General features: G+C 35.1%; 10 protein-coding genes across 12 annotated transcripts; 8 read left to right on the plus strand and 2 right to left on the minus strand.

Moving 5' to 3' along the window:
• The first annotated feature begins 14,438 nt into the window (after window positions 1-14,438).
• LOC137393025 (charged multivesicular body protein 1a-like) lies at window positions 14,439-28,470 on the plus strand. Its single transcript, XM_068079407.1, has 8 exons — window positions 14,439-14,471; window positions 14,874-14,924; window positions 21,212-21,329; window positions 21,474-21,557; window positions 21,749-21,889; window positions 24,642-24,770; window positions 25,101-25,291; window positions 28,265-28,470. The coding sequence occupies exons 3-8, from the start codon at window positions 21,291-21,293 to the stop codon at window positions 28,284-28,286; spliced, it is 606 nt and encodes a 201-aa protein (XP_067935508.1). The 5' UTR covers window positions 14,439-14,471; window positions 14,874-14,924; window positions 21,212-21,290; the 3' UTR covers window positions 28,287-28,470.
• Window positions 28,471-28,598: 128 nt separating this feature from the next.
• On the minus strand, window positions 28,599-41,816 carry LOC137393024 (pseudouridylate synthase RPUSD4, mitochondrial-like). Its single transcript, XM_068079406.1, has 10 exons — window positions 41,738-41,816; window positions 38,787-38,905; window positions 37,055-37,765; window positions 35,546-35,691; window positions 35,184-35,228; window positions 33,506-33,635; window positions 32,263-32,416; window positions 30,894-31,014; window positions 29,342-29,439; window positions 28,599-28,827 (listed from the first exon to the last, which is right to left on the minus strand). The coding sequence occupies exons 1-10, from the start codon at window positions 41,789-41,791 to the stop codon at window positions 28,639-28,641; spliced, it is 1,767 nt and encodes a 588-aa protein (XP_067935507.1). The 5' UTR covers window positions 41,792-41,816; the 3' UTR covers window positions 28,599-28,638.
• A 22,037-nt stretch (window positions 41,817-63,853) lies between these two features.
• Window positions 63,854-78,447, plus strand: LOC137394037 (mucin-like protein). Its single transcript, XM_068080754.1, has 14 exons — window positions 63,854-63,946; window positions 65,245-65,464; window positions 66,026-66,248; window positions 66,613-66,839; window positions 67,322-67,535; window positions 68,965-69,201; window positions 70,108-70,239; window positions 70,491-70,694; window positions 71,481-71,723; window positions 73,278-73,491; window positions 75,073-75,260; window positions 75,591-75,758; window positions 76,849-76,922; window positions 78,034-78,447. The coding sequence occupies exons 2-14, from the start codon at window positions 65,249-65,251 to the stop codon at window positions 78,445-78,447; spliced, it is 2,754 nt and encodes a 917-aa protein (XP_067936855.1). The 5' UTR covers window positions 63,854-63,946; window positions 65,245-65,248.
• A 378-nt stretch (window positions 78,448-78,825) lies between these two features.
• On the plus strand, window positions 78,826-85,469 carry LOC137394038 (EGF-containing fibulin-like extracellular matrix protein 1). The gene is made up of 7 exons (XM_068080755.1): window positions 78,826-78,844; window positions 80,543-80,668; window positions 80,774-80,905; window positions 81,141-81,263; window positions 82,429-82,566; window positions 82,696-82,874; window positions 85,329-85,469. The coding sequence occupies exons 1-7, from the start codon at window positions 78,826-78,828 to the stop codon at window positions 85,467-85,469; spliced, it is 858 nt and encodes a 285-aa protein (XP_067936856.1).
• Window positions 85,470-85,685: 216 nt separating this feature from the next.
• LOC137394039 (latent-transforming growth factor beta-binding protein 2-like) lies at window positions 85,686-99,803 on the plus strand. The gene is made up of 15 exons (XM_068080756.1): window positions 85,686-85,839; window positions 86,622-86,771; window positions 87,270-87,448; window positions 88,621-88,726; window positions 88,934-89,112; window positions 92,184-92,289; window positions 92,496-92,674; window positions 93,209-93,368; window positions 93,651-93,836; window positions 94,212-94,377; window positions 96,404-96,564; window positions 96,955-97,107; window positions 98,135-98,252; window positions 98,563-98,711; window positions 99,044-99,803. Exons 1-15 carry the CDS (start codon window positions 85,686-85,688, stop codon window positions 99,127-99,129), a joined length of 2,232 nt encoding a protein of 743 aa, XP_067936857.1. The 3' UTR covers window positions 99,130-99,803.
• Window positions 99,804-100,896: 1,093 nt separating this feature from the next.
• LOC137394040 (zonadhesin-like) lies at window positions 100,897-126,838 on the plus strand. The gene is made up of 14 exons (XM_068080757.1): window positions 100,897-100,990; window positions 110,516-110,778; window positions 112,192-112,299; window positions 112,643-112,854; window positions 113,237-113,481; window positions 115,463-115,576; window positions 117,643-117,692; window positions 118,404-118,634; window positions 119,476-119,647; window positions 120,982-121,143; window positions 122,177-122,319; window positions 125,579-125,709; window positions 126,123-126,339; window positions 126,671-126,838. Exons 1-14 carry the CDS (start codon window positions 100,897-100,899, stop codon window positions 126,836-126,838), a joined length of 2,310 nt encoding a protein of 769 aa, XP_067936858.1.
• Window positions 126,829-152,614, plus strand: LOC137393112 (mucin-like protein). Its single transcript, XM_068079529.1, has 28 exons — window positions 126,829-126,957; window positions 127,547-127,779; window positions 128,432-128,645; window positions 129,465-129,707; window positions 131,475-131,606; window positions 132,192-132,395; window positions 133,076-133,318; window positions 134,006-134,219; window positions 134,512-134,699; window positions 135,239-135,406; window positions 136,628-136,756; window positions 138,515-138,646; window positions 138,855-138,977; window positions 139,097-139,234; window positions 139,352-139,527; window positions 141,277-141,481; window positions 143,747-143,896; window positions 144,237-144,415; window positions 145,054-145,159; window positions 145,365-145,543; window positions 146,035-146,194; window positions 146,477-146,662; window positions 147,008-147,173; window positions 149,418-149,578; window positions 150,591-150,743; window positions 151,220-151,337; window positions 151,601-151,749; window positions 152,091-152,614. The coding sequence occupies exons 1-28, from the start codon at window positions 126,867-126,869 to the stop codon at window positions 152,174-152,176; spliced, it is 4,626 nt and encodes a 1,541-aa protein (XP_067935630.1). The 5' UTR covers window positions 126,829-126,866; the 3' UTR covers window positions 152,177-152,614.
• Window positions 152,615-162,337: 9,723 nt separating this feature from the next.
• Window positions 162,338-206,066, plus strand: LOC137393301 (alpha-1,6-mannosyl-glycoprotein 2-beta-N-acetylglucosaminyltransferase-like). The gene is made up of 10 exons (XM_068079788.1): window positions 162,338-162,427; window positions 173,690-173,804; window positions 178,330-178,908; window positions 183,272-183,369; window positions 198,061-198,160; window positions 199,723-199,853; window positions 201,390-201,462; window positions 203,698-203,790; window positions 204,421-204,545; window positions 205,256-206,066. The coding sequence occupies exons 3-10, from the start codon at window positions 178,351-178,353 to the stop codon at window positions 205,467-205,469; spliced, it is 1,392 nt and encodes a 463-aa protein (XP_067935889.1). The 5' UTR covers window positions 162,338-162,427; window positions 173,690-173,804; window positions 178,330-178,350; the 3' UTR covers window positions 205,470-206,066.
• A 2,716-nt stretch (window positions 206,067-208,782) lies between these two features.
• LOC137393574 (uncharacterized protein KIAA0513-like) lies at window positions 208,783-234,950 on the minus strand. Of its 3 annotated transcripts, XM_068080193.1 has the most exons (12): window positions 234,906-234,950; window positions 228,921-228,961; window positions 228,273-228,422; window positions 221,647-222,444; window positions 217,523-217,675; window positions 217,026-217,074; window positions 216,877-216,921; window positions 215,351-215,495; window positions 213,990-214,131; window positions 212,512-212,580; window positions 212,215-212,309; window positions 208,783-209,382 (listed from the first exon to the last, which is right to left on the minus strand). In XM_068080193.1, exons 4-12 carry the CDS (start codon window positions 222,441-222,443, stop codon window positions 209,333-209,335), a joined length of 1,545 nt encoding a protein of 514 aa, XP_067936294.1. In that variant the 5' UTR covers window position 222,444; window positions 228,273-228,422; window positions 228,921-228,961; window positions 234,906-234,950; the 3' UTR covers window positions 208,783-209,332. The 3 variants fall into 3 exon arrangements, with proteins under 3 accessions (XP_067936294.1, XP_067936295.1, XP_067936292.1); XM_068080194.1 differs by lacking the exon at window positions 234,906-234,950 and having other exon boundaries at window positions 228,273-228,348; window positions 228,921-228,963; XM_068080191.1 differs by lacking the exons at window positions 228,921-228,961; window positions 234,906-234,950 and having other exon boundaries at window positions 228,273-228,778.
• A 1,298-nt stretch (window positions 234,951-236,248) lies between these two features.
• LOC137394679 (cytochrome b5-like) lies at window positions 236,249-238,611 on the plus strand. The gene is made up of 4 exons (XM_068081436.1): window positions 236,249-236,350; window positions 236,838-237,025; window positions 237,202-237,330; window positions 238,113-238,611. Exons 1-4 carry the CDS (start codon window positions 236,296-236,298, stop codon window positions 238,131-238,133), a joined length of 393 nt encoding a protein of 130 aa, XP_067937537.1. The 5' UTR covers window positions 236,249-236,295; the 3' UTR covers window positions 238,134-238,611.
• The last annotated feature ends 5,182 nt before the right edge of the window (window positions 238,612-243,793 follow it).

The following is a 243,793-nucleotide window of genomic DNA, read 5'->3' on the forward strand; positions in this document are numbered from 1 at the left end:
CCGATAATATCACAGTTGAGACATAGGTAAAATTGAAGGACGCATGTTTAAAAATATTAAATTTAATCCTGGCAGAGCCAGTTATTTAAGCAAACATTTGATCTTGCTTTTTGACTTTTGGAAAAGAGAACATCAGTGCTTTGCAATATGGTGATTGGTGACATGATGCAATTTTAATTTCACACTAATATATTATATATATAAATAAGAATAAACAAATTTGAATGAATTCTTTTTGTTGTTGTCCAATGCAAACAAATAAAATGGCTGTTGAGCAAAATATAGCAGCATTATCAAAATATTTTGTCGCACGAGACCCTATTTTACACAAAAATAACATGGTATCAAAAATCTGTTTTGCTATAGTAACCAAATCGCTTAAAAGGTTTCTATTTTGATTGCTAAGACAGCAAAAATTGTTTGTCAATTAGGTTAGTTTTCCAAGTGATCTCAACTTTGGTATGTTTATTTCAGCAGCACCATTACCTGTTTGGCATAAGCACAAGTTTATTATTTATTCAAAAGCTTGTTTAACGCTTCGAAGACCGGCAAGAGAATATAAGAGAACTTGGGAGTTATCAACACTTGATTCTCCAAACTAACAAACCCAACTCCACTGTGAGTGTAAGACACTGATTGAGCAGGCACTACATCTCATAAGACAATTAGTGTAACTGCGATTCAGTTCTACCTCTTCATGTTATACAAAATACAAATAACAAAAGTGTCTTTTAAATACATGTTCTAAATATAATATTAGGAATTGTGATCTACAACAGCTAAAGTGCAAAAATGGAGATGTTCAGTTAGTGCTACAATTCATGCTTACACCAACATACATATGTGGATACCGATCTGCCATTTCATATTTGAGCACCAATGTGGACAACTAATCGGGGATCACCAACATTGTGCACAGAAAAACTTTGCGTAAATCAAATTTACAAATTTGAAATCAAGTTAGTTAACCCTGACTCAGCTAAAATCAAATCAAGTGTGCATGCCAAATTATATCTAACCAAACAAATCAACTCACCACCTGACGCGCACAACACTTAAATCACAAAATCATGATTTAGGAACATTTGGCCAATCATTGAGTGCAAGAATGAACATTTGATGTTTAAGTTTCTGTATTCAATAACTGTTCAAATCATATCCAAATCATGACTCAGCAATTACGAATTTTAAATGAAAATACAAAGCAAGTAATTTGATTTGTTACACAGTGTAGTAAACCTAAAAAATCATGAGTGCTATGCAAGCGAGCAAACTTTATACATTGAGTGACGACCTTAAAAAGGACCGTGGGAGAGCAACTTCACGGGCATTCCCTTCTAATAGATTGATGAAAAGACGAGGCAATCGAGTCGCTATATATATACAAAGGACTTCTGGCGCTATAGTTGACATAGAAAAGATGAACGACGCCATTTGCAAAAATTTATAGACATTTTTACGCAACCGACAATCTTTAACAAATCGATTTGTACAGTTTGCATGTTTGTAAAATTAATTTATGGTCATGATTGACTCTCAGAACATCATAGGTATGTGTTTCAATTAGTTGCTAGCTAATAAAGTTTGTTTAAGTATTATATTTTTGTATTTGTTTTTACATTTTCTCGAGATAAAGCTTTGTATTTATTATTTTTATTTTTGGCTATGTGTTAGTGTTTCTTGAGAATACTGCTCCTTACATACTATGTAATTTTTCACAGGCTTTTTATTGGTGTCTAGCTAGTTGCACCATAATGGTTAGTTGTCAACAAATAGTTCATCTATTGTTGTGGCTGCGGAAACCTTGCAAAGTCGGCAATCAGCGAAGCGATGTAATTGATCAGTTTGACCAACAACTGTTAAGCTTTAGCCCACCTGCCTATGCAATATAAATACTGTCACAATTCGTTAGTCAGGTAGCTTGTGTTTTGCTCCTTATGGAGACCCGTGGATATGTTACTTCAATAAAATTGTGTATTCGTTGGAGAATAGTTATCACTTTCTGATCGTCCTTTAAATAACTGACAGCAAGCTAGGAGAAAGTTACAATGATGATTTAAACTGAAGAGCTTTTGTCTTCCTTGTTGGTTTCAGCAAATTGCATTTTTGAAAGCGTTGGGTTCAGCAGACTCTGTTGGTTTCAGCAGAGCACAAGTAAGTTGGTTTTAGCAGACTCTGTTGGTTTCAGCAGAGCACAAGTAAGTTGGGTTCAGCAGACTCTGTTGGTTTCAGCAGAGCACAAGTAAGTTGGTTTCAGTAAGAGCACAAGTAAGTCGGTTTCAGCAGGTTGTATTGCAGAAAGTGTTGGGTTCAGGGCACTCTGTTGGTTTCAGCAGAGCACAAGTAAGCTGGTTTCAGCTCCCTCCTGTCGGTTTCAGCAGGTTGTATTGCGGGAAGCATTGGGTTCAGCGCATTCTGTTGATTTCAGCAGAGCACAAGTGAGTCGGTCTCACGAATGTATCATAGATACGCCAAAAGTAAGAGCTATCTCCACCCTACTCCAACAAGTTTTTTTCAATATATTTTTTGACTTTCCAAAGTAATTGGATTTCAGTCACATCAGATGTTAACTGATCGGAGTTTTAATTAAAAGCTGATTTGGAAGCAGCTGCAAATAATAGGGCATAACAGCTGGGTTAACTTTTGTTTTTGTTTATAAATGGTAATTTAATCAATAATACAGGAACAAGAGAACATGTTCTTCGATAGTTTGATTGGCTTGTCAAAACCAACAGAAAGTATTACAAATAGAATTAGTTTCAAATATTTGAGTCGCCAAATAATCAAATCGCTAATGATTTGAAAACATCTCTGGTACATAGTGTAATAAAAAAAAGTCGGCAATAATTACGACAAGGAGTTCCCACTATTGTCATCGCGGTTCAGTGCTATTGAGAGGGAAATGGTGGCCCTGAAGAGGGCTGAGATGGGAAAAAGGAATGGATGAAGTGATTATCAGTTGGTATTTATAGGCTGGTGATGCATTCTCTGGATAAGTCTATAACTCGACCGCTCTAAATTGTTGACTCTATGCGCTTATATTACATTGTATGTGATTTGATTTATCGTGGTTTGCTCAAATTTGAATAGTTAATTACAATGCTTAACAGATTTCCATTGTAGTATATACCAGGATGTATGTTTCATAATAGCAAATTTTTATGTCAACCATTTATTATCATACTGTTTCAAGGCTTGCATGTTACTATATAAATACTCAGAAAATTGTTAATACTCTTACTACGTGGTTAGTTAGTGACAAATATCATTTTTGTGTGCGAAATATTTTATTGTGGCAACAGTTGACGTAATTATTGTGCAACCAACAAATTGTGGATTCTTCCCTTGGTTTGCTATACAGTGCACCCTCAGAATAAGATGTTGATCTGTTCCAGGGTTGGCATCGTATGATGAAAAAATCGTATGTAAGTGTGTAGAAACCATAGTATAGTATAATGCAAACATCCCCTGGTAAACATCGTCAAAATTTCATATAAGTGCTGTACATATTGAAAATCAGTAATAAGATAGTATGTTAACCTTAGTAACCATAGTTACCTACAGTAACGTTATTATATTTAGTGAATTTATTAGTTAAGATCTGCATTAAAATGTAACGTTACAATGTCTATGAGCAGTACTAAGTAACGAAGAAAGTTCTTATCTTCAAAATAGATGTACATATAACAAAAACTTTGAATTCACTTCAAATAAGTTTACCTTACTAAACACGCACGCGCACACACGCTTAAAGCTAAGTTTTAGTACCTACAATGTATGTATTTTTATCTATTCACTGAATTTCTACTTTTTAACGCTAAAAATTTATCACTTATAAGTTTTGGTCTTTGCTTTCCCTATAACCTTTGGCAGGCAGGCAGGCCTGTATAAAGCATTTTTCAATCTAATTCGGCAAAAAAAACCGAAAAGTTGCTGTTTTCGTAATCAAGTGGATTTTTGTTAGCAAGTTAAGGGAAGTTGTATGACCACTGACTTTCTGTAGGAAGGGCTCGCAACTCCAACTTTTCTACTGGTTTTGAAGGGAAAATATTACCGTTTCACACACAAGGACTGCTGAACTGAGAGAAATCGGTCATCATGTTTCTTTCAGGGGTGAAAATATTTTCGGCGAACAGCATTTCGATGTCTTTGTTATTTTTATGAATGTAATAAACACACCAACTGCCAAATTTGAACTCTGGCGAAAATTTTGTTGAATTCGTACGGTGAAAAAATATTCATATGGTGAGGTGAAAAAATCATTGTTTCACTTCTTAAGGTGGAAAAATGTGTATAACCTTTCAGTTTGGCCATTGCTGGATGTGTTACTGCTTTGCGCTGTGAGTTATAGTACCAATAAAGATACTGCATTCTTCAACTATAACTCTGCTTCATTTTTCAAAGGAAAGTAGGGAATCAAACTCTTGTCACTGTTTCTGACTTTAGCATTGTGATATCAGCCAGCGAATCATAGCTGCATTCACTATAAGTGCTATTGAACAAACATCAAGACTTAGGGCGATTGGCTAGCCAGAGTGTAAAAGTTGGGAGAGGGCACCCATGAGTGTGTACATCCGCTCGCGCTCGAGTCTGTTTATCGGCTCACTCACGAGTCTGTTTATCGGCTCACCCTCGATTTTGTTTATCGGCTTGCCCTTGAGTATGTTTATCAGCTTGCCTTCGAGTCTGTTGCCATTTCGCCCTTGAGTTGAGAGTTGCCTACCCTTGTCTAGTAGAGTTTACTTCAATGGTTCTCGAATGCTATCTATACATTTGTCAAAGTTAGTATGTGTGTTTGTCCAGCTATAGCTATTAAAACCTTGGAATAAAGAATCTATATGGCAGAATATTTAATCTCGGAACCTCCCGTTTGCCAGTCCAGTCTCTTACCAATTAAGGTACCCGAGCTTGATGGATTCATTAGGCGATATATGTCGTTATATGGGTGCAAATACGCTTCCGCTCTCCATTACGACGCAACGTGATGGTGCAGTGTCATGGAGAGCGGTAGAGCGATTTTATGCGTACTCAATCGTAAGAGCAAGTAGTTAGCTCTATTAGTAAGCTTACTCAAATTAGCCAATGGCAACGTGCCAGGCTAATAGCAAGTGACAGGCAACTATATTACCTCTCATTGTTTATTAGCTGATTTTTAATACCCATGCAACGCCGAAATTTCTGCTAGTATCCAATAAAGTAAAAAACAACCAAACAAGTGCTAAATTGGGAAAATGTTTTAGCCCCGGTCGAGATTTCAACAAAATGCATTAAAAACTTGAAATATTATTAATAAATTAAAATTGCTAATTAGCAATCGATCTTGCCACAATCAATATTCATAGAGAATTTAATCTTCAGACACGAACACTTGTATATAGTATCAATAAATATTTTGTACAAGCTATCCCGTGTAACTTATTTGGAATCGTCCTCTCATGCAAACTGTCTTAATTTTTCACACAAATAACCTCAAACTAAACATGAATTGTTTAATGCTATCTTATATTCAGGATACTTTTATAGTTTCCATTTTATTTGATAATATGCCTGCAAACACAGGCTTTTTGTTATTTCGTTATCAACAGAATAAAAGAATAGTAACTAACTTGAAATGAGCAGTCAAATAAGTTCCTACTAAGGAACGGGAAGGAGGGAAAGGAATAAAAAGCTCTTGATTACTCACGGTCACATACCTCACCCATAGTGTGGTTCTGATGTTTAGAGATATCGGGGATCAGACACGAGTAACTTATCTCCCAAGGGATTTGTCCTTTTAGACTCTTTAATTTGTTACTGTTGGCAGTTTTATGACTCTTGGAAGCATTAGGGTTGACCTAGAGTAGATGATTAGAAAATTAAACACATACATGTACATACAATATATTCGTTGTTGGTTTTACAAAATCAGCATAATTACAGTGTTTGTTCATCCTGCTAGAGTCACAGGATATCTGGTACGAATGCATAAAACATAAATGGATGATAGGTTGTCCATTTGGGGTGGTGAGTTTGAGTGACTCCGAGTGGAAAAACTGCTGGGGGTTATTATGGCAGCTATGAAATGTCCTTACCTTGAACATTGGATATGTGAAAAGTCTTTTGATGATCAGTTGTGCTGGGCATCCCATTTTGATTGAAGCTTGAACAATCTGACGTTTTTTCTTGCCAGGAAGTTCGTCATGGTCAGATAATGCCTAAGCAATAAGAAAAGAGATACTCACAGACTCCATTCTATAAAAAACTTCACTTGATGAATAAACTTAAATGAACTCAAATCTATATTACCATAAATTTTTTCAACTCACTTGGCTAATTGAGCTACCAACATCTGAGTCTGTCTTGACATTTGCCTAATATAAGAACACCTTTCGGACAAGCTGAATCCAGGGCAGTAAGCAAATTAGTTTGATTGATATGATTTTTAAAGAACGATGCCTACACCCTTGGCTTGATCGAATCGGATTACAGTGTCCCAGGGCAAGAATGTAGAATAAAAATTTTCAACTCACATTTGAATGAGCGGCTGATTTATTTTTTTGCACTCCGTGACGACAATCTCGGACATGAACACCGAAGACAGAATATGGAACACCATCAGCACTGTAGAAAATTCTCTTGTTAGAAAGAGCATGCTGATCTAAAATAGAAAAATAAGAATAAACAAGACAATATAATTATACTGAGCTAACCTGTTATTCAACAACCATCGGTCTTACTTTGCATCCAGCGATAATTCATTACCACTGTAATTTAGTAGTTAATTAATACTGTAGTTTAGTAGTTACATGTAGTTAACACTGTAGTTTAGTTAGTGTTAGTCTTGTATATTTGAAAGCTAAACAGCAACTGACTTACTACATAAGTGAGACAAGAGAGTAAAAGGAATATTACATAACAATTACATAACAGGTGAGTAAGTCAATATGAACAAAGAGTATGACAACAGCTATATATAAATACAAGATAATGACGGTAGTCAAAGTCAAAAACTAGTACATATTCAACACTCCCACATAGTTTTGACATGCACACTTATTAATCTGTTAGCCCCATGTTCTGCCGATGTACTACAAAGCGGTCTCTGCATAGGGGTTTAGTTAAGATATCGGCAGTCATATCAGCGGATGGACAGTATTTAATAAGAATGTGTCCATTTGCAACAGCTTCTCTCAGAAAGTGATATTTGATGTCAATATGTTTTGTTCGGGATTTTGTTGCGGTGTTCTTAGCTATAGCGATTGCTGCTTGATTGTCAACCATGCATGTTGTAGGCATATGAGCATCCTTGCCATCAATGTCATTGAGTAACTTAGGTAACCACATTGCTTCTTGTGTTGCATGAAATAACGAGACGTATTCAGCTTCTGCCGTTGAGACGGCTACAGTATTTTGATGTTTGCTTTGCCAGCTTACAGCTCCACCTGACATTAGAAACACATTACCTGAAGTAGAAGATCGATTATCTAAGTCTCCAGCCCAGTTTGCATCGGAATAACCGATGACTTTAGCTTCATCTGACTTGTTGTAGCAAAGTTTAGTTGTCAGTGTTCCTTTGATATAGCGTATGATTCGCTTTACAGCAGTAAGATGAGCTTCTGTTGGACATGAGTTGTACTTTGACACTTCACTTACTGCTTGTGCTATATCTGGACGTGTTGCAACTGAAGCATATAAAAGTGAACCAACCATTGCTTGATACTTTTTTGAATCTACAGGCTTACTGATTCCATCATTTTTTATGAGTTTAACATTTATGTCTGCAGGTGTGGATACCGGGTTTAAGTCTTGCATGCCAAAGCGATTGATGACTTGCTGGAGATAGTACTGTTGATCTAGAGATATTGAAGATTCGTGTTGATCAATATTAACTCCCAAGCAATAGTGCAGTGGTCCTAAGTCTTTCATTTTAAACTGATTTGAGAGAGCATGCTTCACTTGCATTAATGATGCATCGTCATCACTCATTATAATGAGATCATCAACGTATACAGCCATTATAGTTTTGATGCCTGAATTGCTATCCCTAACATATACACATGGGTCAGTAGTGGACTGACAAAAATCTATAGACTTCAGAAAACTATCTAGAGCAAGATTCCAGCATCTAGGGGATTGCTTCAGTCCATAAATAGACTTGTTGAGTTTACACACAAGATGTTCAGATCCAGGTTTAATAAAACCTTCTGGTTGAGACATGTAGACTTCTTCATCAAGTCTGCCATTCAAAAAAGCAGTTACAACGTCCATTTGATGAATGTACATGTTGCGACTAAGACCATATGCCAGTAGCGTACGAATTGTTGCAAAACCAACAACAGGTGAGAATGTCTCATGATAGTCTATTCCATGCTGCTGTGAATAACCCTTAGCCACTAGACGACCTTTGAATCGCTCTACAGTTCCGTCACCTCGATGTTTAGCTTTAAACACCCACTTGCATCCAACAGCACTACGTCCTTGAGGTAACTCTGTAAGATTCCAGGTATTATTATCTATCAGTGACTGATACTCACACCTAGCAGCTTCTATCCATTCCTTATGTTGAGAGCTTTGTTTTGCCTCTGAGAATGTCTCTGGTTCAATTATGTGACCAGCTTGATGAGCGACGTGTTGAGCCTGGCTTACATACTCATCAATTCCATAGCGAACCGGAGGTCTACGTTCGCGAGCAGATATGCGTTGCTGTTGCCCTTCACCAGTGCATTGTCCAGATAGGTTTGGAGTTGTCTGTTCATTTACTGAATGTTCAACAAGAATAGATTTCTGCTTTGTATATTGGTCACATGATGGTTTAACGGTATTTGTAAAGTTTGTTTCATCAAATACCACGCCTCGCCTAGTAGTGACTTTACCAGTCGATTCATCAAGCAGGCGGTATGCCTTTGACTGTTTGCTGTATCCTATAAACCTTAGCTTCTGGCACTTCTTGTCAAGTTTCTGTCGCAGTTGATCTGGAACATGAGCATAAGCAATACATCCAAACACCCTTAGATTGTCTATGTTGGGTTTGCGTTCATACCACTTCTCATACGGTGTGAGATCATTCTTGTGTGAGGAAGTAGGAAGCCGATTTCTAACGTAGGCAGCAGTAGAAATGGCCTCAGCCCAGTATTGCTTTGACAATTTAGCATGGCACAACATTGAACGTGCTGCTTCACACAGAGTTCTATTCATTCGCTCAGCAACACCATTTTGTTCCGGTGAGTAAGCTGATGTGAGTTCATGATGAATACCTTTAGATTTCAAGTAGTCGGTAAATTCTTGAGACAAGTATTCACCACCTCTATCTGATCTCAGTGTTTTAATGGTTTTTCCAGATTGGTTGGTTGTATGTGCTTCAAACTCTTTGAACTTCTCAGGTACCTCAGATTTGTTTCTAAGAAAATACACAGCATCTAGAAAAATCGTCTATAAAGGTAACAAAGTATTTGCTACCTCCAATTGATTCTGTTTCCATTGTACAAACGTCAGAATGCACTAGTTCCAGCTTCTGGGTAGCCTTGATATCTCCCACAGGTTTGAAGGGTTTACGAGTCATCTTTCCTTCAGCACAGCCTTCACAAAAAGAAATATCTATTGCAGGTAAGCTTGTAGCACAGACTATATTTCCTTTACTCAGTTTTCTCAGAGTAGTGCTGTTCACATGTACTAGACGTTGATGCCAAATCTCTGCGCTAGCAGTGTTTGCATATTGAGTTTCAGTTTGTACACAGTCTAGACTGAACAGCTTATTAGCTAGTGATCCCATGGCCCTAACTTGACCACTAGCATCCTTAATCCAACATCGAGTATGGCCGAACTGAACAATGTAGCCTTTCTGAGTGGCAGCTCGAACTGAAAATAAACTGCTTGTTAGCTGAGGGACATGAAGTACATTGTAAAATGCAGATGCACATTGAACTCTACGATTGAGCTTTAGCATCACTTTTACAACACCAACTCCCACAGCTTCAACTGTTCGACCATCACCTAGGCTGACCATTGCTATTTGTTCTAGCTTCTTGTAGCTATTAAAACTTTCCCTGTTAGGTGTCATATGACACGATGCTCCCGAGTCAATTAGCCAGGATGAGCTACAGTGCAATGAAGATGTATTGCTATGATGAGTGATAAATGTAAATTCATTGCCTACACAGCCATTGTCATTTTTACGTTCAAAATGGTTTTGCAGCCGCTTCCATGCTACATCAGGTGCTTCTGTATCTGTTATTAAGTAGAGAAGTTCAGTACTAACAAATAGAGCAATTACTGAGAAAGCCTTACGATACCTGGATTTAAAAGCAGTTTTCAGCGCTTGATCAGCTGAACCTTCTGGTGCTTTCTCAGTACCATCCACGATATCGTATAGATCCTTTAGCAGCAAAATGTGTTTCATCTGGAACTTCCATGTCTGATAGTTCTGACTGTCCAACTTATCTATTGTCCATTTATCACTATCCATTGTAGAATGAGAGGTAGAATCTATGTTCTGGTTCAGTAGTGCTTGTTTCACTGTTCATGGTATCAATTGTTTAACTCCTGGTTCACCAGTCGTTGGTCAGTCAGTATAATAGCCGATCACCCTTTTTCTGGTATCAAACTCATGTACAGCTTCTTTGTTTGCCTGCCTGGGCCCATAACCTGTTAGTCTTGTATATTTGAAAGCTAAACAGCAACTGACTTACTACATAAGTGAGACAAGAGAGTAAAAGGAATATTACATAACAATTACATAACAGGTGAGTAAGTCAATATGAACAAAGAGTATGACAACAGCTATATATAAATACAAGATAATGACGGTAGTCAAAGTCAAAAACTAGTACATATTCAACAGTTAGCTAACACTGTTTGGAGTTAGGTCATTTGTTCAGTAGCTGAGGATATGGCGTCTATATTCAGTGAGATTGATCAGTTTGACCTTGGTGATGAACATGCTAAGTCAATGTGGGTAGAGTGGTGTGAGAGACTAGACCAGTTCTTTATAGCAAATGGGTTAGGCTGCAATAAGGAAGATGACAAACCCAGGTGTAAAGCCATATTCCTATCACGTGTGGGAAGTAAATCGTATTCTTTGATTCCTGAACATAAATTCTGTGGCGGCATTACCGATCACAGCCAAACAGGTGGCTCACTATACCAGTTCTGATATAATATTAGCCAAACAGGAGGCTCACCATACCAGGTCTGATGTAATATTAGGCAAGATATTACATTTTGTGAAGGCAGGATGGCCAACAGGTAGAGAAAGAAATAGAGAATTACTTCCACAAAAGGATGGAGATCTAAGTTGAGAATGACTGCCTTCTTTGGGGCAGCAGGGTAATAATTCCCGTCAAACTTAGAGAAGCAATGATTGAGGAGTTGCATGAGGGACACCAGGGTATTGCGAAAATGAAAGCACTAGCGAGACTTCTTTTCTGGTGGCCACATCTAGATCAGGCTATAGAGGATCAGGTTAAGAAGTGTCAGATGCGTCAGAGCATGCAAGAGGCACCGGCCAAATTAGCCAATAACTCCTAGGCATGGTCTGATAAACCTTGGAGCCGAGTACATATTGACTGTGCTCAGTACCAGGGTGAACATTACTTTGTTATGGTGGACTCCAACTCTAAATGGCCAGAAGTCCTACCCATGTCAAAAGGTACCAGTGCTGAGCACACAATCGAGGCTATGAAGCCAGTGTTTGGAGTTTGTGAGCAGATTGTTGCAGACAACAGCCCTCCGTTTCCTAGCAAAGAAATGAAAAATCTTCTTGCCAGTAATGGTACCAAATCAACTTTGTTACCACCATATCACCCTCAGACTAACGGAGAAGCAGAAAGGTTTGTAAAGACATTTAAGAGGGGATTGAAGAAAACCTTTGGTAAGTCAATGCTTCACAGGTTACATAAATTTCTGATAGTATATAGATCTACTTCCTATAGTTTTACTGGTCAGCTACCATCAAAATTGTTATTTGGACGTAGAATCAAAACTAGGTTAGATTTTGTTAAGCCAGATATTAGGGGTAGAGTGACTAAACAGACTGGTGGCGTTCAGCATCCTCGAGCTTACACAGAAGGTGATAGAGCCATAGCTAGAGACTATAGAGACGTTAGAAAACCAGGCTGTCTTTAAGGTGTAATAATAGCACAGCTTTCCCCAGTAACATATAATGTTCAGGTTGAAGTAAAAGGGAAACGTGCCATTTGGAAGCGCCACATAGATCAGCTTAAGCCTGGTGATTTGAGTGAAAACACTGCTGGGAGGGATTGGGATGTACATGTAAGTGATGGTCTTATTGAGAACAGTAATTCTGTGCCCTCTTTGATTGTAGGTCAAGAAAGAAGGCCAGATACGGTAGAAAATGAAGAGGAAGTTTGCGGCAAAGCGCAACTCAGACCACCACGCCCTGAGGTTGCAGGGACTAGAAACACCGAAGCCCAACTTGCAGTGGGAAGTCGGAACATGGAACCATCAGATAAAGGCAGATCTGAAAGACAGATACGCTCACCCGCATGTTTGTTAAATGCTGTGTTGTAGTTAAATTATGTTTTTATAGTTTGGAAGAATGTAATGTTTTTGCATGTTAAGTTTCAAGTTTATAAATAATCGACTTCGTTTTGGTTAAATTGTATTGTAATCACTGATTGGTTAATCCATTATCAGAATAATCAGACGAACGACGGCGACAAGAAAAGGAGAACTGTATCATTTTGGTTTTTAGTTTTATTTAGATATTTGATAATAAATATCTGGCTGTTAGGGGTCACTATGGCCAGGCAACCTAAGTATAATAGTGTAGTATTAGAGACACTTCAAGCACAAGCCACGGAAGACAGAAATTTATATCAGCTTCACTGACTATGATGTCATGGGCTTGTAGAAAAGCTAAAATAACCGCTAACTATTCTAGCGAGCAAATTATAAAATGGGCGATGATCTTACAGAGCCGTGAAAGAGCAACTCCATAAACCTTTATTTAAAATAGACTGAAGAAAAGACGATAGATGTCATTAACAGGATTTGTAGAAAATCCTGGGCTAAAAATATGTATATATCCCGGGCTGTATATCATTGGTTTCAGCTTCTTCCTGTTGAGTTCAGCAGGCTGTAGCATCGGCAGCTTTTGGTTCAGCGCAGCTACGTTAAAGGTAAGAGTTGTCTCCGCCCCACTCCTAAAAGTTTTCTTCAGGCTGTCTAGAGGCAGTTAGCCAGTCTTGACAAACTGTGTTTTTGCGGAGTTGTTCCCCCGTCGATCGGGCGAGCAACACACCAGCTTGTCACAAGACGTACTGCACCTGATGCATCAGCTGCACTTATAGGGAGTTGTTCTCTTCCGTCTATGCGGCTTGGCTGCGATGTTATGTCGGTCGCTCCATCGGTAACGATGGATCCAATCATAACGAATTTTGCGCAAAAATTTATGTAGAAAGCGACCAGTCGCGACCAGTCTCTGCGGTTAACTTTAGTAGAACTTGAGAACTTAGGCAACAACAGCGACTGAACATGTCGTTATTTGTGCGCTCAGTTAGTTTTATTTCTATTTTTGTATCAGTCAGTTTTATTTGTCCTTATGGATTTTATTTTCAATTATTTTATTCTTAGATTCTACTATCGTTTACAACAAAGACTGGTCTTTAGTTAAACGTAGTAATCTTATTTTTTTCTACATAAATTTTTGCGCGAAATCCCTTATGATTACCAATGGAGCAACCGCCATAACATCGCAGCCAAGCCGCATAGACGGAAGAAAACAACTCCCTATAAGTGCAGCTGATGCATTAGGTGCAGTACGTCTTGTGACAAGCTGTTGCGTTGCTCGCCCGCTCGACGGGGGAACAACTCCGCAAAAACAACAGATTGTCAAGACAGGCTAAGAGGCAGTGTATGGCATTTAGTTGTCTGGAATTCCTAAGTCATCTCTAAGCAATGATATATATAACCCCCCAGGCCACAACTAGAATTATATTTGCATCATTTAAAAAGAAATATGTAAATGGTATGATCAATGAGATGTCAGTAAAATTATTTAGACAGGTAAATGATTCGAGGAGTAGCTGCCAAGCAAGAATAATACTGAAATGATGATATTTGTTTTGGCTTCTATAAAGTAAAGAATAGGATTTACTCCAATGATTGACTACACATCCAGAGTCAATTGCCTACCCAACCAAGAATTCTTGCCCCAACATTGACCTACATACCACCAAATGTTATAGTTTCCGAGAACTTCTTCTCTGTTTTGTACGTCGACCATTGAATGTTTGTTCGTAGCTCCTCCTTTTTTATAAAGCTGTTGGCCTCTTCCAATGAAGAAAATAACGCTGCCGACATTTTTTCACAATATTTCCCATCAAAATTCCCGGGAATTCGAAAACTAGTTCCATAAAAGTAACGTACCTCTATGTATAGCTGAAGCGACTTCTATGCTCATATTTATGAAGATCCCGCACGACGTGTGAGCCGCTCTTTAGTTCACAGCGTAATAAAATGCAGCAGTGCTTAGATGATAATTAGATTTTTTCTATCGAAAGGCAAGTTCGCTGAGCTCTTCATTGGTTTATTTCTCGCAACGATTTGATTGGGCTTCCGTGTTTTGGTGGGTTTAGCTAAAACCATTCTACATAATGTTCGCGAGCTTACCAAATTTTAGTGGTTGTTGAAATGCCTGTGTTTTATTTGAACTCCCTGCCTGAGGCGCTGAAACTAGTAAAGCAACACAAAACTGAACATAGAATAAAATATGTGAGATATGATGGGAAGCTTAACTCGTTAGAGAAAAAGATATCTTCAGCAACCATATCTGTAGAAGGTTAATTGTTTATAAACAAAGCAATTAACCAATCCAAAAACTATATTTAGTTGACAAATGAAGGGCTCAGCGAACTTGCCTTTCGATAGAAAACCCCTGATAATTATTTCCTAATACTGTACCATAAGTAATCTGTTGTGTTGTGACGGTGAGTCACGTTCAATCGCACTATCTCTTGTTACAAAAACTATGGTTTGTACAACAATCGTTTTTGCATTCTTGTTAAGTGGTTAATGAATTATTTCGCTCTGCTTCAAACAGCTATACATTAATGATAGTTTTTCATTGTCACAAACCGATCTTGTCTTGCTAAACTACGAAAATTGATTGTTTAACATTGATTTTCAAGACATAGCCTGGTTAAACTTTTCTATGTTTAGATTTTATTTCAGTGTTACCAAAACAATCAAGAGGCTAACTAAATAGTTTGATAGTAATTGTTTGTAGTTTTTGATGATACAGGTTTTTTTGATTCACATAGCAGTATTAGAAATAGATATTATATGATGTAAATATGAAATATCGAAGGAATATTGTTGCAATACTCTTTAGATACAAATACAAGCCGAAAGCAAAATTAAAAACACTGAAAAAAGGGAAGAAGGGAAGAAGGGGAAGAGAGAGGAAAGAAAGGAGGAAGGGAAGGGAAAATTTTTGCTGGTATACTGTTTAAAATAAAGAGTTCCCACGTATTTTGCCTCCTGCGTGAGGCTTTCAGTGGGAAAAACCCGATCCGATCCGAGTTAATACGACTAGTCCAAAAAGATTGTTATCTATCTTTAGAGAGAACTTATTTTATGCCTAATTAATCCGAATTCACTCACAACATCAAAGTTGAACTTGCTTTCTCATCTTATTTTATGTGGACTATGTTTAGTTTATGCACTTTTGCTAAGCATGCGGAACTGAACTGATTATTACTGGTTCAGGTACTAGTGAACGTATTAAGCTAGTGTAAGCAATACTGATATTTACTAGTAAAAGATACTTCTTTATTCTATAAGCACAACAATTATAATACACAACTAACAAAATTCTAAAACAATAATATTAATGACAAAAGGTTAAAATGAACTAGCTGATAAAAGTTACATCCGTACTCGAACGGTCTTATATGTTCTTTGCTTAGTCCCGAACGGCTGCGCGTCTTGACAGTCAAACAATAGTCCTAACAGTCCTTAGGTGTAAAGGCTCAGCATTTGAGATAGCGAAAGAGGAGAAGCTCAGTTGATAATGAAGATGGAGGCTCCATAGGCAGGAAAAAGAGGCTCTGCAGATGCATGGGAAAGAGAGCCTAGCAGGCCTTCGAGAGAGAGATCGCATGATTGGAGCTGTTCTCTTTTATGGATGTTTAGCATGTGGGAAGGCTGCCCTGTGTGGAGTAGGTTGAGTGTGAAGGTTCAACGCTTTATGTCAGGTGTATGGAGATATCTTGCTTTGTGTTAGTCTCCAGCTGGTAGACGTGATGTAAACATGTAGGATGGGGCTCATAGCTAACTGTATCTAGGTCATGTCTGGCGGAGGTCTAGTTTTTTGTGGTTTTCTGGCAGGGCAATTTACTTATCTTATGTGATAAATTCTTTTCATTCTGGAGTTTTAAATTTGTTTGTTGTTGCTTTTCCAATTATTGGATCTTTTGAAGTTTTGGGTGTCATGTTATTAGCGATTATTGGGTGTGTATCTTGTAGTCTGGCTTCACTCCATGGAATAATAATTACACAATCTAAACACAAATATTACTGAAATGAACAAGCTAGCGTCATGGGGAGAGACAATTCACGGCTGGTAAGCCAGGGGAGACGATTTGAAATCAATATTATGTACACATAGGTAGATTAAGTTTAATTCAAGTCAAGTTAAATTTGATAAAAGAAATATTGAAAGTAAGTAATTGAACTGCTGCTAACTACGATCAGCGGTTACGTTTTCGAGAGGGTTTCCGTTTCGGGGCTGTAGAGGTGGTCTTAGTAGACTTCTTAGTAATCTCCTTGGACTCTGTAACGATTGCAGCAGATGTGCTGGGCTGTGAGGGCTGTTGAATAGGAGCAGGGCACATGAAATCTCTTGCTCTCATCACAGAACTCTCTAAGTGCCTTGAAAAGATATTGCTGATCTTCAGCACTCCGACCTGGTAGCAGAACAATTTCGGGCTGCTCTAACCTTGCTTACTCTGCAGAAATAAAATGTATATTCACACTCTCCACGCTAATGACATGCTTTTTTTCTTGCACACTGCCTGCAGTGAAAAAACGTTTGCTGCACATACTGTCCGTTAGTATTACATGTATTATCCAACAGTATTGAGTTACAACAGTTTTTCTATAGTGTACTTCCAAGTATAAAATTCTAAAATATAATAATACTAAAAGTTGGTTTACATCCTTTGAAAGAAAACAAACTCATAAGCTTTGCAACTTATCAGTTGGGTCATCGATGGTGCTACTTGATTTGAGTTGAATATGACTTCATGACATTAGATACATTTATTACATTGAGGGTTGGCTTGGTAAGGGAGAGATATGGCTGGTCAGTTCAACCAAACCCTAGAAGTAGAAGTTTCTGATTTAAGCTAGGGTCATAATAATACATGCATTACTTTTTTTGGCCTGCATTTATTTACTTGCAGTATATACTCTTCATCAGTGAGTTGAAATTTTTTATCTGCTGGTAGAGCTGTACCCATATCATCTAAGCAGGGCTGAACAGCAGCATTTTTCTTAGAAGTCTCTAAACTACTTCTGTTTTCAGTAAAACTTGACTTAAATTCCCCATTTAATTCAACATTTTCAAGGTCTAACTCAATCTCACTGTTTCCAGAATAACTATCACTCTCTAGTCTACACTGCAGGTTTAAATAATCTTCATCTACTTCCTGAAATTCTCACAAAAATTCAACACCATAAACATCTCGGTAATCCATTTTGTACGAATTACCATAAGTGAAATATTGTCTTTTTTATGTTCTTAGCAACCATTCAGAAGTCGATTCCTCACATGATTTGTTCTAGAAAGGTTGAGACCTCAAAACACAGAAATCCCAGCCATATGGACAAGTTTCACTTTGGAAGCCCTTTGCGCACAATATGAAAAGCGTCATTTGTACTGAAAATCGTATAATCTGTCACAATTTCATCAGCGCATTATTGTTTTCAATTATTTTCTATTTCAACGAAATTCTTCAGCTTGTAGATTCATCTTTTCACTCAACTAATGTGTATTGATATCTTCCCTTTTATCATGACTCTTGAAATCTGTTTCAAATGGTAAAATGTCATGCTGTTCACCTGCATTATGTTGATGTTTTTAAAGTAAGTTGCATGCATGCTTCTCTCAACCAATTTTTTAACATACGAATCTTGTTGAGGTCATCACATTTAAAAGCCTGCTTTTAAGTCTATCTATACCGAGTCCCTAAAATCTGTCTTCTAGAGAACGTGCATAGTCTGCTAGTTGTTGTTCTTGTTCATGGTTGAAGACCATTTTCGCTTCTGTAGATCTTTCATATCCAATTTGCCTACCAATTTACATATACTGTACCTAGTCAAGGTTAACATATTCCCTGTGCTCTGGCAGCTGCTCTAACTGCCATTCCTCCTCAACCAAATTAACTGCGTTGTCAAGCTTTTTCTTTGTCAAGACTTTTGCTCTATATGTTTTACACTCGTAACTTTTTACCATTTTTTTCTACTAAAAAGGTGTGGTATCGAAAAAATGATAGTATTAAAGCGCGTTTATATTTGAATGATTATTCAATATCACTTACCTAGCTGCTTCAAGAATGTGTACACGCCACTTCATAGAGCTGTGGCAGGCTGAGCCTTGGCTCAACCTGCCTCGGTTCCTGCCTGCCGTGAAGTTCCATATAAAAAATCTAAAAAAATATTTATTTGTAAGGCTGATAGGAAATAAATTATTAATGAGTATGCAACACTTATCCTTGTGTTAGTTATCTATAGCAGCACAAGTGTACTAGTTGTGATCTGTGGGTAGCACTGTTTTATGTAACATGTAAAAAATTAGCAAAAATAGTCAAATTTGAGAATTAATGGCTCACTCTGTCAGTGAGTCATTGCACATACATGTAGATGATGAAGTCAAAATGGGATGATTTGACTGTGACCTTAGTATAGAACAGACAACCACATTTAGAAATTCAATTTTTTGACAGCAAGTCTGGTTCTGCATGCTCCCTGCTTCTACTTACCCCCACTCTCTCTTACTCACTTTTCATAAAAAATCATACAAGAGCTCTACTGTGAAATGTTATTTTTGGAACTTATTTGGTTTTTAAAATGTTTTTTATTATGTCTACCCACACCCATATTGTTTCTAAAAACATAATCTATATTATCTAACCCATATTCTTGCGTAGTATCTCGTGTTTACCTGCACAGTATACATTGAACTTTCGTTGTATTATTTGAAGATTTTTCCATGATGCGTTGGTTACTATATTCAAAGTACAAATACACAAAATTACAAATAGACAGAGTTATACCCAAATCAGTGGTGATTCAGGTATTTGCTGATTCACATATTTGAAGCAATTCCCATTCTTTAAGATTTGAGTATTGTGTTTAATTTGAATAAAATCGAGAATGGTTTACATTTGATTTGTAAAACAACTGAAGTGATTTAGGATCTGGATTTTATAAGTCAATGAAATTATTAGGGAATATATTTCTTTGTAGGCTGCATGTGCTTGTTATTAAAGGTTGACTTGCAATAAAATTCACATTACAGTTATTTGGTATCAAAAGATTCATCATGTCTTACTCTGTTGTGTTGTAGGTGCCAAATATGTGGAAATGTGATTACAAGCTCTTAAAAGCTCAAAAACGAAAAGCCGCCGTAGAGTGCAATCTCATTATTTTGATGACGTAGCCATGAAATTTGGTTATTGTTTTGTCACGTTATGTTCTCACGTGAATTGGAAGGCCAATAAAAAGCTCAATATAAAACTTATCGTAGCACTAGTTTATGACAAACACTTCGGGTTTTACCGAAGACCCCGTATCAAATATAGATGCTCGTTACTTTACAGTTTTGTTTCGGCCTGGTCTAATCGGCAAGTCGTAATCTGTTCATGTGACCCAATACTTCGCAAATAATTTTTGCAGCACTTTTCGATTATCACAGGTGACCAACAGGCTCATCATGTTTATCAGAGGATGATATGCAATCGTTCACGCTAAGATAAAAAAATTAAACAGATTTTTATGGTAGGTTTTGAGATATCAGTGCTCAAAGTGGCAGCATAACGATGCCGATAAAATAGACGCGTAAGAACGATAGACATGGTTTTATTGAATGCGTGAAGTATATTTGTGGAAATATTTCGACGAATAAGGTTGCATGAAAGTGTAAACAGAAACCATCTCTCACAACTACATCACATTTGAGCCGTTTTGGAAAGAGAATCCAAACTACGGCGGTCTCGTGTGGCTGCGATTAACTGTTCGTTTTTGAGCTTTTAAGAGCTTGTAATCACATTTCTACATATTTTGCACCTACAACACAGCAGAGTAAGCCATGGTGAATCTTATGATACCAAATAACTGTCATGTGAATTTTGTTGCTAGTCAACCTTTAAAGTATTGGTATTAGTTTTAAGTAAAGAATAATAATAAGGCTAGCCTTATTATTATCAGTTTGCTGTTGAAGTAAATCTGAGTAATCTACTTGTTATAAAACAATAAGTTCTAGTGTTAAATACTGTATTCTGTCAAGGATATTTTCACATAGTAAATAGCTAAAAACTCTCACTTGTAAACTTACAAAATATTACTTAGCTCCTTGTGTTAACTGCTTGCTGTCCTTGACTATCACTAACTTTGATATTTTCATTTTATTGTGTTACTTCTAGTTTATAGCTAGCTAATTCAATCAAAACAAAAAAGGTCATTTAAAATTATTTATACTCATATAATAATGATGCGTGAATTGTAATAACGGCACAAATCAGCGGAATTAAGAAAATAGAAGGGAAACTGATGATTTACCTAAACATCTACTTTGTCTCTTAGGTTCTACACTCACCCTTGACAAAGGTGAAATGTTTTACAATTATGATTTGGTGATTTAAGATTTCAATTAGGGGCATCAGGTGGGTGATTTAATTAGTTTTGTCTTGTTAGATATCATTTGGTTTCAAAGTGAAACAGGGATTTTGGCACAGCTTTGCTAATGCGCAACATCAACACTGTATCACTCAACTGAAAATTTGCAAGTTCTCTTAAAAGTTGAATTGCATTTATTTCATGAATGAATCTCTAATATTTACTCAAATGTACTCCAATATGTAAATGTTGATGGCTTGTGTAGAGAGCCTGTTGAAAACTCACCAGTGTTACGGTGCTATAATCATAATACATAATCCTAAGGTCTGCCTCGTCGAAACTTAATTCTGGCAAATCTTCCATAATTTATTTGCAGTGCATGCTAAAGGAGCACTAACCTGGTTGAAGATTTATATAAAATTATACTTATATAGTTTCACACAGAAACTGGCAAAATGCCAGATTCACTGCAGGACACTCTTTTCCAACTTAAGGTATGTATGGGTATTTAATGACCTTAACTTTGTTTACTCGAGTGGCGTCATTTTATTTGGGTTTAACGACTGTGTTAGTGTAGTTTTGATGCATGTTTATATGCACAGCTACAGGGAGGTTACATTTGTTTAGTTTACTTTTAGTTCTCTGGCAAACAGTTGGATAGGTTTGCTAAAAAAGCTGAGAAAGAACAAGAAAAAGAGAAGGCAAAAATGAAGAAAGCGATGGTTTGTGTCTAGATTAATTAATTAATTTATTTATTGCTCACGCTAAATATGAAAGATATTAAATACAGTACTTTGTTCTCATATCATGTATAGCGTATCTTTCATGAATCTTCAAGTAGGATTTTTAATTCACTTTAAAATGAAGTAACCTTGTGAGTTGCACTGATTGTGTTTAACTGTTCGTTTCTTAGACGCAACACAACATTGAAGGAGCAAAGATATATGCAGAGAATGCTATTAGAAAAAAGAATGAGTGCTTAAACTTCATGAGGATGAGTGCACGGTTAGACGCAGTGTCCAGTCGTGTGCAGACGGCAGTTTCCATGAAAGGGGTAAGGCAACTATCAGCCTTTCTTACTGTCATTCAACATGGATGCGCTGTGATGTTCCAATGATATCGGCATGTTTGCTATAGCATGTTTGTTTACATTTTGACACCTGGGTGTGAGCTAATTCAGGGAAATGTTTTTCCACCTGATCCGACGCCCGAGTAAACTCGTATTCGTTGTTTCGCTTTGTTTTTCTGTACATATGGTTTAAATATTATGAAATTTTGCTCCCGTTGTGTGTTATACATTTTAAGCACAATTGTGAAGTTTCAAATAAATTAGACTTTTAGTTCTTGAGATATTGCTGAAATAGTGAGGGCACTTTTAACTGACCAAGAAATTAAAAATGTCTGCCAACAGAATATTATTTTTTTGTCCTTTGGGTGTACCTAGGATCACGAAACTATGGTGCTTTTGTGCAGTATATATTTCCAGTATAATTCTGAAGTTTCAGGTTGATTGAACCATTAGTTTTTGAGATATCGCTAAGAAATCGAGGGAACATCTATCCGATTGAGAAATAAAAAATGGTTGTCGTCAGATGTCATCAGAGTCATGGCTGTCTACTGACATACTGATTGAAATTCTTAGTGATTAATGTAAAAATAGACAAAACTAGAAAGCTTATTCTCAGCAACAAGAGCTTTACTCTGAAACTATTTGTCTTTCTATTCATAAAAATATACTTACTCTATCAGGCTCGGCGTACATCAACTACATGTATTATGTTTTATCAAATAACTCGAGAACATCACATATTTGAAAGAGGGTGAGGAAAAAACTATTTATTATATCTGATTTTTGTTTTCGTTCACCGAGTTTTACAAACTAGGAGCTTCAATATGATATACTGTTCACAAGAAATTGTGCTATGCTAAGTGGTTTCAGAATCGATTGAAATCCTCTATTCTAGGATCAGAGTGCTTGCTTGTGCATACAAGGTTAAAGGTGGTATTGTCTTAATAATTAGATAACTATTGGTCGAGAACCTCCACATACAGTCCAACCTTGGCATACAAATTTATCTGCTCCAAATATGTGCATCATGTCGGAACTGTCATTTCTTGAAATGAATATTTTTATAAAAATATGTTTTATCATGTTAAATTCGTTTGAAAATCTAAAATTGATGAAAACTGTTTCCTGTAGTTAAGTATAGAGTTAAAATGTTTTATGTAAAACACTAAATGTAACAAAACAATGTCACTTGCAAGAACAGAATCAACAATGTGATAATTATTAAAAGCAATTTGTCAATTTAATCTTTGTTGTTTTTATTAGACTATATTGTTTTTATCTTAGAGACATGGGATAGTTGTTTAGACTCAGCAAAGCATTGGCTCGATAATAGAGTGAGTGATAGAAATATGGGATGGAGCATACTCCACTGTAGTATGAATTAGATTAGAGCGGGGACATTGAATTCATTTAATCTACATCTAGTGTAGATTAATTTAATTTAACAATTAATATTATTTTCATGTTCTATTCGTAGTTTTATTGCTTTAGCTGCAAGACTGTAATGCTTTGAGAAGTTTATGATATCACATTTTCAGACAAATATTTGCTGTAATTTTATATGTAGAGGTGATCATAGGGTAAGGTTTGACTGTGATTTTGTATGTACAGGTGATCATAAGTTAAGGTTTGACTGTGATTTTATATGTACAGGTAATCATAAGTTAGGGTTTGACTGTAATTTTATATGTAGAGGTGATCATAAGTTAAGGTTTGACTGTGATTTTGTATGTACAGGTGATCATAAGTTAAGGTTTGACTGTAATTTTGTATGTACAGATGATCATAAGTTAGGGTTTGACTGTAATTTTGTATGTACAGATGATCATAAGTTAGGGTTTGACTGTAATTTTATATGTAGAGGTGATCATAAGTTAGGGTTTGACTGTAATTTTATATATAGAGGTGATCATAAGTTAGGGTTTGACTGTAATTTTGTATGTAGAAGTAATCTTAAGTTAGGGTTTAACTGTAATTTGTATGTAGAGGTGATCATACGTTAAGGCTTGACTGTAATGTGCTGAGCCAATGTTGTCTATCTTTTACTATTATTAATAACAGCAAAGGTTGAATTTATCTCTCTATAATGGGTTCCATGAACTGTTGCATTGAATGAGAGTTACACGTTTATAAATTTGACAATTAGGTTACTCTTCAAATCTCGTTTTTCTCCATTTCGAGCCTTATATATATGTATATAAAGGATGAATGAACTAAATTAATAGGCCTAAAAGTTATCTATCATTGACTTACTTGTCTTGAAAGGCTGTCCTTCTCTGACAGTTTCATTGAGCCATATTTGCCGTATGATATCTATCAAAGAAGAATATCTCGAAGTATTCAAACCCATCAGCATGATTATCAGCTGCCGGCATTCTAAATGACTAACTACCGTTATGAATTTATATATTCAAACCGTGCTGTGTACACATATTTAATATTAATGTACACATAGTATCAGTGTTTACATTGTAGAATATATGTTTTTTGACTATGAGCATAGTCACATTCATCTCATCTACACTCATGTACACTTTACAAACATAATGTTAGTTTAAATGCGTTCACCGATGGCCGAACAAATACTTGCCAAGCTTTTTTACGATTACTTCACATATTTTGTAGAATCATTATCATCAATTATTTTTTATTTATTCTACAGTAATTGTATGAATTGATTGTTGTATTACTTCATTACACCACCCTTCACCGTATGAGTATTGCTGACACATTTTAGGTTGTAAAGAATCTGGGAGTTGTCACCAAGGGTTTGGATAAGGCCATGGCATCTATGAACCTTGAGGAAGTTGAGAAAATTATGCAGAAGTTTGAGACACAGTTTGAAGATCTTGATGTCAGGGAATCGGTACGTGTTTGCTTATAAAGCCCGAGGTCATAATTTGGTCTCCAATATGTGTATGGCTTTTGTATGATGAACAAGTAGTATCCAAGTCAATTCAAACGCTGAAATTCAACCGGACAAGCTAAATTGCCTGAACACGCCAACAGCTTTAAATTTAAATACACAATCAACCTTACGCATAAAATATTGCTAGTTCTAACTGTGATGCAGCTCGTATTTGATCCTTGCCCTGTGGGTTTGATAAAAAAAAATCTATTTTGGTGACTCAACTAGAATCTCTAGTATCAACACTTATTATAAAATGAATATGGTATATCATATTCCTTTGTGCAGACGATGGAGGCTGCAATGGGCTCTGCATTCGCCACATCAGCTCCTGGTAACCAAGTGGAAGAACTTATGAAACAAGTAGCTTCCGAAAATGACCTAGATATTTCTGAACAACTCAAAGACCTCCATCCCGGCCAATCTACTCTGGAGGCATCAACGGCGTCGACAGCGAAAGAAGATAATTTATCAAGAAGGTACGTGTGCTCATAGTTAAGACTCTGTAATAGTTTTGATGTTGTCATGTCAAAAGTTGTTGCAGCTATTGTGATAGATACAAATTATTTTGTTTTAGTTTGCTTGAAGTTTTAAATAGTTTATAAGTTATGCCTTCTAGTTCATTGATTACGTTTGTAAAGGGATTCATTCACCACTGCAAGAATTTCTCCAGTCTGTCTATTCATCATTACCTGTTTGCTTCACTCCGTTATTGGGTTTGAAATACAGTAGACGCTCCTATAGCATATACCTCCTATAACATAATTCCACATAAAATAAAGAATTTACGTAAAGTTTCATATTACGTAAAACATTCCATAAAATGTAAAGTGTCAAGTCGGCGAAGTTCTCAAATTTGATTTGAATAACGATAATCTTGTAGTTAGCCTTAAAATGTCGCTTTCTCTCCGGGCGTTTGAGAAAAAACAACAAACATATAGTGTCATTTCTATCTTCTATATACATGTATATATATTTCTCAAAGTATGTGTGTCATTCCGGCTATAGCGCATGCTGATTATTTTATCAATGCGGCCACGTGTTACAATGTCCATGTTAAGAAATATTTTTCGTAAGGGTCAATGACTATATCTGGGGTCATGGCCAATTCTTCTCACGCGGACAATTATACGGGTTACGATCACAGAAACTATGGTTAAGTCGCAAATCACAAGGTTGAGTTATCCGACTTTGAAGTTACACTAACTGAATTTATAATATTGGTAACGATTTTTGTAACACGTGCATCTGGACCAATCAAAGAGTGATCTTTCTGAAGATTTAGCCAAGAGAAGTCTTTAACCCTCAGAAAAACCCCTTAAAACCGTTGCTATGCTAAACAGGACCTACTGAAAAATAGCGTCTGATAAAAGTAATCGTTTCTTTTTTGCCGATTTTAAAGATAACTCTGACATTTTGGACACTTATAATGAGTACTTTGGTATTCCAACTGATGTCAAAAGCAGTGAAAGTTAAAGGAATGACGATGATATATTCCTAACGATTCTTATGAGATTATTACAATATTTATAAAAATAATTATTCGATTTCATAAGATTATTATAAGATTTAGTTAAAAGAATAGCTATTCGAATTTACAAGATCGAAGTATATAGTGACTGATGGTGTGCAATATGTTACTGTTATTATTTTTTTGAAGATTTTGTTGATGATACTATGGCTGTGCCCAATATCGCGGCACTGCCAAGCCGGTTTCAATATCTGCAAATTAAGTAATCCATTTTCTTATAGATATACAGCTATTTTTATGAGAACCAGCTAAAATCTGTTTAGATTTTGAAATTCAGCATGTTTTGAATATAAATACAGAAATCTAGATAAATATCACAACTTCTTGATATTGGTCGCTATGACGTTTTGAAATGTAAACAAAATTGTGCATTGGTTTTCGTTTCTAAAACTTTAACACCAGTTTTCTCAGAATTATGTTTTCGCACTAATGGTAAACATGCATTCAGTTTATTGACCATAAAATCTGTTGTAATTAAGCTAGACTCAAAATTCTTTTGTAAAATAACTGAGAATTTTTTCTTGCTAGTGTAGATAACTCCAAATCTTACATTCTCGACTTAACCATGGTTTTTGTGATCATGACACATATTGTCTCCGTGGGAAACGCTTCGACATTTGTACCGGTATCGAGAGGTACCAGTTTCGTCGTATTCAACGTTTTGATGGATAGCTTCTGGTGGAACAGTAACCTTTTTTATACACACACTATGCAAGAATTATTATTATATCTGCATATTCAGGATTTTTATTTTGTTTTCTCGGTTCGTATTAATTCTATTATTTACAAATCATCTTTTATAGTAATCGTAGCAAAACCGACTTAATGTAGCTATTACTTGCTAATTATTTCACATTTACATCTAAACCTTTTTATAGTCGTTTTCCTCATTATATGAAGCTTAAAGGTTGTTTGACAAACATTGAAAACCTTTAAAGTTGTTTTTATTTTCGTTACTAATTTATTTCAATTACACAAAAAACTTTTTCATGATATGTAGTTTGAAAGTTAGAATGGCAAATGTTGTTATATGTTAAATACAAATCAATTTTCTGACCAAAGACTTTTTTATTACCCGGGCAACGCCGGGTAGCACAGCTAGTTATTTATACAAATTCCATGACATTCTAGTTCGTCGTGACAGATCACCAGATGTGTTGACAAAACAGATAAATAGCTGCGTGATTGTTCATAAATACATGAAGGCAATCGATTTGTGCAGATGTCACAGCATTGGTCTATCATTCTGAATACTTAGGTAATATAAAAGTTGGAGTATTGTCGAAAGCTATCTTTTATCTTAACCTTGACCCCTGGATGCAGATAATGTAGATGATAGACAGGTAGACACCGCTCTTATTATAGTAAAAATAATAAGAGCGGTGTGTACCACTGTTCTTCAAGTGTAAAGAATACAATAGTGTACAATTGTTCTTAAAATAGAGTAAATAATTTTTGCTCTATTTTAGATGTATAAAATATTTGTTATTAGTTTTCATTTGTAGAATAGATCTTGCTGTCTAAAAAATAAACAAACCATTGTGAGTGGACATCGAAGATGTGCTTAACTTATTGTAAATTTGCCACAATCATGGACCTTAAACAAGTGAAAGTGATAAGGGAAAGGAGACCAGTTGTCGATACTAACCAGTAGTACTGCAGTTACTGTACAGTCAACAAATTAAAAAGTTATGTCTAGTTTTCCTTTTTTGCATGGACCAAAGCGTGAGTTTGAAAAGATCTTGGAACGGATTACTCAATTTACATGTATTTTACTGTTCGTATAATGTCAAATCCTGATAACACAAAAATTCCTGGAACAAACTATTTACGTTGAAGGAGCGTCTACTGTGCATGTATGTCAACCTAGACATCTTTTCTGGTATTGAAATTATCTGCACCTGTCACTTTCATTATGCAGGTTGGCAGCGCTGAGGAACTGAGTCATGCACAGACTATGAATGCTATCACAGCAAGGGAAGGAACTATCTCTCTACAAGTCGTTTTTGTTGACATTTCTGTTTAACGAAACATATTTTTCTAAGAAATTCAGCTTATATTTTAATGATAATATTAGATTGTAACATTTGTAAAACTGGCTTTCTTTTAGTAAGAAATATACAAAAATGCTCCAAACTAACCAGGATTTATGAGTAAAATTTTACACATTATAATAACCATATTCGCATGCTTTTGTGGCACTGAATAAACCTTCAATAGACGAATGGGGCAATTGACTGGAATGACACTTATTCTATTTATAGGCCTTGCTATATATCGAGAGATGCAAGTACATTATCTGAAAAACTTTAATCTTTTGATGGAAAAGGAAAAGAACTTGGGAATCATAGCACTGAGCACAAGTCCCTTGCCATTAGGAAAGTAGCCGGGTAACAGGAGACTGCGAGCATGCAGGTGCATAGGCATGTTCCTCACTTGACTCTGTTCCATGTTGAATTTGGCCAGTATGTCTTTGGTCAATCGCTAGAATAACGGAAAATATTTCTTTTCAGCACCTCATGGATTCATACATTGGTAGACTTGTGAGTAATAGCCAAGGCTTTTCTTTGATGAAAAATCAAAAGTTATTGATTTGTAAATTTAATGTGAATCTAAGAAGTAGGTTTTTTGCTAGAAGAGGGAGAATATGGACTACTTGTACATTTGGCTAATCACCATGTGCGCACCTACAGAATCTCCTGCAATTTGAGCAGACTTGAATTTCAGTACGGAGATCAACCGTATCAACTCTCGTCAAGTGACAAACAAATAAAGCTTCATTTAATAGACTATACATAATATAACAGAAGCACATATGAATGAATGCATAGCAACCTTTTGTAAAGTGGTTTACGTGTATAAGACAGAAGACGGTGGATAAATAAGACGCAGGATAAAAATTACAACGCTATAAAATGGCAGGGTGGTTTTGCCAGATCTCTCTCTAAGGGAAACAACATGACTTTAATGAATCAATTGCGATCATTGTAGAGCATACCTGAGGAGCCAGTTTATCTCTATGAGAGTACTTATGATCCCCGAGAATTGGGGTACTAAGGCCATCGGCCAGGTGAACTCTCAGCTGGTGCTTGCGACCTTACAACATAATAGAGCTTTAGTACTAATGGAAATCTAACCAATGGTATTTTATTATATAACTCATATTATACCATCAAAATTACTTTTCAAACTCATTTCCTTACAATTATGACATAATAATTAGTGAAGGAAAATATTTGCTCATTTACTTCGTTTTAATCTAACCATTTGATTTAATATTGATAAGCCTATTATTTAAAATTCAGTGTTAATAAACAAAGTGAGCCCAGGCAGAAATGACAAAACAAGCGCTAAACCAGGGGTTCCCAACCAGGGAGGAATTCCCCTTAGGGGGAATTTTGGATATACAAGGGGGGAACAGAGAGGTCTGATTTGATAGATTTTTAATATATGTCCTGCAGTGCCGTGTGAGTTTGGGTTTCATCCTTCAGCATTTTGGTTTTATCTATAACACTAGTTGCTAATAATGAGCTACTAGTCAGAACCCAGATAAATGTAAACACGCCCATCTGGATTTTGATTGGATAGTAAGTTAACCTAGTCATAAACCAATTCACTGCCATGTCGAAGGTCATGTATTGTTGTGCGTTGTATGCGTGCTGTATAAAAATTAATAATATGTTGCTATATGTTTAGATATGCACATTAAAATGGGATTATAATTTGTATCGGTTGTTTCTAGTCTTGTGAGTTAACAGTGTGGGGGAATCAAATTTATGAAAAGGCATAAGGGAGAGGAACTGAATGAAAAAGGTTCACAGCCCTTTCGCTAAACAAACTAATTAGGGTGAAATATAAAACATATAACGACAATATAAACGTAATAATTGCTGGCCAAGTCAAATATAAATTACATAACCTTGCCAGCTGGCCTTAAAATTTTGTCCATTTTACTCTAAAAACTGATGATGGGTTCAAAGAGAATCTCAGTTAGGGATATGTTAGTGAGCCCGAAAATGTGACTGCTTCGAAGATATCTGTATGCTGAAGCAATCAATCCTAAGCAGAGTTTTGATAAGGTTGTCATGGGCAGACACGTTAGCGATATGTTAGGGATACGTTAGCGATATGTTTGAAAATATCTAATTCTGTTATTTGACATATTTAGATAACAAAATAGTGCATGCGTAAACATTTTGTGATAGCATGTCTTTTGAAGGAAGCTTTTCACAAAGTTAGATGTATGACACATAGAATATTTTGAAGCATTCTATTTATGCTCTATAAAGATGCTCATAAGAAAGAACTTTTCAGACAAATGTTGATCGCAAGTATGTGGAAGACATTTAATCTATCTTAGTAGCATAAGCTTTGAAAAAAATTACAATTCTGACTATTTTTAAAAATAGACTCTGATACAATGGCATTGGCTTAGTCATAATAGACTGAAAGTGCCAAAATTAATTTTGAGCATGACCACAGTCTAAAATTTAGATTCTGATTAGTGACCAATTTAGAATCTAAATTGATCACTTAAAAACAAAACTGACCAGTAAATGGTTGAAGCTCCACAAGAGCAGCGGTCTCATTGTATCGCAGAACTCTGTATTCTGTTTGAGCAAGGTGAGCCCCTCTACGCCTCGTCTTCGTCGTTATGGGTAGGAGAATTGACTAGAAAATGATAGAACTAAGACTATGTATATAAAAATGCTATACAGTGATTTAAAACTAACAATTAGTAGATCATCATCATACACTAGAATGGTGAGAGAGATTTAGGTGTCATTTGGGTGCATTGATACAAACCACAAATATTTTTGCTATAAAGTTTGGATTGCAATAGGCAACAAGATTAATTAAATTAAAATTAGTTAGTGATATGTTGGCGATATGTTAGCAATATGCTAGCGATATGTTAGCCATATGTTAATGATATGCTAGCGATATGTTAGTGATATGTTAGCCATATATCAGTGATATGCTAGCGTTAAAAAGTATCTCATTTTGTTGCCTTATATACATTTACATGACAAAAACCTCTGAAAGTTTAAACTAAAAAGCAATCCAAAAAGCTTATACAAGAATATCATTGGCTAAAACAGTAACAACAGTAACCACAACTTTAACACTTTCAATAACAGAATTTTTATAAAAGGACTCTTGATTTTCGCTTGAATTGTTGTAACTACAGTTAACAGACCTGCGACATATTTGTGCTTGTCAGAAAGATTGCAATCTGGGGATTACCACAGTATCTAGTATGATTTACAGTAAGATATATATGAATCTATGTCTACAATAACTCCTTAAAACACCAAATGAAATTTTAATAAAATCCTGAGACTAAAAAGGTTTACAAATAATAGTTCTTAAGCATATTATTTTTAGAAATTATTAGATATTTTAAGCGAAATAGACAAATCTGTCTTGGTGGTTTGGTTTGAACTAATCAAGTATTTAAGCCTTGCATGAGTACATAATGTATATCATAGCGCAGCTGCAATGCTTTTCACAGACCGTTGGAGGTGTATATTCTATACACATATATCTAAAAACCGACTATCTTAGTATAAAAACAGTGTCCGTCCATCTTTCCGAAACCTAGTTTTTCCTAAAAACTTTAAGAAAAAAATTCCTTCCCACAGGAATCAAACCTGGGGCATCAGGTTTGAAGGCAATCATGCAGCCCCAACACTAATCATTTAATGGATAATCCTCCATATACTGATTACTCATGATGATCTCTCACACTGCACATGACTGGCAAGCGTACTAGTGTAACATAATAATGAAGAGAATTTTTTTTACCGCTAAAGTAGCCTACCAAGACATCATCGGCAATTCTGTGGGAGGGAAGATTTGGTGCAGCAAGAACAGCATGGCCAATAGGTTACTAGAGATAAATTTCTGTGCATATACCCGATAGTGCTGTTGAACCAGGCTCTCTTCAGCTATGGGTATATCAATGACACCGGATGCTGGTTTAGGAACACCAAAGGTTATGGCCATGTACTTCTTTTCTATATCCCTTGTCTCAAATCGCCGTTTGATTTTGACAGCTTGCTCCTCACCCCTACAATGTGAGTATTTAATATCATGCATATGTCAAAATATGGGTGAGTGAAGGTCACTATTAGCACACATTTACTAAGTTTACATACAGGGATGGCGTAGCGACACACCCCATATGGTGCTGTTAGCACACATGACTCACATATGAGCTACAGATCCCATTTAAACCATAACTGTCACGTACAACTTTTATCATATTTACTAGGTAAATCAGACAAGCTGATTCCGATTTTGTACTCAAAATAAAGATTGATCCACTAACTTTCAGAGTAATAAAGGCTTTTTTTACAGCGTTTTAATATCGGTCTTGAAAACAACAGGATCGGCATTACAAGCTCCACCCATAAATATGTGACGAAAACTAGCTTTTTCAGGAATGGAAGTTAGAGATGTTTAGACAGATGTAGAATAATAGAGATGGATGTTCTAAAATCCATTATTGTCTAAATTCAGCCTTAAAAATAATCTCAGTCTTTTTTGAAAGGTAGATAAGCTATTTAGCATTGCATATTTAAAAAAGCGCGATAACTACGCTAGCTTGTGATAATACCACCCTTTTTGAGCTCATTTTTCTCAGCGTTCAGCCTATTTAAACATCATGTAACAAGCTACGAGCAATTTTAAATAGTTCATTTACCTTTCATAAAAGACTGAGATTATTTTATAGGCTAGATTTAGATAATAATGGATTTTAAGACACCCATCTCTATTATTCTAAATCGGACTAAATATCCTTAACTTCCATTCCTTAAAAAGCTAGGTTTCGTCACATTTTTATGGGCGGAGCTTGTAATGCCGATTGTGCTGTTTTCAAAACGGATATTGAAACGCTTTAAAAAAGCCTAAATGGTTTTGAAGATTAGTGGACCAATCTTTATTTTGAGTACAAAATTGGAATCAGCATGGCTGATTTACCTAGAAAATACGATAAAAGTTGTACGTGACACTTGTAGTTTAAATGAAAAAACTTCAAAACCTTTTAAATAAATTAATTTGTTAATAGATTGTGTTAGTACATAACAAAGTTGATGTTTACTCCAACTTTAAAACCGTAAAAAAGTTATCTTTATTGTAATGCACCATTACGTACTTAGCAAGCAGCAGGACTCCGGAAGCATCTTTATCCAGTCTATGACATAAATGCAAACTTCCATCATATTGAAGTCTTTTGGCTATATTGGACAGGTACTTGTACACGCTGTGATGAACCCCTGGACCCCCTACCAAATACAAAAATGTTAAATTGTGATAGCAATAAACCAGCATATAAGTCACCAATAATATGACCGAATTACACTATAACCACTTGTATTCAAGAGACTAGGGGGTGTCTACAGGAATTGACAGCTGTGGTGTGGCTTATAGCAGGCCCATCAGCTTTTTCAGCAAATGCACATGTGGCATCATCTGCATGTGTTTGTGATAATTTGGTGCCCAATCACACAGAAAGGCATCTATGACCAGATGTAGCAGTTACTTGTAAAATAAAAAGAATATAAACATAAACATTTGATAAATTCCTTTTTGGTGACCTATTCTAAAGGTAAATAAACGGTCTAATTAGCTAGCATCGCGTATTTTGAAGTTCAGCTCTGATACATATGAGGTTGACATTGAACAAAATGTTGGATCCAATTTTCCCTCTCCTGTTGTAGTCCAAACTCTTTTTTTGAACGTCTCAGATCTTAAACAAATCGGAGTTCAAACAAAAAATCTGATACATTTCTCTCCATATGTCAAAAGACAATTCTGACATCGGACCTTCCTGGAGTTGTTGAACAAAAACTTAAGAGCTCCAGCAGCCCTGAGATAAGTATAAAAACCGAGGACACAACTCGGTTGCCAGCTGACACTCACTCTCATTATCTTTAGTAGTCAACCATTGTATGCCCATATGTTGTTTACAAAATACTTACTATATTATGAGGGCAGTGAATTGGTGTAGCATTTTATCTTCATCTTTTATTCGAATAAAATACACAAATTATTTCTACTCATTTGATACAAAAAATCTAAAGAAACGAGTCGACTGTATGAGTGGCTATGGATACTGCAATACATGCCCCAGTCTAGCCTGCTCTATGTGTTAATTAAGTATTTTTGAGAAATACAGTGTAGTTCAAATATGATATACTCTCTTAGTGTACAATTGTGTTGCAAAAATAATGTGAACTACTTAAAGTGAAAGTAAACACATAATTTTAACATTGTTTTATATGATTGGTAAAGCATGATACTATGTTAATTGAACGAGAAAACAAAATTTTAGCAGATGTTTCTACTAGTTTAATAAGTTCAAAGTTAAAAATATATTTTGGTGCATGTTGGACCATCATTGAATCCTAGTAAAGCCGTTTCCGGTAACGATTTCTTTACTTATTCGTTAGTAACTCAACGCATTTTCTTTTAACCACAGTCATTTAATTACGATGGGCAGATGTCTCTTTGCTAGTTGTGAATCTGACACTAGAAGTCGTAGCATAACCTTGTGCATAATGTTGCTTCATAGTCATGAAATGGGCTACGATTATTTATATAATTTATACGGTAATGAGAAATGGACTGCGGTCAAAAACTAACGTCAGACTGTATGCTATGGTAATAAACATTATTACAAAAAGAAAGCTTGAGATGGTGCCAGAGCAGATATAAACTCCACATATTTATAGAGAAAAGTCTAAACCCAACAAAAAAATCAAATTAATATGAATTTTGTTAGTGAAATCGTGTGACAACAAATGACAGACCAAAAGTCAATCAACACTTACCTTGAGTAGGTAGACTGTATGGTTTATTGATGCAGACGAGTTTTTCTACAAAATACAATACCGCTGATAAACTGGATGGTGTCAGGCGTTGGGAACACATGCATATGCATGGCCCTAAAACCGAGAGAAATGTATAACAGGATGTGGTGGAAAAGACATTAATTAAACAACCTTCAGTACTAAAGCTTTCAGAACTTTAGCTTTCAGCTAAAGTAATTAAAACACAATACAATAATGCATGTATGTAGCATTTGAACAAATAAATTGATGGCTTAATCAACTAGCAGTGCTGAAAGATTAACATGGATATTTTTATAGCATTATTTATATATTTGTTATATTAATATTTGTTATTTTTATACCATCATGAAAGACAATGTTATCCATGAGAATGTCAACTACTTCATAGGAAGGCTTGGTGTCCAAGTCTGGCAAGTAGGAGTTGATTGTGTCTACTCCAATTTTACTCCTTCTCATAGGCCTTTCGTCATCTTTCTTGCGCTGACCACTAATCCAAGGATGTCAGAATTTCAGAATTACAAAGCTTGGCACGGTTCACTTCCATTACACAAAAATATTTGTTGAATGGTTTCCGAAGCCATGGTAACATGATATTTATTTTACTACTAAAACACGGAAATCATCAGTTGGCCCAAAATTGAACTGCATCATACACATGTAGAATGTGGACATCATCATGCATTTTCACTGTATAGTTCAGAGAGATTAATCACTCTTAGCAATTCATATATCAAGTATCCACAGAATGAACAAGGAAACATCATGTGAACCAGTTAGACATATTTGTGCCATAGCAAACTGATCAGGTAATAATTAACAGCCTCTTGATAAACTAGGTTTTGTTTGACTTCCTCATGCATCCGATACTGCCTACTATCCAAAAGACTCTAGAGACCAATGTTTTCAATCAACTTCTTAAATTTTTTCTGCAAACCAAATGTCTTTTTTAAAATGTTGTGTTTCAGGAAAAATGAAATCGGGCGTTCTACGATTCCAAATCTTTTTGTTGCTAATAAAATAAAGTAAAATTGTACAGCAGTTCAATTTTATTGTCGAGTGTAACAGCAAGATAGTTGCATAATTATTCCGCAGAGAAAAGGTTAGAGATTTATCGTTAGATGAGTCCAGAGAGTTATTTCATTCAGTATGTTATATCAGTAAAAATATTGCAACCAAAATATTTTTTCAATGCGAGTTTTTATTGAGGTTACTGAATAAAATATCTTATTCGATGAGAATTTCAGTGCTAATTTACTAGCAAATATTTGGTTTGATAGTTGATGTTTTGGTTGATGAAAACAACCACTTGAGAAATGTTTACAAACAGACTCAGGTATGATGAGGATGATCAGTAACTTAACTAAGGAAGACTGAATATGTTAAAATTTGTGTTCGTTAAGCACATACTTTTCCATCTATGAATATTAGAATTGAAAAAAGGGTAACAGTAAATTCTTAAGGCTAGTACACGCTATATTGTCATATATCGGAGTTGTCCTCTCAGTGATTATTCATCAATTATGTGCACCATAAACGGATGGCATTGTCGAGGCAACGCAGTTACGATCGGGAAAGTTTGCAGCTGTCAAACTTTGTGCAACGTGTACCATTTCAGCGATGGTGATTGGCCGTTGCGAATTGATTGATTCATCTTGACTAGTATTTTACCATTTTCACAACCGTATTGTATAACGACAACGCTATGCTGTGGACAGTCCGCTGATGTAAATGCGGATGGGTCTGTGATAGTGCGAAAACCTTTATTACAGACGATCACCGAAGTATTGTGTGATTAACACCGACGTCTGACGATATAGTGTGAACCAGCCTTTACGGAAAAAAGTACTTACTGTGAGTTTTTTTGTTTCGGGGCATCATTGTGCTGAGACTCTACTTCAACCATCAGCTCCTTGGTGACTTCATAGTCATGGCTAACAGCCCGACTTAACTCATTTAACTTGGGAGAATCAATTGAGCTAGATTCATTTGAGCGAACATCAAGCCAAGAAGCTATGTTTTGACTTTGACCCACCATAGAATTTTCCACAACAGGAATGTCTCTGCTACCATTCATAGCGAAGTATTGCGTGTCAATGTGAGAAAAATTCTCTTGATGGGTGCTGAATGCTGAGGGCTGCGCTACAGATGAATGGCTTTTTTCAGTACAGTTCTTAGAAGGTACTTTACTGGTTTCAGCGTCAAAGTATTGACTGTCAATTAAACCCATGTCAGAATTTTTTTCTATTTTAGGCTTAAAGGATGAATTACTATTAGGAGTAGCCAGAGTCTCAACACGAGTCTCTAATGACTCTCCAAAGTACTGGTCTTCAATAAAATTATGACCGGTTGGATTAGAATCAGGTAGTTGCAATGATGGGTCTGTTTCCTGTTGCTTCTGAGAACGTTTGGCATCTTCTTGAGCAACTTCCTTGTAGAATAGATCATCGAAAAACCCTGAATTATTATGGTCTATTTCAATGTCATCTAGAGGTTTATCAGCTGTCATAACAAACATTCTGGCGGCCAGTTTTACATTTGGTTTGGGTTTTGTCCGATTCAACCTTCAAATAGCAATACATAGTTGAAGAACGACCAGAACCTATATATTGGATTTTGGGAATTCGCATCCCATATGAATGGCCAAAATCCAGAATAAATTATTGTTGAACTACTATGATACTTTCCTATTCCTACTATATCAGACATTATATCTCACTCATTTTAAATCTACTCTTGACAACCAAATGTGAATTGATGGATTGCATTGTCATACAAAAAACTTGTCACTTATTGTTAGTCTTATTAGCGATTGGTAAAGTGTTTTTCTATGACTGAAATTGGTAATTTGCTAGTACAGTATATTAGTGTCGCAATTATAAAGTCAATGTTCAGAATACAGAAGACTTACAACAATGTACTCAGCTCAGCTGAAATGCTATAAACCATATTGACTGATAATCAAATAAAGAGTCAAAATGATTGGCAATTGAAACTAGTAAAACTGAATCTTTTTGTATGACAAAGCATGCGCAGATACCATAAAACCTCTAGTTGAAAAATAGAGCACCGTGGCATTTAATTAGAGGTTTTACGGTATATATTGTGAGTTTAGAGTGAATAAGCAAACATAAAATCTTACCTACTTACCTAGAAACAACAGAAAGCGAGCCAAAAAGAAGGTTTAAAGCTGTTGACAGTAACAGCAGAAGGTTAATAAAAATTATCTTGAGTGATGAATTTAAAAACAAGCACTGCTGCATAGTTCAATGATGAATTCATTATATATTCTACTGTGCTTCTAGGGAACAAAACGAGTCTGTGTTATCACTAAACAATAAACAGACTGAACAAGGTTTGAAATTGATACAGAATGGAATGCTTTCCCTGGCCATGCTTTCATGGAATGCTTTCATCATTGACGCTTGAAACTCAAATAACCAAAAGTTCTAGCCAATGGCTGCCGTTTAAGACATGAGTATGAAGTTCTTTCTATTTCATATAGGTGTTTGTTTATGTGCAAAGAAATGATGAATGATTATGTAATATAAACAATTTCATAATGATAGGTTTGCGTTAACAAACCTTTCCTCTTGTTCCTGTCTCTTCAGTGACGAAAGAAATGTGTTGACATCATCTTTGCCCATCATGAAGTTTTCATACACAGAGTGAAGTTGGTAGAGGTAATGAAATCTAGAGTTCAGCTGAAAAAATAGACATACTGAGGGCAAGCTAGAAGAATAGAAAAGGTGAAACAGTTTTACAACATTACCTTATAATATGAAACAAAAACTGAGGCCATCTATTTATACTTGGATAGATAGTAAATAAAATACTATCTTGTAAATACATTATAAGTGCACATTAATATTAGATCTGAATACGTGAGTATTCTATATAAAAATATAGAATACTATATTAATAAATATAGTATTCATATATATTAATATATATTTACAATATAATTAATGTTAATCTATATTAATAAATCCTACTTTGTCATTGTGCGTCTGCATAAATGCTACATATTGCCACATCTTTGGCTAATTTCATCCAAACTTCACAAGCATATGCTTCGTGCATTCTGCCAGGTCACCAAATATATTTGATGACAAAACTCCGTCTGGTTCCTGGGAACCTGAACACCCCCTGCTGGCTATCTGATTGAAAATGAAGGATACCCAAGGCATTGCCAAGCTTACTACCAGTGTCCGCTAAAATCTGCTAATATCATACTAAATCAATTCACACAAAAATATTAAAATAATAATTGTATGGTTACAATTTTAGTTTACTCCTTAATTTCTAGAATTTTGATAGTTTTGGTTATATTACTTGCTATGTATACTAAAAGAAAAAAGGTTATTCCAAATTCCAACGGGTGCAGCGAAGAAAGCTTGCAGCTCAGCAAAAAGCTACCAGACATACAAGTACGAAAAAGTTGTAGTTTGATACATAAATGAGATACCGTACTCTTACCAACTTTTCAAATGCTAAAATATGTCCCAACAAAAGTCAACTTAACTGCGAAGCATAATGCTAGACAAAACTTGGCAAAGTTGATACAATTCCATGATAACTTGTATATTCTATAGAAATCTTGTAATGAAGTGCACCAAGCTTATACACTATTACAATTAAGAAGCTAAAATGGATGCCTCCTTAGTAAGCTTCACCGCTCAAATGCTCCATTAATTGGGGTTACGCTCTAATATCACTCGTGAAGTTGAAAATAACTGTCAAAAAATCAGGATACAAATATTTAGTTAATAATACAAGATTGTGTAAAATTGATATCAAAAACTCCACAGCTAAGTAGCAACTTCCTTTTGGTATTTGAAAGTTCACTTAGTGTTTTTACTTTTCATTTGACTTCAGTAGACAGTTTTATTTGATTTTATTCAATTTTTTTACAGCTTTTACATATTTTGTAGATGAAAATAACAAGTTTTGACAGTCCCGAAAAGGGCTGAACGGTATTTTAGTGCAGTGTAGAGAAACACATAAATAGACAGAGTTGAATAAACAGTTACACAGACCCAACTCATTAGTGTTGCTAAGACAGAGCGATTCTTCTCGAACTGGCACTCTTGGCTGAGTAACCAAAACTCTCATATACAACAAACTTTTATCAGTCAAGTAGCTGAAAGTTTAACCTTGTTAGACTACGTCAGTCTCCACAAGGACTGCAAGTCGTAATGCACCTTCTTTAAGTGCTCCTAGCAAATGTTAATATTGAAAAAAATATTTATCAGTTATAAACTTTCTTAACAACTTTAAACTATCTTATTGTTGTCATCTAATTTTTATATTTTAAATACGATAAATCCTGTTTGGGATGAGATGGGCTGGTATATAAATAACCTGCTATTGTATGTACACAAACTAGTCAACAAGTTCTGGTGCTAGTGTTGTGTGAACATACCTGGCAATTCTCACGCATTGGGCGTGAGACTCATGCATTCGGCGTGAGACTCACGCAATCACCACAAAGAAAAAATTAAAATGCGTGAGATTTTTGCCCCAATTTCCACAATTTTATACATACTATCATTGATACATCAATTGCCCCAAAACCAAATCTCAAGCATTGCCTCACTCTTGGGTTGGCAGGCATGTGTGTGAGCAGTGATACAAATATTGCTGTGTACATATTTGAATGCATTACCAGGTAAAACAGCATTAATGCTATTGAGATGAAAAGCAAGAGTGTTCACTTCAAATTAAATATTACAAAAAAGAGAGTGTAAGCAATGTTAAAACGAACAACGAATAGTTCTTCTAAAACTGTATATGAACACTAACGGCAAAAATCAAACACCTCATGAGAACTGGCAGTGAGGGGTTGTATCCAGATCTTTTAGAAGCACCCCTCTTTTAGGTGCTACCCCTCAGAATGAAGTTGACCCTCAGAATGCAACAGAAAGTTACAAATTGTGGGTCTTCAAAGCTAAGTTCAAAAAATCAACATTGGTGATTTGAAGCAACCTTAATCAATATTTTGGATTATAAACCAATAATACCAACGCGTCTAACTGATATAAAACATTATAGAAGTCGGATTACGGTAAGCGTGCCAGTAATGAAATATTATCGGTGCAAGTTTTTTCCTTTGTGTTTTGTAAAAGTTCTTTCACAAAGTCCGGATTGGTTAGAATTAACAAAGTTGACCAATAATGAACGGTTTTAAAGATTTTAGAAAAAGATGAAATGTAATGACTAATGTAACATAATAATTTTTATAGTTTGTGTATAGCCTAAATACCGGATAACTTGTAATAAAAAACCTCAAATTTCGCTAGCATCAGCTAGCCCTTCGGCAACACTATTCGTCTGCGAAATATCATATCGTAAGCTTGTTTTGTATGTGATGCTAAAGCCGAAGTGTTATTTTCAGCCCTTGTAGCCTGTAGGTAGTTCGTTCAGTGCGTTAACAGTATGTTAGCACTCCTAACAGCGTGTTAGACGTATATGTACTATTTTATATTTTGACTCCAGTACAAGAATGAACAAGCAAATTAACTTGACATACATACAGAAAAATATTTCGTGATCGGCATGCAAAGCGCACATGGGTAACTAATATGCATTTGTGCTTGTAATCTTGTACACGACATGTAACTTGCTCGAAAGCGTTGACTTTAGTAACGCGCGTTGAAGTAGGAGTTGTCGTTTTTTATTGTAGTGTGCAGACAATTCTCACTAAAAGAAAGTTAGTTTGACAGCGATAATTTTAGGACGCTAAAAATTTTTTTAGTTTTGGCTTGCTTTCAACAAAAACACTTGCTCTGTTGCTCATGCTCGTAGTGAAGGCTAGTTTTTGAAAATTTGAAGACAATCTTTATAAGGATTTAAAAAAATGATAGATTAGAATATACCTATATAAACTTAGTAGTTAACCAGTACATACTGTATCTTCTGCCTTTGATTATATACCTTCCTCTATAGTTTTCCCTCTTATTCTGCTTTCTTCAATAAAACCAGAGACATTATTTGCACTATGGAATACAGAAGGAATATTATTTAAATAAGGCAACAAATAGTTATCAGACTTGCAAGCTTATCTTGTAAATGTAGCTGTTGTGTTTGCCTCTAGCTCATATCTATGAATCAATTACTCATCTTTGTGTTTTACCTGCATTTTATCTATTACTATAGCTGTCGAAGCAATTGTCTGAGTTACGCTTCGGTTTTCATGCACCTGCTGTTTTTGCTAATCTTGTCAATCAATTGATATGTGGAGGTGAGGAAATAAAGTAGCAAGCTGAATACACAATCAATCGCTAAAGGAAAGCATTCAAAAAGTAACATTGTAATAGAAACTACAGGAAAACATGTACCATGACACATATTATGCTCCCACTTGTATAATTTTATAGAAAAATGTTACATCTAGACAACCTTCTAGGTTTCATAAAATTTGGTAGTCGCGCTAGTACTATTGTGTATCAGAGATCTAATACTTGTCAACTGTTCTAAAATCTTTTCTACTACAATTTTTCCTAATACATTCATTATTAAGTTTTTTGATGGATAGCATTACTTTGAAGTTGGCAGCCGCAATTTCAGCCAAAGCCAAGTGTCAGGCGTTGCACATAATAATTTCTGATTTTTAGGGATATTTAATGCTGTGTATTTTCTGATGATGCTACCATTTAATAAGCCATTCATGGTTCTCTTTTTGTCAAAATCTGATTGGCCAATTGCTTGTCAGAATGCAGCCTAAACTGAATGGCTAATTCAGCAGCGAAAGCAAATCAAGTTTGCTTCACCCTTCTTGTCACCACTATTGTTTTTTTGAGAATTGAACTCCCACCTTCTATTTACAGCTGATGCATTCTAGACCACCAACATCATTAAAGATTTAATTGTGTAAAAGAATCAAGACAAACGGTGGCAAAAGATGCATCATCATAAATGCATGGTTTGTAATTTGCAGACTAGATAATGACTAGAATGACTATCATATATGCACAAGACATTTTTCTATAGTGGACTCTTCTTCATATACTTGATGGTAATTAAAGACTAATTTGAAATATCATTGTAATAAAGAGTTTAATGTCTAAAGAAAGGCGTACACAAATATTTTGTGGTTTTAGGATTTAGGAGCATTTGCTCTTGCAAAATCTGCATTGCTTATGTCTCCTAATTGTGAATTACAACAGTAACTCAATAATTAACAGAATTTACAACAGTAAATTTTGTAGCATACAAAAAATATCATGGAATAGATGGTAGCATTTCTTTTGATACATATTTGGCAAAAAATGCATGAGAACGGTTAATATTATTAATCGTTCTCATGCATTTTTTGCCAAATATGTATTAAAAGAAATGCTACCATCTATTCCATGATATTTTTTGTATGCTACAAAATTTCTGTAGTGCGTTCAATTCGAGCTCATGACTTTGGTATAAAATTACAGACATTTCAGTTTGAAATTTTCAACTTCGTCAAAGTAGCATAACAATTTTGAATCATGTTCTTCTTTGGTCATTCATTCTGGTAAAGCCAGCTTTTTTGTACCATATTCAATTACCTACTTAGTATGCACTAAAGCTTTTGGTATGAACGACTTTAGTATCTTTTGTGTAGGATATGTACAAAATCAATTTCATTAACTAGAATTCACCCTTGAAATGATGAAAATTTGTCGTATTTTTGTAAGAGGGAAATGTTGTTGCTATCCGTTACATGTCATGCTATAAACTAAATGTGAAAACATTATATAAGGTTGGGCCTAAGGCATGACCTAACTCAAGGAGTAAAAACCCATTATGAAATTAAACACATTTGATATCTTCAACATTAAATTATGTAAAGATATTTTATTTGCACGAAAATAAAAATAACCTTATCAGCAGCCAATAAAATCTTCTTCAGCTTATTTTTGTCCTCAAAGATGTAGGCTTGAAACTTTTTGTAGAGCGGCTTTGTCAATGATAGTTGGATATGCAAAATTGCTACATGGCTTTCAAGCTTTAGGATTTCTTTACATATTTAAATAACAAACACATTGGAGCTTCCAGTAAAGTACCACAAATAAATTGTAAGCTAACAAGCCAAGCTATGAAGTATTTTGAAGAATATTTCCGTTCGAATTGCTTTATTTTGTGTCTCACTCAACCTTTATAATACCCTACTTTAAAAATGACATGTTTATGTGGGATAACTCTCTGTGTGGAAGAGGATGTGGTACCTGCCAAACATGTTCACTGAAAGGTTTTTGATTGCGAAGGCAAGCAAACAAAAACTTGATGCCCTTATGCAACTTATACAGCTGTGTTGCAAGAGAGAAGTAAAACTACCTATTTACAGTATATAACAACCTTTTAATTTCTCTTCCAGAAGTGAAATACCAAGATACGCTATGAAATGTTTTACTGGTTTTGGTACTGAGATCTTGATGAATTTTTTACACTTGATAGATGTACATTGTATAGTCCATGATACAATCATTTACAATGCAAAAGTTATAGAGTTAATTGTTTGCAGTGAAAACTGTTGTCACTGTCAAAATGACAAGCATTGATAATGTTAATAGTATTGATAGTTGCTTCAGAAACCTGTAAGAGGAAAATATATTGATCCTTGATTTCAGTACCTTGATGCCCAGGGTGCCACTGCTCACTCGTGCAATTGAATCGAGCAAGCAGATGACACCAGTGCACTTGTGATGCTTTTGAAGTATATCTCCATCTTTTCAAGCTACTGTGTCTTCCATATTTGGTGCCATTCTACTTTTATCTGCTATTAGATCTACTAAACCATCCAACTACTAACAGAAATGACTTAATTGATGTGTAATTAACAATTACGAATTCAACTGCACTTCTGAAAATGATCTATGTGAGCTGTTTTTAATCAGATATCCAAAAAATTATGCTCGATTATAAGAAACATGATATATTTATATTATAAGATATTTTGGTTTTCCTCATTCCTAATTGGTTAAAATCTGTTGCTTTACAGTACACATGAAGGTAACAGTAGTAGCAGCAGCTATATTTGATCCTTTCAATCGCACCGCCAAATATATAAACTTTGGTGGAAACACCTATCAGGTCAGATCTACTTTATGTGCTGTCGTGGACACCTAACTTTGTGGGATACAGATAATTTGTGACAATGTGTAGGATATACAACAATAAATATTTGGATTATTTACTCCATATAGGATATATAGTTATTCTGTTTCTTTTTCATGGTAAGTTGGTTGTGATAAGGATTATGGTAAGCAGAAATAGCCATGGGAAACTTGTATTACACCGTGCTTTGGTTGTTTGTGACAATGCTTAGGCTGAATAAGACAAATATTTTGTGTAATGTAAAATATAGTTTAAAACATAGCATTGTGACATCTGATAAGACTTTAGCATTAGTATTATGATAAATACTAATGCTTTGATATAGTTCATTAGCATGGCATCAAAGTGCTATTTACTCTTTCCAATATTAGATATCGATTATACACTAGTCAATGATATAATGTACATCAGAAATCTACCAACATATTCATCATGAATGCCAAATTTTTATTATCACAATCTGTTTTATGTTATTTTTTCTTGATTAAAATAACTTACTTAGTCAATATTTTTACCTACTTTTGCTTCCCCATGGCTAATTATGTTTACATAAAGCCCTCTTTTTTAGTTTGACGATGAATTACCTCAAAGATTATTTTTGCTACTCAGCCACAATTACTCAATTTTTTACCTTTTAGTGAAAAAATCCATGCATTCATCACATCTTTAAAGTGTACTAAAATGATCATCACTGAAGCAGCATATTCACAAAACAATTTGTTTAATATTAATGACGTATTAAAAGATTATTGCTTGAATGCATTTTTGTTAATTACAAGTGATGGTTTTGTTAATGAAGAGGGATTTTTAAAGTTTTTGAAAGATTTTTTCAAAACAAGAAACAAGCTGTAAACAAATTACCGTCTTCCTAATTAGTTGGTAAAACACTAGCAACTCTCAAAGCTGAAGTAAATTTGGTGAAGGATAGTCTTTTGAATATTCATTTAAATCATATGAAGTTAGTTGTCATGGATGTTACTTTTAACTGCGGCAGTTGCTGGATTTTATTCATCTAGCAAATTCTCTTTCAACTGTCTGGGCAAAAGTTCTTCTTAATTGGCTTTTATATAAGCTTGGCATTTGGCTTCATACAACAGTAGACATTATTTACTAAATAAAATTTTTAGTTTTTCGAGTATATTTATATAAGTTAGCACCAACTTCTTTTGGCTAGCACACTGGGTAATTGAAGGTGGATTCTGTTTGAAGGTTTATTAGTTCAATTTAGTTTATCAATAAATGCTTATGAAACAGTTGTTTAGCCTATTTTTTATTGGTGTCTTTCTAAACTAATTTTCAGTTTTGTTCTGTTTGGCTTATATGTATAATTCTCTAAAAATATAAGAAGTAATAATTTTTGTATATATTTAAATCAGTACTTCCTAAGACCTTTTGTTACAAAATTTTATATTTTATCCAACTTATCAAATACTTTGTTTTAATAAATATTGTTACGAACTACTTGATTATTTTTTTTGCAATACGGTTTGTGATGTGCAGCTTATAAACTTTCATGCAGTTTACATTGAGAATCTAATAATTATTTTTAGATTATTGGCTGTCACACAATTTCAAGGTATATAATAACTCTCTTACAAAGGTCATATTTGCAGCATGAAAACATGGAAATGGTTGTGTAGATAAAATCAAAATAGTTATTTTTGACTTTTATTAGGCAAGCTATTTTTTTTAATCTAGAAAAAAACAAGAAGTGCTAAAAATAAGATAAACAAAATCGATAAAAAGTTACTTAGCTTGTCAACTATACCTATAAGAAAGTGGATTATTTAATTTTCTTGCTGAGTAACTGCAAAGCGCTGCTTATTTCTAGATAATGTAATTTTTGGTCTGTTTAATAAATTTGAGATTCATAAAAATTGATGCAAAATAACATAGTTCATAAAAATATTATATTTCATAAAACTGCGATGTTAATTATTTAGCTTTCATATTGAAGTGTTTACCTTTGCTATTGCGGTCTTCTGTACACTTTCAGGTAGCCATTCACAGACCATCTCTAGCTGTTACGTGTTTGGTACGGAACATGTGCTCACTTTCGATGGTGAGAGAATAGATGTAATCAGCACTGCAGCTTGTCAGTTTGATCTTGTCTATACATGTGCTGCTGGAGCTGCGGTCGATGCCGTACTTGACATTTCCATAATCAATGTAGCACATGGAGAAACTTCTCGTGTGAACTGTGTTCAAGTAGAATATGGCAGCTTTGTCGTGAAATTATGCGCAGATCAAACGGCTAAAGTGAGTATGTCATGGTACCATTTAGCTTGTTTATACACTTTCATGCAAATTGAGGTCCCTAACAAACAATGTCAGGCTAGAATTATCGTGAAGCCTACCAAATATGGTTACAATTTTAGTTTAATGATAGACATGGTTCATACAGTCACAAGTTGACCACTGCTTGACCACATCTTTAAAATGCAATTCGATCTGCCATCATATCTGTAAAAGAGATAATATTGATTCCACCATATATAGCTAAGAAACAATATTTCAGGCCATTTTCAAGCAACATAGCTTTGGAATCATAAACTTTCAATTTCTAACAGTATTTGCAGCTTTGTTTCTTTATTTTTTGTTTCACATAACTGCAAGTTCATATAAAATTTGCTGGTGTGTGCATGTTTTAAAGAGCTCTGTATTTTCCATCTGTCTATCTTTTATTATTTTTTTTCTATATTGTACTGTTTCTTGTATTGTTTTAAAATGCCAGGTGTTCTTATTCTATGTATGCAACTTGTTTGTAAGGTTTTTCAAGCTTTTTTCTTTTTACTTTTATCTGGCCAGGACAAGAAAAAGGGCAACTTAGCCTGCTATAACTGAAACCTACCCTGTTAGGCAGTTGTTCTGATCCATTAGCCGTATATTAATATAGTTATGGGTATAGTTATGTGACTTTTCGATGCTTCACTTAGCATAAAGTAAAGCATTTAAATATTATATAAATTCTGCTAATAGAGCCTTAACATTTATGTTGAGTTTCTCTATAGATGGTTTTAAAAGGTATCTATGATGTTCATTGTAGTTTTAACTTGACAATTGTAGATATTGATTATAGGTCACTTTGAAACAGGTTCTGAATAATTTTAGGGGTATGTGTTACAACTTAGCTTCTATGTGGTACATGAGAGTGAAGGTTAAAAATCTAGAGGAAGCTATCTATCTTGGTAGTAATATTATGGGTTGAGTTTGTAAAAAGCCACATTCTACCGTTCTATGCTACATTGATATGTTCTTTGATAAACTTTAGGTAAATGGAAAACTTGTGCAGTCAATGCTTAGCTTGAATGAAGAGCTCATGGTATACACAGGTACCTCAGGGATAGAGCTATCTATTCAAACAGCAGTTATGGCAACGGTTGGTACCCGGTTGTATGTATAGTTGTTATTGTGTATGCTGCCTGATATTTGATTTGTTACAGTAAATACCAGAAGGGAGCCTTTTATAACAGCTGAGCTTTCATTAATAAATTTGTATTTTAATGCATTACTTTCAAATATTCAAGATTTGTCTTCTCTTCTGTGAAAAAAAGTTTTATTAATATTGAATATGACATTTTTTGTTACATCGTGTTCATTTTCTGTGTTCTTTTTAATAGAATTTTAATGATGTTTATCATTTTGCTGTTGTGTTTTGTTACCAAGTCATGTGTTTTAATTCAACTATTGCTCTTCCAGCCAGTCATTGTGACAATGACTTCAAGCTCTATGGTGCGGGTGTCTTTGCCCTCAAGTTACTCCAGAAAGCTTTGTGGATTGTGTGGCAACTATGATGGAAATGGCAAGAATGACCTCGTGATAAGTAATAGTATTGATGTGTCATCATATGGCCTTTACCAACGAAGTGCTGCTATAGCTGGTTTTCATCTCAGGGAAGATTCCACATTGATGTAAGTTTCTATATGTTGCTTTAGTTGCACCTTATTTGTCATCAAATCTTTAAATCTTTATCACAGACAATGATCCTAATATGACATCAAAGTAGTCCAAAGACGTTAACTTACTCATGACTTTTTATAGCTTGCAAGCACTCTAATTTCTATACAAAGTTAGAATTTTATTGTCAAGTAATGAGTTGAGCACTATTGCCTTGATTTATGCTAAAATGGTCCACATCTGTCATTGTGTAATCTTCTAGTTACCTGTATAACTTTTTATAAGTTTTAAATGCTAGGAATATCCAAAAGGTGGTTTGGAAAATAACATAGATAACAAGTATAAGTTAAACCTGGGAATGTGTGTATTCTCATATTGACTACATACAGCTAAACCTCTACATTAGAATTTAAATCATTGTGAGACCTTTGGTAAAGCTGTTGTTTGTTGGATCAAATACTCTCTTAAAAATGCACATTGGTTCATTTAATTTGGATACAGATCAAAAACCTGCATTACCTTTTCAATAAATATTGCAAAGGAGTTATGTTTAAAAATGAAACAAATATATTATAGAAAGATATAGAAGGGTATGTAAAAAATGAACAAGTAATAAATAAAAAGGAGTTTTTGCTGTTACTTTACCATGAAGATACTCAAACTGAAGTCTAAACTTGGCAATACACAGGTTCAAAAGTAGAGATAGTGATATGCAGCATGATTTGCTGGTTTTGTTTGATATGTCCTGCTACCCCTATTTTTGTAGTACTGCCAATAGATGTTGCAGTTATTGTAGCAATTAGTACATATGGTAGTTCCTAATAGGATTTGACTCAGGGCATTTATCCAGATGTCTATTAATTTATCTATTTGTAGGGGTTGTGATAGGTCTTCAGCTATTTCACCCTTTATACCCTCCAACTGTGCTCCCGTAGCCTCAGATCTCAAAGACCCTGACTATTGTGGTGTTTATCAATCAGCTACATTTGAGAGCTGCAGTAACAACAACCCTGACCTGGCTGCCATGTTTGAGATGCTGTGCGAAGATGATTTCTGCGAAAACTATTTAAACTCGGTGTCCGACTCAAACGATGATGATTTGTCGAGTACTTGCTATGAAACTGGTAAGAGTCTGCCTGCACAGTTTGCAAACTTTAGACATACAAAGCACACGGTTTTACTTATAGATTGATTACCCTTCACTCTTCAAACAATACAGCTTGCAGCTGACCCATCATTGAAGTATTCCAATTTTTCCGTAATCAACTGTCTATAGAAAAACATCTTCAAAGTAAATAAAGTTACTCTTACCAGACTGAATAGGAAGAAGTGAATTTAGGGTCACTCGTTGATGTTTCAGAATATCTATTAAAAATATTTGCACCAATATAGTATATTAGAGTTGAAAATGTATTCTATTTGTCAGTAGCTTCTGATGTACATAGAAGTACATGTACTGTGTTCATCATAGGTTAGCAAACTGTGCAATCGTTAATAAAATTGCAACGAGACAAACTGGGCGGACATAAGCATTGCTGTTTCCTATTAATGATTGCTAAGCTAGAAAACCTTTCAGCCTTTTTGTTTTTGTGTACTAGAAAATTGCCATGCTTTGCAGTTAATTGCCTTTTTAATTTTATGTATTAGATGTTTCCAGTTGTGTGCAAATGGAAATTGCTTATACTCGCAGCTTTAAAAACGTTCCAGCTTTTGCTGTTCAGCTTAATTGTTATTATTAGTGCATTATTAGAATTAACCTCTTCGGTGTCTACTATTATAAAACAAAGGGGCTAACGTTTGACATCCGATCATACAAAACTGGGCAATGTGAGTGATTTATCATACATTGGGATCTAAGCTATATTAGGTGAGCATTGTTTCACAAATACAAGAAGCCGGATGCAAGTGCATGTAAAGATACATCACTGAGTAAGGGAATAAAATAAACTTGATTATACTGACTACGGGCAAATTATGATTTTTGTGGTTTTTTGCACAAATTACATGTTTTATGTATGTTAATCTAATGTTAATCATGTTACATGTTACCAATACTATTATAGGCACATCTGTGGCTTAATGAAAGTTGATATTATTATGATATTTGTTAGAAGCTGTTTAACAGGTTCAGTAATCTACCTATATATTTTCCTTGCGAGAAACTGTCAACGAGAAACATGCTCATTATGCATTGAACACAGTAGTAGTACAAGCCAGATGATGATGTACATGTAAGATAAATTACAGCTTTATATATAACATCATAGTCTTGGGACCACTGCGTAAATGCTGTTAGACATACAGCACAAATCATTGCTTGAGTTTTACATCTAAAAAGTCTTTAATGAGAATAGATGTGACTACCCACTAAAATAGTGATAGCTGCTGGTACTCCAGAGCTTATTAATTCTATAACCTGTAGAATAGCGGGTTTAATGAATATAGTCTTTTATTTGCCATTTAGTGATTCAGCTTGTCTTTGTCGCTAAGGTTTATCCTTTCATAATTCATCCTCACTAGCATTACTGGACGCTTGTTAGTTATGCTCTCAATTCACGACTAACGTCCAAATTTTAGAATGAGTTTCTGTATCATATTTGTAAATGAACATTGTAGGAGACTGTGTTTATAACTCAACAATAGCGAAGCAAGCTGTAAATTCCATAGCTGAAGTATTTGTGGATGAGTGTCGAAGTCGAGGAGTAAATCTGGAAGACTGGAGAGCAGATTATTCTGCAGGTATGCATGGAACTTTTATTTCCCTAATGACACACAAGCGTGCAATGCTACGTGTGATGGCGAGTTAGCTCATTGATGTAAAGACAGTCTCTTCTTTCCTAATAGGATATCAGGTGTTGGGAGACAGCTCCATAATGTTTTTGTGTCTCAGTCATTCTATTCGTTGTGCTACTTGGTTGCAGTCGATATAACGGTTTTGTTTTTATAGTTACATTAGAGGCTAATTATTAGACAATGCAAAGACATAGCCTTAACATGGGTTCTTGCTCACAGCATTCTGTACGATGCTACTAAATATTTGGCTGTTAATTAGATTAATTTAATTGATAAACAAAATGAAAATTCCACCTTTTAAAAGCTGTATTAGCGGACAGCTCAAAAAATACTAACTACACTCATCAGGATGATAATTGGTAAAGAGGTATACATGTCTCACTCTCACACCAAGCAATGTATTGAATACATGACTCTCTTTAAGGTTATCATTTTTATACAGATACTTTGTGTAGGAATATCCATTTGGTTGCTAACCTTTTTCAATTCATGCAGTTTTTTAGCAAACAAAAATTGATCAGGGAGATCAAGTTTATGACTTACAACAGGGCGTGCTGTACTGTATATTATTCATAGGCTTAGTCAGTGGTTTTACAATGTTAACAGGTATCCTGCTATAATGGTAGACTATCGATAACCTATCGATAACCCTTACAAAAATTGGTTATTGATAATATTTACCGCAAAATCAAATTTTGATCAGCTTTTGTCTGGTAACTGTACATCTCCTCTTTTGGAACTTTTACAGCTGTCGGATTGGTAATTTGACAGATGTAGATTACATTGTGAAACTAATCAATGGGTGGCATATAGCTTTGCTTCACACAGTTTTAATGACAGTTGCGCTGCACCTTTGAGGAACTTATGCTTGATATTGTACCATGTTAGTTGTCATTCTATTGTTCCTTTTGTTAAAAAACAACTGGCGAAACCTTTTTGTAAAAGAATTTAACTAGCGAATATAGAAAAGCAACCTGAGCTGTTGAAGGGATGTAACTTGTTATTCTGTTCAAGTCTCATAAGGCAATATTGTGTGGCTGAACTCTGTGAGGAGACCAACATAATATTAGGAGTGTTAAGTTTTTATTAAAAAGGTTTCAATTTTCTATATTGAGTTCTGAATATTTTCTGTATTTTTGAGCCTGTCTGACCTGCTAAGACATGCTTCTTTTATTACACAGCTTATCTGTTAGAAATATCTAGCACAGGTATAATGTAACACTATCACCATCTCTATTATAATATCACGTACAATTCAGACACACCCATCCGACTTCTGATCGCTCTTGTTACTGAAAAGCAACTTCTCTGGTTTATTAATACTACAACAAGCAGCAGATAATTTAAGATTTATTGAATATTTGATGAATAAAGCGTACTCATTTGGACATATTTGTCATGTTAGAATATTGTCTGGCTTCGAACATCAAAGTGTGCTTAAGCTTCAGCCCTTTGTGCACTCTAGTGCTTATTAGTCCAATTACTTCAATCAGGAATTCTTCTAATATATATATATATATATATATATATATATATATATATATATGTCAATACACAATTTATATTGTGTATTGACATATATCAAATTTTATAATTTCAAATTTTATAATTTCATATAGAATATTTATATAGAAGTTATAGAATTTCTTATAAAAAGAAAATCATATACATTTTGTTTGAAATATATATTTCAATACACAATTTATATTGTGTATAAATTGTGTGATCATCAGGGAAATGCCTACTCTATAATTTATAGCCTTTGCATATGATATTCCTTACACGACTTTGTTTTGATTGTAAATTCAAGATGCTGTGCGTTAATCTTCGAAGAAGATATGACAGTGTCAAATTGTTACAGAACAGACAACATTACTATAATAAAGAGTCGTTTTCTCTTGAAACAATGTAATCATTTGGTAATTTAGCGCGCAAGCAGTATTGCTGGTTTTAGATAACCTAATATTTGTCATGAAAGTAAATTTCATTACAGATGTAATTATGCATTGCGATGGAATGTAGGTTTATTGAATGTCCCTCTCTACCAATACATGCATTAGTATATTGTTATTGCAATTCCTCAATAGTCAGCAAAGCTTTATATTTGTTAATTTTTTTGTCAAACTTATCTAAATACTAACAAAACACCTGCAGAATTTGCCCTTTTCAGCTGGACCTGAAACAGAAAACACCCTAATTTTTCGTTTTAATGTACATCTATGAAGTATTGCACACTCAGCAATTAAAATTAGTATTTCTACACTGGTCGTGGAAATGACAGACCAAGGGAGATAAATCTACAACTTTGTTTAGCATGCATCTAATCATGAAGAAGGTCTAAGTGTGTAAATGTGCTAACATTCATGTTTCGCAGCTTCTTAACATATGTAGATGTCAGCGTTTGTTAATAATTGTGACTTCCTCTATATAAAATTTATCTTAATTTCAAGTGTAGAAGTAGTGTTGAAGCACTCAAAACGGATGAAATTATATTTCCTGCCACAGGTTGCACATGTAATTGTAATTTTGTTTACAGACTGATATAAGAAATGTATGCAAGTGCCTGTGACATACATGTACCATAGTGAACATTTTAGTCCGAAAATATTAACTTTTTGAAAGTTATATTTGTTTATTGCATCACACATCTGTCAGTTAATCTGATATGACGTCACATAAAGCTGCAGAAACCGAGTTAAAATTAAAGAGCCACTTTCTAGAAAATTAAATTATTATCAGGCTGTAGACAAGCACTTTGCTCTTTTACAAAAGTTGTCATATTTTGCTCAATATGACCACCGTTTTATGACTAAATTGACGTACTTCTATATCTCCTGTCTTGGCGCCCAAATAAAATAATGATTTTTTAAAAATCTTAAAAGGTTTACTTGACTGTATTGAATGTGGGAGTTACTTGATTATAACAAAGAACACAAAGTCTCATCTGAATCTTTTCTTTTATTCAGATTAAAATAATACATATGCAATGGCATGCCACTGGCTTATTAAAGTTGATTCTATTAAAGTTACTAATCAACTAGTCAACTATACTGATATGAAACTATCTAAGCTAGTGTGAATGCTTTAAAGTTGCTAATATAGCTATGGCTGTTATATAGCTGTGATACTACGTATAAAGTTTTGCTCCATCTTGCTTATGTAGTCACATACAAATATAGCGTAGGAATCATCGCTGGTGAAACTACTGATGAACATAGCCGTAAGAATGTGTTCATTTGCTTCATGTGAGAAAGTTACACTGTAGCTGCACCATTCTGTTCATGTATAACTTATGGGTTATTTCTGATGAACATAGCCCAGTTTTTGCAGGTGAGCCTTGAACAATGCAAGAACAAGCCTATGCTTATTTTGCAGAGCTTACCTGTCGTGGAGACACTGTCTATGGCTTCTACGGAGATACCTGTCCTCTGGTGTGTGGAGGAAGGAAAACTGACAGATGCGAGAATACAAACAGAGATGGCTGTGAATGTCAAAATGGCCTCTATAGAGATGGTAGTACAGGATGTGTTGAGGCACAAGACTGTGGCTGCAAAGATCCTACGGATGGTTCTTATCATTTGGTATGTAACATTAGCTCGGAGGTGGTCAAATTCATTCTACATTCAATTCAAAACTTAATGATTCATGAGCAAGCCATAAATTTAACCTGTTTAAATAGGCAAGAAGCTAATTCGAAGCCACAAATTGTCAATAATATCATTTATAGGGATGCTTGATGAAACCTAATTATCAAATCCCCTCAATAAAATTTGTAACAAAAGGAAAGCTCACTTTATCAATACATAACAATTTAAAAGATTTTTAGTGAACATCTATGTATATATTTCCTAAAGGTTCACTAGTTTACGGATACATCCGTCATCAGGTGGGTATTATAGGGTGTTATGACTGAAAACGCTGATGAGAACAATTTAGATCTTTGCCAAAATATAAAGCATATTTGGTCGGTCTTCATATTGCCAAAAGCTGTTCTTGCTGGAGTTCTCTATGTGTCTGGTAGAGGGCGTCAGTGCAAGGGATTCCACATGAAAAATCAGTGATTAACTAACATACTTTGAATGGGCCTAGTTCCATTTTGCAGACAGATGGTATTATATGAAGTTGGATGCTCTTTCTGCCAATCTGTTTTTGCAGGTCAGGTGTTCTGGGCCGTAGTCTGTAAAATAACACAAGCAGGCATATTCTGTGGTAGAAATTCTGCTTGATAATATTTAACAGTTTTTAAAAATAGAAAATTAGCACCCAATAGTGAATAACATGTATGTAAGTAATGAATTAAATACAATACAGATTGGAGACACTTGGCTTGACAGTACCTGCTCTACCAACTTTGCTTGTTTTGCTGGTCAGCTCCGACAAAATGTGCATGTCTGTTCCAAGTTTGCCTTCTGTGAAAATGCTGATGGGGTCTATCAGTGTACATGTAATACTGACTATGCCGGAGATGGATACACATGCTTGAGTGAGTATCAAAACTACAATACACGTTGCCTATGTCACACTTACGCTGTTGAGAAGCTTTTAGTATCTAAAATGCTGTTAATCAATGTTTTAGTAATTCACCAATTGTGCTGATAGCATTAGTTTTAAAGAGTAGGAGAATAGATTTTTCTGCTGGTTTTGTTGCTGTACACGTCAGTAGGTAATATGATTACCAGCTGATTGTTGCTAGTTATCAGAAGGGAAATATTTTTCAGCATTTATGCTTGTTGCAATCAAACAAATAGTGTGTAGCCCTGACTTTCTGGTTTGAGTGAGGAGAATGCACGGAGTTGTTTTGTCAGCTTAACATTATTTGGATAGCACAGTACTAAAATATATAATGACTGACTACCTATACATGTACCAATTTATAAAACCGTAGTGTTTCGAGAAAATTCAGACTTGCAATTTTCTTGGTAGCCTCAAATTGCACTGTGCATGTCGAAAAATTGACAAGTTTTCAGGACTTTAAATCAAAGTTTATCTGTATAAGGATCATAACATTAAATATTTTATGCAAACAAATAAAACATATAGTTACTTGAAGCTAAGAAATAAACAAATCAGTTTTTGACTGCAGATTGCTAGCGTGGACCGTTATGGTGTCCGTTTCTTTTCAGGGCAATGCCTAGAAGGACAGGAACCCACTGATAACCAGGAAATGTGTCGTGACTGTCCAGTTGGAACTTACCAGCCACTAGAAAATCAGCAAGCTTGCTTGCTTTGTTCAGGAAGCAAGGTCACTCCTGGATTAGGAGCGACCAGCGAAGATGACTGCTCAGGCTCGTGTTGCTCAATAACAATAGAAATTTTTTACATAGCATGATATATGACTTCAATGGCACTTCGACGGGATTCAGATGGTATCAGTTTATGGGGGTGTATAGTTTGCTTACAAAAACAGTATGAGCATTGTACTCTCAGGTTAGTTCCGAGAATTGGGCACCCCATTATGACCAATCACGCCTATCTAAAAGTTGCTTTAATTCTATTAATTCTCATAAAAACTATGAACAACTGTATCATATAAAATAGCAATTATTGATGTTGCAGCGTTAACTTGGGGTTATACATGTTGGTAGTAACGTATGAATAGAATTGCTAGACTAAATTGCTCACTTTTTGGGATTTGCTTTCAATTCATTTGTATAGAGTGGTTGCTTAACTAACTGAGTTCAGTTTTTGAAATTGATACAAGTATTATACATGTACTTGTTAACCTCCAAAGAGATTGGTCTCATTGCAGCTTTAAACTATTTTTTAGTTTTAGCTTTTGGTGTAGTTTGCTAGTATGTACAATTCCGATGTCACTATCATTGTGGCCCTTTGTCAGGGTGCAACAGTGGCTGTTTTCATTTTAGGTGTTTTAGGTATTTTCAGTCCGCTTTATTTCTTGTCAACATGATCCATTTGTTACACTTCATTTCTCCATTTTCTTATTTTTTCTGATGGTGCCTTTAAATCTTAACTCATGTCTCTCCTTAATGTGTTTTCTCTCCTTAAACTGAATGTACAACAGTTCTTTTGGCAAGAGATCATGATATTTCTCCTCAACATACTTAAGCCATCAGCAAATCATTTAGATAAAAATATGATTTTAGGTGATGAAATTCCTGCTTTTTTAATGCCTCAGTATTAGGCATTAAAAAATCTTATTTCCCCAATAAGCTTTCCAATACGCTCTCCAATATCTCTCAACACCTACGACTGATTGTGAAGTAAATGCTTCATCACATATACTTGCTGTCTGTCATTTTGCAAACTATAGGCATTCCATGTCTCAGCCCCATTCGGCAAAGCTACCAGCCCTCTAGATCGATATTTCACTTTAATTAAAACATGGTGGCTGCTCCAGAGCCTAATCCTCAAGTTTCTGTACTCTGATGTATTACAAGCATAATTGATATTTTAAATATTTTTGTAATCCCTTATAAATTTATCATATCACTGTTTTCAATAAGCATTTTTTATCTTATTCTGTTTCTTTTTTCTTACAGATATTGTATTGGTTCCTGACACATCCTTAGATCCTAATTCCTGTGTGGATAACATTGTTGATCAGGCTATTCACTACGCGATTCCGACAGATGCACTTCCTAATGGGCTTATGCTTGGAGACTATTTCTACACTGATCTCTGGGTGAGCGATGATCATAGTGGTATTCTTGCTTACATTTAATATTTAAACAATAACTTATTATTTAGTGCTTGATGAAAGTGTAAAAAGGGCAAAATTCATTAAAGATGTAGTTGCGTCAAATTTAAGTTGATCTTAAAAGAAAGCATTTTTTTTTCTCTATCAGTTGATATGTTGTTTGTTGTGTTACGCGATCGCATTGCCAAAATATTTGACGATTAAAACCGAAAAAATCTGATCGCCGTAAAAAACGCTCAGGCCACAAAAACGTGCCCAGACTTGCCCACAATGATGTCACGCGTTAGGCAACCTGTCTCTATCTCTCGTATTCACATCGGCTATTTGCGATAAAATTCTAGTCTTACGCGGCTCTATTGGCATATATCATATTTTGTATTTGCTCATGTTGGCTAGAATAAAATTTTAAATCCTGCTACAGATGCATTATTATGAATGTTTCAAAGGCCTCAAATAACGAAAATTGAAAATTTGTTCTACTCACTATCTCCAAATGTTGTGTAAACATTTGGGTACCGACTACCAATTCTACCGGTCTACGGTAATTCTGTCAAGTCACTATGTAGAACGCGGTCTTTGTATCAGCAGCTACCCATTATACTAACGATATACAGCCTCTTATAAGCCCCGCCCATATTATGCCTGTCGCCTATCTTTGGGACAGGGCTGTATATCATTGCCTACACCGTCTACGTACTAGTTTCTTACTAGTAGTATTCTTACCGAATACTACCGAAGTGAAATAAGCAAGCCACGTCTTTGAAAAGAATATAGACAGGGATAAAGTTTTAAGGATGAGAAGTCTGCTGCAAACTGGATTTGAACTCACCTTCTCCAGTTCTGCGGACATCCATATACCATATCCAATTCACTACAATATTCTGCAAATCATGTTTTGCATTATCTTCAACAATATTATTTTATTATATAGTTTTTACAAGCAAAAATATTTTCATCTCGGCATAAAACTTTTATTAAAAATATTCATCAAGTCGTGGCCACTCAGATAGTATTAGCTGATACAATAAGACAAATTCATCTACTGCAACAAACTCAAACAAAACATCATGGCTTATGCAGCACGCATTCAAGTCTCTCTTTCCACTTTATGGCAGTTTCCACACTGACAAAGCTTCTTCGGCTGGTGGGACGACATAAACATTCTGTAATCAGTAAAAAAATGCAATAAATATATGTCATTCATAGATATGTCATTCTAAAGCGTATCTATTGACAGTTTCCAAATTGGGAGTTAAATAGATTGCGAGTGTAATTTTAAAAACAAATAAACATTTAATAAAGGCACAAGCAAGCTAAGCCAATGATTCGAAGCTTTGGTTCTGGAAATTAAAGATTTGCAATGATCAATCGATTTTACCCACTTCCTACGAGTGAAAATAATTGGTAATCATGACACTAATTTACCAAAGAAAATTCGAAAAAAATATTAAAGCTAGGTAAAACGGCAGATAAGCTATGAAAGGATGATTGGAGATAGCAAAGAATTATCATTTTATTAATTAGTAAATGTATTTATGACTATAAAAATCACAGGTGTCCTTTAGCGGGGATATTGCCGAAGCCGAGACCGGGCCGTAGTCTACACACAAAAAAACAACAAAGGTCCACGTAGTTCTGAGCAAAAACAAAAGTATCCATCCAAATATCTCACCAATCCGATGAGCAGCACACACAAAAACTAAACCAATCGACAGCGCCACCCATCATGTCAAAATATTCCAAGTTTCAAGTCATGTCTTACACAACTCACCTTATGGTTTGTCAAAAATTGTCCCAAAGTCCCTATTAATTTGAGACTGTCCAATATCCGTTTTAGAATTGGTTGCCGCTAGCCTAGCCTAACGTTCTGATTCAACATCTTAGTAACTATCGGGGCATTGCTGAGTGCTCCTGATCTTTTTGAATCTTTCTTAAGCATGCAAGAACCAATCAAAATCGGGTTAACACTATTGTAAACAAAACTTAAGAGGGACTCAAAAAGATCGGGATAACTCAGCAATGCCCCGATAGTTACTAAGATGTTGAATCAGAACGTTAGGCTAGGCTAGCGGCGACCATTTCGAAAACGGATATTAGACAGTCTCAAATTAATAAGGACTTTGGGACAAGTTTTGACAAACCATAAGGTGAGTTGTGCAAGACATGACTTGAAACTTGGAATATTTTGACATGATGGGTGGCGCTATCGATTGGTTTAGTTTTTGTGTGTGCTGCTCATCGGATTGGTGAGATATTTGGATGGATACTTTTGTTTTTGCTCAGAACTACGTGGACCTTTGTTGTTTTTTTGTGTGTGTAGACTACGGCCCGGTCTCGGCTTCGGCAATATCCCCGCTAAAGGACACCTGTGATAAAAATATTATATTTACTCAAGTATAGAAGACTCTAAGTTAATTTACCTCCATCCTGTCTTCCTCTGCAGCAAAACGCTGCTGACGCCTGTCAACAGCCATAGGCTGTCTACTCCAATCTTTTACTAAAAGTTGCTCAAATAACTCTGAGTCGCAGTCGCTATACAAAACTATGTATAACTTAGTAATTGTTGAAACGCGTTGAATCAGTAACGTTGAGAATTCTCTAACGATGAGATTCTTCGAGATCACAGACAACGCGTTTTATGAGTGATAACATTTATTACGGCCTATATAAAGATTTCGCGCTCATGATTGGCTAACGAAGCGACCTCATATTTATCGCTCGTGGTTTCGTTTCAGATATCTTGCTTGTGACGTCACGAAATAGGCACCCGCTGGAACGTGAGCTTTTTAAAAGAGGGCCTCATTCAAACGCATATATCTCTGGACAGGGTTGGTCTACAAAGACAAAAATGGCATCAAATTGTAGCCGATGTTTTAGCCTTTTATGGGTCCTAATTTCATTAAATTGACTTTTTTGACGCAACTACATCTTTAAGTGTTTCAAAACATCCAGCATCAGTAATGATATACCTAAACAATGACTAGCTATGAAAAAAAGGAGCCACATACGCATCTGTGCAGTTTAGTAGCCAATATTGTCACATTGTTTATCACAGCTAACAATATTTGCTTGTTACTAACTTTAATAATGTATCATCTCAAGGACAAATCGAGTCGAACTACATATTTATAATAAATTTATTACAGTTATTCTAGATTGAATTTGCTAGCGTTTTCCAAAAAAATAGTCTTTATATAGAAGAGATTGTGTCAAATTTACTAATGTGAGCAGGTAGTTTTTTTACACTTGATAAATAATCAGCCAATGTGCATCATGGTCTTTTAGTTTTGACTTATAAAGGGTTTTAATAACATCACTTAATAGACCATGGTTAGCCCATCTGAGAACCATGACAAAGCAGACCATGGTTAACCCATCTGAGAACCATGACAAAGCAGACCATGGTTATCCCATGTGATAACTTGACAAAGCAGATCATGATTAACCCATGTGATAACTTGACAAAGCGGATCATGATTAACTATTTTAGCATGATAAGAAACCCACGATTAAGCTATTTAATCTGCAGTTAAATAATTAAGTTTTAGTTTTCAAGTTGCTAAATAATAGATGTAAAGAATTTAGCTGACTAACCTTTCACCAGTTAATACATAATCTCACACTTCTGACAGAAATATTGGAGGTTTCATATATTATATATGACCGTTTTATTGTAATTGTTCATCAATGCACTTTCCACCTGCTCACTCTTCCTTTTCTTTCTCACCATTTAATATTCTTAAGGTCACCCACTTGTACAGAAGTCTTTTTTGCTAGGTAAACTGCGGTTGTTGCAACACCGATGTTCAATATTGTTCCTTTTTGCGATATGCCTATTTAATTATGTTTAGTATCTTTACACGGATTTTCTGATATTCCAGTTGTTTGGATTATATATTTTTACCTTGTTTTACATCTCATTTTATAACTAGTTTATTATATTATTTATTACTTGATTAAGTGTATTATATTATATTGTATTATCGTTCAAAACTTCTTTTACGGCATTCCCATGTATATAACCAGTAAATTGGGCATAGAATGACGTGTTCATTTGCGTTCTAATATAAATATGCTCAACTCAAAACTCTTTTTTCTCTTCATGTGGCTGGAATTACGGATTGAGTGTGAGATGAGTGTGAGAATGCCTTTGCAACTGGTGAAGGCTTTCACTGGGAGCATGCAGTTTCATTTATCTATCCATAGTATTTGGTGGTGATCAGACAATCTGTAACAGTGGTCTGACCATAGCATCTGTCCACTCCATTGCAGTCACCCTAGTAGTTAGGCCATAGTATCTGTTGGCTACTCACCTTGGATGCAGACTGTTTGGTTGTTGGGCCAAAGCATCTGGCAGTGGTGGCAGTCTCTAGATAGTCGATTCGCAACATCTGTTGGCCAACTGTCTCAAAGGTTGATTACTAGGAAACCCAGCTATAGTACCTGGCGATGACCTGACAATCATAGAGCAAGTAGTCTGGGCATCTGGTGGCTACAGGCCTCGAGTAATAGAACTCCCAGAGCACTGAATGTATGGGAAATCTTGGCGGAAGTCTGGACACAGTTTCTAAAAAAGTAGTGCAGCCCTGGAGGAAGAAGCTAGCTTTCATTGGTGAAGACTACAATACTCCATCAATTATCCATTAATAACAGAAGGAGAGAAAGTTGAACCTTTAAATGGTGGATTTTAATCTGTAGTCACTCGAAATGGAGGTTCTAACGTAATAATCAACGTGAAGGTAGTTAAATAGATTGTTAAATACAGTGAATGCAGCTCAACCCCTTCATGGTTTACTTGCATGCATGTAAATCCATGTTTATATGCTTGTGTGTAGGGTATGCTCATACGGGCACATGTGCCTGTAAGTACGTTTTCTGTATATGTGTAGGCATGAGTCTTTTGTTAAAGCACACATTATTATAGAGCATTTGCTTTTTTCTATTTTATTCATTTCATTTATAATTATTTTATGTGTGTGATGCTAATTTCATTTTAAAAGAATTGATTAGAATATGCACTAGTTTTTGGTTTTCATATTTTTTTACTGCCAAGAAAAGGAATCGTCTTGTTGGCGAATGAAATAAGATCATCTAAAAAGTTAACAGAGTATCAGTTTAGTATTCTAGTATAGGTTAACAAACATTTATCAACTAAAAATATATTATCATTTTAGACTACAACGACTGGACTAATAACGTTTGGAAGGCCATTCTTGGGAAATATACCTACAGATATTGAGCTCGCGACAGTTCCAATTTTAGCACCCTTTTGGTATCCACAAGACCTCAGGAATGGCTTTCATGGGTAGGTGATGACATGACCAAAAACTATTTGAATTTTCCCTGTACATGTTTTTGCATTATTCTATTCGCGCTGAACCTTGTGCTTTTTCTTGCACTGATAAGATCTCCTCCTTTTGCATCTTTTGTGCAACTTTTTAAACATTTTAGTTTTGAGCTATGAAAATTCAGCTGTGTTGTTATACTTGTACTATTTAATCAGGTTTTAGTTTAGGATCATCACTCAAAAGTAACTTACGTTTTAAAATCAGTCTCCGTGCATAATATTGTTGTACTTGCTACTAAAACTTAATGTAGTAAGATTGGTTTAGCACGGCCACTAGACTAGATGCGTTCGATAGATTTTCTTATTCAGTCATTAACAATCTCGTGTTGTTCTGCCCGGAAGCAAGAGTGAATAATATATTTTTCCACATAACCTAATATATAATCCTACTGCGATAATGCGGATACAATACACGTATATATGTGAACGAGAGAAGACAACTACTACAACACTTAACACTAGTGCTCTTTTCTATATTTTATTCTTTTCAAGAATAAAATATACTATAAAATAAAATAAGAATAATTCATGTGGAAACATGCAAATACAGTCAAACCTCAACATAAGGAGTTAATCTATTCTGTTATTTGGGGCATATGTCCAATTCATTACATGTGGGAGCAAATACTCATAAAATGTGCTTATTTCTTTGGATTTTTAAAAACTCAGTAAACAATGATCCGATATATTGCATTAATGCAAATTCTATATAAAAATCTGTTAAAAAAACTAAATGCAAAAATCTGAATTATAGGTAAAAACTAAATTAATAAAATAGTAATCAGTGAATGAAGGCTTTCATTATTACTTCATCTTAGAGACACATAAAGGAAAGTATGAGCCCGGCAATGCGCGGGTTTAGTAGTCAAGCGAGTCACAAAAATATATGATGTACCCTATTCCAACTTACACTTACTCCAACTCCATATTAAATTGACCTATAGGTAATCTATTTTATAATTTTTCATTTTGTTTTAAATTATTACCTTCGTTCGCACCTTCACTTACACAGTTGTAATGTTTTGCGAAAATTCTAGCTGTCACCCGTTGGAAATCTTCTCGAATATTTGCACAAGTATTTCCTCATATTCGAAGGTCAAAATGCACATGTAGACATAACTGTAAGTCAAAGTTTGATTAGAGTATACATGTATGTAAAATGGAACAAGACAGTAAATGTAAGCAGATCTTAACAATGTGACCACTTTTGTGTTTCATATACATGTACTTTTAATTTAAGCAGTATAACTTTGCAGAACAATGCTGTGTCGGAGTTCATACAGTCTCTCAGACACTAATCCTGACAAAGCAGATGAGAGTCGTAGTGTCCTGTCAGTCATAAAACTTATGCTTAGTGATTCAGAGCTACTCACAGGACGGGATTTCATGCCTGTCTATGCATTTGTGGCTACATGGCATCAAAGTGTGTTCTTTCCATCCTTTTGGTACGGGAATTATCCGGGAAGTCCACAGCAGGTCTTTATCACTTTTAATAGTTTATGTTTCATTTTTTAAGTTAAAGGCTTTTTTTATTCTTTATTTCATTTTTAGAACACACATCCAAACATTTGTTATTAAATATTTGCAATGCTGATTTGACAGGTTTATCATTTTTATATATCACCATTAAAATTGTTTAATTAATATAAACAGTTGTAGTATCTGTATCTATAGTATTGAAACAGTTTTCCACGCACGATATGTTTTTCACATTGTTATAATTGAGGGGATAAGTTGCATAATTAATCGTAATATTAATAACTGATAAAATGCTCATAATTAACTGTCTACTCATCGTTAGGCAGTTAATCGTAGTTTTCAGGCCCCTTGCCTTTTGAGTATTATCCATCAGAAACATGTGAGTATATTTTTCCGCTGTGTTTAGTTAATAGTGCATGTAGTAACTACATCAGCTTATGTATTAAGCTTTTTTCATGTTGCAAAATGCCTTGTTTCCTTGTTATTTATGCAGCTAGTACTCTTGTACTGAGCTATGTGTGCTCCTGCTCATAATTATTATTATTTGTATTATTGCAGTATGTAACTTATCAGGCAGTGGTAGTAACAGATGGACTCCAGACATTCCTCATGTTTCTATATCCACCTGGAAATGAGTATACACAAATCAACCCTAATTTTTTCAACCCTAACATCGGCACTATGCAAATGGGCTTCAAACTTCCTGACAGCTGGTTCTATTCTCCAGACTTTTCTGGCACAGGTCTAATGGGTTATATATCAACATTGCCTTCCAATACCAGTGAGTTTGTCATTCACATAATATTTTTCTGTATTTCAGCAATCTCGTGTGCTCTCATAAGTATTGGTTCAAACGCTACCTAGTGTTGCAATGTCTTTGAATAATGTTGCCTTTCTGCAGTCCTTTGACGTTAGGTCCTTATAATAATTCTGAAATTGAAACTTAGAAAATATCATAGGTTAATGATTTTAGTCACTGCAGTACTTGATATGCATACAGAAAATGCTTTTTAGCCTGTCAATACGAGACAACGTATCTATCATAAAAATACACTCGTTTAAAATGACTGTTTAGACAGCATTAAATATGCATTTACTCGCATTGAATAAATTTTTTGTGTTCAGCCATTTTATTGCTGCTGCAGAGGTTGAAGGACGATGGGTATTTGAGGTCTCAAAACAAATTGATCCATTCGCTTCCAAATGTTTCAACTGGGCCCTCTCTACAGAAGTGCGCAGTTTTCGGTATTCTTTTTTAATGTGGCAATCATGCCCTTGTAATCTCGCCTTAGCCTTCATCGATAGAAGATATTTCGTCACTTCAACTTTCGGCTGCCTCTCAAGTTTGACTAAAGCATTTGGATTTTATCAGGTAAGTATTAACCTACTGCTTTGTTACACCAAAACATGAATATTTCTTTGCAAACATGAGTTTTAGGTCTGTAAATGTGTGTATATAAATTATGTGTATATGTCTGCATATATGTGTGCGTGTGTGTGCACATGTGTGCTTGTCTGTATATGCTAAGATATGTTTTATACGGTACTTTAAAAGCAATCGACTACCATGACGATATCACCTTCACAGTGGCAACAAGAAACAATCTGAATGTAAGCAAATGCAAAGGCCAGGATGTCTTACTAAAAAATCTTGCTCTTATTCAATTGTTGGTGGCATCAATGAATATTAGTAGTAATGCATTTTTTGTAAGATCTAAAAGCTTTGTTTTTACATTCAGTTAACCAACAGCAATAAGCAATATTAATCTGATCATTTGTTAATGTCTCTAACAAAAATGTTTGCCTCTGATACCATGGCATGAACTAGCTTATAGATATACTCGCTCGTTGTAGATGTGTTGCTATGACGTGTTCACATGGCAGCTGATCACTCATCCTTCTTATGCTGGTTATCCTACTCAACATCTTAAAGACCTAGAGCCTGCACTGTTTGCAAGCAATGACCAGCAGCATTTTGACAATTGCTGCAAATACTCAGAATACTGTGGTATCTACAGGCAGCGCCGACCTGTTCCAACGTGTTTTACCTATTTCCCACCTCGGTTCGGTAAACATACCATCTTTATTTTTAACCCTCTACATCTACATCAAGATTTCTTGAACATTATCACATCAATAGGCAATGGTAACTTGTTTTGGGGCCACAATTACTGCACTGATAAATGAGGTTACCAGTTGTAGCTAAGTTTATATCAGGTGTATGGTGGTTGTGAGTTCAGGGGAGATTTTAGATAGTTTCTTTAAAATCATGTTGTTTTTTCGTTTATTTCTATTATAGAGTATATTTTTGCTCAGGCATGCAGTGAAAAAGCAAAATTAATTTAATGTTTGTAGATTACAACGACTGTCTAAAAATAACTCTAGATTAATTTCATTAAAAGCCACTCTTTTTATACTTTTGTTTTTATACTATAAAGGAGTGGGTAGTTTGTGGGATCTACTTGTTTCAGTTGGTGTGAAAAAGCCTTTTAACCAGGGCTATTCTAGCGCCTGAGTTTCATTGAGTTGCTGAGGTTTCAGCTACTCAATGTTAACACGTCTTCCACCTTTCTCGCTAGAGAGCCAATCAAAACTCAGCTCAATCAGGAAAGTTTGATCTCTCTGAACTTACAAATTCTTCAGAGTTTACAGCAATTGGTGGAAATTTTGATGGATGTTGGAGAGAAGTGTTGATATGAACTAATATATTCAACAGATGCAGTTTATGACAGAAAACTTGTTCTTTTTGGCTGATCCTATTGCATAAAAGTGTATCACAACGATGACTTGAAATTTTGCTAACTATTTTTACTACTTCAAGCGGCTACAGACACAATAATTATTTTAGAGAAAGAGTTTATAGATATTGTGTGCACCTATAATACTGTGCTCATTGAATTAGCACCACAAAGGAATAAATAGCTAAATTATACACACTTATACAATAAAATGTGTCAAAACAACTGGATTTCTACCTTTAACTATATAAACTGTACAGCGTAAAATGAGTTTATCACAGGAAGTAGTTCGTATTAACATTATCCTCCTAGAGATTTGGTATGTAATACATACCAAATCTCTATAGGAGGATAATACGACGATAGGACGATACATACTATGTATCGTAAGAGCTGAGAAAGGTAAAGATTTTTCATTGGATTGGGACCCGATTGACATGGAGGAGAGACAGTTGTAAAACATGTTCACAGATAAGAATAACCTAATGACACTATGACAACTTGATGTGAACCACGCCCAAGTTTTTTTGGAGCAGAGTCTCAGACAACTCTAGGCCTTAGATGCTATCCTTAAATGATTTCTTGGTTTCTTTTTTCCTTTCAACTGCTTTTAAATTATATTTTGTTTTATTGAAACCATTTGAACATCATCCGCAGAATAAGTATTTATTATCACAACATATGTAAGTTATTCGATGTGCCTTTGACTTGCACTCCCTCTAGAACAGGGCTATTTTATGACAAACAATCAATTTGTAGCCATGGGCTTTGGAGATCCCCATATCTTCACTTTGGATGGATTTGACTACACTTACAACCCAGTTGGAGAGTTTTGGATGATAAACTCTACAGAATTCAAGCTGCAGGCAAGGATGGTGCAGACCGTAGATGAATCTGGAGAATTGATTCAAGCGACACAGTTTCAAGCTGTGGCTATGCAGAGTGGGACACCTGATGACCTTAGTGACAGAATTCATGTTGAGCTCAACAACAAACGAGATGGTAGGGCATTATTTATACGACAGTAGGACCTTTCAGTTTTGTTTCATCTGTTGAGTGCCATGAAGCAATGAAGGATTAACCAAACTCAATGCTTCATAAAATTTTAGTAACTTATATAGTCAGTTGATCGAATAGTGTATTGATTCACACCACTAGTCTTTAACAAAATTGTCGCACTCTTAAATTTATTTTGGGATTTTAGGATGATAAGGAGAAAACCAAACTGATTTTTAGGTTAATGTATTGTTGTTTCTTAATATCAAAAACTTTCACTTTAGATCATAGCTCTCAACTTTGGTAGACTGCATGGAAATTGCATGGAATTTAAAACCATCTCTCTTATATTTCCCTCAACTTATATTTTTTTCTGAACTCTAAGACCCTCATAACAAGGTTTTAGTGATATAAGTACTTTAAAAATATTAAAGGTTTATAATTATAAAAAATGTAGCAATTCCTTTTGTCAAAATTTGTTCAACTATTTAAGATCCTATTGTATGCAATCAATAAGCAATGAAAATGCACAGTGGAAATGTCATACAAATTTGTATTATATTCTTCAGTTGTAATGTCATTTGGTTGTTTTATAAAGATAATAATGTTTTGAAATAAGCAAGTTTGCCTTACACATAGATGCGAATGAATAGAAATAATACTTATACTTAATACTTACAGCTCTATAGACAGTTGTCTAAAGTTGTCTAAAGGCAGCTCAACAAATAATTGTTTAAAGTTATAGGTTTGTGCTAACCTTTTAGCATACGTCCGTTTGTGCCACAGAGAGCATAGCATTGTATTGTATATCTATTGAGCGGAGTAACAGGCGGCCCTTGTATTACAACTATCATGAAGCATTGGTGATAAAAGAGCATGTTCTCCTTAGTATATTTTGTATTCTAGACTTTATCATATACAAGAATGATGACTCTATCACATCATCGCTTGACAAGACACGGGATAGTGCTGTGATTCCGATCAATGGGGGCATCATCAGAAAGGTCAACGACTCCATCACTGTTGTCTTTGATTCTGGTAATCTTTTGATCATTAGATTGACCCTGCTGCCACCTTTCTTTTGTTTTCTCGCTATTCCATCTTTAGATCTACCTATGTTTTCTTTTACTACTGAAGTTTTGGATGCATCAGAAATGCTTGTTGCCTCTTTTGCAAAATCTGAAATTTCGTTTTGTAAAAAATGTCACAAACTATATTAACGTATTTCTTGATTAACTATTAGATATATTAAAAAGCCAACACGACAGCTGTGATATTTTATAATGCAGGCTACTCCTTCACCTTTTCTATAAAGTTGGCTACGCTGAATATCGAGTCACTTGCACCCGATTCAGCCAATGGGACTACCAGAGGGCTACTAGGGATCTTTGATGGTGACCAGTCAAATGATATGACCGATGCTTATGGTAACATAGTCTGTGTTTCTGATGAGTGCACTGCGCAGGTCATACATGAACAGTTTGGAGAAACATGTGAGTACTCACTCAGACTTTTTTTGATAATTCAGTGATTGTTGACTTGTTGCCTTATTACTTTGTTGCTTTGTTAGTTGTCAACGAAATTTTAATAACAAAACAATCCAGCGTCAGTTAGAAAACTCCTAGTAATACGTACCAATGATACTAATCGAATTGACGCGATGAATTTGTTGTGTCGATTGGGTTGCTCACTCAAAAATCTCTGGCCCTATTTGAGCTGTTTGCGAGACTGCACATTGCAGTTTGCAATGCCATTTTGATCGAACCTCGCAACTAGCTCTTGGTTAGGCAATCTAGTCAACTACCGTTAAGAATAGTGTACCTAATTCAATAGTTGGCAGGAAGCTTCTTTTAAAAATTAATTTTTTCTAGTCTCGTATAAATTCTTTGAACTGAGTTTTGAAGATATGTTTGTGCCAAATTTTGTTTTGAGCATGGGCCAAATCATGCCATGAGAAAGTTGTGGAGTATGTTTTTGCAAACATATGATATAGAGTGGTTTCTTTCATCAGGTAGTTGTGGAAATGAAGAAAATCCTTCCTTACAACCAGCTGCCAAGCTTCTTTGAGATTACACATAATGGTTGTCATATAATTATTCCTCATAGCGAGTAGATAGCTCCAGCGTTCAACAGGTCATTTATAAGTTTAAAAGTTATTGTATTACCTGTGGCACTATTTTATTAAGATAAACTGGTTTTGTTTTTACATTTCTATACTTTGCGGCGGCAATCACATCAGAACTGTTGGTAAAGTTTACCAAGAATACTTTGAATTTCAGGGAGGATAACTGACCAGGAATCCATTTTCTGGTATCGAAGCAAAGCGTTTAATACGGATTCTTACACAAATAAGGACTTTAAGCCAGTTTTTTTGAACCAAGATGAAGTTGATCCCGACATAAAAGAAGCGTGTAACGGTGACGTACTTTGCATCTACGACTCAGTTGCCACCAACTCCACAGAACTCGGCTTAAGCACTAAACAGGTCTTCCAAACGGTCATAGCTAATGTAAAGGAGTTAAGTAAGTATTTCTTGTTAAATCATTTTTCATAATGCTTCTTATGCCTCATATCAATCACATTTTGATTGGATGTTTGCATTTATTTTTACAGTACCATGGTTTGCGAGCTAGTGTTTTTGTATTATTGATGCGTTTAATCCTTTAGAATGTTTGCGGACTGCAGTACCATGCGGTATATGTTCACACTAGCGTAAATACCCATTGTTACTCGGATATCGGAGAAGAGTAGTATATCTGAGAAACATGGTGTTTTTTAAAATAATCATTTCTTATAAGTATAAATATAATGATGAAAATCTTGTTTGAGCAAGAATTTTTGTGTTCTTTTCTGGTGTTTAAACATACAGATTCTTGTTACGGCTAATTCTAGAACATTCAACAAAAAGTTGTCTATGTGAAAAACAATATTTTTCTAAGAGGCATCTTGGTACTTTCAATGTTTATTTTTTAGACTTGTTCAGGATCAGCGAATTCTAAATGTATTGGTTTGGGATTCGCAATCTCTTGAATTAAAAAGACGTGTCTGTAAAACTTATGGGAATTCTTCTTATGAATCCTCTTTTTCTCTATCATGTCCAGTGAGTGTAGCTGCTTCTATGACATGTGACAAGATTGTTTTTGCTTTGAATCTTGCCCCATATACATTACAAAGCTATAGTGCATCACAGGTTTTGAAGGAACAAGACAGTCGGGAGCATTCATCTTTAGCACCAGGTCGTGTGTACCCCTGGTAGCTTAAGAAAGTTTCGATACTTAACAGGGTATTGCATAACACTCTTTAGATCTTGAACCATGTACATCTACAGATTCATAAATAGTCGCAGTGCCATGCAATAGCTGAACTTGCTCTAGCAAATACACTCAGTCATTACCAACACCTGTGACAAAATAGCCTCAAAAAGTATATTAAATAACCTCTCACCAGGTTGCATCTTTGGAAGACGGAAAAGACCGTATCCTTAAAAATGACAGTAGCTGAAGGCTAAGTACAAATTATTCTTTAATGTGTTTATATATTTAGCTCTATACCTCATGTTGGTCACTCTTTATGAGCATTACAAGCACTATATATATATATATACAAACAAAAATCTAACCAATCGAACTTTCTTGCAGTTTTTAGATTGTTTCAAAGAAATTTACTGTAGCTATTACGGTTCCTTTCCTTTCATTCAGTTTACACTTAATGAAGCTGGGGTTAAGTGCCTAGACGGTGTTTGAAACAACTATAGCTAATTTACAGAAGTTATGTATGGTATGCTGTAATCACTACCTCGCTAAATGTTCTATTAAAGTTTTATTGCACTTTGTGCTAGCCACACTCTTGTCTCATAACAATTTGTTCACACGTTTAACCTTTGGTACTGAATATTTGCCATGCAATAGGTAACCTGTGGTGAGTATTTTCGGACTGCAGAAGGATTTATTTGTTACTATACTATTTGTTTATGAAGCAGGTGTTCAGTTTATCAAGCAATTTCCTTTTTTAGTTCTGAAAAACAGCTAAGTAAGGCTAAGAAGTCTAGTACTGACAAATGATCTCTTTTTATACAGATAATGTACCACCATTTGTGAAAGGACCAGCAACAATAAATGCAAGCATTAACAACAATGTGACAGTCATGTACACGTATGGCAACCAAGAAGGTCAAAACGGTACAGTGACACTGAATGTGACTAGTATGCCTGAGGGAGCTCACGTTGTTCATATGGATAACACCTGGATGATGACCTGGAGTCCTACTGATTTTACTCCAGTTACACTTAGGTGAGTTGTAACTTAAAGGTTGAGTTGCAACAAAATTCACATTACAGTTATTTGGTATCAAAAGATTCACTATGTCTTACTCTGTTGTGTTGTAGGTGCCAAATATGTGGAAATGTGATTACAAGCTCTTAAAAGCTCAAAAACGAAAAGCTGCCGTAGATTGGAATCCGTTTATTTCTCTGACGTTGTCATTACAGTTTGGTTATTGTCTTGTCACGCGATGTTCTCACGTGAATTGAAAGGCCAATAAAAAGCTCAATATAAAACTTATCGTAGCACTAGTTTATGACAAACACTTCGGGTTTTACCGAAGACCCTGTATCAAATATAGATGCTCGCTACTTTACAGTTTTGTTTCAGCTTGGTCTAATCGGCAAGTCGTAATAATAATTTCTGCAGCACTTTTCGATTATCGCAGGTGACCGACAGGCTTGTCATGATTATCAGACAATGATATGTACTCCTTCGAGCTAAGGTTAAAAAATTAAACGAATTTTTACGGTAAGTTATAAGATATCACTGCTATAAGTGACAGCATTACAATGACGATAAAACAGATCCGTAAGAACAATAGACATGGTTTTATTGAATGCGTGAAGTATATTTGTGAAAATATTTCGACGAATAAGGTTGCATGAAAGTGTAAACAGAAACCATCTCCCACAACTACGTCACATTTGAGCCGTTTTGGAAAGAGAATCCAAACTACGGCGATTTCATGTGGCTTCGATTAACTGTTCGTTTTTAGCTTTTAAGAGCTTGTAATCACATTTCCACATATTTTGGACCTACAACACAACAGAGAAAGACATGGTGAATCTTTTGGTATCAAATAACTGTAATGTGAATTTTGTTGCAAGTCAACCTTTAAGTTGTTGGTAGTAGTTGTGCCACTAAACATTAAATATGGATAATAGAAGTATCTGCATCGACATCTTGTCCAACTTCTCTGAGTGATGAACACCGTGAATAAGTAATAGAAAGTTTGGTAACGGGGCATCTTAGGTCGGTATAACGCTCATACAACGCATGCGCAACGCACATACAAGGCACTTGCAATGTACAAACATTGTGGATACAACGCGCATACACTATCATCACAACGCACATACAACGGTCAATAGAAAATAAATAGAATACTTTGTGTAATGTTTTAGACCTGTTTTATTAACAGACTATAAATATAAATAGAATATTGAATAATAATATAATATTATTACTACTATTATTATTACAGATTAATATTATTAATAATATTAATGTGTTAACAGTGTCACATTGTGGCGCATGCGTTGTTAATTACTTGTGTCGGCGTTGTATCCACAATGTTTGTGCGTTGCAAGTGCCTTGTATGTGCGTTGTGCATGCGTTGTATGCGCGTTGTACCGACCTAAAATGCACCGTTACCGAAAGTTTTATTTATCAATATTTAGTGGCAGTAGGAGGGCATCTTGTACAATTATGGTCTATGCTGGGCAACTTTTTAGTCATCTAGCAAAAATTTTTTGAAGCAAACATTCTTCCCCTGTTGCCTGTCATTGGAAAAAAACAATGCTTATCACCTGCTTTTAATGTTTGTAGCATGTTTGCTGTAAAGGTTGATTTGGTGGAAAACCGTCAAGCTACCTCCTCTCAACTTAATGTTGGCTTCCGTATCAGTCCAGACTGTGTTAATGGGTCTCCGCAAAAATTTAATCGTCTTGCCCCTGGTGGAAATGTGAATGTCCTTTTCCGTATCGTTCAGTGCATCTGTGACCAAGGCTGGGAAGGTAATAAACTAAACATAGTGAGGCATTTGATATCATTCAGCAATCTTCTTAGTATGAATCTTCTTAGTATGGAAACTTTTAAGCACACCTGTAATAAATAGTTGTAACTTAATTTGTACCCTCGTTTCTGTACTTAAGATGACATGTGGAAATTGTTACTGTCAATCAGCTTTGACTATTTCTACAAAATAGCATATGGGTTGCAACAGCATCACAAGCACAGCGGTCTTAATGGTTATGCCGACTTTTCACTGTTGTGATAGTGCTATGTTGCTGCATGAAAGTTCAGCATGTGTATGGAAAAATATGCTGGCTTCATAACTATTTCAGGTGAGAGATGTGATGATGATACAGATGGTTGTGCGGACAATCCGTGCAACAATGTAAACTGCACAGATGTGGAAGCAGAGGTTGAGCAAAGAACAAACGTGGCATTTCAGTGTGAGAATGTCACATGTGAAGAAGGTTTCACCAAGGAGTTCACTAACTACTGCACCGGTTAGTTTCATTTGGCCTCCTACAATGACAACACATGCATGCAAATGTGTTCATGTTAGTGCTGACCAAATGGTTACTACTTATATGATTAGCTATTGAAATTCCTTATTTAAATTAGTATGATTCACCACCACTCTATATATACTAGTAATTAAACTAACAATGACTATAACACCAGTACTCTACAGGTAAATGAAAAAGTACAAATAAATGATTAAGTGTAGTAGTTCAATTACCTTTTCCAAGTTTCTCCAGCTATATGCCTCCTTCATATATCAATTATATATATTTATGTATATATAAATGAGATGCATTTATAAAATATATATACCGTATTTTTCTGACTATTAGCCGCTACTTTTTTTTATTTTAGATGTTTTGAGCCATGCGGCTTATTTAGAGGCTGCGGCTATTTTGTGGTTTTTTCTTTCACCGCTAGGGCCGCATTGACTGAAATCTCTGGCTAGCGCGCCTACAGCGGTGAAAGAAAAAACAAAACGATGCCTGACGGTACTGTTCCGTTAGGTACTGGGTTTAAAAGCGGCGGATAATACAGCACAATGCCTAACAGCACTGTTCCGTTTTAACCAACAAAGTTGCTGCTGTATTAAAAAGCACTATTGGCACTAAAAAGTCACTAAAAGCCTCCTAGTCTCCAATTTTGATGATTTTTTAATATGTTATTGCCCATGTTGAGAAGCACTCAAATCCCAAACTTTGATCTTCTAGGGTCATCGGTTCAGGTGCTATGAGGATTTGAACTTTGACCATTTGTCGCCTGAGTTTGAGGGCATAGCACATCTACGTAGCTGACTTTAGACTCATATAAATTCAAGAATATACAAGTTAAAGGTCTAGGTTTTTTCTGTGTCCACACACAATTTCCATATTTACACAAACAAATAGGTTTGAAATTTTTTGGATGAATAATGTGGGAGATAACCTCGACCAAAATTGACCAAAAATACTATTTTAGCGACTATTCAAAAGCAATTGTCACCCTTAACATATAATTTGATATTGTTTCTGTTGATACTTAGGATTTTCTCCAGGCCTCAGCTATCCAAAACTAGTCTCATCTTCTCTGTAGATGCATCGGGTCAGCGTCTAGAAGTCATACAAGATGAACGTCTTTGTCGAAATACTGCAAAAGTAGAGGTCAAGGTCAACCTGTGGTGTCAACAAAGTCACATATTTTTCCTCATGTTTTACACCAATTAACATATGCAGATTTCATTAAAACCATCAAAAGTTTGTGTTTCAGACTGTAAAATGCTTAAAATTGAGTTCCAAATGCCCTCCAAACACCTTTGTAAATCGCCTCAATTAAATGAGATTATCCCCCCTTGTCAAGGTTTAACTTGGCTGATTATTATCCTATCAAGTTCAAGTTTGCTGTGTGCTTGTGGTTTGAGATTGTGATAGTAATGAGCCATAAAATATTTTCTTAATTTACATTCCTCATTGTTATCCATTGTTGCAGCTTCAAATGCATATGTTTTTCCTGAGTTGGTGGTAGATGGCGGCGCCACAGCTAATAGAACATGTTCTTGTGGTACCCAGCAGATGTCAGCTCGCTTTGGCCATGTGAAACTGTTTGTTGAGCTTTTGTCCATGAATCTCACATTAACATCATCGTTCTCTTGATCAAAGCCAATTGCCATTCCCATATACCACCAACCATCATATATACAGGCCAGATATTGTCCAGGTTGAGGTTTTAAGGTATTGCTGGTAACATGTGAGTCTTCAGTCTTCCCAACGTTGCATCCTTGTAGCATACATATTTCATCAACCAGTGGTGAAAGTTTGCAAACTTCAATGGCTGTTCTACTGAATGGCTTGAACCAGTGCTAGTCCCGACAACCAATGACTCGTTGTGCTGTTTTGAACCTTGGTTCCAAAATCGCTGCTTGTTCTGCAACTTCTTCAGTGGATACATAAAAGACCTCCACCCCAGCAATGTTTTCTCTAGCATATTTGTACAGTTGCTCAGCACTGAGCAGTCTTTCTTTCCCTGACTTAACTAGCATGTAGCTGCTTGGAGTGACGGGTGGCCAGTCTCTTGGTTACCCCGCCAATCCTATCGCACAGACCTTTTCCATGTGAAGGGGCAAAGAAGCTCCAAGATGCTGTAAGATTGAAATCAAGCTCATGGTGACATGAGTTGGCAAATTTTTTGTAATTCTTGTATTGGGCACCAGATCCATCACTGAGATCCATAACATACATACATTCCAGAGAACGCTCTCTAAAATGTATACATACATTACAGAGAACGCTCATCAGATTCATCAAAGAAAATCTACTTCAAGTGACTCATGTGAACTATTTCAGTGATGGATCTGGTGCCCAATACAAGAATTACAAGAACTTTGCCAACTTATGTCACCATGAGCTTGATTTCAATCTTACAGCATCTTGGAGCTCCTTTGCCACCTCACATGGAAAAGGTCTGTGCGATGGGATTGGCGGGGTAGTCAAGAGTCTGGCCACCCATCACTCCAAGCAGCTAGTTAAGTCAAGGAAAGAAAGACTGCTCAGTGCTGAGCAACTGTACAAGTATGCTAGTGAAAGCATTGCTGGGGTGGAGGTGTTTTATGTACCCACTGAAGAAGTCGCAGAACAAGCAGCGATTTTGGAACCAAGGTTCAAAGCAGCACGACGAGTCATTGGTGGTCGGGATTAGCACTGGTTCAAGCCATTCAGTAGAACAGCCATTGAAGTTTGCAAACTTTTGCCACTAGTTGATGAAAAATGTATGCTACAAGGATGCAACGTTGGGAAGACTGATGACTCACATGTTACCAGCAATACCTTAAAACCTCAACCTGGACAATATCTGGCCTGTATATATGATGGTCGGTGATATATGGGGATGGCAATTGGCTTTGATCAAGAGAACAATGATGTTAATGTGAGATTCATGGACAAAGGCTCAACAAACAGTTTCACATGGCCAAAGCGAGATGACATTTGCTAGGTACCACAAGAGTATGTTCTATTAGCTGTGGCGCCGCCATCTACCACCAACTCGGGCAAAACATATGCATTTGAAGCTACAACAATGGATAACATTGAGGAATGTAAGTTAAGAAAATATTTTAAGGCTCATTTCTATCACAATCACAAACCACAAGCACACAGCAAATTTGAACTTGATAGGATAATAATCAGCCGAGTTAAAGCTTAACAAGAGGAGATAATCTCATTTAATTGAGGCGATTTACAAAGGTGTTTGGAGGGCATTTGGAACTCAATTTCTAGCATTTTACAGTCTGAAACACAAATTTTTGATGGTTTTAATGAAATCTGCATATGTTAAATAGTGTAAAACATGAGAAAAATGTGTGACTTTGTTGAAACCACAGGTTGACCTTGACCTCTGCTTTTGCAGTATTTCGACAAAGACATTCATGTTGTATGGTTTCTAGATGCTGACCCGATGCATCTACAGAGAAGATGAGACTGGTTTTGGATAGCTGAGGCCTAGAGGAATCCAGAGATATCAACAGAAACAATGGCAAATTATATGTTAGGAATGATAATTGCTTTGAATAGTCGCTAAAATACCATTTTCGGTCATTTTTGGTTGGAGTTATCTCCCACATTATTCATCCGAAAAATTTCAAATCTATTTGTTTGTGTAAATATGGAAATTGTGTGTGGACGCAAAAAAAACCTAGACCTTTAACTTGTATATTCTTGAATTTATATGAGTCTAAAGTCAGCTAGATGTGCTATGCCCTAAACTCAGGCGACAAATGGTCAAAGTTCAAATCCTCATAGCACCTGAACCGATGACCCTAGAAGATCAAAATTTGGGATTTGAGTGTTTTTCAACATGGGCAATAACATATTAAAAAATCATCAAAATCTGAGACTAGGAGGTTTTTTTCAGTTACACTTGGTAAATTCTATGCCTATTATGAGTTCTGCAGCCTATACATAAGGTGCGGCTTATGTATTGTTTTATTATCGGTTTTTAAAAATAAAGCGGATGTGGCTTTTATAAGGGTGCGGTTAATAGTCCGGAAAATACGGTAGATAAAATGTATTTATGAAATATATATATAATGTATATGTGTATATATGTATTTCATTAATAAAGAGGGAATTTGTGATTCTAAATAATAGATGAAACAAAAGATGTGTGTTTAGTGAGGGTTTTTTACAACTTTATTTCATCTATTATTTAAGATCACAGCTTTGCCTCTTTTTTTATTAATGATATACACTATATATAACTTATATGTATCATTAATATTATATATATAAGATACTACACGATATTACATATACATGTATTATTAGATATATATCTTTATTAATGATATATGTAATAAATGCTTTGGAGATAAAAGTAATGAGAATAGATAAAGCCTTTCTCCAGTAAATGATCTACGGCTATTGTGGCAGTTGCATATCACATGCTAACTGATAAATTAAATTATAATTTTTGTAGCAATTAAATGAATGTTTCAATCCTTTTCGGTATTTGTCTTGACATTTATGATGATTTACCAACTTTAAAAATCAATCATTTCGCAACGTATGGTTTTTGTGCTCACACAAGGAAGATCTATTTTAATATAAAATATGAGGAACATGAGAAACTATGTCCGTTACGATGTTATAGTTAATTAACCAAAACGTAGTGTGATATAGTTTATCATAGTCAATATCTTTTGTTGCTCGTGTGCAGTCCTACTTACATTTGTCATTTATTTATCAATATGATTGTATAGAGAAACTTTACATGAATTGTGTTATATATATTTTAGACATAAATGAGTGTGTTAGAGGACACTCATGTGAGAGTGATTACCTGTGTGTCAACGTACCAGGCAGCTTCTTTTGCAACTGTCTCCCCGGTTATGTCAAGGAGGGTGAAGCTTGTATAGACATAGGTAAGCTTTCGTAATATACATGTGCAAAGTGCCTTGCTTTAGTTTGTACTCTTCCAATTTCAAAATTAAAAATGTATTCTATTGTTGATGACATGTATGCTGTAGACGAGTGTACTGCAAACATGGACACATGCAGTGATATCTGCCACAATACGAATGGCTCTTTCGAGTGCTCCTGCTTTTCTGGTGCCAGCCTTAAGGAGGATAATGTCACTTGTGAAGTTTTGGTTGCGTCAGGTAGGTTTAGTTTACAATCTCATTTTAAGAACTTGACAAGCAGCATTATTTTATGACTAGGCTATTATCAACCTATGCTTAGACTTGCTAAATGCTATGCTAAGTTTATAGTTTTTGATGAATTAAGGCACCGCTTGTTCATGTATTTTTGTTTGTTGGTAGTCAGCAGCATCTACGTGTGTGTCTGGTTTTTACATATGAACTCTGACAAAAATATAATTCCTAACATTTACAGGCTCATTGTGTGGCGGCGAGTATAATTGCAGCTATGCTTGCTCAAACAGCACAGATGGGGGTGAAGTTTGTGTTTGTCCTCGAGACAAGATGGTGGATCCAGCAGACAACTCTACTTGTATAGGTAGGTTATCATAATCTATATACATATATTTCTCAAAGTTTGTTTGTTTGTTTGAATATCTGTCCATCTGTCTGGCTATTAAAGTCTTGGAATTGAAATTTCACATTGGGATGGAGTTGATTTCACGGATATTGCAACCACAAGTTTTAAATCCACACGCTCTACTACTGAGCTATGCAAAGCATATTTATCCAAGACATTATCATAATATGATAATACGTCATTAGCGTGTACATACGCTATACGCTATGTTATACCGTATAGCGTATGCACACGCTAAATGACGTATTATTTGAAACTCTATGAATTCTATTTACTCTGAAACACGATTCTTTTTTGTGTTTTCTTGAACTTATATTTTAAGATTTTTGTAAGGTTCAATAGCTATACCGCGGTCAAGGCCAATTTTCTTTGTGGGCATGTATGTTATCTCCGTAAAAAGAGCCTTTACATTCTCTTTCTGCTCGGGCAGACAAAGACAGTACGGTATCTCATTTTTATATTTGTACCACTATTGAGAGGTACCAGTATCGTCGTATTCAAAGTTTTGTTGGCTAGTTTCTGATGGAACAGTAACCTGTTTTATATACGCACGCACACACACACTTCTATGCAAGAATTGTTAATATTAATTCAACATATTCAGAATTTTTATTTTGTTTTCTCAGTTCGTATTAATTATCATATTATTTCGTATCATTACCGAATCATCTATTATTGTAATCATAGCAGAACAGACTTAATTTAGCTATTAGTTGCTAATTATTTCACATTTACATTTAAACCCTTTTATAGTTGTTTAATTTTTTTTAATTTATTTGACCTGCACAAAACATTTTCCTCGTGATATCAAGTTTGAAAGTTACAGTTGTTTGACAAAGTTTGAAAACCTTTACAGTTGTTATTTTCTCTCTTAATTTATTTCAACTACACAAAACACTTTTCTCATGATATGAAGTTTGAAAGTTAGAATGGTAAATGTTGTTACACGATAAATATAAATAACTTTTCTGTCTAAAGACTTTTTTATTACCCGGGCAACACCGGGCATTCATCTAGGCGTTTCATATATTTCTGTGCACGCATTAGTAGGGCTTGTATTTCATATTACACATCTTAGGGCTGAAGAGTTGCCTTCTCTAAGAAATATATTTTTCTTTCACAGATTTTAATGAGTGCCTAAACGCGAATGATAATGCATGTGACGCATCAACAGGAGCTCAATGTCAAGATCTATTAGATGGTTACAACTGCACCTGTAGCATTGGCTATCATCTATCTGAGACTGGCTTCACCTGTGAGAGTACGTGGCCACTAAGTTTGTCGTACCACTGACCTCATTGCATGTAATTTTATTCTTATAAGTTTATTAAAATTGCCATATTAATCGTTCTGCTTACAACCCATGACTTGACTAGATGTTTAATTGTAGAGTGCTCATATGGGAGATATGGTGAGGGCTGCTCACAAGCATGCGGCTGCGCTGATCGGGCCGGCAGGTGTGACCACATTATTGGATGCACAGAGTGTAGACCTGGCTGGACAGGAGACCAGTGTGATTACAACTTGGATGAGTGCACCTTCAATGACCCATGCCCTGACAACTTTGATGTATGCGGTGATATACCATATTTACAAGGAGCAGTCAGGGTTGTGCCAATTAGTAGACATTTGGCATGCAGCTGTTAAGTTTTAACAAATAGGGAAATAACATGCACACACCTTAGTTTATCCATTATCAAAATTACTGTAAAACCTCTAATTGACCGTCACTGTGAGAGAAGGGTTGAAAATTAGAGCACCGCCCTCTAATTGATCGCCACCTCCATTTGAGCACCACTTTGAAAATTTTTGATTTTTACGAACACGTAATATTAAATTATCAGTGTAAAAGTTTCCACTAAATCGTATTAACAATGAATTGTTACATGAATAACAATTCTCTCGTTGTCCAAATTCAAAGTTTTTTTCTTTTTTGTTAAAACTTTGAATGCAACAGCATAAAAATAAGGAATGACTGTCTCAGACTAATAGCAGTTGCTTTTTCCTTTGATACTTCGAAGTGCAGTGTATAAAAAATGGTTTACATTTACGGTGGTAGACGAACGACTTGTTTTAGGCTAAAGGTTGCGTTTAGCGAGAAAAACATTTACACATTGCATTTGTACTAAATGCGTTACGTAAAAGTTTTTTTTTGCCAAAAAATTGTTTGGACGCTAATATTGACTAGTTCAGCTGTGCAGAAAAATAGTTGAAGTCAAAAGACATTGTGGAAGGTATTGGACAACCAGAAGATGTTCTTTCCATCGCAAGCAACAATCAGAACGCAGCTGTCTGAGCAAACGATGCAAATATTTTTGTTTTAAAATCGTTAATTTTTGTTTCTGCATGTATTATAAGTATGGCTGGTTTACGTCACTTGTTGGTGAATATATATTTGTAGCATTTGATGGATTATCACTATAAAACTTATAAATTAGCAGATTTATAGCATATTGTTTATTGGCATCTTTGCGGCTATCTCAACACGGCTTACAATGGATCGATGGATTACACAGAAAATAAAAATGAATTTTCTGTGTAAAGATTACTACCCAGGCACCGATGGGCATTTATCTTGTCTACATACATAAACGGGGGGGGTGTGTCTGTCGTTAATATGTCCAGTTATGACGATAAAATTTTAGGAGCAAAAAAACCGCTTCATACTGGATTTAAATTCCAAAACCCATAAATGCAAGAAATCGGAAATATATATATATAAATTTTTCAATTCTTGTATTTATGGGTTTTGGAATTTAAATCCAGTATGAAGCGGTTTTTTTGCTCCTAAAATGTAATAAAAAGGTCTTTGAAAAGAAAACAAAATTTCTAACATTAAAAAAAATTTGTTGTTCTAAGCAGTTGAAGCTTTTTCTTTTGCTCCTAGAATTTTTGCTCCTAAAATTTTATATATATATATATATATACTAGCTGTACTACTCGGCGTTGCCCGAGTAATAAAAAGGTCTTTGAAAAGAGAAACAAATTTGTTTAACATTCAAAAAAATTTGTTGTTCTAACTTTCAAACTACATATTGTAAGAAAAGTGTCGTTGTGTAGAAGTGTATTTGTGTAGTTGAAATAAATTAAAAGTGATGATAAAAACAACTGTAAAGGTTTTTAAACTTTGTCAAACAACTGTAATTTTCAAACTTCATAACATGAAAGAAATGTTTTGCTGAAATAAATTAGGAGGAAAAATAAAAATGTAAAGATGTTTAAATGTAAATTTAAAATTATTAGCAAGTAATGGCTAAAAGTAAAGTAAGTCTGTTTTGCTATGATTACAATGAAAAATTATTTGGTAATTAATTATATAATGTTAGTTTGTTTCAATGTTGTTTCAAAGTATCGTAGGCTATAGTTCTACATAGAGTGGTATAGAAGCCCATAGTAATTATCTAATGCAATCGCCTCCTGGTAAAATCATCATCATTAAAAATAGTAACAAAATATTATGTTAACCTTAGTAACTATAGGTACCTACAATGACTTTAGTGCATTTTGGGGGTAATGATCTGCAAAATAATATAATATTATTATGTACACATGGAAAGTTCTTACCTTTGAAACAGACGTGTAACATAAACGCTGAATCTAACTTAAAGTAATTTAGGTAGTTTACTAAACAGATACTTTAAGGAAGTTTTAGCATGTATTTTATTAAACTTCAAACTTTCAACTGAAATTTTATCATTTATCCGTTTGCGAATCCGTTTTTACCATAACGGATACCACTGAACCCGCCATAGCAAGCAACGTATATCTCTTAATAGTGTATAAAATCAGTACACGAATCTCCAAATTTTGATTTCAAAAGAAATTATTGTCAATGTCGTTTAGCAGAAAAAATTTTCCCAAACTAAAAATAAAGAAGAAGCATCGTATTTCATAGAGTTAGGCAAAAAATTTTTATAACCGGGGTATCGTAATGCGTGGACCCAAGGCTCAAATAATACGCCATTTAGCGTGTGCATACGGTATACCATATGATAGTGCCTTTGATCAATACGGTTTGTGTAGCTCAGTGGTAGAGCGCTTGGATTTAAACTTGCTGTTGCAATCTCCATGAGTTCAAGTCCATCATATGGTGGAATTCTCAGTTCCAAGATTTTAATAGCTGTAGTTGGACAAACACACAGACAGACGAACTTTGGGAAATAACTGTGGGTTAACTGTAAAATTGTATTTACTCTGTTCAGCGCTTTGCACGCTGCATTTTACACTTTAATTCAATGTACTCTATATGATGGATTTTGTCAACCTGTCAGTGGCATAGTACGCTTTGTGCTACACTTTAAGTGATTCTCTTTGCCGTCTTTGTAGTGTATTGATACACATGGGTCATATCGATGTAAGTGTTTCGATGGCTTTGAGGTCATGGTTTTGAGCAATCAAACAGAAACTTGTCAAGATATCAATGAATGTACAACAGGACAGTCATGCTCCTTGAAGGCCGAATGTGTGAACACACCTGGCTCCTTTACGTGCAGCTGTCTAGATGGCTATACCGGAGATGGAGTTGTCTGTGCTAGTGAGTCTTCTTTGTCAATAACCATTGATGTATGGTTAAATTGCTTTTGATTTGGTACAGCATAAAATTATTTTGCAATATATTATATAGTATAAAATAAATTTATGCAATTAAATTCGGTAGTCTAAAAAGTACATTGCGTAGAGCATTTTATTTCAAAACTCTTTTTTATGCTATTAAAATCGCTCAAACAATGACCACTCAGTTTAGTAAAATATTTTAATGTTTTTTTCATATGAAATGAGGGTACAACGTTGTCGTTTTTTTTGTGAACTAAGCTTACATTAGCCAAAAACCTTTCTGCAGGGATTAATTCTATTGGGAGGGACAGGCAAAATAAATTTGCGATGAAACAGTTAATAATTTGAAACCTTGTGGTCACCAATGGAAGCACTTTTTGAATTGTGTGTCCGACTCCGTGTATACAACTACTGGCATAGCTGATATTGGATAGATGGGCACTGACTATGATGAATTAACAATTATATATTTACAGCATTTAGGTTAGACTAGATGGCATTGTGTACCATGTACAGGTACTAGTAGTAATGCAAAGCTCTGCTCCTTATAGCAATAGTTGTAACATCTTATGTGAATATTTCATGAGACATGGTTGCTTTTTACATATTATAGAGACAATGGGTTTTTTAATCACCATTTGGCAATGTTGCGAGATCAGTATTTATAAAATGTGCATCAGTTTGACTGTTTTCAATAGATCTCATTTGATGTTGTAGAACACATGAGCTTGTGCTAGCCTACATAGCTTGTTCTCATTGCAGATATAAATGAGTGCGCTCTTGGTGTACACAACTGTGCCACACCCTTAGCCACCTGCCAAGATAACCTACCTGGATACAGTTGTATGTGTGAAGTTGGTTACAGTGGTGATGGAAAAATAAATGGGACTGGCTGCATTGATGACAATGAATGTATGTACTCATACCTTCATTCATTTCAAAGTAACCATAGCTGCAGTATCCTCCAATCATCATTATCTAGGTTTTATTCGGTTCTAAAAACTGTGATGGAGTGGGTATTCGGCTATCGATTTTTATGAATGTTTTCATTCGTGCAGCTTTACCCATCTCTTCCCTTCTCAAAGTCGGCTATTATTTTCCCTAAAAACCTGTTTTGCTGACATGTAGCATCTTGATTATCAAACAAAAATAACAAGAACGGTGGAACAAAATAACAGTGAAGATACGCAATCCTTGTTTTGTCTCAACATGTGCGTTTACGCATTCTATACCCGATGAGTTTTTTATTGTTTACTGAATCAGTTTGCTACTAGCAGTCCTTGTTAATTGTTTAAACTTACAATTAATTCTACTATGTAAGATAAATTATATAAAGGCTATAAAAGTTGTGTAAAAGATTTCTATACTTGTTTCAATACTTGCTTTTTGTAACTACGGTATTTTTCTTAGGTTTGGAACTGGCTAGTGCCTGCCCAGTGGAGCACGCCATCTGTATGAATATGATTGGCTCATATATATGTGTCTGTGAGACATTCTACTTTGGTGATGGAAATATTGCATGTCAAGATATTGATGAATGTGCAAATAAAACCACTAACAACTGTTCAACCCTGGTAAATGGAACTGAGGTAAGACATGATCCGGATACACCTCTCGAAGCCTGCTTAACTCTTTTCTAGTAAACATTTATAACAATTCTATGTTTTACAATGTTATCGTTTCTATGTTATCGTCACTAAAACTTGCTCTCTCGGCTCTTATTAGTAAGTTTAAATTACAAGCTTGCTCAAATTAGCCATTGGCAATGTGCCACGCTAATGGCAAGTGGTAGGCGACTACATCATCTGTCACCGTTTATAAGCTGATTTTTAATACCCGTGCAACGTCAATCATTCCGCTAGCTTGTCATAATGTTGAATAGGCAGCAGTAAAAATTCATTGCCAGCAGTTTTTGAACGCAACATAGTGTAAAAAGAAGAATGAAGAATGCAAATCTAAAATTGGTTTAATATAAATCATAGCCATGTTGATTAAATTCTCCTGTCACATTTCTTTTAAAGGTTTATTTGCATGACTATAAATGTGAGTAAAGTATTAAGGTAGCGTGTTACCCATGCTTCACTACCTATAAATAAGAATGTTAAAGGTAATTAAAGTTGCCCTTAGGGGCCTTAATTATTAAAAGCATAGAAACACTGAAAAAAATGTCAAAATTTTATAGATTATGACAGTGAATCCAGTTTTTTTTCAGTTTAGTTCTGAAATATAATCATAATTCTATGAGTATGTATGCAGCACATTAATTATATGTTGACAAACTGTACCTTCAACAGTTTCTTCATCACAGAGATTAAACAAAGGGGTTCAACAAATGGTTTTTGTTTTGGTCTACTATATTCCTTGTCAAAAATCTTGATTTATTTATAGCACTTGCTATTGTTATAATTCCTTTCTTGATTATTAATAGTGAAGTGATATTGGAATTTTTTTGGTTATTTAAATATTTTAAAAAGTGAAATTGTACACTTTGAACTATCAAAGATTAATAATTCCAAAGCAGCATGTCTGAGCTCATGTATGTCATTGAGATTATGCTAAATGTTGTTTTATCAACGACTGGTTGTTTATATTTTACTGTATTTGTGATATACCTCTCTGCAGCATAAGAAAATCAAACTTCATATTTCAAGGATTAAGAGTTTGTCTGTGATTGTAAGATAATATTTAGTGAAATTTGCATTATTCGTTATACTCAGTATGGCATTCGCTATAACTCCTATTTGTAAATTTATAAATGTAGACTTGTATAAATGAAGAGCCTCTTTACCGATGTGATAGAGAGTGTAACACAGGCTACACCCTCACTGAGGAAGATGGGACCTACTCATGTGTTGATATAGATGAATGTGAGCTTCTAAGTTATTGTACTGCAAAACATTGAAGATAATGATTCTATATATTTTTGTTTGTTTTTATGACTAGAAATTTTTTCATACATATAATCATACGTATAGTTGAAATGATATTTCAACTTATACTCACTGGCTATGACAATTACATAAAATTTGCTATGAAATTTGATCAAACTTTTTAATACAACTATTTTATCGAAGGTTTGGAAGAGGCTGATGCCTGCCCAGTGGCTCACACCATCTGTGAGAATACGATTGGCTCACATGTATGTGTCTGTGAGCCATTCTACTTTGGTGATGGAGACATTGCGTGTCAAGATATTGATGAATGTGCAAATACAACCACTAACAACTGTTCAACCCTGATAAATGGAACTGAGGTAAGACATGGTCCGATACACCTCTCGAAGGCTGCTTCACCTCTGTGTAGTATATATACATTATGTATTTACGATAACTATATGCATAGCCCTTTATCAATAAGTAAGACCAATAATGACTAAGATTTGTAGCAAGTATTTGAACCTATACTTACAATATTTTATGCTACACCTTTACAGCTGAAATTTGTTATAACAACCACATGTGTCAACTGGTCAACTGGGTTTAGTGAATCATATTGAGGGCACCTGTTATAATAGTCAGCTTTCTATCACTATTGTGTTAACCCAATAGTGCATCAATTGATGCAGTATTCTTGAGCCAATTGACCCAAAAGCAGCTTTTGATTGTTATATGGCAATTATGTATTTCTCATTTCTTTGTTTCATCAAATATGAGCATTTATATTCATCATCATTTTGACTCACTAGTATTTAAATTTCTAGAAAGTATGAAACAGTGTATTGTTTTGTTAATAACGTTGGTTGTTCGGTAACAAGTTCTATAGGCTGAAAACAATAATGAAAACAACATACGCTAAAAGTCAGTAAATTAAATCCAAACCAGCAAATTCGGTGCTAAATTGCATAGTAATTTTCTCAGATTTTACTGCAAAAATTGTATCCCCAACCCTCTTTTTATGAAAGTGTTTTAGTTCTATTTTAATGACTATGCATATGAGAAAGTTCTTAGTCCGTCACAAATAATCTCTGTGATGTGCTATAAATAAGAGTATTTAAGGTCTTTTTACCAGTCAAAAAATCTACAAGGAGCTTTCAAGTCGGTTACTATGTGGAAAGCAGAAAAATAACAAAAATATCAAAAAAGTTGCCCAAACATGATGTAAAGGAGCTGAATCTACTGAAAAGAAACCCATATTCTTCTGTTTATTTAAATAATATAGTAATGATTTCAATGAGTATGTTTGCATTGCATTTACCACATATTGACAAACTGTACAATTGAGAGTAGCACCAACACTAAAATGAAACAACACACAATGGTTTCTGTTTCTAATTAACTCTGGTCCTTGTGTACAATCTTAACTGCTCTGAGCTTAAGTTCAAGTACCATGCTGCCTCCTACACCAGTGTTACTAGAATATTGTTAGTTCAAGTACCATGCTGCCTCCTACACCAGTGTTACTAGAATATTGTTAGTTCAAGTACCATGCTGCCTCCTACACCAGTGTTTCTAGAATATTGTTAGTTCAATTACCATGCTGCCTCCTACACCAGTGTTACTAGAATATTGTTAGTTCAAGTACCATGCTGCCTCCTACACCAGTGTTACTAGAATATTGTTATACATCTGCTTGAAATTTTCAATTCAGAGTCATGTGAAGTGAACGGGTCATGTATGAGGTGGAAAGCTCAAGTTACAGTTAACAAAGTGCACTGGTGCTGTTAACAAATTCACATCGCTGGATAATTAGTTTTTTTCACAAACTCATATCACTGCATAATTTGTATGGCTAGAAAATTAAAAGTTCTGTATAATTTTTGTTATCGAAGAATTATTGAGATCCTGACTCTTAGATTGTTTAAAATTAAAAAGTATTGAAAGCTTTCATGGTAGCACACATCTCCAATGCAATAATCTTTTGACTGTGAGGTTTAAGTAGGAACTCTGTAGCTTTATTGAGAATAACAGGGACATGTTTGTATTAACTGGTAGTAAGGTCTGTTTTATTTAATGAAAGTAATGCTTCACACAGTTTAGCCCAAACAATACAAGTTGGTTTTGTATTTATCCACATGTATTTTATTTGATGTTAAATAAAAATTGTGCTTAATGTTATAATAGAATGCTTATCTGTAGGCCTAAACCGGTAACATTCTTCAAACCAAATAGAATGTGAGCTATGCTAGCTATGCTAGCTATGAACACACAGGCAAAGCTTTATGTTAAAATATCAGATTTTATATATGCATGTAGTATAACCTTGACTTGTGCTACTTGTTATTTATTGTTAACACACTTTGCATTCATTATCCAGTCAAACCTTGGCTTATCATCACCTTTGCAATATGCCACGCTAATGACAAGTGGCAGGCAACTGCATTACCTGTCACTGTTTATAAGCTAATTTTTAATACCCGTGCAACGTCAATCATTCCGCTAGTTTGCCATAATGTTGACTAGGCAACAGTAAAAATTCATTGCCAGCAGTTTTTGAATGCAACATAGAGTAAAAAGAAGAATGAAGAATGCAAATCTAAAATTGGTTTTTCATAAATAAAATATAAACAGCTATTAAAGTAATGATCATGTTGATCAAATTCTCCTGTCACATTTCCTTTAAAGGTTTATTTGCATGACTATAAATGTGAGTAAAGTATTAAGGTAGCTTGTTACCCATGCTTCACTACCTATAAATAAGAATGTTAAAGGTAATTAAAGTTGCCCTTAGGGGCCTAAATTATCAAAGCAGAGAAACTATGAAGAAAATGGTCAAATTTTTATAGAGAATGACAGTGAATCCAGTTTTTTTTCAGTTTTAAAATATAATCATAATTCTATGAGTATGTATGCAGCACATTAATTGTATGTTGACAAACTGTACCTTCAATGGTTTCTTCATCACAGAGATTAAACAAAGGGGTTCAACAAATGGTTTTTGTTTTGGTCTACTATATTGCTTGTCAAAAATCTTGATTTATTATAGCACTTGGTATTGTTATAATTCCTTTCTTGATTATTAATAGTAAAGCAATATTGAAATCCTCTTTGGTTATTTAAATATTTTAAAAAACTGAAATCGCACACTTTCAATTATATCATTCATCCTTGCTCATTGAACTATCAAAGATTGAGAATTCCAAAGCAGCATGTCTGAGCTCACGTGTGCCATTGAGATTATGCTAAATGTTGTTTTACCAATGACTGGTTGTTTTTATTTTATTGTATTTGCGGTATACCTCTCTGCAGTGTAAGAAAGTCGAATTTCATATTTCAAGGATTAAGAGTTTGTCTGTGATTGTAAGATAATATTTAGTAAAACTTGCATTATTCGTTATACTCAGTATGGCATTCGCTTCAACTCCTATTTGTACACTTATGAATTTAGACTTGTATAAACGAAGAGCCTCTTTACCGATGTGATAGAGAGTGTAATACAGGCTACACCCTCACTCAAGAAGAAGGGACCTACTCGTGTGTCGACAAAAATGAATGTGAGCTTCTAAGTTATTGTACTGCAAAAACATGGAAGATATTGATTCTATGTGTTTTTTGTTTTTCTGACTAGAGATCTTTTCATATATATAATCAGTTGAAATGATCTTTCAATATTTCAACTTATACTCACTGGCTATGAAAATTACATAAAATTTGCCATGTAAATTTATCAAACTTTTTTAATACAATTGTTTTATTGAAGGTTTGGAAGAGGTCGATGCCTGCCCAGTGGAGCACACCATCTGTGAGAATACAATTGGCTCATATATATGTACTTGTGAGCCATTATACTTTGGTGATGGAGACATTGCGTGTCAAGATATTGATGAATGTGCAAATACAACCACTAACAACTGTTCAACTCTGGTAAATGGAAATGAGGTAAGACATGATCCAATACATCTCTCAAAGCCTGCTTTGCTCTTGTTTTGTAGACATGTATATACGATAACTATATGCATGGTCTTTTATCAGTAAGCAGGACAAATAATGACTAAAATTTGTGACAAATACATGTTAAATTGTATTTGCAATAAGCATTTTATACTAAACTTGTGCTGTTTAAATATGTTATCAGAACAACCTAGTGAGGGCGCGCTTTCTATTAGTGTTGGGTTAATACCATTGGTTGCTTTGTAACAAATTCTATAGGCCAAATGCAATAGTGAAAACAACACATGTTAAAAGTCAATCAACTAAATACCAATAAGTAAATTACATAGCAATCATCTAAATTTGACTACTATCTTGGATATCCAAACCTCTTATTATGGCCATATTTTAATGATCTTCATGAATTACTATGTATTTGAAAAAATTGTTAGTCTGTCGCAAATCTCCATTATGTGCTAGCTATAAATAAGAAAAATAGATAGTGTATAATGTGTAATCAAATTTGTATACTTATAAATGTAGACTTGTATAAATGAAGAGCCTCTTTACCGATGTGATAGAGAGTGTAACACAGGCTACACCCTCACTGAGGAAGATGGGACCTACTCATGCGTTGATACAAATGAATGTGAACTTCCAGGCTATTGTTCAGGGGATCATGAATTCTGTGAGAACACTGAAGGTGCTGAACTAATTTGTTGACTAAGTCATTTTGTGACCAGCAATTTTGTTGTGTTCTGGTTAAAGGATAATGAGATTACAATTGTAAAGACAATGGCATCAAACCACCTCTAGCAAGCTTAAAATTCTGGGTATGACTGCAAGTAATTTTCAGATAATGTAACTGCTAGATAGCTAACATTCTGTAGATGTTAGAGTTCTGTGTACTTGTCTTTGTGTTTCTTAATAGCACTGCCAAGTATAGAACAACTTGCTACATTGTTACTTGTACTTTCTGCTTTAGGTTCATTTAATTGCATGTGCGATGAATCATACACAAGGGTTGGCGAAGACTGTGTAGATATCAATGAATGTTTATTACCTGGCAAGTGTGATGGAGACAACCGAAAATGTACCAATATAGAACCAGGATATATCTGTGCCTGTTATATTGGCTACACGGAACCTGACTGTGAGAAAGACAACAATTGTGAGAGCATTGTGATTTTAGCAGTTACAAGTTTGCTAGCGTTTTTACATTGAGTTAAAAAGGTCCCATTTTGTGTTTAGGAGTTTTTCAGGTCATAACACTTGGAACAGGAAGTAGTTTAGCATCAAAGCTTAATACCGATTTTTTATACAAGCACATTCTATTGGCTTAAAAACCTGATGCTTGCCGTCATGTCATCATGCAGGCAGCACTTGCAGGTGCTATCTAAACTTCAATTGGTGCGCTGACCAATAGAAACAATGCTTTTGTTTTTGGAATCTGCTACACATCAGACCAGCCATGCATTGAGTATGTTAATTTACAGTATACCTTATTTAAAAAATGTTTTAAATACGTAACTCTATAATTTTGCAGATGCATTTGTGAATGTGGAACAGACTCTTGACATACCGTACAATGCCAACTGGAGTGATCCTCATTCCGCTGCATCTATCTCATTTCAACTTGAATTTGAGAAGACCATCACTGCTCTTTTTAACCTTTCCAATTTTGAGGGAGTGAATATTCTAATGGTTGAGGCGTAAGTGATATCTATATACATGCTGGTTTCAATGTTTACATGCACATACTTTCATCTGCAACAATACGATGTAGAGAGTGAGCATTTTAACTGTATGGTTAACGATTTGAAGCCTCGGTCCAAGATAATTCGGGATAATGTTTTTTCCATGTGATCTACACCCATGTAAACATTGAATCGTTGTTTGTTTTACTGTACTTCTGTTTATTGTAGGGTCATGAGATTTAGAGTGCTATATCTGGTATATGTTTTCAGTGTAATTTTGAAGTTTAAAGTACAGTAAATTGGACTGTTAGTTCTTGAGATATCGGCAAAGTACTGAAGGCACTTCTAACTGACTGAGAAATGCAAATTGGCTGCTGACAGAGCGTTAGCTTTTTTATATCTCCGGTTTACGTAGGATTATGACAATTTGATCGCTTTATGCGGTTTAAATATAATTCTAAAGTTCTAGTTTCTTAGACTATTAGTTTTTGAGATATTGCCAAAATATCGAGGTTACTTTTAAATATGCCCGCTCTATCAGGCTCGATGTATATTAACCATCAATCATTGTTTTTTATGTTATAGCATTGTTTTTTATGTTATAGCATTGTTTTTTATGTTATAGCATTGTTTTTTATGTTATAGCATTGTTTTTTATGTTATAGCATTGTTTTTTATGTTATAGCATTGTTTTTTATGTTACCTCTAAAACATCACATCTTTGAAGGAGTGTGAAAAAAACTATTTACTGTATTTGATTTCTGTTTCTTTCATTGAGTTCAACAAGCTTAGAGGTTCAATATGATATTCAGTTTACAAGAAATTGTGCCATCCTAATTGCTTTCACAGTTATTGAAAATTGCTAATATGGTCTAAGATCAGGGGGTTCGATTGTGTATACAATATTAGGCTTCTAAGGGTTAAACAGTGAAATATTAAAGACAAAGAAGGCAACCTTAAATTTATTATTTTACGTACATTTTAGCAAAACTAATGTTTAATTTATGATTCGTTAAAAGTTTAGTAAGTCTTGAAACTTCTCAACACGCCTTTGCAAGATAGTACTGGTCAATAAACTGAAATGTTTTCTGTATTAGCCCACTGACTTTAGTCTGCTTGAACTTTCACAACAATAAAACTGGGCGGTGAAAGTGACATCAACGATGAGTATCATAAAAAATTGCTCAATTTTTTATGTTAAAAAATATTTATAGTATGAGAATTGGTGTAGATATATGTGCGTAGCTTGCAGAAGATGCATTGAAGTTATGAAATTTATTGGAAACACGTGTGTAGTTGGAGGATTGCAGAAAATTGAAGGCAGTGAATAATACACACAAAGATTTTTAATAAAACAGCTGTCTTGCAATATCATAATTTTTAAAGGTTTAATAATGTATTTTGCTGTGAATTCTAAGTGTTATCTGTCCAACTCGTATGTAATGCTGTATTTTCAGAAAAATTTGGTTAGTCAATGTGTTATACATTGGATCAGTGACAGGCTCTTAACTGAGTTAAAACACAAATTTCTGTTGCTGACTAGTATTGTGCCACAGTGGAAAACGTTTGTCTAACAGGAATTGGCTACTCGTGCTATAATCATTGTGGCATTACTTGACCAATTTTATAGCTATAAATAGCTTTTATAGCTTGTAAAACGGTCGAACTTTAGCAGTTCGCTGTTTTCTTAGTTCTAAGCATAGATAGGTTATTAATTTGTCTGCAGATTATAGAATGTCTGAATCTTAAGGGCTAATTCCCATAAAAAATTCGCAGAATAAAGTTATATTCAGTTTGGTATGCGTGTGTTTCTTGCCAATAAATGACCTTGCTCTATTGAAGAAGTTTAATCTACTTTCAAAAGTAAACCTCATTGTGTTTGTTGTACAAGCAATGGAAGCAATAAATAATTCAAATAAAGCTTTGACATATATTCAGTTTGGCAAGTGTCTATTTCCTACTAAAAATTACCGAATTCAATTCAGGAAGTTTAATCTGCATATAGAAGTATTTTCTAGCTGAGTTTGTTACACATTTTTAGAAGCGATGATGGCTCAACACTCACAAAAGTTACCTATGAAGTTGTTTACTCCGAACGACCGTATGATTTAGAGCAGCGAATCTATCATCGTCTTGTCTTCAGCAACAACTCTCTTGAGTTTAATGGGCAGATCGTGCAAGATCTGAAACTGCTAAAGTTTGGTAAGTTAGGCTGTATACTTGCAGTATTGCTATTACATACACTTTACCGTAAGTTGGTATAAGTTTCGGTCATAAGGGTTTGTTATAAATGTTTTAGATTGAATTTTTTTGAATTTTGAGAAAATTTGTGGATTCTATTTTAAAAAGATGCTGAAAGATTAATATAACTTCACAATTTTTTGTTACAGAAAATTGAGGTTTCAGATTTTGTAGTTGTATATGGAGGGATTTCAAATCTAGCAGTAATGACTTTACATTTACTATGAAAAGTATATAATTCCAATCCTGATCAATATAAGCTATACATCCATATTGTACCAGTCATTAAAATATGTGTGTTTCAGCTTGAATAGCTGTTTTTACCACCATCCTTGAAATATCTTTATGTAGAAGGAAGAGAGTGGACTTGTGATGATGTTATATGCACTAATAACTTCAACTGCGTGCTGGATACAGCTAAAGGCTATGCGTACTGTGATTGCTCACGCCTATTCTCAGGCTACAATTGCTCAACAAGTGTTGAATCAGACTCAGATTCATTCAGTAAGTCATGTGTGGATTCATGTAGCGTTCAACACGCAAACATTTCTCATACAAAACATGCAAATACAACAAAAACATTGAATTTATGCAGTTGAGTTGTTATGGTGACCATTTTAAGATTCTCTGTTTTTTCTGTTTGAATAACATTATTTCTAATTTATTGGGATTGATCAAACGTTCAAAGACGAATTATTGCTTAATTTGTCCTGGAAACACTAACAAAATACATGTACAGTTCACCTTTTGTTTTCAAATAGCTCACACCTTCACCAAATGCGTGTATGAATAAAAAATTTGATTTTTGTGCTTCAGAGGTCAAACAAAAAGCAAAACTCGAACAATGCGTAAAATAAGTGAAGGAACTCGACAACAGATTGGGTTGTCAACTGATGCACTCGCTTCCTCGTGCTATCACTAGTAGTCATCCGTTGTATGCAGCAATGTTTGTGGTTTATAAAATACTGACTGTATTTTGCATAGAGCATTGCTCTATCGGTCTATTTTTATCTTTTGGTTATATAGAACACAAACTATTTTTACATTTTTCTTATATGCAAAAGACTGAAAAACAGAGGTCTGGGTACAAGTTCCTATAGATAGGAAGATACATTCTCCAGCCTAAGCTACAGTTGTAAGAGAGTATTTTTGGAATAATTCACTGTATTTTATGTAGTATTTGCTTTCTTATTTTACAATTTTTAGCGTAAAAACTGTAAACCTGTTTAAAAAGTCAGAATCTATTAAAATTGTTCACATTATTTGTAATAAGAAGATTCAATGTGAAAATAAAAAAATTGATTTCCATGCAACCTTATGGAACAAATTGTGATCAGAAGTTGAGGTAGAACTGTAATTCGTTTCTAAGCTTACACTATTATTACACTTTTTACAAAAACAGTTTTTATGGCACTTCAACTTATTGTATTGTCCTTGTCACACAAATACTTATAAGCAACTACTAATAATCTATACAAATGTATATCAAATTATATATTTTTAATATTTATATTTGGGTTTCTATTTTTAGGCAATTTGCTTGTGCTGTGGATCTCGGTGGGTGTTGTGGGATTTTTGCTGATTGTCGGGCTGGTGGTCTGCGCATTCTATTCTATTCTGACGAAGAAGAAAGAATTTGCTGAAAAATCGTAAGTAGCAACTCAACTTTTCGCTTCAGAGCTTTTATATTACTATACAATATTTGATAGCTAGTTTCACAGGTAATGCCGGCCATCAAAACACAAAGCAAAGGTCATTAAGGCCTAAACAAGGTTTAAAGATGTGCTTTCTTTGGTAAATGCTCATGCAACTATGGCATTCTAGATCCATTTTATTTAGCGTGCAAGTAATCATCAATAGAACTGGCCCAAATATGTCATTACTATTTCCATGCTTCCTTTCTTACTAATAGAAGTTTGACTTTTTGAGTAGTTTTTATGGTAATATTGGCTTTCGTAGAAAAGTACACAGGTTTCGTAGAGGACCACCGATATTCAACCCGAGCACTCGACTTCCTGCCGAGGCGTTTAACTACCAGTTCCCTACTGCAAGTGTGCGAGATACAGATTCTAGTAGCGATTCTACGGTATCACGCTCGACAGACCTATGTAAGTGTGTTACAAATGATTTTGAAATATTGATTTACAACTAGTAAGTTTGTTAGAGATAATTTATGCATCAACAATCTTGTAGATAACATTATAAAAAGGTGTTATGTCCGGTTATTTGTAACATCAGAGACCTTCACAACAATATATAAATCAAATTGTCTTTCAATATTTGCCTAATATTATGCCATATTGCCATGCCTGCCATATTGTTCAAAAACGATTACAATGAGATAATAAAATATTATTTGTTTGTGGCTAATTTTATGCTTATCTTAAAACTTTATTACCCATTTTAATAGTTTTTGGCAAAATATTTTGTTTTGTTGCAGCTGGAAGAGTTGGGACTTTAGCAGGCTTTGCACCAAGATGGCCAAAAGCTTTCTATTCACAGCTAGATGATGCTGATAGTCACTAGCAAAGTCAAATTCTTGCAAACTCTATATCTGTGATCTACCATTGATTCTATTCACCTGGTTTAAAACTCAATAGAAAATTTATTTTACATTATAATATTAACATTTAATAATAACCTTAATTTTTATTGGCAACATGCGAACAAGCTAGTTATTGACAAGCTTCTCATCTCCTAAAATTTTCAATCAAATTATGCTTAATCTTTATGTTAAGATTTATTTAAAATCAATATTATTGTCATATATGAAAGGCTACATCTATTTTTCAGGTCTGACATTTTTTACTTCGTAGTATTCATATGGTTGTATGCCTTTATTTCATTCATATTACCATTTATTTCATTCATATTACCAGGTATAAAACTTAATTAAACATTTAATTTACAACATAATATTAACACTGAATAATATTATTAGCTTTTATTGGCATCATACATAACAAGTTAACAAGTTAACAAGTTTTATTTTAAATTGTTGTATCGTCATAATTTTTAGTGTCATAATTTCTCTACTTCATAATAGTTTATATAACTGTACATTTATATTTTTTAATACTTTTTTTTCGCTTTGTGATCACTGGAAGCCTAGACGAATATTGCAAAGATCACTTACAGTTTGCTTCTCTTCTGTCAAAAATTTTCTTATGAACAACGGGTGTGATTGAGAATTTGAGCATTGGTGAGTTATGAGCAAAACTAACACAGCTAGTTTTGTATGATAATGAGTCATGATTTTCAACTCAATAAACATATTGAATTGAATCTAATACAATTATTAGAACATATTAATAAAAATTTCAAAATTATGGTACGTTGTGGCAAAATTCAACTCCGCTACACTTCTGCTATTATATATATAGTATACAATAGCCTTATATAATGGATAAAAGGCTATTGCCTTGACTAGTATTTATAAAAGGTATTTATTCTTTGTTTTATATCGGTGCAACTAATATTTCATAAGTAATGGTAATTCAAATTGTTTTCACTATATAAGTTTATATGTAGGATCATAAAGGCAGTAGTTAAAATGCACAGGCAGCAGTACTTCAAAGAACCATCAAAAAGGTGAACAGAACAAAATAATTCTAAATTTGGCTGTGAAAGAAATCAAAATATGCAGTTACAGCTGAGTAGAACTTCAAAAGTTTTCATCTAATATTTTTTTCAAAAGCTTCTAACTAAATCTATGAGCGTGATTGTAGCGCATTGCCTAGGTATGCATAAAGCATGTATTCCTAGTAAATCCCTAATTCTAATGCTAGCATAGTAATATAAAATTAACTACCTAATATGCTTCCTATCATATGAGATGGGCATTCAGTACTACGCACAAATTACAAATGCAAAAATGAGTAATGGAAAGCTAATGTTGACAAATATTTCTTTTCACCGGCAATTACTAGACCTTCATGAACAAAAACAAATTTCTGTAAGTCGACATTTTTCAAGTTTGCATAAGAACTTCCTCCATAAGATGTCTACTTCCTCCAGCAATTAGATGGATCTAATTTTTGCTCAACCATGTACTTGCATAAAAAACTGGAGTTGGGTGAGTTGAGAACCTGGTCTTTCTTTGACTCAGCAGCACCAACAGCCTAGACTGTCTTACATCATTTCAAGAGCCCAGCAGCAAAGCAAACATTGACAGTAGCTTATACATGTAGGTACTTTGCTTGAGCGACATGTTGACTTGTCGACATGCTTGATTAACAATTGTCTACCCTTACCCAAATAGCTGAACAACTCTACCCAAGTAGCCACAAAGCAATGTCGAGCAAAGTAAAGAACGGAGTTGTTTTCTCTCTAATGGACACTCTCCCCCACAAGTCTCTCGAAGAGCTGCTCAACCCACCTACGAATTGTAGCGATTCTATTAAAATAGACAGCTTTTCAAAGTAGAATTATGTCAAATAGGCCACAGATTAAAGCTTTTGAGCGTCACTCTATTGTAGTTAGTTTGTAATCTTTTATTCTGTTGATAACAAAATAACAAAAAGCCTTTATTCGTAGTCATATTATCAAATAAAACGGAGACAGTAAAAGTATCCTGAATACAAGATAGTTGTGAACACTTCATGTTTATTTTGAGATTTGTGGAACAAATCTTTAAGAATATTTACACGAAAAGATGACTTCAAATATATTATGCGTGATAAAATAGATACCAAAAAATTGATTGATACTATATACAAGTGTTCATGTCTGAAACTAGATTTTCTATGAGTATTGATTGTGGCACGATCGGTTGTTAATTAATAATTGGATGACTATAATATAGTCTGTATCATCTGTCTGTGTGAATATATCTATCGTATATAGTATAGAGCATATCTGCAGCTAGCCTGTCTTGACAACCTGTTGTTTTTTGTGGAGTTGTACTTGGCGAGCGGAGCTAGCAAAACAACAGCTTGTCACATTACGCATTGCACCTGATGCATCCGCTGCACTTAAAGGGAGTTGCTCTCTTCCGTCTATGCGGCTTGGCTGCGATGTTATGTCGGTCGCTCCATTGGTAATCATAACGGATTTAGCCCAAAAATTAATGTAGAAAAAAATATGATAAAAACGTTTAGACCAGTCTCTGTGGTAAACTTTAATAGAACTTAAGAACTTAGGCAACAAAAGCAACTAAACATGTTGTTATTTGTGCGCTCAGTCAGTTTTATTTGTATTTTTGTATCAGTCAGTTTTATTGGTTCTTATTGATTTATTTTTAATTTATTTTATTCTCAAGTTCTACTGAAGTTTACCGCAGAGACTGGTCTCTGGTTAAACATTTTTATCTTATTTTTTTCTACATACATTTTTTGGGCTAAATCCGTTGATTACCAATGGAGCAACCGACATAACATTGCAGCCAAGCCACATAAACGGAAGAGAACAACTCCCTTTTAGTGCAGCTGATCCATGAGGTGCAGTGCGTCTTGTGACAAGCTGTTGTTTTGCCACTCCGCTCGCCGGGGACAACTCCGCAAAAACAACAGTTTGTCAAGACAGGCTAATCTGCAGCGGGTTAATTATGTATGAATTTCATGTATAAATTTTAGCAGATGTTGATAGTTGTGAAGGTTAGGAGATATTTTCTTTCTTAGATTGGTGTAATTGCAGCATCTGTATAGGTAATGGTCTATATTGTAACGAATCGGGTTGCTGGAAACTCTTTCTTCAATACCAGCCAAAACAACAATCGATATAGCGAACTATGGTACCGTTAGCGGTTAGACATAGGATATATGGACGCGCGTTTTAGATTGACTTGCTTTTCACAAATATGGCTCGCCGAACGATGGCCACATAGCCTCAAGCATTGAACTCAAAACTCCATATTAAGTTTTGAGGAGTTTTATTAGGGGTTTTAAGTTCAATGGCCTCAAAAATACCATCAATGTGCAGTTCTATGTAACCTATGTATATACGAACTACCATATTTAATATGCTGCGTAGTATCACGTGATCGGTCGTCTGAGACTGATCATTTGACTTGGGGCTGTAAAAACTCAAGGTCGCGCAATATTTATTAGGTGTATGTCAGTGATAGTGGCTCACCTTAGTTGTTAGTTATTGTTAGAGTATATTCTATCGGTGTCAGTACTGAGCCATCTTTTATCAGCTTAATAGTATTGCTATCTCCTGTTGTCTATGTCGTCAGCCGACAAAGGAATAAGGTTTTGTTGTAAAGGTAAGAATTGTCTGTGATAACTTGGTATGATCAACTATGTCATCTGGTATCATCAACGGTTAGCTCTAACAGTAAGTAGATTGTTGTAATGTATTAGTAGAGTAGAATGTACTCACGAACATCAAAAGCGCAGTCAAAGCAAAATCATTTAAAATGGAGTGGGGACAACTCTCAGTTTTGACGTATCCCTGATATGTTCTTGAAGCCGAGTGACAAAGGCTCTGCTGGGACAAACATAGTGCGCTGAACCCAACGCTTTCTACAACAGCTCTTTAGTTCTAATCATCATTTCAAATTCCACCGAACTTGCTGTCAGTTATTTAATTAATGATCAGCAAATGATAACGTTTCTCTAGCGAATAAACAATTTTATTGAAGTAAAATATACATGCATTTTTATCCAAAGCAGAACACAATTTGACTTGCCTAAGAAATTGCAGCAGCATTCACATTGCATAAGCGGATGTACTAGAACTTAACAGTTATTGTTTGAAATGACCAATCATGTCACTCTGTTGTCCGCAAACTTTAAATAATTTCCAAATACATAACAATAAAAATAATTGCGCTGCAACTGTCTATCTTAGTGCAATAAACTAGGCACTTACAATTACAAATTACATACGCTATATTGCGAACAATACTCTCAAGTGACAGAAAGGCGTATCCTGAGGACAAAAAGAAATAAACACAAAATCTTGTTGCAAGTAAAAGTATAAACAAAACGAAAAAATATTACTTAAAGGAATTGTAACGACTAGTAACTAATTGGAACAGATACTTATGCTATTCCGACATGCAACTATGAACATAAATAAATTTTACTGACATGCGAACAGTATGAATAAATTCGTTAAAGATCGTCAATGTCGTGAAAATGTCTATTGATTTTGGCAAATGGCGTCTTTCATCTTGACATGTTAACTTCTGTCCCAGAAGTCCTTCATGCATATATAGCGGCCCGACCGCCTCATCTTTTGATCAGTCCATCGGAAATGAATGCCTCTCTGCTTTAGATATGTCACCACGCCAACACAATCGCGGCATCATGAGACATGCCATCCAGTCTGGCCTACTCTGTGGAGTCACTCCCACATGTCCCTTTTCAGGACCATCACTCATTTCATATAGAGTTTGTGAGCTAGAATATATTTTTCAAATTAAAAAAATTATCTTCAGATCTTCATTGTTGTTCTATATAAGATAACATTCAATCTCTATACTACTTGCATTGCACCAAACCTTACAATTTTCTGTAGTAATAGCAGCGCTCCACTGATCCCAAAACATTATTGCTTTGTTAATCACTCTGAAACCTTTTTAAAGTTCTTGTGCACATTGTCGGGTATAACATTGCCTTGCCCACAGGAATTTATTTTGCATTCAAAGTAACTGAGTGCCACTCTAAATCACCTTGCAACAAGTTTGTGCCCAACATACTTTCCGCAGTGAACCTATAACTGTTTTTGGTAACTGTTCATTGAATATCAGTTTGTTTGTTATCTTTTCGCATTCAAAAGAACCTATGTCGACTTAACTCTTGATCTCAAATTTACTGCAGTGCTAGTTGGTCTCTACTCCTTCGATATCAAAACTTATATTTGTAGATGCTGCCTAACTTGTTACACAGGTACTAATGATTCATTGACCAATGTATTGACTGCAGAATGGTCAGTTCTGCTAAGCACCGTCTTATTACATAACTAAACTTTGCACTAAGTCTTTTCCATAACTTTGAGAGCAATATTTGGCCTGAAATGTATATGCATCATCATAAATAGCATATAGATATCACATATAGCATATAGATATCACATTTAGCGTATAGATATCACATATAGCGTATAGATATCACATATAGCGTATAGATATCACATATAGCGTATAGATATCACATATAGCGTTTAGATATCACATATAGCGTATAGATATCACATATAGCGTATAGATATCACATATAGCATATAGATATCACATATAGCGTATAGATATCACATATAGCGTATAGATATCACATATAGCATGTAGCATCACATATAGCGTATAGATATCACATATAGCGTATAGATATCACATATAGCGTATAGATATCACATATAGCGTATAGATATCACATATAGCATTGAGCATCTGAGTTTTGCACCAATGGTGCTGGCTAGCAATTAAAGTGTATGTTAAAATCCCTATTTGTGTGTAGGTTCTATTATTTATTTAAATCGAGCTGGCTACTATACTTACCTTTTGGTACTTACCTTTCGGTACTGAGTTAAATAAGTACTTACCTACTGAGTTAGATAATCTATTTGCATTGCCGGCGACACTACTAAGTTTTAGTTGCAGCTCCATAGTCAGAAGGACGGTAGACCTTTATAACAGTTTTATAGAAATAATACATACTATTTAACAAGACCTTTATTTTCTATGGGATGAGTCATCACATTGATGATAACTTGTTAATATCATCGTTATACTATGCTTTAAATAGTAGTAACGTCATTGCTGTAATAAGATGAATTTTTCAAGTTAAAAAGTTAATTTTTTATTGTGGCAACTCGTTCCTCGGCCAACATTGTTCTCGTAGCTCTGCTTCCCCTGTTTATTTGTATTTGCATTATTTTGCAGGATTTGTTGTTTTACCAACGATTCAAATTCAGTAAAAAAGATTTAAAATGTGTAAGCAAACTACTATAGCTAAGTAACAGTTAAAACATCTTTGTCGTAATTTTACATAATGATTGCTGAAATATTTGTGATTTTGTCTGAACCCATGTTTTATTACTTATTTCTTATACCTACATGTATTGCTTAATACAAATATCTATTGAATATTAAATACTATAAAATATTTTTATTCAACTAAATGTAGTTGTTAACATAATGGGTTAGGTAAGATAAAATGTTCATTGAATTAATATTTGCATAGTTGAATAGAGTGTTTTATACTCTTGTTTGGTAATTATCCTCACGCACAGGAGATGATTCCAAATCTAACACGAAACTTCATTATTGATGGAATGACATTGCAGAAACAAATACAAACAATCTGATTTTCTTTTTAAATAGTCATGTTTTTTTCATACTAGTAAAGTATTAATACATACTATGACACTGTGTCTCAAAGGTAAATTTGGTTTAGAAAGTGCTTAGTAGAAGGGGTTACACGAAAATCCTTTCATCTCCCTTAAAGATGTGGTTGCATCAAATTTGAGTTGATTTTAAAAGCAAGTATTTTTTTTTCTATCAGTTGATATGTTGTTTGTTGTGTTAGGCGATCCCATTGTCAAGATATTTGAAGATTAAAATCGAAAAAATTTGATTGCGGTAAAAACGCTCAGGACAAAAAAACATGCCCAGACTTGCCCAAAATAATGTAACACGCGATACAACCTGTCTATATCTCTCGTATTCACATCGGCTATTGCGATAAAAGTCTAGTCCTATGCGGCTCTATTGGCATATATTTTATCTTGTATTTGCTCATGTTGGCTAGAATAAAATTTTAAATCCATCTACAGATATATTATTATTGTCTCAAACTCCTCAAACAAGGGAAATTAAAAACTTGTCATATTAGCTTCTTCTAAATGCTGTGTAAACATCTTAGTACTGACTACTGCAAACTGTGGAGAATAAGGTCTTTGTATCGGCAGAGTTCCGTCGCTACCCGCACTAATGATATACAGCCCCGCCTACATGATGTCCGTCGCCTATCCTGGGGGGAGGGCCTGTATATCAATGCCCACACCGAAGACTAGTTTCTTACTAAGTAAAATAATCAAGCTGTGTCTTTGAAAAGAATATGTAGCAAAACCAACTATAAATCCTAAAAGTCATGTACATTGTATAGTCGACTGTCAACGTTATCGAGTCATTATTAGTATAAATTTGTAGAAAAAAATTCACTAGTTACATTTGATTAATTGATTCAAGTACTAAACAAATGGTTGAGCTATGCAAAAGTGCCTGTACATGCAGCTTTGATTACACTTCATAAATCCATCTATCAGACAAGATTTCAGCACAGGTGGCAACCGGGCTATGATGTATTCAATGTTCTGCAAATCATGTTTTGCATTATTTTCAGCAATATTATTTTATTATATAATTTTTACAAGCAAAAAAACTTTCATCTCATCATAAAGCTTTTATTAAAAATATCCATCCAAGTCGTGGCCACTCACATAGTTTCAGCTCATACAATAAGACAAATTAATCTACTACAGCAAACTCAAACAAAACATCATGGTTTATGCAGCACACATTCAAGTCCCTCTTTCCCATTTATGGCAGTTTCCACACTGACAAAGCTGCTTCGGCTGGTGGGACCACATAAACATCCTGTAATCAATAAAACCAATGCAATAAATATGTGTCATTCATAGATATGTCATTCTAACGGTATCTACTGAAAGCTTTCAAATTGGGAGTTAGATAGATTGCGAGTGTAATTTTAAACATCAATAAATGTTTAACCAAAGCATAAGTACGCCAAGCCAACGATTCAAAGCTTTGGTTCTGAAGTTAAAGATGTGTATTGGTTAAAGATGTGCATTGATCAATCGATTTTCCTCACTTTCTACAAGTGAGAAGTGAACATCTAAAGTCAAATCATAAATCTAATTTACTAGCCAAAACTGCCAAAGAAAATTTGAAGCAAATATAGCTAGGTGAAACGATTAAAAAATTATAAAACGATGATTGATGATGGCAAAAAGTTATAATTCTATTAATTAGTAAATGTATTCGTGAGTACTAAAATTATTACTTTTAGTATACGTATTCATCAATCTAAGCCATTGTATTGCTAGATGCTATGGATTAAAAAGAAGCCGTCAAGAACTTACTGTGCATCCGTATCTCGCATGTGCGCACAGGAAATTGTATTATAACCTCAAACAGGGAAATATGATCTGAATGTAAACACAACAGTACATCTATACGAGACTCAAAGTAAAAGATAAATTTACCTCCATTCTCCTATCTTCCTCTGTAGCACTTTAACCACCTGATGCACAGAAAACTCGGACTCACCTTCACAGCAACTTTACAGTAATTTTTACAATTCTGTGGCTCGTCAATAAAACGTGTCGATCAAGTAATTCATTAAAGTACCGATGTTAATTAATTTAGTAAATATCGATGTCCATGTGATTTAATAATAGAGTAAAATCCCTAAATTTGAGATCACAGACAACGCGTTTTACAAGTGATAACATTTATTACGACCTATATAAAAAATTTGTGCTGATGATTAGCTAATGAAGCGATCTTATATTTATCACTCATTGACTCTTTTCAGATGTATCACTAGTTACGTCATGAATGTAGCACCCACTGGAATCTGAGCTTTTTAAAAGATGACCTCATTCAAACGCATATATCTCTGGACAGGGTTAGTCTACAAAGACAAAAATGACATCAAATTGTAGCTGATGTTTTAGCCTTTTATTGGTCTTAATTTCATTAAATCGACCTTTTTGACACAACCACACCTTTAAAGATGTGATAGATTTATGCACAAATATGAAATCAGGAAATTCTGCTTTAGTTTTCGATACGAAATAGTGATATAGGGAAATGGAGAAATAGTGAAATAGATAGGAAATAGTGAAAGTTATTGTATTTCCAAAATACCATAACTTTCACAAACATGAACAGGTCACATTTTAAAACAGCCTCGATAATTTTTCTGGTTTACTGTTAACTGTAAATACATATCTTAACTTAGCTTTTAGCAACCTGCTGTACAGAATACTACCCTCCGTACAAACGCTTGAGTTTACGAGTAATGGATGTTACCACTGGCTTGTGACGCTCATGAAGTTGAGCTAAATCTTTTCAAGCCTTTGTTGCTTGCATAATCAGATTCATTCTACCTTTGAATTGCTATTAGAGCCACTACGGACACACCCGTCTACCAACAGAAATAGATTAATTGATATGTAATTGCTAATTAAGACTTCAACTATATTTTAAAGGTTAACCTGTAAAATAATATTTGTTTAAGTTTGTTTTTAAATATTTATCCAAGGCATACTTTTCTTCAAAAAAATAAACATATATACGTAATTCATGAAGTCCTATTATTCCTATTATCTATAACTACGTATAGCCATTTTCTTACAGTGGGTATCCTAAAGGTACCATGAATGTTAGTGAGGACGCCTACATTAGTGGCATTTATATTTGATCACTTCAATCATAAAGCTGATGGAGATTCATACTTTGGAGGCACGACAGCATCGAGTATAAAAAACTTTGTGACAGTATTTTAGGTCAAATCTACTTTTTACATCACGGCGACTACCTAATTGTCTGGACTAGCGCACAAACTACATATACTCGTGACATGTATAGGATTTACAAGAACACAGTTTCAGACCATATACATTATATAGGATATATAGTTATTCTGTTTCTTTTACAAGGTAAGTCGCTTTTCATTCGTAATAAGGTAACCAGAATCACCAGGTCAACTTAGCCGGCACCATTTGTTGGTTGTTTTTGACAAGGCTTGGTTTAAAAGTGACAAAATATTTGTAAAATGTATGTGAAAATGTGATGGTAGCCATTTGATTAACAACTCAATCTACAAAGTGAAATTTTGGCTGTTATAACATTGTCATGTGTTGATGGTAGGGTATATGCCAAGGCATTGATGTGGCACATCGGAGACTGGCAAAGATATTGTCATGTGTTTTATGACAGCCCTTTATTATAGTATTATAGTACCCAATGACACCATGTGACAGCGCATTGACAAGGTGTCAGAGAGGCATTTATGATATGTGGCAGCTCAACGACAGCTTACTCTTATGTTAACAGTTACCTATGGTAAAGTGATACTGTATGTGATTTGACGCGATATTGGCCGTCTGCTTAACCTGTGGTTTGGATATAATTGCTAAAATCTACGATCATACACTTTTATAAACATTTTACTGTAAGGGTATTGCTGAGGTGTATTAATACAAATGATAATAACCTAAATGTAAATTTCAGATAAAAAATCCAAGTCTCCTAATCACCACACAGTATTTGTTTTGCTCTTCTCAATTTTATTTACTGTAGAAAGCCTAAATCTTTTGAGAAGCTTCAAGACCCTTTTCATAGACTGACCATCAAACTCTTAGAAAACTTCAAAACAGGTTCCAGCGACTGCCACTGTCTTTTTCTCTCATGTATCATTGTAATTCTGACAATTTATTTATACATGAATAACCGACTCTCTCATGATATGAGCAAAAGTAGCACAGGATTTATATAGACCGCTACATGTATAGGAAATCATAAGCTGCGTGATGGCTTCAGTCAAGCTTCTACAATACCTAGCCTGCTGCGGCAGGCTAGGTTGCAGAGGGATGGAATAATGCAAAGCATGGCTGTAGATATTAATAACTTCGTTTCTTACAAACCTTTGTTCACACTTCACAGTTGGCACCTTTTGATAATTAAATCAATAGATTGTATTTATCCAGCATCATTTTTCAAATCTATTCATATCTTCATTTATGCAAAAATCTTTCTAAGCATTATTGTTAGTCGATCTGTAGTTTAAGCATTGTATTGACTGTTCATAAGATGTTAAACTCGTAAAACGATGCAAGATATAGCTGCTGTATCTCGTTTATGTAAGATTGCTATGTTACCTGACAAGAATCTATCTTGTTGATGCGTTTGCTATTGCAGTCCTCTGTACACTTTCAGGTAGCCATTCACAGACCATCTCTAGCTGTTACGTGTTTGGTACGGAACATGTGCTCACTTTCGACGGTGAGAGAATAGATGTAATCAGCACCGCAGCCTGCCAGTTTGATCTTGTCTACACATGTCCTGCTGGAGCTGTGGTCGATGCTGTACTTGACATTTCTATAATCAATGTAGCACATGGAGAAACTTCTCGTGTGAACTGTGTGCAAGTAGAATATGGCAACTTTGTAGTGAGATTATGCGCAGATCAAACAGCAAGAGTGAGTATATTGTATCACACTTTATTCTGTTAGTATAACTTCATGCCAAAGCTGATATACCCTTACTAAACCTTCCTAAAGTTTACCAACTGGACCTTTGTCCCCAGTTGTATAGCAGGTATTGGTTAATGCATTCACTAGCTTGCAACTCAACTTTTCATCATATATTTAAAAGGGAATATAATAAGCATTATGACAGAGAAATTGTGTTTGAAGCCATTTACAAACTAACTTACAATGCATACATAAAGCCACGCCAATTAGCAAATTCCTGGTCATGCTACTAATTGGGAAAATCTGACTAGCTGAGAGCCACTAATAAATTTCTAGAGCGTTGTGCGGAAGACAGGAATTCTTATTGCCAACTTTAAGAATTGTGAGGTAATAAACTGGTTGTTTTGATTAAAAAGAATGCAGCATCGTTATTTTTTCTGTTTCTTTCAGCTATCAGGTATACAATCTTTCAATTGCAATTAAAACTTCATATGGCATCTAATTGTCGACAAGCTGGCTCTGAAAAATAAAGAACAAAAGAGTATATCATTTTTCTCTTCTTATGAAGTCTACTAGTGGTGCGCCTGTTTGGTCCTGAGCCTGATGCTGGCTCACTCTAACAATATTCTAGTAGAATTTTCTTCTCATGTTGCATACTTAGTGACTCGCCCAATTCTAGCTGACCTCGTATAACAATAGTAGTCGCAACATGCCTTCGTAGTGGCATAGTAGCGAACTTGTAACTCTACCAACATTTGTAAACTTTAGCCGGTTTATCTTCCGTTATTCCTTTTGAAGTCTACATAAAATGCACTGGTGTGCATTTTTATAGGAGTCATCTATTGTCTACCTGTCTGAGTGTAGGTTCAGCCACCGCTACTATGAATGGCACAGATAATACTCGCTACATTACCTCACTCCTACTTTGTTCAGTGCCTTCGAGTGCTTGAGTGTCTCATTATATAGTCAAAACATTTGTTTGCTTTTAAGGTTTTCCTCACCACTTTTCTACTTCAACAACTTTTATCTAATTTTTATCTCCTATTTGAGTTTCCTAGTCAGGGGAATTGTCATTTTGTCGTCAGTTTATCTTGTTTGTCGGGTTCAGTCAAATTTCGAGAAGTATTTCTGTACATGCGCAGTTTGGTATGATATAGTAATTTCTGCCAACAGCTTTTTTCATACATCTATGTTGAGTCGTGATATAAACAGTTTTCAAAATACATTCATTGTTTGGAATAATAGCATCTGGTAAAGTATGTTTTGTATTCACTCGTGTTAATATTTTCTACTCCTTCGCTACTATCTACCTTGAAAAAGGATGCATGTTTTTATAACAAAATAATAAATGTGATTATGCAATTACTTCTTTTTAATTGCATTATTACATATATTATTCTTTTCTGTGATGCATTTTAGGTAAATGGAAAGCTTGTGCAGTCAATGCTTAGTCCAAATGAAGAGCTCATGGTATACACAGGTACCTCAGGGATAGAGCTATCTATTCAAACAGCAGTCATGGCAACGGTTGGTACCCGGTTGTATGTGCAGTTGATCCAATGTGTGTTACCTGATAACCGGTTTACTACAGTAGGCATAAAAATATGCATTTTCAAAGTCATCTACACTTCCATGTATACAAGTTTTAACATTAACAAATGACTCTCTAATTACTTTACGATGTTCCAAAATGTTCTCTTAAGTGAAGTATGCATACTTTTGTAATGAGTTAGTTAAACAAACTTTGGTTTTTTGAAATTTGAAATTTTGTCTTTTTGTATTCGTCAAATGAGTTCTTGCAGTGCATGCTATTGTGCTGTTGTGACTTGTTACCAAGTCATGTGTTTTAATTCAACCATTGCTCTTTCAGCCAGTCATTGTGACAATGACTTCAAGCTCTATGGTACGGGTGTCTTTGCCCTCAAGTTACTCCAGAAAGCTTTGTGGGTTGTGTGGCAACTATGATGGAAATGGCACGAATGACCTCGTGATAAGTAATGGTATTGATGTGTCATCATATGGCCTTTACCAACGGAGTGCTGCTATAGCTGGTTTTCATCTCAGGGAAGATTCCACATTGATGTAAGTTTCTATATGTTGCTTTAGTTGCACCTTATTTTCATCAAACCTTAACAAAACAATGATTCTAATATGAAATCAAAGTAAATCTAGAGATACCACGCTATTTTATAATTTATTATACTTTTTTATAACTTGTAAGTGATAAATATCTTTCAATGGTTGATCCCATACAGTTGTTTAAAAATGTTTAATAAGGGCAAGCCAAACTGGATTATGCCTCACTGTAGGGGATTCATATCAAATCAATGTGAATTCTTTATCTACTTATGCTGTCACCCCTATTTCTGTAGGATCGTCTATTTATTCCGCAACTGTTACATATAATAATACTATAATCGGACTATGCATTTGTTGTGATGCTCATCTTTTTATCCATTTGTAGGGGTTGTGATAGGTCTTCAGCTATTGTACCCTTCATACCCTCCAACTGTGCTCCCGTAGCCTCAGATCTCCAAGACCCTGAATATTGTGGTGTTTATCAATCAGCTACATTTGAGAGCTGCAGTAATGACAACCCTGACCTGGCGGCCATGTTTGAGATGCTGTGTGAAGATGACTTCTGTGAGAACTATTTAAACTCAAACGACTCAAACGATGATGCTTTGTCGAGTACTTGCTTTGAATCTGGTAAGAGTCTGCCTCACAGTTTGCAAACTTTAGACATGCAGAGCATACAGTTTTATTTATAGATTGATTACTCATGTGTGAATTCTGTAAAGGTACGGCCATGTGTAACGATTTTTTCGTTGATTCTGACAGAAATCATAAAATGAACGAAAAACACAGAATTATTCGGCCGAAATTCACAGAATTGTCAAAGCTGTGCATGCACACCGAAATTGTTGACGAAACGCTTTTAATTGGCTAAACAAATTAATAGCGAGCACAATTCTGGCAGCTTTTGCAATTTATATAGTCCAAGACATGTATTACGACACACAATAAAAGTACCAGCGCAATTCGACATAGTACATACGATGCAACTGCCTAGTTTGCGCTATTGTTGATTCTTTATCGTTCGGACACTATTGCTACAAATCGTTTTTTTTTTAATAATAACAATGTCTGTTTTAGCAGCAAAAATTTCCTTGTAGAATGAGTTGCCATCTTTAGCGCAATGAAGTCAGTTGCATGGTATTTACTTTGGTGAATAGTTCGTATTTTCTATTCATATTATAGTAAATCGCATTAGTATTTTTCTTGCGGGTCGCATTATGTGTCTCAGACTATATAAATTTCAAAAGCTGCTAGAATCGTGCTCGCTAATAATTTGTTTAGCCAATTGAAAGCGTTTCGTCAACGATTTCGGTGTGCATGCACAGCTCTGACAATTCTGTAAATTTCGGCTGAATAATTCTGTGTTTTTCGTTCATTCCGTGAACCCGGTCAACATCAACAGAAAAATAATTACGTGTGGCCGCACCTTAACTGTATAAGTTGTATCATTTCTCAAAGTTGTATAAATTAGTTTAAACTAGTGGGTGTCTGGCCTTTCTCCTGAATCCATTTGGCAAGCTAAAGGAGAATAGAAGTTCAGCTAGCAACAGCCAGTGGTTGCCATTTGGCTGCTGCCGTTGCTTCGTTGTCTGACAAATAAACCTTCGTGCAGCAGCATATTTTTATGTTTTAACAGGACTTTTGGTACGCAAGTCGAATATCTTTATCTTGTCATTGAGCATATAGATAGGACACGATGAGCAAGGTTGCGTAACTAAACAAATGCGTGCTTTCAAATCAATATTCTAAGAATGAGTTTGCAGCATCGCGTAGCATTACGGCAGTCCGTTAACAGAAGTCTTTTGTTCTTTTCCTTATTAGAGGTAGTGTAATTAATATCGTTGTCAGATAGTGTCCAACAGACTCACTGATTGGTAAAACTATGTTGTTAGAAATGCACACCCTACATTTCAACTTCTAGTGTAGTTACATAAACATCTATGACGATGCATTATCAGTTATAACTATAACCTCATAGGTGTGCTTAGACATATTATATAAATCATAATATGAGTTGCAATTAGCTAAACATTATAGACCTAAGGCGATATCTTCAGTGAGAGTTGTCTATGTTTTACAATAGCGCTAATAATTCCATAAGCTATAAAATAGTGGAGTAGATGATTAAAGGAGCCTGTTAGTTGCAGCGTTAAACTTCATAAACCTAAAAAAACGTCCATGCTGAGATTGGATGTTAGTACCCACTAAGATAGTGATAGCTGCTGGTACTCCAGAGCTTAATAATTCTATAACCTGTAGAATAGTGGGTTGAATGAATATAGCCTTTTAGTTGCCATTCTTGTGGGCTATCAATGTAGGCCTATATAGACATCATCAAACTTGTGTTCTCTGAGAATTCTATGATCAAGAATGATGCTGGTTTATTTACACATAGCATAAGCTCTGCCTCAAGAATTTGAAGGGAGAATATGCTCAACCTAATTCTATTGATTATTATGTGATTCAGCTTGTCTTTGTCACTAAGGTTTATCCTTTCATAATTCATCCCCACTAGCATTACTGTACGCTTGTTAGTTATGCTCTCAATTCACGACTAACGTCCAAATTTTAGAACGAGTTTTTGTATCATATTTGTAAATGAACATTGTAGGAGACTGTGTTTATAACTCAACAATAGCGAAGCAAGCTGTAAATTCCATAGCTGAAGTATTTGTGGATGAGTGTCGAAGTCGAGGAGTAAATCTGGAAGACTGGAGAGCAGATTATTCTGCAGGTATGCATGAAACTTCTACTTCCCTAATGGTAATCTGACACACAAGCGTGCAATGCTACGTGTGATGGCGAGTTAGCTCATTGATGCAAAGACAGTTTCTTCTTTTTTGATAGATGCCCACATGTGTGAAGACAACTCCAGGGTTTTGTACCTCAGTCATCATACTTGTAATGCCATGTGATTTGCATCGATTTACCAACATTGAGTTTTCTTGTTACATTAGACAATGTGGAGGTATGACCTTAACATGGGTGCTGCCACACAATTTAACAGGAAGATAACGCTACTTGCTTAGTTTTCTGGTGACAGCAACTTAGCAAATAGCTCAAAAATACCAACTACACTCCTTGAGTTGATAACAAGTAAAGGAGTATACAGGTCTCAGCCTGGCACCTAGCAATGAATTGAGTACGTGACCCTCTAACTGTTGTAATATGGTAATCTTTAAATAAACACTTTATTTATGAAAATTTATTTGGTTGCAAATTACTTTCAATTCTTGCTGCTTAGCAGCAAGCGTTTAAATTTATATATACATGTAATTTTGTGTAGTTTTTACTCAAAACAGCAGCGCACTGTATTCCATATTATTCTCATGTTAGCCAGAAGCTTTGCAATGTTATCAGGTACTTTACTAGGAGAGAGTTTAACAATTTTTACTCAGTAGGAACGCTGTTGATATCCCTCAAAACGAATTGTTCATGATTGATGAAAGCTACAAAATAAGGAATTCATAGCCTTTGTTTGGTGATTGCGCTCCTTGTAATTAGCTTTCACGTTCACTGAGCATTTGACAGCTGTTAGATTGGTAAGCTAAGAATTATTTGCTATGTTAAGATTGCAAAGTAAACTTTACACTTTGAATTGACTGCAGTGGGAAGGTAATAAATGAGCGGTGTATAGCTTTCCTTTCCGCAGTTTTTATGGCTGTTGCACCGCGCCATTGAGAGACATGCGCTTGACGCTTCACGATTGTAATTGTCATTTTATTGTTCTTTCCGTTAACAAAACAACTGCTTGACACGTTATTGTAACAAAATTTTGCTGGTGAATAGAGGTTAGACAGAAGTTTGAGAGGCGTACATTTGACAACTACACACAAGTCAGATTCTATCATTCCACCAAGCTCCTCTGTATTTTTATATTCATTGTGGTACAATTCTGAGTCAGTATGACTGCCATGATACATTTCTCGTGTTTCCCAAATTATCTCGTGACACTCCTTGGCGCAGTCACAGCAATTACTGTCTTCCTATTGTAGCATGAAGTGAAAAAAGTAGACACGCCTATCCAACTTGACTTCGCAGTTTCGTCTGTCTATTCATGTAATGGGAGGCAACACATGGTTCCCGTCAAAGCTCATGAATATTTTGTGAATGAGCAGTACTGAATTGAGCATGACCCGGGTCTTGCGTGCGTCTTCCAATTTTCGGCATTGTGTTAAAGCTTTTGTTCTGAGCCAAACCCAAAGACATGCTTAGGTTTCATTTCTCCACGCTCTTTCGTGCTTATTGATCCAATTATCTCAATCTCAAAAATGATTGGTGAAAAAAATCCTCTATTTATAGTTCTTTTGAGAAACTACACATACCTAAAACAAGCAAACATGTATTGTTCATATCTCATAGGGGAGTTTCAACTCAGTTCAAATGTGCACTGAGTGTAATACATGTGGCAATACTCATGCTCGCTCCTTTACACTTTATCTCCACATAGCTTTTCGCTCCAACTTATCACTCCACTTATGATTATCTCACCTCTTCGTTGGTTTAACACGTACCCTCTTCATTGATTAAGTGAGTGTATGCATTTTATTACTGCCCTCTGTCTTCCCTCTGTCTTCCCTCTGCATTTTATTCTGCCCTCTGGTTCTTTCTATGTCTGAGCCTTTGTAGCTACAAGGAAAGTAGACTGCGCTGAAACAACCGAAATAAGATATTACTTGATTAAATTAAATGTTACATTTTGCCACCGGATAACTAAAGCACCTATGACATTCATAACAAACACTTTAGTCTTAGTGTTCATTATAATGTTATGTGATCGAAAAAACTCACACCTGGCAAGTGTGTGTGGACTTCCCAGCTTACACATCGGTGTCTTGAGCGTTCGTGGATTATTGATATCATTAGTTAATTAGCTTTTTATTGAAACAATTTTGTATAAAGAATAATTTAGAGTGCAAATACATAATTATACCGATACTTTGGAGCTTGCTGTATGAACTGAGATACGCTTACAAAGCCACCTTTTGTACACAGTTGTTTGAATAAACTGCGTTTTAGCGCCATGCTCCTTTACAATAGAAACCTTATTATACCCAATCTGACCACCGTTTTACAAGCATCTATATCAGCAATTGTGTGCTAATATAACAACAATAATTTTTTTAAAATTTTGTAAATAGTTTAATTAGTTCTATGGAATGTGGGATTATGTATAGGCCTATATAGCTAAGAAAACAAAATGTCATTATCTGATTAAGAATCGAATTAATTTTTTATTTAATAAAACAATAAACATAACGGTGTTCTACTGGCCCGTTTTACAATCAAAACCAATGAAATACAGTTCAAAGTTATGTTGAAAATTAATATTTTACATTACAGCGTGAATTCAGATCGACAAATTAGCATAAAGTTAAAAAATTACCCGATATGGTGTGAAAGTCGCCAATAAATGTTTAGTAAGAATGTGCTCATTTCCTTTGTGTGAGAAAGTTACACTGTAGCTGCACCATTCTGTTCATTTTTAACTTACAAGTTATTTCTGATGAACATAGCCCAGCCTTTGCAGGTGAGTCTCTTGAACAATGCAGGAACAAGACGATGCTTATTTTGCAGAGCTTACCTGTCGTGGAGACACTGTCTATAGCTTTTACGGTGATACCTGTCCTCTGGTGTGTGGAGGAAGGGAAACCGACAGATGCGAGGAGACAAACAGAGATGGCTGTGAATGTCAAGATGGCCTCTATAGAGATGGTAATACAGGATGTGTTGAGGCACAAGACTGTGGCTGCAAAGATCCTACGGATGGTTCTTATCATATGGTATGTAACATTAGCTCGGAGGTGGTCAAATTCATTCTACATTCAATTCAAAACTTAATGATTCATGAGCAAGCCATAAATTTAACCTGTTTAAATACATTAATATTAATATAAAAAGTTAATAATAATATTAATAATATAATAATATTAAATGTTTTAATATGATTGAATAGTAGGCAAGAAGCTAATTCGAAGCCACGAATTGTCATTAATGTCATTTGTAGCGATGCTTGATAAAACCTAATTATCAAATTCCCTCAATAAAATTTGTAACGAAAGGAAAGCTCACTTTATCAATTAGTAACAATTTAAAAGATTTTCAGCGAACATCTATGTATATATTTTCTTTAAGGTTTACTAGTTTACGGATACATCTGTTTTGGCTGAAAACATTTGAAATTTGTGGCCACATGAATAATCAGCGATCAACTCAAATGCTCTAACGGAGCCCCAAAGAAAAGATCAAATTCATTCTACACTCAATTCACATCTTAATGATTCATGCTTAAGTCATACTATTGATAAATTTGTATCCAGTAGATGTTTGTTTTATGCTACAGACCCGCCTTCAAGTAGTGTTAATCAGAACATTGGATATCACTCCGTTAATACTAAACAGCATTGATAAAACTCTTCACGAAGAGTAATTCAATTTTGGAAATTCAGCAAAGCTTTGCATCTTGTATCCAAATTTAATTGTTCACACTGCTTGTAGTAAATATGAATCATACAGAAAACACATAATACGTTGATTCTTTTGAACAGATTTTGTCTGAAAACCTTTGACATCTCTTGAATTTATAAACTTGAGTACTTAGCTAATACAATTAGTATAACACAGATTGGAGACACGTGGCTTGACAGTACCTGCTCTACCAACTTTTCTTGTCCTGCTGGTGATCTACAGCAAAGTCAAGTAGTCTGCTCTGAATTTGCTTTCTGTGAAAATGCTGATGGGGTCTATCAGTGTACATGTAATACTGACTATGCCGGAGATGGATACACATGCTTGAGTGAGTATCAAAACTACATTACATGTTACCTATGTCACACTTACACTGTTGAGAAGCTTTCAGTATCTAAAATGCTGTTAGGCAATGTTTTAGTAATTCATCAATTGTTCTGATAGCAATAGTTTTTAAGAGTAAGGAAATAGATTTTTCTGCTGGTTTGTTGTTGTACACCTCAGTAGGTAATATAATTACCAGCTGATTGTGGCTAGTTATCGGAAGTGAAACATTTTTCAGCATTTGTGCTTGCTGCAATTAGGCAGATAGTATAAAACCCTGAGTGTCTGGTTTTAGTAAGCAGAAAGCATGGAGTTATCTTGCCATGCCCATTCATACTCTAAGTCTATAACTGCTTCTCGACTGGTTGTGAAAGCATATTAAAAGGTTACCAACATCACCACTTTTTCCCAGCGTTTAGTGCTTGTAGTCTTTACTATTCTGATAAAAGGTATCTGTGATCTGGTACTCTTCGACTTAACAAAAGTTTAGATGGTTTTAATTTTTGTTAAAACTGGAAAAATCAACTCGGTCAGTTTTTAAAATTATGTGGTAGTTTTAGAATATTTCATATGGCGATTTATGCGTGAATGCTTACCAACTTTTGTGTGTTGGTATGATCAACAGAAAGGGCTATGCCGGCTGCGTTCAAACAATACACCTACACAACATATAAGCATTTTGTTCGTCGGGCATTGTTGCCAGTGGTGTTTACTCCAGCCAGCAATTGTACTGCATTCTTTTATTGATGCTCTAGAAAAAACTCCCTTTATTTGTCCTACCCATATAATGTGCCCACAGAGCTAGAAGTTATTGGTTGTTCTGATCAATGCTTGTTGCATAGCTATGCTCAGTGAACCTAGTGATTCGATGTGTTCATGGCCAGGCCAAGAAGACACGCCCAACGACAACATCTCACCTTATTGTCATGCTTCAATGAATTTTTAAAGCAGATATTTTTTTGTAAAGAATAAACTAATAAGGGATTAGTTTGAGTTTCTAAAAAAGTTTCATACTTTGATGCAAATGGCGTTAAATACATGACGAAATGTAATGTTTGCATCTTATTTATTTGCGACAGTTTTTAGCAAACGGCTGTGTTTTCTCGCTACATTGTTTTTTGTCGTTCATCGTTTTGTCATTCATGTTGTTCATATTGCTTTGCTATCACAAACCAACAAATTTCTCAACATTTAAATAAATTTATGGTTTATATGTAAGCCATGGAGTTAGAAATTTTCTCAAGAGAATTAATTAGCTTTGTATAGTTTGCATCGCATATTTAATAATGACAAATAAGTTCCTCGACTGCTTGTTTTATGACTATAACCACTTTTTAGGGCAGTGCCCAGTGGGACAGCAACCAACTGATGACCAGGAAATGTGTCGCGACTGTCCAGTCGGAACTTACCAGCCACTAGAAAATCAGCAAGCTTGCTTGCTTTGTCCAGAGGGCGAGGTCACTCCTGGATTAGGAGCGACCAGCGAAGATGACTGCTCAAGTTCGTGTTTATGATAAGGCTTGAAATTTTTTGCAAATCACGCTACATCACTTCAATTATTTAGGAAGCTGTGTTCAAGTTATAGGAGTGATGAATTTGTTCAGTTTATTCTTTTCGAATTATACCATGCTAACCTAATCGATCACAAATATTCCTTCAAAGAAAAATTACTTTATCTATCACTATTCATGCAAATTATGACAATCTATACCATCTACATATAACACGAGTAGGTGGACTGCTCGTGTGGAAGCTAGATAGGCTATGTCATAGAGGGTGTCATGCAAAAAGAAAATATTTTTAGAATGCATGTAGGGCATGCTGACCATTTAGTAAATGCCAAATCGACCATAGTCGGCTATTTTGGGTATGAGAATAAAGTTGGTGTGTAATTCATCCCACGGTTTTACTAATTTCCACGTGTGGTGTTTTGTTTTTAGTCGCAGTCAAGATGCATTATTTTGTAGCCTAAAGAAATAGAATAATAACGACACTACGTTGTTGCAATAGAAAACAAGCCGAGGCGTGTCGATCCGCCGTGCTTCACATTTACAATAAGAATAGTCCTATCTCACTCACACAGCTCTGCTAGCTGATATGTTCATGGGCGTTCCTTGTAACCATATTAATAGGAGAGTCTTTTTCCTTTGTGTACCATTAAATTGTGGGTGTAGTTGTTAGCCAGCATTGATACGCCAACATTCATTTAAAGAACTTATCGGTCAGTGCTAGAGTTTCGCTAAATAACAGGGTTTAGGTTGTCATTTGTTTCGAATGTGTCATTGACTGGCTTTGTCCTCCTTCCACCATTCGCAACAAGATGCATTTGTTGCATTCATGCTATAGCATTTAACTAAAACATTGTATTCTTCTTTTTTTCGTTTGTGAAGAAAAGTATTTAGTGTTCTGATATGTTTCAGATCTCTTAATCAAAATAGACACTTTATGTGATTTTGCAGCCATCCCAACTGGCCTGTCTTGTTTATCTAGCATGTTTTACCATCTTATTGTCTGCTTCCTTTCCTTTTTGCAGCCCTTCTGTTGGCTCCCGACACATTACTAGATCCTTCAGCATGCACCAGCGGGGTAGTTGATGTATCATTTGAAACAGTTGTCTCGGCGAGTGTACTTCCTGATGGACTACCATATGGAGACAACTTCTATACAAAACTTTATGTAAGCTACTATATTTGCAGTGACCACTTTGTTGTTGAAAAAATTTAAAAATATCGATTTTTACAATGGAAAACTAAAATTTAATTCATGCTTAAATCCATAGGGAAGAGGACAAGAAGAACATTCTCTAGTTACAAGGCGTTCAGCCTGTTAAGTATTGTCCGCTGCACTAAGAGAATAGGTAGTTATAATCATGTTGACTTGAAACAAATGTCGTCACACAGTCTGCTGTCACAAAAAAATCAATTTTACTATTACTGATTTAAAGGTGGTAACTAGGCACACCCTTCAGGGATGAGCAGCTCGTGACTAATTTAATTCAGTGTGACAAGTTCAACTATTGAGCTTCATGATTGGATCATATGAACTTGTTCTAGGTCTATGAGGCTCTCTAGAAACCGGCCTTTCCTGTTTAAATGGTTTGTTCACACTTTTCATTACTTTTTGTAAAACTATATAATTAGGCGCCAAACTGAATTATCAACCAATATGTATGGTTGGAGGTGTCGTTTAGATTCGACAGATAATATTTTAGTAGCAAGACAATCTATCAGAACACAGTTTAATCATTGTTTTGTTGTTAAATACTTACATTCACTTGTGACACCATTAAACCACTAAAAGCATCTCAATTTCAAAGCTTTACATCTGCAAATGGCACAGTTGGGGCTTTTTATAAATCTCCATTAATAGAACCAAAGAGCAAAGCCTTGAACTGATCTAATGAATACTATTGCGCATATCTTGACTTACCCTATAGTAATGTAATCAGAATATGAGTGTGTCATTTTTGAATAGGTCTACTTCGGTGTTTGCTAGCTTTTGTGAATTTCGTGCAAAACTCCTCTTGACATGAAAAGCAAATGTGTGTGCTGTCTATTCACACGCAGTGTTAATTCCTGAATTGAAGACCCTTGTTTAGGTTGTCAGTAAATGCTAAACAGTAATTCTTTACAACTTATGCTAACTATATAGTTTTAACTATATTTACTAATCTAAATATTTTTTAATATCACTTCTGCATTGCTACTTGCACTTTTTAGGCTTTAGCATGAACTCACGATAATCATTAGCGGATAAAGATTCACTAATTCTTTTGTTTTAATATTGTAGAGATTTCTAAAGTAGTAGTTTTTTGGCACTACTACTAATGTAGTTAAAAATGCATGGCTGAGAGTTATGGTTTAGTTAGCCAAGGTGGTTTACATCTAGTGATGCACGGTTTTAGCTAGAAATATCTAATGCTAATTTGTAATATACATTCTATTTAGTACCAAGCTCGCCGACCAGTGACTACGCGATCAACCTAGTCATTCTATAGAGATAGGCTTTCATAACAGCGTTCTGTTTCGAGATAAAATATTTAGCGTATGAAGGTATTGAGTTTCTCTGAATATATCTCGTTGCACAATAAAAGAATTTTCTTAGCGCTTGAACAGATTATATCTGACGTGATAACGAAGCACGCTAGACTTGTTTATCTATTTGCTTCAGCTGGTATTCATAATGGTCGATGTCTCAAACATTCCGCAGATCTTCATAGGAAAAGAATTATGTCCTCATACAAAAAAGCTTCCTCCAATGATTTTGTATATTACAAATGACTAATTGCATTAGTACTGTCCATAGAACTGTGTCATCTTTAGGTACATAAGTCTACTCTGGTACTACTCCAAAGACCTCCCTGGCGTTAGCAGACAAAAATTTTAGGCAAGCTTGTAGTAGAATAAATAGTTTTATAGATATAGGTATGCTTTATTAAACTGACTATGTAATGCCATAGCTGTTACAGCTTGTCCTGTGTAAGCTGAGATTAAGGCTCAGTTGAGATGTTACTAACTTTTTAGTTTTTCCCTAAAGGCTGGTTCACACTATATCGCCGTTTCTCGGCGTTGTCATTGGTCGTCGCTGATGTGAACCGTAAATTGATGTCATCGACGAAGCATCGCTGACTCGTCAGGAAAGTTTGCGGCTGTCAAACTTTCTCGATGCTTCCCCGAGCAACGACGACCGCTTTTCAAATGTGAGCCATTTCAGCGATAGTAATTCATGGTCGTGGATAGCGTGATCTATTCATATCCGTTTATGAAAGTTGCTGCGGGACTAGTTTTTGATTCCCGCATGCGAAAACAAAGAAGTTTCTTCGCGAAAATTTAAAAAGACAAATGTCACGGAGTGTTTCCTGATGTAAACGCGGATGGGTTTGGGATAGTGCGAACATGGTTATCAACGATGATCGCCGAAGTATTGTGGCATCAACGCCGAATTACGGCGATATAGTGTGAACCATTTTTTAGCAAGCTGTTCAGCGGCAGCGAACACGAGGCTGGCTAAACCTTGTATACCAAAGATTGCTGACCACCAAAACAATTGAATAGGGCATACAACATGTTTACTTAATTTTACATGTGTTATAAACAACTACATGTGCCAATTAGAAGGAAGCAAATGAAAATAAATACAGTAAAAGTAATTGTAATTGTTCAGCTCTCAACTATTGTGCATGTGTGTGTACGTGTACTTGTACGTACGGGTATGTATATGTGTGTGTATGTGGATGCATGTGAGTATTTGACTAGATGTATACCTGATGTTTACATGTGTGTATACACAAGAGTTCTTAGTGATGAAGATGCCATGACGCAAATCCACTGACCTCAAATGTCATAGCACAGCTACACGTCTTTTTAAAACTCTGAAAGCTTTTCTATTGTGCTTATGACTAGCATCATATTTGTATGGTGACCAATTCTATGCACAATAGCATTCCAATGAGTGCAATCATCAACAAAAGCCCTTTTACTTCCGAGGCAGAATCATTATATTAACTCATATGTTAAAAAGAAGTAGATGCTACGCCGGAGATTTATTCTTATAACAACTGGTTGCTAGCAACAGTTTAAAGTCAAGGAGACAAAGTTAGGGAGAATCTTTTATCAGAATATATGACAGGTGGAGACAATATCTCCGTCGAGCAGAAGTGTTCAACTCCGGACAATCATGTTGCTGTTACGTTAACAATATGAATTCTTCTCTTTTCTGTTCATTTTGGGCTGTTACGTAATGGATATTGCATTTAACAAAAATAATAAGTAATCATTTAACAGAATAAATAAAAACAAATAGATTTAGCTTCTAGTTTGTCTAATACAAGGTAAAATAATTATTCTGTTGACCAACATATTTGCACCATTTGAAGGTTGGAAATGCATAGTATTAGGGTAGAGTTTTGTAAACCACTAGCATTGTATCGTTTCAGACATCGACCAATGGAATTATAACGTTTGGTACACCAGTTGTCGGAAAGTTTCCAAGCAATATTGAGACAACAACAACTCCAATTTCCGCACCTTTTTGGTTTCCACAAGATTTCCGTGGTAACTATGCCGGGTAAGGTCACACTCCAAGATGACATGGCTTCTAAGTACTGTTTGAGTCATTTTAGTTGAATAATTCTCAATAATGTTCTTTCAAATCATTTTTTTCAATTCAATTGAAAATTTAATTTTAACGAAAGTCACAATTTTTTATATCAATTTCTTTCTGTAGATAGTAAACAAATTAGTTTCCTTGTATTATTAGTAGGAGTTAACGCAAATTTTGATCAAGGTATAAAACTGATCTATATCTGTTGGCGGTCTTTATTTATAGAGTATAATATAGTATGTATATATATTATTTTTAATATTTGTAAAAGAGAGAAACAGAAAAGCGTACGCAAAAAAGTATGTTGCCATGCTTCAACTAAACTACCATTTTTCTGTGTACTCTTAATTCAAATTTCAAAATCTCTGGCTTTGCAGAACAATGCTGTGTCGGAGTTCATTCAGTCTCTTAGACACTGATTCTGACAAGGCAGATGAGAGTCGTAGTGTCCTGTCAGTCATAAAACTCATGCTTAGTGCTTCAGAGCTACTCACAGGACTGGATTTCATGCCTGTCTACGGATTTGTGGCTACATGGCATCGAAGTGTACCGTTTCCACACCAATGGTACTCACCGGATGGCCCATTTGCAGAGGTTTGTGTCACTTTCGTATGCCAAAGCCTGCGTTTTTAGCTCACAAATTCTTTTCAATTGCAGATACCAGCATGTACTATAGTCATAAAATTGATTGAAACATATCTTGTAGTGCTGATGGTATGTCAATCACGCTTCATATATATAGCCTTTTTGGAGTGTAGTACATCTTAAGCCTAGACAGTCTGCCAATGTTTCTAGTTGATGATTCATTGTGTGCTCATGATCAAATTATGTTTAGCGAAGGCTGTACCCGATTATTTTACACTAAGAACTTTTGAAACGCAATATTTGGTGTACAGTTCAATTCATCCTATGTCATTTGTTTTAGCTAAAACTATTCACTTACACGCCCGATAAGCTATGTGTTTTCTGCGTCATAGTTATCATCAATTGTGACGTTACAGTTCACAACATATCAGGCAGTGGTAGTAACCGACGGACTCTCTACCTTTCTCATGCATGTCTACCCAGCGGGAGAAGATTTTACCCAGCTTAGACCTGATAACATTGTACGACAGATCGGCATGGGCTACAACAACCTCGACACTGATTTCAGCATTTACCTTTCTGGCACAAGTCAAATAGCTGCCCTATCGATGGAACCATCTAATACAAGTAAGTCTGTTTATTTGCAATATTCTTGGCGTAGATGCCGTCTCATGAGTCTTCTGTGTTAAAGGTTTCTCAAAGAAACTCTCTTGCGATGATTTAGTGTTTATTTTGGCTACTAGCAATAACCTTGATCATAAACCTAGTTTTTACCTATTCATACAGGGAAGCTAGTCTACAGAGCAGCTACTACTGTAGCTGCTCTGTTGGATAGTGTAGAAAAACAAGGTTTATGATCTTACAGGTTACATCTTACATGCTAGTAGGCTAAACATACATACCGATGTCTTTTTTACAACGCTTTATAGACACTTGTTTTTTATGCAATAATATTGATGTCTATGTATTCATGTCTATGTATTCATGTCTATGTATTCATGTCTATGTATTGGTCAAAAGAATGCACATAGAAGCATATGTTGAGCACAGATGCCAAATTTTGCGTGTGCGGCCATGCTCCTATCTGCTCGCACAGAAAGAATACATGCTGATTTTTATTACCTATTTTGTTCAGAGTATATTTTGGCCTTTTGTACTATACAGTGAACAAAGCAAGTTTTATTTTGTAAATTTAATCGATTGATCCCTGATGCAGATGTTACTGGACGATGGGTATTCAGAGTCGCAGAACCAAAGGCTTTCAATCCCTTCGCAGCTGCTTGTCTTGAATGGTCAACATTTACCCCGGTGATCCCTTTTCCATTTTCCATTTTGTTCTTCCAACCATGTCCATGCAATCTCTTCTTCGCCTTCATTGATAGAAGATATTTCTTCACTTCAACTTTTGGCTGCGCATCAACTTTGGTCCAACGATGGGGATTTTATCAGGTAAATATTAACCTACTGCTCTCATTATATTCTGAAGTATTACGAAAACATGCCGAATGATTGTGTGTGCGTGCTATAAATTACAGTGATTTGAGTGTAGAGGTTGGAGTAAGCTAGCCTAAAAAGCTTGCAGCTGCCTTACCATGACCACTATGAAGTACAGCAGAGGCAAAACATGCTCGTGGTACCTTTTTCTTTAGCGTACCTATGTACGTCTTTGTTTCAAAGCTTGCCATAAGCTTGTAGTAAGTATAATTTGAGAAAATTTATTTTTTTGATATAGTTATAATTTTATTTCATTTTTTTAAAGGATTTTTCATTGACAGTTCTTCTGGTCAATCATAATAGATGAAAAAACTTGGAAAAATATCAAACTTGGCTGACTACATATATATTCTGTTGTCAATGACTCCAAGGTCTGGCATTTTTCAACTATTGCAGATTTGAGAAATATTTCTTTTCTTTTTATTTTGCCACAAGCTCTCTCAAGAACCACACGTTTTTGTTTGTAAAATCACCTTTTATTCTCTTTCTGTTATAGTTGTTCACTTGTAGAGCAACTCTACACAAATTGCTTGGCTGTTATTTATATTGTTAAGTATATATCCTTTCAATTATGACTTGCACCAACTTATGAATATTTTATGCGTAGATGTGTTGCTATGACCTGAACACATGGCAGCTGATAACCCATCCTTCTTATGCCGGTTATCCCACACAACATCTTAAAGATTTAGAGCCTGCGCTATTTGCAAGTAATGATCAACGTCATTTTGAAAACTGCTGTCTATATTCCGAGCATTGCGACATCTACAGGGAGCGCCGACCTGTTCCAACATGTTTCAACTATTTTCGACCCTGGATAGGTAAGCATATAGTCCTCTATATCCATTAGTTGAACATTTTACATCTATACGCAATCATATCTTGTTCTGTAGCCACAATATTATGACACTGACGGATGAAGTTCAATGTTGTTGTTAAAATCATAACTAGTGTGAGACAGTTTTTAACAGGCGTAGATTTTAGTGCTAGAATGTAGGCAATGGTTATTAAATTGATAGCATCTCATCATCCTATTTTGACTCAACATTAAGGATCTCAGCTCAAACATGGCATCAAACTGTACATGAAGAACCTAGATCTTATTTATAACCTTATTGTCATTTTTTAACATGTTACCTACATGCTGCGGAGAAAACTTGAATCTCATGTTCAATTTACCATTTTGGTATTTCAGGCTGCCTTAAAGGCTCTGCATCCTTCTGCCGAACACTAAAAATGATTTAGAGTTTTTTTTTTCATTTTCACTCTTCTCAATGTTTTAGAAAACCAGAGAATTTAGAGCCTTTTTTTCAAGTGACGAGAACTTAAGCGACTAGCTGAGGAATATTTGCGTGCTAATGACTTCGCTGTCAGGCTGCATTACCTGCATAATTAATGTTTAAAATTAACAGCCTAAGAGCATCAAGGTTGATTTCACTAATCACAACTTACTTTTACATAAATATTCATTATTATTTATTTGGTTGTACATAGCTAATAAGACAGGCTGTAGTCTGACAACTGAAATGTTCTGTTTCTGAAAATCTTGTTCTGTGAAGGAGATTAATGCACCTGTGACTTTTGCAATTATTGCAGAAACCTTTTCATCATTGTGCTAAACCAGGTAAAACGCTTTGTAGCCATGGGCTTTGGAGATCCTCATATTTTCACTTTGGACGGATTTGACTACACTTACAATCCAGTTGGAGAGTTTTGGCTGATAAACTCTACAGAATTCAAGCTGCAGGCAAGGATGATGCAGACTTTAGATGAATCTGGAGAATTGATTCAAGCGACACAGTTTCAAGCTGTGGCTATGCAGAGCGAGACACCTGATGAACTTAGTGATAGAATTCATGTCGAGCTCAACAACAACCGAACTGGTGAGGCGAAGTTTGTCCTTTCTGTTATGTATTACTGGCAAGGTTGTTCAGTTTTGTTTCATCTGATAAATGCTACAAAACAAGAAACTTGAAAAAAAAACTTGAATATGTAAATTTGTGTAGCCATCATTTAAGACTACTATCAGCAACAAGTAGACCTTCAAGCCTTGCATACTGAAGTTTCATTTGATCCGCTGACTATTACTTTTAGGACTGTGATATTCTTTCCCATCTTGGAAGTTTTTCAAACTATCATATAACAGTGCAGACCAGAAACTATTGTATAACAGTGCAGACCAGAAACTATCGTATAACAGTGTAGACCAAAAACTATCATACGTATAACAGTGCAGACCAGTAACTATCATATAACAGTGCAGACCAGAAACTATCATATAATAGTGCAGACCAGAAAGATTATGAACGAAGTGACCGACTAAATAGAAAAACTTTGGTTTCTAGAAACTTCTGGTTTCTAGAACATTCTGGTTTCTAGAACATTCTGGTTTCTAGAACATTCTGGTTTCTAGAACATTCTGGTTTCTAGAACATTCTGGTTTCTAGAACATTCTGGTTTCTAGAACAAAGTAATTTTATATTTGACGCAAGATTAAAATCTTCTCACAAAAGTTTCAACAAATCTTCAAGTATCAGTAACTCTTTGAATAGATATGCTAGATGTCTTACACGCCCCAGTACAAAGGAAGCATTTTTAAAACTTTCAATGTCTAGTAGAGAGCTTTTGTGGACCAGAATTAGTCATGACACTAAGGTTACCCTAAGTCAGGCAATGTTTCAACTAATAATGCAATTTAGTTTTCATGTTAAACTCTTTTTGATTTGTTGGTATTTGAATGGGTTTTTTGCAATAGCTATTTTTAACGTGTCTTTATAATGATTAAAGAGTTTTCAATGTGAGCATCATAATTCTTTTTTTACTTTTTCTGGTAAAAACCATAAAATCCTTTGAATTAGACCGTCTAGCTCATTTTTTCAGCTCCCTTCGGACTCAAAGTAGACTATATAGAATTGTCATTAAACTACCCCTGCTCTGTGCTTTTTGGTTGTGACAAATAATTTTTTTTGCATTGACAATGTTATGCAGATTGATTTAACAGGAGCAATTTTATGCCATTTAGAAAGCATTCTCAAATATAACAGGCTCCCAAGATGAGCATGCCGTCATTATGTATAGTCATAAGCTCAAAAAAGCTATCATTATTCTTTTGCATTTGTATTACATCCAAAATGCAGAATGTTGGGCCAATTTGATGAACACTTTGCTCCGGATTGGTAGAGCTATAAAAATGTTCAGCGCAAAATCCTACTCCTACTAACAGAAAAGTCAGCCTCCTCTGAATGGATGCCTAAAAATATTTTGCCTTGTCTACAGATGTTAACAATCTTGTGTTTTGTTTTTGAAAAGAAGCAGTTTTACACATAATTCAACAACTTTGGGATGCCATTTCTCTGTATCGCTGCATGCAAACCTCCCTGTAAACTCAGAATTCCATCATTAAACATGCTGAGTCGAACATCTCCTTTTTTTGACATTTGCACAGCAAATAGTAGGATGAAGATGTTGAAGCATTATCGGGAAAGATAACATGGCTCCTTGCTCTTTAACAGTTTTTATTATTTCATAGACAGGTCGTAAACGCAATATATATTGTACTATTAGAAGGCATACTATAGGATTGTATATCTGCATATACAATAACTATTATTTCTTGTTAAAATAGCCAAAGTGCTTTTATTGTATTTTAGACTTTATCGTATACCAAAATGAGATCTCTCTCACACCATCGCTTGATGAGACAGTGTCCAATGCTACTATTAAGTTCAACGGGGGCATCATCAGAAAGGAAAATGGTTCAATCAGTGTAGTTTTCAATACCGGTATGGTAACTTTGCAATCTTTCTATCGCAAACCTTTTTGTAATTGATTTTTCGCTATTCTGTGTTTATGTCCTTTTGTTCCCTTTAGTTGGATGTATTTTATATTTTCCTTTTTGCTACTTTTGTGTCCGCATCTGTATTTCAAGTTCATGGGAACTTATCTAGTTATCATTAATACATCAGAAACTATTACCAATTGGTTTAATATTTTAAATGATGAATTGTTGTAGTTGTTATTTAGCAAAAGCAACATATTTTACATTAATTCGTGTTCCAGAAATGCGCGTTCAAATATGTTAATGTAAGAGCTAGTTAGTCTTTATTGTGTTTTAATAATAAGTGCTTAAAGTTGAAAATTCGTTGTTGTGAGCCGATAATTTTACTCCAGAAAAAATTTTAACAAATTTTCTTAGTATCAAACGCGCATACTTGCTTCCTTACTTTATTTATACTGCTATGGTTGCTCAAACCTGTGCAATAATTTGTTTGTCATCTAAAACAGGTTATTCTGTTATGAACAGACTATTTAATAGCAAGCTGCTGCGTCATCATTTGACATTATATTTTTGTTCGTCCATGCTACAGGTTACTCCTTCACATTCTCTATAAGCCTGACTACACTGAATATCGAGTCACTAGTACCTGATTCAGCCAATGGAACGACAAATGGATTGCTTGGAATCTTTGATGGTGACCAATCCAACGATATTACCAATGCCAATGGTACCATAGTCTGTGCTCCTAATGAATGTACTGCGCAGGTCATACATGAACAGTTTGGAGAATCATGTGAGTGCTCACTCAGGCTATTTTGCTAATTCAGTAAATATTGACTTCTTTCTATGTGCTTATTGACTCATGAGCAAAGGTGTATCAACTAACTGTCTACACTAAATCGACTCAACCTAGTTTGAATAACGCTATTAGCTGCATAATTTTACGAAATGGGTTTGTTTCAACTACAGTATGTCACTAAATTATCTTCAATATCATAATCAATTACTATGTATTGTTAAGAACATAACATTAATTTTACTAAAAAAAAACTGCAATATATTTTATGTATATTTGAGTTTTATTTTATTATATACCTCATAGTTTATATTACTCATATTTTTATCAAAATTGTTTTTAAACATAGGCTACTCTACTTAAGATCAATTGCTTATAGTAAATAGAGCTGGAGTTCCATGATGAGAGCAAGTTCAATAAAATTGTTGAGCAGATAGAGGATTTAGCAGAATTTGAAAAGCTCTAGAATTAACAATTAGAATAACATTGTTGCGATATAAAAACGGTAAATATGAATTTCAAAGTTTTATCCATGACTAGAAAACTTGTCAACGGTGCATTAAATTTTGTCATTTGGTGTCATTTTCATTCATCTGGTTTAAAGGTAGTTACACAACATAAAGTAATGTCAATCAAATGCTTTATTGATTTGTTTCACTATCACTCTATATCTGCAGGGAGGATAACTCAAGAGGAGTCAATATTCTGGTATCGAGGCAAAGGTTGGAATACAGAAACCTATACAAATAGAAACTTTCAGCCGATCTATTTGAACCAAGACGAAGTTGATGCTGACATAAAAGCTGCGTGTAACGATGACGTACTTTGCATCTACGATGCTGTTGCCACCAACTCCACAGAACTCGGCATGAGTACTAAAGCGGTGTTTGAAACGGTCATAGCTAATGTAATGGAGTTAAGTAAGTGTTTCTTGTCAAACCATTTTTCGTAACCATTTGTCATGCTTCATATTAACCATCTGACAATCAGATGCCTCAACTCATTCTATACAGGTTTTTATCTTCATTGGTTAACTTAATTGAAACTTATTGCAGAACATGTTATGTAGGGTATATACCTATATATATATACCTTATGTATGTATATATATTTCTCAAAGTACGTCGTACGTCGTATATTTGTCTGCAATTCGGCTATAGATATAGCTATAGCGCATGTTGATTATTTTACCGATGCAGCTACGCGTTGTGACGCCTCCGCATGATATGAGGAAATATGAATTTAAAAGTTGTTTGACTAAGTTTAAAAACTTTTACAGTGGTTTTTATTTTTTAATAAATTATTTCAACTAACACTTCTCTCATGATATGTAGTTTGAAAGTTAGAATGGCAAATGTTATTATATGTTGAATACAAATCAATTTTCTGACTAAAGAATTTTTTATTACCCGGGCAACGCCGGGTAGCACAGCTAGTACATGTATATATATACTCGTGTATTGTTTTGTGATATATTTTTTGTGTTCGGTATTTTAAAATAAGTAATTTAAGATGCTGGAGTACTTTCCTGTTTATGTATTTTATCATCTTGCTCTCCTGCAACTTCATTGGGCATTTAGCTTATCTATGAGCTGTTCTCCCTCTAGATAATGTACCACCGTTTGTGGAAGGACCAGCAACAATAAATGCAAGCATTAACAACAATGTGACAGTCATGTACACGTATGGCAACCAAGAAGGTCAAAACGGTACAGTGACACTGAATGTGACTAGTATGCCTGAGGGAGCTCACGTTGTTCATATGGATAACACCTGGATGATGACCTGGAGTCCTATTGATTTTACTCCAGTTACACTTAGGTGAGTTGTAACTTAAGCTGTTGGTAGTAGTTGTGCCACTAAACGTTGAATATGGATGGTTGCAGTATCTTCTGTAGAACTTTTGTGTGACCTTGTGGCAGTGTCTTGATAAGTGCTTCTAAGTAGAGGAGAGTTTATTGTTTAGCAATAATAACATTGTAATAATAATAATGTATAACAATAATAATGTATTCTTGATTAACTTTTATTAATTTTACAAAACTTTTTTTAACGCTAGTTATTAGCTGTTGTCAAAACAAAGTTTTCTTATAGCTGCTTGTAAATTTTGTAGCATGTTTGCTGTCAAAACTGATTCAGTGGACAGCCGCCAAACTACTTCTTCTGAACTTAATGTCGACTTTCGTATCAGTCCAGACTGTGTTCATGGGTCTCCACAGAACTTCAGTCAACTTGCTCCCGGTGGAACTATTACTGTACTCTACCATATAGTTCAGTGTATTTGTGACCTAGGCTGGGAAGGTAATAACCAGGACTATTATCAACATTATAGTATTTTTGTGTGGCTCAATTTTTTTCACAAACATTAATTTTGTCTTAATCAACAGGGCCATGATCAGGTGTACATTCTCTTCCATACTTACCGTTTAAATAGAACCTTTTGCATTGTGTTGTGGCAGTTGGTCTTTTAAAATAGAAAAACAGCTTTTTGAATTATTTGAGACTAGTGCCCTGGTAGTTTAGAGTGCTTTGAGGAATTTTCAGGTGTACCAATACAGCACAAACGATAAGAATGTACACCACTATTTTGATACACTGAAATGTGGATGGTCAGTCCGGGTGTACGATTCCGTTCACGAGTTCGAATCCCTTACGCTGCAATGCTTTTACCAACATTCAACTGTGGCGTCGGACTGGTGAGCAAGGCTCATGTTATAGTAAAGCTTGAGATCAAAGCACCTCACACAACCAGATATGTGTATAATTTAATTGTTTCTTACATCAGTACGAGGCCATAGACTTATTCGTATACCATAAATCATGTGAACCATTTTTACCAGGTGAAAGATGTGAAGACGACATAGATGGCTGTAAAGATAGCCCTTGCCGAAATGTGAACTGCACGGATGTTGAGGCAGAGATTGAGGAGATGACAGGCCAGTCATTTGAGTGTGAAAACATCACGTGTTTAGAGGGTTTCATCAAGCTAAGCGACGACGAATGTTTCGGTTTGTAACATTTGTTTCTTTACTGGTTATGAGTTTTTTTTTAATTTAGACTGGCCATGCAGTTACTTCTAGTAGTATTGTTGATTGAAACTTGTTGACCAATTAGGTTACCAATTAGTCCTTTAGCGAATCCTTTTGTATCACTCTCCGTTTAGTTAATATGGCAGAAAACTTCATTAGATGTTTTTTCTCCTGTACTATATTATTATATAATATTATATTATTATAGTCGTCTTCAAAAATAAAATAAAATAAAATAAATACATTTAAATAAAATATGAATAAAATAACATGGGAATTCAATAAATACATTCTTATGATATACGGATGTTTTAGATATAGGGCAGGCAAGATGTTTATGTCTGGTGTGATCAGTGAATGTGACTATGACGTGGGTGGTTGGGTACTTGGGAGACTGTTAGGTTACTTTAGAGTTTAGACAGTAGAAATTCAGATATGCCGAAAGTTCATCGAGCTTAAGTGCCTCCAAACGCTGGTCAGAATTTTCCTTATACGGCATATTCATTCTCAAACAAAGTCTTTGTGACCTTTCTAGCTTTTCTATATCTCTTTCTGATGAATATGTAAACCAGCAAGGTGCTGCGCATGACATGATGGATAACAGACTGCTTTGGTAAAACAATGATTTTATGCCAGCTTTCCAGAGATTGATTAAGGCATGTGTAGTGGATCTAGTCTTGAATATTATATAGTCAACTTGATCAAAAACGCATGCGTGTTTATCAAATTGAACAATAAACACTAGTTTTACTGATTGATTTTCTTCTATATTTACATTGCTTATCATGATTGACTCATGATTTATGGACTTTTGGAAGAACGTTATAGTGAGTGACTTTTTGGTGTGAAGAGTCATTAAGTTCGTCAATGGTCACCATTGACCAATGGTCACCATTGACCAATGGTCACCATTGACCAATGGTCACCATTGGTCAATGGTCACCATTGGTTTTTGTGGTTGGTGGCTAACTGAAGGGATCGTTGTCTTATGGAAATGGTATGGATGCTGTCGTTTTGGGGGATTCGGTTATGTTGACATCACAGTTATGCTGACATCACAGTTATGCTGACATCAACATTTGACTTGTTGCCTCTGAATCTTGAGTCACTCACTACTTGTAATATGTATTGATAATAATATAGTATAGTGTGATAGTATAATAGTACATTACTTCAAGACACTTTTGTATAATATTTCAGACTATGATGAGTGCGCAAATGATGAGCACACTTGTTTCAGCAATGTTCTTTGCATCAACACTGTTGGAAGCTTTTACTGCAATTGTCCCCAGGGCTATACCAAAGAGAACGAAACTTGTATTGACATAGGTAAGCATTTATTATACATGTATATCTGCTGCATGGTATTTGCTTTAACTCTTCATAGTCCATAATTTAATGGAGGTATGATATAATAATTTTACAAACTGTATGCAACAATAAAGTTTCTATTGTTTGATTTATGCATAGACCTATTAACTATTAGTATAGTTGATAGGTCTATGGATTTATAGACCTATGAACTATTAGTATAGTTGATAGGTCTATGGATTTATAGACCTATTAACTATCAGTATAGTTGATAGGTCTATGGATTTATAGACCTATTAACTATTAGTATAGTTGATAGGTCTATGGATTTATGTCAGTCAACTATAAACTTGTCTCTCACAGTTCGTCTTGTTAAAACCTTGCTAACTATCCATTGTTATTACTTCCAATGCAATTTGTCTGTATAAGTATATTAAGCTAAAATTTGTAAAAGGGGCTATTTTCATGTTTGCTAAAAATAAGATATTTTGCATCTTATTTCTTTTGTAATATTTTAACAAGTTTGATGAAAAATAAAAAGATTTAAGCATCATTAAATATTTCCGACTTTCATATTATTGTTGTAGTAATTTACTAATGCATGTATTGATAGGCAACATCATACTATAGACTTGAACTCTTTTACTATGCGCTGTTTAAGAGTTAGGCAGAATAACAGCGCAGCCATATTTATATTAGTGATGAGATTTGTTGCGACAAATATTATTCTCTCATAAAATTTTTGTAAAAGTCTTGAATAAAGAAAAAAAGCTTAGTAATAATATTTTCTCTATAGCATGTATTTTATAGAATTCATTTTTTAGTTAGACAAGTAGATATCTATAGCATACTAAATAGCTATAACCACAGTATTTTGCGATGTTCATTAGCCTGTACTAGTTTGTACAGTTAAGTACTACTTTGTTGTACTTTTTACTACTACCTGTACTACCTGTACTTCATTTGTAAGTGTACCAAATGATCATAAATTGTTTCATGAGAAAATAAAGTCTAAGTTTTTGTAAAACATGTAGACAGCAGTAGTTTGCCCATTTTACAAGTCTGTGTTAGGACTGGTCACTGGGCAGACAACTTCACTTTAATCAAAAGTAGTGGTTTCCTAGTAATCATACAGCAGAGTCGTGCGCAAACAGTAATTATGTTGCCAAGTTGCAAAGTAGTTATGTTGCCAACTACATATTTACACAGCTGACTACATGCCTCGATGCTTTACAAAACACATTTTTACTGCATCATTTTCTGTTGTCCAAAGGTTTTGGAGAGTTTTTACATTTGTCATAAAACCAAGTCTTATCACTGATGTAACTATGAGTGAGATTTTATTACACCTAATTCTTCAAATGTATTCTACTAAGTTTATGGAGGGCTGCTGGCGTATATCAATACGAGCTATAGTGGACCACTGCTGAAGCGACTCAAAAGTCAGCGATGTTTGATATTGCTTGAATTTTTGTTTTGTTTTTATCAAGCTTATTTAAATATCAAATGAGATCAGTTGCAAAATATCTCACTTTTACCTGCGCTACAAATGTAAGGAAAGGCTAATTTTTTGCTGTATATGCGTATATGAAGTATTGCATACTCAGCAATTCAAATCCATTGTCATCAGGGTTTCAGCATACCATCACCCTAATAACAATGGTTTTGGCATAAATCTAAGCATAAAAAAAAGTTACCGCATGAACCTATTCAAATCTTTTGTTGCACTTCCTTTAAAAACAAGAAAATGTTCCAGTGTTGACTTGTCTGCTGTAGACGAGTGTATTGCAAATGCGGACACATGCAGTGATATCTGTCATAATACGAATGGCTCTTTCGAGTGCTCCTGCTTTTCTGGTGCCAGCCTTAAGGAGGATAATGTCACTTGTGAAGTTATGGTTGCGTCAGGTAGGTTTAGTTTAAATCTCATTTTAAGAACCTGACAAGCAGCATTATTTTATGACTAGACTTAGACTTGCTAATTATTTCTCCCAGTTTCTGACTTTTGTTGTACTGAGGCACCACTGGTTCACTTATTTGTGGTATATAGTCTGCAGCGTCTATGTGTGGTTTTACAAATAAACTCTGACAAAAGTATAATTCCTAATATTTACAGGCTCATTGTGCGGGGGAGAGTATAATTGCAGCTATACTTGCGCAAACAACACAGATGGGAGTGAAGTTTGTGTTTGTCCTCGAGACAAGATGGTGGATCCAGCGGACAACTCTACTTGTATAGGTTGGTTATCATAATAGCTTCATATATTTCTGTGCACACATTAGTAAAACTTGTATTTCATATCGCACGTCTTATTTCTGAAGAGTTGCCTTCTCCTTTAAGAAATATATTTTTTACAGATTTTAATGAGTGCCTAAACCCGGATGACAATGCGTGTGTCACATCAACAGGAGCTCAATGTGAAGATCTACTGAATGGTTACAAGTGTAACTGTAGTATCGGTTATAATGTGTCAGAGTCTGGATTCAGCTGTGAGAGTATGTGTTCACCAGCTCTTTCAATACTTATCCTACTCCTATTTTTCTTGCAAGCTTTTTAAGGCGGTTGTTTTATATGTGCAATATATGACCTGACCAGTTGCTATGCCATTGCAGAGTGTTCTGGAACGTACGGGGAGCGCTGTATACAACCATGCCACTGCGCCGACCGTGCTGACAGGTGTGATCACATTATTGGATGTACAGATTGCCGACCTGGCTGGTCAGGTGACCAATGCATGGACAACTTGGATGAGTGCATCTTCAACAACACATGCCCTGAAAATTTTAATGTATGCAGTTATACTTGTCAACTAGTGCTATACATTCCAACATGTCTTCATCTATCATGCACTTGTCGTGGTTGCTCGCATAAGTGTATAATATATACCGTAAACATTCTAATTGAATGCCATGCGCTCTATTTTTTCAACCCTTTCTCTGTGGTGGCGGTCAATTAGAGGTCAATATATATTCATGAACAAGGGACATAAACGAACCATACTTATATTACATAAAAAAACAAAAATTAATGTAGTTAAAACAAAAATTAACATTTTTATAACAATAATATTTGCATCTTTTGCTCGGATAGCTGCACTCTGATTGTTGCTTTCGATGAAACGAACATCTTCTGGTTGTTCAATACTTTCTACAATATCTTCTGACCTCAACTTTTTTGTGCACTGCTGAATTAGCCGATATTAACATCCAAAAATATTTTTTGGCCGAGGAAAACTTTTACGCATTGCATTTAGCACAAATTTCAAAAGTTTTGCTTGCTAAATGTAACCTTGGGCCTAAAGCTAGTTGTTCAACTACCATCTTAAATGTAAACCGTTTTTATATACATGTACTCCGAAGTATCAAGACCGCGTTAAACAAGGAACCACTATTAGCTTGAGTCAGTTATTAAATATTTTTACGATGTTGCTTTCATTTTTAACGAAAAAAATGCAAAAAGTTTTGGAGTTGAACAACAAGAGAATTGATTGTTATTGATGTAAACAACTCATGAAAATTAACGAAAAAAATTTTGTATGGCGGGGACAAAAAAAACATCATGCGTGACATCGTAGGACAAAAAATACCAATTAACAGGAACATTGAAACCCGAGGTGCACTGTGTATAATATATTGTATGTGTATATTATACGCAATTTATATAAATATATTGTGCATATTTAGGCTCGTTGTTGAGTGTCTATTGTTGACGCATTGTTGGCTGTCTGACTAAGTGTATAATATATATACTAGCCAAATATCCAGAGTTGCATGGGTGGTAAAAACAGCTTACAAACAGTGGCAGGTAATGTATTTGCCATTGGCTAATTTGAGTAAGCTAGTATACGTATTGCTAAACTTACTAATGAGAGCTGTAAGAGCAAGCTTTGGTGATGTTGCGTGTAACACAGAGCCGCTATGCGTATTTCAACCCACATAATGACTATCTGCCCAATAAATCTATTCTATGTCGACTAGCTTAAGGGGTAATCTTGCCGCCTTGTGAAAGGGAGGTTCTGAGATCCAAGTCTCTGTGATACGGATTTTTCAGTGCTAGATTGTAATCGCTATAAACAGACATGGTTGCACTAAATGTCACAAAGATAGACACTGAGATGTATATATATATATATATATATATATATATACACACATATATATATACATATATATATATTACTCAAGCTACAGACTGCTTTTGGCGTAGATTCATAGAGTCTGTAGGATGAGTAATCTCCCCTTATACCATTGATATATATTATGTATATTTTATGCTTTTTACAACGTTAATTCTGTATAACGTAATTAGTCTAGGAATGGATTAATTACATTGTAGGGGCGTCTACTGTACTTTGCTTGCTAATTGCACAAATTAGTTTTCCATCAACAAGTTTGACAAACGGGTGACTGAGGACATTCCCAAATTTTTCACAGCGTGATCTGTAATGCTGAAACTTATAATCTTTTAGCTTGCTAGCTAGTTCTAGTTAAAAATTGAAACGTTAAAAAACTTGATTCATTATCTTTATTGTTTGCAGTGTTTTGATACACCGGGATCATATCGATGTGACTGCGCCGATGGCTTCTTCGCTGTCTTGGTCAATCAAACTGAGATGTGCCAAGATATCGATGAATGCGTAACAACACAGCCGTGCTCTCAATATGCCGAATGTGTGAACACAGATGGCTCCTTCACGTGTCGCTGCTTGGAAGGTTATACTGGAGATGGGTTTGTTTGTTCAAGTGAGTCTTTCCTTTAAATATCTATAGATATTGTTTCAAATCGCTAAATCACCAGGTTGTTTACAAGTTTGGTTTCTAATACCATAGAGTACTTGCTAGCACATTTGCATAGACATTTTTGTCATTAAAGTGTGTCTAGTCTGGCCAGAATATTGCAAGAAACATTCCCTTTTTTATCTCACAATCTTCTATATGTAGTGTCTGCTTTGTCAAATAGCAAGCGCTTTTATAGGCTTTAAGATTTGAATGTTACAGTTACCTGTTGCTTCCAAAAAAATGTTTAACTTATGGTCATACATGAACAAAATTTTGATGCATTCACTAACCCGAACTGTTTCTGTGTACGTAGTAATTACCTTTTGAAGGTTCGTCAAATGGTTGTTAGCAGCTGTTTCATGTTCTATTACGTAGTCATCAGTAATAAAATAGTCTTTGCATAGAAAACCTATTTCTATTTAACATATACAACATTTACCATTCTAATTTTTAAACTTCCATATCTTGAGAAAAGTGTTTTTGTGTAGTTGAAATAAATTCGTAGAAAAAATAGACAGTGAGTACATCAAATTGTGTATAAAAAAAATGTTACTGTTGCGGCAGAAGCTCGTTGTATTCAAAGTGTGATGGACAATACTGGTACCACTCGCTACTGGTACAAACGTAAAATGAGATATCAGACTTTCTTTGTCTGATACTTTGTATGACCAAACGGAGAGAGAATGTAGAGGCAATTCCTACTCCAGATAATACAATTGTCCTCTTGAAAAGCATTTAGCTTTTACAGATTTACTGAAACTGAAAGTATGAGTGCAATGGCACATTTGAAATTGAAACAGCACATTTGAGAATCACAAATTAAAAAATAGGTAATGGTAAAAAAATTGGCTTTTAAACAAATTATTAAAAAATGAGCTTGATGTTAACTCTTGCATCAGTACATGTTGTATCCATGATCTTCAAAGAACTTACCCCTCATAAAACCAGAGTTTTTTATTGTAATAGATTTGATATGACACGTTAAAATCGCATATGCTGAAATCTATTCTGTAAAACGCAGGTATTCCATATTTAAAATCTTTTATTATCATTTGAGGGTCTATATTTTACTCTACAGCAGAAATCGGCAACCCCGGCTCAAGAGCCGCATGCGGCTTTTTCATCCTTTCGCTGCGGCTCCCTCTTACTTTGGATTTTTTTTCTTTTTTTTACCATATGCCAAGCAATTAATAAAAATATAGAAATTCTATCGCTAGATTTTGTAATATAATTTAAAAAATTGTAATTATGGTGATAAATCAAACATTGTCGCTTGTTATGCATCATTATTTATGCGCCAATAAAACCGCCAAAATTACACCAGCTGGCACAAAACTTCTTGATTTTTTTACCCCAAGTAGGCAAACTAAGGCGAATACTAAAAAAGAAAAGTGACAGAGGAAAATAGAACATGTGGGCTGATTCGTTTGTTTTCACTGCTGATGAAACTGGTTCACCAGTTTGCTTAATATGTAATGAGAAATTTGCACACAACAAAAAGTCAAATGTCGCAAGACACTTTCAGAATACAGAATTCAGAAATATTCAGAGAGAAATGAGAGAAAAAGGGCCATTTCGGAACTCATTCGTAAGGCTAATTTGTGCAAAAATCATTTCAAGAAGTGGGTGAAGTCTGCAAATTCAACTACATATGCTAGTTTTGTGGCCGCTCAAGAAATAGTCCGGCATGGAAAGACGTTCACCAACGGAGATTATATAAAAGAATCATTTGTTAAGATTCTGAGCATCTGTTCATGGACTTTAAAAATAAGACTGAAATTGTGCAGAAAATCAGAGACTGAATTAAACATGAAGTTGCAATTTTTCTTGAAAGTAACCTGGAAAACAACGTAATATTTTCAGGTCACGTTCAAGTTATTATTAGCTACCTTACTGTTCTTTGCAAAAGTGTAATTTTGTTTTCTCAGCAGTCAAATCATTACACATGCCACACTTTTTTCGTTTTATGGTGTAAACATGGTATAAAAGCATTAAAAGCTAAACAAAAACATTACATGTAGTATTTTTTTAATTTAAAATATCAAAGGGGGTTTGTGGCTTCCACTGCATTCTTTCCTGCGGAAAACGGGTCCAAATGGCTCTTTGAATGGACAAGGTTGCTGACCCCTGCTCTACAGTTTGTCAAAAAGCTGGACGATTCTACGATTATCTAAACTTTGTTAAAATAGTCAAGCTTACGATAGCATACAAACCTTTCTTAATTTGCAGACATAAACGAGTGTGCATTTGGTGAGCACGACTGCGAAATGCCCTTAGCCACTTGTCAAGACAAAGTGCCAGGATATGGGTGTTTCTGTCAAGTCGGTTATTATGGTGATGGCAAAGTAAATGGTACTGGCTGCTCGGATGACAACGAATGTATGTAATATTACACTCTTTTGTATTAATTAGTCATCATCAATGGTGAGGGAATATTATTTTTGAACAAAGCAGCATTACTTTTATAGCTAAGCTACAAGTGCGGCTGTATCTTCAAATTATTAAAATCTATGTGATTATCTGCAGTTGGTGTGTTTTCATGAATGTTTCTGGTCTTGCAAAATCTAACTACTGTCTTGTTCATCTCTATCCTCAGGGCTTTTTATTATTCTCATCAAAAGTTACTCTTAGAACAGCATCTGGTCTGTCCAAGAATAACATTAATTACAAGCATGTACAACAACAAAAAACACAGCAAAGTTAAATGTTTTTCGTACAGGTTTAGAAGTGGCCAATCCTTGCCCAGTTGAGCACGCCGTTTGTGTGAATACGATTGGCTCATATATATGTGTCTGTGAAGAATTCTACATTGGTGATGGAAACATTGAATGTCGAGATATTGATGAATGTGCAGATCCAGCCACTAACAACTGTTCAACTCTGGTAAATGGAAACGAGGTAAGACATGATCCAATACATCTCTCAAAGCCTGTTTCACCTCTGTCTAGTAGATATTCATGATAATTATATGCTTTGCTTTTTATCAGTGTCAACACAATCAGCAACTAATATTATATTCTACTGAATGTATTATATTCAGTATCTAGTATTATAGTATTGTATTTAGCACTGATGTCTTTTTAGTTGGTGTTTCTTTATAATGAAAACATTTCGGCTATTGATATTTTTGTGCTGTGTAAAAGATATCTATAAAGGTTCATTTGCTCTAGGGAATTTTGCATGTTTAAACAAAGAAAATTTTTAATAAATTTCTTTAATTATTCAGCAAATTTTAAACAAAGAAAACGAAAGAAAGTAGCTCATGTGCATTTGCAGTGGGAGGTCGGCAATCGTACAATTGTTTGTTGCTAAACTAACAAGTGCACTATTCCAATTGAGCTACAACATGAAAAGTCGAATATGGCATAGCAAAGTTATTCTTGCTCTAGACTGATCTATAAATATATCACCCCAAAATAAATCAGTTACATAAATAGAATTAATGATCAACACCAAGGGTTTTATCCAAAATACCAAAGCTTCATACACACATGTCACATTTGTCATAACTCAAGTTTGTATGTTTATGAATGTAGACTTGTATAAATGAAGAGCCTCTTTACCGATGTGATAGAGAGTGTAACACAGGCTACAACCTCACTGAGGAAGATGGGACCTACTCATGTGTCGATATAGACGAATGTGAGCTAAGTTATTGTACTGCAAAGCATTGCAGATATTGATTCTATATATTTTTGTTTGTTTTTATGACTAGAAATCTTTTCATACATGTAATCAGTTGAAATAATATTTCAATATTTCAACTTATACTCACTGGCTATGAAAATTACATAACATTTGCCATGTAACTTTATCAAGCTTTTTTAATACAATTATTTTATCGAAGGTTTGGAAAAAGTCGATGCCTGCCCAGTAGAGCACACCATCTGTGAGAATACAATTGGCTCACATGTATGTGTCTGTGAGCCATTCTACTTTGGTGATGGAGACATTGAATGTCAAGATATTGATGAATGTGCAAATACAACCACTAACAACTGTTCAACCTTGGTAAATGGAAACGAGGTAAGACATAACCCGATACATCTCTCAAAGCCTGCTTCGCTCTTGTTTTGTAGACATGTATATACGATAACTATATTCATGGTCTTTTATCAGTAAGCAGGACAAATAATGCGATTGATAAGATCTGTGACATAAGATTTGTGACAAATATGTATTAAATTGTATTTGCAATAAGCATTTTATGCTAAACTTGTGCTGTTTAAATATGTTATGAAAACAACCTAGTGAGGTGACCTCTCTAATAGTGTTGGGTTAATACCATTGGTTGCTTTGCAACAAATTCTATAGGCCAAATGCAACAGTAATTTGACGACTATGTTGGATCTCCAAACATCTTAATATGGCCGAGTTTTAATGATCTACTTGAAATACTACTGTATTTATTTGAAAAAATTGTTAGTCTGTCGCAAATCTCCATTAAGTGCTAGCTATAAATAAGAATAATAGGTAGTGTATAATGTATAATCAAATTTGTATACTTATAAATGTAGACTTGTATAAATGAAGAGCCTCTTTACCGATGTGATAGAGAGTGTAACACAGGCTACAACCTCACTGAAGAAGATGGGACCTACTCATGTGTTGATATAAATGAATGTGAACTTTCAGGATATTGTTCAAGGGATCATGAATTCTGTGAGAACACTGAAGGTACTGTACTAATCTGTTGACTAAGTCATTTTGTAACCAGAAATTTTATTGTGTTCTGGTTAAAGGATAATGAGATTACGATTGTAAAGGCAATGGCATCAAACCACCTCCAGCAAGCTTAAAATGCTGGGTATGACTGCAGGTATCTTCCAGATAATGCAACTGCTAGATGGCTAACATTCTTTAGATGCTAGAGTTCTGTGTAATTGTCTTTGTGTTTCCTAATAGCCCTGCCAAGTATAGAACAACTTGCTACATTATTACTTGTACTTTCTGCTTCAGGTTCATTTAATTGCTTGTGCAATGAATCATACACAAGGGTTGGCGAAGACTGTGTAGATATCAATGAATGTTTATTACCCGGCAAGTGTGATGGAGACAACCGAAAATGTACCAATGTGGACCCAGGATATATCTGTGCTTGTTACATTGGCTACACGGAGCCCGACTGTGAACAAGACAACAATTGTGAGAGCATTGTGATTTTTGGCATGAAAGATCAGTATCCCTTATTTAAACAGATGCATACTCGTGACTCAATAGCCTGATGCAAATGTCGTCATTCACCATCTTAGTTATATTCAAGATTGTCTAAGAATTTGCAGGTACTTCTTTAATTTGAATTTGTCTACTGAGTCACAAAATTGCTTACTACAAATGCAAGGACCAATAAAATTTGACTAAATAGCAAAAGATGTTTGTTTTGTGGAGTTCACCAGAAGATAAAGTAGCCATTCATTAATAATTCAAATTAACGGTGCAGGTTGAAACTTTTATCTATATGTCTACATAATTACCTTTATATTTATGCAGATGCATTTGTGGGTGTGGAGCAGACACTTGATATACCATACAATTCCAACTGGAGTAATCGTCTTTCCGCAGAATTCATCTTCTTCCAATCTGAGTTTGAAAAAACAATCACTGCTCTGTTTAATCTTTCCGATTTTGAGGGAGTAAATATTCTAAGTGTGGAACCGTAAGTGCGATGTACATATGCTCGTTTTAAATGTGGCTTACAGAGAATTTGTTTAAAGTATTATTCTGTCGAGAAAAGATTAATAGTTGTATAGAGAAGGATCGGTGAAAGCAATAAAACAAATGAGCTTTCAATAGCAAATAGCATTATAAACTGGCATATCTATGAAACTAAATAGAGTAAACGCTCCTACAACATAAATAATTCATTCCGAGAGCGTTTACATGATAGGGATTTTACGCTATGTGAACAGTAAAATGCAAAATTTGTTCGAAGATCTTCCCAGACTCACTCTTTTGGTTCTTCCAAAAGGAAAAAAACTAGATTAAGTTTTTTAATTTAAAGCCTACTGTGACTGCAGTATTAATGGTTTATATAAGCAAGTTTTTTACTTTTTATTAATTTTACTCGGTTTATGGTTCATGGTAATTTTACAATAAGCTAAGGAGAGAGCACAACTTCAATGTCAATTCTCATCAGTTCTTTATATTTTTCTAGACAGCAATGTCTAAATCTGCATAGAAAAAATATTCTTAAGTATTTTCTGTCTGAAATAAAGTAAAACAAAAATATAGCTTCTTTATACATATTAGGAGCGGTGTGCGTCTTACCATCCGTTTATCCATCGGCAGGATTTGGGATAAAATATCGGTTTCGACGAGACTAAAACCTGTAACATTCAGCTTAGTATGTCGACACTCCAGTTTCTGCATTTTTATTTTCAGAAATATTATTTGAGAATTATTGCTAGGCTACTTATTTTCTGTGCTTTGTCGACACACCTGATGATATCTAAGGTCGAACTAGATTACCAGGGTACTAGTATATATAATAGAGAAAAAGCCTTATACGCCATTTTATCTTTTAAGGCAGCAAGAGAGAAGCAATAGTTTAAAGCTAACTACGAGATTCTCGTTATGCAAATCGAATTTGAAAATTTACAGTGACCTAACACTTTACATTATATGATATTTTTTTCATGTTGTACAAAGCAAAAGCTTAACATAAATTCTTTACTTTATGTGGAACTTATGTTATAGGAGCATCTACTATACCATGAAATTAAAACAAAAGCATTAGCGAGATGTTTAAAGTAATCACTAGAAACAGCTGCTGCACTGTTTTAAGTTTGTTTGATTAAAATATCCTTTATCACAGAAATTGATCATGCATTTGTAGGTTTTGGAAACATGACTTTAGTCTACAGCTATTGTTTATAGACAATGATCTGTGCGAGAAACATTTATTGATAGTACATCTCAGAATATGAGATACGCAAGTAAATTGCTGTAATTTTATAGCCACCACTCAGAGGCTAATGCGCGATGTATAAATAGCATGCAAGCTTTTTTTAGTGCTAGAACGATAATCTTGATTCTTTCTCGGCGAGTTCAAAAGATAATTACAAAATTAAAAATGGCTGTCATCATAAGGTAATTATAATACATTAACACGATAACTTTATATGCAGCTCAGGCATCTATGGTTTAGTAAAAAAGCTTCCTTGCTTCATTGATTGCTTTGCAAGTTTTAGTTTTCCCAATTGGCCTGCAATTCTACGAGCATTAAATTCTTCCCTGAAAATTGAACGAGCTCAATTATATTGCTATATTAATAGATAGTTTTAAGTTTACCGAAATTTTAAAATGCTTCCTGTTATGCTTTAAACAATGAACATCTATGCTTATATGTCCAGTAGACTTGAAATAGATTTTGTAATGCGTTGTTAAATAAGTATTCATCGCAACAATAGTTTTTATATCCTAGTCTCTGCAACTAGGAAATTGTGTTTTAGCGATCGTTTTGTGATGTTCCTGATAGATTTTATTTGCTCTTGCATATTATGTCTTTTAATGTTCCTTCAACTGTTTTTGCTTTTCAAATATTGAGTACTACTACTATTTTTATATGCTAGATTTGCAAGTTGTAGTATTCGGCTTTTGTAATAATGTTATTTCACCCACTGCCCAAACGTGGCAAATAGTTTTGTTGCTGTCATTGTGAGAACTCTGATTTTGGTATCTTACTGTTTTTATATGCATGCGTAAATAGATGTTCATTTGACAAGTGTCTGCAGGCTAAGACAAGTATATATGCCAGTGTTAATTCAGATAAAGCTTCTGCCATAAAGATATACTCTGCTTAGCACGCGTTTTTTATCAGCTAAAAATGACCGAATTCAATTCAGGAAGTTTAGTCTGCGTATAGAAGTATTTTCTAGCTGAGTTTGTTACACATTTTTAGAAGCGATGATGGCTCAACACTCACAAAAGTTACCTATGAAGTTGTTTACTCCGAACGACCGTATGATTTAGAGCAGCGAATCTATCATCGTCTTGTCTTCAGCAACAACTCTCTTGAGTTTAATGGGCAGATCGTGCAAGATTTGAACCTGCTAAAGTTTGGTAAGTTAGGCTGTATACTTGCATTATTGCTATTATACGTTACCGTAAGTTGGTATAAGTTTCTGTCGTAAGTGATGGTAATAAAGGTTTTAAATTTTATTTTTACTTTTGAAACACTTATAAATTATATTTGAACCCTTTGAACTTTGGCTGTCCTCATTAAAGTGCGTCAGTATCTCTTTACAATTTGCCAAAAAGTAGTACATTTCCGAACTTTTATCCAATTTATTCAAATCTGCTGATTATCAAATGATATTTGGTGAAACACTGGAAAACAAATCCAACAATCTACTGCAAATGTAACAAAAAAATTTCAACAATGCATTAAGCTAAAACTGTTAAAATTTATTTGATTTCCAAGTGTGGTAGAAATGTTTGCAGTATTGTCATATCTATCAAGCGCGTTCATCGTTTTCTGACTCAAAATCATCAACACAATTATAGTTAGTATCAGATAACTTTTCATTTGCATCACTATCATCTATTGCATCCAATACCTGAGTCGTATCAAATCTTTTTGCCATATCGTTCCACTGAAATTGTTATAATAACGAAGGAAATTGATAAAGGTATTCGAAAATGGTAAACGATAGAAAAAATATTCTGGTTAAACGCTTTACGTAAGAATTAATTTGATTGGTGTAGGCTGTTACTTGGAAGCAGCGTTTGTAAACAAAGCCATGTGAATGCTAGTATACCAGCCATCAGGGTTTTCGACGCATGCTATGCAATGCCAGAATATCGGCCGTCATGATTCAAAGGGTCAAGGAGATGCTGAAAGATAGTGATTTGACTGTTGTTTTCAGAGGGATGGTTTTCAGATTTTGCAGTTGCATATGAAGAGATGAGAAATCCTAGAGTAATGGTTTTGCATTTGCTACCGAGAGAGCATGATTCCAACCGTTTTAGATGTAGTGTATACATCCATATTGTATCAACACCTTCAAAATATGCATATGCTGCATCATCAATTGTTTTTTCCTAACACCCAACTTGGAATATCTTTGTGCAGGGGGAAGAGTGTGGACTTGTGACGATATTATGTGCACTAATAACTTCGAATGTGTACTGGATACAGCTGCTGGTTATGTCTACTGTAACTGCTCACTCCTATTCTCAGGCTACAATTGCTCAAGAAGCACTGTATCGGAACCAGATTCACCCAGTAAGTCATGTGCACACTCATGGGACTGTTAACACAGCAACTTCTCACACAAGAAATGCCAATTTTAGTAAAAAATTCAAAAAAAAGTTTCATAGCTAAGAACTTTAAATTTTAAAAACTTTGAATTTATACACTTGCCTTGCGCTATTGACCAATTTTAAGGCTTTTTGTTAATTATGTTTCCATATTATATTCCATTTAATTGATGTTAGGTACTAATCACAAAAGGCAGAAAAATAATTACTGATCAATCCTCCTGGAGTCGTCAATAAACTGTTTTATTTGCAGGTTACACTGTAGTTGGCTCGATTTAATACACTCTTTTGCAAAAAGTTTTTTTGAAAAAAGTACTTTCAATTTTTGTGTTCAAGTGTTCAAGTTCAAGTGTTCAAATCTTGTTCACAATAATATCATTTCTGTCTGTAAATAGAATCATAAAATTTGATACTTTCATCGTTTGACTGTGTATTGTTTAGGTAACTTGCTCGTGTTATGGATATCGGTGGGTATTGCGGGAGGTTTGCTGATAGTCGGGCTGGCCGTCTGCACATCTTACTTTGTCATCGCTAGGAAGAAAAAGTTTGTCGACAGGCCGTAAGTAGCATTTCACTTCCTTCGATATTTGCTTCATTCTTTGTTTTAGATAATAGTATTAGTCATGGAGATGCCCAAGCTATCGCGTTAATTTTATATGACATAGTCCATTATTTTATGCGCTGATTCAACTATATACCTAATATTTTATTTACATGAGCTGCTAGTTATCAAACACACTTGCACAACAATGGTTACCATACTAACCAAACTTTCCCTTGTACTTGTCCTTATAGCTTTCATGGTAATATTGGCTCTTGTAGAAGAATACACCGGTTTCGTAGAGGACCAGCTATATTTAACCCTAGCTCTCGACTTCCTGCGGAGGCGTTTAACTACCAGTTCCCTACTGCAAGCGTGCGAGATACAGATTCTAGTAGCGATTCTACGGTGTCACGCTCAACAGACCTAAGTAAGTGGGTTACAAGTGGTTTTAAAGACTACCTATATTAGAACTTGTGAGAACTTGCTAGAAATTTATTCTGATTGACTTACCAGCCTTTTTGACAGTAAGTCTATTTAAATAGATCTTTTGACTGGGTATTAGTAACATTTGCAGTCTACGGTCGTGAATTGCAAATATACCCTGATTAATTATACATCTTTTTCTATCAAATTTCCACTGTGTTGATACAATATTATTTATGATTGGTGATAAAGAATTAGCTCATGAGCACTTTTATAATGGTATTTTTTATCATAGTATTTTATGCATAATTACAATTCTAAATGTAGTACTTTATTTTGTTTCAGCTGGAAGAGTTGGGACTTTGGCAGGCTTTGCACCAAGATGGCCAAAGGCTTACTATTCACAGCTGGATGATGCTGATAGTCACTAGCAAAGTCAAATTCTTGCAAACTCTATCTGTGATCTACCATTGATTCTATTCACCTGGTTTAAAACTCAATAGAAAATTTATTTTATATTATAATGTTAACATTTCATAATAACCTTAATTTTTATTGGCATCATGCAAACAAGTCGATTATTGACAAGCTTCTCATCTCCTAATATTTATAATCAAACTAGGCTTAATCCTATATATGTTAAGACTTATTTAAAATCAACATTATTGTCATATACGAACGACTACATCTATTTTTCAGGTCTGACATTTTTTACTTCATAGTTTTTTTATACGGTTGTATGCATTTATATCTTTAATGCGATTCTATTACTTTGCGTCAATGAAATGTTTAAGGATTATCTGGAAGAGCTCACTATTTGCTTGGCTCAAAATTTTCTTAGACAAAATATAACCGAGAATTAAATAATAGTTTGTGCTCTTTTACTCCCGAGTTATAACCAGAATGAAGAAAATTTAGATGTGCACCATAATGAAAATCATAACATACATAATAATGCTCATCACAACTGATATTTGATAGGACCAGTCTGTTAAATATTTTAATAGTCTATAAGAACCAAAGCACCGGGTTATGATTCAGTACATATATATAAAATCAGTAAAACAGACCATAACTTCAGATAAAACACTGATTTCAACTTGCTCTGATTTTATCATTGAACATTCTGCTCAGGTTTTATGCTTTTGTTCACACATATACCATAAAACCTCTAATTGAACGCCACCTCCAATTGACCACCACCCTGAGAGAAGGGTTGAAAAATACACCACCACTCTCCATTTGAAAACCATCTCCGTTTGACCGCCACTATGACATTATTTGATCTTTTCGAGCCCATAATATCAACTGATCAGTAGAAAAGTTTCCACAAAATCGTATTAATAATGAATCGTTTATATAAATATCAGCTACTTCTCTCATTGTCGAATTCCAAAGCTTTTCGCTTTTTCTTTATTAAAACTTTGAAAGCAACACTGTAGCAATAATCGATAACGGTCACAGGCTAGTAGCAGTTCTCTGTTTAACGCGGTCTATCTACTTCAAAGTAGAATACATTTATAAAAAAACGTCTTAAATTTACGATGGTGGATGAGTTTTCAAAGCAAAATAATTAGTTAATAGTTAATTAGAATTAGAAGTTAGTCAATAGAAATAATTAATGTCTCAGGCTAATAGTGGTTCCTTGTTTAACGGGGTCATGATACTTCGAAGTACATGTACATATGTAAAAATGGTTTAAATTTGTGATGGTAGATGGAAATTTGAAAGCAACGTCATAGAAATAATTATTGTCTCAGGCTAATAGTGGTTCCTTGTTTACCGCGGTACTTCGAAGGGCATGCATATAAAAACTGGTTAGCAAGTTTTGGACTAAAGGTTACGCAGGCAAACTTTTAGCAAGCAAACTTTTACCTGTTGCATTAGTGCTAAATGCAGCGTGTGACAGCTTTACTTTGCCAAAAAAATTGTTTGTACGCTAATATCGACTAGTTCAGCAGTGCAGAAAAAAAGTTGAGGCCAGAAAATATTGTGGAAGGCATTGGCCAAGTAAAAGATGTTAGTTCCATCGAAAGCAACAATCAGAACGCTGCTATCCAAGCAAACGATGGAAATATTTTTGTTTTAAAAACGTAAATTTTTGTTTTTGCATGTAATATAAGTATGGTTCGTTTATGTCACTTGCTTATGAATATATATTTGTATCATTTGATAGATTATTGTTGTATAACTTAAAATATGCAAATTTATAGCATCTTATTTAATAGCACCTTTGCGGCTATGTTAACACAGCTTACAATGGATCGATGCTCATAACTCCACTTCTATTACACACAAAAAGCTAGTTATGGCTGCAAACTGCAACAAACATATCAGTGAGTGTAATGAGCTTTTATTCAACAATATTAAATAAAGATATAAAATTAAAATATGTGTTCAATTTTAGAATGAAATAAAATTTGAAAATCTCAACAAATTGCAAAGAAAGACGCAGGCTATAATATCACCGTAGGTCAATTGCAAGCAATAGATATCAATTAGTAAAGATATTTTTCAGTTCCTCGATGTACATTTATTAGGAGATCTTTGAAAAGTTAGAGGTAAGTTAGCAGATTTATTGCATTCAAAGTGTTTAATATCGGTCCACTGGAAAAAGAAGGCAAAATATAGGTGACATTTGCTTCGTCTGTAATAGGGCTAAATTTATCTTCCGAAAATTCTGACAAGCCATTTGAAAAATGGACCGTCAGCCTCTATTTGAACACCGTTTTCAATTGACCACCATCATAGAGGAGAGGTTGAAAACAGAGTGCCATGGCGCTCAATTAAAGGTTTTACGATATATATACCCGGCGTTGCTCGGGTAATAAAAAAGTCTTTGAACAGAAAATTTATTAGTATTTTACATATAACAACATTTGCCATTTTAACTTTCAAACTACATATCATGAGAAAGGTGTTTTGTGTAATTGAAATAAATTAGGAGAGAAAATAAAAACAACTGTAAAGGTTTTCAAACTTTTTCAAACAACTTTTAAACTTAAAATCATGACAAAAATGTTTTGTGCAGATCAAATAAATTAAAAAAAATAGAACGACTACAAAAGGGTTTAGATATAAACGTAAAATAATTAGCAAGTAATAGTTAAATTAGGTCTGTTTTGCTACGATAACAGTAAGAGATGATTCGGTAATGATACAATTAATACGAACTGATAATACAAAATAAAAATTCTGAATATGTTTAATGGTAACAATTCTTGCATCAAAGTGTGTGTACAAAAAAGTTACTGTTCCACCACCAGCTATCCATTAAAACTCTGAATATGACAATACTGGTACCTCTCGATACTGGTACAAATGTAAAAATGAGATATTGTAATTTCTTTGTCTGACCGAACGGTGAGAGAATGTAGAGGCCATTGCTCTTCAAGATAATACAATTGTCCGGTTGAAACCTATTGACCTTGACCACGATTTGGACCTTACAAAAAGCTAGAAATGGAAGTTCACGAAAACACAAAAAAACATCGTGTTTCCTAGAGTTAATAGAATTTAATCGCCAAATTTAATTTTGAAAGAATCTATTGTTGATATCGTTTTGCCGAAAACAAATTAGCCCTAGTACGGCGAGGATGGAAAAGCATTGCGTGTCATTGAGCTAAAAAAGTTCATAGAGCTTCAATTAAAACGTCATTATGGTGTGAAAACTGAAAAGTGTGGATACCTCATGTAGTGAGAATTGGCCATTTTAAGAGCTTTTGTGGTCTCAGGGTTAAAACGCTAGATTATGAGTTCAAATCTCGCAAAATGTGGAATTTTAATTTCAAAGTTTTAATAGCTACTAGCTAGAGCTGGTCATACCGAAAACAGATGACAAACTTTGAGAAATGCATAGATAGATGATAGAAAATAAGGTTTATATCTTATATAAGATATATCTTATATATTTTATGTCAGAGATATAAGATATATAAGCATAAAATGAAAATATGTGTATGTATATGTATATATGTATAAATGTATAAATGTATAAATGTATAAATGTATAAATGTATAAATGTATAAATGTATAAATGTATAAATGTATAAATGTATAAATGTATAAATGTATAAATGTATAAATGTATAAATGTATAAATGTATAAATGTATAAATGTATAAATGTATAAATGTATAAATGTATAAATGTATAAATGTATAAATGTATAAATGTATAAATGTATAAATGTATAAATGTATAAATGTATAAATGTATAAATGTATAAATGTATAAATGTATAAATGTATAAATGTATAAATGTATAAATGTATAAATGTATAAATGTATAAATGTATAAATGTATAAATGTATAAATGTATAAATGTATAAATGTATAAATGTATAAATGTATAAATGTATAAATGTATAAATGTATAAATGTATAAATGTATAAATGTATAAATGTATAAATGTATAAATGTATAAATGTATAAATGTATAAATGTATAAATGTATAAATGTATAAATGTATAAATGTATAAATGTATAAATGTATAAATGTATAAATGTATAAATGTATAAATGTATAAATGTATAAATGTATAAATGTATAAATGTATAAATGTATAAATGTATAAATGTATAAATGTATAAATGTATAAATGTATAAATGTATAAATGTATAAATGTATAAATGTATAAATGTATAAATGTATAAATGTATAAATGTATAAATGTATAAATGTATAAATGTATAAATGTATAAATGTATAAATGTATAAATGTATAAATGTATAAATGTATAAATGTATAAATGTATAAATGTATAAATGTATAAATGTATAAATGTATAAATGTATAAATGTATAAATGTATAAATGTATAAATGTATAAATGTATAAATGTATAAATGTATAAATGTATAAATGTATAAATGTATAAATGTATAAATGTATAAATGTATAAATGTATAAATGTATAAATGTATAAATGTATAAATGTATAAATGTATAAATGTATAAATGTATAAATGTATAAATGTATAAATGTATAAATGTATAAATGTATAAATGTATAAATGTATAAATGTATAAATGTATAAATGTATAAATGTATAAATGTATAAATGTATAAATGTATAAATGTATAAATGTATAAATGTATAAATGTATAAATGTATAAATGTATAAATGTATAAATGTATAAATGTATAAATGTATAAATGTATAAATGTATAAATGTATAAATGTATAAATGTATAAATGTATAAATGTATAAATGTATAAATGTATAAATGTATAAATGTATAAATGTATAAATGTATAAATGTATAAATGTATAAATGTATAAATGTATAAATGTATAAATGTATAAATGTATAAATGTATAAATGTATAAATGTATAAATGTATAAATGTATAAATGTATAAATGTATAAATGTATAAATGTATAAATGTATAAATGTATAAATGTATAAATGTATAAATGTATAAATGTATAAATGTATAAATGTATAAATGTATAAATGTATAAATGTATAAATGTATAAATGTATAAATGTATAAATGTATAAATGTATAAATGTATAAATGTATAAATGTATAAATGTATAAATGTATAAATGTATAAATGTATAAATGTATAAATGTATAAATGTATAAATGTATAAATGTATAAATGTATAAATGTATAAATGTATAAATGTATAAATGTATAAATGTATAAATGTATAAATGTATAAATGTATAAATGTATAAATGTATAAATGTATAAATGTATAAATGTATAAATGTATAAATGTATAAATGTATAAATGTATAAATGTATAAATGTATAAATGTATAAATGTATAAATGTATAAATGTATAAATGTATAAATGTATAAATGTATAAATGTATAAATGTATAAATGTATAAATGTATAAATGTATAAATGTATAAATGTATAAATGTATAAATGTATAAATGTATAAATGTATAAATGTATAAATGTATAAATGTATAAATGTATAAATGTATAAATGTATAAATGTATAAATGTATAAATGTATAAATGTATAAATGTATAAATGTATAAATGTATAAATGTATAAATGTATAAATGTATAAATGTATAAATGTATAAATGTATAAATGTATAAATGTATAAATGTATAAATGTATAAATGTATAAATGTATAAATGTATAAATGTATAAATGTATAAATGTATAAATGTATAAATGTATAAATGTATAAATGTATAAATGTATAAATGTATAAATGTATAAATGTATAAATGTATAAATGTATAAATGTATAAATGTATAAATGTATAAATGTATAAATGTATAAATGTATAAATATATATATATATACAGTATGAATTTTAAAGTTTGAAATCTGGTTGAAGTTGATGGAAGTTGACAAGAAGTTGGTGGAAGCCTGTAGTACATGTATGTCTAAAATATAGTATTGTCTGCATTAGCAATTAGAGAAGAGGTAAATAAAGGTTGATCAGACAGCAACAGTAAATCGTTGAAAAAAATCAAGAGTAGTGTATGGTTTAGAATTGATTCTTGTCTACACCAATGTAAAGGAAACTGCCGGTTCCTTTTGCTGCTCCACAAGAATCAAAACTAATGAATGCAAGGCACTAAGGCATATTTTGTAAATATATATAAATACATGTGATCATTTTACTACAGAACAACATGCTCGAGACTGCCAGTGATCTCCGCTCTCATCGTTCTCCCTGCTTTCTCATATACACATGGTTTCTAGCTGGTTCCACCCATCAGTCTTTTCAGTCCTTCAGTGGTCTTGGCCATCTTCTCTCTGTCTGTCAAGTCAACTTCTTGTCAGCCAGATCTTCTGCTGTACCGAGACTTGGCCTGGCAGTTGCGTCAGCCATGCGGTCGAGTAGGCAGCGGGTGCTCTACCATTCCACCGATATCGATGAGCTGACTGACTCTTTAACTTTACTCCATCTATCTCAACATATTGCTTTCTATGAGATAAAAAATATCATTATACACTCACTCATGAAAAGAATCCAAATTTTTTATACTTTCTTCAGACAGTATGAGACCTGACATCTAGTATAGACAGTCACCGAAATTTTCACCCAAAAAGTTTTTCTGCTAAGCGAAAAACATTAAATTTATGATCATCCAACCAAAAATACTCTGACCTCTTCAAGTTGACATGCTTAAACTACCTATGTTGAGGCACATGAGAAATCATTACCATTAGCAGCTCTCATGAAATAATACCTTCAAAAATACATTTAAGATGAATGGTAAAAAGGGCACGATGCGATACCGTTAGTAATAATTATGCGTTTTCCTTTGTTATCAAATAATGGCCTTGCCCTAAATGGGAACAAAAGTTGTCAAATGGTGAACCTGCTCAGGGCTGACCTAGTCCTCAATACATGTAGGTCCTTGCCTGTCTCGTTCCTTTGTCACCGGAGAAGAAAGTCAAGTTAGCTAGAGAAAGTGTTAGTGTGCTGACAAGTGCACAGCTGTTGGTTTCATGCGCTTCTTTCTGCGCTTTGTAGGTACCACATTTACGTTCCTAAGTTGTGCAGTACATACGGTGTCGCTTTTTCTCGCTTTGTGTGGCAAGACTTTGTGTGGCATCTCTTCATTTCACAGTTGAAGCATCTGTGTGCTTGTGCTTGTAGAAGGCATACAAGTAGGTGAAGGACTGCGAGCAGATGTGGTGAGTAACTACCATGACGAAAAATGAAAAATCACATTAACAGAGCTTACCCACCTTTACGGGTAACCGTAGGCAGTGTAGCGTTATTAAGAAGTTGAATTTGGTTCTCTGTAAGAAAGTTTTATAGCACTATCAAGTGTTCCTCATTGCAAAAGAATACAATTGAGTCTTCATTGGAAGCAGATGAACAGGAGAGCTTACTATGTGATCATCAGACTCACACATGTCCATAAGAAAAGAAAAATGAAAATAATGAAGAACACTGAAAATCTAAAAACAGGGATTTTTGCTTTGAGGTCATTTTTGTTTGTTAAAATGATTGAGATACCAAAGATAGCACAGAACTAGTCTAAGTGATAAAAACCTGTTTAGTCTTGTTTTAAAACAGGAAGTAGCATTTACTAGTTTGTCAACTTTTTTAAAGGTTACAGAAAGTCTGGCCATGCAAAGTCTGCAAAACTGAGAAGTTTGCACATTAGTTAAAAAAATCACTTCCATCAGAGGTGAACATTTTCAACCGCATCTTAAGTCTACAATAGTATGAAAAGCCTCAATTTCCCTCAAGGGTGGTCATTTTGGAATCAGGACTATTAATGAGCAAAAAGTTTATAAAAACAAGTTAGAGACATCACCATTTTTTTTAACTTTAAGTATAATGGTCTCCCTACTGCTCTCTGGTTTAAAATAAAAAGAAACTGCATGCTTGTATAAAACGAGTTTTTTAGCCAGTTTGTTGGGTCAGACCGAGATAGTCTATCGAAACTGTGATCCTTGAGTTCTGAGTTGGTATTACCAAAATGTTAGGCAATTTTTCTAATCAATTCTTTTAACAATTTTTTTTGAATGTGCACTATACTCACGAAGTGAGCCAAACTTTAGATAAAACTGCCCAAGCTTTTTTAAAACGCAATATAGATATGAACGCTCACTCTAGCTTTTATTAAAACCTTTACTCAAAACTATCGATCTGCCAAGTCATTCTGTTAATGCATTAATGCACCATAAATAATTTTTCGTGCCGCTTAGCTAACATACACTATATACATATATATATATATTTCTTCAAGTTTGTCGTCTGTGTATTCATGTCTGTGCATGTCCAGCTATAGCTATTAAAATCATGTAATAAATAATCCGTACTGCAGAAGATTTGACCTCGGACCCTCCCATTCACCAGTCCAACGCCTTATCAATTCAGCCACACAAACTTAGTACATATTCTCAGCGATATGTCGCTCGCTATATATGTCGCTTTATCGCTCTCCATTACAACGCAGCGTGATGGCGTAATGTCATGGAGAGGGGTAGCTTTTAGTCAGCTTACTCAAATTATCCATTGGCAATGTGCCAGGCTAATAGCAAGTGGCAGGCAACTACATTACCTCTCATTGTTTATAAGCTGACTTTTAACAACCGCCCAATGCCAGGTAGCACAGCGAGTGCATATATATACATGCATATACATGTATATATATGCATGCACATACCACGAATACCACCAACAACACCAGGAGAGGTAATTCCACCAGCCATTTAACACAAGTCACCTGACGAGTGCAGAAGCACGCAACAGACCTGTCATGACCCTAGAGAAAAACACCAATCTAGAAGAAAGATAAGTAGCATTAACCTACTCCAACACTCTAGTTATTTATAACACTTCACAGTTTTTAGAGCGTAGAGTGCTGTTAGCAGTAGGCCTGACTAATTTTCTATTATACATGTATATACAAAATGTATATACATGTATATTTATTTATATTCATTGATATAAATTGTAGCTAAATTACTTTTCATCTGTTTAGTTTTTGCCTCTGCCCCACGCAACAGGATGCTACTTTAAATATTGTTGTGGAAGTCAGTGCTGACTAGCCACTTGCAAGTGGGTTCTGCGTACAAGTTGTCTTACAACGAATAAGTAATAGCTCTCATGCACAACTGTAATTGTTGCAAGCAAGGTATCTGGTGAATAATGGCTCTTTATTTTCACAAGCTCTATAAGCAAGGAAAGATTAGATACAATTTGATATATTAGATACAATTAGATCAATTAACTGCAATCAAGCGTAATGCTAAAATGAGTTACAAATAATAAATACTCAAACAGTTACACTAGTAAATGAAAGAATGTTAAGATGTGTATGTATACACAAAGTTGCACAAAGGTAGGTTAATGTTACCACGCTGTTCTTAATGACGATTAAGAATGTAATTCTCAGTCTTTAGTTTTGTCGTTCGTAGTCTGTATCACTTGCTCTGTGGTCTTGGTTTTCCCCGTTAACACTGAGCACCTTTGCTTATATAGCTTATATAGCTTATGGGCTGAGTGTTAATCTATGGTCTTTCCACGCAAGCTGGCTTTTAAATTACAGAGCTAACCTGAGAATAGCGGAGCATCTATAGTAATTATAGTAGCTCAGCTTAGTAAATCAGGCCAGACTGTGTGATTTACTAAACTGAGCTACTATAGTAGCTCAGCTTAGTAAATCCATCACAATATACATATCTTATATAACCTGCATCAAGCCATGCTCACTATTCAGATTACTGCTGATAACTAAAAAAATCTAAAGTTGTTAAAAGTTTTAACCAGTTTCTTTGGTTCATGCAATGATGGCCAATGATATCCAGCCCCCACAAATGGGGGGCTATATATCATTGTACGTCATTGAAATAAAGAGATTGCTTTTTTTAGCTTTTAGGAGCTTGTAATCATATTTCTACATATTTTGCACATACAATACAGCAAAGTACCAATGTAAGACGTGGTAAACCTTTTGATACCAAATAACTGTAATGTGAATTTTCTTGCAAGTAAAGGTTTAATAATGGGAGTTGCGTTCTATATTTAACGGAAGTGTTGTCTAAAAATGTTGTCTTCCACTGGCAACGAAACCGTCTCGATGAGCGCACGACCGTATGGTAACAAGCGCGTATAGTTGCGGGCAAGGTCAAGATTGTAACACTTCGCCTCTAAAAGTAAGCCCAACCTACCAAACTCCGATATCGAGCTGATTTTATGAATGTGGATATTGTAAGTAAGCCCTTTGCGTTTTAATAAGATATATTTTTGATAAATACTTACATTGTACAGGGCGCTAAAATTTCGTTTTATGAATTGAATCTGGTTACCATTTTTTAGTATTAAAGAATGGGTGTTGAACAAAAAGTACAGCTTTGCCTTTCTCTCGCCAACAAATTTCCTGGTCGAGTGTTTCTTGGTTAAGGGAAATCCTGGTTGACATTGTATACAATCGGTTACAAATTAATTGATAAGCCTAATAGCTTTATGTTGGCGATTTAACCGAAAAGAACCTTTATATTAGGTGGACCCGAATGGATCGCAAACAGCAATTGGCATTTCGAAAATTATACACCCCATCGGCAAATGCTGCATTGAAAACAATCGTGCGTGGATGTTCGAGTTTATAGGTCAATTGTTCATGTTTTCAAAGCAGATACTTACGCTTAATGGTTTGATAAATAAACGTAAATGGTGTGATTTGCTATGCTTTGACCAGAGGTTTTGTCTTGTTCTCTGTTTACCTTTTTATTTCTAATTTCGGTTTTGTATTCTGCGTCGTTTATTGATTCATATTTTGTGTGTGGACTGTTTGGGCAATGATATACAGCCTGGGGGGGGCTGTATATCATTGGTAGAACATGTTGCTATAGAATAAGACAATTTACATACAATATATTTTTTATATAAACAATCTGTTGCAGAACTGTCAAACCTGTAGCGGTTTAATACTTCAAGTAAATACAGGAAGATTATAATTTTATGAGTATGTGCTTTAATTGATCGATTTTTATTTTCTATTATTGCTTAAACAGCTCCAAGTTTGATGCTTGTTTTGTAGATTAATTGCTCATGAGTTTAATACGAATGTTAAAAAGTGTTTTAACATAGTATTTAGACAGCCTTTGCTGTCTAAATAATATGCTAAAATTAATCTACAAAACAAGCATCAAACTTGGAGCTGTTTAAGCAATAATAGAAAATAAAAATCGATCAATTAAAGCACTTACTCATAAAATTATACACTTCCTGTATTTACTTGAAGTATTAAACCGCTACAGGTTTGACAGTTCTGCAACAGTTCTGCAAAATATTTTTATTGTCTACATCCAGGTTGATGTTGAACCTGCTCACATGTGGTAAAAACAGCAACACTTTGAAAATTGCTGTTAGTGAGTAAAATTTTTAGTGTTGCTGTTTTTACCACATGTGGGCAGGTTCAACATCAACCTGGATGTAGACAATAAAGATATTTTGCATTTGCTATAAAATTAATAAAAAGTAATCGAGGCAGTATGAACTGGCTCTGGATTTGAAAAAAACATGAATTTCTCTACAAAATGATAACATTTTGTGATATGTTACTAATTTTCACTTCATCATAATTGGATGAATGGAATGTCTAGAATCTCTGATTGGTGTAGCAGAATTGTAGACACCCTCTCTGATCAGCAGACCATTGGTTGGGATTAGTAGATACTGATCTTACTTTGTCTGTTCAAAACCACTCTTATGTAATTTACTAATCATGGAAGACTTTCAGCTAGCAAATAAAATTATGATTAACTGGATATGCTAGCTTTTCTAAACTTTAACCATTTTGGCTTCGGGTGGTTTACTACTTCTGTGTGTTTCACAAATAGTGGCCTAGCATCTTATTGTGTACCATTTTAGCCATTCTTAGTGACACTGCAGGTGATTGGAAACATGACTATCTCTGTTTTAAAATTTTAGCAGCAATTTAACAGTTGATTTCATAGTAAGTATTCATTTCATTACGTAATGCGTATTCAATGTATTACCTATATGGAATTCTGTCATTGTCTTCTCCATTGTATTTGAAATGAACTTGATGCATAGAAAAATCAGTTTTCTTTAAAACGAGTGATTTTGAGTGCATTCATTGCTACAATAACCATGTGGAAATATTAAAAATTGGAAAAAAATCAAGACGCTAATTGAATACACCTATTAGAATAGATTATAGAACTAAATTTTTGAAGATTTCTAAAAGATCAGAACAAATAACACAGCATTCATACGTCATACAAACCATGTTATATGTCTTCTAAGCCATAAGAGTGACAGTATTTCATTAGACTAGCTCCTTTTTTATTGTATAGAATGCGCAGTTCATGGTAAAGTAAAGTGGGGCTCACAAGCTCCATTCATCAAGTGCTCAATCCACAGTTAACTAATATGGGTTTTGACTACGTGTGAATGATTTTTAAAGCATTTTTAGTAATAATGGTTTGACTACAATTAAAAAGATGGCCATTGTTTCCTAGTTTGGAAAAGACGAGTTGATGCGGGTTACTAGGATTTAGGTAATAGTTTTACTAGCGTGCATAAAAACGTGCACCTTAAAAGATGTCTACGATGGAAAGCTGATAGCCAATAGATGCCCAATGAGGTTGACATTAGTGTATTTGTTGTCAGGCTATGATAATTACATTTAAAATATATTCCTATATTTCATGGCACTTGATATTTTTCACCCTTCACAATTCATAATGACCTTGCAACTTTCACTGGTCAGTTCGCTGAGTTCCCTTCATCATCGAATAGCTATTAACGTAATGGTACAAATAGGTACAAGTAGCGTAATGGTACAAATAGGTACAAGTAACGTAATGGTACAAATAGGTACAAGTAACGCAATGGTACAAATAGGTACAAGTAACGTAATGGTACAAATAGGTACAAGTAGCGTAATGGTACAAATAGGTACAAGTAACGTAATGGTACAAATAGGTGCAAGTAACGCGATGGTACAAATAGGTACAAGTAACGTAATGGTACAATTAGGTACAAGTAACGTAATGGTACAAATGGGTACAAGTAACGTAATGGTACAAATAGGTACAAGTAACGTAATGGTACAAATAGGTACAAGTAGCGTAATGGTACAAATAGGTACAAGTAACGTAATGGTACAAATAGGTACAAGTAGCGTAATGGTACAAATATGTACAAGTAACGCAATGGTACAAATAGGTACAAGTAGCGTAATGGTACAAATAGGTACAAGTAATGTAATGGTACAAATAGGTGCAAGTAATGCAATGGTACAAATAGGTACAAGTAACGCAATGGTACAAATAGGCACAAGTAACGTAATGGTACAAATAGGTACAGGTAGCGCAATGGTACAAATAGGTACAAATAACGTAATGGTACAAATAGGTACAAGTAGCGTAATGGTACAAATAGGTACAAGTAGCGTAATGGTACCAATAGGTACAAATAACGCAATGGTACAAATAGGTACAAGTAACGTAATGGTACAAATAGGTACAAGTAGCGTAATGGTACAAACAGATACAAATAATGTAATGGTACAAATAGGTACAAGTAGCGTAATGGTACAAATAGGTACAAATAACGCAATGGTACAAATAGGTACAAATAACGTAATGGTACAAATAGGTACAAGTAACGTAATGGTACAAATAGGTACAAGTAGCGTAATGGTACAAATAGGTACAAGTAACGCAATGGTACAAATAAGTACAAGTAGCGTAATGGTACAAATAGGTACAAGTAACGTAATGGTACAAATAGGTACAAGTAGCGTAATGGTACAAATATGTACAAGTAACGCAATGGTACAAATAGGTACAAGTAACGCAATGGTACAAATAGGTACAAGTAACGTAATGGTACAAATAGGTACAAGTAGCGTAATGGTACAAATAGGTACAAGTAATGCAATGGTACAAATAGGTACAAGTAGCGTAATAGTACAAATAGGTACAAGTAATGCAATGGTACACTCTTGAGTACAAATAAACTCCAGCGTATAAGCACCTCATTGTTTGAACTCTTCAACACTTGACTTTAACTATATATTTGTTTTGACATGTGGTGTGAAATTTCTTAAAACAATGCGATATAGTTTGGTTCTGCGTCACTCGAATAATCTTAAACAATGCTTCACACCTTCCCTTTATAGTTTTAAAATAGTGAATTCTAAGAAAATTAGGGTGAGTGGTATTAATGATTAGAAGGAAGGAGGTAATGAGTTTTTAAAATTAAGCAACAAATATGAGAAAAACCTTAAATCAACTCATGGAAATATCTTCAAAGTTGTCAAGTAGTTGTCTTGAGAAAGAAAGGGAAAGCAACTTTAAAAAAAACTTAAAATGAGTAAGAGTGAGGGGCTCTCCATAATAATTCAAAACAAATTAAAAAAATTTAGTTACAGATAAAAACTATAAATTATATGAATAGTTTATGTTAGTTTAAAGTTTACACAGTACAAGTTAGACTAGTTTCGTATCTCTGTTGCAACCTCTACCTGTGTACTGTCTATACCCTGCGTCGCTATGACTACACCTCAATTTGCATGTCTAATGTAAAGGCATTGTGACAAGAAATTTTTTTCGACTATTTTACGCTTGTAGAGTGAATTATATGAAATCACAAATACTCTTATGGGAAAATTTGCTTCAGCATATGTCGCAAATGTTGGAATGGATTAATTTTGCATTTCAAGTTCTTAACTGTACAGCTGTTGCAGTACTTGATAAATGCTTGAAAGGCCTCTGTGCTTCAATTATGCTTTCTGATACTGCTAAACTCTCTCATTATGGCAAGTAAATTGAAGATTTTATATAACATTTTATTGTTTTCTACAATGATTGCCTCATCACAAAACATTGTTGGTTTTTACTCGGTCATCTAAGGTACCTGTGTTCAACCATCATTCCGTGCTTCAAAGATGAAATTTAAAGGTAAATTAAATTAATTTAAATTAATGCTTTACAAATATTTTCTAGCAGGTTGTCTACAATTTTTAAATACAATTAAGGAAGAATGTATTTCTCAAAGTCTGTCTGTCATTCCGGCTATAGCTATTAAAATCTTCATATTAAAAGGCTAATATTGAAATTTCACTATTGATGGATTTGAACTCATGACGAAAGCATCGACAAGTTTCTTATCCGGACACTCTACCACTGAGCTAGAACAGCATATTGATCAAAGATGTTTTCATATTGTATACCGCATACCCCATGCGCATGCTAATTATTTTAGCATTGCGCCCACGTGTTATGATGCCTCTGTTAAGATATATTTTGGGACCTAAGTTTAGGCAACACGATGCTTCTTCGTTTTTTTCGTGAGGGCTAATTTATTCTGCCCTACGATATCGACAATAATTTATGTCGAACTTGAAATCTGGCGATTTGTTTACTGATTACATACAGTGAAACCTCGGTTCTCGAATGCTTCGGTTTTTGACCAAGGATTTGGAGATTTATTCGTCTCAGATCTCGAACTTAAATTCGGTTTTTGACCAAGCCGGAGCATGTGCATTGGAATTGGAACAGCTCCGGAAACAGCATGGAAACATTCGTTAACAAACGGAACAGCAATTTACGCTTCATAAATTCTTTGCAAAAAGGGAGGAACCATCTGGGACAAAAAGATTTACTGAATAGATTTGCTAGAGAGATAACCCCTCCAGTCGAGTTTGTTTTGGAGGAGGATTCTTCTTCAAAGATGTGAAGTAAACTTGCCATTGCTGTTTATATTTTCTTTTTCCTACAACTTTTTATGTAACTGATCTGTTGCATTTTTTGCTGTTTCATTATCAGTTTCTGCAATTTTTAGTATTGTATCTTAACCTTTAATGTTTTTGATGTTTTAAGAGCAAAACATACAAAATGTTTACTTTTTTTCATCACAAATAGGAAATCGTTTATTAAAATTAAACATGATCTATATCTACCAGTTTTTATTTATAGTATGCAGTGTAAAGTACAGTTTATAGTGTAAAATGTTGTAAAAATACTTTACCGAAGTTGTTTTTCTGCCTAGGAACAGATTAAAGTTTACATACATCTATTCTAATGGGAAAAATTGTTTCGGATCTCGAACAACTAGGTTTTTGAACAATCTTCTGGAATGGATTATGTGCGAAAACCGAGGTTCTACTTTACGTTATTAAAAGATATACATCGCTGAAAGTTATGAAATTTTAAATTTAAAGTGGTTTGAAAACCTTTACAGTTGTTTTATTTATTTTTAATTTAGTTGTACTGCACAAAACTTTCCTCATGATGTAAAGTTTGAAAGTTACGGTTGTTTGACAAAGTTTGAAAACCTTTACAGTTTTTATTTTCTCTCTTAATTTGTTTCAACTACACAAAACACTTTTCTCATGATATGTAGTTTGAAAGTTAGAGTGGCAAATGTCGTTATATGTTAAATACAAATTACTTTTCTGTCTAAAGACTTTTTATTACCCGTGCAACGCCGGGTAGCATAGCTAGTCATTTATAAATGCCAGCTGACTGTTCTGATGAAAGTAAAATAGGCTCTTAAACTACGTAGTTACAACTGAACACATTCTACATGATGTTAACATACCGTAAAACCTCTAATTGAACGCCATGGCGCTCCATTTTTCAACGTCTTTATGGTGGCGGTCAATTGGAGGCGGTGTTCAAATAAAGGCTGTCGGTCTATTTTTCAAATGGTTCGCCAGAGTTTTTGACAGATGTAGCCTATATCTTGCTCTCTTTTTTCGGTGGACCGATATTAAACCTTTTGAATGCAATCAATCTGCTAACTTACCTCTAACTTGTCAAAGATCTCTTAATAAATGTGTATCGAGAAACTGGAGAACTGTCTCTACCAGTTGATATCTATCGCTTGCAATTGACCTGCGATGATATTATAGCCTGTGTCCTTCTTTGCAATTTGTTGGAATATTCAAATTTAATTTCGTTTTAAATTTGAAGACTTGTTTTTATTTTATAGATCTGTATTTAACATCGTTGAATAAAATATTATTGCACTCACTGATATGTTTGCTACAGTTTGCAGCCGAAACTAGCTTTTTGTGTGCAATAGAAGTGGAGTTATGACCATCAATTTATGGTAAGCCGTGTTAAGATAGCCGCAAAGGTGCTATTAAACAACATTCCATAAATCCGCATATTTATAAGTTATACAACAATAATCTATCAAATGATACAAATATATATATTCATGAGAAAGTGACATAAACTGACCATTCTTATATTAGCAGAAACAAAAGTTAACATTTTTAAAACAAAAATATTTCCATCGTTTGCTCAGATGTCTGCGTTCTGATTGCTGCTTATGATGGAATGAAAATCTTCTCATTGTCCAATACCTTCCACAATATCTTTTGGCCTCAACTTTCCTTTTGCACAGCTGAACTAGTCGATATTAGCGTCCAAACAATTTTTTAGCAGAGCATAACTTTCACACTGCATTTAACAATAATGCAACGCATAAAAGTAAAAGTTTGCTTAGTAAATGTAACCTTTGGTCCACAACTTGCGAATCGTTTTTTATACGCATGTCCTTTGAAGTATCAGGACCACATTAAACAAAAAACTACTATTAGCCTGAGACAGTAGTTATTTCTATGACGTTGCTTTCAAAGTTACGTCTACCATCGTACATTTGAACTGTTTTTATATATGTACATGTACTTCGAAGTATCAGGACCGCATTAAACAAGGAACCACTATTAGCCTGAGACAGTAATTATTTCTATAGCATTGCTTTGAAAGTTCATCTACCATCGTAAATTTAAGCCGTTTTTTATAAATGTAGGCTACTTCGAAATAGAAAAACCGCGTTAAACAGAGAACTACTACTAGCCCAAGTCCGTTATTGATTATTGCTATGGTGTTGCTTTCAAAGTTGTAATGAGAAAAACGAAAAGCTTTTGGAATTGTACAACGAGAGAATTAACTGATATTGATATGAACGATTCATTATTAATGCGATTTTGTAGACACTTTTCTACTGATCAGTTGATATTATGGGCTCGAAAAGATAGAATAATGTTCAAGTGGTGGTCAAATGGGTGTAGTGTTCAGTTGGAGATTGACGTTCAATTAGAGGTTTTATGGTATTTTAGTAATTTTCCACTTTTGATTTACAATGACAGCCATTTCTTTTTTAGGTTATCCTTATTTAACAGTTTGGTAGTAATTGATTGTTTTAGGATTTTGGTTATTTTAAATGTATACTAGCACCTTTGCAGCCTAGTGTGTGAGGGATTGTCAGGTGTAATAACTATATGCACAATTATTCCGATATTCCAATGGGCATTCGATTGAAGCGGTTGTTAGAGTGTCGGTCTCTCAAGCTGAATGTCATGAGTTGGAATCTCGTACTGTGCAATGTTTTTTCTCAACCTCTGACAGTGGCTTTGCACGTATGGACATAGCTGTTATCATAATAAGTATGCATTAATAAGTATGCGTAATAAGTTCATGCATTAATAACTTTTAGTTCATTGCGCCGTAAGAGTTTATGATGTGTAATAAGTATATCCACAATTATTCCGCGAAACAGCAAGGTAATTGAGTGGCGCAGATGGTAGCATGCTTGGCCGGAAAGCCAAATATCCTGGTTTGATTTTCATGCATTTTTTTCTCTTAACGCTCTCAACATGGCTTCGAACAAACAGACACGGCTCTTATTATAGTAAAGATTCTGTTAGTCTACATACTGACAGATAATCACCCAACTAGAATTCGGTTAAAGAAAAATAGTTACAAAATATGCTTTGGAATACAAACTGGATATTACTTGTGACAGTTGAGAGATTATCTAAGATCGCTGCATCCATCTATCGAAAATTCTTTCATAAGAAAACATACGATTCTTCAAAGGATCCAATGCTCATAGTTTTTTGTGTTTCCATGTTGTGAAGATGCCATGCGGAACCGATCTTAGAGGAATTAACATGTGGTGTATGTGTAACACCTTTCGGTGAAATACCTACTTCATAAAAATGACACATTTCCTGCCTCGGTTCTCAAGTTAGGAATACCACTGTTTAGGCTAACACTATAGCTCGTCAAGCTATATAACATATCTAACACGTCAGCTAGCCATGAGGATAGTGTTTAAGTTTTACTAACTCTTGCCCAACGGATCACTTTGTTTACAATATCTGATAAGTTTTGTTTGTTGTGTAACTGTCAAACTGGTTTTGAAAAGCCCACTTCCTTGCGATAACTTAAATAATCTTATTTTATCGCACAGGAATGAACGTTGCATCAATAATTCCTTAGACAAATAGCCAAAAGACTGATAGATGACAAGGAAAATGTTGCTTAAGCATATGTTGGTTTGTATGCTCTTTTTTGGTTATAAAACATAACAAAAGTTATTTTCGTTTGTCTCACTTAACTGCTCTAAACACTTTAATGAGGTGGTTTGTAGTTGGGTTGTTGCTTCATGGAAGAATTATTCTTATCTTGGGTATAGCTTGTTTTAGCGTATACCTTTTCCTTGCTGCGTACTTATCTTAAGCTGGCAAATAGCTTATTATTGATCATCGTCTAAAACTAAATGCTGTGCCTGCTGAGAGTCTGACATTCATGCAGGCGGTTTAATTCATGTTTGGGTGAAAATATCTACTTGCTCAAGTTGAAAAGTATAGTATCATTACTACTTACAACAAACTGTCACCTAGTCTACACAAACCCTCGGCTTTCAGACTGTTTATAAATATCACATTACGTGCAGCTCAATAAAAGGCCAGTCTAGTCCTACGTTCTAGTCATGCCCATTGTAGCATTCGGTGATTGTGTTTTCTTATCAGACAATGCCACGTAAAAGGCCGTGAACATTCGACTTGAGTTAACTCGGCTTCTTATACATTCTGTAAGTGTCCTAAATACTTCCAGTCTTCAATCAACAGTCTCAAATCAACAGCTAGAGCTTTGCTGCCGATTCCTGAGGTGTATTCAAGTATCTTGAACCAACAACGATTTTGGATAGCAATTTATGAAAGAAGCCAGTAAGGTTTGTTACATTGGTTTGAGTGAGTCCGAGCCGAGACTTCAGTGAGTTGAAAAGCTCAGACGTCTTTTGTTCTTTTTGAAAGTAGTGTGGCTAAGGCTACCTTTGTCATCTCAGTGTCGCTGTATGTTTTTATTTCAAAATCTAGCTATCATTATAACTAATTCCTTACATCGGTCGAAGTTAATCAATAGATGATAAAAGATGTATGCCTCAAACTAACTAAACTTTTGATCATCTCAAAGTTCTTTGCTCGCTTATGTTGAGTATTGAGTGAAACCGGTACACGCTCCATCATGCTCACTGACCAAGCTGCTGTGACTACAAACATGTTTAAAATCCTTCCGTCTGGTTGTTCACTCCTGTAATAGTTGGCTTACCGTTCCCATCCTCCATAGATGCAACCTCCATAGATGCAACCTCCATAGATGCAATCTACCTATATGATCTGGTAACATTATGTCAGCTTTCAAACTAGTCATCAGCCATTCCTTGTATTATATATTCTGTAGTCTACTTCTCTCTAATCCTTAGTATTTTGGTATGTTGAGAATGTCACCACATGAAAATAACATGTGTGCGGTGTGCTTTGTTTTGAGACTGTTGTGCTTTGTTTTGAGGCGCAGGTCGTACCCTAATTCCCAAACCCTAATAATTGCCACACTGTTTTGGACGTCAAATTATAGCTTCAGTCGTCAGCTTCAATAGTTGTTGGGAGGCTTGACTAGCCATATAGGCCCATCTGTTTAAAAATGTAGGCTACTGTAACATCAGTAGATCTGTCGAAGGTTTTAGTTGTTTGTAAACAAACATTACGGTCTGTAGAATGATTTAGTGAATCTAATTGTCCTCAGTATTAATAAGTTTGCTTTCATCATTACTACATGAACATGATGATAAAACAGAGAGTACTATTATACCTGCTAAGGGGAAGATTTGTGTGCATGGAAGAACAGTAAAAGCAGTGGCTGTGATCAAATTACGCAGCGAACTACCATCATGCCAACTAAAAAATAAATGTCATAAATTACTTATAATAGTGTAGGTCAAGTTTCCATATTTATACATTCTTTTGTCGAGCAGTTTTTATTTCGGGAATGTTAGAGCACTTGATCAGCTTTGGTATCAGCTCAATATATTTCATTTTAAGGTTTCGATCTTTTTAATGATTTAGAAACATATTCAGTTTAGCGTGGATTTAGATCAAGCACATTTTCATCAGCATATTTTTAGTAGGCTAGGATCGGAAATGGTTGTCGATCTTTCATTACATGTCAGAAATATTCTATTCGTTTCATTAAGTATTTATATTGTAGGCATGACTCTTCTCTCTCTCTCGTACTATCTGTCTCCTGCGTTTCCATGCATGTTGACCTTGGCATAGGGAAGACAGTCTTTAGAGATTTATCAGTTTTCAAAGTCTCGTTTTTCCATTTGCTTTTCAATATTTCTCTTAATTAATTTCAGAGCAAGCCAAACATTCTGTTGTTAACCTATCTGGCAATGCAGTGCCTGTCAAGCAAGGAGGAGAAATGAGATAAGCGGAATCTCATATCGATGCTCACTCGCCACGCATTACTCGGTATGTCAACTCTTGCTGATTTGTTCATACTGTATTATACTTTTATCTGTTGACTTTGCAGTTTGACTTCGTTATAATTATAGATTGTTTGGTCTTATTTTCACCACTTTATCTCCTGTCAACTTGTTATTGTTTCTCTATATCACACAGATAATTTATTATATGAGCTAGTTGGCATGAAATAGCAAGCTTTTCCATTTAGTTTGGAACACTTCGGGTTATTGAGCGGGCGTCTAAAAACACGAAACTTTAAACACTCCGCTTTACTATCTAATTTTGCCTACTATAGAGACCTCACATTCATAAAGTAAATCGCTAATTAGACCAACTAAGTTTGATCTTATCTACGCTATCTATTTGAATTGGACTCAATTCATTTTTCACAGCCAAACGAATATCAGATGGGTGGGTGAGCGAGCAATGATAAATTTCTCTTTAATGACCTAATAGTAACCTTCTGACGATATTTCTCCTCATTTAGAAGTAACCTCTAAAGTTGAAAGGATATACCAAGAAATTGTGCCTTATTACTTTAGGACACTTATGTATTTGCGTCATCTAACTTTCGCGTTTTCGCGGAGTCATCCTCTCGCAAAAATTTCATGAGCAAAACTAAACTATCATAACGAACGCGAAATTAAATAGCTTTGTTCATTGATATCCACAATAAAATCGTCATATAGAGGAACCTAGACGCCATTGATAGTCCAAGAAACAAATGAGAGCAAGCGATCAAATTGAATTATCGATCTTGCCCACACATTTCTACCTGCGGTTTGCAAATACAAACTAGTCCCAAATTGATTTTTTTTTTCTAGTGAACTGGACCTGAGGAATCTAATCTGTTTGTTTCAATGCATTTATTTTCACATCACTATATTTTCGCATTCATCAGAGCCACGAAATTAAGTTGCAGCGAACTTTTACTCTTTGTGCTACTCAATAAACTAAATACAGTCAAACATGGATAACTCGGCCATGGATAGCTCGAAAACATGGTTAATTCGAACAGTTTCTTTGGTCCGTTCCCACGTAATGATAAATTGCTATAGATAACTCGAACTCAACACTGTTAATTCGAACTGTTTTTTTGCCCAACGGCTACCGAAACGGTTGTTATCGCTTTAGAAAATCACTTTATTCAAAGCCATAGAGGTAAACCTCATATTTTCGTAATTCATAAGCGTTGTTATTACCACCATCGGCAAAATAATTTTGTCAACGACTTTTCTAAAGGTTTGGTCAAATTTGATTTATACTGCTATACGATTAATAGCACGGGCTTGCCGGGTCACGCGCGCAAGGATTTTCGCCACGCACATACAAAACAAAAACAGCATGTTGTTTTGTATGTGCGTGGCGAAAATCCTTGAGTGCGTGACTCGGCTAGCCCGTGACGAATAGTTTTTCGACGTTGATTCCGTGTTGAATCAACGTCGGAATGTTGAATGTTTAAAACGTCTTAAAATTGTTTTTATTAAACGTATACGTTGTCTTAGCTAAAAAACTATTAATCGTTTGACCTAAACACAGAATACGTGTGTACATTCAATAAGTATCCATTCAAAAAGCGTGAGTGATATACAATGTACCATTAAACCTCGTAAAACTTTTAATTGAACTGCCTCGGAGTGTTGCTCTTAACGAATCTCAGGTAAAGTAAGGGATTTTTCTTTGGTAACTTTTTCTTGAAGTTGCATAAACTTCAAGAAAAGTCGGCAAAATTGATCGTGGGTAAAACGCTCAAAAGAAAAAGATGTCTTTTCTTTTGAGCATTTCAACAACGATCAAGTTTTGCCAATGTCAATCTAAAAAAACGTCCTGGCAATAACATCACCTCAAACAACAAACCAATCTCAAGTGATAGAAAAATCTCTATACTTTTTGATAAAAACGTTTTAAACTTTACATTAGAAGCATTTAATTTGAAACAAGCCATTTGTGCTTTTGATTTATATTATAGTTTGCATATGTACATGTATCTACTAATAAATAAGTAAATACATGGACTTGTGACAGTGCTCTGATAACTTGAACGCTATGATAATTCGAACACTTTTGCTCGGTCCCGTGAAGTTCGAGTTATCCATGTTTGACTGTACTAGCGAAATAAAAGTGTCCTAGGGTATATTCAACTCTAGTTGGCAACACCAAAAGTACATTATAGAAGGATTGAAGGACAAGGTGTGAAGGTCCTGGAGTTGCTCTGGTCAAACGTGTCAGGAGTTGTGAGCCGATACCATTGACTTGTTATTTTGTAATCATCTATCGTCGATGTTTTACTATTGTTTTCAGTGAACCAGTTTTTGATCGTGACTACCAATGAATATGGCAACCAATGTCGACAAAACTACCTTATAAGCTAAAGAGAGGTGCTGCAACACTTTTTTCACAAAGGCTGGTCCACGAGTGGTCTTCCTGTTAAGAGATTGGCCAGGTGACGGCTCTCCTGAAAAAATTCTTACATGCCATTCATTGTCAGTGGTTTGCACCCATCAGCATTTTCCACTAGCAGGCTACATGTCTACATAGTGGGCCGCTAGTGAAAACTTAGCGGTTCACTATGTGCCCACTATTTGGGTCACATAGTGGGCACATAGTGGACACATAGAAAATTGTTTGTTTACCAATACTAGTCCCGCAGCAACTATCATAAACGGAAATAAAGAAATCACGCTATCCGCGACCGCAAATTACAATCGCTGAAATGGTTCACATTACACAATCTGTCGTCGATGTTAGATCTTACACTATGCCCACTATGTGGCCCACCATGTGGGCCACATAGTGGGCACATGTCTGCATGGTGGGCCATGTGCTGCCGGGTAGGTCGCAAACACCTAATAAGCCACACATCCGAGTGGGCACATGATCTACTAGGGGACACATGGCCTATTACGGGACACAAGGCCCAGTATCGCTCGCTAGAGAGCACTAGAAATCCATGTGCTCCCTAGTGGGCAATGTGTCTATAGGTTGAAGGGCTGAAGTCTATATGGCTGAAAGTCAACTCTTCTGTTTAAAATTATACCTCAAAGTGATTTTATGCATATGTGAACATTGCGTTAGGCGTGTGAATGTGCTAGCTGACTCTGTCAGGTGTTTCACCTGGGAAGACTGACATAAGATGTCAAACAAATTATGTACACCGAAGACATTTACTAGCAGAACAATTAAACCTTGCTCATAAAGCTACTGGCATCAATGATATACAGCCCCCCAAGGATAGCCGACGGCTGTCATATGGGCGGGGTTTAATGATGGAGCTCTGTTAGGATTATGCTAGCCTGGGTTTCGGAGCTAACACAACTCTCGCGGGGCGATCGCATTGCCTTGTTAGGTTTTAAAAAACACGACTCGTTGTTATCGTTTCATTAGCTCATTCAGTCAGTAGACCCGCGGTTCACAATAGCAAACCTTGAATTTCTACAATATAGGGGTGATACCTAACCAAAATAATACATCCATACAAAATAAAACATTTCAAATTACCTACTTTTAGTAATTTTAAAATTTGTAAAGGTTGTAGTATATGCTTAAAGTTGAATATAGTTTACCCGAACAACGGCTTTTTTTCCTAGTTTTTGATTAATATTTTGCCACCCCTAATATAAAATGACAAAGTCTTTCATCTTTTTCACTTTGTTTTACCTCGCCAATAAGATGGGACAGCAGGCAAAGCTGTGCAGTATAGTTTTCATACTCAAAATCTAAATACAAAACCGAATTTGAGCTATTTTACGATAGTGACTATTAATATCACGAATGCTTGCGAATGGCAATTGACTGATCATAATGGTGACAATATTGGGATACTATATTTATTTGACAACAAAGTGAATTCACCAGATAAGTAAAATAACCACTATAGTTCATAATATTTGTAAATTTACAAGGGGCTTTATTCAGTATATTTGTTTGCTCGGGTGCCATGTTCGGGTTCATCCCAATAGAGCTCCATCATTAAACCCCGCTCATATGAGAGCCGTCGGCTATCCTTGGGGGCTGTATGTCATTGCTGGCATGTAGAAATTAACTATATCAGGTGTTTTGCTGCCTCTTTAATTTCATTCCGTACTCACCTATTAGGTAGCTACCAAGTAGGTGCTAGGTACTGGTAGTACTGAGTAGATACTAATGGGATACTAAGTAGGTACTAATCGGGTATGAAGTAAGTGCTCTAGTAAAGATTGGCTCTAAAAATGTACTAGTTAACTAATGAGTGGGCACTAGGTAAGTATTACCTAAGTATTAGTTGTATACCTATTAGTCTTCAGTTGTGCACTACGCACTATATAAGTACTAAATAGGTAATACCTAGGTACCAAGTAAGCACTAGACAAGTATGAATTATGTACTGGTTGAGTACTAAGCAGGCACTAGATAAGTACCAACTGCCGACTAAAAGTAGCCACCCATAATGCTCTTCTAAATGTTTTTGCATTGTTGAATGTCATTAGTCACTTTTAATGCCTGATTTGTGTGCAACTTCCTAGTGGAAAAAATACAACATTGTTTTTTTTAGGAGAGATTGTTCACACATCAGATGGCATATATCACTCCAAGGAAATGCATCCAGTCGATTTTACTTTTAGCGTTCGTCATTTTCATTGTTATTAACTTACACTTTCTATCCCCGGGGAGCGTCGGGGTGCAGGATGGTCGGAGTGGCATGGACACAGTTCGCCCTCGCAAGCCCCGCACTACCAATCTTAGCCGTGATGTAGTTAGCAGACAGCAACCACATGCCCCTGAAAAACCTTTAATACAAAAACGTGTTTCTACTGGAAAACCGTCCTTGAAAGAGGAAGTAAACGTTGACTCTTCTGCGCAGCGTTTTTCAGACTTCAACGAATCACTCAGGTTTATCATTGATGATATCAACAAGAAACAGACAATAAGGAATAGCGACAAGTTTCCACCGGTAGACGGTACCTACCGACACGCCTGGGTTATTCAAGTCCACAACCGTGATCACTACCTCAAATACTTGATAAACAGCCTTCGAGAGACTCGGGGAATCGAATCGTCGCTGCTCATCGTCAGCCATGATTACTACTGCAAGGAAATGTTTGATATCATCACCAATATTGACTTCATGCCGGTGAGTTTCTAAATACTGGCTCTTGTTATTTATAAGGATTCTAAATGAAGGCTGGCTCTTTCATGTTCTTACTCGCTATATTAGCAAGATATAGACCTTGACACCTGCAGCCCATTTCCTGTCTCACTTGTCCTTCAATCTGATAGCAATTTACTCTCCATCTACAAAATAAGTGAACGAACAAATTTTCAGCACAACATATAAACTGGTAGTATCACTAGGTTAGTCTAACAAACTAGTTTAGGATGTTTACAATTACCCCATAGTTATATAGGCAGGTCAGCACTAAAGGTTAAAGGCAGGTCAGGTTAAAGGCAGGTTCAAACTATTTCGCTGTATCTCAGCGCGTATCTCAGCGATATAGTGTGAGCCAGAGTTGATACCACAATACTTCAGTGACCGTCGGTGATAACGATGTTCACACTATCACAAACCCATCCACGTTTGCATCAGCAAATAATCTGCGATGTAACGTTCAAATTTTTCGCAAAGAAAATTCTTTGTGTACTAATACTAGTCCTAAATGATAAATAAATCATAAATGAAAATTAAGAAATCACGCTATCAGTGACCGCGAATTACAATCGCTGAAATGGTTCACATTACACAATCTGTCGCCGATGCTCGGTGAAATATCGGAAGAGTGTGACAGCCACAAACTTTCCCGACGTATCTGCATTGCTTCGTCGATGCTATCGGCCCCCTGTTCAGGTAATCCAGGGTGAGCACCGCAAGGACAAGGCCGACATACCAGGCCGGTTCCATAGTAAGGGCTTGTTCATACTGATAAGTGATATAGTGTGAACCGGTCTTTAGTAAAACTGCTAGTCATTCCAGCAGCGGTATAACGTGGCATTTTTGGTATTTGATCCAGCCTAGCGCTCTATGTTATAGACCAGACAATCACCTAAGTTGAATTGTTTGTTGGCCTGAACCATAGATATATAAACCTTTATATATCTATGGCCTGAACATATTTAATATGAATTACTGGATGCTCTCAGTTGGCACTATGTTCGCTCGCATGATTCCTTGACTAGCAAATAAAGCGTGCATACTAAAAATATATATAGGCCTATGGTATGACCTTGACATACAAACTTATTCCGTTTCGAAATGCTTCATATGTTGAAGTTGTCATATGTTAGTTCGCAGATATTCCTATATGAATGTTCTGTATTTTATTTGACTCAAAAACCCAATAAGCAAGGATAATTGCCTTAAGTAATTACATATGTAACATTAGAACAAATAAATTTAGTAGACCTAAGGCTACATATGAAAACCTAGTTTATATGTGATATAAGTATAGTAGTAATAAAAAAGGTTTTTATTACTTGATCTGAGGGACACGTGAACAGAAGCGTAGACTCCATAATGCTTACAGTTGCTCTAGCTTTCCTTGTAGAGTAGCTTAAGTTATAGAAACACTCAGCATTACCTACTTAACCTGTACCAGCTGAGTTTGAATTAGTGTACTGGATAGGCGGTTTATTATCTTTGTTGTATTTGTAGTTTTTACCTGCTTCTCTATTTTTTACTTGAAAACTACGTTTCGATAAATTTCTTCGTATGCTGACACAAGAATTTGCGTGTTATTTTGTATGAAAAAAATTTATATATTGAGTTGATGATAAGTTGACATGTGATTGTAGCATTGATAAAGGAAATGCATAGAGCAGACAACTCACAAATATCTCGCTAATATCTTTTGCTCATATCCTTATTATTTCTTTTGACTGCCATAACTTCAGATCTTACAAATTAAAAATTGCATACGGTTCCCAACAAAAGCACACCATAGAGCCATTCTTTCACACGTAGAACTGGCTCATATTAGTGACCTTAGATGGCCACGGCAGAAAAAGCTCTCTGAAAATAAATAAACCAGAGCATTTAATACTTAATTATTAAATGCTCTGGTTCAACGACTGTAAATACACTTTAATGATATCCAGATATAAGACGCAGACAACTTCGTAGCCTTAGTCTATCGGTGTGTACTTAGTTAGCCTGTCTTGACAAACTGTTGTTTTAGCGGAGTTGTCCCCCGACGAGTGGGTGAGCAACACAACAGCTTGTCACAAGACGTACTGCACCTGATGCATCAGCTGCACTTATAGGGAGTATGTTCTCTTCCGTCTATGCGGCTTGGCTGCGATGTTATGGCGGTCGCTCCATTGGTAATCATAACGGATTTCGCGCAAAAATTTATGTAGAAAAAAAGATTACAACGTTTAACCAGCAACCAGTCTCTGCGGTAAACTTTAGTAGAACTTGAGAACTTAGGCAACAACACCGACTAAACATGTCGTTATTTGTGCGCTCAGTCAGTTTTATTTCTATTTTTGTATCAGTCAGTTTTATTTGTTCTTATGGATTTTATTTTCAGTTTATTGTATTTTTTAAGTTTTGCTTAAGTTTACAACAGTTTGTCAAGACAGGCTAGTACTTAGTCCAAAACTGACAATAGTATAGCTCTGCCTCTTTATTATCAAGACAATAAAGATATCTTTGATACGAAGGGAATAGCCATGACAAGATCAGGCTTTATTTAGGTAACAGTCATTTGAATAATAATTCATCCTGATATCCTTCATACTACTATTAAACATATCGTAGGGAGATGCTGACCAACAACTTGAAATATTTGTGAAGATTATGTTAATAATCTTTGGTAATTAAAACTTGGAATCTACCAAATGTGGTGAGTCGCTGGACTGCATTCGAATAAATGTGATCATAGAGTAAATTAACTCGCCTCAAATATTTAATTAGACCATGAACTGATGAACATATGTATGATATGTGGACAGGTTTGGTGTTAGTAAGGCATCTAAAGTAGTCAAGTATGGATGTTTAGTTGTTCTGTTAGATGGTACATCATATTGTTTAAGAGAATCAACATTCAGTTTCTCTTCTATATACCCTAAAAGTAACTTTCTACCATTTAAGAGTAGGGTAATTATTAGATGTGTTCATGTTTTAAAAAGCTCCTCAAGTTAAATGTTGAACTCGCCTTTTCAAAATACATCCAAATGTTTATACAGAAGCCTTCACTTAACATTCTGAAGACCCCGTCGTTAAAGGTTGACTTGCAATAAAATTCACATCACAGTTATTTGGTATCAAAAGATTCACCATGTCTTACTCTGTTGTGTTAAAGGTGCCAAATATGTGGAAATGTGATTAAAAGCTCTTAAAAGCTCAAAAATGAAAAGCCGCCGTAGATTGGAATCTCTTTATTTCGATGACGTAGTCATGAAATTTTGTTAGTGTCTTGTCACATGATGTTCTCACGTGAATTGAAAGGCCAATAAAAAGCTCAATATAAAACTTATCGTAGCACTAGTTTATGACAAACACTTCGGGTTTCACCGAAGACCCCGTATCAAATATAGATGCTCGCTACTTTACAGTTTTGTTTCGGTTTGTTCTAATCGGCAAGTTGTAATCTGATCATGTGACCCAATACTTCGCAAATAATTCCTGCAGCACTTTTTGATTATCACAAGTGACCAACAGGCTCGTCATGATTATCAGACAATGATATGTACTCCTTCAAACTAAGGCTAAAAATTAAACGAGTTTTCACGGTAAGTTATAGGATATCACTGTTAAAAGTGACAGCATTACGATGACGATAAAACAGACGCGAAAGAACAATAGACATGGTTTTATTGAATGCGTGAAGTATATTTGTGAAAATATTTTGACGAATAAGGTTGCATGAAAGTGTAAACAGAAACCATCTCTCACAACTACATCACATTTGAGCCGTTTTGGAAAGAGAATTCAAACTACGGCGGTCTCGTGTGGCTGCGATTTTCTGTTCGTTTTCGAGCTTTTAAGAGCTTGTAATCACCTTTCCACATATTTTGCACCTACCACACAGCAGAGTAAGACATGGTGAATCTTTTCATATCAAATAACTGTAATTTGAATGTTGTTGCAAGTCAACCTCTAGGTGAAATTGTATATAAACGAACCTCCCCGTTTCAAGCCTTCGTTTTCTTGAAAGATGGAGTTTCTTCACAACAAATCTGTTTCACGTTGTTGCTTACCAGGTGGAATAAAGACACGTGGCAAGTGACACTAGGTTATCTTACGCCTGCAGTATGCTACCATAGAATTGCGTGACATCATACTATGTGACCTGAGATATTTTAACACGGCTGTGTTATACTATTACTGTAGCGTGTGATTAGATGACACGCTGTATGATTTTTTTATGTTGTATGGCTAATGACGCTGTACGATGATGGTACAGAGCATGACTGATGTCATATGATACTATATTACAAATGGTATAATGTGACAAAAGGGAACTAGATGTTTATGGGATGCTACTATGCTACTACAGGTTATGCAGATCTTCTACCCAAAGGCTATGCAACTCTACAAAAAAAGCTACCCAGGGGAGGATCCCTCCGATTGCCCCAGAAATATAAAAAAGCCTGAGTGAGTTTGACTGCCATGTTATTAGCTGCTTGCTAAATACTGTCATGCTTTGGTGAAGGCCTGGCTACAAACTCCAATAAAATGCATTGCTGACTGTAGTTCAGATAATTTGCTGTGGCTACGCGCTGACGCTACTAAATGATGCGGCGTGTTGATGAAAATACTGACCAATCAGAATAGGCCTCAATCGATAATGACATTCTCGCTGGATTTTCCAGTATTGAAGTCTTTTCAGTATATCTATCATATCACACGGATCATCAACTACCTATTTGTACTAATAGAATGTTTATGCTGCTTTTTGCATCGCTATATTTTTTAAAGAAGAAATTTTAGGCGTTAATATTAAAAACAGCCAAATACAAAAATACTTTAGGTTTGTGACAATAATCCAATTACAGAAGAAAAACTACTCAATTACCAAAAAAAAATCATTAAAAAGTTTTTATAGATGGTTCCAATTTATACTAGTGGCTTTCATGTATCCATTACAAGTAAAAATATCTTTATATCTGTTCACATATAGATACATGTCGTTGTTTGTATGAAGCCGTGTTGTCATTGTTGTTTAAAAATAAATCTTCGATGATCTTAAATTGTGTTGGAAATGAAGAAAATGGAATCGAGATCATTTGAATAAACTATTTCGGCCAATAACGGATGAGTCGGTTTCATCTGTATCGATATAGACTGGCATGTTCATTTGGTCGGTGTGTTTAGTCAGGTCTTCAACTTGCTTGCTTGTTAGCTTTAACCATGGCTATATACTAGTGCTGGGCACAGGTGATAAAACTCGTTGAACTCGCGGGTTTATCTTCTCTTGAGTGTCGGGTAATAGAAATTTTGAGCTTTTTGATCTTATGGGTTCGGGTTTTGACTTGCGAGTTCGGGTTTTAGTACACGGAGCCGTCGAGTAGAGTGGACACAAACTTGGTCTATTGCGCCCTGCGCTCTAACACTGTTTAATAACCCGCCTGTTAACCCTTTGAACCCGAGGCATTTTTTGTCATTGTGTGTTAGTAACCCTGGGCAATGTGTCTAAACGATCCGAAGTTTTTAAACTTTTATTATATACAGTCAAACATGGATAACTCGAACTTCACGGGACCGAGCAAAAGTGTTCGAATTATCAGATCGTTCAAGTTATCAGAGCACTGTCACAAGTCCATGTATTTACTTATTTATTAGTAGATACATGTACATATACAAACTATAATATAAATCAAAAGCACAAATGGCTTGTTTCAAATTAAATGCTTCTAATGTAAAGTTTAAAACGTTTTTAACAAAAAGTATAGAGATTTTTCTATCACTTGAGATTGGTTTGTTGTTTGAGGTGATGTTATTGCCAGGACGTTTTTTAGATTGACATTGACAAAACTTGATCGTTGTTGAAATGCTCAAAAGAAAAGACATCTTTTTCTTTTGAGCGTTTTAACCACGATCAATTTTGCCGATTTTTCTTGAAGTTTATGCAAAGATTACCTTACTTTACCTGGGATTCGTTAAGAGCAACACTCCGGGCAGTTCAATTAAAAGTTTTACGAGGTTTTAGGGTACATTGTATATCACTCACGCTTTTTGAATGGATACTTATTGAATGTACACACGTATTCTGTGTTTAGGTCAAACGATTAATAGTTTTTTTAGCTAAGACAACGTATACGTTTAATTACAACAATTTTAAGACGTTTTAAACATTCAACATTCCGACGTTGATTCAACACGGAATCAACGTCGGAAAACTATTCATCACAGGCTAGCCGGGTCACGCACTCAAGGATTTTCGCCACGCACATACAAAACAAAAACAACATGCTGTTTTTGTTTTGTATGTGCGTGGCGAAAATCCTTGCGCGCGTGACCTGGCTAGCCCGTGCTATTCATCGTATAGCAGTATAAATCAAATTTGACCAAACCTTTAGAAAAGTCGTTGACAAAAATATTTTGCCGATGGTGGTAATAACGACGCTTATGAATTACGAAAAGATGAGGTTTACCTCTATGGCTTTGAATAAAGTGATTTTCTAAAGCGATAACAACCGTTTCGGTAGCCGTTGGGCAAAAAAACAGTTCGAATTAACAGTGTTGACTTCGAGTTATCTATAGCAATTTATCATTACGAGGGAACGGACCAAAGAAACCGTTCGAATTAATCATGTGTTCGAGCTATCCGTGGGCGAGTTATCCATGTTTGACTGTATATCTGAACGTGCTCATAATACAATGATATTTGGTAAAACACTAGTAAAAAAGTCGGGCAACCCACAGCAAATGTCATCAAACAGAAAAAAACAGTACTTTATCATTATTCGGGCTAAAACTATGAAAGTCTTTACGATTTTAAGAAACTCGTATAAACATTTACAATAGCATCATATCCATTGAGCACATGTTCATCATTACTTTATAACTCAAAATATACTGGAAAATTATAATTAGTACTATAAAATTTTTTACTTGCATCACAATAATTTATGACCTACCAACAAACGAGTCGTATTGATTTTTTTCACGAAATCATTCAAATAATGGTGACTAAACCGAAGGAAGTAGGTAAAGATATTTGAAAACTGTTACAAATGGAAGTGAATTTTCTGGTCTAATATCTTATGCAAAAATTAATTTGATTGGTTTACGCTGTTACTCAGAAACGGCTTTTGTAAACAAAGCCATGTGAATGCCGGAATTCTGGCCGATGGAGATTCTGACACACTCTACGCAATTTCTGGAAAACTGACGGTTATGGTTCAAATTTCAAAGGATTAAGGCTGCGAGCTCGAATATCGGTCGATAGAAAATAGTAAAAAAAAATTGGATTGAATTATGGTTGCATTGTAAATTTTAAAATGTCTAATGTTTAGAAATTTTAGACATAAAACCTGTATCGAAAAACCCGATACCCGAAAAACCCGATACCCGAAAAACCTGATACCCGAAAAACCCGTTGGCCAAGATGTACTCGTGTCAAGCGCTACCCGATACTCGAACGGAAGGGGGCGGAGTCTAAACTCGTTGGCCAAGAAGTACTCTGCCCTAATTTGGCAAAACCTATTATCTCATCAATTTTTCTATATTTTCACAGCCTGTTAACATTGATTATAATTTTTTTGCTTATTGCTAAAGATTCTACCTCTAGCTAGCTGACAATTACCTAGACAAAGTTTGACCGGCTTTATCTCATTGCCCTGTCAGCTAATCCATTGTGAGTTGTTATGCCTGCTAATATTTCCTCACCATTGTTAAATAATACTCTGGCAAAAGGCATTATCAGCTGGTAATAGGTTTTGCCTGCACATTTTGAAAACAATTAGCAGTGCTTTGTGCAAGGTAATGTAGAAGAAGCTACTGTCATTGCTATGGCTGATAAAACATCAAACTTTGCTGTTTATCAATGCTAGATGATATGAAATTTCTGTTTTTAGAAAGCTGTTTAGACAGTTATGTATTTAATTTTAACAAGTTTTAATATCCGTCCACCGATTAAGATTACAATAAAAGAAGAAAAATAGAGTAAGTATGACACACGCGGACAAAATATATGGTTAAAAGAATATTACAGTTCTACATCATGTTCAGGCAAAATTAATGAAGATTATCAATTAAATCCGCGGCACCCCTTGTGGGGATGGTTGTCCAAAAAGTTTGGCGAGAGCTTGGCATGTATTTACATAGATTAGTTATGATGTCAGTCTTTTTAGACTGTGAGACACCTCTAGGAGTCAGGTTGCTGTCCACCGTAGTTGTTATATCATATTTTGATTTCATGTAGTCAAAGTCAGACCATTCGTTGTCTGTATGCAGCTTCTTGTAGTACAAAATTGTGCTACCTCGGCGAATCTGGAGTTGTCGAATCTCAGCTATCATGGGGCGGTTTTGCTGCCGGAGTTTGACGGTGCTTTGATGTCCCTGGTGCTTTTTGAAATCAGTAGCTGCCATTCTAATTACCTTGCACCCAGCGGCTTCCACACATTTTACAAAATCATCCATGTCACAAACATTAACCATTTTTTTCATTTGGCGTTCTACTCGAGCGTGGCAACTGTCAGCAGACATAAATGTATGGCCAGCTTCTAGATATTTTAGAGTTATTGTCTGTGCAGAAATATTCTGACTGTTTACCAGCTTGATCAATGACGTGAACAGTGTGTAGTTTTTATTTTGGCCGCAGCAGTTGTCCATGAAGTAGATCAATTCTTGCTGATCACGGTCTTGGTGCACAGCGGATATTACAGCGGATGCGATATCCTCACACTTTCTTCCGGATATAGCCTCGTGCCACACCACAGAGATGGGCTTCATAGTTGTGGTGTATTTGCCAATTGGTGTATTTATCACTGTCTGTAATCTCAGGCTGCATAATACACCTAAGAAATTATGCAAGAAAGAAAATGTCTCAGCTTTCAGATGCATATTCATTTGCAGTCTTATGCCAATTTGCACGAGAGTTATAGCAGAGTTTGAGAAGCCATGTCGGGTAACAGTTGCACTGCTTATCGCCATTGCGATATGAGCATTTCGATCGAAAGTATGATGGAAGGTGACTAAGCGTCTAGTGAAGCATGCTGACTTAACACCTAAGAAATTATGCAAGAAAGAAAATGTCTCAGCTTTCAGATGCATATTCATTTGCAGTCTTATGCCAATTTGCACGAGAGTTATAGCAGAGTTTGAGAAGCCATGTCGGGTAACAGTTGCACTGCTTATCGCCATTGCGATATGAGCATTTCGATCGAAAGTATGATGGAAGGTGACTAAGCGTCTAGTGAAGCATGCTGACTTAAATCCTGGCAGCCGAGGAAGCATTATAACTTTCTGCAAATCAATCGATCGAACTATTTTTGTAGATTCTACTGCGCTGCCGTCATTTTCGTATTCATGTTTCGCTTCCCGAGCACAAGCAAGATGTTCCTCCTTCTTCCAGCATGTGGTACAAGAGTCAACACAGAGATCATTTTCTTTCTCGTGTGGCATATTGTCTAGTTCAGCACACTGCTCGCACTGCTCTTCTCCCAGTTTGCTGAAGCTGATGTTAAGAGCTTGTATGCGCCGCTGGTATGTCGAATAATGGATGGGCCGGTCTTGGTGCTTTGAGTTATAATCTGAGTGCATATCTCTAATAGAAATTTCGTGGGGAAGATAGAGCCGATGTGGGGCATGCTCCCTCCTGTAGTGAGATATGCATGGGTTGTAGCTTTTTATGTGATTGTCAATCTCTTGATGTAGATCTTCGTCAGCTCCATGTCGCCTCCCTCCTCGAGAATCTGGGAGAGGTGAGACGCTGGATGTTGCTCCGGCTTTAGCATAAGACACTACACTAGAAGTTTTGCTGTATCCAATCGTTGCAAGATAGAACTCTTTACAGACAATTTGCTGACATCCCTTTTCATCAGCGAGATAGTAGATGTAATATGCCTGACAACAAAACAAACCATCAAAAGAAAAACTATTACTTAAAGACAGTATATCATGTCACAATTGAACAATCTTTAGTTAAGTAAAACGCTTGCAATCGCTAAAACACTAGGATTCGCACCAAGATGTTGAAGACTATTACATGTTTCCTTTTCAATATTTTTCACCGCTTTGACACTGGACACAAGCCTGTGCAGTTTTCGTTGCAAAATATAAAATATTTACACTATTAATGCTATCTTTTTAAAAGTGAAAAGTTTCTGAACTCACCGACCGGCTCCTTGATGATAGTGTCTTGGTATTAGCCTCCAGTCTTTCTACACTGTGATGTATGAAGTTTTTTCTCTCCAAGTAGCCGAGCTTCCAAAAATCTGTATAGATTTTCACTCTTGATCTAGAATCTACTCTTTCGCTACAGCGCTTAGGGCAGCTGCATGGAAATCTCATTTTGTGCTTCTCCACTTCATGCTTTAGTTTGTCCTCTAAAGAGCGCCTACGTTTGGACTTATGAGTAGCGCAAGGTGAAGACATGACGCTTTGAGATCATGTCAAGATGTAATGACAAACTGAGTGTAAAAAGTTTTACTTATATCTGCAGCTGGATGGCACCAGCTGCAGATATAAGTAAATATGGCACCATCTGGCTGGCACCAGCTGAAAACTCAATTGCTAAGTTCATCAGAAAGATTGTAACAATTGAAGATATTGCCCTGCACGAAGCAATGCTCATTGTTTTCAAAATGTGCAGGCAAAACCTATTACCAGCTGATAATGCCTTTTGCCAGAGTATTATTTAACAATGGTGTGGAAATATTAGCAGGCATAACAACTCACAATGGATTAGCTGACAGAGCAATGAGATAAAGCCGGTCAAACTTTGTCTAGGTAATTGTCAGCTAGCTAGAGGTAGAATCTTTAGCAATAAGCGAAAAAATTATAATCAATGTTAGCAGGCTGTGAAAATAGAGAAAAATTGATGAGATAATAGGTTTTGCCAAATTAGGGCAGTACTCATGCCCAGCACTACTATATACTATCTGCAATGCTTGATGGTATGCCAATCTGGTTCTACGATGGCTTATTAGATAACAGCATAGCGATGATTTAGACACAGTTCATTAGTCAAAGAGTTTAGGATAACTCTATGGCTGTTTGTGACCAACGTTACATTCTTATTCTCTAAGCCTGACTTGAAGTTATATGTACATTGTGACTAGTTGATAGTAGTATGAAAACTCTAATCTGCGCATATGGCTATAGCTGGGTCTTTAGTAGAAACATGAACGATTTGTTCAGTAACCTCTTCTGCACACCTGATACCTGACACTTCTCTCATGAGACAGCTGAAAACTATCATTCGTCCCTCTATTGATCTGCTGACAAGCACCTGCAGATATTGCCACATTTGTGCATGCAGTTCTAGGTGTTTGTATGTAGCTATATATATATCCACATACAAACTATATATATTATATAGTATGTGCCACATTTTAAAATATATATTATACTAGGTGAATGCCCTGCGTTGCACATGTAATAAAAACAGCTTATAAACATTACGTTATCTACACTACCTTACCCACTACATTACCTTTGCCCTACTTGCAACTGTTTATGGGCTGTTTTTATCACCCGTGCAATGCTGTGAGTTCATATAGTGAGGTCATGAGATCGTGAGCCCAGCGTGTGAAACAAAGTCGTAATGCGTATTTTAACCGATGTAATGAGTATCTTCATGATTATTGATCGCCAAGCTCAATGAAAGGCTTAGTCTAATGGGTTAACTCGACGCATCCAGAACTGGAGGTTTGATGATCGAATCTTCTACATTTATATATATAGACAGACTAACTATAGACAATATATATAAACAATTACCCAATGATTTTTGAGTAACTCACCTGGTAAACCAGTGAAGGTAAGCTTACCTTTACTAAAACAATTACATGTACTTTGTTTGCTGACCAGTGCTAGTTAATGACCTTAAGTCCTTCAAGTTTGATTATTTTAACTGATGTAATGAATGTGCAGCCATTGGCAGCTTATTGATCGTAGTGTAGTGGATCGCTGGTTTGCCGACTGAGTGGTTTCGAGATCAAATCGTCTACGATACGACTTTTTCATTCCTAGATTTTAATTGCTATAACTGGACAGGCGACAAACTTAAAAATTTATATATATATACTAGATAAATGCCCAACATTGGGTAATAGAAAAGTCTTTCCGCAAAAACTTACTTTTAGTTAATATATACAGCACTTAGCATTCTAACTTTTAAACTTCATACTATGAGAAAAGCGTTTTTGAGCAGTTCAAATAAATTAAGAGAAAAAGTAAACAAGAAGTACATAAAATTGTGTGTATAAAAAGTTGACTGTTGCAGCGGAAGCTCATTGTATCCAAAGTGTGATGGACAATACTGGTACCTTTTGATACTGGTACAAATGTAAGAATGAGATATCAGACTTAGTGTGTCTGATCGAATGGAAAGAGAATGTGGAGGCAATTCCTACTCTAGATAATACATTTGTCCGCGTGAAGAGTATTTAGCTTTTATAGATTTGCTGAAACTCGAAATAGGAGTGTAATGGCTAATTAAAAAATTACAAAAATGAAAAAAAAGGTAATTGTGGAAAAGATAAGCTTTTAAAATTAAAAAAAAAGATAACACCAGTAAAAGATAATATTAATTAATAATAATAAGTGCATATTTAGCGTGTGCAATTGAGATAAGGATGTACCTAAATGTAAGACCGTTAGTAACAATGAGAACAGTTTAGCCTGGTGGTTCTGCGTGCTTGTTTGTAGACTCGTGAGTTGAGTGTCTTGAGTTGCCTAAGTTCTCAAGCTCTACTAAAGTTTACCGCAGAGACTGGTTGCTGGTTAAACGTTGTCATCTTATTTTTTTCTACATAAATTTTTGCGCGAAATCAGTTATGATTACCAATGGAGCGACCGATATAACATCGCAACTAAGCCACATAGACGGAAGAGAACAACTCCCTATAAGTGCAGCTGATGCATCAGGTGCAGTATGTCTTGTGACAAGCTGTTGTGTTGCTCGTCCGCGCGATGGGAGGACAACTCCGCAAAAACAACAGTTTGTCAAGACAGGCTAAACTTTGATATGTTGGAGCAATATTTCCTATAACGATATTTTGCTTCACAACTCAAAGAATTCCTAGTAAACATTGCAAGTAGCTAAATACGTATCGCGCAAATATAAATGAATTATATAAAGTAATGTACAAAATTAAATGTGAAAGACTAGATTTACTGTAGAAGCATGTTAACATAAGTGTAGGCTAGGTTATACGTGGGCCAGAGTAGATAATAGAGATGGGCTAAATGACCTGCAACTAGGACCAGGTGTATACGTGGGCCAGAGTAGATGATAGAGATGGGCTGAATGACCTGCAACTAGGACCAGGTGTATACGTGGGCCAGAGTAGATAATAGAGATGGGCTGAATGACCTGCAACTAGGACCAGGTGTATACGTGGGCCAGAGTAGATAATAGAGATGGGCTGAATGACCTGCAATTAGGACCAGGTGTATACGTGGGCCAGAGTAGATAATAGAGATGGGCTGAATGACCTGCAACTAGGACCAGGTGTATACGTGGGCCAGAGTAGATAATAGAGATGGGCTGAATGACCTGCAACTAGGACCAGGTGTATACGTGGGCCAGAGTAGATAATAGAGATGGGCTGAATGACCTGCAATTAGGACCAGGTGTATACGTGGGCCAGAGTAGATAATAGAGATGGGCTGAATGACCTGCAACTAGGACCAGGTGTATACGTGGGCCAGAGTAGATAATAGAGATGGGCTGAATGACCTGCAACTAGGACCAGGTGTATACGTGGGCCAGAGTAGATAATAGAGATGGGCTGAATGACCTGCAATTAGGACCAGGTGTATACGTGGGCCAGAGTAGATAATAGAGATGGGCTGAATGACCTGCAACTAGGACCAGGTGTATACGTGGGCCAGAGTAGATAATAGAGATGGGCTGAATGACCTGCAACTAGGACCAGGTGTATACGTGGGCCAGAGTAGATGATAGAGATGGGCTGAATGACCTGCAACTAGGACCAGGTGTATACGTGGGCCAGAGTAGATGATAGAGATGGGCTGAATGACCTGCAACTAGGACCAGGTGTATACGTGGGCCAGAGTAGATGATAGAGATGGGCTGAATGACCTGCAACTAGGACCAGGTGTATACGTGGGCCAGAGTAGATGATAGAGATGGGCTGAATGACCTGCAACTAGGACCAGGTGTATACGTGGGCCAGAGTAGATGATAGAGATGGGCTGAATGACCTGCAACTAGGACCAGGTGTATACGTGGGCCAGAGTAGATAATAGAGATGGGCTAAATGACCTGCAACTAGGACCAGGTGTATACGTGGGCCAGAGTAGATAATAGAGATGGGCTGAATGACCTGCAACTAGGACCAGGTGTATACGTGGGCCAGAGTAGATGATAGAGATGGGCTAAATGACCTGCAACTAGGACCAGGTGTATACGTGGGCCAGAGTAGATGATAGAGATGGGCTGAATGACCTGCAACTAGGACCAGGTGTATACGTGGGCCAGAGTAGATGATAGAGATGGGCTGAATGACCTGCAACTAGGACCAGGTGTATACGTGGGCCAGAGTAGATGATAGAGATGGGCTGAATGACCTGCAACTAGGACCAGGTGTATACGTGGGCCAGAGTAGATAATAGAGATGGGCTAAATGACCTGCAACTAGGACCAGGTGTATACGTGGGCCAGAGTAGATAATAGAGATGGGCTAAATGACCTGCAACTAGGACCAGGTGTTAAGTTTTATGTAACTCGGCTTATATTTTTTGCTATTTTTATGTTTTACATTTTGTTTTTGAGTTCTCATTAACTTCTTCACTTTTACCCATTATTATTCTTCACAATTACCTATTTTTTAAAAAAGGTTTACCATATTTTGAAAAAACTGAAAAATCGTCTTTAAAGATGTTTCTGGTATAGAGTCAAATGTTCACACAAGTTTTACATCGTGTATTCGAAAATTGTTTGTAGAGGATTGCCTGTACTCTGACAGACCACTACATACAAAGTTTATCTGCTTTATGTATCGATACAGTCATATGTAGGAACAAATATTCTTATAAGAAAACGTTGCGCGTTGTTTCGTTTCAGCGGTCCAAAAATTAATGATGGATGTTGCAAGTAATCACAAGTTGCATTAAAATGATATTTTATATAAAATTTTGTAAAAACGCAATAGAGTAATTATCAGTAAAAGAGGTGTTATTTGTTGTCTTGGAAGCATACTAGCGATAAGCCTGGTTATGCTATGGAATTCTTTCATCCTCAATGGGATAGTCTGCAGGTAGGTGTTTAGGAAGCTGGTTCTCAGGAACTAGATGGAGTTTTAGAACCAAATATTTTAGCAGCTTGGCAGAAGGCCTGGCCCTAGTGCATATGCGTATGAAGTTATGATGAAATCGGTAAACATTATGGAAACGTATAGAGTTTATGCAGACTGACTCACACAGAAGGACATCATGGAATTTATTAATATAGATGAGTGGAAGTGCAGCTCTGCAATGCATAAATTTGGTGGTAGAGTCTGTGATAAAAATACCTGGTGTAAATTACTCTCTCTTACACTAGATATAATTTATATCGACTTAAATTTGTATATCCCTTATTAGTTTTATTCTTTAGTTTTTACCGTGTTATTAACTTGCGGTGTTTCGAGACATTTTAGATGTGGTTTGTTGGAAATTTACTTCATTTGTCGAGACAAAATTAATATTTGCTCTAATTTTACATCGTGTGTCAAAAACATCGTATGTAGAGGTGATCATAAACTGAAGTTTGGCTGTATAAGTCGTTCACACCTGGCTGTTTATATGGTCACTACGCAGAAGTATTTGTGGTGAAAACTAGAACCATCAGCCATGTTGTTAATGTCCGGGAAGCTTACTGGAGAGTGTCATTGGCAAATGCTACAAATGGCAAATGCAACATAAACACTGTGTGTATCTTACACACAGTGTTTATGTTGTTATCTGTCACCATCATTTCTTCAAAAGCTTTTCAGCTGTACCGTTCTTGCTTGTTACTGTTCATCTCTGTTATATACAGTATCGAATATTGAACCCTAAAATGTGAAAGTTGTCTCAATACAGGTATTTTTTAATACAATGCATGGCCTGGATATCCTTAAAATGTAACTGTTAGATGATATTTTTATATTCAGTAAAACATCGACTGACAATCGCAACTTCAAAAGAATTTTTGATGTGCGATGAAAATTTGAGTAAGTATTTATCCAAAAATTCTCCGAAAAGAACAACTTTGTTAAAATAAAAAAGTTGGTAGAAGTTAAAAATAAGCATACAAGTAAGAAAAAATATAGAAATAGATTTATTTGAATTATATCTGGTATAGGTTAAAGTAAGTTAGACTGTTTCTACTAGTTGTTCTACCACAGGACCTACTCATCAAAGAGCCTGCATGTGGAGCTCAAGAGTTCAGAAAACCTCTTTTTTTAGCATTTATCACTTTATTAATTTGGCTTTTAAGTATAATTTGAGTTTGTGTATTTAGTTTTTGCATAATCCAAAATACAACTGTTTCAACATGCGACTGTTTCAACACACAAATCACATTGGAATGGATAAACTTTGTATGACCAAGCTTGACACCAAAACAGTTTAAGTGACGTTTTTATCATATTTTTTGAAATATAGAAACATCGACTTGATAACGCACGTAATCCACATGAAAACTTTGCATAAAAACTTGAAAGCTCTCTCCTCATATGTGTAATCCTTGCATAATTGTAATAAATGTTTGAGTTTCACGGCATTAAACAAAAAAATAATAAGAACTGGTTTTCAGGTTGTTACTAAAGTTGTTTGTAATTTTTACGCTTGTTTAAGTGCGTACTCTTTTCTATTACATGTATTTACATTATGGCGTTTGCATGCACCTAATTTTGCAGTAATATGTATACTTGTGACCTATTTCATACGAACTTGTAAAGGTTTATGTGAATCATTGATTTTGCTAGTTTCAATTGTTAAATTACTTACCAAGTTGCATTTCTGGAAAAAAGTCATTAATATGATAGAAGTATATGATGACCTCATATAAATATTTAAAATGTCATGCACGGCAGTTTCCTGTCTTCTTCACTGCGAAGGTAATCTTTAAGAGGCTGCCATAAAATAGCCTTGCGAGGAGATAAACTAACCATAAGATTTTAGCTCTGCTAAATTGGTTTAGTTATCGCTTTTGCATGGTGGAACATCATGTCAGCCATTTTATGAATTTTGAGATCACAAAGTGTTTGTCATCGAGTTCAGCTTCTTCTTGTAGTTGTTTGCATTTTTCAGCATTTAAAAGCTCGTGGCATTTATGTTAAGGAAATAATTGTAACATACAGGGTACCCTAGTAGGGTGATTATATGGCAACTTGACTGAAGTGTATCTGACATCGAAAGTTGCGGAAGTAACTGAAGCAACTGAAGCCCATGAGCTTACGAACGACCAATTTTTGTCATATTCAATTTGGTTAGGTTTGGCATAACCGAAGCTAGTATTTGATTGGACAATTTATTAGTAGCGAGTGCAATATTCGCTTCATTTTCCTTCTATGGTTGACTCAATTATAATTCAGAACACAACAAATGAAAACGTGTGACAATAGAGCTGGCTATAACTTGAGCTATGTTTCTTTCTCTAGTTTAGGCTGGACCTGTATGGCCATTTTTTATAAACTATGGTTTAGTCGCCATCCTTGCTATCTCTATAGCTATACTTGCTAACTCTATAGCTATACTTGCTAACTCTATAGCTATACTTGCTAACTCTTGAAAGTCCTCTTGCACTATGTTGTTAAGCAGAGTCTTTTATGTAGAATCACCAAATTCTATGTCATTTGAAGCATTACTTTTTTGTAAATAACAAAAATGTGTAGGCATGTTTGACCATGGTTTGTAAAACAACTACGATCTTGTCCAGTCATTCCATGACCTATAAAAAGACTAGCTGTGCTTCCCGGCATTGCCCGGGTATTAAAAATCAGCTCATAAACAATGAGAAGTAATGAGAGTTGCCTACCACTTGCTATTAGCCTGGCACATTGCCAATGGAAAATGGTATTAAAAGTCAGCTTACAAACAATGAGAAGTGATGAGAGTTGCCTACCACTTGCTATTAGCCTGGCACATTGCCAATGGAAAATGGTATTAAAAATCAGCTTACAAACAATGAGAAGTGATGAGAGTTGCCTACCACTTGCTATTAGCCTGGCACATTGCCAATGGAAAATTCCAGTAAGCTATCTAATAAGCGCTAGGCTTCTAATGTCTGTACGCCAGCTACAGATATTCTAATGATAGCTATAACTGGACATACCGAAGTAAAACAGACGACAGACCTTGAGAAATATATATAGATATGCACGTTATTGTTCGTAGACTGTGAGTCCGACTTTCTAAGTACTTTAAGCAATCACAATCTATTTCTGAAGTAAGGTATTTTGCTGGTAGCACGTGTTTGCCATTTTAGTGGCATATTGCCGCAAGCAGTGATAATGTTTAGTGGTGCTAGGATTGATTTAACCTTAAACGACAAACTGCCCACACATCGCTATAATATTTAACTTTTTAGAAGTCTACGAACTCATTGAAAGAATGATATTGTTAGAAACGATCAATGGAGAATCAATTGAAGGTGGTCAGTCCTTCATCTGCGTCAATGATGATTTAGCTCTATTCCAAAAGATAATTCAGCTATCAGTTTTTGCAACATCATTCTATCCGCAAGGGTTGAATATCGTTTAATTTATTGATCAGCTGCCCTAAGTAATAACGTGAAATTTTAACTGTAGTTGATTTTAGTACTGTGGCCAAAGAACCATCTAGATAAGCATACAAAACTGATGCTCCAAATGATATGAAATTTGTTAATTTTACATAAAGACTGCTTAACAACATGATGTTTACAGATTGTTTCATTTACACATGGTCCAATAGAACCATAAGTATTTCTAGCATGATATGTACTTTTACACACTTACCTGTATTTGGCAGCATACTTCTTTGTATATCGTAATAATGCATGCTGGCACACATTCACATATAGGCCCTACACCAGTATGCTGTGGTCTTCAACCAGAGGTTAAGCCAAGCAACATCAATGAATGCTTATGCTCACATAGTAGCACATTGGATGCAGTGATATGCATACAGTTTTTCTCTTTTCAGGGCTGTAGCTAAGGGTTGTGTGAATGCCGAATGGCCTGACAAATATGGCCATTACAGGGAAGCCGCGTATGCTCAAACCAAACTTCATTGGTTCTGGAAGGTAAGTTCATTTTGTCAGACGTGCATTAAATAGCACCAAGCCAGAAGGGAGCGGGAGTAGATGGGTCACAGGACTTAGGCTACTCTCTTTCATACTTTTCTTTTCTCTTTACTTTTGTTAAACTATCAGTTTTCCTCAAAGGCTTGTTTTTATCCAGATTCCAGCACCTTTTCAATACGCTAATTCATCTCACTTTACGATGCCGACAGTATATGAGGTCAAGGTGCTGTCTGTGTCAAGGTCTGGCCGATACTTCTTTGGCAAAATTATCCTAATCTATCGTAATTGGCTCACTTTGCCCAACAATTCTTCGTAGTTTTAAACAAAACCTGTGCTGAAACGGAGCTCCTTAAAAAAGCTCTACAAACTTCCGGCCGGACTTACTGCTTGTTAGTTACATTTTCATGTCTTGAGCATTCCGCTCTGCTTTCTACGATATTCTGCTTGCACTGCTCTCTTCGCAAGGAGGAAGCTAAGAAAACAAAGATGGAGGCTGAAGACGACTGTTATATATACCTTTAGGTGCTTGTGAAATGGTACCTTGATATACTTATCACACATGGATAGTTGAGGTTGTTCAAATGTCATAGCATATCATAAGGTAGTTCTAGGAAACTGCTAAGCATCTCGGTGGAATACCGTAGTTTATGTTGAGCTCCCGTGCATGTCCCAGTCTGCAGCAAGTATTGCCCGTGGCTTTGTCAATATCTTGCCAAATCGCTGCTGGCTCTAGATTTTAACCCACTACATTTCTAAGAATTGCATACCATTTGGGAGCTTCGTATGAAGCACTTTGACCGAATAATTATATAGCTACAGCGCTCTCAAGGTCATGAGAGCTTTGTGATCTAGTACATGTATGAACAATACATATATATGATATATAGATATAAATATGTGGGACTGTATATAGCAAAATTAATTGTATCGAATAGTTACCAAATTTACCTAGAAAATCGACTGCCAAAAGAATAACATTGAATTATTCACAAATGTAGAGCCAGGCTATCGTCATTTAAAAATATGCCAAGAACATTGGGTCATGGCAGTTTTTCTCATTTCATCAAAAGTGACAACAAACAATCTTGTCATTATTATATCATCATTATTATTACCAGACATGGAAGCGCAAGTTTTATAAACTCTCGAGGAATTTGCTCCAATTTAGAAACACTTGCATGGCATTGAGTTATTTACTAGTCACAATGGTTTGACTAAAGCCCTAATTTTGCATCTTGACCCTCTTTGGCTATAATCAATATGGCATAAAACTAAGGTAAAATATCAATGTAGTTCAGATGCCCTCCAAAACTTTCCTCAGAAACAATATTTCTTTAGAATGGTCAAACAAAATACTTTATCTGTAATTAAAGGTTGCATTTGCATGCACCTACAATAGTGTACCAAGTTTACTTGCAAAATTAATTGTGTCATATAGTGCTAAAACTACCGCTGTTTACATAAAACAAACAATAAAAGTTTGCTTATAAGATTTTCACATTTTGTTTCTTAACTAGAAGGACCTAACTTCATTCATTCAACCAATACTTGCTGTCTTTTAGCTACACCAGGTCTTTGATGGACTAGATATCATGAAGAACTTCACCGGATACATAACACTGATTGAGGAAGACCACTTCGTCACCAAAGATTCTCTCCATATGCTCAATAAAATGTTAGATTCTAAGGCTAGGTAAGGAAGGGGCTGTTTCATTAATGACCGTTGCATTATGAGGAGTTTGAGGATCCTTGTCTAGTCTGTGTCATATTGTTTTCTGAAGAGCGTAGGGCACCAGCTACTCGTGTCACACCTGCTACCCCTTTCACATCTGTAACTTCTGCTCAGCCCATCTGCTGATAAGTAGCACTCTTCCAGCTCTGCCAACTTAAGCGCAGTGCTGGATTATTTAAAGGTTGACTTACACCAAAATTCAGTTAATCAAAATGCAACATTACAGTTATTTGGTATCAAAAGATTCACCATGTCTTACTCTGCTGTGTTGTAGGTGCAAATTATGTGGAAATGTGATTACAAGCTCTTAAAAGCTAAAAAACGAACAGTTAATCGCAGCCATCACGAAAACACTGTAGATTAGAATCCCTTTCCAAAATGGCTCAAATGGGATTTAGTTGAACATGATGGCTTCCGTTTACACTTTCATGCAACCTCATTCGTCGAAATATTTTAACAAATATACTTCACGCGTTCAATAAAACCATGTCTATTGTCCTTACGCGTCTATTTCATCATCATTGAAATGCTGTCATTTTGCGCACTGATATCTCAAAACCTATCGTAAAAATTTGTTCAATTTTTGAACCATCTATACCATACATCATCGTCTGATAAACATGCCGAGCATGTTGGTCACCTGTGATAGTCGAAAAATGCTGCAGAAGTTGTTCGCACTATTTGGCACGAAGTATGGGTCACATGATCAGATTACGACTAGATGATTAGACCAAACTGAAGCAAAACTGTAAAGTAGGGAGCATCTATATTTGATACGGGACTTTTGGTAAAACCCGAAGTGTTTGTCATAAACAAGTGCTACGAGACGCTTTATATTGAGCCTTTTATTGGCCTTTCAATTCACGTGATAACATCATGTGTTAAAACAATAACCATAATGTTTGAGTATGTCGTCGAAATAAAGAGATTCCGAAACTACAGTGTTTTCGTGATGGCTGCGATTAACTGTTCGTTATTGAGCTTTTAAGAGCTTGTAATCACATTTCCACGTATATTGCACCTAAAACACAGCAGAGTAAGACACGGTGAACCTTTTGATACCAAATAACTGTAATGTGGATTTTGTTGCAAGTAAACCTTTAAAAAAGCTGTACATATTTTTGTTGATAAATCTTTAACCAGTTCAGCTTCAGTTTTTGTTTGTCATGATATGGTTAAGCATGTGCATTGTAGCCTATGCCTACACACCAACCCGTAAGTTTTGTTTCGGTTAGATTTAAAAACTCCAACTACACATGGAATTAAGAATCCTGTTACATGTTGTTAAGGTTGTGGAGCCAAGGTAGTCTAAACACCTTGTTAGTTTTTATGACGATCAAGCATTACATTTGCTTCGCAAAAACACAATATAAATAAATGTCACATTTTATTGTCTAGTAAAAGCCATTTTCAAAGCTTACAATTAAAATGGGGATGAATAGCAATTTTACGAAGGTCATGGTAAGGTTAGTTAATCTAGTTTTCTTTTATTTTTAGTCTCTGCTCCCACTGTAGAATATTCACTTTAGGCAACTATGATAAGAAGCCAACCTATGCATATACAGATGAGGTATGATATGGAACTTTACTAGTTAGTATGTAAAAGCTATACTCGCTGGTATGCATTCAATAATAGCTGTAATATTGAGCACTCCATCAGTCTATATTTGTATTACTTGAAGTTGCGTGAGAAAAATCAATCACGCAATAGTAAATATTATCACCACTAAACATTTTTTGGACAAGAGTAATGGGGAGTTGTCTACCTTATGGCATACTTCCTCTAGTAGCCTGAGAAGCTTTACGTGTGATACCCTGTAAAGGTGTGACTGGATAATTTCAAAATAAGCAAATTTGTCATATTTTAAATTGATCTTAAGCTAGCCTACCTTTCGCACTGCAGTACATTTTAAAACTGCAGGCGACATATTTTCCAGCTACTCGCGTCAACGTTGGAACTATTATCATGTTTGTAATCTTGTTAAAAAGTTGAATCTTTGTTTTCGTAGTTATCAAGTGAGTTTGTTGTAAAAAAGGTCAATCTAAGTAATTAACACCTCTGTTAGCATTCAAAATATTGTCATAGTAGAATATCATGGCTGGCAATGATAGACGATGGTAAAAGCAGACTTCAATTCTTTGGAACGATTGAAGAATTACGCCCAGTATAAGCCCACGCTCAACATAAGCCCACGCTCAGCATAAGCCCACGCCCAGCATAAGCCTACGCCCAGCATAAGCCCACGCCCAGCATAAGCCCACGCCCAGCATAAGCCGATGCCCAACATAAGCCCACGCCCAGCATAAGCCCATTCCCAATTGTATTTATGATAAATGCAGTTTTCTTAACTCATCGTATATCTTTCGAAGATTTTTTTTATAACAATCGCTGATAAAAAAGCTAATAATGTATCGCCTATCTCATTGTTTCTAGGGTTTCAGTGAGCTGAGCCGGCAGTCTAATGCTAGTTACATAGCAGTGTTGTTGTCATGGGCAAATTCTCTTGCGCACTTACACCACACGATTAAAAATTATACCATGAGGTGGTTAGTCCGAATGAAATTAACATGTCTGTCTCATATTTTTTGCGATAGAGTTTGCGAACTATTTTGGAGCTAAGCCAGCTTTCTTCTCAGGTAGAGAACAGAAGGCATAGTGAATGAGTATCATTATAACATGTGATGAGTCACTAACATAGGATTGACTAACAATTTTAACAAGTCACTAACATATGTTTTGACATGTGATGTTATTACGTGAATTGGAAGGCCAATAAAAGGCTCGATATAAAACTTCTCGTAGCACTAGTTTATGACAAACACTTCGGGTTTTACCAAAAATCCCGTATCAAATATAGATGCTCACTACTTTACAGTTTTGTTTCGGTTTGGTCTAATCGTCTAGTCGTAATCTGATCATGTGACCCATACTTCTTGCCAAACAGCGTGAATAATTTCTGCAGCATTTTTCGACTATCACAGGTGACCAACATGCACGTCGTGTTTATCAGAGGATGATATGCACTCCTTCGAGCTAAGATTAAAAAATTAAATGAATTTTTACGGTGGATTTTGAGATATCAGAAAATATATTTGATAAAATATTTCGATGAGTGAGGTTGCATAAAAGTGTAAACTGAAGCCATCCTGTTCAGCTACGTCCCATTTGAGCCGTTTTGGAAAGGGATTCTAATATACAGCGTTTTCGTGATGGCTGCGATTAACTGTTCATTTTTGAGCTTTTAAGAGCTTGTAATCACATTTCCACATAATTTGCACGTACAACACAGCAGAGTAAGACATGGTGAATCTTTTGATACCAAATAACTGCAATGTGAATTTTGTTGTCAACCTTTAAGGGAGAAGACAACTCCTAAATGCTAGAAAACTGGGAACTATAAAGTTACAAACAAGTCTTATAACAACATGTTTTACCAAATGTGTTGATGTTATCATTGAGATCTTATGTTAATTACTAGAACTTTAATACATCACTGCTAGTTCTATTCCATCTTCAAACTCAGACATCTAATATATTTAGCCTCAAGTATCCTACAGACATTTTGTTTTTTTCTCCTAGTCATTCCAGACCTAGTCATGGTATTAAGGTTTTTTTCTCTATATACTTAATATGCGATTATTTTTATGCTCTGCTTCTGTCAGACCAACGCATGTAGGAGAATTGATGTCTACAGCATTCAGTGTTGACGAGGTCGGTGTAGCATAAAGGAGATGTGCATGCTCCTTTAGATGTTAGGGGAGGCGACCATTACACATTCATATACAGTCTGTATATCATTTGAAGGTTGTGGCAGCTCCTGAATTTATATCTTCTAAACACAATATGGCCATGTCTATGAACAGGGAGACTTATACCCTCATTAAAAGCAAGGCCAAGGTTAGTTCCAGAGCTGTGCTTGATGTGCCCAGTGAGAAATGTCATACCTAGTATTTGCTACGTTTACTCTTCGTGTGCTCAAGTGAAACAGTGACCACTTGATCATGTGTCGATTTGATAGGCATTTTCTAACATTTTGTGTTGATGTTATTTATAGTATAATAAATAAACAATGAAGTGGCTGATTAGTCAAAATGTATTGTAGGAAAAGAAACATATTTTTGTTTTTATCACCTATAATGTATCTATCTGGACATACACTTGTTTCCCTTTTTCTTATAATGGATCTATCTGGACATACACTTGTTTTCCTTTTTCTTAAAGGATCTATCTGGACATACACTTGTTTCCCTTTTTCTTAAAGGATCTATCTGGATATACACTTGTTTCCCTTTTTCTTATAATGGATCTATCTGGACATACACTTGTTTCCCTTTTTCTTATAATGGATCTATCTGGACATACACTTGTTTCCCTTTTTCTTATAAAGGATCTATCTGGACATGCACTTGTTTCCCTTTTTCTTATAATGGATCTATCTGGACATGCACTTGTTTCCCTTTTTCTTATAATGGATCTATATGGACATGCACTTCTATCGCTTGTTAAAGCTGTTCATTTGGTTTACAGCAATTTTGTGATTATGATGATTATAACTGGGACTGGAGTCTTCAATATATTGGACACGAGGTTATTCCTGGCAAGCTTCCAACACTTATAGTAAAAACGCCTCGAGTCTATCACATCGGAGACTGGTAAGGATGGAGTAGATGAACACATTCATCGTGTGAAACTTGATATAACTTGTAATGAAATCTAGATATTTGAATATTTTAGAAAATCATGCCGATCTTTTGATTATTTAAAATACTATATTTTAACTGAAACAATAAGATTTTAATAATTTGTCACTCTGACACTTTTTAGAGTGTCTCTAAGCAATCGCTGTACATTTTGTAAGCTTAAAAAGTATTTAGTGTTTTATTATTCATAGAATATCTGATTGACCCAGCAGGGTAAGTTAAATGGAATAGGTTGTCTCCTGTTTACAATCACATTTGCAGACATATACCGCTAATATAGCACAAGTGCCCTGTTAGTCGACTAGCTCTCTATTAACAAACTTGACACGAATTACATTGTTGGTAGCTCAGTAATAAGAAATCGGCCATGCCTAGTTCCATTGTAGTAGCTGCAGAGGCAATGTGCAATTTTAATGGCTGTCAGTACCATTTAGTTTGAGATAACCGTGTTATGCTCTGTTCGAAGCGACAATTTTTGCTGTAGGATAATGCAACCATAAACTCACCACAATATTTTAACATCTTCAAAAAAAACTTTTACCTAAGGGTAGTTGTTCAATCACTAGGATTTATTTCCTAGAATATTATTATTTCTGTGCAACTTACTGCTTATTGTTTTGCTCAATTCTCATTGGGTATTTAACTGTTTGATTTTGTTGCAGTGGCGTTCACCACAAAGGTAAACAGTGTAACCCTGCCGAGAAAGCTTCACCAATTAAAGAGCGAGTTTCAGCCAATGAAGCTAAACTTTTTCCTCAAGCATTGAAATCAGGGAGGGCAACTTCTAACACATATCTCGCCTATAAAAAGCTCAAAGCGAATGGCGGATGGGGTGACAAAAGAGATCACGACTTGTGCGCAAGTTTTATGGAGTAATTGTTTGAGATTTTGATTAATAATTTATACAATCAATTGTGTTCTTTTCTGAATATCATTACTTATATCAGAGTAGATGAAATGCCCAAATCTGAATTTCCAATTTGTTTATTGACTACATTATCTGGTAGTCTGTGTTATCATATGCATTATTCTGTGATATGAAGGAATGTGGAGTGTAGGTGATCACACATTACAGGGTTTCTTTTAGACATTGCTTTGTATATCTCTTTTTTCTTGACAATCACGTATCAACGGTATAGTGTTCAGTTGTGTGGTCGCTGCTTTTTTTGAATTCCCATTGCTAATGATTTGTGAAAACAAGTAGTTGTTAGCCATTGTCCTGATCAGAATTCATTTTCTGATTAATTTCCTTCCAAGATCTCATACCAATCAACTGTTCCATTTTATTAATATAAATTTTACTATATTCTCTTTATCAGTGATTGTAAATCTAAATTTAAGCATTTATTAAGAACAGACTAAGAAGGGGAGCACTTTTTAATAACAGCAAATAACATAAAACTATAGTACAGCTTGCTGTCTATGAGATATTTTTTTGCAGGTTACGGGGCATATGTTCTTGCTGAAAACATGAATGACTTTGTTTATTGATATATACATGTATCTCTCTAATATATTCTACAATCTAAATGCTGGATGCTAACTCTTGGATGGGTTTCTAGGATGGGAAAGTGGTAAGAGTAGTTAGAAGAAATGATGTGAGTCCAAAACATTTTGATGACTACTGGTAAATGATGTGATGACTACAGGTAAATGATGTGTTGACTACTGGTAAATGATGTGTTGACTACTGTAACAGGTAAATGGTGTGTTGACTACTGTAACAGGTAAATGATGTGTTGACTGCTGTAACAGGTGAATGATGTGTTGACTACTGTAACAGGTAAATGATGTGTTGACTACAGGTAAATGATGTGATGACTACAGTTAAATGATGTGTTGACTACTGTAACAGCTAAATGATGTGTTGACTACAGGTAAATGATGTGATGACTACAGTTAAATGATGTATTGACTACAGGTAAATGCTGTGTTGACCACGGATAAATGAAGTGTTGACTACAGGTAAATTATGTGTTGACTACATGTTAATGATGTGTTGACTACAGGTAAATGATGTGTTGACCACTGGTAAATGATGTGTTGACTACTGGTAAATGATGTGATGACTACAGGTAAATGATGTGTTGAATACAGGTAGATGATGTGTTGACTACATGTTAATGATGTTTTGACCACAGGTAAATGATGTGTTGACTACATGTTAATGATGTGTTGAATACAGGTAAATTATGTGTTGACCATAGGTAAATGACGTGATGATGCATAAACCAGCAGACCTCCATGTATCTTATATAACGAGGCTAGTTGTTGAATCTGGTCTTTGCAGCTAACAATCCAATCTTGTAGTAATTCTCTTAATATTTTGTGTTTGGATAGTGAGAGAAAAACAAAGAAAAGCAGCAAGGGTGGTAAAGAAATCCATTACAGGTTGAAGAGTGTTACGGTGCCTTTAATACTAGGAGCACTATATTGGAAGTCTGCTGTTGATTATGAGGTGCATGTTATTGAGCAAGATATGCATCCTATTGGCCATTAGGTAGATATTACTGAGATACAGTATTTATTGGTCACTAGCTTCATATTATTGACCATGAAGCATATTTTATTTACCAATAGGACAATAAAATATTGGTCAGTAACATGTTACTGACTATGAGGTACATGTTATTAACCATGAGGTACATGTTATTAACCATGAGGTACATGTTATTGACCATGAGGTACATGTTATTGACCATGATGTACATGTTATTGACCATGATGTACATGTTATTGACCAATAGGTGAATGTAACCGACCAATAGGTACATGTTATTGGCTGATAGGTGAATGTTACCAACCTATAGGTACATGATACTCAGCATGAAGTATATGATGGTATTGCCCAATAGGTACATGATGTTGACCACGAATTACATTTTATTGACCATGCGGCACATGCTATAGACCTTAGGGTATATTCTATAGATCAAGAGGTACGTGCTGCTGACCAAAATGCCTATGTTGTTGATTGTAAGGTATATGTTGTTTAGGATGTCAGGGTGGTCTAGTCTTTGACTGTCAACCATGGGGTTGGTGGATCGAGCCCTGCTTAATGCTGATTTGACAAAAAGCTCTCAGCAAGCTTTCAACCCTAAATTGCTGAGTCTTTTGAATCTTGACCATAACTTGGAGGCCCCGTGTACCACACTGACAACACGGGCACGTTAAAGATCCACCTCTGTCCTTCACACATTGGGCAAGTGAAATGGCTACCTGGCTCTGTCAGACTGGACATGTTGCAAGATGCATCCCTTTGGGTTAATCTGACAATCCGGAAGAAGCCTCCTTTTACTACTTTCCTTTATCCAACTGAGATACCTGTTGTTTACACATACATTGGTAAATATCATGTGCTCCAATATTTACTTTACGAATGGCAACATGAGCAATCAAGCTTTTGGAGAGCAGACATTGTGTTGGCTACCAAAACTAAAGTGCTTGATAATTTAAGTTATTTACTTTTGTAATAATAAACATTAGTTGCCAATTTAAGGTAACAACGACCTAAAGCCAGAGCTAACACCATCGTATATATCAGGTTATTTTATCTTCAATTTTGAAGATTGTCTTTGATTTTCAACAGACTGCTGTTTGCTTTTTGATAACATTTTGGTGCCGTTAATCATAAATCTTCAATGCTGGCCTTTCCAACAAAGATCTTTAACAGCTGGTTAACAGGTTTGTCTAATTTAACTCTTAGAAAGTCATGTGATTAGCTGACTAACAGATCGTATGAAGTACTTGGTATGCTTTTTTATAAAATTTAACTTTTGACTGGAGAAAATTGCGTATAGATTACCCTTTGCATTGAACCAAAAGTAGTAATTTGCCAATGTAGTGATTCTTTTTCCTTGCCTGAATCCGATGTTTCGCATTTCTCCCATCTCCACACTTTCCAAGAAATTGAGGGTAGCCAAAGTTCTTTTTTTAATGACGGGTCACTGGCAGCTATACGCATCAGACTGTGAATGTGATGCCCTCAAGGGCTCTTAACAGCTTGCCAGAAGTTCATAATAGCACGTTTGGTCTTACATATACCTAATTTCATTGTGCCGGTGATATCTCAAGCTAGACATTCAGCTAGACTAAGATTCAATGCTACCACTATTTTGCAATAACACCTGACCACAATTCTGTTAAGTCATCTGATGAAAACATATTCTAATAAGGCACATACAAACGGTGTTGTATGTTAGTATTTATTGCTAAGACAATGATGTGCTAGTTTTTCACTATCCAGCAAATAAAATTCAAATATAACATTTCTAAAAAATAACTTTAATAGTATTTAAAACAAAAAGCATGCGTATAATATTGAGATTTGACAACATGTTTACAATATAAATGCGTTCTAAAAATATGTAACATATTTGCCATATGGTCATGAGACAATCGCGAGAGAGATTGCTTACGTTATTAAAGATGAGAGGTCAGCAAAATGCACTCTTCAGCTCACAAGTAATAAGAGTTAGAGAACTGTTTGAAATTGAATATTGCAGTTGAATGGTGGTAGAAGTAGCAGGTTACTAGTTAGGTATCCCAGTAGTTTACTAACTAGAGATAGGAAAAGTAGTAATAGTTCAGATAACAGAATATGTATGCTCTATACTCAACATAGTGATCACAGTAACTACATCAAATTACTTCAACAAAATAATGACCAAAAGATTAGCACGAATAAGTTGGAATGAAATTTGTCACGGGCAGGAGAAGACAATAACCATAACTTGAGTTTAATCTTGGCTCATACATTCCATGCTTTCTTTCAATATCTGTCTTTGCTCTGCGTAAATTCAAGAACAGCGTAGAGTGGTATAATATATCCTATAGCGTATGCAGTAATCAATAAATATTTACCAAGTTGCTAATACGACTCATTGAGTTATATTATAACTCATAGTAAGCGGTCATAGCTCGAGGGGAACATATACTCCTTGACAGATATAAGAAAGTAACGGACAATATAAAATACCTAAACCATTACATATTGTGTCAGCCGATGAATTTTCCAATGCAAAAATTCCAGCACTTGTTTATTTCTAAATCAAAATAGTTTTAAACACGCAACATTTAAAGTTTGTTGAGTCGTGATATTAAAAGTACAAAAAATTCACAAAATTTTTAAGAGAAGGCAGTATAACTTGACTTAATTTAAGTTGTAGTGAGTTGCATTGCATATCTCCTTTATCATCATCTTTACCTCTAAACCTACACATAGATAGGGCTGCACTTCTGTTTTGCGTGTCTTTAGTATACAGGAACAAAAACCTTTTATTGATTATTTTACTAAATATGTTTTTCATTTAAAATTAATTTTTTTAGTGTTATATATAGTGCACTTGCTTTAGCTGCAATATTGGTAAGTTACAGGTTTAGGTTGTGGAATGAATTAAAAGAATTGCTGCTTTTTTAATAGAATATTTGCTCCTACATACTACTACTACGTGAATGTAGAAATGCAAGAACAGCATTGTCATGCCATATTGAGAGTCGTGTTCCCATGATATAAGAATTTTTATGAGAGAATAGTGGGATTTGTACTAGAGTCAGAATAATCGATTAGCTTGTACAAGAACACCGACATTCTATGAGGTTGTATTTATCAGCAAGTTATACAACGGTACATAAAATAACAACTGGTAAGACAAATGCTTAATTGCTGGTAAAGGGCTGTCAATGGTGAATATGCAGAATAACTCAAGAGCTGTTCAACTTACTGATTGAGAGTCACACCTCGACATGCAAAATTACTCCAGCGGAAAAATTCCTTAATGCCAAAACTTTCTTCTTATAAGAATATACTGTATTTTGCTCAATTTGCCCACAAAACAATAATAAATCCATAGTTAAATTTAACATTAAAAATGCATGTATAAAACTACATAAAAAGGCAAAAGCGAAAATCTAAATTAAATGCAAAAACTAAATTAATATAGTAGCAATTAGTAAAAGGTTTTTGTTATTAATTCACTTAAAAGACACGTGAACAGAAGTACTGACTCAACAATGAGTAGGTTCAGTTGTATAGTAAATGATTAAAATTTGTGGCAAAAACTACAGTAGATATAATTTGGAAGAAATTTTTCTATATTTTTTAATTATTTGTATGTTTAATTTGTAATTTCTACAAAAATTTTTACTTACAAAGATATAACATTGTAAGAAAATTGGGATGTCATACAGTGGAAATTATGTGGAGACAAACATTCGCTCAATCTTAAGCAAAAATATGTTTGTCTATGATTTGTAGTAATAAAGGTAATTTGTAAATTTGACAGTTGTTTTCTCTTGTTTTGGATGTAAACATCCAAAACACCTTTATGGAACACCTTTTTCTAACAGCGAATCAACATGGCGTGTAAAAAACCAATACAAACAGAAGCTAAGTAAGTTTACAAGCTACATTTAGCTTCTGCATATTGTACTGCAAGGCTAATTCACCAACCTATACGTAAGGTTACAGTCTGTGCACATTGTACTGCGAGGCTAATTCACAAACCTATACGTAAGGTTACAGTCTGTACACATTGTACTGCGAGAATAATTCACAAACCTATACGTAAGGCTACAGTCTGTGCACATTGTACTGCGAGGTTAATTCACAAACCTATACATAGGGCTACAGTCTGTAAAACAATCTTGTTTTATTGCAACAAATGCTCAGCTATACCATATATGCTCACATATACATCGATGTTATGTATAAGTAGATAAGTATATAAGTAAAGCAGATAGGCATTGGCCGGCATTTAAAAACAAAAAAATTGCATTATTATAGCCATCACTCATGGATAAGTCAACTCCGCCATTCCAGAATATTTTGGAACAATTAAAGCGAATCTGAATCGATATTTGCTATTCAGGAATCAAAACAGCTCAAAATTAAATTCTTTTAATAAATATAATAAATAGTATTCTCTGACATGTTTTAAATGAGATTTGGCATGACTCGCTTCCGGTAATAATGTTTACTGACTGACTGCCTGCTAAAACATGAGGTATGCAGTGCCCACTCACAATCTCGTGTTTGCTACTATGTGGGTAGCAAACAAACAATAGCAGTATCTATAGAGCGAGGTCTAATTAAATGTACTTGCATTAGACTATTCAGAATTTACAGTTGTCAAATTTCACCCAACCTTTTTTCAAATATATTGCTTGTTAGATGCAAAACCAGCCACTGGCAGAACAGTACAACAATGACGGATGCCTTGTTATGATTGTTATGATTGAGCGTGCTGCGTAAACTTGTTAGCTGGTAATGTATACTGTATTTTCACTGACATTTAATAGCAATAATTCTGTGAAGCACCTTTAACATTTATATGATGCAGCACTATTATTATGAGTGTTTGTTATGGCTTCATAACGTGATGCGTATATTGCATGTATAATAACAGAGTTTTCTTTTCATATTGGCATTCTATTCGGCTCAGCTGCAACATGTCCATACACATTACTCATGCATCAGCTGACCCCAAAATATTTACCTTAAAATCATCTCTCGAAAACTCGACTTATACATGAATATAGATAGTGAAATATGGTTGTTATAATACTTGATCATTTTGTCAGCAAACGCAAAAGATAACGCAAAGATAAATTGAAACTTTACCGTCAGTCAAGTCGCCGATAGTAGACTGTTTCCTTAAGAATTCTAAGCACCAATCCATCTCCAAGCCGAATGCTCTCATATTGTACAAAAATGTTCTACAACATATCGATTGAACAATTCACATCTAAACTTAATAGTGTAACAAAATACAAGTGTAAATGCTGCCTTAAGTTAAAATTTGTTTGTGAGAAACTCGACCTTGAATGAGAGGTCAAGTTGAGAGGCTGCAAGTGTTAGACCTTGAAGCAGCAACGTAAACCTCTTAACCACGTATAGGTCAAAGTAAATATTTCTCACCCGAGTTGACCGAATATTACATTCCTTTGAAATTTCCTATCTTGATCTTCATCATCGGCATCATCTTTGCTGCCAATAAAAAAGTTGTTAATAGTCTTAGCAACCTTAGACCTTTACACAATCAATACTATAGCTGCAAACTATGGCTATGCTTTGAACAGTTTCTGCAATCATAAACAAAAAGCTCTCAACAATACATATGAATGGTAGATTACTTGGTAATATTATGGTCATGAACTACTCGAGTGTTGCATTCATTGCAGTTAGCAAAATAATTAAAAAAATTGTTAAACAGATTTTCAAAAAGATATCATACTGAGATCACAAAAACTCGCTAGCATTGGTCTGAAGAGATAGAGATAAGCAGAGAGTAAATAGTACCTTCTAAAACACAGAAAACATGTTTATTAGAGTATGAAGCATGAACAACATGTTTCAATGACCACCAATACTATAATCGATACTGACAGACAGAAAATAGCAATCAACATATAATATACCCAGTCTCCAAGTTGGATATTTCACTACATGTTGATGTAGGTGAGTGGTTGCCTCCCCTTGGGCTGCTAAAATGAACATTTATGAGTTATGTTCTTTTTTGTTGCGTTTAGGCAATGATATACAGTGGAGGCTGTATATCATTGGTTTAGGTTAGTAATGGAATTTTTCGTCTGATTAAAACATGGATGATATGATTTAAGATGTCCTTTGTTGATGAATAACCAACCCCTATGGTATATAAACAAAGTAGAAAAGCCTTTGGACTCTAACTTCCCTTATTACCCGCATGTGACAAAAAGCCTTGTGCCTTTTTTCTATAGTAACTCTAAAACAGCAAACGGTGGAACGGATCAGACTCGACTCCATTTTTGACACTAGAGCAATAACTATACGAAACTAAATAAAAACCACAAGTATTAATTTGGAAAGATTTATTAAGACGCTGTTGCGCATTTGTATTGATGAAACGAGTATTGATTAAGTTTTGCAACTGTAAAAGCTAATAACTCCTTGAATAGACATTTAACATGTAAAGTAAGAATCAAATATTGATTGTTATTCTTGACAAGTGTTTACTCGCTTTACAACTGCTAAGTAAAAGATCTAACATGAGCAGAGTGTCATGTTAGCACTTTGTGCTCTATCATGAAATCTATGCTGCTAAACATCACCTGCTGTACAGCATTGCGTAACCTCTTACAGAATGACGCTGTTATAAACAGGCACCTACAAAGCGTACCCGTGGGGACCTACGTCAACTATGACGACACGATCAAGCTATAATTTATAAATATTTCTGACTTAACCCTCCCACGCAAACACCTGCGCACTTTACGAACAGCCGTAGTGAACTAAAACAAAACATACAATAGCACCAAACTAGTTGGCTACACTTTGTCAATGTGCATTCCGCATGCCTCGATACAATTTGATACAAAGAAAAACACCGGAGTTGATGAATTGGTGAAGGTGCTTACTTGGTAGTTAAAGGCTTCCTTTCTCTCTCGTTTTGGACTGACTCATAGAAAGCTGCATTCCAGTATCTCATTGATTGCCATATTGGCTGATTTTTCAAGTAGCTGAACAAAAAGTTTTTCTGAACCTTTCCCGCTTGTGATACTACAAAATATTCCAATAGATATTTTCAAAAGCAAGTGGAGATTACATACATGTATATACACTGACAACGCGCAGCAGGCAAAGTCCCTTCACTGAAATTATGAAAGCAACTTTCTTAGTGCAGCAGTTAAAACAAGACAGAATGAAAAAGTAAATTAAATTGAACATGCAAAAAGCTTTATTTTGACATCAAAGACTCCCAAATCAAACATCTGCTTCTTTTCAACTTAAATAAACTTGGTGGCAGATTTGTTCAGTTAACAGTATATTAGCTTAGCGCATAACAGTGTCAGCGCATAACGGTGTCAGCGCATAAAGGTGTCAGCGCATAACAGTGTCAGCGCATAACGGTGTCAGCGCATAAAGGTGTCAGCGCATAACGGTGTCAGCGCATAACGGTGTCAGCGCATAACAGTGTCAGCGGATAACGATGTCAGCGGATAACGGTGTCAGCGCATAACGGTGTCAGCGCATAACAGCGTCAGCGCATAACAGTGTCAGCGCATAACAGTGTCAGTATATGACAGTGTCAGTACATGACAGTGGCAGTACATGACAGAGTCAGTACATGACAGTGTCAGCGCATAACAGTGTCAGCGCAAAACAGTGTCAGCGCATAACAGTGTCAGCGCATATCAGTGTCAGGGCATAACAGTGTCAGTGCATAACAGTGTCGGTACATAACAGTGTCAGTGCATAACAGTGTCAGTACATAACAGTGCCAGTGCATATCAGTGTCAGCGCATATCAGTGTCAGTGCATGACAGTGTCATACATAAAAGCGTCGGTAAATGATAGTATCAGTACATGACAGTGTCAGCGCATGACAACATCAGTATATAGCAGTGTCAGCGCATGACAGTGTCAGCGCATGACAGCATCGTACATGACAGCGTCAGTACATGATAGTATCAGTACATGATAGTATCAGTACATGATAGTATCAGTACATGACAGTGTCAGCACATGGAATGGTTAGAGTCAGTACATGGTAAGTTTAATGCCAATACCAAGAGCATCCAATAAATGAATTACTACCTTGGTGTTGATGTCAAGGCAGTGCTACAAATCCATTTTCAACAACAAATATGACTCTGAATATTTATAAAAATGAATCTGTGATTCTGTCCTCAAAGCAAAGCATATGTATGCATTTGTAGAAGAATGTGACTCATTTACATACTTACCATTATAAAAAGCAAAACATGAATGTATTTACCTTCATAGAAGAAAGTGAAGCACATGTTCATGAGTATAGTGGCCGGCGTAAAGTCATCAGCCTCATCACATTCAAACAAGACGACAGCGAAATACTGAACCAGTTGATAGAATGTGTGCTCCGTGACTGCCCTTTGGGTTCCTCTCTGCATTAACATTGGTAAATAGCTACTCATACATGCTAAATTCAGCATACTATTTTACATATATGGCAATGCATATTGATCCCATGTCAATGTGTATTTGATATAAAGTATTTAACTGGAATTACGGTAGAGGAAACTTGTTGAGAAAACAACAGCTAGCATGTGCTTCTAAATAGTGTAGAGCAATAGGCAGTACGCTATACGCAACTTGGAATAAACAGATCTCAATCTACATAACGATTAACGACGTTGTACTAAAGCCAAAATAGTCGATATAAAATAGCAAAGCATATTTAGAAGAATTGAATTTAGGGTAATGAAATCAACACAGAGACATTTCTAGCTAAAGACTAATACAATAATGTAAAACTAATCCGAAGGACGTTTCCTCATAAGTTAGTACTACACAGATATAGCTCCTCATATGTTAGTACTACACAGATATAGCTCCTCGTACGTTAGTACTACACAGATATAGCTCCTCATATGTTAGTACTACACAGATATAGCTCCTCGTACGTTAGTACTACACAGATATAGCTCCTCGTAAGTTAGTATTACACAGATATAGCTTCTAGTAAGTTAGTACTACACAGATATAGCTCCTAGTAAGTTAGTACTACACAGATATAGCTCCTCGTAAGTTAGTACTACACAGATATAGCTCCTCGTACGTTAGTACTGCACAGATATAGCTCCTCGTAAGTTAGTACTACACAGATATAGCTCCTCGTAAGTTAGTACTGCACAGATATAGCTCCTCGTAAGTTAGTACTACACAGATATAGCTCCTCGTAAGTTAGTACTACACAGATATAGCTCCTCGTAAGTTAGTACTACACAGATATAGCTCCTCATAAGTTAGTACTACACAGATATAGTTCCTCATAAGTTAGTACTGCACAGATATAGCTCCTCGTAAGTTAGTACTGCACAGATATAGCTCCTCATAAGTTAGTACTACACAGATATAGCCAACAGCTGATCCCAGAATGTAGTTTGCAGTGAATCAATGACCACCGCAATTGAATTCATTAAATTAGTTTTTTATTTTCCTTGTGAACCTAGCTCTCTATTAACATACCCATTCTATGGCTACTTCATGAGCTCTTCGTAAAATTTTAACTTGGACTTATACAAATGCTATTCAAAACTATTAACTGATGTGGAAAGATTCCCAATTTGAATTTCTCAACTCGCTTAATCCAAAGTCTGTAGTATACATGCCCAGCTACTGCAATGTTCATTTAGCAGGCAAATATACCACTCTAGTGGTCATGTAACAAGATAAATACACCACAATAATTTTTAGAAACAATTATTCTGAAATACGCAGACGAATGAAACTATAGAACTGAATGGGTAGTAGGTAACAACTTACATTTTGAGATATGGCTCGAGCAAAATGAAGTCGAAAGTTCCCATCCTGTAAAAATTTTCAAAAAATAACAGGTACGAAGAAAATGAGGTCAAACTATTTTACAATTATCACACAGAAAATACAGTTGTCACGTCATGTCATAAACTCACCTGAACACATTTTCCAAACTTTGCTTTGTCTTCGCTGCTGTTAGAATTGCTAAAAGACACAAACCTAATGTAGAGACTCCTCTTGTGCATATCATATATACACAGACAGGTTAGATGGTTCAGTGACAAGAAATGTCGGTATTTTTAATTACCCACAAAGCGCTAAAAGGTCAAATTATAGCAGCTGAGCTATCCCATAAGATTTCCTATTCATCTCACACTGCATGATAGCAATAACAATTATCTATAATAAGTAGGCTGCTATTATAGATTTGTGGACACGCCAATAATAACCCTAGAGCTTTATATGACAAAAAGCACAGAGCTAGACATAATAAAAACATGAAGGGATCTATGATAAAAAACATAGAGCTGCACATAGTGCAAAAACAAAGAACTATACTTGTGCAATCTGTTTATAATGGTCTGCATGATGGTGAACTAAAAAGTCCCACCATTGAAGCAAAACAGAAAAAATTTAAATTTAATAAACTTACCCAGAGAATATATTGCCAACAAATCTTGTGGCAAATACTTTTACCTCCATGGACTCATCGTCTTCAAAAGAAGACGAAATGGAGTTAAGAGAGCCGAGGGAACATGATCTCTTAGAAGCGTGCTCTGTATATATTGGCTCCGAAGACTCATCCCTATGTAAGAAACAATTAAGTCACAGGAACTAACTGGCAAAGCAGTTGACAGTTGTGGAAGACCACTACTGCAGTACTCTCCAATCGTGGAACTACTGTCAGTGGAGACAATTACTAAAGTGCTCAATTGTCATGAGAAACAATTAGTAAAATGGACAACTATATTTGGACACTTAGAGCTAAGTGGTAGGTAATATAGCTGGGCTGAAAGTATTATTCCCCATTTTAATGTGGGATAATAAACACAGACAAAAACATTTTTCACTCTGTAATGACATTTGATTGGAATAATACGAGTCACATGACCTACACGTTATGGATTATTTCAGGTCGTATTAATTGCCAGAGACGGAACCCATGAATTGAGTGGGACAACTTTTGTTAAAGCAAATTTTGTGTAGGTCAACATGCGTGTACATGGGTGCTACTGTTCCGGCAGCAGTATTCAACTCAAAAAATGTCATAGAAATGTCAAGCTAGAGGCAGATACAGCACAAAACTGACACTCTGCCGTGAGCAAATAACACCATAGATCAGCCTTAGTATAACGGTTGAAGCCAGTTTGGGCACCTGCAGCGCAGCCTTCCGCTAGCAAAACCAGAGACCCAAAAAACAAGCCAACAGAGTGACATTTAAAGCAAGCGTCAATGCAAATGGGTTTGCTCTGCTTGCTTTTTAAGAAACTAACCAAATCATATCTTCACTAACTCGCTGTATTAAAAATCAATCAGGGCGATTAGATTGACTGCATGTATTACCAAAAAGATGCTTATGGTAAAAGTTTGATCGATTTTAATAAATCTAATACTTTTCTAAGATGGACCAAATAAACAGTTTAACAAAATCTAGAACAACTAAAAATATAAACGCTAACTCATACACGGATTCACATGTTTAGCGAAATTCAATCATCAGGCCATACTGCAGCTAGTCGTACACCTTTTAATTTCATACCAACATAAAATAAATAGGTATGCTTTTGCCTGAAAAAGTAGCAGCCTATCGTATTTAATAGTGAAATGGCTTATAGAATTCCTAAAGTCACACAAAAACTGAAAAGGCTACGATGCTGCTGCCGAAGAATGCTACAGAGAACCCGACGAAGAAGCAATCCATACTTCAAAAGATAATTGAAAAAGATAATATACCTAATGAGAGCTTACAAGATTTCTTTAAGGCAATTTCTTAAAGTAAAATAGTATGGTAGGAAAAATTAATTAGGCAAATCTAATAACTACTTACGAGAAAACCAGGCATATTTATAAGCAGATGCCAAATAATAAAATTGCGCAACTTGCTATTTCAACCAGGAAAAATTCTCTATGTATTTTTCAAATAAACTTTTGTACAAACGTTGAGAATATGTTTGTGAAGAGGTGAAAGCGCATTGTTAATGATACACTAATCTTGCCAGAAGGAGTGACAATCATATGACATGCCCTCTGATTATGTAGTAAGCAAATCAATGAAAATACTATTTGTTTTGTTATACTAGATAAAGCGTGAACTAAAAATGCTCCATTTTATGATATGTAACAGCAATTGTTGCTAGGAAAGAACTTGAGAGGTTTTACTGGTGGGGAAATTTTCACACTTTGATTTTTAATTATCTTCCTGCCCAGCCGCACTGCCTTGAGCTTTAGATTAATAATAACCTTGTCCATTAACTTTATGTACAGATACTTGATGAGATACGCATTTACAGTACATTCATATTCGCTAAGTTACAGTATTTACATCAACGGCAAGAGCTGATAAAAACATTGATCACTCCTCTGAATATTATGGGTATAGGCCAAAGTCAACTTTTGGTCAAAGTCAACTTTTAGCCAACAGCAAAGTTACATAAATACTGACATTCGTGCGCATAGTCGCATACTGACAGAGACGGCATCAGTATTTCCTGTTGTGTTGATTGCACGAAACAGCCTTGCAGACATTTACATAGTTGGCATTTACTTCTTGAACCCTGATAAGCTTGAAAACCCTTGAACCCTGACTAGATGGCTGTATAAATGCTGGTCGGATAACGTGCTGGTTGTATAAGTGCTGTGTTGTAAGGCTTTTACTGAGTAAAATTTAACCACTAATTTTTCATGATCAAAACCTCGTTGTCACTTGTAAACTATATAAAACCTTTTCTCACGCTCACTGCTACTTGAAGGAATAATCACTATATTCAATGCGTACTCCAACTATTGCTCACTAGGGACAGTTTTGGACTATAGACCATGGACTAAGAGCCACCATAAAATTGATTACAATTAATGCAGGGCTGAACAGACTCTACATGATAAACTTATTGTTCCTTGACAGAGGTGTTTTAAAAAACAGACAGAAGTAATATTCATGGCTGCATTAGTAACACTGACGTTAGCAAGTTTAGAAGTCTTTTGTGTCATTCAAATAAGAGTTTTTCAAGCAGAGTTGCTTTTACTGTTTCCAAATCAGCAACTAAATTTTTTCATGAAATGCAACAAAATAGATAACTGTATGTCCCCTCGGCCCCGTGCCCATATCATCTAGCTTCCTGAAAGGACGGTAACTATCTTCAATACAGACATGATGCTTGACTAAATGGTTTGAAAACTTTCTCTCAGAAATTTACGCACAGCATATTATTTTATTACTAAAAAGGAAAGCTTGTTATTAAACAGATGTATCTCGTGTCTGATTCATCTGAAATAAAATAAAACCAATCTTAGACTCTTGATGGAAAGTAGGCGAGCTGCCAGGTACTGACTAAAAAGTAAACTGTATACGTATATGTCTCAACATTTGTGGATCATATTTAATGATTGAGAAGTACAGTAGACGAACGGACTACCATGCTAAAAATAGCTTGGAAACTGTTTGCTAATGCAGCCCTGTGAGCCAACATTACAGAAAGGTCATTGCAAAACTGGAGGACACCTCGGGTAACACGAGGTTCAGCTTTTGTGCTGGTCCAATCACAATGCTCTAAAACGGCTAAATAATATTTAACAAAAAATACTTATAACAGTGGTTTCATTAAACTATATAAGAATGCCAAAAGAATGTTTCACAAAAAATGCAGTACTTAGGTAGTGCCAAATGACCTATTTTGAGCAAACATCGCCAATGTAGCCAATTGATGCTACATCAATGTGAGTGCAATGCGCTAAATTACTGAAGGTCTTAAATTACTTCCAAGATTAATAAATCGTAGGTGAAGACTGTCATAGCCATTTGTTATGATAGAGGCATCTATTAGACATGCTGTGATGCTGAGAAGAGAAACCACTACCATCATAGTTGCTCAGCCTCTAGCATTCTATGAGAGACTAGAGGCTTAGGGATATTGCAAAAAATTGTCATGATAACAGGGACTAAGAGGACTACTCAAAACCTGATATTTTAAACAATAAAGTAAATTGGTAACGATGAATCATGTATCAGTATGAATTAATAGCGGTAAGACAACTTTTTTGCTGTCGTAATGCTGAAACCTGTTTCGGAAACCTGGAGCCCATTAAATTGGAATCGTTGTGATTACCATAGACTTAATCTTTACTACATGTATGTTAAGAGCTGTGTCTATGCACTCGCCTGTCCAAAGCCACACTTGGAGGTTAGGAAAAAGGTTGTTTAAAATGGGATTTGAACTCCCAACTTTCAACTTGGCTAACCAACACCAATCGACCGCCCATTAGTATATCAGAATAATTGTACACATAGGTATTACACCTGACAATCTATCACGGCACACGAGACTGTAAGGGCACTAGTATGTATTATAGTAAATTGCTAGTTTCATGTTTATCAATAATGGTTTTATTTTAGTAGTATTATTAAGTTTTAATGCTAGTGTTATGCAAGACCTTAGCAATAAAACTGAATAATACAACTAAAATAATTACATATCTGAATATAACTTTTATATCTTTATAATATTAACAATGAATGAATTGAAACACATTGAAAAAATTAATGAATCGTCTCCTACTTACCCTGATGACTCGTAGCCGAGTACCTGATCCTCTTCTCTATGAACTACTGTCTCTGCTCGACTAGTTGCTGCCTGGCTTAAATTCTGCATTGAATCAAAGTTGATAAGATTTCCATTAGGTAGTGCCAAATGGTTATTGCTAGCCTTAGCCCCTTCAGCACTTTTCTTAGACGGTGCTGACTTGCTCTTTCTACTGTGCTCAGCAAACACGAACTCCTGCACGGCCGTAGATGGACTGACGATGCTTGTGTCAGAGTCAGGAGGCATAAGCCCATTTTTGACATGAGAGGCAACTGTATCCAGATATACCTCCTCAGCGGTAACACTGTCCTGCCTCTTGCTAAGTTTTTTTCGGCAATTTATGGAAGGCGCACCATCCGTTTCACTGGAATTGATAACAAGCTCACTTGTCTCGCTTGCACCACACACGGCTGCATCGCTTTCATCGCCAGAACTGCAGTCGGCTGTGTCTATTAGAGGAGCGCATTCAGGCTCTCCATCCGTCTTATTCAACCCTGTCGAGCGTTGCCCATTTTCATAGAGCCCGACTCCTTGCAGCTTTTGTTTGACAGCATTCATAAAAGAGGCTGAAGTGCTGGCATTGGGCGAAGGAGTGACGGGGTCTCCCTCACTTTGATCGTCTGGAGTGGACTGGGTAGACTTTATCTTAGAGGTGAAGTCATTCCAAAGACTTGCCCGTTTCGTCGAAAGCGACTCAAACAGGTTCCCAATGGGTTTATCTTCTTTATCCTTGTCAGGGTCAGCATTCATGCTTAGCCTTCTCTTTATGAAATCCATCCTGTTCCAAGAAAAAAACACATGTAATACGTATCGAATAGACCATCTGCCTCAACAACTCTTGAGATGTCGGGGCATAGCACTTGAGACATAATTTCAACTCTATGACATGAAGTAAAGTCAATTTCGCCTTTATGTTATGCTAGTAGCTAATACAACTAGCATCACATTGATCACCGGGCCTCTGATCAATACATCACTCGTCTAAATCCCAGGCACCGTATAGGAACTTTCTTTTGGCTTTGTCATGCGTCTTACGAAAGGTGTGAAATAATATCACCAAACTAACATGACAACTGCTGAACATTTTAAACTTAAATTATAAAATTCCCGTATTATAGTGCAAACAATATCATTACTGAATAAGTTTGTTTAGGGTATAATACTGAACAGATTGGCGAAGATATGGTTTAAATTTTGGCGAATGTCGCAGTAATGATTTGCGATAGTTTCACCAATTGACGTGATAAACTGTCAAGGATAATAAGTGATCTTGACTTGCTAAAGAGCGCCTAGCAAGATGTTTTTTATTTAAGTTTTGCGCTCAAACTAGATGACAGGGATTGAATTAAATAGAAAATGAAAATGTTTTCATGTAAAGTACAAACTTTTTGCATGCCTGCAACAAAAACATGTTGCCTGCCTAAGAACCTTAATATTAGTTCTCAAGGTTGTATGTCTGACTCGATGTACAGTGTACACCAACTGGTAAGTAGACACAACATGTGCTTACACAAGGATAATATGTGTGTCTATTAAATTTGCCTTCAAGGAATAATAGTACAAATTTTGAAGTATTTCGACATGCAAATATTTAACTATGCTCGAGACATAAATCTTGACACGCAGTCTTTCTTTTGCACTTTCATATACCGCGTCTCCAAATTACTGCCTGGGCTCAATTGCAGGGAGTTGAGTTTACCAAATCGAGAAAACAGGAATAGACTAAACGGCAAAACGATATTCATCGGCTTCATACATCCCTAGAGATATCATATACGAGTATGTATAAACATCACATGAATATATTACATACATATATATGTGAACGCCTAGAGTAGAGCAATCTCATCTACAAACACATGCATGTTTAATATTACATATACATGTCAGCATATAAACTTTCCAACATATGATGTAAAATATGAGTCAATATGTGACCCTGCACCTGAAGCAATTTCCAAGATACAAAGTTCAGTTTCTTGCAGCTTTATAGGTGAAAGAAAGTTCAGTTTCTTGCAGCTTTATAGGTGAAAGTTAAGTTGAAAAAATTGAAAAATTAAGCGTAAAATTTTTGTAAATACTATACATACATAAGCGAAGTTAATTCAATCATCAGCTATTCTATGTCACACTGTGTATATCTATTGCCACAGCAACGGTAGAACCTCGACTGTAGAACTTCGACTGTAGAACCTCGACTGTAGAACTTCGACTGTAGAACCTCGACAGTAGAACCTCGACAGTAGAACCTCGACTGTAGAACCTCGACTGTAGAACCTCGACTGGAGAACCTCGACAGTAGAACCTCGACAGTAGAACCTCGACTGTAGAACCTCGACTGTAGAACCTCGACAGTAGAACCTCGACTGTAGAACCTCGACTGTAGAACCTCGACTGTAGAACCTCGACTGTAGAACCTCGACTGTAGAACCTCGACTGTAGAACCTCGACTGTAGAACCTCGACTGTAGAACCTCGACTGTAGAACCTCGACTGGAGAACCTCGACTGGAGAACCTCGACAGTAGAACCGCGACTGTAGAACCTCGACTGTAGAACCTCGACTGTAGAACCTCGACTGTAGAACCTCGACTGTAGAACCTCGACTGTAGAACATCGACTGTAGAACATCGACTGTAGAACCTCAACGGTTTATACCTCTTTTATTGATCATTACTCCAAAAATTTAATTTTTTACATATAATTTTTTTAATTTATCACATGCATTTACATTTGCACGATTTATTTGGTTAATGCAGTCTAATTGCCTGCAGACGTAATTAAGGAGTGATCATAGGTTTTAGAGCTGTGGAATGACTTGAACAAATTACAGCATATTTCTATAGGTATACTTGCTCTACCATATAATTATGTTAACACTTGAAACAAAGCAGCTCTCAGAACTGATAAACTGCATGCAGAGGTTGAAATGTATTACATGTATCTGTGTAAATATAGATAGCGATTGTAAATGTATGCATATGCATGCATGTACACATAATACATGCATTTAAATGGATGTTACGGATAAGTATATGCGTGTAAGTGGATATATTATATGAACACTTGTACATAAGATATTGAATGCAATACTGTATGCACATGCCAACAAATGGAGATCAAACCATTTATGAGAGACTGTGAAAATGTGAGAGGCAATCGAACCTGTGTGATTAACTATAAAATTAATCCTGCCAAGTTGAAACATACAGTAGGCCTATAAAGTACAAGCATTAATTTGATGCATAGTTTATAGCAAATACCTTAAAAATTACTTAAATTAGAGATGAACAAGTCAGTTCAAGGCTACTTGGAGACTGACAATTGCTCCCGCTCATCACTGTGTGGCTAGAGATGTTAAAATGTGTTTATATATATGCATTAATCAAGTCATGCTGTCATAATTAACCAACAGCTATGTACTCTCGATATTATACATCTAAATAATGTGTGTGGTGTGTGTGTATGGTGCGTGTGTGTGGTGCGTGTGTGTGGTACGTGTGTGTGGTGCGTGTGTGTAGTGCGTTTGTGTGGTGTGGTGCGTTTGTGTGGTGCGTTTGTGTGGTGAATGTGTGTGGTGCGTGTGCGTGGTGCATGTGTGTGGTGCATGTGTGTGGTGCGTGGTGTGTGTAGTTCCGTATATCCAGCTATAGCTTTTAAAATCTTGATTAAGATTTCACATTTTATTGGATTTCAACCCGCGAAGATCGCAACCGCCTCTTGGGGATTCAATTGCCTACCCACAAGTCTACGATAGCTCTTACGATTTACAGCTTTCACTATATGGTGTATACACCCTTTTCTCAATAGCACGCGCTAAATGACATATTAATTGAAATTCTATTAACTCTATGAAACATGATGATTTTTCGTGTTTTCTTGAACTTACATTTCCGGTTTGTCGCAGTGTTCGATTGCTAAATCGCGGTCAAGGCCAATACTTTACACCGAACGATTGTATTATCGAGTAGGAATAGCCTCTACATTCTCTCCGTTTGGTCAGACAAAGACAGACCGATATCTCACTTTTTACATTTGTACCAGAATCGAAAGGTACCAATATCATCATATTCGAAGTTTTGATAGAGAGCTTCTGCTGGAACAGTAACCTTTTTTACGCACACACGCACACATAGTTCTATGCATGAATTGTTATTATTAATTCAACATATTCAGGATTTTTATTTTGTTTTCTCAGTTTGTATTGATTGTATCATCCCCAAGTCATCTTTTATTGCAATCGTAGCAAAACAGACTTAATTTAGCTATTACTTGCTAATTATTTCATGGTTACATTTAAACACCTTTACAGTTTGATTTTTCCTCCTAATTTATTTCAACAAAACACTTATTTCATGATATGAAATTTAAAAATTGCAATCGTTTGAAAAAGTTTTAACATCTTGGCAGTTTTTCTCTTCTTTCTCTTAATTCATTTGAGCTGCACAACAAACTTTTCTCATGATTTGGTTTTTAAAAGTTAGAACGATAAATGTTGTATAACAATAATTTTCTTATCCAAAGACTATTTTATTACCGGGCAACGCCGGACAATTAGCTAGTATTTATATATTATATCTCTACCTGCACATATATGAGTATGCAATACCTGTATTTACATATATTATATATATACAGTCAAACATGGATAACTCGAACTTCAAGGGACCGAGCAAGTGTTCGAATTATCAGAGCGTTCAAGTTATCAGAGCACTGTCACAAGTCCATATATTTACTTATTTATTAGTAGATACATGTACATATACAAACTATAATATAAATCAAAAGCACAAATGGCTTGTTTCAAATTAAATGCTTCTAATGTAAAGTTTAAAACGTTTTCATGAAAAAGTATAGAGATTTTTCTATCACTTGAGATTGGTTTGTTGTTTGAGGTGATGTTATTGCCAGGGCGTTTTTCAGATTGACATTGGCAAAACTTGATCGTTGTTGAAATGCTCAAAAGAAAAGACATTTTTTTCTTTTCGGGTTTTACCCACGATCAATTTTGCCGTTTTTTCTTGAAGTTTATGCAGATTACCTTACTTTACCTGGGATTCGTTTAGAGCAACACTCCGAGGCAGTTCAATTAGAAGTTTTACGGTACATTCTATATCACTCACGCTTTTTTAATAGATACTTATTGAATGTACACACGTATTCTGTGTTTAGGTCAAATGATGAATAGTTTTTTTGTAGCTCAGACAACGTATACGTTTAATTACAAGAATTTTTAAGACGATTTAAACATTCAACATTCCGACGTTGATTCAACACGGAATCAACGTCGGAAAACTATTCATCACGGGCTAGCTGGGTTACGCCACGCGCTCAAGGATTTTCGCCACGCACATACAAAACAAAAACAACATGCGATTTTTGTTTTGTATGTGCGTGGCGAAAATCCTTGCACGCGTGACCCGGCTAGCCCGTGCTATTCATCGTATCGCAGTATAAATCAAATTTCACCAAACTTTTAGAAAAGTCGTTGACAAAAATATTTTGCCGATGGTGGTAATAACGACGCTTATGAATTACGAAAAGATGAAGTTTACCTCTATGGCTTTGAATAAAGTGATTTTCTAAAGCGATAACAACCGTTTCGGTAGCCGTTGGGCAAAAAAACAGTTCGAATTAACAGTGTTGAGTTCGAGTTATCTATAGCAATTTATCATTACATGGGAACGGACCAAAGGAAATGTTCGAATTAACCATGTGTTCGAGCTATCCGTGGACGAGTTATCCATGTTTGACTGCATAAATATAACTTATATTTATTACATACTGTATGTATATATATATATATATATATATATACACACATTTAACTTACATTTCGTTACATTTTTTACGTTTGTCGCGGTGTTCAATTGCTAAATATTGCTAAATATATATATATTGTAAACATGTATAGGGGCAGGGCATGTATAGGACATGCATATATGTATGTATTTACCTATATATTATATACGCTATATTATATATATTATATAAATGTAAGTGTTTACATATATATATTATATATTTACATATATATTATATTATATATATACTATATATATTATATAAATGTAATTATTTACATATATACGTATGTATATATTATATATGTAAATATAGGTATTACATACTCATATAGGTATGTGCAGGTAGAGGTACAATATATGTATATAAATATAGATGCTATATGTATAGATGTACAAAATGAGATAAACCAAAATATATATATACTTATGGCAAATGTACCAACAAAAAGATGCTGAAATTGCATCAATAGTGCCAGGCTAATTAACACAGCCTGTCACTTGGTTTGTAGCAGGTCTCTATGCAAGGGATGCAACCTGTAGCATTCAAATTGAGCAGCTTTATTAAGTTTGAGGGCTACTGCCTTTAGCCATAAACTTTGAACATCAGCTTGTAAAATCACTTGTGAAAGGTTCCATTAATGTATCCTAGCTGTATAATAAAGATGGCTCAGCCAAATCTTTCCTAATCCAACCACAACCAATATAGGTCAACTGTGCTATATATATTCAAGGAAACTTAAAAGATGGTGAGTACTCTAGCAAAAATACCTTGTTATTCCTGGAAGAGAAAAAGAATGTTACCTTGTTTGGCCAGAAGAGAGTCTTGAGATACCGGCCCTAGCTTTGCAATGGCTCCTTTACTTCCAGTCCATCGACGCTACAAGTCAAAGCTCTGATCAATAAAGGAACTTTTCGTCTCGCTATTTCTCTCCTTGTTGCACAGCCGTGTCGCTAACAGCAAATATCAATAATATATCCTTTCACAATGCTCTCTCCTAATACTCCACACAGGATATTGATTCGCTCGCCAAATTACTGATCATTCAACAACTATAAACTTCAGTAAAGTAACCATACATGTGTACAAGGCTTGCCGGTTGTCCAGTTGGAAAACCAACATAAGTCTGAAAGCCATTCAGGCAATCTAGTTCAAGTAATAACGATTTACACTACCGCGTCAACTGCTTAAATTATGGTACATCCTGGGGGCCTGATGAAAATAGCAAAGGATGTTAAAGGCTGGGGTAAACTGAGTATAGACATGAAATTATCACAGAACCTAAAAATAAATGTTTTATGATCATCAGCCAAATGTGTATGTAGCTTGACTATAAATTCTAGAGTTACAGCAAGAAGCTGCGTTGACTTCTTTTGTGCATATCCACAGTATCTTGAATGGCACTGTATTCTTGTAGTGTCATAGAACTTATCTAATATATACAGTAATACCTTATTTGTTGTGTCTTCACATCCTTCAGCGCTTGTTTAGCCTAAAATACAAGTTGTAAACATTTTTACTTGGTGATTTGAAACAATATTTTGTTCAAAATGGAACAAGCATTGCCTAAAGACATGCTAAATGTCGTGCAATCGATCCAAGATTTGCTAATAGCAAGCGGCAGTCAGGTCTCCAAATGCCAAATATGCTAGAACAATAATCATCAAATTGAAGTGGAGTACATAACTCCCAAGTCAGATGACTAAATAGTTTACTATAACTACTACAAAGGTAGAAGCTTGGCAGTCTATTGCATGTCTAGTATTATACCAGCAACAGTCATGTACACGTATCATCAATACATCTACATGTTTACTTTGTTGCAAATCACTGCAAAAATGTAGACTCACAGGGTTTCTGAAAAGTACAAACAAAGTAAATCCAGGTGGCGTTAATCAAGAATAATGATAGCTTAAGGATGTTTTGAACCTGTCAAAACATCCTTAAGCTACCCAGTTGATAGCTTATAGTGAGACATACTACAATCCACCAAGGCAAGCAAATGATAAGTTTTTATTCGACGATAAGAATAAAATATTGGAGGATTACTGATGACATGGTGGTTTTTAGTTATTTCTTAGTCATAGAGACTCTTTAATGAGCAAAAAAGGACTGCTTCAAGATTTAGTGTGACTATTTTTAGTTGACCAGAATGCACATGGCATTCAACAGCCCAGTTTAATAAAACTCCATTATCCATCAACTTATTTATAATGCACCCATGTAGTGGATACAAAAAATAACAGCAACACTCACATAGGTAATAGAGCATTAAATACAGACAGCTGCCTGAAATATATGAAGTAAAATGGTCTGCTACAGAGAATAGAAAAGGTTTAATAGCCAATACAAAGTATATAGAATATAAGCAAACAAATTTAGAAAAACTGGAATTGTCCAAAATGTGAAGCAATGAGAAGCCAATTCCTGTAGATAAATAGCACAAGTTTTTGCTCTAGTTATATGTGAATGTTTGCTATACTCATTTAGTTACAGTTGTCAACTACAGTGGTACAAGCTTCCCATTTATAATAAATATGGCAATGTAGCATTACGAAAATGGACATGCATCACATTTTCTGCTTTTTTCTTCAGGTCATAATATTCACTTCAAACACTTTTCAATAAGGCATTATCCTTAGCCTAAGCTATTTTGAATAGATTACTAACGCAGCATGAGGTTATCTGAAAATACTCCTATCCTCACCTGCAAACCCTAGCAGGCTGGAAAACTAGCGTTTAGAGCAGTTGGTAGCTATCACCAATTAAGAAAAAAAAGGCAAAGGAAAATGTCGAAAGAGTACCCATTCACACACACTGTCATTTCCCAATCAATAAAAAGTTAAAACACTTGAAAAGGTGAAATGTACACATTCTTTTTTAAACCGAACAACATTCAAGCACCCAGAACAGTAATAAAAGCAATTTTAATATACACTGTGCATCAAAGCGATTTATTGAAAAGTTTAGTTTACTCATAATGGGTATAGATATCGTTTATCAAACAAGCTCAAGGCATTTTACAACTGATCTAGATTCTGGGTTTAAGTTCACCATTCATGCTCAACCTACAGCTGTTATTATTGTTGTTATATTTTAACAGCCATGAGGTTTGCTCAACAATCACAATTGAAAATGGAATTGAAATCATGCATTATAATTTTACAAAGAATGATAGGAAGAATCTTTTCTGTGAAGCACGACCATTCTCATCCCAATAAACTTGTGAAATACTTGTCAAGATTTTCATCCGTCCCGCAGTTGAGGTATTATTATTATTTTGTATGACTTGAAACCTTTAATGTAAGTCTTTCATGACTATTTTTACATATTTAACTTCTATTTTACGGTGAACAGATTTGATAATTTTATCTACAATAATCATACATGTTTAATACTTTTGAAAAAAACTTAGAATGAACCTGCATTAGATGATTCTAAGCAATTAATTTTCAAGCATATTAAAAAGAAACTCAATTGCGGGACTAGCTGTTACGTGGAAGGATTGTGACAGTTTCCACATTAGCTGGTGCATTTAGCATGCAGAAACCAGAAAAATTGCGCCTTTCAACTTTTTCCAGTACTTACACTGCACAAGGTATGGCTTTTGTGAAATAACTTGAGTAAAAAGCTAGCTATGTAGAAACTGAGCTTAAAAGAATATCTCTACTTACACATTTTAACCAACTTTCACTCATCATATACTGAAAGCATAAAATATTCATGGAGAAAGAATCTTTAGTCATTTTAAAAACACTAATACCACATTATTATGCTAAAAATAGGTTCCCTATTTGCTATTTACTGGAGTAAATCTGTTGGTATGCCTTACATTTTTGGTTAATTGCAATGACGAACACATCCTGTTGTTAATTGTTGGTGTGATTTTGTACTATTGCATTAAAACTGATGATTGCTAAAGTATGTGGGTAAGCAGTACACCTGTGACTCATTTTAAAATTGTTTACAGTTTTACCATTTTTTTAGGTCATGGTCTGTTTGGTAATCACACCTTTAATATAACTGGCAAAACTGATTATGTGGGTGTAAGATGAGCTTAATGACTTCACGTTTATAGAACGATAAAATGACCATGATAATACTCCTGGCATTATCAATATGCAATTAAACAATCAAACAAAAAAGTGTCTACACTGGCTACTCAGCTTGTTTTTTATTGTCAAATTAAGGTAAGGTCGATATTTTTAATATTTTCCACTGGCTAATTGTTTGGTGTTTTAACTGTGTATTACGAATGAGAATAGCATGCTTTTGTTGACAATTCTGCCATATAAACTAAAGAGCAAGATATGCACAGATTTTTGCTCTCACATACAGGTGCTTGCTAGTGGTTTGCCTGCATGTAGTGAGCCAGATGGCGGCTCGCACCAACAGAGCTCCAGAAAAACTCACTCAGAAAGCATACTCATAAGTCACTTAATCTGGCTCACATTCGTGTAGATAGTAGAGCAAGTAGAGGTATAATATATGTACCGTATATAAATATAGATGCTATATGTATAGACGTACAAAATGAGATAAACCAAAATATATATACTGCTACCTTTTTTACAAATAAGGTAACATTTAGCAGTACTATCACATGGCAACAGGGCAAGCATAAGGTCTGTCATATAATAACAAATATATAGATCTACATGTATATTATGAATATACAGTAAATACTATTATAACGTAAACCTCTTTAACGTAAATTCCACTTAACGTAAAAAATTTATACAAAGGTTTTGCTTCGTAAGCAAAGGAAAGGTCGGGACCAGTTATAAAGTTCTATTTGAATAACGAGAGCCCCATAGTTAGCCTTAGAATATCATTTTTTCTCTTGTCACACTTGGGAAATAAAACGACGTGCAGAGGTATCTCTATTATATATGCTAGTACCCAGGCGGTCTAGAGTGTTGTCAACTATCATCAGGTGTCACAACAAAGCACAGAGAATAAGTAGCTGTACAATTATCCAAAAATGCCTAAAGGCGGTCGATTGGTGAGTGTCGGTCTAGCAAGGTGAATGTCATGAATTTACGTCTTGTTGAAAGCACTCTTTTATCCTAATCTTCACTTCAAGCAGAAGGACGAAAAGACATTGCTATTATTATAGTAAAGACACCTTTTGTTTGACTTTATTTTAGATGTATACAATATTCTTTCTTTTTGCAACAACGACATTGTTGTATAAGAAAAAAGTGAATTCAAATTGACATTGAAGGTTTGCACTCCCTCAATGTAAAATTACTGAATCATTGACCCTACACTAAGTGCAAATTAAGAAGAAAAAAGTTTTTGATACAAACTAATAATACCACAATTATCGTAAAGTCATCACATTAAAAAGTTGATAGTAATTTTTTTTCGTTTTGAAGGGCCACAGGGGTAAGTTTGGGAAAAGCATAGAATAAGCTATTTGCATGTATTTTATGCTTCATACTCTGTAAAATCCCTATGACGTAAATGTTTCCAGAATGGATTATTTACGTTGTAGGGGTGTCTACTGTATTCATAATTATTCATAAGTAAACTTAAAAGTCAATCAAATTTTGAACAATTACTGACTGCATTCACAGGTAGCAATCAACAGTTTGACATACTGCCCATCGTTATAATGAAAAAAAATTGTTTGTCCGCTGTGCAGGTTTAAATTAACTAGTGAAGAGAATGCAGAAAATGAGACAAATCTCATGTATCATGAAATCAATTGGTACATCCGATCTATCAGTTGTAGAAAAACACCATCTATGTTCTTACGCGCAATTGTGCTTAATAAATGATAGAGCCGAAGTGAACAAAAGGTTTTAATGTCAACATTTAAACATGCAAATAATTCAAAAAAAGAATATTCAACCTCAAAGGGAAAGTACAGAAAATGGTCAACCATATGATATTATTTATTTAAAGAAGTAACAGGCGTCACAGGAATGCCTCACATGTCAAATATGTGATCCCCAAAGTTGGATTATAATGCTTGCAACAATGACGGTATCACTATTGCACTAAGACTGTGAACAAAAGTACTGGTACAACCTTGGGTAAACAGTTCAGATTTTCTGAAACTACTATATTTGTATACTGCAGTTTGGTTCCCACGAATAGTAATAATAGTAAAAAGCTGAGACTAAACTTGCAAACATACTCAAACCAATAATTTCGCTTTGAGCTCAACTCACTTGAGAGCCTATTATTTAATGGACTAACTTAAATACTTACTTTCAAGTGGCTCAAAACATTGGTCAACTAAGTGACCTTAATCGCAAAGCAGCAGCTCTATCATTTAGTGTAATTAGGTTAAAAGTCAGATGTATGGCCCAAGATAGTTTAAATTATCAAATACTTCACATAGACCCAAAAAAGGTTTATAAAACTACATCCTTTGATTACGATGATTCAGTTTTAGTTACAATAATTGAATGCAATGGGAATCGGCTAGATTTTGTGACAGCAAAACAAGAGTAAATGTTGACTTAAACGTCATTGCTGTGTAAGCAGCTTTTGTTTAGTCTGCTAAGAGACATCTCAAATTTTATATTAGATTGTTTTTTAAATGAAATCAGGGCACATTGAGTTTAACAGAAGTTTGCCGTATTTATTTGCTGTCATAAAGAATTAAAAAGATATGGTAATGTCAAAAAGTAGCCTACACTGTTAATTATTAGGATAAATAGGTAAAGTTACGAGTGCACTGCAAATGATTAAGATAAATAAGCAAACGTTTAATCAATTAACTTTTTTATACAGCGATTTTAATGTTATTTAATGGATCTATATCTATTTTTTCATTTCAGCCTGTTCACATCTCAATTTTTCTAAAATTTATCTGACGTCTAGTTGAAGCTTGACTCATACAATCCCAACAATAGTAAGATTGATTATTAAACATAACTCATATCATTGTTTAGATTTCCTCCTACAGACCAATTTTAACACTAGATGATCAAGGAGGTAATCAGCAATAAGTAGAAACAGACGCTATACACGAGTTCACGCATAATACCTCATGCGTAGAGCATGCTCTTTCACGCGTTTAACCACAGTTGTCTACAGTACGCTTTCTAATGAGCCTCCAGTCATGGCATGGCTAGCAAAACTAAATTTGGAAAAAGGCCAGTTTTACGATAACTCAAGAGTTAAATAAATAATGATTTGAAAGACTGAAAAAGAATGCCTTGGATAAGTTGAATAATTTAAATAATAGCTCTTGCCTACAATATTATATGGCAATATTGCATGCGCATGTAAGACACTGTTATTACTTGTTAACTGGCCACAAAACTTTATTGAATCTGCCTAAAATAGCAAACACTTATTTATTAAATATTACATCACAATTTAAGACGATCACTATTTTAGATAAGGTTTGTTTTCAAGCTTGCTGCTTAGAAAGCGGTTACATACACATGACAAAAAGGCTAAAAATATTTTACCTATTACATTATATCTAGACCTTCACGCCTCTACTTGTAGGGAAATCCAAATCAAGCTACAATTCAAAGTTCTTCTGCATAGCTTGCGCATCGCAAAATTTACAACCTCCCTAGCATTTCATCAGCAATCTTGAATTGCATCAGCCTCTTTGACCGCGTCTAATCCAAGTGCATTGCATCATCCAATCCAACTCTCAATGGATCACAATAGAGTGACTTGCATCAGCTTCTCATACTAGTTACTGGCAAACAAAGCAGATTTGTAAATGAATGCAGTACTCCAACTTGTGTGTTTACCTATTCTACATTTGACAGTGGCTTTTTCACAATATAGGCTTATTATGAATGCACCGGAACAGTGAAATTAAAATCTAATACTAATTACTGGGTCCCATCCTGAGATGTTTTGAATAGTCACTTCCACATCTTCTGAATATGTGTTGCTTGTATCAGCAGCATATTTCTACAGGAAACTACCGAGTCATGTGGCATATGCAGCTAACCTTTGCTCATATCAGATATGGCAACATAACTGGTACATGAATAGTCACAAGCAATTTCAAGTCAAACTCCGGTCACTGTGACTTGGCAAAATGTCATATCTTGTAGAAGAATCTTCACAGAATGAAAATATATGAATGCAATTTAGGAAAGGAACGCAGGTCAACCTAACAACTACTTTTAATACCAATAAACAACTTTTCACAATTTTTTAGGAAAAGGTTAACATCTGTACAAATCGAGCAGTCAGTAACTTACAAAACAATTATACTAATATAACTTCCCACAAAAATGTTGGCTAAAATCCATAGATCATATGGCGTGATCTTGTCAAAATGATCACTATATATACTGCCGATTGGCACACACTATGTGGCTTATCAGACATGGGCCAAATACTGAAAACGGCGTGCCGTCAATACTTTTTGCAAGGATTTGAAGCTAGCATTATACCTATGCCAAAACTTCTAAAGCATTAATACTTTATGGTCCGTACCAGCGGCTATCGCTATGTGGTAAATACCAACGGTTTAGATGCGTACTGTACAAGTGACCATGTCCATTAGAGATAAAATCAGGACTAAGGTGTTTACCACAAGTTGGGAATTTTCCATAAACATTTGACTATCTTGATTTATGCCAGAAATTTGTTAGCTATGCATTAATTATTACTGTTATTGTGCCAAAGAGACTTCTTCTATATGCATTGAACAGCTTGACAAGCGCAACTATAGCTGGCAATTGTCCAAAAGGTTTAACCAATCAACATTCGACATTTATCCACACCTCTAACTGAGCTATAAAGCACCGGCGCTGAGAAGGCTTTCAGCACTTCACTCAAAGCATTTGTTGGAGAAGATCTTTGACTTGTATAAACTTGGAAGACACAATGCTGTTAGCAAATAATTTACCAACGTTCCAACAGATGAAAGATCTTATCACAGGTGAGTACTGAAGCATTAATAAACTGAGTGGTAAGCGTGAGGTTTATTAATTGCTACATGACAATTTTAAATCTGCTTTGTAAATGGTGCCATTGTTCAAAAAAGTGAAGAATTATGCAAGTGAGGAATAACATGAATAAATAATATAATAGAACCCTTTCCTACAGTAGACATTTCGCATGCTTACATAACCTCTGATGAACGTGTAATAAGCATGCTTACATTAATTTTTTTACATAACAGCCGAGTTGTCATTTCTGCCTCAGTGGATGTTTAAAATTTGATAAATAGTTGACAACTTTTATTTTGGAAGTTTACCAAAAATATTCAATTAATTATGGATGAGTCAATGGTCTATGAACACGAGTAGTGGAATTTTCCATGAAGTCAAGTACAACTGATAAGCTGAGAGTTCTCTTATCTCTTCAACCTTTGTGATCTTTGCGCATGACTTCATTCAGCTGATGAGTATATATAATATTTAAAGGTCGAAGCGATGTTGTGCTGCCACGTGGTGAGGATAAGTCTAAAGTAGAGGAAGTAAGCTGCCAATGTCGACAAGAAGTTCAAGAAAAGCTCTTCAGTATGAAAGAAGTTTCCAGACATTGTGACAGCATGTCCTGTTGGGTGGTCGTTGACAATGCTGTTTATGACCTCACAGAATTCCAATATGATGTGAGTACTGATTTTTGAGCGAGTATATCTTGAACTTGAATGTAATTTGGTAAACAATTTCCAAACTCCCTCCAGCTGAATCAGTAAGAAAAATCATATTAACTGAGTCCAGTAACCACAGAGGTGTTCAACCTCTACATACAGCCACGCAGCATATAAGTCGATGATTATTGCAGCATCCTGGTGGCCTAGATGTAATTCTGGAACACGCTGGCAGAGACTGTACAGGAGTCTTTCAAGATGTTGGCCATTCATCATGGGCAGCTACAGCCCTACAGAAATACAAGATTGGCATGCTGAATGTGGTAAGTAACACATGTCATGTATATTTAGCATTGTGAGTGAGAAAAAAACAGAATGCAAGCTATGAAGAACTTACCAATTTGTCTTGTCACATCTCATACAGAGCTTGTAATATGCATATTTCAAGCCACAATGATAAAATTTGTTATTAAAATACCCTGCTTTATCAGTTAATTTAGAATGTATACGGAATTTGTAAATGAAAATAATTGAGAAAACAGGCTGGCTAAACAAGTAACTGATGAACAACTGGGTATAATACAGTAGACAAGCAAGCTACGTATTTGGTTTCCATTTCAATGACAGGTATCATAGCCTTTATGTTTCTACTGACAATGCTTGCTGTCACAAAAAATTTTCCAAGTTTAAATGTCTTTGTGAGGTAGTTGTGAAACCAAACAAATGCGCCTGCCCATATTCTCTTATCAGCATGAAAATTAAGAATTTGATTTGACAACAATGCAAACTTGAGCTGTCCCAATTAAAACATTGTTAAGCCAAACAGAGATAGCAGTACGTCCCACCAATTCACTGTCTGTTTGCATAAGGAGTGCTATTCAAAACATCAATTCTTGGTTACTGTTAGGATAATTGCATAGAGCAGTTTTTTTTATTCAAATCACCTCATTACCACAATTTTTTGTCGTTTCATGCTAGTATAAAAAACTATCAACTGACAATTATGCAAAATTATTAAAAACACTATATTTTACTATTTGCTACAGGAAATAGTCAATGATCTTGTCGCATGATTGTTCACTCAGTCATATAATTGTTATTGCAGGAAGAGAGAATCATTCTATGATGCAGCTACAACTCAATGCAATAATCGGATCTGTTTGCTCATACCGACCAGAACCGTCGGTTCATCTACAGCTGTATGTGTAATATAAATGTATATATACATATTTAAATATTTTTGCTGTGTTCAGCCTTTACTGTAACCCTTTTTGTTCTTAATTTACTTTGACGATCAATGTTATCACTTGTTTTTCCTGCCAGTCACTTATACCTCATTGCATAACTTGTGCAGCTTATTTTGGTCATCAAAATATTTGATAACCCTTAATAAGCAAGAACAGTAGCCACTAACTACATGTTTTTGGATAAACTTGAGGTACCTCACCCAACACAATGCCAATCTTAGTCAAACATTGTTTAGTGTATAATATTTACTATTGTATATATTTGTTATAAACTGGGTGTATAACACTTTTCATTTTATGTATTTTTTATATATTTCATTTGTTGACAATAAAATCTTTCATTAAAAATATATATGTAAATTGTAGATGCATACCTAGCTAAGTTTTTACTTCCTATATTGTTAAGTCGTAGAACCCATTCAATTTCCACATGATTAATGCAAGACAAAGATCTTGGAACATGGCCAAGCAAATTGTTGATCTTAATACATCCTTAGTAGTTACAACAACAAATCTTTATGGCTGATTCACTATATTCACAGATCACAGATATTTTCGTATGATAACTAGTCAAATGATCAGTGACCACATTGACATAGCTATTTTACAAAATCTTCTTAGAACACTATAAAAAAGTTTTCGAAAGAGTATACGCCTGGCATTCATTTAACAAATAGCACACTTGATAGCAGCAAAAGAAATGTTAGAAAACAAATCAAGTGAAAAACAGAATCGCTTAACTCACTCTAGTGCAGAGATTGTGATTATGCAATTTGCAGCCATCAAGCATATGATGCTTAAAAATAATCTAGAATTATGCATTTTCTTTTTGTATAACTTGGCATGCAGCAAGAGCCGTATAGCTTCATAGAGTCTCGGCGACCAGCGGAAGCGCATATGGGAGCTCACCCGTTTCCAAACAAACAGGCCACCCCACTAATTTTATATAAGTTATAGTGGAAAGGCTGCTACATTGACCAACAAAAATTACTTCCATTGGCAATCGATCTGAAATTGGTTGTTGAATTAAACACCATTGGAAAGATGACAAAATTCCCTACAAGAAGCTAACAATAATCTTTTGTAAAAATGTTAAGTAAATGCAAAAAAGAGGTATTGAGAGCGAGGTATGAATATTCCATTAGAGATCAGTATATTGATCGGGTTTGTTTGGAAACAAGCGTTTTTGGCTGCGGGACTCCGTGAAGCTATACGGCTGTAAGAACCGATGCAATAGCTAATGGCATTCAAGTCTGGATGAAACCAGATGTTGACCTAGTTATGACTAGTTATACCTATAGATAATGCACATTTAGCACATTAACTAGAGCCACCTTCTAGCAAGGTCATAGCTTCACCCAAGTTTATCAGTTTTGTTTGACTAAGCAGTAGTTGCATCCGGGGCATTTCTAAACTGACCAATGAAAACTAGCTATATTCTGTAGAATTTTCCAGATAACCACTTTAATCGCACTAGGATTAGTATGTTTTGTAACATGATAACTTTTGATAACGAGCACGATAGGTAACAGAGTGACATATGGTGAAAATAGAACAAATCACATGAGATTTCATGAACTTTGCTCGGGACACGATTCACCGTAAGGAAAGTGAGAGAAGCAATGATATGACATTTGACAAGGTAATACAACGAGGCATCTCTATACAATTATCATCAATGTAAAGTTCTTGTATTTCGAAAAATAGGCTAAGCTCAGCAAACCAGTGTTCATTTTAGGCAATCACATAACTTGATGATCGAATAGGAATTCTACTTGCAAGTTTTTGCTCAATAAAATCCCAAAAGAAACTAATGTAGTGAAATAAGGCTAAAGTAATTAGATTGCCCATTAAAACTGTAATTATGAATTTGAAAATAAGAAAATAATTTAGTCATAAACACAAACATTCTTTTAAAAATAAACTCTTACACATATTCAGCTCGTAACATTTTATATACACTGCATCCCTGAGGTGAGACTTGAAAACCTGCTAAATTTGTACAGAAACATCTGGTTAGTTGATGTATTGCCAAAAATGCAAAGCCGGCAAATGCATAGTTTCATAACAGTGCCAAGCCTATGTAGGAGCCCATGAAAAATTTCATGATAATTTACCAGGCTGCCAACAAGCACTCTTGAAAGATAAAATATACCCTGGACATAAAATGACAGATGTTTATCATGATATATAGTTGAATGAGGCCAAAATAACCTTGTACTTGAACGGATAAACAAAAGTCTGGGTTTATTCGCATAAAAATTTTACAAACTCAAGTCAGACTTCTACAAAAATTAATTAGTTCTGCCATCTGTTTTGTACGTTTTTTTCAAAATTTTTCCATAAGAATCAGTTTAATTTGTTCCACAGTTCAATATCCATGACAATCTATACACCTAATACATTTCTCGATGTTGGTGTGTCGTTCCATCTATAGCTATTAAAATCTTGGAATAAACAACCATATTGCAGAAGATTTAATCTCAAACCCTCCGCTTCTCCAGTCCAACACCTTACTAATTTACTCACACATGCTTGATAGTTTTCTAAACGATATATGTCGCTATACGAGAGCAAATATGCTGAGACACACGAGATGCTGACAGCTCTTATTAATGAGCTTACTCAAATTATTCATTGGTAACGTGCCAGGCTAATAGCAAGTGTCAGGCAACTCTCATTACTTCTCAATTGTTTATAAGCTGATTTTTAATAATCGGGCAATTGCCGGGTAGCACAGCTAGTACATAAATACTGCAAGTAATCACATGGAGCATTAAAAATACATACATAAATTAAAAACTCAATTAATGAGATAATAATCAGAAAAAAAGATTTTTTTGTTTCTTCATCTTACAGGTGCACAAAAACAGTTGCAGAGGGTGTAAGATTGGAAGTAGACTTTCTTTATCTAAGAATATGTCAAGATAAACTAATTTAGCTTATAAACTTTCTATTTACAATATATTTATACATTTTCTTTTTATTATCAACCTTTTGACATTACTAACAAAACTGCAATGCCTCCAGAAACTTTGATAGTTGCACGTTAGAAATTATCTGGGCTGTGAAGCCCACTAATTACTCAAATTTTACGTCATATACTGGAAAATTGATAAGTAAAAGTTTCCTGCAATTATACTGATTACAAACATTTTTTGTACATGCAATAGCTATTATCCTGATAAAGTGTTACCTTGTGGGTAATGTTTTATTAGAATGTTAATTTCAAGCAGTGCAGAAAACTTGCAAATTATAAAATGACAAATACTTGGTAACGTTGATTATTGTACCTTCAAGTTTACCCATCAAGATGTATTATTTATAAATAGCTGGTATATGTTTCAGATTGATCTTTGTTTTAGCAAGTATTTGATGTGAACTCAACCGCTGCAATCATAGGCTAATAAAATAAATTCATCTTTTTATTAGTAAAGTCTACACTAAAGAGACATGCTTTCCATATCTGACGCCACTGAAGCGACACATTAAAAAGTAGGATAACAATTAGTCAACTGTTACCCTGACAGTCACTAAGAATAGCAATAAAATTCCATGCATTTTGCTGACTTCCTTGACACAGGCTTCACTTCAATTTAAATTGGATGCATTTTGTTAGTTCAGCTTTATACCATTGCAACAGTGGCGTCACAGGAGGAGCCAACTTTATTCAGAGAGTAAAAGGAATGGACAACAATGACATGCAGCATTTGAAGCGTATCAGACAGTAAAACAAACTTTATCAACATATTAAAAAAAATCAGAAAGGGTCGACAGAAGATGAACACCAAGTAGTATATTAGCTAATGAGCATCTTTTAGTGCATCAAAAAACAAACAGATTCCCATATCAGCCCAAATTCCCTACTGTTTGTTTACATTCCCCAATCTGTTAAAAACCAAAAGTTCTTAAGAAGTCGAGAATCTAAAATCAACAAAAGCCACAAAACCAATAATTTCAAATGCTCTAGCTTGGTTTTTAGCCATTACACAGCTACTTAAATGGCTAAAAACACGGTCTAAACAAAATACGTTAAGAGCCAATAAAAGTGTAAAAAATTGACATAAGTAAATACACTGATGTGGATGGACGCAAAACAAGCACCAAATTTTCGAAGTTAGTTGAACATGACAGTAAAATATGAGCAGGTGTTTACTTACGCTTTCTATCTCTAACACATTTCAATAATAATCGACTGCAAAATAAGAAAAATTTACAACTATCTTCAATATATTACATACATTCAGTACTTAAAATTAGTGGAACTGTGATAAAAAATAAGAAGCAATACAAGAATAAAAATACAAAGAATAAGAATACAAATAAGAATACAAAATAAGATACAACACTAGGTATTGCATAAAAAATCGGCAAAAGCACATGAATCAGGTAAGAAAGCATTTGGATAATTTTGTAAATCTTGTTTTAGACATGCTCCTACCACTTAGTGTGCCTATATATAAACACACATCTCTACTTAGGTATGGCATACAAAGGCTTTGAGCTGGCTATTACAAAACGGTTGGGTGTTAAGCAAAAGTTCTACTTTTGTAACTTGAAAAACTATCTACTTTCTGACTTTGTGCACAACAACAGGTCAACTTAAATTTGAAACCGGACACTGCTGGCCACTTTTCAGCTAAATGCACACGTTGTTATCAACTTATTCAAACTGTTAAGTTGATAACCCTATTAGTGTAAGTAGTTTCTCCATAACATTTTAGTAAAGCAACAAAATTGACATTAGGCCTAAACAAAGCACTAGGTGTCGACTTACACAACTGTTCTCAAGTTGCTGCAAGAAAGTGAAAACTTCGCCTGCTTGTATTAAACCAGTAACCATTTTCCAATACTTCCAATTGAGCCTCGCATCGGCTCGCTACTTTTTTTAAAATAAATATTCATTTTGCGAAAGTTTGCATTATTTTATTAATGTTGGAGAAAAATACAAGTTATTTGTATGTTTATATTGTATAAAGATTGATAGAAACAATTTAAGTTATTGATTTACAAACTCGATCACGTCATAATGGTTGAATTACATAATAATTTCAGGTTCTAGCAAGCTTTCTTGCAGACGATCTCATAAACAGCTGGCGCGCACTAATTAGGACTAACGGTACAATATTGCACTCGCTACTAAAAGCGAGAAGCTGCACCTGAGTGCGAAAGATTAAACTTTACCCCGCATTTGTCTATGTTTTAGGAACTTGTTGACTACCAAACGTGAAAATTCGGATTTGCTACAGCTGCACGCTTCTTATTCAGCCTTACTCAAATATACCGTGGAGTTAGTCACTAGTAATTTCAAATTTGCTTAATAACTTTGAGCCACTATAATATGCCACATTATTATTTTGCATGCCATTTTATTTTGTTCTACCGACCTTGACTTTTTATACTAGACCGTAATGCATACGGTGGTGGAGTTTTGATGGGAAACAGTCCCAACATCGACAAGTCCGAACCTAGACAAGTCCCAATCTCGACAGAGGTTGGTCCGAATCTAGACAAAGGTTGGTCCGAACATCGACAAAGG

This window comes from Watersipora subatra, chromosome 4 (genome assembly GCF_963576615.1).
Source record: "Watersipora subatra chromosome 4, tzWatSuba1.1, whole genome shotgun sequence".
In the NCBI taxonomy this organism is placed as follows: Eukaryota; Metazoa; Bryozoa; class Gymnolaemata; order Cheilostomatida; family Watersiporidae; genus Watersipora; species Watersipora subatra.

Coding starts and splice junctions, on each gene's coding strand:
- LOC137393025 (XM_068079407.1), top strand. CDS start 21,291: ATGCCAGATTCACTGCAGGACACTCTTTTCCAACTTAAG. Junction 21,330..21,473: donor ACACTCTTTTCCAACTTAAG/GTATGTATGGGT, acceptor GTTTACTTTTAG/TTCTCTGGCAAACAGTTGGA. Junction 25,292..28,264: donor GAAGATAATTTATCAAGAAG/GTACGTGTGCTC, acceptor TTCATTATGCAG/GTTGGCAGCGCTGAGGAACT.
- LOC137394038 (XM_068080755.1), top strand. Junction 81,264..82,428: donor AGACAACTCTACTTGTATAG/GTAGGTTATCAT, acceptor TTTCTTTCACAG/ATTTTAATGAGTGCCTAAAC. Junction 82,567..82,695: donor GACTGGCTTCACCTGTGAGA/GTACGTGGCCAC, acceptor GTTTAATTGTAG/AGTGCTCATATGGGAGATAT.
- LOC137394040 (XM_068080757.1), top strand. CDS start 100,897: ATGTCGAGCAAAGTAAAGAACGGAGTTGTTTTCTCTCTAATGGACACT. Junction 110,779..112,191: donor GCGCAGATCAAACAGCAAGA/GTGAGTATATTG, acceptor GATGCATTTTAG/GTAAATGGAAAGCTTGTGCA. Junction 118,635..119,475: donor CGGATGGTTCTTATCATATG/GTATGTAACATT, acceptor AGTATAACACAG/ATTGGAGACACGTGGCTTGA.
- LOC137394679 (XM_068081436.1), top strand. CDS start 236,296: ATGCTGTTAGCAAATAATTTACCAACGTTCCAACAGATGAAAGATCTT. Junction 236,351..236,837: donor GATGAAAGATCTTATCACAG/GTGAGTACTGAA, acceptor TAATATTTAAAG/GTCGAAGCGATGTTGTGCTG. Junction 237,331..238,112: donor AGATTGGCATGCTGAATGTG/GTAAGTAACACA, acceptor TTGTTATTGCAG/GAAGAGAGAATCATTCTATG.
- LOC137393024 (XM_068079406.1), bottom strand. CDS start 41,791: ATGCATATTAGTTACCCATGTGCGCTTTGCATGCCGATCACGAAATAT. Junction 35,229..35,545: donor TAACATTGTCTTTCATGATG/GTATAAAAATAA, acceptor TGTATTTTGTAG/AAAAACTCGTCTGCATCAAT. Junction 31,015..32,262: donor TGGTTCAACAGCACTATCGG/GTATATGCACAG, acceptor ATCATTTTCTAG/TCAATTCTCCTACCCATAAC.
- LOC137393574 (XM_068080193.1), bottom strand. CDS start 222,443: ATGGATTTCATAAAGAGAAGGCTAAGCATGAATGCTGACCCTGACAAG. Junction 217,075..217,522: donor GTTGGCAATATATTCTCTGG/GTAAGTTTATTA, acceptor TGTGTCTTTTAG/CAATTCTAACAGCAGCGAAG. Junction 214,132..215,350: donor CTTCACTTTCTTCTATGAAG/GTAAATACATTC, acceptor AATATTTTGTAG/TATCACAAGCGGGAAAGGTT.
- LOC137393112 (XM_068079529.1), top strand. CDS start 126,867: ATGGGCTACAACAACCTCGACACTGATTTCAGCATTTACCTTTCTGGC. Junction 138,978..139,096: donor GGACAACTCTACTTGTATAG/GTTGGTTATCAT, acceptor TATTTTTTACAG/ATTTTAATGAGTGCCTAAAC. Junction 151,338..151,600: donor AAAAAGTTTGTCGACAGGCC/GTAAGTAGCATT, acceptor TGGCTCTTGTAG/AAGAATACACCGGTTTCGTA.
- LOC137394039 (XM_068080756.1), top strand. CDS start 85,686: ATGGTTTTGAGCAATCAAACAGAAACTTGTCAAGATATCAATGAATGT. Junction 98,253..98,562: donor AAAGAATTTGCTGAAAAATC/GTAAGTAGCAAC, acceptor TGGCTTTCGTAG/AAAAGTACACAGGTTTCGTA. Junction 98,712..99,043: donor ATCACGCTCGACAGACCTAT/GTAAGTGTGTTA, acceptor GTTTTGTTGCAG/CTGGAAGAGTTGGGACTTTA.
- LOC137393301 (XM_068079788.1), top strand. CDS start 178,351: ATGGCATATATCACTCCAAGGAAATGCATCCAGTCGATTTTACTTTTA. Junction 201,463..203,697: donor CCTATGCATATACAGATGAG/GTATGATATGGA, acceptor TATCATTTGAAG/GTTGTGGCAGCTCCTGAATT. Junction 203,791..204,420: donor TCATTAAAAGCAAGGCCAAG/GTTAGTTCCAGA, acceptor TTTGGTTTACAG/CAATTTTGTGATTATGATGA.
- LOC137394037 (XM_068080754.1), top strand. CDS start 65,249: ATGCTGTGTCGGAGTTCATACAGTCTCTCAGACACTAATCCTGACAAA. Junction 71,724..73,277: donor AGCTAATGTAAAGGAGTTAA/GTAAGTATTTCT, acceptor CTTTTTATACAG/ATAATGTACCACCATTTGTG. Junction 75,759..76,848: donor GTTCACTAACTACTGCACCG/GTTAGTTTCATT, acceptor TCTTCTCTGTAG/ATGCATCGGGTCAGCGTCTA.